The sequence below is a fragment of the Phascolarctos cinereus genome, unplaced genomic scaffold (genome assembly GCF_003287225.1).
Source record: "Phascolarctos cinereus isolate Bilbo 61053 unplaced genomic scaffold, phaCin_HiC Scaffold_1;HRSCAF=81, whole genome shotgun sequence".
Classification (NCBI taxonomy): Eukaryota; Metazoa; Chordata; class Mammalia; order Diprotodontia; family Phascolarctidae; genus Phascolarctos; species Phascolarctos cinereus.
Window position 1 is genome coordinate 23,086,077 of NW_027555514.1, and position 288,358 is coordinate 23,374,434.

Consider the following 288,358-nt stretch of genomic DNA (forward strand, 5'->3'; position numbering starts at 1 on the left):
GCCCAGTCTACCTTTGCAGTCTTTCTTACCCTTTACTCCCCAACACATACTCCTCAGTTCACTGATGCTGGCTTCCTGGCTGTCTCACAAGCAGTACCCTCCATCTCTCAGCTCCAGGCATCGTCTCATCTGTCCTCTGTGCCTACAACACTCTTCCCTTCTCCACTCCGACTGTGACTGCTGCCCTCCAACCAAAATCTCCCCTTCTACAGGAAGCCTTTCCCAGCCCTTCTTAATTCTAGTGCCTTCTCTTAATTATTTCCTGTTTATTCTGAATAGTTTCCTTCATATATATATGTATGTGTATGTATACACACATATATTAGTTTGCATGTTTGTAAGATTGTAAATCCCTTGAGGGCAGGGACTGTCTTTTGCTTCTTTTTGAATCCCCAGGGCTTATTTCTTGATTTATTTCAACATTCCTGATACCCCAGTCGGGGCTTTTTTCCCTGTTATAGAGAGTTTCTGAAAGTGTGACACATTCCTTGCATAGCCATGTACCCTCCCCGCTTGCTCATGCATAGACTTCCCTGAAAGGCATCTGTTTCATCAGAATCTTTTAGAAAGCGATTTTAAACAAAAACAAGATAATGAAAAGTATTTCTTGGCTCTTTCTCACCTTCCTGTGTCATCTGCATAGATGGGGATCTTTCCACAGAGAGGATTTTAAGCCTCTGATGCCTGATTCTGGGTCTGTTGGCCGATGATAGATAAACACTTGGGACTGTCAGCTTTCTGACCCCAGGCCCAACGCAGTTATTGTCTGCTTGCCTCATATGACTGAAAATTACATTTCTTCCTCCCTGCAGCTATATTACCCAGATAATCATCCCACCGCACTTTGCTATGGAGGGAATGCGGCTTTATGAAATCAAACTTGGAAGTTTGTGACAGTCAGGATTTACGGGAAGCATTTATTCATGGTAGAAATGGGATGTTTTCTTCTCGCAGTGAGATCAGCCTGGAAAGGCAGGCCATTGACTTGTCTTGGCTCCCAGCCATGGGCATCCTGGGATCTGGTCTTGCCACTTGCAGATATCTCCATGCCAGACCTGGTTCTGTGCCCCTTTCTGGCTGTAACTCCGAGAACGGTAATGAGGTCAACATTATAATTCCTAGAACAGTGCAGTCCGTCACTTGACTCCCCTTCTATCAGTAAGCTTGTGGAGGGCAGGGATTTTGTTTTAACTTTCTGCCCAGCGCCCAGAACGTAGAAAGTGTTTGATTCCTCCCAGGGGCGTGCATCTTGTCTCCCACATCTCCAGCATCTGATCTGTTCTTCACTTGTAGCCCTCCGGTGTTGGGGACCTCACCACTGCTAATAATAGCCAGCACTGATTTAGTGGTTCAAGGTATCATTTATGAAGCAGCTACATCCTCATACGAATCAGCCAATCAGCAAACCTTTAAAAAAGGCCTATGTGCCAGGACTGTTCTGGGCATGGGATATAACAAACATAAAAATGAAGTGGGTGGGACAGTGGGTAGAACACCAGCCCTGGAGTTAGGAAGACACGAGTTCTCATGTGGCCTCAGACACTAACTAGCTGTGTGACCCTGGTTGTGATTCAGTCATGTCCACCTCTCTGTGACCCCATTTGGAGTTTTCTTAGCAGAGATACTGGAGTGGTTTGCCATTTCCTTCTCAGGCTCATTTTACAGATGAGAAAACTGAGGCAAGCAGGGTGAAGTGACTTTCCCAGGGTCATGCAGCTAGCTAGTAAGTCTGTTCCTGGGCAAATCACTTAATCTCTGTTTGCCTCAGTTTATGTATGGGCCAACTAGGTGGTGCAGTGGATAGATAGAGTGCTGGGCCGAGAATCGGGAATGATCTTCCTGAGTTCAAATTTGGCCTGAGACACTTAGTAGCTGTGTGACCCTGGGAAAGTCACTTAACCCCATTTGCTTCAATTTCCTCATCTGTCATTTAAGGTGGAGAAGGAATGGCAAACCACTCCAGTATCTTTATCAGGAAAACCCCCAAAGGGGTCATGAGGAGTCGGACACAACTGAAATAATTAAACAAGAACAAAAAAAAATAATAGTAACACCTACCTCTCTCAGGGTTATTGTGAATGTAAAATGAGATAATATTTATAAAGTACTTTGCAAACCTTAAAGTGCTATATAAATGCTAGTTAATAATAATAATAAACAGTCCCTGCCCTCAAGGAGCTTACATTCCAATGGGGCAGGCAACATGTACATGTATATATACATCCATATAGATGAAAAATAAGTACAAAATCATTTGAGGATGAAAGCGGTAGTTTCTGGGGGGGTCAGGAAATGGTTCTTCTGAGCTTTGGAAGAAGCAGGAGATTCTAAGGTATGGAAGGGAGGAGAAGGTCATTCCAATCAAAGACTTTCCTTTATAATGTCCTTCACAGATGGTCTTGGGACCTGGAAGAAGATGGATCCCAGCACCTCCTGAGGCAGTCCTTTCTTCCTCTTGGGAAATATTTCTTGCAATCAAGCCTAGATTTACCAGTCTGCCATCCACTCATTGGTTCTGGTTCTGCCCTCTAGGACCAAGCAGAAAAAACCTAATTCCTCTGTCTCATGGTAGGCCTTCTGTCGCTTACAGACAACAACTGTCCTCCCTCACCCCCAGCTCCCTCAACCAAGGATTCCTTTGGAATACTTGAAGATGGCTCTCAGAATCTCCCCAAGTCTTCTTTCTTCTCCAGCCCAAACAGACCTACCTGCAGTTGATGCTTCTAGGGCCATGATCCCCAGGTCCACACTTCCCAGTGCCATGTGGCCCCCGTAGCCAAGCCTAGAGCTTGGGGCGTGTTCTGACACAGGCAGAGTGTGGCAGGACGTTCCCCTTAGTCCTGGACGGAATGCCCGCCCACTGCTTTCTCTCCTGTTGTGTGTTGGGGTTCAACTGTTGGAACCCTTAGAGATAGGTCCATGGCTCCCCAGGCACTGTTGGTACCTGGCTAGTGAGGGCGTGAGTGGAGTTTCACTGATCCGACTAATTTTGCCAGCATTTACATTTAGACGAGCTTTTAAGACCGGGTGAAAATGGGGCCATTTTCTTTTCTTTGGGATAAAAATCTAGAGTTGACTTAAAAATAAATCTTAGAAAGTAAAAGTTTCATTCTAATAAGATGCAAATGACTTCGTTTTGAGAGCTCCCCATGGTGTTCTTGCTTAAAAATTCTGTTCTCTCTTTGCTAGACTGGCGTGTTAAGGTTACCTATTTCATTCCAGCCTCGTGAGAAGCTGTCAGTGCTGATTTTCTGGTTTTTAAAGGAGATTGTTATTGGAGTCCAAGAGCCACGGTGTTGGGGCTGAGACCCAAACATTGCTAATTTGGAGAATAATTGTGAGGGTCAGAGCTGAAAGAGAGGCCATTTCATCCAGCTTCCTCCTTTTACAGATGAGGAAACCGAGGCCCAGGACATTAGGTAATTTGTCCAGGGTCACATGGGTAGGAAGCATCAGAGATGATGCTATCTACATACATGCATTGCACACCCACATAGATGGGTGCATATATTTATTGATCTTTATAGGCCTGTATAGATATGCACAAATGGATATAGATACAAGGACAATCTGGTTTCCACACCTTCCCCTAACACCCTGGCAAGTCATTGTGAACCTCTCTGTGCTCTCAGACAACTCTGTAAGCCTCTAAAGTGCAGATCTTCATTGGCAGAGGGGGTTTCCTCACTGGGTAGCTCCCTGGACTGACAGAAATCACAAGTCTGGACAGAGGGTTATCTATCTGGGCCTCCTCTCTCCGCATTCCCGCTCCAGCTTTTCAGCTGCCTTTTGTGTTCTCTTTTCCCATCAGAATGTAAACTCCTTGAGGGCAGGGCTTATAGTAAATCCTTAATGTTTTATTTAATCTGATCAGATTGATCTGCATGTAGATAGATACAGATCAAATCCATTTGACTGTAAGCTTCTTGAGGGCAGGGACTGTCTTTTGCCTCTTTTTCTATCCCTAGAGCTTAGCATAGTCCCTGGTACATAGTAGACATTTAATAAACAGATGTGTTCATAGCTTCATAAATGCACTGGCAGTTTCATTTGGATTAAAGGATTGTAGATGCAGGGCTGCAAAGAGCACAAAGGTCTTCTAGACTACCCCCACTTTTAACAGATGAAGAAAGTGAACAGCTCATTGAAATGAAGAGACTTGTTCACAGTCAGATTGGCAGGAAGCCACGGCATCAGGATTTGAACCCAACTCCACCCGTGTCAGTTTGTCCATCCTCCATGTAAGGGTGGAATGATTATGTTGGCCTTTTTTTTGGGGGGGGCTGAGTATCATTTCTTAATGCATTATAATGATTCCTTTGTCCTTAAGGTGAGGCAAAGGCAAGGATTATGTGGGTGGGCCTATGTGCCCGGACACCCTGGAAACCAAGGGGCCATTGGGGTAATCCTGTGGGTAGCTTTGTTCCCAATGCAGCTATACCAATTGGGCCTGGGCAGTTGAGGTACCATCTTGTTTGATGAGGCTCATACTCAAAGATGTACTTTGTGGTCCATTCATAGGATAGGGTTAGTTATGGTGCTTTTTTTTTTTATCATGTCTTACAGAATGCTGATTTTTTTTCCTGTCTGTAGTTTCCCTCCCTCCAAAAAAGAAAAGAAAAGAAAAGAAAAAGTCTTGGCAAAGTAGGTAAGAGCAGTGGACTTAGGGTCTGGAAGAGCTGAGTTCATATTCTGTCTCAGACACTTACTCAGACTCACCCTGCCTCAGTTTTCTCATTTGTAAACTGGGGCTAATGGTAGTGATAAGAATCCAATGAGCTGCCATATGGGGCCTTGCAAACCTGACAAGGCTACATAAATGCTAGCTATTGTTGTTATTATTTCTTTATGCCAAAGAAAGTGGTGTTTTGATTATTTTACGCAAACTCCACAAAATTCCTCTTCTCTCTGATGTGGGGGTGATCTTGCATCCTCCCGGGCTTCCTCCACAGCACCTTACTTTTGACAAGTCACAGATCATGGATTTAGCTATGAAGGGGCCTTAGAGGTCAACCTCGTGAGGAGGAGACGGTCCCCGAGTGGGTCAGCGAGTCACCCAACATCACATGGGTCCTGACTAGCAGACCTGTGCTTTGTCGGTCCCAGATAGGACCTTGAGGGGTCATGTGGCCTACCCTGTCCTTTTACAGCTAGGGAAACTGAGACCCAGAAGGTGAAGTCCCATTCCCAGCCTCACGTAGCTGGTCAGAGACAAAGGCAGGCTTCGAGCCGTCTCTTCTGACTCCAGAATCAGCAGTTCCTCCACCATTGCATTCCTGGCCTGCTTGCTTAATCCTAAATCCTCCCACCCCCAGTCCAGTGTTCTATACCGAAGCCAGTGGTGGGTGTCAGGTACGGCTGCTTTGGAGGATGATCCGTGTATCTCTTGAAGACAAGCTGGAAGTTGCTCAGTCACGAGGGGATGGGTGATGCCTGTTTAGCCACAGAAACTCTCAGACCATCTCCCGAGTCTCAGAGGGGTCTCAGTTTGTGTCTGCGGGAGGACCAGTGTGCCCAGACTGATGACTGCTTGGACCCTGGAAGTGTGGGTTTTGGATGCGTGAGCAAGGAATCCAGCAACACCCCCTCCCCCACACTGTTGTTCTATGACATAAACAATTAGGGCCACAGGAAGCGGGCCAGTGTCTTAGGGCTTCCAGTGGGGCTCTGGAGCCCCATGTACAGCATCTGAGACCTTCTGAAGGATTATGTGCTTTGCAGCAAATGGACAAATGGTGCCTTAGAGAGCGAAAGGTTCACCATGGGCTCATTCCACTTTGCGCCCTCTGCGCATTGGCTTTCCTGCTGCCAGGATGGTGAGAAGAAAAAGAAAAAAGGTGGGAGATGGAAGAGAAATGTAGAAGAGGATGTCCCTTCTTGGCCAGTAGGTGAAGAGGATGTGTGCTCAATACCAGTTTATAGAGACAGCGTATGCCCAATGCAAGTTCATAAAGAGGATGTATGCCCCATGCTAGTTGGTGGAAAGGACCTGTGCCTGATGCAAGTTTCTGTAGAGGATGTGTGCCCCACTATAGCTTTTGAAAAGGATGTGTCCCTTGTGCCAGTGGTTGATGAGAACAAGACCCTGATGCCAGCTGTTGACGAGGACAAGACTCCGATGCCAGCTGTTGACAAGGACAAAAGCCTGATAGCAGTTGTTGACAAGGACATGACCCCGAGGCCAGCTGTTGACAAGGGCAAGGCCCCGAGGCCAGCTGTTGACAAGGACAAGACCCCGAGGCCATCTATTGACAAGGACAAGAGCCTGATAGCAGTTGTTGACAAGGACAAGAGCCTGATAGTAGTTGTTGACAAGGACATGACCCCAAGGCCAGCTGTTGACAAGGGCAAGGCCCCGAGGCCAGCTGTTGACAAGGACAAGACCCCGAGGCCAGCTGTTGACAGGGACATGACCCCGAGGCCATCTGTTGACAAGGACAAGAGCCTGATAGCAGTTGTTGACAAGGACAAGACTCTAATGCCAGTTGTTGACAAGGACATGACCGCGAGGCCAGCTGTTGACAAGGGCAAGGCCCCGAGGCCAGCTGTTGACAGGGACATGACCCCGAGGCCATCTGTTGACAAGGACAAGAGCCTGATAGCAGTTGTTGACAAGGACAAGACTCTAATGCCAGTTGTTGACAAGGACATGACCCTGAGGCCAGCTGTTGACAAGGACAAGAACCCGAGGCCAGCTGTTGACAAGGGCAAGACCCCGAGGCCAGTTGCTGAGGAGAAGGTAATCTCATCCTTGGTAAGCCCCCTGTCTTACTCCTCACAAACAGGGCCAACGATCTCCTGGTCTGTCCTAATGCTTCTTCCTTCTCTGCCTTCTCCTGGCATTGCCTTGTCCTTCTCTTTGCTTTTAGCTGATGGTGGAACAACTTGTCCATCAATAAGCCCGATCGAGGGGAGAATCAGGGCGGCTGTCAAACTCACAAGGGGAGGAGGTTCTGACACTCACTGTCAGTCCACGGGCACCTCCCCCCCAAGGATGTTGCTTTCCTCATCTGTACAATGAGGTGGACAGATTGAGTGACCTCACCATTCCCCCAGCTTCTGATCTTGGATCTAAATAGCAAATTGTTGACAATTTTATATGAAGAATTCGAAGGGCCAAAAAAGAAAGGCAGTCTGTTCTATGACCCTATTGCCTCTTTTCATTGACTTAATGAATTGATGTGCATTTATTAATCACCTACTATCAGTCAGTCAGTAAACATTTATTAAGCACCTACTATGTGCTGTGACATAACTCTTAGATAATGATGTTTCCAGGTCAAGGTTTTCCCTTCTTCTCTTTGGGTCAAGGTCGGTGTGATGGAACAGAATTGGCTGCTAAATTATTAGAGTGATCTTTGAGTTTGCCCAGCATCGCTCCTTGCTATCCTCAGAGGTCTGAAGGCAGATAAAACGAGGTTACTTTTTAACCCAGGCCGTTTCTGCCTTGTTTAACCCTGAGAGAGACCATTCTGTTTACATTGCTATGATCCATCAGTCTTGGAGCTGGGAGGGCCTGAGAGAGGTGACTCTGGAAAAAGATGTGTGGGCCACCATCTTGGGAGAATTGCCTTGGAGTTCAGGCACTTCTTTGTGTTTAGGACAGAAGGCCATTTGTGATCTGATTCATTACAGTTCTCTTAGCCCAGGCTGATTACCGTTAGCATCTGTATCTGATTTCTCAATGGGGCAGTTGAGGAGGAGGGGAAGAGTAGGGCTGGATACCATCTGTCAGTTTGGAAAGCCCTGTCCATCCACATGGAATCTCATCTGGCCTTTGGTCGCATGAGACAGCCTCAAAGAACAAAAGTGAATTCCTGCCATTATCCTTTGAGACACAGGTTATTAGTCTGTGTTTGAGTAGGAGGACAGGGAAACCTTCTTGTGAGAACTTCCATTACGTTTGTCAGAGCAAATTGAACCATACAGCACAAATTCTGACCCACAGTGGTCCAGCTGCCATCCCCAGGAGTGGGCAATGGAAAGTCTGCTGGACCAGCTAGTGGGGTCTATTTATCCAGGGTCTTTTCTTTGGTAAGCATAGGCTTGGAGATATGGAACCAGTATAAAATGCAATCCCTGCCCTCAGGAAGGCTATGCTCTAAATGGGGAGACCAACTAGCACATTTGAAAGAAGAAATAATACAAGACAGCAGCCTTCTTTTCTTCTTTGCAGAAGCAAAGTACCCCACTGCCCAACCGTTTCAGCTTGGTTGACATATTGGTTGGTTAATTTTGTTGAATTCTTTTTTATTCTTTGGTGTAGGAGATGTGGGAGGGAACAGCTATTTGGGGAAATAAAGGTGCTGAAACGAGAAAAGATAATAATTTTTTTTTCTTTAAAGAAAGACATAACAGAAGAACAAATGCCATGGCCCACGCACTAGCCATTTTAAAAATTGAGATGGGAGAGTTAGAGCAGCCAGTGGAGAGACTTGGTTGGGCCTTGGAGGACCAGCAGGATTTAGTTAACAGCAGCTGATGTTTACATGGCACTCTCCAGTTTGCCAAGCCCTGGTCTTGTTTGAGTCTCACAACAGGTCTGTGAGGTTGGTACTGTTATTATCACCCCCATTTTGTAGATGAGGAAACCGATGCAGAGCTTAAATGACTTGTCTGGAATCCCACATGTGTGAGTGCCTCTTGTGGGATGTGAAACTGGGGGGTTCCTGACTCTGGGCCCTAGGGGACTTGGGGTACTCTTGGGGGAAAGGGGGATGTTTCACCAGGTAGTGTCAACTCAGTTCCCTTTCCCCATCTCAGAGCTGGAGACTGACAGCGTGCCACCAGGCTGTGGGGGCTTGTTCAGTCAGCTAGCATTTATTTTTTCTATTTTTAAATATAAATTTATTTATTTTTAGTTTTCAACATTGACTTCCACAAGTTTTTGAGTTCCAAATTTTCACCCCATCTCTCCCCGCCCCCCACCCCAAGATGTCATGCATTCTGAATATCCTTCCCTACTCTGTCCTCTCTTCTTCTCTCCCCCTTCTCTTATCCCCTTCCCCTTCTATTTTCCTGTAGGGCAGGATAGACTTCTGTACCCCATTTCCTATTTATTTCCCAGTAGCATGTGAAAACATTTTTTCAACATATGTTTTAAAAACTTTAGGTTTCAAATTTTCTCTTCCTCCCCCCCACCCACCCTCATTGAAAAGGCAAGCAACTCAATATAGTTGTACATGTGCAGTTATGCAAAACACGTCCATAGTAGACATGTTGTGAAAAACTAACTCTATTTCCCTTAATCCTATCCTGCCCTCCCATTTATTCTATTCTTTCTTTTGACCCTGTCCCTCCTCAGAAGTATTTACTTCTGATTACCCCTTTCCCAATCTGCCCTCCTCTCTATCATCCCCCTGCTCTCTTGTCCCCTTCTCCCCCTATTTTCCTGTAGGGTAAGACAGATTTCCATACCCAATTGAATGTGTATGTTATTCCCTCCTTAAGCCAAATCCTATGAGAATAAGATTCACTCATTCCCTCTCACCTTCCCCTGTTTCCCCTCCACTGTAAGAGACTTTTCTTTTCTTTTTTTTGTGAGATAATTTACCCCATTCTACCTCTCCCTTTCTTCTTCTCCGAATAATCCTCTCTCATCCCTTAATTTTATTCTCCAGATATGACCCCTTAATCTTCAACTCACCCTGTGCCCTCTATCTATCTATCTACATATACATACATATAATTTTTTTCCTCCAACTACCCTAATACTGACAAAGGTCTCATGAGTTATAAATATCATCTTTCCATGCAGGAATGTAAACAGTTCAATCTTAATAAGTCTCTTATGATTTCTCTTTCCTGTTTACCTCTTCATGTTCCACTTGAGTCCTGTATTTGAAAGTCAAATTTTCTATTCAGCTCTGGTCTTTTCATCAGAATGCTTGAAAGTCCTCTATTTCACTGAATGACCATTTTTTCCCCTGAAGGATTATACTCAGTTTTGCTGGGTAGGTGATTCTTGGTTGTAATCCTATCTCCTTTGCCCTCCGGAATATTATATTCCATGCCCTGCGGTCCTTTAATGTAGAAGCTGCTAAATCTTGTGTTATCCTGATTGTGTTTCCACAGTACTTGAACTGTTTCCTTCTGGCAGCTTGTAATATTTTCTCCTTGACCTGGGAACTCTGGAATTTGGCTATAATATTCCTAGGAGTTTTCCTTTGGGGATCTCTTTCAGGAGAGATCTGTGGATTCTTTCAATTTCTATTTTGCCCTCTGGTTCTACTATATCAGGGCAGTTTTCCTTGATAATTTCTTGAAAGATGATGTCTAGGCTCTTTTTTTGATCATGGCTTTCAGATAGTCCAATAATTTTTAAATTCTCTCTCCTGGATCTATTTTCCAGGTCAGTTGTTTTTCCAATGAGATATTTCACATTGTTTTCTAATTTTTCATTCTTTTGGATTTTTTTTACAGTGTCTTGATTTCTCATAAAGTCACTATCTTCCAATTGCTCTATTCTAATTTTTAAGGAAGTATTTTCTTCAGTAAGCTTTTGGACTTCCTTTTCCATTTGGCCAATTTTCTTTTTAGGGCATTTTTCTCCTCATTGGCTTTTTGGACCTCTTTTGCCATTTGGGTTAGGCTATTTTTTAAGGTGTTATTTTCTTCAGTATTTTTTTGGGTCTCCTTTAGCAGCTGTTGACTTGTTTTTTGATTTTCTTGCATCACTCTCAGTTTTTCCTCTACTTCCCTTACTTGCTTCTCAAAATCCCTTTTGAGGTCTTCCAAGGCCTGGGACTGATTCATATTTTTCTTGGAGGCTTTGGATGTAGGGCTTTGACTTTGTTGTCTTCTTCTGGTTGTATATTTTGATCTTCTTTCACCAAAGTAAGATAATATAGTCTGACTCTTTTTGCGCTGCTTGCTCATGATCCCAGCCAATTACTTGAGTTTTAAACTCTTTGTTAAGGTACGAATCTGCTTCCAATGTGGAGATGTACTGTCCCAAGCTTCTTTGTACAGCTGTTTTCAGAGATACTTGTAGGGACCTGTAAATTTTCAGTTCTTCCAAGGTGGTATGATAAGGGGAGGTGTTTACTCCTTTCCTGGCCTGTGACTACAAGTATTCCTTTCTGTCCTGTAACTGTGAGGCGGGGTTCCTCTCCACAGCCACTACAATTTCCACCAGGCCAGAGCTCCTCCTCACCCCAGCACCGCTGCCCAGACCTGTGACCCAGATCCAAACAGGGGCAAAGCAAGAGATTTCTGCCTCAGCATTGACAAAGAGATCCCTGCAATCCCTCTCTGATCAGCCACTGGATTCCCCCTCAGTCTGTGCTGGAAGCTCGGGAAGCAGCTGCCCCCCCAGGCCACGCTCTTGGGGAATGGAGCTGAACCCCGCCTTCCTTTCTCAGCACAGACAGAAACAGACTTTTCCCACTGACCTTCTAAGTTGTCTTTGGCATTGGTGGATTGAGGAGTCTGGAAACCTCCACAGCTGCCCAGGATTCAGTCCTCTGAGGCCTGCTCCAGGTTCGCTGTGGCCTGCGTGCCCACCCGCGCTGCGCTGCTCCCAGCCCGCGTGATACACCTTTCTGATCAATCATCCAGGTTGTCTTGGGCTGGAAATTTGTTTCACTCTGTCTTTTTGTGGGTTCTGCTGCTTCAGAATTTGTTTAGAGCCATTTTTTATGAGTATTTGGAGAGGTTTGGAGGAGAGCTCAAGCAAGTCACTGCTTTCACCCTGCCATCTTGGCTCCGCAGCTAGCATTTATTAAGGGAAAGGTCAGGAACGTCATCATAGGCTTGTAGATCTGTAACTGGAAAGGTTCGTAGAGGCCTGGCATTTTATTAGTGAGCCAGCTTGCCCAAGGACATACAGGGAAGACACACCAGAAGTGGAATTGGAAGCCAGGTCTGCTGACCTCAGTCCTTACCTGTGCTGTGCTACTGCTTCTCTCCTTCCTTCCTTCCCTCTCCACATTCTTTTCTGTCCCTTTTCTCTATCTTCCCTGCTTTGTTCTGGCTTTGCCATTATCTTTACCTACTAGGATCGTAGGGCAGCCATGTCCAAGATGCCCCTGAGTCCCTGGCTATTCTCCCCTTCCCGCCGTGCTAATTCCCAACGTCATTCGGTTCCACAAGCATATATTTAGTGCCAGTTATGTGCAAGGCCCTGTGATGCCCAAGTGTGGTCTCTGACCTCGGCCACTTCCAGGGTGGCCCATCGCCTTCCTTGATGAATGGCGCCCAGAGCCCAGGAGAGGACTTGCTGCTAAATGCCTTCTTGGCATGATGCTTTGCATTCGCTCTGACCTCATTTCTAGATTTTAGGGCTTTTAGCTTTTTTGGACCAGTAGACCTTTGTCTGATGAGTAGAAAAAGATCGGTTTGAGCCTGGGGCAACACTTCCTGAAGAACCAAGGGTTAGATGGGTGACTTAGGAGCTCTTTCAGTAGAAACTCAGAAGCTAGGGTCAAGGTCTTCAGATGGATTGGGCAGAAGTGGAGGAAGCATGAGGTCATGGAGAGAGGCTTAGCCTTGGACTCAGGAAGACCTGGGCTCTAGTCCCTTCTGACCATGTGACCCTGGGGCAAATCACTTCACCTCTCATTGTCCCCATGAAATTCTAAACGGAGTGCTAGTCTGATTGGCAGAGAGCTTCCACACCAGGAATTCCCCTAAAGAGATGAAATTACATAGATGTGAACCCCCCCCCAAAAAAAAAGCAAAGTCCAAAAATCCCTGATGTTGTACTTTTGAGGAGGATTAACAGTCGGTCATTCAACAGTCCATAAGAACTTATTAATCACTTACTGTTTGCAAAGCACAGAGGGGAAGAAAGAGATCTGCATTTGAGGCCCAGCTGGGAACTCGGATAGCCCAGTGAACTTTCTGAGACTCAGTTTTCTCATATGTATGATCACGATCATGTTATTGCTTAGGCTGCCAACTTCATAGGGTTGTGAGGGGGATGAGCGGTACCCCTTCCTCATGAGATGGGAGGCTGGAGGCCAGGGGAGGCCCTTGGAATCATTACGGTAGATGAGGTCGCGTAGGGCTGTAGGTCCAGAGGACGGTATTGGCCGTGGAGCCAATAGGAGGAGAAGGTCAGACACCCACAGGAGGGAGTGCCGGACCAGGCAGGGATGGCCTCCTGCCCAGCACTGCGCCCGCTGCGTGTTGTCTTTTTGACAAGATTGGGGAATGGTCCCTGCTTAATGGCCCTGGTTATGGTAGCCTTGGGTCATTTCAGGAACTGACAGCTGGCTAGCTTTCGTCACCTTATTTCTGGGGACCAAGACCATGGCCCAAAACTGCTGTAGCAGCAGGTTTTTATTAGTTATTTTGTTTATTTGTTAGAGAAGAGAGCTTGTTCTGCTTCTGACACCTTTTTCTTGCTTTGTTAATGAATGTCTGCAAAAATGCAGTGTAAAAAGACCTAATCTATTCCAAGTGGGAAGTGTTTGAGTAGTGGCGAGTGCAGAATTCTCTGAGATTCTGGAACTTTGTTCCATCTCGACACTTGACCTGGTTTTCTAGCGCTGTCTGCTTTGACTTTAGCTAAGTAGACATGGCAGCCAGTGCCATAGAAGCTCCTCACAGGCAGGGACTGTATCGTCTCTACCTTTATCCTTTCTCCCTTCCTTCCTCCCTCCTTCTTTCCTTCCCTCTCTCACTCTTCCCCTCCATTCCTTCCTCCCTTCCACATCCATCAATTAAGCACCTCCTGTATACTGGGCATTCTTCTAGGCGGTGCTGAGGAAGACACAAACTGTAGATAAGGCAGAGTGCCCACCTTCGTGGAGCTTACAGTCTCCCATTACAGAGTGCCAGGTGAGGCCCCACCCCACATCCCATCTCCATCGCCCATCTGTGTCTTAGCCTCCCTGTGGCTCTGCTGCGTCCTCCGCGTGCCCTTGTCTTCGTCCCCAGGATGAGCTGAACTCTTTTCTGCTGTGTAATGAGGCGAGCTTGTAAATGAGAACCCATTATGCAGCTGGAGATTGTTGCTCCTATGCCAATAGGCCATCATCTGTGTAATCTGTGTTAAGGGGATTACAGTAGGGTTAGAGGGATGGCCGAGACTCCCGGTGGCCCTGGATGGTGGATTGCTGTTGCTAGGAAATCACCCTCCGCTAGTCCTGGTCCTCAGGGTCTACGTTAGAGTCCCTGAGGGAGACTGCCCACAGATAGGCCAGACGACTTGTCCTGTGAAGAAATTCAATTTCTTTTCATCTTGTGCCTTTGCAAGTTTGGGTTTTTCCTCTCATGTATAAAACGTGAGGAACTTTTTTTCATGAGGAGGAAGTGGTTTTGCCCCCTCCCCTTTTAAAAATCCTGGATTCCTAAAGGAAAAAATATATTTTTTGCTAATACCACAGCCTTGGTAAGCAATGAAAAGTGGGGAAGGAACAGTCCATTTTTTTCCTGAGTAGTAGGACTCTCTGAAGATGAATCTGGCGGCATCTTAAAAACCCTAAATAAATTTAATTTAGTGCTTCATCATTTGGTTCTGTAGCCACTATTGATTTAATTCGGAATACCCCCTGGCTTTCTGTGTCTGTCTGTTGGAGGATTTACTGATTTCTGCCTTATGCCAGCTGATAGAATCCGTGGGAGTTTTTAAGAGTCTTTGAAATGGTTGGGAGCATAAAAGAAAGAGGGCGAAGTGGAAGTAGATGGTGTAGTAATATGGATTCTCAAGGTGAGGGGCTAGTCCCCTCCAGCCGTGGCTCAGACCTTGGAAGGGCTTCTTGACGTACCTGTCACCTGAGTAGAAGGGGAGCAGATAGTGGGAGACCACAGGCTGGCATTAGTGAGAAGTCCTAAAGAAACAGGGAATTACAGTAGTCATTTTTCAGTCATGTCTGACTTTTCATGACCCCATTTGGGGTTTTCTTGGCAGAGACACTGGAGTCATTTGCCATTTCCTTCTCCAGCTCATTTTACAGATGAGGAAACTGAGACAAACCTGGTTAAGTGATTTGTTTAGGGTCACACAGCTAGTAAGTATCTAAGGCTGGATTTGAACTCAGGTCTTCCTGACTCCAGGACTGGTGCTCTATTGACTATGCCACCTAGCTGCCCATAATAGTAGCACAGGGGACAGGAAAGTGGGCATAATGATACAGCAATTTCATGGTACCTCCTGGGAACCTCTAGGTCAGGTTGGGGCAGAAAGATCATTCACAGAACCACTTTTTACTGAGAGCCTATTATGTTCAAGTCACTCTGTAAGGTGCTGTGAGGGATGCAAAACAGTTGCTCCCTTCAAGCAGCTGTTAATGCTCTAGTGAGAGAGATAAAGGTGGATGTCAAGGCTTTTGGAAGACAGATTTCAGATGGCTCAGAAAAATGACAGGGAAGGTTCCATGCCCTGAGTCTTTAGAATGAAGTTCTGACAACATAATTTTACATTTTGCTCTTGGGGGTTAATAATGGGAGGCATCTACAAAAATCAGTGTGGCCATCTAGGGAGCTCTCCCGTGTGTGGGCTCGTGTTTTTAAAGGGCGTATTGAGGGGGTGAGCAAGAGCACGGAAGCTAGGGTGGTTCCGGAAGAGTGAAAGAGAACCGTAAAAATTGTGTTTCAAAGATGGATGTTCAGAATGAGCCAGAGTTGTAAAGGACACCAAACATATGTTTAAAGGTGTTTTCAGAACAAGGGAAGAATAAACCTGCTCCTTGGGGGAGGAGGGGTGCGTGGCTGTTACAAAGTTAACGTGTGATAAAAATAGTTTATTTCTATGTGAGACTCTTATGATTTAAAACACTCTTTGTGTTAAAAACCAAACCAGCTGGGTTAAGTCTAGGTGTTCTGACTCTGCCTGTTCTCATGGTACTGTACGGTTTCCTTAGGTTTCCTAGAGATAAGATCATCTATCCAATAAGTGCTTATTAAGTGGTCCTGCAGCGCCATACCGGCGGCATTTTGTTCTTGATGGGGTTGGCGTGGTGGCGGGTGCAGAGATGCTGTAGATGTGGCCTCTCTGGGCTGTGGCGAGGCATTTGATGACAGTTCACTCGGTGCACTCGGCACCTGGGAAGGGCTGCAGAGCAGGCTTCTGTCGCTGTGTTGTTGCGTGCGATCATTTATCGGGGTGGGGGGGAGGTTCCACGCCCTTGTTGGTCTGGGATTCAGTCTGTGTTGGGTTCCCTTATTGTTTCACTGGACTTTGTTTAATTGTTGTCTTGCGGTAATCATTTAAACGGATGACCATCCAGGGTTGTTAAGAGAGAGGGAAGAAAACCCAAACCACTTTGACCATTTGAAAGTTCCGTATGATTGGGTCATCATTAACAGTAATAATTTCTAGTCACATTTTTGTAGCACTTTGAGGGTTATCAAAGGCGTCCTCACATCAGCCCTTTGAGGTAGTTAGTCTGAATGTCATTTCCCCCGTTTTACAGCTGAGGACCCTGAGCCCCGGGGTGGTTAAGGGCTTTGCCCAGGGCTGCAGTCAGGATTCGATCTCTGCTTTCACCTGGCTTCATGTCTGCTAGAGCAGTCGCCTCTCACCATTGCCCCGAGCTTATTGGCTGAGTGAACGTACAGAGTCTGAGCACATCCTTCAGCGACTGCTCAAGTGCAGGCCCTCTGCCTCCCCGGCCTGGGCTGGCATCATCTTCCCTTATCTGGATGCTCCTCCTGCCCCGACGGTCCTCACTGCTGCCGTATGAATTGTCCAGAATAAACTTTGTTCGCATCCCTTCCTCCCGTGCTCCAAAACCTGCCTCTCTCTTGTTTTGAAGAGTAGGTCTGAAGTCACCCGGCTGCCGTCGGGACCTGACCTGCCGTGAGCTCATCTCGTCTGGCGGGCTCCCTCAGGAAGCCCGCTTTGGCCTCGGCCGACTGTCCTTGCCGCCCCTCCTCGGGCGTGCCCATTTCGTGGCCAAAGGGCTCCCTCTTCTGGCGCTCTCCTCCTCATGGCCCCATTTCTGAAGGCCCAGGCGGAGTCCCTCCTGCCCACCCGCCGTCTTTCCAGCCATTCCAGAGCATCCCTCCCTCCTCTGAAACCTTCCCCTCAGACTTCATGCCCGTGACCCGCTCACCCACGTGGCATTTTGAATCCTCAAGGTCAAAGCAGGGCGACCTTGGGTGTCCCCAGAGCTTTAAGGGTCATCACTTTAGGAGTGTAGAGGCCAGCTGGTCCAAACTCCTCTTTTTCAGATGGGGACACTGAGGTCCGGGGGAAAGTTTGCTTGCCTCAAGTTACACAGGTGCTAAATGTCAGAGGTGGGATTTGAACCCAGGTTCTCTTCACTCCGGCGCTCTCTCCTTACTCCATATTGTGTCCTTCCCTGGCTTAGTTGTTCAAGGACAAAATAGAGGAGCAAAATAATAATGATGATGATGATAATAATAATAATAATAGAAATTTTGAGGTTTGCAAAGCAAATATATACATAGAATGTAGTAATATGTCATAACCTGTTACACGCATAATGTACCACAGGACATATACATACGTGTATATGTGTACATTTAGATACACACACTTATGCGTGTTGAGGTATATCACCTGTATGCAATGTAACACATCTGAAGTACTGCGTACATATTGTATACATGAGACATACATGTGTTGTAGCACATGATACAATATATGCACATGTGTAGTGTGCATGTTTGTGTTATTATATATGGTATTATATGTACATGTATTCTGTGTGTGCGTATGTCAGGCTCCTCTGGCCCTCACATGAGCCCTGGAAGGTAGGTGCTGTTATTATCCCATTTCGTGGATGAAGATGAGAAGCAGTTGGTCCAAGGTGCCACTCGGGTCCTACGTACATTGTAGAGCTAGAATTTGAACCCAGGTCCTCTGACCCCCAATCTAGGCCTCCCTCCACGGTCCGGCCTTGCCTCCCAAGTATAGTTGAGATCCCCACCACACACGCACATGCGCGCGCACACACACACGAACACATGAACACACACACGCGCACGCACACACGTGCGCTCACACGCACACGTGCACGCACACGCGCGTGCACACACGCACGCACACTTGCTTTTTCTTTCCTATTTTTGTGATTTGTTTATTCTGTCACTGTTATATCACTGCTGTGACCCTGAGCAGAGTCCTTCACTTCTCAGCCTCTAGTCGCCTTGTCTGTATAATGGGGGGTTAGAAGTAGATGCTCCCTGAGGTCGCTTTGGAAGGTTGGGCCGCCAGCCCATCCTTCTCCAGTCAGAACACTTTGGGATAACCACCACGTTCCTCTGGAGTTAAAATTTTCTGTGAGCTTCATGCGTATTATTCCATTTGAGCTCTCGAGCATCCTGGGGATTGGGAGATGGGGGTGTCATTGCTATGAAGAAACGGAGGCTCAGAGACAAGTGAAATGACTTCACACAGGGTCATGCATTCAGTAAATGTGCGAGGCAGGATTCAAACCCAAGACTTCCTGCCATGATTTTTGAGCCTTCTTCCTCCCCACTTCCTCCTCCTTGTATTCAAGGTGTCAGCCAGTGAATGTGCCTGACAGGTGGGTAGACTGTGGCCGGACCTATGCCTGCATTGCTCTTTAAGGTCTGAGGAGTGGGAGTTAGCTGCCAGGACACCGGAAGGTCCCTGCAGTGAACAAGAGTGAGGTCCCACTCTGACCGTGGGGACGGAGAAGCTGCGTCCTCTCTGCATGAGTGGGTCTGAAGGCAGATGGGCTCAGGAACCTGTCAAAGTTAACAACAGTGTTACTGGATGGGGGAGGGGATGGAGGCAGGTGGGGGGAAAGGGGCTCACCACCTCTGTTCCACCCCGGCCAATATAGCAGGTGCTGCCTGGATTGGCCTACCAAGGTGACCATATTTATCTTGGGTAGTTATCAAGGAAGTGGGGATATCTATAAGATAAGATGGGTTACTCTGGCCTTGAGAGTTTCTAAAGAATGGTACCCATCCTATAAACCAAAAGCATTCTATTTAAACAAGACTATTCATTCCAAGCCTCAGTTTATAAACTTGTACCCAATCTGCATTTGGACCTGGCTGTCTGATGCCTGATCTTGGGAACTTAAGCTAACAGGAATATTAGAGAGAATTCACCCCAGTCCTCTTCTTTTGCAAATGAGAAAACTGAGGCCCAGAGAGATAAAATGACCTTTGGTTGGGTTTAAATGAATAATCTACCCCACCCCCATGCTTTGGTTCTCTTGGAGATCCTCCCCATAAGCAGCCTGGTCTAGAGCCTCCCAGGTGAGGCTGGGTATGTGAGAGGGGGATTCTTTTGTGGGTAGGGGCTGGACTAGAGCTTGTCTGAGGTCCCTCCTAAAAATCATGCGATTTTGTGATTCTCTGAGGAACTGTGGTTAAACTTCATTTTGTTATCAGCAGTGTGGTCTGACTGGATGAAACGTTAAACTATAACTCAGTCATCCTTCCACCTGTTTCTCCCATCTAGATAATTTCGTTTCATCAACTCACAGGAAGCCCGTGGTTGCTCCCTCAGTCTAAATCCATAATGTGTAACTGATCGGTGCTTGTTTTATGCCCTATTTCTCCAGGTTCTCAATAGGAGCATGCTCCAGTCCTCCAGACCGTCTCCCACCCAAAGTCCTGCTAGCTTCTCCCCGCGTCCACAGTGCGTGACTAAAGGATGTTAGTATGCAGTGCAAAGTCCCCACAGGCCCGGACTTGGCAGCCAGCCCTCTGTTCCCACTACAAATGGCACCTAGCAGTCGTGCTCAGCCTGACATGCCCATCCTCTCTTTGTCCCACTAGGTCAAAGGAGCAAGGGAAAGCTTATCCACACGCTCCCAGGCCTGGAGTGCGCATCAGTTTCCTCCTGAACTCACCTCGACTTCTCAGCACCAAGTTAGGCCATCTCCATCAGTGATCCAGCAAGAACCAAAAGTCGAGAGTTCCTTGGTAAGTGGATCAGGTTTGTTTGGGGACTTCTGGGTCGGTGGTGCCTTGCTTCCTCCTCTAGAATTTTGCTGCTGTGTTTTGTTTGCAAAGCTCTGCAGAGAGATTGCTAAGTTGGAGGCAGAACAGCTAGGTCAATAGGTCTGTGTGTGTGTGATTAGAGAGGCTTCAGCCCAGAACCCGTGGGACGTGTCCCAAGTGAAGGTGTCGCCCCATTGACCACCAATGGCAGTCTGTGATGGGTTGCTTTTAATTTAATAAAAGCTTACAAACTTATACGTTACCAGTCTTGTTGACCTCCTTCAGCTCAGTTTCATTCTGAGTTTAAATATTTAAAACCCCCCCAAAAAACCAGCATGGGGAAGGCATGGCTAGTTGATAGTTGAGGTGAAAATGATCTGCATGTCTTAGTGGACTTCCAGTTAGCTTGATATAATTCAACAGTACAGTGTGTTCCCTCAAAAGCTAATGCCACTGTGGGCTCCATTAAAAGGGGCATCACATCCAGAAAGTGGGAGATGCTTCATGGTGCCCTGCTGTAGTCAGATAAGAGCTGTATTTTGGGGTTCTGTTCTGGCCCCATATTCTAAGATGCATTTTGAAAATTAAAATGCCTTGAGGAGAACAGTCAGGATGGTAAAAGGTCTTGAGATCTTGCCAGCAGAGATTTGGTCAGAGCAACCTAGAGTAGAGATGATGAATGGATGGGTGTCATAGCTTCAGGCGCTTAAATGTGGAAGGTGGTGGGAATTGTTCTGCTTGGCCTCAGGGCAGAAGTTGGAGTGATAGGGAGTGGGTGGATGGGGGAGGCTGCAGAGAGGCAGGTTTCAGCTCTGCGGCAGGAGAAACTTCCTAGAAATTTGAGCTGTCCAAAGAGGCAGAGGCTGCCTTGGCTTGGTGGAAGGCTGCTTTTCATGAGAGGTCTTTGGGTGAAGGCTAGATGATGTCAGAAGATGTTTTGGGTAAGATTAAGGGCAGGAGGCATTAAGAGGTGGGAGGGACCTCGGGGGCTCATCTAGTCCAGCTGCTCCATTTCATGTTTGAGGAAATTGAGGCCCGCAGAGGTTAGGTTATAATGTTAAGGGCAAAGACTAAGTTGAAGCCCCTCACACAGTCATCGTTCTGGCCAGCCTTGGCCCCTGGGGAGAGATGCGGGAGTAACCTCCCTGTTTGGGGCAGAAAGGAGGGGGGGGTACCAGCCTGCCTGCACACCCAGTGCCTCATGCTCTCAGGCATAGTGCCGTCCCTCTGCTGCTTTTCTTCATTAGATGAGAGGGCTCATCTGGAGAGGAAAAGGGACAGGAAAGGAAGGGTATTTCCAGAAAGGATTGGGATTTTTAAAAACATGTATGAACATTTATTTTTTAAAAAGATGGGTTAGGGAGCAGCTGGGTGGTGCAGAGGATAGAGGACTGGCCCTGGATTCAGGAAGACCTGAGTTCAAATGTGGCCTCAGACACATAGCACTTACTAGCTGTGTGACCTTGGGCAAGTCACTTAACACCATTGCCTAGCCAAAAAAAAAAAGATGGGTTAAAGGAAATAATAAAAACTGGTAGAACAATTGAATTAAAAAACAGAATCACAAGCTGGTTTTGATAGAAACCAATAGATAGTGAGCAGATTAACAAAGTTATCAATAAAAAGGAGATCACAAGAAATGCAAAAGAAATTAAGAATAGCACCAGGGATCATTCCAAGCAGGTGTGTGCTAACAAAACAGAGAGCCTGAGCGAGATAGATAATTACCTACAAAAGTACAATGAGGAAGCAGTTATTTTAAATAGAATAATTTCAGAAGGCAAAAAAGTCAAGCTTCCAGTGAATACACACACACGTGCTTGTGTGCAAACACACATACACACACATTCATGCAGAGTCTCAGACTCTCACACACACATACACACACACACATACACATACACACATACACATACACACATATTCATGCACAGACTTTCAGACTCTCACACACATATACACATACACATACACACATACACATACACATACATACACATACACACATACACACAAACATACACACACATACACATACACACATAAACATACACACACATATTCATGCACAGACTCTCACACACACATACACACATACACATACACATACACACACATACAGATATACATACACATACACACACAAATGGCTCAGAGGGGCTTTCAGGTAAATTCTTTCAAACCTTTCAAAACCCATAATTGCTTTACTGCAGAGATTATGCATCAATATAGCGGAAGACAAAATGGTGCCCAGTACCTTTGGTGCAGCACATGTGGTATTGATTTTAAAAGCTGGCAAAGATAACATCAAATGGAAAATTCTAGTCCAGTTTTTCTCTCGAATATAAAGGCAGAAATACTGAATAAAATAGTAGCTGACACGAGCACACAGCGATGCATTAAACCTGATCGATGGTAGGCGAGCAGGATTTGTGTTGGAATGATCCGCCCAATGAACACTGTAAAGTAGGCTCACGTGGAGAGATGCAACAAGACCCTTTGATGAAATGCAACCTTCCTTTGTGATTTTAAAAAGCAGCACTAACAAGAATGGCAGTTGAGGGGTTCATCCTCGACAGAAAAACTCCCAGCCCTGAAGGAGGAGCCTCCGTAGCGTGCGATGGAGAAAGCTTCGAAGCAATTCCACCGAAAGCTGGCACCAAACAGCGGGGCTCCTTTGAATCACTGGCATTTGGTAGCATGTTGGAGGCAAGGCAAGGCCGCAAGCATTAATGAAGGGCTTACTCTGTGGCCGGCACTGTGCTGAAATTCTGGGGAGATAAATTCAAGCAAAAGGGACGATAATCCCTGCCCTTAAGGAGCTTACGTTCTAACGAGGGAAGACTGTATGCAGAAGGGAGCCTGAGGGGTTGAGGGTAGGGGCTGCGTCGTGGCAGCTGTGCAGGGGCACAGCCAAGAGGGGAATGAAGGCTGGCCAGCCTGGACCCCTCTTGAAAATGGAGGACTCGGGAGGGACTCACCAATGGGAGAAAGGATGTAGTGTTTGCAGCGTGGCACGAAGTAAGCATCAAAATGGAAGGTTTGTAGATTTTTTTTTACAGTAAATCTAGATGATCCAACTGCCTCAGCTGATAAATTGGTACGATAGAGGAGTTTGATGAAAATTGCAGGATATGAAGATGTACTTACAAAAATCATTTACAAAAAATATCAACAGAATATTTTTAAAAGCTCACTCGTAACCACAAGAGAATCTTTGGATATTTGGGGATGAAGGTACCTACGGGTACGTGAGACCACAATAAGTCTAAAATTCTGTTCCTGGTTATGTATGCACTATGTCGAGGGTGGTCACTTTCTTGAAGGCTTGGAGGTAGCTAGGTGGCCTAAAGTCAGGAAGAGACTCACCTTCCTGACTTCAGATCTGGCCTTAGCTGTGTGACCCTGGGCAAGTCACTTAAGCCTGTTTGCCTCAGTTCCTCATCTGTAAAATGAGCTGGAGAAGGAAATGGCAAACCGCTCCAGTGTCTCTGCCAAGAAGATCCCAAATGGGGTCGAGAAGAATCAGATACAGCTGAACAACAACTGAACAACAAGGTGCCACTTTGTGACTATGGGATTTTTCTGAAAATTTATTAGGGAGAGTTGACTGGTCTCTTCTACACGTGTAATTTCCCACCATTAAGCAGCAAATGCTCTTCTAAATGATGTTTTTGGGGCAAATGAACAGGAAATGGCCAACCGCTGCAGGATCTCTGCCAAGAAACCCCCACATGGGGTCACAGAGAGTCGGACACAGCTGAAATGTGTCGACAACGATGGTAAAGGCTGTTGAGTATACCCTCCTATTCTCCAGGTTATCAAAGAGAATGAAGTGTTCCCTGCAAATCAGAACAGAGAAATAGGATCTGAAGAGGCAGAGGGAATCTAGACCTGGGCTAGTCAGCTAGAAGGCAGGGAAAAGGAAGAAAGATTACTGAATCTTTGGATGTATCTAATAGAGATGAGGAACTTTTTGAGAAGTGGAATGCTGTGCCTTTGGAAAAGGAAGCAGAGGGTTCTGGTGATGGTGTGCATTAACAAGCTTAATCTCAGGTGAGGGGTAGAGAAGAAGAGGTGAGTGGTGCTGGGGAGGAGTTCTTGCTGAGGCTGCCCAAGCAGCTGGTCGTCCACCTGATAAGGACAGTAAGAGAGGTCAGCTGTGTCCCCCGCCCCCACCACCGAGATGTAACACAGAGCCTCCTGAGTCTGTCTGTCGTTTGTATCTACCTCTGGTGATTCACATAGCTGCAAATGAAAGCAACATAAAGATCCTAGAAAGCATTGCTGATGGGTGCAGGGTCTCAGGCAGGATGTTAAAGACCTTGGAGGCTTAGGTGTTCTCTTTATCACTGTGGACCAGTGGGGGCAAGACCTCAGAAGAGACCGCAGAGCTGAGAAGTGAACAGAGGCAGAACGAGGCGATGACTGAGATTTGAAATGTGAATTTCTGGACCGAGGCTTAAAATATAGGAAGGAAGCCCTTCTGGCCAGGAATGGGGCTTCCTTAACATGGGCCTTATATTTCCCTAGAGTCTTACAAATCTAGGCAGAGGAGTTTTCTGTGGGAAGCTGAATAAAAGTCAGGAGAAGGGGTGAAGAACTCATGTACCCAAGCCAGCCCATGTAGAGGCTCTTTAAGTGGCAGGAACAGGTGATAGAGACACCCAGAAAGTCACAGGATCCAAAAATCTAAACAGCAGAGATAGTAATAATGACTTGGGATGTCTGTACACACCACACACGCGCACACACACATGCACACACACGCTCACACACACAGACGCGCGCATGCGCACACACACGCTATGGGGAAACAAGATGAAACAGAGATCTTAGGGTTTTTTTGTTGTTTTCAATCCTGTCTGATTCTTCGTGAGCCCATTTGGGGTTTCCTTGGCAAAGATACCAAAGTGGTATGCCATTTCCTTCTCCAGCTCATTTGACAGATGTAGAAACTGAGGCAAGCAGGGATAAGTGACTTGCCCAGGTCACTGATTTGAAGATGAGTCTTCCAGACTCCCAAGTCCAGTGCTGTATGCACTGTGGTGGCACCTCACTGTCTGATGTGTCCAGTAATAGGGGGTGATAATCGCATCGCGCTGTGCTCTGGTCAGACCTCATGTGGCATATCATGTTCTGTTCTGAGCACCATGTTTCAGGAAGCGTGTATCCAGAGGAGGGCAGCCAGCCTTGTGAGAGGCTTCAAGGTTTTGTCACAGGAAGGGTAAGTGAAGGCACTAGGGATGGTTAGCCTGGAAAAGAGGGCCCTTGGAGGGACACAAAGGCCATCTTCGGATTTTGGAAGGTCTGTTCCAGGGAAGAGGAAGGATTGGATTTGTGCTTGTGCCTGGGAAACAGATAAACTGAGGCTTGCTGTAAGGAAAGGCTTCTGAAGACTTAGAACTGTCTGAAAGTGGGGGCAGTGGGTCTCTTGAGATCTTCAGGTAAAAGCCTGAGTGTGACTTATTTGTGTTACAGAGAAGACTTGTGTGTATAGATGCCATCCAGACTGGGTGGCCTATGGGGTCCCTTTAAATTCTGAGATTCTGCAGCGATGATGGAAACAAAGGAAGAGGTCTGTAATTGAAGGGTCATTCCGTGCTTATGGAAGGGTCAGACTGATACAACAAAAACACCACACTCCACCAATGAATTCACACATTTCGTGCAGTTCCAGGCAAATTAGTAAAAGGCTCATTCCCAAAATCACAAAATTCATGTGGAAAAATGAAGGGTAAGGATATCAATATCAAATCTGAAATAAAATAGTTACTGAGTATGTGCCCATGAGGGATGCAAAGGCACAGATGAGCCGTTCCTATCCTGGAGAACCTTACATTCTCTTGGGTGATGGTGGTAGCGTCACTCTCCTTGACTTTAAAACATTCTAAGGCAGTGCCCATAAAAAATTCTTCTACTGGGCAAAAAATATAAAAGCACACCAGTGGAAGAGAGTAGAGAGAGATCAGATTCCAAATACATAGGTACCAAAAAGGAGCATTTCATAGACCCCTTAAGATGGGGCAAGGCTTTATGATTGAGTAATCCTTAGTCAGTGTGGTATAATGCATAGAGCCAAAAAGACCTGGATTGAAGTCTTGCCTCAGACATATGTTGGCTTGTGACCTTAGGTAAGTCATTCAACCTCTGTGATCTAGGCAACATGCTTAGGTACACACTTGCATCGGTAGAGAGTTTTCCCACCTGGGAGTTCCTTATACCAATGACATCACCACTCCAGTTCCTATCCCCTGTCTTATTCCATTAATTTGGCAATATTGATTACCATGCTCATGACTGATAGATTTAGACCAATGTCTCATACCCCATGGAATAATGAATTCTGGTTATGTCAGGCAGCGTGGTGAAGTGGCTAGAGTCCCAGACTTGGGAGCAGGAAGATCTGGGTTCAAATTCTGCTTTAGACTCTTGAGAAGTCACTTAACTTTTCTAAGCCTCAGTTTCCCCATCTGCTAAAAAGGTAGGTGGGGTGCATTGGATTCAGTGACTGCTGCCTTTTCCAATTCAGAATCTATGATCCCATAATCCTTGATAACAGGCTGAAATATTTTAGTATTATGGGTGGAAATAAAATAATGTCTTTATCTCCACTGGGGAAGGGAGCTTTATCTACTAAACAAATTATTAGGAAGATATGTACTTGACTACATAAAGATTGAAAACGTTTGTAACAAACAATGTGTTAAAAAGCTAATGATAGATGGGGAAAATGTGTCAAATGAAGACAGATCAAAAGTTGACATCTAAAATAGATGGGTAATTGGGGAAAATAAAATTTTATTTAAAAAATAAAAAAGATAGATCTAGGTAATTGTTCAGGTGTTCAGAGGCAGCTCCAAATTTCTAATAAATAGTCAAGAAATGTGAGCAAACGGCTTACATAAGAAGAAACACAGATTCTTAATAATTGATTGAAAAAATGTTCAGCCTCACTAAACAATTTAATAAATGCAAACAAAATAACTTTGAGGTGCCTCTTCATAGCCACCGAAATTGGCAAAAATGACACAAAGCAATTAAATCCAGTGATGGTACTGCTTTGAGTTTGGGCTTGGGAGAATAATTGCAAAGTAGTAATATCTTTTTGCCAAGCACCCCTAAGAGATGCAACATAAGTCACAAAAATAATCATATCATTTAGCTCAATAATTCCATTTTGAAATATTTGCCCTGGAAATATAGTCTGACAGGAGAAAAAAAGATCTGTCTACTCAGAGTCTTTAGAGCAGCATTATTTGCAAATTATGGAAAACTGCAAATTGTGCAAAACTCTAAATGAAAAGCAATAGGAGAATGGCAAAATAAATTAGACAGCATTCATGTAACATATCATAATGCAATTAATGTCGATCCGAATGAGAAGCAAAAGAAACCTAGAAAGGACATCCTTATTCTGAAATAATGCAAAACAAAAAAAGGAACCGTGACTAAATAAAATAAAAAAGTGAACAGGGACAGGTGAACAGGGATGCTGGTGGGATTGACTGAGAAGTTGCAGTGTTTTTTCACATTAATTTGTTTAAATGCAGCTATTGAGCCAGCTTAATAGGGTTCTTTTGATGCTTGAAATAAAACATTTATAATTGACTAAAAATTATCCCAATTAGAATTTCCAGTATATCAATCTCTGTTTATCCAAATGGCTCCCATATAGACCTCATGTTCATTAACCCTGCTGTGTAATCTCACGATGTCAAACCCACGATCTGTTCCCTAATTGATTTGAGGACAGACCCTGGTTAGAGGAGGGGGACACTTGGGTGAACCCAGGATGGGCGTTTTCACAACTGAACTAATTCCATAATGAGACTACGAGCCGCAAAGCAGTCGATTCCACCTTCGTACGATGCCACTTTTCTCCAGCTCAGACCTCGTTCTGTACTTCCTCTCTGGTCTTTCAAAGTAGCAGCATCTCCTTGCTCCAAATAGGGCATCATCTGCCCGTGATGTATAGCCTCAGGCTGAATCCCAAGAAAGTTAAATTAATCCCAATACAAGTACGCGCACACACACACACACACACACTTACATGTACACAAACACACACACACTCACACATGTACACATACAAAAACACACAGTCACACTCTCACACTGACACTCACACATATATACATGTACACATACACAGACACACATACTCTCACATTGACACACATATATGCACACAGTCATACTCACACATATATATACATACACAAACACATACGTACACACACAAACACACCCACAGAAACGTTAGCTTCACGTTCACGTCCAGATGAACAGGTTCCCGTTCCCCACCTACCTAAGAAATGTTCCTTTTTTGTGCCATTTGCTTCATCCAGAGCTTATTAGGCACCTGCTAGATGCCAGGCACTGTGCTAAGTGCTGAGAGAACACAGACAAAAATCAGTTGTGGCATATGAGTGGAATGGATTGATGTAATGCGATTACAGTCGATACATATGAAAAAGAAAGAAAGTCTGAAAAGGGTTTTCTGAAATAATGTAAGTCAAATGACCACAAACCCTGCCCTTAAGGATCTTACATTCTAGGGGCGGGGAAATAGCTTGTAAACAGATAAACACAAAGTGCAGGCTAAGTAGGTAAAAGTAATTTGGGGAAGTAAAGGATGCGTGCGGATGGCCGGGCTGTCTGGAAAGACCTTGTGTGGCAGGTGACCTTTGAGCCCAGCCTTGCTGGGGGTTAGAGGCAGGGGTGAGGAAGCAGAGCAGTTCCCACTTGGGAGGGGCCAGCTTGTCTGGAAGGCTCCCCGAGGCTCCAGGGAGCGGCTGGTGCTTCCTTCTCCCTCGCCAGGCTTTGCATGCCAAGCTCGAGTCCCCTGATGCCCAGGCCAGGGGTCTTCCCAGGCTGATCCTCCCGTCCTGTTGGCCCTGACGCATGTCCGTCTTGTTTTGCCTGTGACTAGATCCTCTCTCCTCCTAGTCTTCTGCCTTGAGAATCTGCTTTTTTCCTGTTTAGAGCAATCAGCCGTTGAGTCCACAGGGGCTGGCGGGGTGCTCAGAAGCCAGCTACTCCAGCCCCCTCCTTCTCCAGGTGAGGAAACTGAGACCCCCTCAGATGAAGTGACTTGTTCCAGACCGCGGGTAGTGAGTCTGTTTCCTTTTCCTGGGGTCCTTAGGCCAGTCTTCTCTGGCTGGGAAATGACCCATCTGAACCAGCCACCCTCACTGCTTGGTCCCCTCCCCTTCCTATTGGCCTGAAGTCATCCCCATTCCTCTCCTCCCTCCCCCTCCAGGCATGGAAGAGTATTTGTGGTTATTAGTTTGCTGCTGTTCTACTCCCTCCTTTGAGGTCCAGCTCTCAGGTTTAAATGTAATCACTTGGTCCTATCCATCAAGAATCGCTCTTCCTAATGCAATGACCAATGGTCCTTTGGAAGCATTTTCTCTTCCCTTCACTGTGGGGTCAGCACTTCATGGCTGCAGGGGCCTTCTTACAAATTTAGGTAGCTAGGAGAATGATGGGTCAGAGCCCCGAGGGCTCTGCCAGTAAGTGTTCCTTCCCCCTAGGTCATGGAGGTTCAGGGGCTGAGCTCCCCATCCCAGGCATCCCAGGGTTGCTATAGAAACAACATAGCCTGCACTTAGACTTTGCCTCCAGCATCTCAAATGTCCTGCTGCTGGCTGCATCGTGTGATCAGGGAGGAAAGGTGGGTTCTGGGCATCTTGGCAATCGCAGCCATGCCTGGTATCAGAGGACCATAACTGATGGCCTCAGACTTCATTAATTTGTCCCAGTTGGTGGCGTGGACCAACAGACTGCTACAGAGGAGGTTTGTTTTTCGCGAGCGGTAAGTGAGCATCGAATGAGCTCAAGCGTTAGGCCATAGTTTGACTGCCTGTACTGGGCTGCCCCTGGCAAACCCCTCAGGGGTTCTGGATGAGTGGCCTCCCCCGAACCCTAGCTGTCTTACTGAGGGAGGTGTGGTTGGTCAAGCCAAACTGAGGAGGCTCTTGGGCCTGTACGAACCATCAGTCTGTAAGTTGTAAAAACAGAAGACGTTAATAACAATGAGATGAAAATTCAAAAACACAAATAGAAAAGAACCCTCCCAAAAAAGAGGAGAGGAAAAAAACTCCATAACAGAGCAGCCAGGATGACTTTTAACATTCGTCAGATTGGCTAGTGGCACTTTCTGCCTGCTTCTTGGATCAGAATAACACTTTGGTGGGGGGACGGGGTGTCCTTTGGATTGAGGCACTTTCTGATTATCTTCTCCAGGAGAACAGAGTCCCTGCTAGGCCCTGGCCATGTTTAGGACAGTCTTTTTCCCTAATTGGCCACCTCTATGACCTGCCTGCCGTTGGCCACTGTGGAAGTTGCCCCCATTGCAAAGGAAACCCTGGAAATCAGATTTGCTTTAATGGGTGGCTTGCAGAGGGGCTACTGCTCTGATAGTGGGAAGGAGCCTTGGCGTAGGAGGAAAGAGGAGAGAGCATCAGTGGCTTCTAAGTGGCTGATGCTTTCTTTCTCAGACTTGGTTCAGTTTTAGAGTAAACATCCCAGTGTGGGGTAACAAGGCTGTTGTACCTCCTGACATTTGAAGGCTTCTTGGACTCTCTAAGAAGCTTTGGGGGGTTTGTCCAGAGCATTCGGTGACATCAGGGAGATTCAAGACCTGGGGGAGCAGTTATTCTGTGCCTTGTCAGTAGAGCCAGAAACTGAGGTCCTTCAGAAGTGTTTGGCCGAGTGACTCGTTCTGCGAGTTGGATACCTGTCAAATTGATTTCCCTTACACCCGTGGCCCCCCCTGCCCCCATCGGGTCCAGGAGCGAAGATAAAATGCTGTTTTGGCTTCTGAAGTCCTGAATACCCTGGCCCCCTCCAGCCCTGCCACCCCACGGCTCTATGATCCGTCTATTCCAGCCTCTTCCTTTGCTGTTGCTCACACGAGACGCTGGGCATTTTCCCCTGGCTGTCCCCCGTGCCTCCTCTTCCTCCTCTCCACCTCTTCAGGTCTCCGCTGAAATCCCACCCTCTGAAAAGACGCCTTTTCCCAGTCTACTTAACGCTGGTGCCCCCCACCCCAACCCGACACTGACTCCAGTGAATCCTAATAGATCTTGTTTGTCGAGCTGTCTGCATGTTGTCTTCCCGGTCAGACTGCAGAAACATCCCATGGTTTTTTGTCTCCCCAGTGCTTAGCGCAGTGCCTGGAGCACACTAGGGACTCCATAAATGCTTGTTGGCCTACTGGATTGTCACAGCCAGCCAGGCATCAGTGTGCATGGATGGCTTGGTGACGCACACACTCTCTAACCAGGAGTCTCCATTGGTTTTTCTGCTCCTTTCTTTCGTTCTTCCTTTCTGTTTTCTTTGTTCCCTGAGCTCTTCCTTTCATGACAAATGGGCATCCTGCAGATTTAAGTGGAGTCCAAGGAGATCTGCACATGCAGGGAAAAGTATTGGCGTTGATTTTTCTTGGCAAAATGCTTCCCTCAGAAGCCATCCGTGGCATCCGGCTGTCCTTCTTCTTCGCTTTGGTCTTGGCTCATGATACATGCACGCCTTTCTTTTGCTGTCTGCCCTCTCCCCACCTCATGCCCCCCAATCACCTTGGATTTGCTTTGCACGTATTTTGGATCTGTTCATACGGGCTCTTGGTTTCTTTCCAGCAATAGAATGTAAGCTCCTTGAGGGCAGGGGCTGTTTTGGTTTTTTGCTTTGTATCCCCTGTAGTTAGCCTAGTGCCCACCACACAGTAGGGACTTAATAAATGCTTGTCAATTGATGGGTTTCTTTAGAAGTGATTTCTCTTATCTTTCAGGGTGTGTTTTCATTGAAAATTCACCTTTCTGCAGGTCGAAGCTTTTACTCAGGAAGATCCCCTGCCGTACAAGTCTACGAGAGCCAAGTGTGGGAAGTGTGTGTGTATGTGTGGGTAGAGCAAGAAGGCCAGCCCCGTTCCTGGCTGCCTGGAAAAGGAGGAGGATGACAGCCGAGATACACTGAGTGAGCACTTGCAAGATAGCGGCCAAGTCCATCCTTGCTCTGTGGATATGGAACTTGGACTTATCGAAGAGAGAGCTTGCAGCATTTCTGACAAGGCTTCTCTGCCACGGGGTCTGTGTCTGATATCCCGAGACGAGACAGAATCGCTGCACGTGGGGGGAGGCCCGACGCACTTGCTGCACCCGTCAGCCCTGACGCCGTCCTCGCTACAGCTCACTGTATTGGGTTGAATGCATGTTGGCCCATGAGCTGCTGCTGACCATCGAGGCAGAGCCGACTGAGCTGAAGAGCAGCTGGGAAGCCCAGCCATAGTGTCCGGCGCCATGACACGACTGTTAACTGTGAGGACACAGTGGTCAGAGATGGCTTGCCATGCCTTTGGCCATGCTGGAGCTGCCCTAGGAGAAATCGCCCGGTGGAAGAGAGCCCGAGGGCCTCAGAAATGGCCCCTTCAAATCAGATTCCAAAAAAGTGGCTGCCTCGTGTTCGTGTGGATATTTTAAAACTATCTAAATAATATAAGGGTTATGGGTTTGCTCTCTGGCCCTGGACTCCCTTCAGTGATCCTGTCTTACAGACTCGGGTGCAGGATCAGACTACCTCCTGTAAGCCTGCCAGGCTGTTTTGTGTAAACGCAGGACATCGGGCATGGCCAGTGCCATAGGATGCCAGAATAGGATTACTGTTAACATATACCATTAGCCTCCTACTCTGAAGATTCATTATTGAGAGTAGAATTCTGAAAAACAACATGTAAGAAACAAATGAAGAAAGTGGGGGGTGGTAATGACGAGGGAACCCTGTCATCTTCAGTGATTCAGAATACTTGATGGTACCATAGCACTTTATTATATAATCAAGTGTGTTCGGTAGATGTTTCCTCAGGCCAGAGGATCTCGTAGACCTGCTGATGACAGCTTTCTCTTGTATCATCCTTCAGGTTGCTTTACTTGCCTCATTTTATTTTTTCTTTGCACCCCTTAAAATATACTGCCTTCCACCTGCACCCCATCCCTTCTACTGCATTATTGTTTTTGGTTTGGATCTAAGGTTTCATGTGTGTAGAGAGCTCCCTGTGAGGAAACATCTTCTCCCAAGGCAGATGAGTAACTTATCCCTGCTTGGTTGGGTTGCCCTGACCTTGAGGCCGGCCCTTTGTCTGCAAGGCTGTTCTATGTCTCCTACTGCATACAGTCCACCTATCCACCACCCACCCGACCTTTTCCCAGTAAGTGTCTATTTATCTCTCTTGCTTTTCTCCTTTCCTCGTATCTGTCTTCTTTGGATATGGTCCCCCAGGAGTGAGCAGGGTGGGGTAAGATGACGATAACATCCCGAGTCTGGAACGCCCTGTGCAGCGGATCCGGATTTTGGACATCTTCGTGGCCCAACACCTTTTGACCCCAGAGGTTCCTGGAAGATAAGCTTTCTCTGCTTAGCTCCTCTTCCTTGGTCCAGAAAAAGGGTGGTTTGTTCTGGTGGCTGTGCAGACAGGACCGCAGAATCTGAGGGCTGAACAGGACTTCAAGGCCATCTAGCCTGGGCCATCAGTGAAAAATGACCTCCGTGGTATCTCCCTGCTCAGTGGTCACTCATGGCCTACTGCATGTGTTACTACTGGCTGTAGAACTGAGAAGGAGGAGGAGTCAAGGGGGCCGACGGTCTTGTTTTTTCCTCTCTGACCCTCCATCAGCCCGGTCCTGCCAGCTGGTAGCGTCTTCCTCACCTGCCAGCCTGCCTGTAATGGTTCTGACCAGGCCAGTCTGGCACTGCCACGTGTTACTCAGAGGCCCAGCCTTTGCCTAAATTCCAAATCTGGCCTTGGCCCTGGCAGATTTTCCCTAGGACATCGGGATGAGAGGGACGACTAGCCTCCTTTCATCACGTCACTCAGTACCTGTGTTCTTTTGCCAGACCCAGACCACCACCGCTCTAGGCAAAGCCACAGCTTGCCAGGGCAATACCCCGCTGTGGAAATGCTGGCCGCTGCCAGGAGAAAGCCCCCCGCGTGTGTTCTGTGGCTCTTCTGCCTAGGCTTGTGCTGGAGTCATGAGGGAGGACTTAGAGAGGTTCCTGTAACTTGGTCTAAAGAATGTTTTCATCATGGAGTGTCTGTGAAAGGACAGGTTGTAGACACTTTTGGAAGCCTGGGTAGCCACCCTGCCCCCACCTCCTCCAGTAGATTACGATTTGAGTTGCTCCAGAAAACTTCTCCCCACTTATTCCCACCCCTCAAATCCATCTGCCACCTTGTCTGAAATTTCACCTTTTGAAATCAATTCCTTTGGCTAGCTCCCCTTTTAAATTGAAGATGCTGCTGGGCTGAGTGGTGCATTAGGTGCTGAGCTTCTAACCCCACAGGGGCTCCTTCTTCTGTCGGGTTGTTCTCATCCCTGGTAGCTGGTGGAGAGCAGTGCATTCATCGCAGGAGAGGAAGTCTTGACCCAGTGGGAGGAAGGAGAGGTTGCTTTGGAGCACAGGGAGGGCAGGCGTGATGGGTTCCCCGGTGGGGTGGGACTTGTCCAGACAGCCAAGAGTGATGTGGAATACTGGAGTCCCGGGGGAGGGAAAGGTCTGAAGAGGAACTATTTCACAATCTTTTTCCAGACTTGAGTGTGACTGTAAAATGCACGTGTGCATCTTGAATAAGCGGAGTAGAATTGTTGCTTTGCCTGTAATTTTAAATACATATCAAAGAATTAATATAAACTTTCAGCCAGGAAAAAAGACAAAATGGAATTCCGGGAGAAAATGTTCTGGTTTCTCTAGACTTTGCAGAGAAAACTTTTGAATTTCCTGTAAACCTAATAAATGAAATGGGGGCGGCGAGGTGGCACAATGGATATAGAGTGGCAGGCCTGGAGTCAGGAAGACCTGAGTTCAAATCTAGCCTCGGACACTTACTAGCTGTATGACCCTGGGCAAGTCACTTAAGTCTGTTTGCCTCAGTTTCTTCATCTATAAAATGGGTTGGAGAAGGCAGACCACTCCAGGATCTTTGCGAAGTGGGATCATGAAAAGTTGGAGCCTACTGAAACAGCTAAACAACCACCTAATAAATAAGTCACGCTAATGTAACTTGAAAAGATTACAGCTCTGAATGTTAATATCTCTAATTGCCAGCCAGCAGAGTAAAGACAATATGGGGGCAACTAGGTGGCTCAGTGGATAGAGCTCTGGCCTTGGAGTCAGGAGGACCTGAATTCAAATCCGGCCTCAGACACTTGACACTTAACTAGCTGTGTGACCCTGGGCAAGTCACTTAACCCCATTGCCTAGCCCCCCCCCCCAAAAAAAAAAGACAATATGGTGCCCTGGGAAGTACATTAGGTTTGGAAGCAGAAGACCTGGATTCAGATCCACCTCTGAAGACACTTTTTGGCTATATGACCTGGATCAAGTAAGTCTCACCTCTCTGGGGCCTGAATTTTGTTTTCTCTGTGATAAGGAGGTTGGAGTAAGTGGCCCTTGGGGCCCCTTTTAGTAGAATTGTGGGGTGTAAGAACTGGGAAGGGTCTTCTCCCATCGCTTCATTTTGGATGAGGCGACTGAGACCCAGCCGGGTGGAGGGGCTTCCCTGCTGCTTCCCAGGCCCCCACCTTGAGGCTTTCCTGTCTCAGATTCCTAGGAGCATAGAACCGGAAGGGACCTCAGTGGCTGTCCAGTACGATCCATTCCTTTCCCAGATGAGCAACCTGGCCCATGAAAGTTAAATGACCTGCCCCAAAGTCACACAGGTAGAGAGAGTCAGAAGTGAGAGCTGAGCCTAGATCCTGGTGACCTTTCCAGCGGGGATGGGGTGGGGGGGGAGTGCATAACGATGCCTTTCCTGGCTTGTTATCAGCCTTTATCACAGCTGAGGCTGATGGGACAGGTAAGGGCACATATGCAGATGCCAAGTGATGTGCAAAGGAGGTCACACAAGTTTCTTGTGTATAGGTAGACTGTAGTAGTATCTTTACTGGCGTGAGGTATAGCCCTGACTCAGGTCATTAATACATTGTAGCCAAGACCCCGCTGTAATGTCATTCGTTCTTCAGCCATTTACTTGGGACACATTTTCCCCCTGTGGATTCTGCCCCCAGTAACGTTGTTTCATCTATTGCCATGCTTTTGCGGAAACAGTTTAATGCTAGGCTGGGTGTCCCTGTGTTTTAAAACTGAGGAAATCTCTTAATGAGAAGAAGTGTGAGGATATACCCAAGGTGACATACAGCTAGTGAGAAGCCTGGGGACAGAGTCCGTGGCACCCAAGCCCTCGTGGACCTTGCTTTATAGCTCTTCCCCACTGATCTTGTGGTCAGTACATGGGACGTTATTTTAAAGTCTTCCTGGACTTTTGAGTTTCGAGTTTAGTTTGTTTTAGGCTTTCTGTGTTTCAGAATGACTAAGGGCATTTTATTGCTTTTAATCATTCAAAACACAGAAACGCCACTAACTCCCCAGCCCATCTGCTGAATTGAGGTCGTCTTAAAATAGACAGCCTCGCAAACTGGCAGCCACATGTTTGGGAACTGGAGCCTCCTTCGTGAAGACTTTCTCACCCTACCCATCGTCTGATCTCTCTCTTCTTGGAAGTACTTTGTATCTACTTCCTATTTACTTATCTGGACATTTGTACCACCCCGCACTTCCCCCCCTTCATGTAGCTTCTTGAGGGCAGGGACGGTTCTGTTTTTATTTTTGTGCTTCAGCACCTTGTCAAGTTAAGTGAAGAATTTATGAATTACCTTCTGTATGCCTGGCACCATACTAAGCCGCAGATGCTGAGCACAGAACTTGGCACACAGGGACTTGATAAATACTTATTAAACAGAAATAAATTAACTTTCTGTCCTATGCTCCTGTTAAGGTTGCCACTACAATGACTGTAATGTTTTTCATGACCTTGGATCACTCTTCTCCAGGGGATAACGTGACTGGAAAGCTAAATGTCAGGAGTATTTCCTCATCTGTAATAATAATTATAGTTAACATTTACATAGCGCTTTAAAGTTTGCCAAACACCTCACATGTTATCTCATTTGATCCTCCTAGCAACCCTAAGAAGTAGGTACTATTATTATCCTCATCTTATAGTTGAGGAAGCTGAGGCAGGCAGAGGTTAAGTGACTTGCCCATGGTCACCACAGCTAGGTAAGTGTCAGAGGCAAGATTTGAACTTTGCTCTTCCTGACTCCAGGTCCAGCGCTCTGTTCACTGCAGCACTTCCTGTAAGATGGGGACATGATAGCCGCTCCCTCACAGGGCTGTGATGAGGATTAGAGGAGGTCATTTGGGTTTAAAGGAGAAAACAAACCAGTGGGAATAAGAAAAGGCCCACCACTATAATTCCTGCTTCCCCATTTTCTCAGGAGCAGGATGTCACTGGAATGGACGGAGGCCAGAGATGAAAGGGGACCCAAGTGGAGATGCACAGCTCTAGAAGGGGGGCTCCCTGCTAAGAGAGAATCAGCAGATGAGTCACTGTTAACGGAATGGCAGGGCCTTCCCCAAATTAACTTAGGAGCACAGAGTCAGAGCCAGAAAGAGACATCTTGTCCAGCCTGCTCATTTTACAGATGAGGACAGTGAGGCCTGGAGAGCTGAAGAGACTTGCCTAAGGTCACACAGGTAGGTAGCCAGTGGCAGAGGCAGGATTTGAACCCAGATCTTCTGATGCCAAATTCAGTGCTGCTTCCGTTGTTCCGTGCTGCCCAATTTTGTATATTTAGGGTATCCCCAAAATTCTTAGTGCAGTTATTCAAGCTACTCAGATTTCTAAGCACACTAAGGTGTGTGTCCCTTTTACTGATACTTTGCTGTGGACTGAACAGTCTTCCCACATCTGGAGAAGGGAGGAACCCTGTAGGGTTCTTCAAAACCATTAAGATGATACACCTTTATCTGAAACGAGCTTCCACAGCACTGCCCCAGAGGGAAGCAAGGGTGCCCTCCTCAGCCTACCTCAGACATGCAAGCCAAGGCTTCCAGGCCAGATGGTCTGTCTCATAAGCCCTCTCTTAATAGGTTTCAGTCTGCTGTAGAGGATGCTTATAAAGAAGGTAGCCCCTCTTCCTCCTCCCCTGCCCAGTCATGAATTGACTGGTAGGAAATTGCCTTGTAGATAAATCAGTCCATTAGCAAGCATTTAAGGAGGGCCTTACTTCCACATCGATACACTAGTACTTTTGAATGCTGAAGTTCTGTGATTTTGTCATCGTAGGGAGACTCCCCCCACCTATTTATGTGATGGCTTAGTGAAGTCCTAGCCCATTGCCTCAAGCATAGAGGGGTTGAGAGATTTAGCAGGGTCACTGTTAGTAAGCGGGAATGACTAAACCTAGAGCCAATGCTGCCTTTTTGAGTCTTTATGCATAAATACTGGGGTCTGGGTAGGGAATGTATACATGCTATATAGATAAGCCCCTTGAGGACAGGGAACAACTATTTTTTTTAATCTAGCATGGTTCCTTGCTCCTTAGGAACATGGAGGGGCAACATGGAGAGTGAAGTGGATTTTGGATCAGGTGAGCTTCAAGCTCCTTGTGTGATGATGGGCAGGCAGTTTTAACCCCTCTGACCCTCATTTTCCAAATCTGAAAAATCTGGATTAAAACCTGTTGTTTTTATCTTACAGGATTGCTGATTGTGTCAAATGAGAAAATGTATCTAGAGTGCTTTGCCAACCTCAAAAGCCCTAAATGCTGATTGTTATTATTTTTGTGAATCTTTATTGACTGAAGCTCAGATGGCATGTGTATCGGGTCTTTGGATGGCAAAAAGCTCGGAGGGAGGAATCACAAAGGTGCTGAATGATAGAGGCCTTATGCATCGCAGGTCACCACTTGGGCTAAATCTGATAAGACAAATTGTAATAACAGAAAGAAGCTGAGAAGTTAGGGCCCGAGACTATAATCAGCCTCTGTATACGTCCTGGTAAGGGAGAGGCAAACAGGAACCCAAAAGCCTTATGTTCTGAAAAGGTAAGAAGACCCTGAAGTTGTTTGTTGGAAGACTTATGACTGTTAAGGTCCCATGTTGGCGTATCCTTGAATTTATACGCTGTCTTGCTAACTTTGATTTTGATTCCTTGGGATAAACAGTCCTGATGGGTCCCATTTGCCATGCGGCTGTGAAGCCAAAAACAGCTCCCTAGAGGACTCTGGAGAATGTAGGACTGCCCCACGCCGCCTGATGGCCCAGGGTCACCGGACTGACCTGGAGCCCACTTTCTCTGTCGTGCATGGTTTGGTTTTATAGAACACCGTGTGCCTCTAATGAATGTGATTGTAATCCAAATGCAAAGTTCTTTTTGTTGTTGAAAACACTAGGGATGAACTTAAAGTCTGAATGTTTGGGTTCATAAATACTGACTTCACAGATCCAAGGTGGCAGTGGTTTGTCTAGAGAATCATTCACCATAGAGAGATCTGGGCCTTTCAGTGGACGGCACACTGAATACGAATCAGGGATGGCGTATGTCAGCCAAGAAGGCGGATGCAATGAAAGCCTTCGTTAAGAGAAGCGTGGCGTCCAGGGCTAAGGATCTGATGGCCCTGTTTTGGGACCTGGTCCAGAGTGTACCTGGAGTATTGTGGTTGGGTGCGGGGGGTGGGTGCCACGTTTTAGTGAGTCAGTCATCAAGCATTTATTAAGCACCTGCTGTGTGCCAGGAACTGCTAAGTAAGAAAGGCAAAAATAAAAGCGTGCCAGGCCTCAAGGGGTTTCCATTGTGACGGCCTAGGGGTCTGAGGACATTGGTGATCTGGAGAGCAGAAGAGAAGACGTGTTTGTGAGGACTGGGTTCAGGTGAGATGTGGCTGCCCTCGTTAAGGAGACTTCAAATAGAAGACAGATTCTGTTTGCTTAGTGTGGACCCAGAGGGCAGGACGGGGCACACCTGTTAAAAGTTTGGAGAGGGGCAAATTTAGGCTTGGCGGCAAAAAGCAAGCAACAAAACAACAGCTTCACTCTGAATGAGGGCTCTCCAAAAGCAATTGGGCTGTCTCGAGATGGGGGGTTCCCTCTTTGCTGGAGGTCTTCAAGCAGAGGCTGGGTGAGCACCCGTTGCTGGGACCAGTGTTGTTCCCTGAACAACACAAGCAAAGCAGTCAGCAGAGCTTTGGTCTCTCGAGGCCGTCGGAAAAACTGCTGGTTGAATTTTATTTTGGGGGATGGAGCTGAAAATAGGACACTTCTAAGGGACGGCCCCCCCAATGTTGGTGAAGATGGACTGATTTTGCCGCAGGGGATTTTCAGCTGCTTTCCTTCTCTGTTGGAGCCAGAATGTTGGGGAATAATTATGTGAACGTCTAAGCACATGGTGTTGATTCAAAGTGGGAAGAACTGGGAGGTCGGTATTAAAATTAATGTGTTTACTTGGCTGTTCTCTGGAAGGCTTCTCTCTTGATGGAATCGAAGACAAATTGTGTTTAGTTTTTGAATGAGTGAGACAGTAGGAGGCAGCAGGTTGCGTGTGGATTGTAAACACTGGTCATGCAGAGCTTATCAGAGAGAGGGGAAAGGAAGGTTCTCTCAGCCTGCTAGCTAATCGAGACCAATTAAAAGTGGACATCCTCAGGAAAAGGGCTATCAGAAAGCAATATTGTCTGGAAAACTCTGACGTCTTTGAGAAGGTTGGTTTTGTTTTCCTCTTCCGAGGTGGAAATGCTTTGTGCTTAAAATAAAGATGTGTGCTTAGAGAGCTCCAGTGGCCGCATCTTGGATGAAACCCAAATTCTCAGTTTGGCTTTGAAGGCCCTTCCCAAAGGGGCTTCGTCCTGCCTTTCCAGGCCTGCTTTTTTTTGTTCCTTCTTACCATGTGCCATTTTTCCATCTCTGTGTCTTTGCATAGTCTTTTCCTTCTATCTGAAATTTTTTCCCTCTTCCCTTTCATGCCTCAGAATCCCTCGCTCTTTTCAGGTTCTTTTCTGGTCCACCCTCCTATCCTAATGTCTTACTACCCCTCTGTAAAATGGAGATAATAGTAGCACCTACTTCATAATAATACCACCTGTGTGGCTGGCACATACTAGGTGTTTTATATAATAAATGCTTACTGAGTGGATGAATATTTTGGTCACTACTTCTGGGTTTGGGGAAATGCCTACCAATCTGCTAAGTCATTCTTCAAAGAACAGTAGTAGTAGTAGTAGTAGTAGTAGTGCCTATTTTTAAAAGCTTAATTGATATCTCTTCTTTTTACAACACGCTTTCCCCCCACCCCGGAAGCAGAGATAAGGAGCGATGCTCTCCCAGCTTAGAGGAGCGAGAGTAAAGGAAGTGGAGGTAGTGAATGTAGATGGCTTTTCTTCAGGCATTTGACTAGGAAAGGGAAGAGAGCAGTGGGGATGGTAGGGTGAAGGGAGGCTTCAGTTAGGACATATTTCCTTTGATACTTCTTGGTCTCAGTATCCCTAAGAAGGAAAACTGTAGACCCATAGGAAATGGGTATTAGTCTCTTCTTTCAAATGCTTCTGAAATTAGAAGAGCTGCTGGGAATAGAAAATGGGGTGGGAAGGGGCAAAAATAAATTGGGTTAGAGGATGGGGGGTGGGAGTAAGGATTTTTTTCAGTGTTTAGTGTAGAACTGTAACTTTAGCCATTCAATTCTGGAGTGCTTTCCGGCAAGACTGACATTGTGGTAGTGAAAACCAGTGTGATATCAGGGACCGCAGAGCTTCTCTAGAGACCGGACTGACTGGAGTCTCTCCCCACTCCTCTTCTTCTGTGAGCTCCCCAGTGTTAAATGTCAGCATTGTGCAAGGGTTCTATTTCCTTTCTCTAGTTTTTTGTGCACTGGGATTGGATAAGCATTGCTAGGTCACCGGAGTGTGGTGTGCTAGAAGAAAACTGGTTCTGGAGGCAGAAGATGGGACCGAATCTTGCTTTTGTTACTTATTATCCTTAGAATCTTGGACAGGTCATTTCACTTCTGTGGGACTCAGTTTCCTAATCTGTAAGATAAATGCTCTCCCCAGGGTCTCTCACAGCTTTTGTTCCTGTGATTCTGTGAACCTACTAAAGGGAGCTTCCCTCAGCTGTTTTCAGACAGAATCACCGGATCCGGAGCTGGAAGGGACCTCAGAGACTGCTCAGTCCCCACCTCCCTCATTTTACAGAGGAGGAGACTGAGGCCCGATGAAGTGAGGCCCCTTGCTCAGACACACAGGCCAAGCCCAGGTCCTTTCTCTCTGGTCAGATGATCTTTCTCCTTCCCGTGGGTCTGTACGGGACAGTCTGGGTGTGGGGGTCAGAGAGCTGGTCAGTCTTAGAGCCGGACCTTGCCGTGGGGGCCTAGTCCTAAAAGGGTCACCTTCTCCCACTTTTCTCTATCGCTTTATCCAAGCTCAGTGTGGCTGCCATCCCTCCCTATCCCCTTGTACCCTACTTAGCTGTGGTTTTGTTCCAGCTCCTTCTCACCCCGCTCCCAGGCCCCCTAGATTGTAAGCTCTCTCAGAGGTACAGTCTGCATGGTTCTCAGCTCTGTGTCTCTAGCCTCTAGCACCGAGCTGAGCATGTTGTAGAAGCATAATAAATCCTTGTTGAAGTCAATGGAAATACACGCATTAAGACAGATGGTCGCCTGTGTTCTGACCACTGTATAACCAAATTGCTTGTAAGTGATAGAAACATATTAAGCTTGGGGGTTTTGTATGGGGGAATGGAGCTTGATTTGGGGAAGGAAAAGATTACCTCCCTTCAGTTTCCAAAGACAGTGTTCGAGGTAAGGGAGGGGAGATAGCATTGTGTCAGGGCTTCTCTCTTCTCTGGAGTATAAGTATGGACAGCCACAGGTATCTTGCATGGTGTCAAAAGGAACTGTCTGCTGCTTGATGAAATGACTCCAATAAAATCTGATGTGTTGGCAGCCTGTGGTTGTCTGTAATTTATTTTGCACGTGTTTTTGCAGAACTGTAAAACTGTCTCTGCAGGAGCTCTGAACTCCGAGGGGGCATTCCATAGACGATGAGCTCGCACTTGGAGAAGGCTCCCTGCAGATCCCTCTGCCCTCAGGCTCCCCAGATCTCTTATGCCATGACTTATCTCTTGTCTTGACTTCTCTTTTACGCCTGGTGCATTCTCCCAGGATTTGTCCAAATCTAGCACATTCTAGATCGTATTAGAGTCATTTGTATTTATATCTTATGCTCCTACATCAGAGGTGTCAAACACTTGGTGTTGGGCTAACTACTTTGCATCCCCCCACCCCCAGTACTTTCGAGTTGGGCGGAACCAGATTAACATGTAGTTGGGAAATATTCAAGTACAAAATAAATAAAAATACAGTTTGTTGTTACTCATTCCTGTCTGACTCTTCATGACTCCATCTGGGGTTTTCTTGGCAGAGATACTGGAATGGTTTGGCATTTCCTTCTCCAGCTCATTTTATAGGTGAGGAAACTGAGGCAAAGAGGGTGAAGTGACCTGGCCAGGGTCATGCTAGTAAGTGTCCCAGGCCAGATTTGAACTCAGGTCTTCCTGACTCCAGGCCTAGCCTCTATCCACTGTACCACCTAGCTGTCCACCAAAATATAATAGAATGTAATGTTAACATGTGGTTTTTTAAGACAATATGAGGCCTGCAGGGATCCTTATGCATAGTTTAGTGGCCTTGTTTCTATTTGAGTTTCGCACCATGGTCCTACGTGACTGTAAGCTTTTGAGGGCAGGTACCGTGACATGTTTCACTTTGCATCCCAATTAGTATAGTGTATAGGTGATAGGTGATAAATATTTGTTGAGCTGACTGAAGAATCACCTCCTTGGACTGGTTGTAGATCATTGGAAATGATTAAAATTATTTCTTTGCTAAAATTATCTTGGGGCAGCTAATTGACCAGTGCACAGAGTGCTGAGTCTGAAGTCAGGAAGACCTGAGTTCAGATCTAGCTGCAGACACTTCCTAGCTGTGTGACCCTCGCCAAGTCACTTCACCCTGTTTGCCTCAGTTTCCTCATCTGTAAAATGAGCTGGAGAAGGAAATGGCAAACCACCTGAGTATTTCTGCCAAGAAAACCCCAAGTGGACCATGAAGAGTTGGACACAATCGAACAACAGCAAAAACACTTACTTTGCTAAGAGGCAGGAGCAGATCAATCAACACACATTTATGAAGCACCTACTGAGTGCCAGCCATTGTGTGAGAACACAAATAAAATGTGAAATGAACATTCGAGTGGGGGAGACAAGCACTTGTATGTATATATAATATGTATGTATGTGATGCACACACAGTTGATACCAGGCACATAGATTTGGAAGGGGCCGTGGAGTGCACAGATGCCAATCTCCCTTATTTTACCGATGAAGGAAACGGAGGCCTAGAAAGGGAAAGCTATTTGCCCAGGCTCACCCAGATAATAGGCAACACTGTCGGGATTTGAACCTGGGTCCTCTGACATGAAGTCCAGGGCTGTTTTCCACTGCTTGCAGTACCAGGGTCCATGCATGTGGGACATCTTGAGCTTCTGAGCCTGTAACACGGCACGGTGTTGTCCTGGCAGTAGGCCCGATTCCTGGTGGTCTTCAGCTAGAGACTTCCTTGTCATGGCATTCTCGGCTTCATGTTTGCTCTGTCTGTTGGTCTGCAAACTCAGTCTTCCCATCTTTTGAGCCAAGTCAATGGAGTGGGAGGCTTGCAACCCAGAGAGTCCGAGAAACCTGGGCTTGCTTGCTGGAATTCGCCCTGCCCTCCCTGAAACACTGGGGTATGATTGTTCTCCCCTCCAAAGTTGGAGCTCCTCCCTTAACCAAGAGAGCATCTCTGGGTTGATGAACTGTGAAGCAGGGAACTTTTCCCATCGCCGCCATGTTGCTGTAGGTGGGTGTGCCTGGAAACGCTCCAGTCATTGGGAGGTCTCTTTGCCCCAAAGTGAGGGGTTGTATCTGGTGCTAGGTAAGTGTCTGTTGCCCGTCCCGGGACATCCAGCTGTCCTCTATGAAGGCTTGGAAAGTAGCCCCTCATTCTAAAGGATCTTATCGCTCACAGGTGCTCTTTCTCTCAACGTTGCCCTGCTTCCAGGATGCCTGGTACTCGAGGTCACTTCCTTCCAGTGGCAGAGAATGAAACCCATTTAACCCATCCTGGGCAACTCGGGGTGTCCTCCAGTAAGATTGTCACGAGATGGTCCCCCATCATGTTGGGGGTGGGCTAAGAGTTGGACCTTGAGTGTTGAGTGAATACTCATTAACGCCTACTTCTTTTAGAATTTTAGGTCACATATATAAAAGAATGTTCAAGATCATGAAAACTGACCCTAAGTAGGTTTCTTTGTTTTATCTGAGGAATAGATGAGGTGTTGATGGAGACAACGAAGGGGAATTTAGACTGTTACGCTCTCGTTGTGGTTTTTTTTAATGTGACATATGCACATTAAAGGGCCTTTAGTGGCCTCCTGCTCCAACCCCTCCTTTTTACAGAAGAGGAAGTTGAGTCCCACAGAGGGGAGGTGGCATTCCAAGGCCACCACGGTGGCAAAGCTGGGCCCCTGATTCCTGTCATCTTTATGCTGAACTGTACTGACAGAAGAGCTTCATGCCCTGGGGGGACCCAGCTTTAGGCCCAGCCAGTGGGGAACGTAGTGTGCGTCCCCACGTGGAACACCCTGCCCTGCCACCCGCCATGTTGGTTCAGCCTTCTTGTCCTGGTGGTAGAATTTGTTGATGTTTCTGTTTCAGGGATCAACTTTGCAAGACGTTAGGATAAATGAGGAGGAAACTGATAACGAGGAGAATGGGGAGGATGTGCCAGGGCAGCCTGAGGACCCCCACAACGTTGTCGTTCACCTGATCTCACAGCTCCAATTTGGAATGGACCTCACCAAGGTATGTATGCCATCCCCAGTCTCCCGGCGCGCTTCCTTTCTCTGTTGGCCAGTCTGGGGGTGGAGGGCAGGCTTGGGGAGAGAGGCTGAAGAGGACGGGGGCTTCATCCCTCAAAGGCCGAGGCTCCAAACAGAGGAAGTGCTCAGTGGGATGCTCTGGCTCGGGAGGGCAGAGCGTTCACTTCCAGGTGTAACTTGTCAGTTGTGAGTTGGGAGGTGAGACTTGCCCATGCTCAGAAGCTCAGCCGAAGCATCGGGCAGATCATTTCCTCTCTTGGGGGTTCAGTTTTCTCATCAGTCCGATGGATGGGTTGAACAGGGGGATCGCTGCGGCCCCTCCTTGCTCTAAACCCGAGGGATTCATGGCAGCACGCTCTGACTCCTCCTGAATCCTGTCTTCCAGCCTGTCGGGTTACTAAGTCTCTGTGTCTTGGCTTGTGTTTGTCCTACGTGGAATGACTTTCCCTCTCTAGAGCACTCATCCTTCGAGTCCCGTCTCGTGCCTGAAGCCGGCCCTAGGGCATCCCCCCGAGCGCTGCTCCTCTCCTCCAGCCCTCTGTGGCTCAACCTCGCCCTCTCCTCCGTGTAGCGTTTAACCTGTGTTGCCTTGAACTGTTGATTGCTTTTATCATTTGTCTGCTTTCTCCTGACTAGATTGTAAGTGCCTTCAGGGCGGGCACCATCCACACCCTATGTGTCTTTGGTATCCCAGAGTGCAGCTCAGTGCCCTGTAATCATAAGTGTTCATGAGTCGACCTACAGCTCAAAGCTGTCCTGGGCTTCCTGAGACTTGGAAGAGAAAGGGGGATGACCAGGCTCCAGCAGTCTAGTGGTAGCACGGTGTGGTGGAGGGGGGAAGGGTAGGGGAAGGGAAGAAGTGCTGATAAAGTGCCTACTGTGTGCCGGGCACTGGGCTAAGTGCTTTTACAAATACTGGCCCCGTTCATCCTCACAACAGCCCTGCGAGGTGGGCGCTGCTATCATTCCCGTTTCACAGGTGAGGAAACTGAGGAAACACGCGGTGGTGATGGCTGACATTTATATAGCACCTACTATGTGCCGGGCACTGTGCTTACTTTGCGGTTATTATTTAATCCTCATAACAACCCTGCAAAGGTAGTGCTGTTATAATTTGTTTTACAGATGAGGAAACTGAGGACACCCATGATGATGATAGCTAACATTTATATAGCACCTACTGTGTGTCACCTGTGCCTGTCCAGGTCATCTGGGGCCTCACTGTCTTCGAGGGTGGTTGCCTCGGTCACCCATCATATCTAGGCTTGGGTTGTAACCACACTTCCCTTAACTACCTGGACTCCCCTTGCACAGGCTGCTGTGGTCCCCCTCCATGACAACTGTGACTCCATCCCGAGGGGGAGATCACAGCGTGGGAGGATGGTGGAAGGAGCTGGGAGTGGAGAGCCTGGAAAAGACTGGGGGAGGATGTGAAATCAGCCTGGAGCACTGGAAAGGCCTCCCCTCGGGGGAGGGGTTAGCCTTGTCCCAGAGGGCGAGGGGCAAGAGGATGGGAGGAGGGGGCAGAATGGCCCCTTAAAGCATATGGAAAGAGACTTACTGAGTTAGAGCCCCAGGAAAATGACCGGACCCCTTTGTTGGGGGGTGGTGGTCCCTCACCGGAGGCTTTGAGCAGGAGCTGGGGGAGCAGCTGCTCGGGCCACACAAGCTGGCCCCCAGGTGCTTGTGACTCTGCAACAGGAATCCCCCTCCCTTCAGTGCTATTCAGTAAACGTTTATTAAGCGCCTGCTGTATGCCAGGCATTGTGCCAAGCGCTGTGTTAATTGGGTAGGTTTGGATTTCCCAGACGGGTGGTCTGGAGACAGTTACGTGGTGTCCATTTGGTCCAGGGAGTGATGACATCTTGACATCTGGGCAGAGGAAGGATTTGTGGTATGGTGGCAGGGATGCTAGATTTGGAGTCAGACACTTACTAGTTGGGTGACTCTGGACAGGTCATTTACCTGTCCTCAGCTTCAGCGTCTTCATCTTTAAAACGATAGTAACAATAATAAACAATGACGATGGTCGCTAATGTTTATACAGCACCTACTGTGTGCCGGGCAGTCTGCTGAGCGCTTCACAAATAGTATTTCATTTGATCCTCACAACGACCTGGAGAAGTAGATGCTGCTATTATTCCCACTTTACAGCTGAGAAAACTGAGGCACATGGGTTAAGTGACTTGTCCAGGGTCACATAGAGCAGTATCTGAGGCCAGATTTGACTTCGAGTCTTCCAGACTCCGAGAGCAAAGCTCCATCCTCTAGCCACCTTCTTACATGTAGCATCATAGCGGAACCTGCCTCACAGGGCTGTAGAGATAGCACAGAAAAGTGTTTTACCAACCTCAGAGCATTGTTTTTAAAGCATTTATTAAGTACCTACTGTGTGCCAGGCGCTGTGCTAAGTCTTTACATATACGATCTGCCTCCGCGTTCTCCCCCACGCCCCGTAGCGACTCTGACCGGGCAGCCATCCCCTCGTGGCGCAGAGCCAGCTGGAGATGAGGGAGCCGCCGTCCTGTTGATTGACGGGACTTAGGGCTGGCTTCTGGCAAAGCTCCCTTTCGTTTCCTCTGGAAAGGTCGAGGTTGGTTCTGTTAATTATCTTAATGGAAGGAAAGGCCAGTGTTATTGATAGCCCAGTAAAACTGAGCTGGTGGTGTTGACCCATGCCGACGCCACCCATCTCAACAGCTGCCTTATCACTCGTGCGCCAGGTCTTGGGCAGGTGGTTTTATTGGTGCCTGGCCCTGGCGTTCCAGGCCCTCATGCCTGGGAAGCAGATGATGAAGTGATTTAATACTTACAAAGCACTGGTAAAAGGAGTAATAATAAAGCCCAAGAAAACCTCGGAAGGGACCAGGAAAAGCCATTTTACAAAAATGAAATGAAAGAAAGGAAGAAAGAAAAAGGAGGAAAGGAAGGAAGAAAGAAAAAAAGGAAAGGAAGGAGGAAAGAAAAAAGAGGAAAAAAGAAAGGAAGAAGAGGAGGGAGGAAGGAAGGAAGAAAAAGGAAGAACCAAGTTAGCTCTTCTTGACCTGAGATTTTTCTTCCCTGAGGGACTTGGAGGCAAACACCCAGGATGTCTCCTGGGATCTGAAGGGCAGTCGTGTGGAAGAAAGATGAGCCGTGTTCTGCCCAGGCTAAGACAGAGCTAGGAGAAACAGGAGGACGCCAATCTCAAGTAACTGATGCTAGCTAACGTTTCTAGTGGCTCTGAGAGTTGGGAAGCATCCATGCAAACAGTAACGCTCTACAGTAGGTGCCATAGTCATGATGCCATTTTACAGATGGAGGAGCTGAGTCTGAGAGGGGCTTAGGGTCATCCATGCCCAGGGTTACCCAGGTAAGAGGGGAGGGTGGGCTGCCATCCCACTCTCCTCCCCCAGATCCAGAGTTCGCTCTGTCACGCCCCATTTCCCCTCTGGCCTGGGATTTGGCCTTATTTCCATCTTTGCATGATTGTGGTATGTCTTCTAATTTTTTTTTTTGGCTAGGTAATGGGGTTAAATGACTTGCCCAGGGTCACACAGCTAGTAAGTGTCAAATGTCTGAGGCTGGATTTGAACTCGGTCCTCCTGACTCCAGAGCCGGTGGTCTATCCACTGCCCCACCTAGCTGCCTGTCTGTGTCTTCTAATTTTTAAAGAAAAACCTTTTTTGCCATTCCAAGATAGGACTCCAGCGAATACAACAACAATAATAATTAGCATTTATATAGTGCCTACTGTATGCCAAGCACTGTACTAAATGCTTTAAAAAACATTATCTCATTTTATTCTCACAACAACCCTGAGAGGTAGGGCTATGATTATCCCCCATTTTATAGTTAAGGAAACTGAGGCAAATAGAGAGTTAAGTGACTTTCCCAAGGGTCACTGTGACAGTAAGTATCTAAGTTAGTAAGTTACTAAGTGTCTGAGGCTGGATTTGAACTCAGATCTTTCTGTCTGCAGGCCCAGACTTCTCTCTACTGTGCATCCCAGCTGCCAATAATGGAATTTGGCCATGAATACTAAGAAACGTGATTTTTACTCATTTCACGTGCCCCTGCAGTCGCCATTAAGGGGGTAAATTAGTGCTGTTTTATTGGGGGCAGCTAGGGGGCACAGTGGAGAAAGTGCCTGGCCTGGAATCAGGAAGACCTGAGTTCAAATTTGACTTCAGACACTTCCTAGCTGTGTGACCCTGGGCAAATCACCTAACCCTGTCTGCCTCAGTTTCCTCATCTGGTAAAATGAGCTGGAGAAGGAAATGGCCAACCACTCCAGTGTCGTTGCCAAGACCCAGATGGGGTCACGAAGAGTCAGATACAACCGAACGACAAAGGGCTGTTTTGTGACGGGGATGTTTCTTAAAATTTGTTGGGGAGAGTCGACTGGTCTCTTCTACACATGTAGTTTCACACCATGAAGTAGCAAATGCTCTTCTAAATGATGTGTTTGTGGTGAATGAGCAGCTACCCTGGGAAAGAAAGGATGATCCATGCACCTTATTCATTCATTCAGGGGAGGGAGTCAGGGTTAAGTGACTTGCCCAGGGTCATACAGCTAGTAAGTGTCAAGTGTCTGAGGCTGGATTTGAACTCGGGTCCTCCTGACACCAGAGCCGGTGTGCCACTTAGCTGCCCCAAAATTTACTTATTTTAAAGAGGTGTGTTGATGGACCCCTTTTTTGTAGCTGGCTGAGGCCTTGGAAGGGCTAGAGGAAGAGGCGGCAGGATGCTGCCTGTGGTCAGGTCCAGGGCCCCTCAGGTTGGACCTTCCCTCCCAATGGGGCAGCTAGCTGCCTTCAGAGTCATGTCAGCTTGTGTGGGTCCTGCACCAGAAACGGCTTTCCAGGTTTCCCTTTTCTACAGGACAGAGCCCTTCTCTGCCCTGTGTTGGTGATGTTTCATTGTTTTTTTTTTTCATTTTTCAAGGTGGTTCTAGAGCGGTGATCGATGGGGAAACCAGGAGTTTGTTACCTGTTGCGTCCATCTGTGAGACCTGTGCTGTAGGATCTTTGAGCCTGTGTCTCCCAGCTTATTAATGACCTTGAGATGCAGCCCCCAGAAGCCGGTGCCATGTTCCAGATGTGGTCTGACCAGAGCCAAGACCACTGGCCCAGCGTCTCCTTAGTCCTGGCCATCATTCTCCCTTGAGTAGAGACAAAGCTTAGAGAAAATAGAAGGAAGGGGGGTTTGACCCTCCCCGCGGCTGGTCTCACAGATTCATTAGATCCAAGCTCACGGGCTGAGCTGGATCCTGTGGAACGTGAGTCTATACAGTGCTGAGTCCAGGGACTGCTTCCCCCACCCCCTCCTCCCCAGAGTAAGCCACAGCCCATTCGATGAGGGACCTCGAGACTCCAGAAATACAGCATTAGCACAAAAAGAGCAAAGATACCGCTGAGTCTGCTGATGGCCAGAATTTCTCCTTTAACTCTTGATGGTCCCGAGTCAGAGTCCAGACTCAGAAGAATGCCGGTATAGTGAAGTCAGGTCAGCGAGCATTTACTGAGTACTGACTGTGTGTCATACGCTGTGTTTAGTGATGGGGAGGATGGGGACGGGGAGAGAGAGAGTACAGTTAGTGCCTTATGGCATAAATGTCATTCCTCCCACTTCGGTGGATTGCCAGGAGCGTTGAGACGGATCAGCAGGCAGCTGCTGGGGGGATAGAAGCACCCTAAGATGGCAGAGAATTTTTTAAAACAAGGTTGGGCTTGCCTGAGCGTTGCGACTACAAAGGAACCTTAATGTCAGGAGAAGAGAGGCATCTGGTCCGTTAAGTGAGGAATCACAATCCTTGCCCTGAAACATTGTGATTTAAGGTCGTAGTGATTAAACAGAGTGTGACGACCCTGACAAGCTAGGATCAGTACCCGTTCATTCATACCTTGTTTTCATTCTTTGGGACCAGGTGGGTGGGGCGGGGCACGTGACATCATCTGACTGGATAAAGCAGATAAAATCTCAGCCCTGTTCCTTAATGCTTGAATGGGAACTTCCCAGGGGCAGGGACCTTACAGTTGATAGTCCTGGTGTTTAGCGCATCTGAATGGAATCGAGGGGCGTCCCTGCCCCCTGCACCACACTGCCGCTCCCGAAGCTCTCGCTTCGTTCTCTGAAGCCTCCTGGAGAAGATGAATGTTTCTGGTGTCGATGACACTTTGCCGATCCATCAGCTTGGAACTGATGTTAGGAAAGAGGTGACATCGTGCTTCCTGTTGCTGGTTTTTCTCCTGTCTTCACATCTATAAAGGCTCGGGGCGGGGAGGCAAGAGAAGCTTGTGTGTTCAGAGAAATGACATTTGGGGAGAGAGAGGATTGTCTTGACAGGGGAAGGAAAGGAATAGAGGGAGAGACCGTGTGGAGTTGTAGAAAAAGCCCGGGAACAGGTCAGAGGATATGGGTTCAAATTCTGCCTCTGACCGTGGACAAATAGCTTTCCTCTTCTGTAGGGTGAGGAGGTTGGGCTCACTGGGCTCTGAAGTTCCTTTTGGAGATGGGTCTATGATCTTGTGACTCGACAGGCCCTGAGTTCCCTTCCATTTCTCATTATAGAGTTCTGTGATCTGTCCAGTGTTGGGCAAGAGCTTGGAGCCTCAGTTTCCCCATCTGTAAAATGGGGAGGTTGGACTTTATTTGGGAGCCAGCACCTCTCTGCCTCAGTTTCCTCATCTATAAGATGAGGAGGTTGGACTTTCCTTGGGAGTCCCAGCACCCCTTTGCCTCAGTTTCCTCGTCTGTAAGATGGGGAGTCTGGACTCTCCTTGGGAGTCACAGCGCCTCTCTGCCTCAGTTTCCTTGTCTGCAGAGTGGGGATAACAGTAGGGGCAGTGCTGTCACTGAGTTGCTTCGAGGTCCAAGGGGGGCTCGTGTGTAGGCGTTTTGAGAAGCTGGTGAGGCTGCCGGTGCTAATTCCCTGTCTGCTTCCGACACAGGTCGCGCTCCCCACCTTCATCTTGGAGAAGAGGTCTCTCCTGGAGATGTTCGCCAACTTCATGGCCCACCCGGACATGCTGCTGTCCATCGGCTCTGGGGCCACCCCGGCCGAAAGAGCCATCTCCTTCGTGGAGTACTACCTGACGTCCTTCCGTGAGGGCCGCAAGGGCACGGTGGCCAAGAAGCCATACAACCCCATCCTCGGCGAGACGTTTCACTGCTCCTGGGACATCCCCAAGGACCGTGTCAAGCCTTTGCCGAGAAAGCGGAAGGCCAAGGCCCCGGTCACTGACGAGCCCCAGTCAGGACGGTACAAGCTGACCTTCGTGGCCGAGCAGGTGTCCCACCACCCGCCAGTGTCATGCTTCTACTGTGAGTGCAAGGAGAAGGGAATGTTTGTGAACACCTACGTGTGGACGAAGAGCAAATTCATGGGAATGTCCATAGGGGTGTCCTTGGTGGGGGAAGGTAAGAAATGGGGCTGGGAAGGGGCGCGTAGAACGTAAGCGGGAAGTGCATTTTACTCCTTTCCTTTCCTTTCCTTGCCTTTTTCAAAAAGGCTTTGTCTTTGAAATATGCCCTATTGTCGGGAGAATGCAGGGTCAAAGAAGAGTGTCAGACTCAGTGTCAGGAGCATCCCCAATTATCCGCACTTTCTGGGTGACGATGAGCAAGCCTCTAAGACCCCAGGATCGTTGTCAGTCTATGACTGAGGAAAAGGCAGCTGAGGAAACAAGCCCAGGGAGTTAAGGGCCTTACCCAGGGTCGTATGGAGAGTAAATGTGAGAGGAAGATTTGAAACAGGTTCATAAGTTGAAAGCGGGAAGGGGACCCTGGAGATCCTCTACTCTAACCCCCTCCATTTACACATGAGGAAACCGAGGCCCAAGGAGATTGTCCCTTGCCCCAGGTTACTTGGGTAGTCAGCAGCTGGAAAGCCCAGCGGGCTTCCCTCCATCCGCAGCCCTCGAGCCATTGGTAGGTTCTGGGGACTCCTGGTCCTGCTTCTTCTGAGCCGCCTCGGGGGGATCTTCAGCCTGACTGTAGGGCGCCAACCGGGCCCCTTTCTCTTCTTCTTCTCTCCCTGGACTCACTTATCTCTGTGCTGATGATTCTCAGATCGGTTTATCCAGCCTCAGCCTCTCTGCTGACCATCTCCACCTGCCTTTCAGAAATCTGAACTCATCCCCTTTCCCACCAAACCCTACTCCCTTCCCTGTGGCCGGAGAGGGCCCCCTCCTCCTCCCTGTCTCCCAGGCTTGCAGCCCTGGTGACTTCCTCAGCTCTTCCTTCTCATGCCCCAGGTATTGCCAGGGCTTGTTGATTTTTATCGGAGAGGTCAGGTAACTTCCCCAGGGTCACCTGGGTTGTGTTGGAGCTGGGATTTGAACCTGGGGCATTGGGCTCGAGCCTGGGCCGTCTTCCCGTGACGTGCTGCTCCCGTATACTAAGCATCAGCACCCTGGTTCTGTTCACCAGAGTTGGCTTTATGGGATGTAAGTAGAGACCAAATTCTCTCCAGCCAGTGTCCTCACACTCTTCCCATCATTGTCCTCTTTGTAGCTGAATGATGAGGACAGAACAGTCTGGTGTTCCCCGGGTCGAAAATGCGGCCCGTGAGCATTTGTCACTGCCTGCTGTGAGCCAGGCACAGTGCGAGGCACTGAGGATTCCCAGACAAAGGTGTAAAATGGCTTTCGTTCTAGTGGTAACAGATAAGTAAATGCAGGGCACGTACAGAACGTGGACACGGCAAATCAGCAAATGCCAAATCAGAGTCAGACTCTGTGGGTTTCCGTGTTTCGAGCATCGGGATCGCGTTTGCTCATCTCTGGTCCTGAGGCACGTCTCTTCTGTGACTCTGGAAGCAAGGATGTTTGTTATATGTGCCCCAATTCATTTCTGGAAAGAGCAGACATTCCCTGACAAGGTCAGAGAATAGAATAAGTTGGTTTTCATCCCTCTGATCCCCAAAGCCTTGTGCTCCCGAGGACGGTGTCCAGCTCATTCCACCCCCATCCTGGATCTCCACAGTAAAGCTGAACTGTTCCTCAGAGTTAGGCTTCTCCAAATGTGGATAGCAAAGGTGCCCAGCTCCCTCATGAGCATTCAAGGTAGCAATACAAAACACGTATAGGACAGCCTTTATGTCACCCCACAGATCCAGTCCTTGGTGGTCCAAGGTAGAGGTGTCCAATACGTGGCTGGTGGGCCACAGTGCAGCCTGCAGCACTTCTGAGTGCACCTAAACCAGATTAAAATATAATTGGGAAATAGTTAACGAAACAAAAATTCAGTAGAACACAGATAATATTAATATGTGGATTCCTAAGTCAGTATGAGGCCTGCGTAGATCCTCACGTACAGTTTAGTGGACCCCCTTTTCTAGCAGACCTTTGATCAGGGAAAGTTGGTCACTCCCAGGCCCTTACCTGCTGGGGCTTCCAGTCTCTTTGTGGAGAATCCTAGTGATCCCAGACATAGGTTTTATTTCAGGTATTCTGACGGTGGTGAGCATTTGCTAGCAGCATGATTTTCATCCTATTTTTTAAGCAGGTGCAAAAGGATTCACAAGAGGCCCCGAGCCATTACAAAAACCATGTAGAACAATAGTTGCACCGTTAACCCCGCAGACAGTCTCTAAGGGCTTGGACTCGTGGGGAACGAAGCCCACCTTTTGGAGGGGCTAAATGGTAACAATCCTTCCCATCAGACCTTCGTGGTTTGAATAACCAGTATGACAGTGGGGTGAGGATGGCTGGTCTGTATTGCTTGTCCACCATCCCTTTTTTCTCTCCAAGGTCAACAACAACAGCCACAATAATAATAATAATAATAATGATAATGATAATAATAATAATAATAATAATAATAATAACAATAATGATGATGATGATGATGATGATTATGATAATAATAATGGTGATAGTTGGTGTTTCTCTAGTTCTTGAAGGTTTCCAAGGCCCTTTACCGATATCACCTCATTTGTTCTTTGCAACAGCCCTGGCCGGGCGGCACTGTTGTTATCATCCCCATTTTACAGGTGGGTCAATGGAGCTGGTAAATCTTAAAGCCAAGATTTCAGCCCAAGGCTGCAGGCTCCAGGCTCCAGGTCCTGAACTCACACATTCTTTCGTACCACACTGAGCTCAAAATGCATTATTCACAAGTACAAGGAGATCTCCTGAGGTGCCCTGATGTTGAATTTTTTAACTCAGACCAGCAAATTCACCAGGTTTCACCTCTGTTCTTGGGTTCAGAGTAATCCTTGCTGATGGAGCCTGACTAGCGCGAGGGAGGCTCTTCTCCCCTTGGGTTGGTGATATCTTGGCTCTGGTCCAAGAGAGTCAGCAGATCCGGGCCTTTGCCTGTTCTGGGATGTGCTGGTGAGGCCCTGCTTCTCCATCCTAGGCTGAGGGAGGGAAGAGAATGAGCATTTATTAAGCACCTACTGTGTGCCAGGCACTGTGCTAAGCCGACGGCATCCCAAACTGTCCCTCCTGCTCCCCGTGTCCGGGGGATCTTTGGCCTGAAAGGCGGCCGAAGCGGGTTCCTCCTTGTCGAGGGGGTTCCACGTTCTCTTCGCTCCTGGTGACCTCGCGCACAGATGTTACTTCGTTGCCTCTCACGGGACTGGGCTGGGTAGGTGCGTCTCCACGATTTTCACACTGTATTTGATGACCTCATCCTTAGCCGGAGAAGACGGGGCAACGTATAAAATGGTCATTCTTCTCAGTTCTGGGCTATAAAAATACGTCGCTTCATGGAAGCGTGTGCAGTGGAAGGAGATGGCGATCCCTTCCCGGTGTTCCAGAGTCGTTTGTGTATCTGCCTGCGTGATCGAGGCTGCTGTGAGCAGACCCTGCTGTGTGATCCTCGAATCGACTAGACTGCTCCGGCCAGCCCTGGCTGGTCCCCCTTTCTGGGGTGTTGTCCCTCCCCGTCTCTGCCTTATCGGGTCCCGAGCTTCCTTCTGCTCATGCGCCGTTTTTGTCTCTGAATCCCCAGCGCGGCAGACGGTATTTGACACGTGGTGAACGCTTAACAGACGGGCTTTCATGCCGTCCTTCTCCTAGGAGCCGCCCTTCCAGATCTCCAAGCCAGTCATCCCATGATCATGCAGGGCTATGTGTTTGTTTGGTTGCCCCCCAGAGTGGAATGGAAGCTTGCTGAGGGCAGGGGCTGTTTTTCATTTTGTGTCTGTGTCTGTAGTGCTTTGGAAGCACTTAATAAATGCTTGTGGGGTTGGATTGGGCCAGGTAAAACAGAGCTACCAGGAGCCGCCCAGGATAGAATGCTCTCCCCAGTGACAGGCTGGACTCTCATAGAAGTCTCATGTTATTCACGACCAACTTCAAAGAAAAACCAGTTGTGACCACCCCTTCGAGGCCTTTTCTAAACAAATAGCATGTGTTCTGTATACAGATCAGGTAAGTTTTCAGGATTTGGATTCATGTAGTTTTAAAGGCTGTATAGGCTGCATTTCTGCTTTTAAAATGACTTTATGATCATGTTTTGAAGGTTCCCAAGTTGGTGGATTTGGCTTTTGGCACGTATGAATTTTCTGTTTCTGTTCAGTTCAAAAAATACTTACATACTGCTTACTGTGATGCTGAGCACGGGGGGAGATGTATATTTTATTTAGATCAGAAGTTCTCTGTTTTTGTGGCAGGCAGTCTGGTAAAGTCTGTAGGCCTTTTCTAAGAAGAAAGTTCTTAAATGCAGATTGATCACAAAGGAAGCCAATGTTAGTGAAGATAAAGGTGAATTTTTTTTTCTCCGTTCAAGGTCACAGTCTCCCGAAATCTGTCCACAGACTGCTGTGGGCAGTTGGACATGTCACTGGAGAGGTTTCTTGGACTTGTGCTGGGGACGCTGGGCTTGGAGTCAGTAAAAATGTGAGTTCAGTCCTGTGTGTATAACCACAGGCAAGTCATTTCATCTCTGTGCCTCAGTTTCCTTACCTGTAAGGATTCCATGATAGGATGCGTATGTACGTATATATATGAGTATATATAGTGCTTTAAAAATCTTTAAGTACTCCATATATTGTCAGCTGTCTCGAGTTCAAAAGGTCAGGAATGAAATAAAATGTGGGAATTAATTGCATGGAGGTCAAGCCTCTGAGGTAGGTAAGATTGCTAAGGGGAAGACTAGAGCCTAGCACATAGTAGGTGCTTAATAAGGGTCTATTGATTAATGTTGCATGAGTAAGTGATTAGCGAAAGGGTCCTGGAGGAGATGGAGAGGTAGTGGTCAGAGAGATTGGAGGGGAACTGGGCGAGTGTGGCCGTTCGTTCCTTTGAAGCCAAGGAAGGAGATTCTTCCGGCCTGGTGTCAGAGCCTCTTCAGATTATGTTGGCTGTTTGGGCTCTGTGTCCTGCGCTTCGGGCAGAAAGCCATCATCTTGTGGTAGGGAACCTTCTTGGTTTGGGCTGGATCCCTTCCACCTGCCCCAGCCTGGGGCCGGGTTGCGTGGTTCGGAGCGCAGCCTATGAAGTTATTGAAGGGCGGCTCGCCCTCTTCCACGTTCTGTGGTCCCATGCTGAGCTGTAGCCACCCGAGCACCCAAGTCTTTTTTCAGGGGAGGTATTGCACGGTCGGGTCTCCTCCATCCTAAAGTGCAATTGTTGTTTGAATCTGAACACGGTTCTTTACGTTGCTTCAGGATGTGCTAAGGGACTGGTGGTTTTTGTCTTTGCTGCCTGCAGTGGTAATGGTGTCCATCACCGTTCACGCACATCTTATCCTGTGGGATTCTCATCCGTAATTCACCCAAGAGTCTGGAGGCCTTCCCAGTGGAAGCGAGGAGGCACGGTGGGTAGGAGGTTGGGTCTGGAGTCACTTGGCTGTGTGACCCTGGACAAGTCCCTTAACCTCTGTTTGCCTCACTTTCTTCTTCTATAAAATGGGAAAAATAAAAGCACCTACCTCCTAGGGTTGTTGTGAGGGTAAAATAAGATATTTGTAAAGTGCTTTGTAAACCTTAAAGCACTGTATAAATGTTAGTATCGTTATTGATTATTTTTCTAGGACTTTCTGATTATTGTTGAATTGGGACCCTGAAGTGTTTGTGGGAATTTAGTGGCAAAGGCTCATGGTATGTGTTTGTAGCCCTCAATGGATGATAAAACTCAGTTCTTCAGCGTGTTCCGCTGGGCCAACGTCAGAGTCTGCTCTCATTGACGTAGTGGTGGCTAGCCCTTTGCCCCAGGGCAGGAAGACCTAGCGCTCAGGCAGCGTCCTTGTCCCACAATCTGGCCATTGCCACGCTGTTCTTCCATAATCTCTGGGAAAGGCCGAAAGAAGAGAGATCCAGAGTCCCCCACAGGCTTGCAGCTCATGCCCCGCCCTCTGCATCTCTCCAACCTGAATTCCCATCAGTGAGGGCTTGGTAAATGGCTCATCCTCCTAGCTGATCCTGTGTCTGGGAAACAGGAGAAATGGAGTAAACCCACGGAAGGGAAAGGCCCTTCAATATCACCATCCACTGGGCCATTCACCAGTCATTTACTAGGCATCTAATGTACGTCAGGTGCGGTGCTAGAAGAGGACGAAAAATCAAACAATTCCTGCTCTAAGGGAGCTTACGTTTTACGTACCCCGCTACGTGCATGTGTGTGCAAAAATGCACACACATACATACATGCGCGCGTGTGCACACACACACACACACACACACACACACACACACACACACACACGCATAAATGAAAAGCAATCTCAAGGGACAGAGCACTGACACCAGGAAAGGCCTAGAGTGGAATGAGTCTTTTGGCAGCGTAGATTTAGAGCCCACAAGGACCAGAGAGGGCATCTAGTCCAGCAGACGGGTGAATGGCTTGCCCAAGACAGCACAGCCAGGAAGTGGCAGACCGGGACTTGAACCCAGATTTCATAGCACCATGCCGCCCTCCAGGAAGAAAGCTGCTCTATCCGAGGGCTGAGCCGGAGGAGAGGATTAAACTCATTTTGTTTGGTCCCAGAGGTCTGCATAGGGAGCGAGGGGTTGCCAGTCTCAGAGAGGTGGAGTAGGGTTTGCCAGGGGGAGGCAGGAGGATCCACCTGGCACCGGCTGAAGAGCCACGGAGGCTGGCTGGCCCACCACAGGAGGGATTCTTGTTTGGGTGTGAGTTGGGTTAGGTGACCTCCGACGTACCGTCCGGCGCCGAGGTCTGGCGTCTAAATTCCCTGATCCAGAGCAGTTCTCCTTTAGGTCCTGTTTTAATTAAGGTTTTTGCTCACCACCACCTGATGAGGGAATGACTGGAGTCAGTATTTTCTCCGACTTAATGAGTTTGCATCTTTGAATGGCTGGCAATTTTGCTGACTGCTAAAGCGATTCATGGCATGCCAAGGGCAGGCTCCTGGACAATAGATGGGGATGATTGACTGATCGCTCTTCTTTCAGCTTGCTCAGAGTGGGTGCCAGTTAAGACAGAATGTTAATTTGCCGTTCTTTTGATGAATATAATTTGAAATACATTTTCTATGTTATGTTCCAGATGAGGACAGATTAAAAAAAACATAATGAAAAGGGGGTATGTAAGCACTAAGACTGTTGCTGGGTGACTTAATGGGCAAATTCCATTTGTAAAATCCTAGGGATTTTTTGTCCCTTTTAATTTCTAAGGGGCCCCAAAGGGATGCGTCCTTTTCTTAAGTCACGGTGACTCAGTGGGCAGGCCAAGTGCGGACATCCCAAAAGAAGCTCATTTCATAGCTGGAATGGAATTAAAAGGTCAAGAAGAGACTTTGACGAGTCCTGGACAGTTGGCCGCCCTGCTCTGTTTCTCCTTTGTTCACAGAAACACCAGAGTTTGGCAGGGACTACTTCTAAGTCATCTTAGGCAAAGAGGAGTTGATCCTGCTTTGGATATCTACAGACGAGGATGTATCCTACACCTTCCTTTATGGCTCAGCTGCCCAGTAAAAGCTTGCTTGCTTGATTAATTGATAGGTTCGTTGAACTCTTTTCAGTGTCCAAGTTTGACAGAACAGATCCTTTGATGAAGGGGATTTGTTCTGTGAAGTTTGGATTCAGTCAAAGGACCGCCCTTGAGGACCTAGAGGGCCCCATGTGGCCTCAAGGCCGCTGGTTCCACATCCCTGCTACTGCTGAGGAATTCCTGGTGTGTAGTCTGAAGGAGTAGGAAGAGTCTTCTACATGGCTGTCGTTCTGGTCTTTAAGTGGTAGTGTGTGAGATGATCCCTCCAGCTGCCAAATGCACCTAGCAAACAATGTTTTGGAAGAAGAAAGGGTAAGGAGAGAAAAATGCAAACAAAACAAAACAATAAAAGCAACAAAATCCCCAAATGCCCAAATCCTTGGCACCTATAAAAAGAAAATAAAAACATCATACTCTGCATCCCAGACAAATTGGGTTGCTAGGACTACTAGCTGTTCCCTAGTCCTGTCTTGCCTTCACTTGTCTCTGTGTATTAGCACAGGTTGCTTGGTTGCCAAGAATGAATGGATGGATGGATGGATGGAAAGGACATTTATTAATTGATATATTCCAGGCACCTTGCTTGGAATGTAAATATAATAAATAAACAGCCCCTGCCCTCAAAGAGCTTACATTTGAATAGGGAGTGGCGTTTTGTGTGATATACCCCTTCCAGAAAGGGTGGTAGAGTTGAAATGATTACCTTTCCAGAGTGAGAGGTGGCAAGATGGCCTGGGTGAAGGAGCCTGGTCTGGTCGCAGAGGTGGGGTTTGGTGGCTTGGCATGGTCTCTGAAGATCTGGTGCTGGGGCTGTCTTCCCTTCCCATCTCAGCCTTCCGGAATCCACCTCTTACTTCGTGTACCATCTTGGATACTTCAGCCTTCATAAAGTCTTTCTGGAATTCTGCCCGGCTAAAGCGTTTTCTCCCCTTTCATCACCTTCTGGCCCTGTCATGTTCTACGTATTGTTTTGTTGCCTACCTGTTTTCCCATCATTCTCTGTTCTCCTCTCACCTCCTTCCTCCCCAGCCTCCGGTAAGCACCCAGAGGGCAGGCTCTTCCTTCTTTCTGTCTTTGTATCTCTGGTGATAATTAGCACATGTATCTGATGGGTGCTTAAAGGTTTGTCTGACTCAGGGGTGGGGAACCTGGGGGCCTCGAGGTCATGGGCAGCCTCCTAGGTCCTTGGGTGCGGCCTTTTGACTGAGTCCCAGTTTTACAGAACAAATCCTTCTATTTATATATGTATTTATTTTTTTGGCTAGGCAATGGGGTTAAGTGACTTGCCCGGGTCACACAGCTAGTGTATGTTAAACAAATCCTTTTATTAAGGGGATTTGTTTTGTGAAGTTTGGATTCAGTCAGAGGGCCGCCCTTGAGGACCTAGAGCGGCCTTGAGGCTGCAGATTCCCTACCCTTGCTGCTTTCTCCGTGTGTTTTACTGTGACCACTCTGGGCCTCAGTTTCCTCATCTGTAAAATTACAAACTAACAGCTTGAACTAGGTGGTTTCTTCTAATTAAAGGCTATCTGGTGATGAATCACGTTGTTTAGCGAAAGCTGTTGGTGTTGGAGCTGTGGGTGGGACTGGTCCGACAGACTGAAGCCGGAGCAGCTGTTTGCTATGTGAAGTATGCAGGTTAGGATGACTCTTGCAGCCAGTCTTGACCTCTGCTGACGTCAGATGTTCTTTCTGTCTCCTTCCTTGGGGTATTTTTTTTTTGGCTTGGTGGAATCTGCTGGAGGTCTGCGGGCCTGGCTTTCAAAATCCCAGTGTCCTCCCTGTACCATGATAAGGCCTAAAGAGTTGATTGTAGTGGGCAGAAGGTCCAGTGATGGGCTTTCCAACCCGTCTTCTTAAAACAAGCCTAGCTGAGTTCTGAGGGGCTCAGCACCAAGCTGGTCACAGGGCGGGGCCCTTTTCAGACATAGCAACTCTGAAAGACCACTTAGTATTTTTTTATAGTTAGGTAGCATAATATGTGCAGTGTTAGACCCTGAGTTAGGAAGACCTGAGTTTGAATCTATCCTTAAACTGTTACTGGGTGACCCTGGGCAAGTCATTTAATCACTTTCAGCCTCAGTTTTCTCATCTGCAAAATGAGGGTAAAAAGAGCATCTGCTTCATAGGGTTGTTATGAGAAAATATAAAATGCTTTGCGAGCCTTAAAGCACTATGTAAGTGCTAGCTATCTATTATTGTTATTATTAACATTAGTGGTATTACTACTACTAAGTCATAAATGGGTTGCAATCTTCATGGATCAAGAGAATACGCACATGATGCAATTACAGCTCCCCAAGATACCAAAAGAGCATTTCCTTAGATTCTCCATCCTTGAATAGTTTTATTCTTTAGAGAGCACTGACCATCCATATGAACGGATGGGTCCTAACAGTTCTGGGTCTTTTGGGGAGGCCACATCTAACTCTTCTCAATGTTTTCACCCTTGAGGTGTTCTGCGGCTTTTGGACCATGGGGAAGACTACGTGTTCACGCTGCCTAGCGCTTATGCCCGCTCAATTCTGACCATCCCGTGGGTGGAGCTTGGCGGGAAAGTCACAATGGATTGCGCCAAGACTGGTTACACTGCGCTGGTCACCTTCCACACCAAGCCTTTCTATGGAGGCAAAATCCACAGGTAGGAGAACCAGAAGGGCCAGGCCTACCTTGGTGTTACCAGGCCGGGCTCTGGCTCATTTCCCCAAGGCCCAGACATTGTTTTATCTTGTGTCCCCCTCCCTCCCTGCCCATCTTCCTCACTCTCCTCCATTCAAGCTGGGATCCCAGTTGGCCTAGGAAAGAATTGCTTCTCATCTGTTTTCCAAATGCCGCTGAGTCCCTCAGAATGGAAATTGAGATCAGATTGCTTGCGGTAAATATTCTGATGCGTGACCTACTATTTAACTCAAGAAGACGAATCATCTTGTTAGCAGGGATTTCTGCCAGCCCCTTCATGAAAGGCCATCTTTTTTTTTTTCCACCTTTCTCATATCCCAGTCTCCTTAGTTAACTGTGAGTCTGTTGGGATACCCTTTTCACGTATTCATCCGCCGGCAAGAATTGAGGACGCTGGCATTGAAAGAGATGACCCCGTTCTGTGGATTGTGATGGAGGAGACTCCAGTCTTCGGAGGCAACTCCCTCATTAAAAGATGGGGAAATGGAGACCCAGCGCTCCTGAGGAATGCTAGGATCAGAGGCCAGACCTTAGTTTCCTCATTTGTAAAACAAAAGGGACCAAATAGGACTGTTCTGGGTGGTTGTTTTTTTCTCCTTCCAGTTTCTGCATTCTGTGACTCTCATGTATATTCTCTGTAGGATGTTACCTGGTTGTTAACTGCTTCCTGTCATAAATTTGGGCCTTTGGGTGAGGAGAACCCCTCTGCTCATGCAAATCAGCATCTTCTATGTCGTGCACAGTCTCAGAGAAGGGCCTGGAACACTGTCTGGGGTTACATAGCAATACGTCTCTTGGGGGAGGGGGCGGGACTCGAACCCAGGGCTTCCTGAGGCCAGTTTTCTAGTCCCTGTCCACACTGCCGCCAGTGCCTTTAGAGCCACTGTGGCCGGTCCGTCCCTGTGGGAGAATTCAATGTTTTCTTTCAAACTGGAAATCAAGTCAACTCTTTGGTTGTTTTTATGAGTCTGTTCTATGAATTACATGAAAGTAAAGTTGTGTGTGTTTTTTGTTTTTACTTTGTCCATAATTTGTCTTCTCTGAGACAATCCACCCAAGAAGTTAATTCTTTTGGATGAGAAAGCTTGGTGGTGATTGGTGGTGATTGGTGGTTACTCGTTTTGAAGCCAGGCCCTTGTTTCATTATGAGCAGTTCTCAGTTGATGGGGGCCACTAGGTGGCGCCATGGTGCCGAGAGTGCCAGGCCAGGTGTCAGAAAGACGCATCTTCAAGAGTTCAAATCCAGCCTCAGACTTTTACTGGCCATGTGACACCCTGGCTGTGTCACTTCACCCTGTTTGCCTCAGTTTCGTCTTCTGTAAAATGAGTCAGACAGCTCTTGATGGCATCTCGGGCAGCTGGTGGAAGGAGTCGACCTCACTCTTGCATGGGGCCACTTTGGAATGCCCTGGGTCCCCAGGGGATCCGAGTAGCATGAAAGGATCTTTGGGAATGGGTTTGTTTTAAATCTAGGGTTTCCTCCAGATGATGGGAGAGAGGCAGAAGAAATGAAGGGTCAGAGAGGTCCCTAAGAGTCTTTAAAGACAGGTTTCATATTCACATCCAGAGCTGCTGCTGAGATGGAAGAGGCCTTGATCTATGGCTGCGTGTTGAGGCCAAGGCGTGTGGACTGCATCTTTTGCCTCATTTTTAATATGATCTTGGTCAAGAGCATAGAATCATAACTCTAGGGCCGGAAGGGAGACCATCTGACACATCCCCCTTGTTTTACAGAGAGGGAAACGGGCCCAGAGAAGTCATAGGATCAGAGCCTTAGAACTGGCAGGGACCTTAGAGGCCATGTAAGCCAACCCACTCATTTTACTGAAAGGGAAACTGAGGCCCAAAGAGGTGATAAGAACAGAGCTAGAAGGAACCTTAGGCCAAGAGAGATGAAAGGATTTGCTCCAGGTCACACTATAAATAATCAGTAGAGCCCATGTTTGACCCAAACTGTGAATTGTTATTTTTTAATGAAGGGATCAGACTACTCATTCACCTTTTTTGTTATTAAAATATAGCAGATTCTTCATTTGGAAAATGACATCAGTTTTTCAGTAGATCTGGGTTCTCATCAAAGTAGGCAGTCCTTCCAGTGGTTCAGATTACAACCTCTCCATGTCTGCCCAGTGGGTCCTACTGTAAATCTTCATAGGTTATCTCCACCCAAGATGGCGGAGCCTTGCTCCAGATCTCCTGACGTTGCACAAATACTCGTGGGGCGATCCTTGGGATCACAGGAGCTGCACGGTGAAGGGGATGATAGGCAAGTGATAGAGTCTGGAAAGAAATCCACCATGATTAAGTCCTGTGGTCTTTCTTCCTCGTGCCCCTTCCCGTGGAGGGGGATGGAGGTGCATTGACTTTGGTGTCTGATTGAATTTAGAGTCACGGCAGAAGTGAAGCACAAACCCACCAACACCATCGTGTGCAAGGCCCAGGGCGAATGGAACGGCATCTTGGAGTTTACGTACAGCAGTGGAGAAACCAAACTGGTCAACACAGCCTCTTTGCCCGTCTACCCAAAGAAAGTCCGACCCATTGAGAAACAAGGATCCATGGAGTCCAGGTGGGTGAGATGAGCAGACGCGTGTGCGTGTGACACGTGACTGGGGGGACAGCTGGGGAGGCCTCTTCTGGGGTCCATAGGGCCCCAACCATTGAGGAGCCTGCAGAGGTAGAAGGCTGCATCATTCCCCTTGTGCTTCATTGTCCATTCTATAACAACAACAGTGATAATGATGATGATCAGTAATTAATAATTATGTAGGGGCAGCTAGGTGGTGCGGTGGATAGAGCATCAGCCCTGGGGTCAGGAGGGCCTGAGTTCAAATCTGGTCTTCTCAGACCAGACGCTTGACACTTACTGCCTGTGTGACCCTGGGCAAGTCACTTAACCCCCAATTGCCTCGCCAAAAAACAAACAAAAAAAATTAATAATTATGTATTTCTACAGCACGTGAACATCTGCAAAACATTTTACATTGATGAGTCCCTTTGATCCTTCATTAAGTTTTATTATTATTATCCCCATTTTAGAGAGGAGAACGCTGGGGCTCAAATGACCTGCCCCGGGGCAGGCACACGGCTAGAACATGTCAGAGGCTGGATTGGCACCCAGCTGTCCCTGGCCCTGCCCCTCAGTCTCATGCAGTCCTTCATCCAGGACGAGAAAGGACCTCAGAGGCCATTGGGTCTAAGCCCGCCCCCCTATTTACAGATGGGGTAACTGAGGCACAGGTAACAACAGTCAGTGCAGCATCGTGTGTGAGTGCTGGTCAGGAAGAGTGCAAATCCTGCCTCTGACCCCTACTGGTGGCGTGACCCTGGGCGAGTCACTGCAGTTTTCAGAGTCTTTGAAGCACAGAGAAGGTGGCAGGACGTTCTGTCCTCATCGCCTTCCCCGGTTAAAGTGGAGAGCATTTCTGTCAAACTTTACAGTTTGCATCATCTGATCCTCACCGTTGCTTGAAATGGGTGGAAGGTGCTGGCCTTATTCCCATTTTACAGATGGGCTGTCTGAGGCCCCTCCTCACTGGGTCACTGAGGATTTCAGGCAGGATGAGGCATCATTCACACACAAAGGGGCTTTGGGGATCATCTGGTCTGAGGCAGCTCGACTCATCCAGCAATAACTGGGCACCCGCCATGGGCTGGGCACCATCCGAGGTGCTGGGGGGCGTCTGAGGGGATGCCCAGGAGGCAGGTCTGCAGCTGGTCCTGGGCCTGCCGCGTGCCTGTGTCCACGTGGGTGCAGGGCTGGGTGGCAGCTGGGACCCGAGGAGGACGCCCTCCCGGGACCTCCGGGCCTCCTCGTGACCCTGGTCAAGAAGTCTTACGCCAGAGACGCACGGCCCCTGCCCTCTGGAGCGGTCGCTCTTGGGTGCGTGAGCAGAAATGAGATGTTGTTTGGGGTGGCGAGGGCGGAGGTTGGCGGGGGCTGGGCCGGGCCTGACCACCCCGTGTGCCTCCAGGAACCTGTGGCGCCAGGTGACCAACGCCATCAAGCTGGGCGACATGAGCTCAGCCACGGAGTTCAAGCAGCGCCTGGAGGAGAGGCAGCGCCTGGAGGAGCAGCAGCGGGCGGCTGTCAGCCGCGAGTGGCAGCCAAAGTATTTTATCAAGCAGGTGACGTGGGGGAGGGGACTCTGCCCATTTCACAGAGGGGGACACTGGGCTCCGCGGCCCGGCCACAGAAAGAGCGTGAGACCTGGAGGAGGGAGGGGGCGGGCAGGGGGCCTTAGGACCCTCGAATCAGACTCAGAGGGGATCACATCGAACCAGGAACAGAGGCCTTTGGAGGTGAGGGACGCGCCCAAGCTCCCTTAGCTAGGAAGTGGCCAGAGCCGGGATTTGAACCCAGGACCTCTGACTCCAAATCCTTTTCTCTGCCATAGCATGATGAATTGGGGGTGGGGGAGGGTGTATTCAGGTTTTTGGTAGGCCTGTCAAGGGGAAGAGGGATTTTAGGAGGGCTGCTTGGAAAGTGGCGGGGGGCGCGCCTCCTTATGGGAGGTCTTTAAGGCCAAGGCTGGGGTGAAGGGGCGTTTCTGGTTGGGTGTGGGGCCGAGGACATTCCATCCAGAGCTTGAAGGGCCCCCTGAGGCCATGTGGCCCAACCCCTCATTTTACAGGGGGGAATGAGCAGCCCAGCGGGCTGTGAGCGCCAGAGGCAGGACTGGAATCCACGTCCTTGGGCTTCAGAAGGTCTGTGGTGCCAGCCTGGGTCAGAGAGCAGCTGAGGCCCCGGGCCCGGTTTAGTGGCAGGGTCAGGATTCCAGTTGTCAGGACTTAGCCGGTCGAGGAGACGCTCTGAGCAGGGTCGTCCCTGGTGGGACCGAAGTAGGAAGGCAGCTTGACTTCGTGTCGGCACCACTGGATCTGTACACCCAAGACCTGGGTTCCAGTGCTGGCTCTGCTCCGCTTTCGAATGCTAGGTGGCCCTGCCTCTGGAGCTGTTGTGTAGAAAACCTCCAGGTGCCCTATCAAGTGAGACAGTGGTACGGGAAAGTCAGAGGCCCTGGGTTCAAATGCGACCTCTCACCTTTCCTGCCTTTGTGACCTTGGAGAAGTCCCTTCACCTGGGCCTCAGTTTCCTCGTTTGCCAAATGAGGGAGTTGGACCCTTCTGGGTCTATGGCTGTAGTGGTAAGATCTGGATCTAGCCACCCCCTGTGGAGCAGAATCTTAGCTGGGTCCCCAGGGTCCCAGGCAACAGGCAGGCGGCCCTTGTCCTACCACAGGGACACGGGGTCATCCACACCACCAGGAGGAGCATTCGGTGCCCTCGCCCCTCCTGCAAGAGAAGCGGCCCAGGGATCCAGCGCGTGAGTCTTGGGGTTTCCTCTTACACTCAGTCCATCGGTTAACAAGCATTTATTGAGCACCGGCTGTATGCCAGGCACTTGGGACTCGGTCCCGAAAAAAACGAAACCACCTTGTTATCAGTCGAGACAGTAGAGCAGGCTGCATTGCAGAGGAGTGAGTTCCCCATCCCTGGAAGTGTTCAAGCAGAGCCTTGTCAGGGACCTGACGGAAGGAGTCCTGTTCAGGTGTGGGTTGAACTGGATTCAGATTCTGCGACTCTCCGAAGGCAGCTGTGACGGGCTTCCCCGAAGTCTGGCATTCACGAGCAGCTTTGAGGGCTCACTGAGCATCTCGGGATGTCGGAGCACAGGGAGCTTGGAGGATATACTTTGGGCGTCACGGGGAGAAGCGCCTCCGGGGATCACAGGGTTCAGACCCACCTCCTGCAAGGGGGATGAGAGCCCGGGAGCTTGAAGGGAATTGCCCCCAAAGGCATGAGGCCATAAGGCCCCACCTGCCCCCTCTTCTCGTGCCACCGCCACGCCCCATAACCTGGCATTGGGCTGGTGTGTATTCTCTGTCTGCTCACAAAATGTAAGCTCCCTGAGGGCAGGGCTACTTCCTTTTCATCTCCGTCTCCTCAGGGCCTGGCACACAGTAGGCACTTAATAAATGCTTGTATACGGGTTGACAATCAGATATGGCAGGGTCAAGAGCAGAACTCGGAAACCTCCTGAAGACGCATCTGTAAAGCTTGGACAAAAACCAAAACAGTCCTTGCCTCATAGAGGCTTATACTCTGATGGAAGTGATTGAGTTTCTCTACCCAGTCCTCAAAATGACTGACAGACATTTTACTGAAAACCCTAGTAGTTGTTCACTTGTGCTGCTAACAGTAGTATTGTGGAAATAAAACTCTATTTGGAGTTTGGGGACCTGGGTTTGCATTCTAGCTCTGCAGCTTATTGCCTATGTGACCTTGGAAAAGTCAGTCCATTTCTTTGGGCCTCAGTTTCCTGATCTGTAAAATGGTTGTGGGGCTGGACTCGGTGTCTTCTGAGGTCCTCTGTCTGTGACAGAAGCTCCCTGACCACTCGTCCCAGGATGGCCTGGCCCCTGCGGTCCCTCCTCCCAGCTCTCCGTTCCTCCGGTTTTGATGCCGTGACATTAGTTCCTAGGTAGTCACTAGGATTGTTCTGTTTTCAATCGTTCCCTGCCTCTCCCTTGCCTCCGCTAAGTCCTTCTTCGGCAGCGTCTCTGTGTAACGTCTCGCTTGTTCTTTTCTAGGGTGAAGGTTGGATGTATGTGGAGCCTCTGTTGAACGTCCAGTGATGAGGATCAGATGCAGTGTTCTTCCAAAATAGGCATTAAAAGGTGCCAGATATGAGGTTCAGGCGGTATTGGCTAAGTTCTGTTGGGATATTCAAAGGGGCAAAGTGTTTCTTTTTTTGTTTTGTTTTGTTAGAATTTTTTTTTTTTAAGGAGAGACAAGTCATACACTGTAATGACCCTCCAGACTAACATGCAGTTGGATCCTCAGGGGCTGTTAGTGGGATATATGCATGTATATGTACCTGAGAGAGAAAGAGAGAGAGAGAGTGTGTGTGTGTGTGTGTGTGTGTGCGCGTGCACGCATGCACATATGTACGTAGGTGTGAGCTTTGTGTTCATGGCTTATACTCAAACACATATGTACCATATTCAGATGTAGACTGGGCATTATTATTACACATGCAAATGTGACGTGTATGTACCGCCAATCATTTGCTTGATAGGAGTACGTTTTTATGAATGAAGGTCAAAGTTTTCTATTTTACACTTTGCCTAAAACTTTTTTCACTTAAAATAGGAATTCCTTATTGGCAGTCAACTTCATGTCAAAATGGCAGTGAATTGACTCTATCTGACCATGTGGCATGCATTTGGTCCATAGAGCATGTCATCCTTTTGGGGGGGGGTGTTAGGGGTGGGGGTGGGAATTGGGGAGGCCATGGGCTCTGTGGTTTCTCCTGTGCGTCCTAATTGCTTACTTCCTGCCATGCCATGTTGAGTAAGCAGCTCCATCCCCTGACCCTTACACGTCTTGGTTATTGAGTTCCTGGGATGGCCATGTGGCATGGTCTGCTGTCAGCCCAGTGGATAGAAGGGCCCTTGAGTAGGAAAGCTCTGTTAATGGGGGGATGGGGGGAGGGAGGGATGTGCCTAGCCTTCCAGGCTGAGGGTCAGGTGGGGGTCTCCAGCCTGCTTGCTTTGCTGATGACTCACACTCTATACTGCTCATTTGAAGGTTGGTTTTCTGCCTGCCTCTGATTTTTTTTTTGCCATTTTTCTCGGGATAGAAACTGAGTTGAACCTTTCTTAAACGCTGCTGTTTTCACAGTGGAAACTCAATCATTTGGAAACAACTTATTTTTGTTTTTACAAAAGGGCTTCAGAAGACACACCCATCAGTGGCCATGGTTTTTTAAAGGATTTGGGGTTTTTTTTGGGGGGGGTAAGGGAGAAGGGTGAAAGAGGGGTCCTCCTGGGTGTTTTTTTTAATGCACATTTCTAATTTAAGCCGAACTCTGCAAGGAAACCACTGATTACAAATAAAGGCAACCTGGAAACACGTCAACATTATTCAGCTTTCATTGTATTTGAGTCCTTTTTTCCACAAGCCCGCTTTAAGTACAGAAAGACAGAAGTGTAAAGTAAATAAAAACAGGGAGTATAGAACCAGTTGCTGTTTGAGGCTTACTTTATTTTTTACTGGACTTCTCTGATATTTATGAGTCGTGTGAACACCTGCCGCCCCACAGGACTAACTTTGGGCCTTTACATTTGCTCCTCTAATGCCAATTTGTCCAAATTTATAGATATTGGAAAAATATATTTGGATTGAGACCTTTATGTATCCCTGTTTACATGTTTATTTTAGTTTTAGTACTTTGAACAAACCAGTGAAGTCACCTGGGCTCACACAGCCCTGTACTGAGGGATTCTGCTGGTCAGCCTTCATTGGTCACATCTTCAATGGGTAGTCCTCCCTTTCATGCCACCCACTCCTAGGCACCACATGGCACCAGGTCTGGGGTCAGGAAAATACAAATTCAAATTTTGCCTCGGATTTAGTAGCTGGGCAAGTCACTTACTGTCCGCCTGACTCAGTTTCCTCAGCTGTGAAACAGGGATCATGAAAGCACCTTCTTCCCAGGGTTGTGGGTTTCAAGTGAGATAGTAATTATAAAGCGTTTGGCATAGCGCCTGGTATATAGTAAGTGCTTAATAAATGCTGATTCTCTCCCTCCCTCTTTCCCTCTCCTTCCCTTGGTGCTTTTACGTAGGCAGTTTTGCCATGACGGTTCATTGGGTTGGCTGGGAAAACAAGATCCTTTTCCTTGCCCCTTGAAAACTGGTCATATTTACATCACTATAGGGTTTTCTTCCTAAAATGCTTAGTGGCACACCAGGCATCTGCAATCTCCTCATGAACAAAAACACGTGCTGACAACAATGTACTTTTGATTGATTTGTTCCGATAAATTAATAAGGCCAGGGTTGTGCGGAAGCCAGGTCCTACGGGTTCCCCAGAGCCGACTGTTAGATTTTCAGGGTGAGTATTTACACCCCAGGAATCTGGTGCATCTGTTAACACTTCAGTCTATTGTTTTGTCTGCTGTTTGGGCTTAAGAAAGTGGTAGAGAAAATGTTCATAATGCAGATTAAAACCAAAAAGCCCTGGACGTACTTTTCTTGGAGAGCTGGTTGTTAAACATTTACCAGCTCCCCCCGGCTGTAAGCCCTCTCCAAGTGGCGAGCTTGTCCCAGTTTGATGTGACATTCCTTGTTTACGCAGGTACCTGTAACGAGAGTCCCTGCCGTCGAGGACTTTACATTCATTATGCAGGGAGTTTGATTCCCAAGGTCTCTGTTGTGGACTCAGACCTCCTTCGGTGCCGATCTGTGCAGTATTCCCTCTTGCCGCCTGAAAAGCCGCATCTCCCCTCTCTGTGCCTGCAACGCTCTCCGTCTTCACCTGCTCCACTGAGATGGATGAACGTTTCTCTTGTCTGTGCGCTTTATTCACTTATCTGTATATCTGTCCTTGGTCCCGGAAGACTGTAGGATCTCTGAGGGCAAGGACCGTCTCATCTTTATTTTTATCTTCACTGTTAACAGTAGGTTGAGTGAGGGGGCGGCTAGGTGGCACAGTGGGTAGAGCTCTGGCCTTGGAGTCAGGAACACCCGAGTTCAAATCCAGCCTCAGACACTTGACACTTCCTAGCTGTGTGACCCTGAGTGAGTCACTGAACCCCAACTGCCTCACCAAAAAGAAAAAAAAGTATGCTGAGTGAATTGAATATTGTAATGAATAGAGGACTGGGCCTGGGTTCAAATCCTTCTTTGGGCTCTTACTGGCTAGGTGACCCTGCACCTCAGTTTCCTCATCTGTAAAATGGGACAATAATTCACCTCGCCCAGGCTTGTTTTGAAGCTCAGATGACAATGTAAGGTGATGTTTGATGCACTTTGTAAATGTGAGCTGTTGTGGTTATTTAATGGGGGGTCAGAGAGACCCTGGCCAGCTGGTCTTTCACTCCTAGGAGCAGTGGAAACACCGCCAAGCGGCCGGGAACTCGGACCTCGGACGTCTTCCTGGGCCCAGGCCCCGTTGGTCCCATGCTGTGGAGGGGCGGCACATCCTCCTTGCACATCTTCACCCACCGGCATGCCACTGGCCATGAGTATGCCTCCTTCAGGTAGGAGGGTGGGTGGCAGACAAGCTGACTTTGTAATACGCAGGAGGACCCGTTCCAAGTCTGGCCCAATTCTGTTTCCGGCCTCGAGGTGTTTCCATTCCTGTTGCTTTACTGGGAACATAGAGGCGGTCGAATGCAGACGACGCTTGGGCGGGAAGGGGGTTGGATGGAGTGACTCCCCAGGAACCCTCAGAAGCTGCACTTGTGAGGGGGCTGTGTGTCATCATCGTTCTCTTGCCTTTGGGCCCAAGTAGAAGAATTTCCAGGTTTGCTGTCTGCACTCAGGAATTAGCGGTTCCCAGGAGAGAGCACCGGAGACTCTTACAGGAGAAGCACCATGTTTGCTTCACCATCGGAGGGAGCCGAGAGTTGCTGACGTCAGTGGCCTCTGTCCCCAATTAGTTTTTGCTTCGTGTTTGGGGGAAGTAGAAGTGACACAGCACAATGGGGGACTCTGGCAATCACCAGAGCGTCTCCGCCCGGGCACGGAGTGTTAAGACTTCCTCCTGTGGAGTCGCACGCTGGCCCTTCACCATAGGGATGGATTCCGGCATCTGTCCTGGGCTCTTACGCTCCCCGAGGAAGACCGCTCTGCCCTTCTGAGACTCTGGGTCACATCACACCGTGACTGGCGCTCTGTGAAGGACACCCCAAGGTTCTGGACACCGTCCTTTCTTGGTCTCACGGGTGGCAGAATGACTTGAAGGGCTGGTTGGACGTGGGGTCTGACCTAGGCTGATGACTCTCCTCAGGTCCCAGGGAACCACACACCTGACAGCCGAGGCACTGTCGCCCTGATCGCTTCTGAAAACTTCCTAATTGGCATCCACTGATACTCTTTTTGGTGAGGCACTCAGGGTTAAGTGACTTGCCCAGGGTCACACAGCTAGTAAGCGTCGAGTGTCTGAGGTTGAATTTGAACTCGGGTCCTCCTGACTCCAAGGCTGGAGCTCTACCCGCTGCACCACCTAGCTGCCCCTCACTAATATTCGTAGAGCACACAACTGACCCCATCACTCGTCACTCCCCCCGCAATGAGGACTTCCACTGGCGCTCACCACTGGGGTGTGATACAGAAGTCTCTGGCAATCCAGACCTTCACATTCTGGTCCCAACCTGCCTCTCTGGCCTGCGAATACACGACTCTCCTTCACGCACTTGGAGCTGTCTTCACAAGCCAGTCTGGCTCTGTGGCCATGCCTCGGCCATCTGTCATTCTTGGAGTACGCTCCCTCCCCTCTGCCTTGTGGCGTCCTCATGTTCCTTCAAGGTTCTGCTAAGGCACCCCCTCCTGTAACACGGGAGGACTCACCCGTGCCTCCCCTCCACTGTTGCCCTGGGTTTATTTGATATAAATCCTATGTACACATTGGCGTGCTTGTCACCCCCCAGTATCACGTCAGCTCCGTGAGGGCGGGGGGAACCATTTCCCTTGTCTTTAGTACAGTGCCTGAACGCCAGCTGATTGTGTGGTTCACATAACTACGAAGCTAAGTTGTGTCTGTCTGCACAATGCCCTTTTCCTTTGATGAACACGGAAGCCTCTCCTTGTGTTGTGAAAGGACCTGTTATCATCTGCTTGGCATGAACAAGTTAGCATGCATTTCTCCTGAACCTAGGTGAAAGCGGTACTTACCAGTGGAGGACGGGGTGGGAGGGGTGTCTTGACTTAGTCACGACATGACAATGTGGAGATGAGGAGAAGGCCTAGGTTTTATCTGCTTAGGCTGGAACCTGATTAGGTGGGTCTCGGTCTTCTGGGATAAGGGCAGGTCCTGAACGACACTGGCTGGTGTTTTTCCCTGTCTTTCCCCTCATATCCACGTTTTTTGAAATAAGGGGCAAGCAAACATCCACACAAGTATCCTTGTACTTTGCACAATCAAATGAAGGGAATGTTCTTCTCTCTGGCCTCCTCATCCTTCCTCCATTGAATAAACGCTGCTCGACTACCAACCTTTTAACAGACTGTGATGGCGCAGACGTGCCGATTGTCTCTCGTAGAGTGGCCTATGCTTGGTCCTGGGAGAATTTTGGAACTGGCGTTGACTGAAATATGCATTGACAGAGATCAGAGTTGTCATTTCTACCTCTTCATCTCTTAACTGACGTTTCGGTTTCCCTCATTTCCTCTGGTCCTTAGTGGGAGAAGCCAGAAGCCTTGGGGCCATGGCTGAAGGAAGCATTTGACTCGACGTGGCTTCTCGCTCACATTTTCAGTTGAAGGAAGGCTCAGCACCACTCGCCCCAGACCAGCTTACGCCATTCTCTTCATCTGAGCTCATTACTGGCAGCAGCGTAGATAGGGTTCCCACTGCTGCACAAGGCAGCCCAAGACTTGAGATGTCGGACACACGACGATGGACCACGTGCCGCCCTTGCTTCTGGCCTGCTCAGCCTCAAGGCGGCCGTGTTTCCTCACCCCAAGAAGACACTCTGTGATTCCGACTGGGGAACCTGTCAGTTCAGCAGAATGCCGCGCCTTGGGTCACAGAGGCATTCCCATCTGTCTGCAACAAAGAGCTCCCATTTCTACTGGCACTGACAGCCAGAAGTGCTCATGAGAGCAACAGCTCATGAGCAGGACCTCACAACTCCTCCTCGGTACAGGGGGCACACACACCCTCGACCCAACAGAGTGACCTGAAGAAGTGATCCCAGGAAGACCCACTGAGGACCTTTGCAGGTAGCGATGGGATTAGCCACGGCCCATCTCTGAATGCAGAGTGAGAACCGTGACAGTTTGGGCCCTTCACGAACGCTTCTAAGTCAGTTTGGAACAACACTCGGCCCACACACACTAATGATAGGTGGTTACAGAGGCAGAGTCAGAAACACCTGGGTGCAAAGCCTGCCTTGGATCCATACTGGCTGGAGGGCTGTGGCCGAGTCAGTTAACCCCTGGTTGCCTCAGTTCACTCTCCACATCCCAGAGCTGAGAAGCAGTGGGTTGGCATTGGCAGAAGGAGCTTCCTACAAGCAACAAAGACATCCTGGGCCAGGACACAAGATCACAAAAACAGCATAGTGCCTGGAGGAGAATCGTGGTCACTGCCTGGGGAAGACCAGGGTTCAAGCCCCACCCTTACTAGCTGTGTGCCCACAGCCCAGGGAGGAGGGAGGTGGATGCCAACCTGAGACACCACACTGGGACTGAAGGACAGCAGGATGATTTCAGAGCTGGCAAGCTACAACAGTCCACTGAGCTTTACTTCCCCTTCCTCTCACAACGGAATTCTGAAAGCTACTTTAGTTCTTTTCAAGGTTAAATTAAAGGAGGTACAGAAGAACAGACACTTAACACAAAACTTGAATTAACTTTATTTCCCCTCTTCACAATGTGTCTGCATTAAACTTTGAAGTAACCAAGTAAAACCAAATCTCCAAAGGACAAAACAAGGTGTCAGAAATCCAGATCTATCTGTTTTTATTTTGTGAAAATGTTACAGCCATTTTTGTTGGTCTGTAAAAGAACCATCAGGGTCAAAAACGAGTTTTTATAAATCAAAAACAAAACCAAAAAAACCCCAAAAAACAAAACATTCTACACTTTAGGAAGGAAAATCAGCAGTAACATTCTCACAGAAGGCTGTAAATTACATTTTTCTTCATAAAAGGTACATACTATTCCTCATGTTCCACTAAAAGCAGTGGTGTAAGTTATAATTTTTTTAATATAGATATGTATAAAACCCCCCAATTGGGACAGCTTGTGGTAGGAAGCACTTTCCTACAAGGGCTGCAGAGAATTCCACAGCTTCCTCCTCAAGCTGCCAGGAGCAGGTAAGGGCATGTGTCCCATACCCACTCGGTGTGAGCATGTCATTGGACAGACCTGTCACAATTTTTCAAATGAAATAAGGAGCACCTCGCTAAAGTCAGAGTGTTTCATCAAATGTTGGAGCATCTGAGGGAGGGATGTTCACCCTGGGCCAGATGTGAGGTGGGAGTTGCACATACACAGGGGATGTATGTTCATCGGGCAATTTTTTGAATAGGCTGTTTCCCCTCCGTTTTCTTGTGTGAAGAGTTCAACAAAGTTCTTTTGCACAGCGTCCTCAGTGCAGTTTCTAGAACTGCCGAAGGATACCAACTTAGCCCTTGAGTGAACAGCGTGCACAGGAGCTGCCCTGTTGGGACCCCAAAGAAGGCGCCACCGCCACCAGCAGCAGCAGCTTCTTTGTGGACAGAGCAAACCCTCAGAGAAAAAGAAAAGTGTGCATTTGATGAAACATTCTTTACATCGAGAAACATGGACATAAATATTATTCAAGGAAGGGCATCCCAGTTTCTAATAGCTGTTTCCAGATCTATAACTCACGTCCTAATTGTGTAAAAAGCTCATCACAATTTACAATCTGCATTTTGACATATTGCTGTTTAGGTATATCTCAAAGGAAGTGCAGGTCTTGTAAAAGAATTAAAAAAGAAGAAAAACGGACAAATTTGCGTGTGCCAGGGACCAGATTCGAGGGTTCTTTGGTGCAGTTAAGTCCAAATTCTTGGCGTGGAAAGAGAATATGTACCAATAAAAATATCAAATCTGCTGCTAGACATTCACAGCAGTGCTCGGTCTTGCTTCACATTACAAATCTAAAACAGCTGTTCTCAATAAGCCAATAGTTTTAAATCAGACATTGCCTGAAAATTTTGTACATGAATCTGGACCAGTGATGGTTCTGTACCCTCATGTTGTTGTGAAACATGACTGGAGCTCAAGGCAAAGACTGGTTATCTCAAGGACAACTGCTTGCAATCAGCGCTCGGAACAGTCTCATCTCTTAAACAGTCTTCTTGTTGGGTCTCTTGCCTTTCTTTAAAAGTAGTTTATTTCTGATGTAGCCACGCTTCCTCTTGGTAGTCTGAAAAGCAACAACACGGGGAGTTAGCCTGGCTGGCTCATGCAGGAACGCGTACCTGTCACGATCCTTTGTTTAACCAAGCGGCCTCTTGGGACTAGAGTGGCCCCTGCATCCCCCCACTCGTGACGACACCTCTCCCTTTTCTGCTCCCAACCCTGACCTCAGGGGCTAGTCCGAGGCTGGCATCATGTGTGCCAGGCACTGCTGGGCTCTCCAGGAGATTAGATTCTATCGCCTTGGAATCCGATGATGCCTCAGCTCACCCTTTCCCTGCCATGTGAGTCTGAGTAAGTACAAATCATTTAGAGCTTTAGTTGTTCTTTCTCTAAATTGGGGGTACTCACAAAGCCAAATTAATTACTGAATAAATGTCCCAAGAAAAACGGCTTCACATACACCAAATGTGAAGGAGACTGTGGGATGGGGGCAGGGGGCTGGCTTGGCTTGAAGACCCCACCTCACTGGAGTTTCCAGCATAAAGGTTGTGCATGCTGCCCAGCCCTCCTCTGGGGGCCAGGAGGCAGACATGCACTGCCAGACACAAGGCTGTGTCCTGGACGACCAGGAGCACACGGGCAAGTCATTTCATAGGTCCCATAGCAGTGGCTGGTCTTTTACCAGTTACGCTAGTTACTCCAACGGACTTTATGGAATAAAGGGGCCATTTTGTTGGGAAGACTGTTCCTACTCTGTTCCCTTAACACTGGTAACAAACTATGGCTTAGGTGCTTGTGTAGATTTCAGGTATGATCTCAAAAGTCCCTCATCAGTGATGGGCTACCTGACCCTTGTCTTGAACACAGTGGGGTTGGGGGTAGGGTATCAAGCATGAGACGTTACCTCGGCCCCTTCAGTGGGAGGGTGGGGTGGGAGGTTGCCAGGGAAAAAGCTGGAAGGAAACCTTCCAAAAGCAAAACAAACACCTGGAAAGTCACCAGTTCAAAATGGCTCCCCACCCCCACCACCAGGAAGGGCCCTTTTGGATGTCAGCCTACCAGCAATGCCAAGCCCCACTTGGAGTCTCTTTCTGTTTTATGAGTAATTTCTTAGTAAAAGGGAACACACACACACACACACACACACAAAATTTTTAAATAGGCAGGGCTCTGGATTACTGACTTTTTTATTAAACAAAGATCATCTTTACGGATTCAGAATGGCACATCCACAGCCCTCCCTCCCCATCGCTCCACTCTTTTCCTAAAGGCAGGTGAATGAGCTCGAGGCTGGGCACTGCATCCAGACACATCCCCCCAGCCCCAAGAGAGAAGCCGTCAGCAGCTTTCCCCAACCCTCCTCTGTCACAGGCGCTCAAGGACTCCCAGAAAGCAGGGGTTTATGACGCTGGTGCTCACACCTGGAAGGTGCGTAGTGAATGCCTGCTGATGCCCAGGGAAGGGAAAGGGACTTTCCCCAAATCCTCTGGGCACCAGTTAGCACTAGGGACAGGTGTGGGTGCAAACCCAGGTGCCAGCACACTGACCCAACCACATCCTCTGACTCTGAACACATGGAAACTTTCAGGCCTGGAGTTACTAAGACCCAAGTTCCAATTCAGCCTGGGCAGGTCACTTCAGCCATTTGCCTCTGTTTCCTCAGCCCATAACGTCGAGATAGTAACAGCCCCTACCTCACAGGCTTGTTTGAGGATCAAATGAGATGGCATTTGTAAGGTGCTTACTATTAGCACAGTGCCTGGCACATAGCAGATACTTAAATATTCCCTATATTATTAATTATTATCCTAAGGATTTGAAAGACCAGAGAATTTCTGTGTCATCTCTCATAATGGCTAGTGCAAGTACCTGAAATCCAAGATTTTTGGAAAAACCCAACCCATGATTTTTTAAAAAATAAATAAGGCCCCAGAGGCCACTCATTAAGGAGTGTGGCAGATTTCCTTTCGATGGAAATTTCGATGAGAGCTCTCCTTAGAGGTGTGGGACCTGTATGCCATTTCTACTCCACCCCCAACATTTTACATGTAAGGAAGGCCAGGCTGAGGGAGGGTAGACATGTTCAGGGGCGGGTCCTGGGACTCTCAAGCCTGCGGCTTCTCAGCACGTTTGCCCACCACCCTTCCCTTCAGATGGGCCATGATCTCCCCAAAGGGGGATTATGATGATCTTACTTTGATAACCTAATTGTTCATATCCCCTCCCCATCATAATGAGGCTTTCAGTAATTATGATTCTAGAAAGAAGTCCAGCCTCATCTTCACGAGGGGCAAGAGAGGAAGCCCGTGCCAAACAGAATATGGACTGCGTCACAAGGAAGTGAAGATGAAAGTTTATTTCACGATGGAGGAAGCAGCCCAACACCAAAAGAATATTTGGGTTTAATTCACTCTTTCACACAAAATATGTCACTGTTTCAATGGTTTGGCATTTTAACTTTAAAACAGATTCTGCAAGAGAGATCCACAGGAAAACTACGGAGCAAACCAAAGTGCCTGACAGGAGGCTGCCCCGGGGAGCCTTCTGCTGGTGCCGACCGCCACGGCCCTCAGACAGGGTGGAGAACGTGAAGGTTACCAACAGGCAAGGCTGATATTAAACATGGACATTTGGCATGGAGAAATGAGCCATTTACCAGTGCCCAGACAAGCCGGACCCCCCCTTTTTAGGATAATTTCCCTGGGAACCCACCTTCTTTGACAAATACTTCTGTTTGGACAAAATGTTGGTTACTCTAGGCTTGTGGTCCAGGGTCTCCCGGTTCTGCAGCTGCTTCACCTTGTATATCCTAACAAGCCAGTGCTCGGACGTAAAGGCTTCTTCCAAATGTTTGAATTTAATGTCCTTATTGCCAATTTCGGCGTTACGTGTTCGGTCAAAACCTGGGGGTGTCCGAAAATCCAGCTGCAAAATAAAGCATTCGTATGAGTGACTGCAGTGGGAAATGTACTACTCTTGCCTCAATCAAATACAAATACGTGCTCACTAACTAAAGAAAACCAGAGGAAAAACCCCAAAGACTAAGCATGAAAAGTCCAACTGGTGGTTTCTGATACTGGTTCAAAGTCTTGCAAAGACTGATGATGCTTTGGGAAAAGCGGAAGCAATTCCAGAAACCTAAGAAGCCTTCCAGCCAGCTAAAAGCCCCCAACCCCACTCCAAGATGGTGCTACCCTCCTAGGGGCAGAGAAGCAATGACAGAACAAGATCCAGTCCAGGGGATTTTAGTCTTTTGGGATCAAAGACTCATTTGGCAGTCTGTGGAAAACAATCTTCTCCCCGTAGTAAATGCAAAGCTAAGAGATGGCTTTTTTTTTTTAAATACAGAAACTGATTTGGAGGAATTTAATAACAAATCTCCTAAAGATACTACCCCAAACCAAATGAATTCAAGTAGAATAAGAAGGCAGGTCTTCTGGCACAAGTCTGGGACAAGCCCGACTCAGTGACATGCCCAGATCAAGTGTCACATCATGGGCAGCCTGAGGCTGGCTCAGGAAATTCAGAAACTCAAAGATAAACTGATCAACATCTTTATCTAGTAACTTTATCAAGGAATATCTAAACACACCTGAAAAAGACTTTCAAAGTATGTAACCAAGTGACTATTTGGTTTCAACCAGATTTTCAAAGCCAAAAGAAACAAAATGGAAACACCTGAAGGCCCAGGTGCATTCTAACCTTATCCTAGTGACACCATTTTGAAAATGGATGAAATTGGGTTTCAAAGTAAATTAAGACATTCACTGTCAGACACAAGACTCCCAGGAAACTCCTCGGGGCGTTAGGTTACTCGAATGTACTGGAAAAGGCAGTAAATTAAGGTCTAATGTGTCAGTTGAGCACAACGCTTGATTAAAAGAACAAAAGCACCCCCTCAGTGGTGTGGATGGTTCTCCTGGTCTCATGAGGGATCTCTTTAGTGACTTCTCACCTTAGCTCAGTGAGACATGCACCTGGGGGGGGGGAACTTTGGGGGAGGAAGCCCCTGAGAAAGCATCTGCTCTCCCCCTCTCACCTGATGGCTGAAGTGACCAGCTGTGGGCCCCAGGCAGGGATTGTCCAGGGTCCCAAAGAGTCCTCCACAGAGGCAGGCCTCGAATCCAGGCCCCCCTCCCCAATTTGTCTCTGGCATAGCCATCTCCAGGAACATGCCAGCAAGGCTGACTTGGAGAATAGATCCTTTCCCAGGAAGGTCTGGCTTCTCTTCCCAGTTTCAAGCAAACAAACCCCAGTCCAGCCCATTCTGGATTGTCCAGGACCCCCACAGGGTCAGAGATCAGAAACACATCCAGGCCTGAGGTGACCTGAGCCCCACCCTGCTATGGCCTTCTTCCCTAGCATGCCCAGGATCACCAAGCTAACTCTTGAGTGCTGCGTCCTAGGTCTCCACTCCTTTCCGCTGTCCTCTAAAAGCCAACACTGACAGGAAGATAAAACAGGGAACTATCCCACCTTCTGGCAGCCGGCCTTCTCTGTTTCACTAAGATTGAGGGCTGTTCATATTTTAGAACTCAGCTGCAGACCCAGCATTCTGGCACTAATCTGGGGAGCGTCTGCAGCCTCATAAGAGAACAAAGTTCTCCAAAATAGGAGTCTTTGCCAGGACTCTACAGCAATAGGAAAAACACGGATTGATTTTTAGCAGCTGGATAGAGCTCATCTCACCAATGAGAAGCCTAACCAGGAACAGACTATTATACCAACATTCAGTTTTGAAAATGTCCTTCTCCACAACTGGAGATCATAATGGACAATCCCACTCACCTGCATTTCTCCAAATCTGTAATATGACATTTTATACATGAGGCAATTCAGTAAGGTCGGAGACCCTGCCTTGTCTACTCGAAACTCTCCCTGGGGGGTGAAGTAGTCACTTTCCTGTAAAGAAGAATATAGACATTTCTGTGTCAGCACAACTCAACTCTGAGAATCATCCATAACTCCCTTAAAAATAATCTCTCTTCAAATACTTGGTCTGATCCAACAAGATAACGTGTGCAAGACTGTGGGGGGATACAGCAGGTCACTATGCATACGTGTATTTACTTACACACACACACACACACACACACACACACACACACACCCCTCTCTTGGCAGCTTAGGAGGTGCAGGGACGCTGTATTCCTTGGTAAGCAAACATTTTTCCAAAGGGAAGAGACAGAGCACAAATCCAGTGAACAGCTGGTAGGATTATTTGTTAGGATGTAGAAGGTTTGAAGGACAGAGATGGGCTTGGTATCACAATTCAAAAATACGCATTTAAAATCTGATACGTAATAAAGTCATAATGGTAAAACACTGATCAAGGCAATCCACACATTACACCATCCCTCAAAGATGAGATGGTAGAAGAAGAATAAGATGGCCTCAAGCCCCGGTCTCCCTCCCGAGCTCCTCGAATTAACCTTTTTCTGTCACGGCAGCCACCCCCGCCCCACTTCGTTATTCCCTCACCACACTTCTCCACCCTATTTCCAAATCTTGTGGCTGCTTCCTTCACTCCATCTCCTCTTCCCTGAGTTATGGATCTCCCTCCCTCTAGTCTTGCCCCATTCTGGTCCTTGGCATGCCACGTCCTTTGCACTAGGCTGCAAGCTGCCTTTCCAGCCTTCCCTGTGATGTGGCCACCTTGGCATTCCCCACATCTCCGTCCTCCATACAAAACCTCACAGGCTTAAGCACCCCCTTCTAGCCGTGCTCGTTTTCTCCCCATCAAGACCTTCATGCATTTACTTTTAGGGTCAGTGAACTAGCCTTTATCAAGCACCTACTATGTGCCAGATCCTCTTCAGCTGCTTCTCTCTGTATGCAGACCACGAGTGTCACTGGGGCCTGCGGGCCAAATCCAGACCCTGCTGTTTATGTGCAGTAAGACCCACAAACTAAAGAGCTGATTTTTACATTTTTAAACACAATTACATGCTTGCAATGAAATAGCCGAGGCTGGAGGAGACAGATGCGAGAGACTATGAAAATAACACAGAACTCACAAACCACGTGCGTGTGCTTGGGGGGTGGGGGCCTGAGAGGACTGCGGTTTCCAAGCCCTCCCTCCCGGCCAGGCCTTGTAGCCACGCTGGGATGGCTCCTGCGCTGGCAGGGGTGGCTCCCTCGCTTTGTTGCTGTGGGCCACGGCAGGTGCTCCATAAACACTTGCTGACTCATTCACCAGTAATCCCTGCTGCCCTTTTCTCCGGGAGTAGCAGTCTCACACGTTTCTAATTGGCTTCTTACCCGAATGTCTTTCGGATGCTCCCCTTCAGCTATTCTGACCATCCAGAGAAATTTGTTGATATCATCACCAGAATAACCAATGACGCCTCCAAAAATAATCAGAACATAATCTACATCCAGGCTCCTCATGATTTTATAAGCAGCTGTTTCATTGGAAGACATGGCTTTCCCGACCTAGACCACATGTTTAAAAAAAGGAAAGGCATTTAGATCAGCTCCGGGGGCTCAACATAGTTTTCATTTTATTGTCCAAATCCTTCACATCTTAAGTCTTAAAAAGTCTGACAGAAACCGAGTTCTAGGCTGAGGAACAATTCACCAAGGTTAAGACTTTGGCTGTCATTTTAGGTGTCTTCATCTACTATAGATCTCCCCAAATCAGACATTTCTTGTTTGGTTTGATGATGTTAGGTGTTTATGCTATAAAAGTGTGTGTGTGGGCGCACGTGCGCTTGGGGAATGGCCTGGCCCCCCCTGCATGTCCTCCCCCTGCCCAGCCTGGGTGGACCCTGGGTTTGGGAGATGGGCTTATTCCTAAGGCCGCCACACTGGGCGCTTGTCCATTGCTTTGCAGCACGAGTGGAACGGCAAGTTTCTTTGCTACATTATATGGTCAGAACACAATTTCCAGACTCAGGATTTGTTAACATACAAATAATTTTCAAAGCTAATCACCCAAAGAAAGGAGCTATCAATGGCACTGGCCACATGCATGCTCTGCTTGCTCTTGCCCAGACAGGAAGTCAGGACAATGCCCAGCGCTCCCCTCCATGTAAATGGGCGGAAGCAGGGAAGCTCGGAGGCCTGTCTGTCACAGAAAACCCTTACCAGTGCAATGTGGCTGTTATTCCACGTGTTATTGTCGACCAGCGTCGTCCTGTTGGCCATGCCGGCGATCTGGTAGCCGTAATCCCACCAAGACATCACTCGAGCGTGTTCGTCGGTGTTCTGCCTCAGCCAATAATACGCTTCTCGGAAATCATCCAGTATGTTCCGGGTGCTGAAAGGAAACGGCCGCGTCCTTTCAGACAGAGTGACCAGAAGGGGACGAGCACAAAACTGCCCCGCCCGCCAGGGGCATGGGAGCTGAGGGGCTCGTCACAAGGCGCTCCCCAGGGAGGCTTCCCCCTGCCCCCCCGGAGCCTTACCCGTCATGGTTGTAAGAAGCCAGCACTATGCTGGGGCTGGAGTAAGCGTTACTCGTCACCCACGTACAATGAACGGCAAACATCATTAACAGCATCAGCATCAGCATGGTGACGATGCTTTTGATGTTGGGCCCCAAGCCTTCTTCAGTTTTTTCCTGCTCAGACACGTGTTTCCTCACTTTTCCTGCCTGAGGATACACAAAATTATTTCTGCAAACTTATTTTGCCTTCTCGGTTCATTAAGATGTCATCACCCTTATTTCTCTTTTTTCAGAAATTTATGTCCAAACAAGGCAGTGTGACCCCTCATTTCCCCTCAGATCTTTTACTCCCCCCATCACTTAGCAGAAGCTCTGAAGTAGCTTTAAGGCAAGAAGCCCTGTGCCCTTGCCCCATTCCACACCATCTCCACACCTACACGCAGGCACCTCACGGGGGACCTGTTTCAGTAACAGAAGCCTCAATGCCCCTTTACAACAGCGCGGCACACTTCATCCTCTTAAGGAAAGAGGCAGTTGTTCAGCACATAAACGAGCGCATCTCCATGCACTCTACGTCCCCCGCCTCTACACACCCCAACCAAACCAACATGTGGACTTGGCCTTTATTGGGGATCATGTGCCGAGGAAACGAGGAGCCTGGAGAAGCAGGCAATGCTTCTGTCCCACCCCTCCCACTTGATACTGTTGTTCTAGTGGGAGGGAAGACACTAACTTAGCAGCAGAAGGAAGTTCACCCACTCAACAGAAAGCTGTGCTCCACGCACACCACCCCCAGACAAGGTCCCATACATTAGGGGCTATTTTCCTTCCCTTTATAAAGATAAAACTGATCTGCCACCCAGGAGATGATGTGGGTTAGGGTTCAGTTACATTACAATTGACAGCTGTCTTGTTGATACATCAGACTGAAAGCAAATATCAACAATTTTTAATAAAACTTCACTCAAGACATTTTATCACCTATCAAACCTGAGTAAGATCTTTCAAGTATGATCTTAAAACAAACACCGACTATAACCCCTGGGAACCAGCACTTGGTCAAATGCCCTTAAAATAGTTCCCTGTGCCAATCTGAGTGAAAAGCCATCCCTGGTGTTATCTCCACTCCCTGGGCATGTCCATAAGAATCAGTTTCACTTGAGAGCTCCTACCTTGTCATATAAGTTCCCTGGGTTTCTTTTGTCGTCTTCATCGCTGCTGTCCTCCACAGGCGGGTTTTCCCTTTTCAGGTCATCCCCCAGATAGTGCTCAAAGACATTGGAGAAGGCAATCGCAGAGAGCATGCAGACCACCGGGGTCAAAGTCAACATCAGGCGCACCATCACCCCAGCAAAGTAGACAGCACTGATTGCATACAGAGCCACTGGGATGAGACAGGTTTATTTTTAATCATTAGAAAGTAGGAAACTCGGCTTTTAGACAGTAATCAAAAAAATAAAAAGTTCCTCCAAAGAATTATTTAATCACCAATACTGGCCAATAATGAACAGTCACTGCCATAAGTCATAACTTGTTAGGGACTTCAGTAATTAACAGGCCTATGCCAGGCATAGATTTCAGTGCTGTTACCTGGGAGATGGGGATCCTTTCATTCACATTTGTCAACAGCGATGGATTTTCTAAGACTGTTATGCTTTTACAGGAAAATGCACTTATGTAAGACAGCACAAGACCCAGTCAGTAAGTGCCCAATGCCCTACAAATCCTCCATGGAGTAAAGCTTATGCTAAGAGCAATAAACAAAGTAGAAATGATGCCATTTGTTAAGTGAAATCTGCAGTGCCTCCAAGGCACTAGTGAGAGGCCTAGAGGTTTTAAACACATTCTGGCAGGGCGCAAACACCTGGACACCACACGAAATCACAGAGAAGTGACTTTTATGGGCTAAGGCTGACATTCCAGGTCTGTGATACCATCTTCTCCAGAGCCATGAGTGGAACCCACTAGGGCACTTTCCATCCCTTGTTGTAGACTTGGGTAGGATCACAACTGGAGCTAGAAGAGCTCTGAGAAGCCACAGAAGTCCTAGCCCCACTCCCTCCACCAGTCCCCCTTAACTAAGGCTCAGATTATGAAAGGGGCTGACCTTGGGTTTTCCCATCACCTGTCCCCCCCACCTCCCCTCCTAGCCAAGGCCAGGCCCAGCGTCCTCTAGCTTGGCTGTTTCCATCAGATCTCCTCCAGTCTTGCTGCCTTTCAGGGGAAGCTCCATACGCCCTGACCAAAGACCTCAGGCAGGAGAAGGCCTTCCCAGGGTCCTCGGACGCCATGACAGGTGTGCTTCCCTTAGAAGGGGCTACCTGGACACCAACACCCGGACCGGGAGCGATGCTCAATGACCTGGTTTTCAATATTCCAGGTTGTAACTTGTGATTCTTTTGTTGGCTAAAAATGCCTACACTCTTGTTGCCCCATTCCATAATCCCATGCCCAAGAGAGTGCTCTGCTTAAATGCAGAACTCACACAGTTTGACACAAATATTTTCTCCAACAAGACATTCGAGGGATGTGCTATAGCCTTGTTTTACAAATTGCTGGGTAGCTGTCATAGCTCTTATTCAGGTGGGGATATTCCAAGCTGTAGACAAAAGTCTGGAAATTTAAGCCTAAACCTTACAATCTTAGACACAGACCACAGAGCAAATTGCTCAAATTTCTAACATTATTATGTAAATAAAATGAAAACGTTATGAGCCAAAAATGAAATAATGCAAAAAGCAGGGCAACTGAGATAATGCTAGAAAAACGGCTGATAAATATGTAAAGCATATGCTGGTAAACCACAGCCATTGTCAGTATTGAAGCCATCTTGGTCACAAAGCCGCAAAACGACTTTTAAATCATATTAAAATCATTCTCAACTTCAGATCATCTGAAATTGCCTTGATTTTTATTATTGAGATGGGAGCAACCTGGTCACATTATGCTTTTAGTACTCACAGATAGTAATAAATTATTAAGTGGGACCATTTGTTCAAATATTATAGAATTTACTTCCTGCTCTCAAGTAAGGGCTGAGCTATTATATACCAATTCTATATACCAATTCAGTGCTTAGCAATATAAACAGAATTATAAAAATACAACTCCTTTTAACACTGGATTTTTAATCTAAAATACCCCAAACATAACAAGGTAGAATTTTGCCTAACTGCAGAAGATTGGATTTACAAATATGAACTTCATCAAGGAAAAAAAAAACCCAGGCAATTATTTCAAATCAAAGTATTTCTAAACATTGCTCTTACCAAACACTCTTTCATCGTTGATATTTTTGATACAAAACCAAAGTCCTGCTGGGAAGGTGCACACGAGAATGTGGAGATCAAAGAAGAAGGATACCCATGTTGTAGGCTGGTGTTCAGATACTGAGGCAATGATTGGAATGTGTATTTTTGCATACCTAGTTAAAAAAAAAAAGCAGCATGATTTTGAAATGCCCCAAATGGCTTTCCTCCTAGATCAAAGCATTTCTTTTCCTGGTCTTGGCTTGCCGCTGAAGCAACGCTCACTACAGTGTAAAGAGCTGGCTTCTGAGCAAGGCCGGCTGCACCCAGCCCGGCTGGCCAAGGACCGACCCTCTCGGCGTCCCCAGAGACTCTACTACTTCATGTTGCTCAGTAGACGAGTCTGTTCCTCCACGGGAGCTTCTTCTATTCCTAACGTTACAGGTTCTCCTCCCATTACAGACTCGTCAGGGGCCTTGTCACACAGACGGCCCGGTGAGCTCAGTCCAAACTGAGGAAAATCCTGGAGTGCCGCTCAGGAGAACCCCCAAGGACCAGGCGGGCGGGGCTCTGATTTCCAATGAACTGGACAAATAAAATCTTGCCCAACCTCAAGCTCTGCACCTTATTAAGTGCCTTCCAATGGGCTTCAATGACCTTTCTGTACTTTTTACAAACAGATGTTAAAAGGGATGTTATACAGCCACGGAGTAAAAAAAGATTAAGTAAATTAGGACTGAAATTTACAGCACTACCCCAAAAAGAGCGCAACACGAACTGGCCATGAAATGAATTAGAATCATTTCTCTATAAAAGTACAAAACCATGACCTGGTATGTTGTGGGTCACTACACAAACATCAAGTCCACACAGTCTGGTGGAAGAGGTGCTGGATGCGGACTCTTAAGAACTGTGTTTCTTGTCTTCACTCCCAAGGTGTGTCCCCTGCCTCTGCGCCTCAGTTTCCTCATCTGTAGAATGAGGTTGATCCTAAGGTCCCCGCCACCAAGAGACCGTGTGGATCCCGGAAAGAGTCCTCCAACAGTCACTTGTCATCCGTCCATTTTCAAAGAGGACCAACGGCATCATGGGTAATATCCTGACTTGCTCATGAACTGGATTTTAAGTAAGGCAAGAGCTGCACAGTCATTGGCCTCACTCTCTCTCCCAGAGACATCAAAGTTCAGTGGCAAGGCAACAGTCAAAATGACTGACAATGGCCTAGGATGCAGTGGGTGACCAGCTCTCAGCGCTCAACAGTGCCTACTGCAGCCTCTTTCACACCACTGGAACAAACTGTTTTCACCTGCCCATTCCCCTGGGGGAAGTCTTCACTTGCTTAGGGTGGACAAGACCCTAGCTCACTGAAGGGTTTCAGGCCCATCGGTTACCCTCAATCTGCTTTAGTCCCCTTGCAGAGACGGTTTTACTGGGGTGTGACTGCTACGCATGCAACAGCTTCCTGGAGCCACGGGTGACAGCTGGATCAGTCAGGTAGAGAACAAAGGTGGATGAGCAGCCCTGAAGAGAACTCGGCAAGCCCTCACACCAGGGGTGCTACTCCTCTGTGTAACCCATACACAAGGGGTACTTAGGGACTCCAGGTACTGTCTGAACAGTATCAATAATCCATGTCTCCTACTTAATTTAAACCAGGTACTGTCCAGTAGCACTGCAGAGGTGAGCAGAAAAGGCTGGAGTTGTTACACAAGCTCTTTTGTTGAAATCAGTATTGTCTGGATCACAAGAGGTGAGGAAGTACTGGTCTACAAGGTCACCACCGTATCTGAACCTTGCAGTATGTGTGTACAGTTAATGGCACATGTTATCCACGCTGATGAATTAAGCCAAAAAAAGGTTTGCTCGACAAAATCAGTCACTGCAAAGCCCTGCTACTACTACTTACTGTTGTCTGATAGAATTTACCTTGTTTTACAATCCACTCAAAGAAAAATGGCAGAGATATGGTTTAAGAATTGAAAAAGGTCAAGGAATGACTAAGTTCACATGGAAAAGCAAAGAAACTCAAAGCAGGTGTCGTAAATGGAATGCTATTTATCCACAAAAGTTTTAACTAGGGTGGAATTTTTTTAAGAGTCCCAGGAACTGCACAGACATTGCCCAAGTTGGTTGGTCAGGAACACCACACATACTGGGTGCACATATCAGGGAGGCAGGCTGACAGCTCTTCAGAGCACAGCTGCTGCCTCACACACTCCCCCAATTACTCAAGGACAACACTCTATAGAAAAGCCAGCTGCTGATCTACCTGGAGGTGCTGAGTATAGTTAAGATACATTTGCAGTCTCTCCTTCTCTTGAGAGAGTAATAACCTTCTTATATTTCTTCATAAATTCAATACTTTAAGATAAATAACATGACATCATTTCCCCTCATCTTTACTTACCCAGTGTCCCACAGTGAATAAAATCTGCCACTCCATGGTGCAATATAACCTAGAAGAGTAAAAAAAAAAAATTGACTTAAAAACAAAAACATCAGTGGTTTTAAAAAGTTAATTATTAATAAAGTTACTTTACTTTATTTCTGGAGGGACAAACCTATGGTCCTAAGTTACATGGCCGGCACCAGAGCAAAATAAGATCCATGGCTAAGTGATACCATGTGTGGAAAAATGGAGAAATCAAGAAGCCCATGTCACAATGCTGGGCCTTCAGCGCAGTCAGTGCCTCCACTGCTGAAGACTGTGACTCTCTCACACTCATGCAGAATCTACGTTTACCCCCTGGTGGTGGGTCTCCTTTCTTGATGGGGGTCCAACAGAGGAGCGCTCAGATCAGTTACAGGAGAACCAGGAGAGAGAGGGAGGGAGGGAGGGAGGAGGAGAGGAGGAGAGGGAGGAGGAGGGAGGAGGGAGGGAGGAGGGAGGGAGAGAGAGAGAGAGAGAGAGAGAGAGAGAGAGAGAGAGAGAGAGAGAGAGAGAGAGAGAGAGAGAGGAGAGAGAGAGAGAGAAGACTTTAAAGGAGGAGGGGGGATCATCAGTGTTCATGGCTGCAGAGGTCAGGGAGGGGTATGGAGAAGAGGTCACTGGACTGGGCAGCTAAAAGTCATTCTGGTGCAATGGTAATGCTGAATGAAAGGGGCTAAGAAGAGAGGGAGAGGAGAAGGAAGGCATCTCTTGTGAGCAGAAGAGATATGGGACAATAGTTAACTGGGGAAGGAAAGGTGCAGTGAGGGGGTTTTCTGCATGGGGGAGACAATGAGCCAGTAAAGAGCGGAAGACTGAAGATAAGTGGGACAATGGGCAGGACAAGAGGTGGGGGATCATCTCTAGTCCTGCAAACCCTCTCCTAGTCTACACGATGTTTCAGAGGTGACTGAGAATCACTCAACAGTCATGCCTTCTTGTCCTTTCAAGGCCTTCACGACCCTGTCACCCCACTGAACTGTGCAGCCTTGGTTCCCATGTCTTTCTTTCCTGTTGTTCCTCTCCATTCTGCTTCATCTCCTGCCCCCTTTCCTTTGCACTAGTTGTGCCCCACACTTCGAATACTCTCCCTCCTCAACCTTATACACAAAGACGTTCCTGGTCTCCCTAGATATCTATACCCTCTTTCCAGGGGAAAAAAAACCCACCAACACTGAATCCACTGTGCACGTATTTTGTACATCCCCATTCTCTTCTTTAACAGGTGAGCTTCTTGAGGTTTTAGTGGCTGGCCAATGTAGTCGGCACTGCCTGACTCCAGGACCCTTTCCTGTTTCTCTTAAAGTTCAACTCCTGGAAGCCAGCTGTCGTCCTCTCTTCTCTCCTGACAGGGCACAAGATTCTGTTTTCTCCTCATGTCCTTCCATGTCCCGGAGAAGCCTCACCCCATCTGACACACCTCTTGGCCCCAGCTCTCTCAGCCCTAGCGCTGCCTTCCCTCGACCATGTCACACCTGGGCTCTCCCTCCCTCCACCACCTGCCCTTCCTCCTCTTCGGGCTCATGGCAACACCTACACGTGCAGCACTGTGGACAGCTCTCTTTACCTCTCCCTAGGAAATTTCATTCCTGAGGGGAGCTGACCCCCTCCCCCAGTCTCACGTCTCAGATTCTGCTCCTAACTTTTCTCTGCTTTCTGAAAATGTAGGGCCTATGTTAGACCTAACAGGCTTTCCACTCCTATCACCAATTCTCAAATGTATTCAGAATTTCCCTCCAACATTTCCATCCATCATTTCCACCCCACCAACCAGTTTATTCTTTATTGTAAGAATCAGATTCCAGAATAAGATGTCCCATTGTTAGCTTCTTTATCTTTAGAAAAAGGAAATGACTATGGCAAGTAAAGAAATCATAGCTAAATGCACTCATAAAAAGTAACAATGACGTTAGGAAAAGAAAGAAGCTCCTTTTGAATCAACTCTCTCGGATGACAGTCTGAATGGCAACATGGCAGTGGGCAGAGAACTTGGCCTTGGAGCCATGAGGCCCGGGCTGAAGGCCTGCCTCTGACCCGTCCATGCCAACAATCTTGCGACCAGAAGCTGAAGGGAAGGTGCCGCCCTGGACTGTTGAGGGTTTCTTCATTTGAGTGATCTGTTACCAGTGAAATGACAAGTCCAGGTCCCATCCCTGTCCTCAGCGTGATGATCAAAATGCACAAATAAGGAAGGCGAACACTTTAGGCCAAGAGCCATTCCCCAACAGATAACCAAATGGCCTAAAGCTCCCTCGTAATTGTAGCCTATTGACATTTAGATGGAAGATGATGCAAATCACAACATGGCAAACCCAAAGATAACATAAGATGGAAACAGTCATGTTGGCAGGCCCGTGGGAAACTAACACACTAGTTATGGAGCTGTGAACTGGCCCAACCATTCTGAAAAGCAATTGAGAATTACAGTGAGAAATCGACTGAAATGTCCACACCATGTAACCCAGTGACTTCATGGATAGTCACACATACCCTCAAAGAGATCAAAGGGCAAAAAACCGAAATATTAATTGTAGTACTTCTTCTGTGGTAGCAAAGAAATGAAAACAAAGCAGATGTTTATCAGCTGCAAATGGAAAAACAAATTGTGGTATAAGAATATAAGGGAATATCACAGCAGTACAGAAATGACAACTATGAGGAATTCAGAAGCAGGAGAAGAGACGGGTTTTTTTTCTAAAATAAGGGAAGGTTCATTGGGTGGAAGGGAAATATATTAGGAAATGAAGATGGGAAAACAGAAGGCAACAATTTTTAAGCAGCTTAGCTGATTTAGCAGATCAAATCCCCACTACTATGACTGGTCTGTGATGTGTTTTCTTTAAGTTTCCCTTTCTGTCTACATGGTCTGTTGAATACTCAATATTTCTGCTCCTGTCCACCATAGCTCCCCGATACAGCTGGAGTTAAACTGTGGAAGGCCAAGAATACCAGGCTCCAGTGTTCATACTTTAATTGGTAGGCAACAGCAAGGCACTTTTAGAAAAGAGATATAAGAAGGTCAGAGCTGCATTCTATGAAGATTACGATGCATGATAGTAAAGACTGAACTGGAAATGGGGGAGACCAAAGTCAAGACGTTATTATAATAGTTATACTGTCTAAGAAGTGCAGAAGGCTTTAACTAAGGTGGTTATAGTGACTGTGCAAAGAAGGGAAGAGATGTGAACTATTGTGGAAATGAAAAAGGCAGGACTTAGCAACCAGACTGGGGGTTGCAGGGGCTGGGGAAGAAGGGAGAGGGAAGTGTCAGGGTAATGCCAACATTATGAGCCTTGGGGGAAACAATTTCAACGCAGTGGTGGTGACAGAAACTAGGCTGTAGAGGGAGTGGGCAGCTGTACAAGTTCCTCTTTTGGGGACTGGGTAGTCAAGGGAGGGTTTCTTCTTACAGGCTAGGGAAGGCATGGGCACGTCTAGGTACACCAAGAAGTCAACACTGACAGAAAGGGAGCCGGTCTCGGAGACAACAGCGAAGGTCTGAGGTTGCTGAGGAGAGAACAGTGGATGGGATGTGACTGAGGACCACAACGGCTCAGGAAAAACAGATGATGCTTCCAGTACTTTAAGGTTTTCAAAGCACTTGGTACACACGTCATTTCATTTTGTTCTCCATTTTGTAACTCCATTTTGACTTCATCCACCATTCTGTGAAGCTAAGTTTCAGCTACTTGTGAGTCACCTGATTTTGGAGAAGTCACAAGATGACTCCCCCTCCCCAAGGTCACCCAACTTAAGGAATGTCACAAAACTACCCCTTTCTTCTCACCTCAGTGTTCCCCCATACCCTCAGTCCAATAATCCTATTTTTCACTCCCTCCAAACCATATATTGATTGTGTAGAAGCCAAGCTCTGGGGTCCCTGACTACCAAAAGCCTGCACTCAGACGCACTGCTAAATAAATTGTTTGTCTGGATGAAGCTCCGTTTCTTCCCCCTGCCCCAGCAACAATGCCATGAGTGCAGCTCTGCAGATATCATCTCTACCTTACAGATGAGGACCCAGAGACAGAGAGATTCAAAGACTGGTGCGCTGTCACCAGGTTCTCCCCCATCCAAACCTACTGTTCACCTGACTACTCCAAGAAGACTTCAACAAGTGCTGTGTTAACCTCAGCAAAGAAGAGGAAGGCGAGAGGATGGAGGATGACCGAGAGGTTCTGAACAGTCAAAGGAATTCATGTAAATCTTTTCAATGAATTAAGGATCAAAGTGACATGCTAAGAACCAAGTGAGAGCCTTGAAACCAGAAGTTCTGGATTACCAATCGTAGAAAATGAGATTAAGAGGTAAACTATGAGATTACTGCCACAGCAGTGAAGGAGGAGAAGGGGATGGGAGGAATGATTTAAGATTAATGGGGAAGAGCGGAGTCACGGTGCAGTCGTGGATGGAGAGGCGGCGGAACAAGGCGTGGCCATGAATGATGGGCTGGGCTAAAAGGCAGAAAACTGAGCAGCCTAAGAGAATGAGGAGGCAGAGTCCAGCCACAGATGGAATCCTGACTGATCAAAGTGAGGGACAAAAGATGGTGACCAAGAACCTCCGAATTGAGGGGACCAGAGAAAGAAAAAGCTCCCAAAGGACGTGCTTCCAGTGGAGAAGTCACGAAGTCACTAAAGAACGTAAGCGTCTGTGGGCAGGAGACCCAGCCAGTCTGGAAAAAGGTTATCGTCAGCCTGCCAGTGTCTGCTAAGAAGTGACTCACATTCAATGACACTTTGGATCTGACTCCAATCGGATCCTAGAGCTTTCTTCTCCCCTTTTATAGAGCTAACCTCTCATTGGTTAAAGAGGACCAGAGAAGCCACAGAGAAGTGCTCCTGGGCAAGAAAACCCAAAGAGGAGACAGACAGACACAGAAGCTCCGACTGGGAGAGGGGTTGCATTCCCAATGTGGCCTCTGCAGATGGCCAGCACCAAACACATATGTGAAGGGAGGGAGAGCCAGTCTGGGGGATCTGGACCCTTGACATGAGAAGGTAGAAGGGGATATACGACACCCCAACTTCTGCTGGATCTGCAGGGAGGCCTACAGATTAACCCTCTGCACAGCCTGAAAGGCGAAACTGGATGGGCATCCAAGAGGGCCAGGAGCCTAGCCGTGCTTCCCCTCACTCTCAGGGCCCTCCTCAACCTTTCCTTCTTTGCTGCCCCGCCCCCTCTTCCTCATCGGTGACTCCCTCCCTAGGACCACCATCTTAGGAAGCTTTGTGTCCCATTCTCTATAGATCCCCATGGGAAGTGCGGCCCAACACTGGGTGGGGGCAAGACCACTGGACACTCTCTGGAAAAGGAAGGACACTTCCCCAGAGTAGGAAAGGTCTCAGCCATGAGCAACACTTTTCTTGTGTTAAATAAAATCTTTTCTACTACCTCCCAGTCCCTCAAAACAACACGTTCTAGCAATACAGAGGGGCTAGTGTCCCTGAGAAGTGGCCTGCACAGACTACATCTGGCATGTTGTGTTTAGTTCTGGGAGCCACATTTTGGGAAGGCCACCAAGTGCTGAAGGCCTTCCAGTTTACAGCGTACAGGAGATCACTGGGGACGGGACACGACAGCTTCCTTCCAGTATCTGAAGGGACGGTCACCTGAAAGATGTATTAGAAGTGTTCTGTTCTAGGAATAATGAATGGGTGCAATTTCAAAGACTCCCAGTGACGTTTCGTGTCGGCTAAAACTTCTAGCACTCCTAGCTGTCCACAAGAGGACAGCAGTAGTCGAGCTGAGGCTGTGAGAGCTTCTATTGAGCGTGTCCTAGACGGGATTCTTTTCCAAGGAAAGGTATCACCATGCGGTCCATGAGATCACTTCCAGCACTGATGCCACTCACCGGTATAAGTCAAGTAGATCACACTCAGGAACACAGCTCCTGCAGCGAGGGACACTCCCAGGAAGAAAAGGGTCTGAAACTCCTGCTTTGTCAGTCTGTCTCTGAGATACTGGAGGAAGGCGTATGCCTGGATCAGTGCAAAGACACCTAAAGAAAAGGGAAAATACGTTTATGTGCTGGTACCACCCCAAAGATGAAGCAGTCAGTTTCCTAAAGTACTTTCTAGGAAACCCATCTGAAAACACCTTTTCACAGAGTCTATCTAGGGTTTTAAAAAAAATATATCAAACATTTATTTTGACCAAAATTAAGACTGCCTTTGGAATCTGTTAACAACTCCAGCTCTACCAGCTGAGAAAAGGAGAGCCTCATCTAACCACTCTGAATCAGTTCTCCAGAAAATCCTATAAGAGCCAGGCAGATTCCTTTTGCTCCTAAAATTAATCTCAAACTCCTCTGTGGATGTATATACGTTAGCATCAGTTGAAAACCAGGCAAGATAAATCAAGCTTTGAATGCAACAATCCCATTCCCCACATTAAATGCTTCCCTCCTCTACAACCTTCAGTGAGATGCTAGTTACAAAAAGTGTACATCAGAAAACAAAGCCCCTTAAGACTTGCTTTGTTTTAGTAGAAAATAAGATGGATCTTTGACAATCTGGAGAACCCTAAAGGACTGATAAATGGTTAACGTTTATAAAACAAGGGAATAGTATATTTGGATTAATTACCTTTTTTTTTTTTTTAAACTGGAAATACCTGCTCTGGAAGCTAAAGCAATAAACAAAGTTGACTAGAATGATTTAAAATAAAGGGGCAGGGCAATAAAAAAAGATATATAAATTCTTTTAAAGAATCGATACCTCAAATTGCATAAAACAAGAGCTAGAATTAAAGCATCTCACTGAATAAAAAATGAGTGTTATTCCCCTAATTATTTTGTGTATTTTGTAAAATCTAGGTTGTCAAAGATCTAGATAAAGGGAAAATTAGTACCAAAGTAAATGTAGCTATGATCACACACAAACAACGCTGGTCTTATTTGCAGTTCTGTTTGTAGATAAACAAAAACAATTTGTCACAAAATAACTATGTGGCCAATTGATTAGAAGTTATTCTTCCCACCAAGTTGGTAGTGACAGTCCAGTTGAATATTAGTAAATTATGGCTGAGGAGGGGTGGTACTCGACATATTGTTTACAAGATCACTTAATACTGATAGAATTCTTCTTTTAATGAGACCCACAAAATTTAAATTACAATTAAATGCTATAGCCAAACCCACCCAAAGTGGAAATGTTTATCGAACAATTAATAAACAGTACACTGTACCGAATGTGTTTGGGGCCACGAAGCCAATGCTGGGTGCGCGCTAGGCAAACATCGGGGGAAGCTTCTTCCCATGCTTTTTTTTTCTCTAAATTTTTTAAAGGTGGTATATTAATTATTGGTCAAGGGTCCAAAATGCAACTGGACTTAATGTACAAGAGAACATCAATAACGAAGGTGACTTCGCACGCGTTTTAAAAGAAACGGTAGCTCTATATGACAGACAGAATTCTTGTGTTTCAAAGTAATGTTTAAGAGAGGAGAAGTATTTTTTTTCATCCTTCTAGTGTTTTTGAAAACAGCACAAGAGCTCCTGACCACATGCGGGCATGTTTTAAAAATCTGCACAACAGTAAGGTTTAGAATTTTGTTAAGTGGGAAAGTGTGTTTGCTTAAGATGGTGGGAAAGATACAATAAGAAGGGGCTTCATTCTCCACCCTGGGTGAAGACAGACACTCCCTTGCTTTACGCCCAGGTAAGACCATTTACATGAGCTTATCACAGTGTTTCAGAGAGCAACCCTGGGGAGTGGGAAGAGCCCTAACTTTGAGAGTGGCCAGAAAATGCCTGATATTTTGACTCTTTCTTCTGACTCAAGGGTTGTCTTAGATTCAATAATTTTATAGTAGCAACCGACTTGAGCAACAACCAAAAATCAGATAGTCAAAACAAGCAAAAAGCAGATTATTAGAATCCCCAACTCCCAGTCAACAGTCTTGGGAAATATTTTTGTTAGTCATTATACACCAACAACTGCCTGAAAGAACTCTGTTTTCGTTAAACCAACAGGGATTTATTCCTGTTTGTTATACAGGATAGGCACACAATTTTACATGCGCGCACGCATACACACACGCACGCATACACACGCGTGCACACACACACACACACGTATGTGCCATGTCAAATTCAAGAAATAAGGGTTGGTCCATCTAGGTTGCTGGTGAAGACGTGCAAATTGTAGTTCACAAAGAGCTAAAGTTAAAAAGGTGCTTCGTATACAGGAGCCTACTTGTTGTAGAAGCTTTTCCTTTATAAATGAGCCACGATGATGAAAGGTGTCAGGTAATTTCCCCATTGACCAATTTTACCCCTCTTCCTCCCACCCCAATTAAGACGAAAAATGACCCTCCTGTGCATACCTGCGGCGGCCATGTGTTCACTTGTCCTGATTGGCTGGAATCCCACAAAGGGAATCTGCATGGACAGTATTAGACCCACAATGTAGAAAGTGCTATATGCTACAAAGACAAAATGGGAAGAAATTAAATTAGACCTGACGTGCACCACCAGACTTTGCGCAGACATATTTTTCTACTTTTGTCTTGAAATTCTGCACTGAGAGTTTAGTTTGTTCACAGGACTTTTTATGACACTATTTTACGTTGCTAAACGGTTATTAAAAGACACTGGCAGAGTTTCTTGGCCTGTACCAATGAAGTTACAGGTCTGGGAAGAAAAAAAAATTCTTGACCAATACTTTGCCTTCTTCCCAGCATGCTCCCTTAGGTCTGAATTCCTGGGGTACTGTTCGCTGTCCTGTGAGGCAGGAGGCCTGGGTTCCCTCTCTGCTGGGCTACTCAGTGATTACCTGACCTCTCTCTACCTCAACAGGCCAGAGCTCTCCCACAGGAAGAAACAGGCATACTTTCGCGTTACCAACATCTCAGATGCTGAGGGGTCCACAGCTGCAGAGCACTGTATCTCAGGGGGCACGCCCTGCTTGTCCTTCAGGAGCTTAAGGTTACAGCATTATCCATCTTAACCACGCATGTCTTACACCCACTTCTCACTGAGAGGAACATCCATATGAAGAGCTGCTCGCTTCCAAAACCTCAGAACACTCTCTATCACTTTAAACAGCCAGTCATCAGCACAGTATCATTTCTGAGGAGAGGAACGTCAACAAGGTGTTTAATATTTTTGAGACAAAAGTCACTGCAGGACACGGCCCAATGGCTAGACGGGCCAGCTCCAGTTAGCACCTTTATTTCTGCACTTTTAAAAACATCTAATGGGAGGCAGGGGAGAGGAAGGCGGGAAGGAAGGAAGAGAATTTGTATCTCAAAAAATTTTAAAAACAAATGTTAAAAATTGTGTTTGACAGGTAATTTGGGGGAAAGACAAAATATTAATTTTTTTAAAAAAATCCAACATGGCACTGAGTACATGTGTGTCCTATATTAATAAAAAGAAGAGCTTACAAAACAGTTACATCTGAGAAAATAATAAAGCGCTCTTGGCTTGACCCCAAGGTTACTAAGCGCTAGTTACTACAACAGTCAGGAGGTGCCACCAATTTCAGGTTCATCTGCAAGGAAGATGAAGCATCTCTCAAATTAAAATGCTTTAGAAGGAAAACAAGGGTTCAATTCCATTTTTACAGGTGCTTGGATTTTTATGCACACATCAGGCCAGGTATACCAGCACCATCAAGCACTTGGCAAATAAACTCATCTCCATATTTAAAATATGAAGGGAATTATCCTGAACAGCATCAGAAGCTACTAGACTAGAGTACCTGAATCCTCATTTTAGCCAAATTGCATAGCAAAGAATATGTTTCTTGGAGGGGAAAAAAAAAGAAAACCATTGGCAATGGTAGATACGGACTATGAGCCCATAAAGACTCCAATACTGAGGTTAAGAAATGACCAAAGCATTCACGTATCCTCTCGGTTCCTTAATTTTCCCATCCACAAAATGAGGGTTTAGACCTGACCATTTCTCACAGGACCAAATATATGGTCCTATGAGCCTAGAAAGATGGGCAGGAGTCGCCTAGGATTTAAATTCACAAAAATCCACAAACCACATAAGGGATTAGCTCTACACAGGCAGCCATTCCAGAAATGATACATTCTGCTTGTCTGAACATTTATTGAATGCCTCCCTCCAACACTAGAGCTGATGAACTGTGGGACATAAAGAAGAGGAACCCCAATCCCACCAATGCCACATCTCGGGAAGCTGATACTCCAGAAGGGAAAAAAGAGGCCATGTCCAACCACAAGCAACTGTGTACTACCAGGTGCAATAAGGAGAACAAAGAAAATAAAAGTCCATATTTGTCATCACCCCCTGAAGTTTACAAAGCATGTTCTTCAAAGCCCAGTGACAAAATGCAAAGATGATCGTCTTTTTACAACTGGGAAACTGAAGGCTAATTCAGAGAAGGGTGAGATTACTTTCAGCTGGATCAAGAAAGGCTCCATGTCATTGATAATCAGCCAGTATATCAAGTCCAATCGATTTGAAATAGTAACATGACAGCATACTGAAGTCAGAAAGGGCTTCCCAGTGACAATTTCAAACGGAAGGGTAGGGAAGGCGTCATGGTGGAGTCTAGAGACCAAGGCTGGAGCAAAGTCAGCCCCTGTCCCAGAAAGAAAGAGCTGCAGTCTTGGCCAACAGGGCCTCCGTGCAAATGGGGAAACTGGGCAAACACTACCACCCTTGATGCTCTGTGGGACATAAAGAAAAATCACGCAAAATCCCAACCCTCCAAGAGCTCAGAAGGCAGGAAAGAAGTTTCTGTGCCTCAATTGTAGCCACCAAGGAACCTTCTCAAGAATTAAGGAGGCTTCTTGGGCACCAACTTCCTAATGCCTGGAAGAGGTACCTGGATGGTTCCAAATGAAAAGCAGAAGATTCTCAACCATGCCAAGAAACGCACACTTGGCAGGCACCCTGTCTTCAGCAGACACTAAGCACGTCTGCTGAGCTGAACAAACTAGGGTGGTTTGTTGTCTACATGCCAGAAACAAGGTGACTTCTAGTATGAGTGTGGGACTGTGCAATCAGGAGGGGACACTGCCACTGTCTGCTGCTGGGGGCAGGGTGCAGTACTGACATGGTTACTCCCATCCCTTTTAGCTCTAAAATCCTCTGATTGTATAGACTTGTCTACACCTCTTGGATCTGCCAGACCCTGGTGGATCCAGATTTCTGAAAGAGACAGATCAAATCCGGAGGTGTCCTGCAGGATTCAGTCCTGGGGCCCTCTTCTCTCCTCCTTCTATACTACTTCACTTGGAAATCTCATTGGCTCCCATGGACTGAATTACCATCTCTGTGTAGATGGTTCTCAAGTCTACCTTTCCCACCCCAATTTCTCTGCGGACCTCTAATCTCATATTTCCAACTGCCTCTCAAACATCTTGTATTAGATGTCTAGGAGATCTTAAACTCATTATGTTCAAAACAAAATTCATTATCTTTCCCATCCTCCCAGTCCTTCAGGCTCTCAAACTAGGAGTCATTCTTGACACCTCACTTATCACCCCCCGGCCTACCCCATATTCAACATGTTGCCAAGACCTGCTGATGTCACCTTTGCAGTATCAACCTACTCACATCCTGTGACCTATTTCTCCACCCCACTTCAGCTACATATAGAGATGGTCATACCTTCCCTTCCACGTTAAAAAAAAAAAAACCACTCTGAAATCCCTCTTTCTGATTGTGATCTGTTGTCATTCCACATCTCTCTCTACCTTGTAGCCCCCCAAAGCCTGGCCTTCATCCTCACTGTGACCTCCAATTCCTCTATCACTTAGTGGTGTTCCCAGGACATCCCCTTGCACTGGTTATCCTCTCCTTCCTTCCTCATCTTGATCCTTTTTGTAATTCAACTAGAGTTGTGATCCTGCATCCCTCACCCTGCTTCCTAAAAATGCAAAACTGAACCCCCTTCCCCCATTCAATCAACTCCCCAAGCTCCCTACTGCCTCCAAGGTCAAACAGGAAATCCTCTGGGCTTTCAGAGCCTCCATAACCTAGCCCCTTCCCACCTTTCTCCATATTTTTATCATGGCATCTGCCATCTAAAAAGTATTAAATGTCCATTGTATTGAACCATTTCTTTAGGACCTCCCAGCTTTCCTAAGATCTGCATATCCCATTGAGTCAACCTATATATACTGAATGCCTAGTGTGTGGTAGGTAAAGTGAGGAATGCTGAGGTGCTAAACCAGCCCTAGGCCTGCCAAGGACAGAAGCCATGTGTATAAATGACCCCGATAGGCAGCATGTGCTAAGAGCCACAAGTGAGTAGAACAAACTGCTATAGGAGCTCCCAAGGACATATTACTTTCCCTTCTTCCCACATGCACCCAACAGGAAGTGAATACCACTACAGCTCTCTATCTTGTTGCAAAGGGCCGAACCCAACAGCAGTCCATCAACACTCCTTGGCCGGGCTCCTTTTCACTGAGCCTTTGGAGTCCCTGAGGAAGCTACTCATGACGCCGGGCTATCTCTTCTCATTATTCAAATCAAGGTAAAAGGGGCTTGCTACGAAAGTTGTGAACTTTAAGGAAATTCACTTTGACCTTGTTGTAAATCATTCATTATATCATGAAAATGTTACAACACTGCCATCCTGTGGAACTAGAGTAATCGGCATGCATCACTGCATTTTTATTTAGTATTTACTGAATGCATTCTACAGAAAACATCACAAAGGAGATGCCTGTGAGTCACATGCTAGGCTTAGGTTTTGTCTAATTCTTAAATACCATTTCTCCAACTGAGCACAACTCTATACGTGTCCGCTAGGAAATTACCCTGAATATTTGTGAACACAAATAATAATAACGATGATTAAAAATACACCCCCCAAATCCATTTATTCCTTATCAGGAGAATAAAGGAAGGGAAAGGGGGGAAAAGCCAGCTAGATAGGGCTATGGTGGAGCTACATATTTAGAGCTGTGAGGGAACTTAAAGGTCACCTACTCTGGGGAGGGAAGGAGGAGGGACAGAGGTAAACAAAAGGGAAAAGGGCACAGGGAAAAAATACAAAAGAAAGGGAGAGAGAGGGAAAGGAAGAGAGAAGGACAGAAAGTGTACAAAAGTAATACAATGGCCTCTTCATCAAAAAAGGAAAGGGTCTGGAAGAGCTCAGAAGAAGCAGCCAAACCAAGTCAAACTCTGTTCTCTCAGTAGCACAGAAAATAACAAGTCTGACACGAATTTGAAGCTCTTGGTTAAAAGTATTTTATGGGATAACATCTGGACTTCAATGGCATGTAGTCCATGAACATAGCTTATTAAGACCACCACACTGTGGAAGCCTGGTGCAGAGACCACCTTCCATCAAGCCCAAGAAGGCCCTCCTGGCCCTTTAGGTGCTGGCTCAGTCTCTCTAACAAGTTTCAAAATCACAGACAAATCAATTATTCAGTAAAATGAAGAGATTAACTTCAATAAAATAAACTGATTTAAGTAAAATAAATGGATTAAAAATATTGATCAAATGGCTTGCTACATGTGAGAGGACTGTACTATTGTGATGTATATAAAAATGTTAAGAGTTCACAGCGCCCCACGGGATGAGAAACTCAATATAAAGCAGTAAGAGTCAAATGAACGGTGCAAAAAATAAACCCTCTGGACACTCCAAGGAGACACAGGGGGTAGCACGGAGCTGGGTGGCAAGGGGAGGATTCTAACAGCCCAAAATCAACCCAAGGGGAGCCCCTTAGGGGAGCAACAGGGAAGCTGAAGCCACTGCAGAAAGGCTCAAATATCAGTCTAAAGAGCACGAATTTGAGCCTGGGAGCAAGAGGAAGACATGAGCTTTTAGAGCAGGAGGTAATGTGATCCAAGCAATGTTTTAGGCAGATTAATCTGCCAGTGGCATGCAGGCTTATCAGAGGCATGCGGTGGAGGGAGAGAGGAAAGGAAGAAGAGAGGGGGAGGAGGCGAAGGGGAAGAGAGAGAGACACACAGACCGCGAGAAAGGGCTAGAGAGCGAGAGACAGAGAGAGGGAGAGGGAGGGGACTTAACCAGCTATAGCAGCTCAAGGCTTGAGACAAATAAGACTTATCTACACAAAAGTCACACAGCTGCAGCCCAATTCTCTCATGCATCTTTTCTTCCCCAATGAGAGCATGAGCTTTCTGAGAGCAGGGGCAGCCTTCTTATTCTAGCTGCTATTATTATTTGTATCCTCAACACTGGGCAGAGTGTTTGGCATATAGAAAACACTGAATAAATGCTTTTTCATTCATTTATCATTAATAATGCATAGCACTACACATTATAGGAGGCAGGTAGGTGGCTCAGTGGACACAGCACTGGGCCTGGAGTCAGGAAGACCTGAGTTCAATTCCAGAGTCATATTCACTTACTAGTTGTGTGACCCTAAGCAAGCCACCTAACCTCTGTCTGGAGGAGGAAATGGCAAACCACTCCAGTATCTTTGCCAAGAAAACCCTATGGGTAGCACTGGCATGCTATGGTCCATGAGGTCACAAAGCGCTGGACACAACTGAATGCCTGAACAAGTGGTAGCAGAGAAATACATACGACTTCACCTCCAGATAAAACAAACAAAAATTTTACAAGATGAGCAAGTAAGACAAAAAGTCCCCAAAAAGATTCTGCTATGATGGAGTCATGTCATACTTAACAGCCAACAAGTTAGCTCCCAGACTGTCTTTCTACAGAAACCTCTCAAATTCAACCTTCCAATTCTTGTAAACACTTCAGTGTTTGTTTAAGCCCAACACTACTGAAGCCAGAGAATACTGATTTTTAAAAATTACCTTTAAGGAATCATTCTGAATGAAAACATTATGCATCTAAGGAAGGAGGGACAATTCAGATCTCTTAATCTCCATGAAAAAAAAAAGGCACATGATTTTATCTATTATACTTGTAGAACAACTAAGCACCCAGCTATGCTAGAACTAACAAAAACACCTGAGGCCCCTAATATGCATTTGGGGGCTTGCTGTGATGCTCTCACCAGAGGTGGAAGAAATTCCAAATGCAGCCCCTCTGCAAAGCATCATGATATAAAGAGAGGCTGCCCCTCCATGAAAACTCCTCACAGTCTGAAAAGAAAGGAGAGAGGTGTGGAATCCTACAATTTGTCTCGGTAAATGTCATTACAACAATAATATTGACATAATTAAAGACTGGACTGTTTCTTGGGGTTCTGACCTATATGAAAATGACCCAAGGTCTTCCATATTTTTTATTTCCTTAATTTTGCTATTGCATTCACTGCAGTTTGGCTCTGTGAATTTTTTCTCCCAATGCAAAAATTACTCATTTTGAAGTTCCTTAAGTACTTGAGGTCAGACTAAAGCCTCCTGGAAATTACTCCGGTTAAAAAAATCCCCTCCTTGCTGGGTAAGTACCCCTTTGCTTTAACTCCTAATATTTGCTTTAAGGTGAATGCTTTCCACGTGCACAGCACTCTACAATGAATTAACAGAGGGCTTTCTCCTCCACTGTTTCCTTTGATATGGCAACCCTGTGAGGAGGACAGGGGACACTCTCCAAGAATGAGGGGAGCCTGGTCCAGAGAGATGAAGGTATGAAGGAGATCGCCGGGAGAGCTGTCACCCCGGGAAGGATCCTGGACAGGAGAAGAGCAACATCTGGAGAAGCAAAGGAACAGGTAGAGCTGGACTGGGGCTGGAGACAGCAGGGAGAAAATGGAGGTGCTTGCTTTTAAGTTTTATGGACCCACAAAATACTTGCTGGACTTAAGGTCAACCTGCAAGATTCTCTCATTCAATTATTCCCACTAGACAAATGAGGAAACAAATTCAAAGGATTCTGTTATCTGCCAAGATCACACCGATGGCGAAGGGAGTATCAAACAGGTCTGACCAGGTTATGATCTCATTTTCAGAAAATTCAAAATTCTGAATATCCATTAAAACAATACTAAGAAAAAACACTGGGTCTGAATCTTATCATTGAATGTCTGAAATTTTCTATAAAATTCACCAAAATAACGACTGGTTTCAGTTTCCTCATCCGTAAAATGACAGCTATAATACTGGCTGGCATTAAGACCTGAGTTCAAATCTTGTCTCAGACACTTACTAGCTGGATCAAATGAGGTAACAACATGTGAAGCACTCTTCAAACCTGAAAGTGCTACATGACTGCCAGCTGTGATTCTCGCCTACAACAGAACTAGAGAGCAACAGGGATTTAAAGATTGTGTAGGAAAAGCACTTTGGAAATAAGGGCTATGCCAATTTCAGGTAAAGACCAAGCTTCTCTCTCACAAGATAAAAGGGGTGGGGCTACTGCTAATCCTAGACTTACCTCCGACCAAAGTGGAAAAAACCCATGGCAACTTGGAAATGACAGTTTGGAAGAAAATGACCATGTCCTATAAAAACAATATTGAAGAAAGGAAACACGAGGCATATCATAGCATGGCTACACCTTGAAAAGCTGATTTCAAAAAATGTAGAAAAGAGGTTATTATTGTAAGGCGAAAGATTCAAATGGAGTATGACTCACAGCCAATAATAGGAAAGTCTACAAAAGGAAGCTGCCACGGCCCTTTACTATCTGCCGGGCACCTGTAGAATACTGCTCAGCACAGCAAATAACACAGGGGCCAGAGCCTGTGCTGGGAATTTAGCTTTAATTGTGCATGCTCATCTCAATTTCTGCAGTAAGAATGGTGACATGTCCAGGAGGGGAAGTCTTCAGCTCTATAACGAGCCAACCAGTCAATAAAACTTATTAAGCCCTTGCTTAAGCCGAGACTGGAGGCAGCCACCTAGCAAAGCGCTGCAGGAGCAATCTGTGCAGTGGGTTACGAGCTCTGGCCAGCCTCCACATCATCCCATATGAAGGATGGGGAGGTCTCCATTCTTCATTTTAATTCTACAAAGACTGAAGTTTTAGGGGCAAGTCCCTCAGGTGTGTGGCTATTAAAAAAAAAAATTTAAATACTTAAAAACCCAGGGCCCAACACTTTCTGTCTATAAGAAGGAAACTCTATTTAGGAAGGATATTCTGTCAAGACCCTTTCAAACACTCTTCCAACCTAACTTCTACTCAGGTTGGGTGAGATGCTAAGGCTGTCTATGAAATAAGATTAATGTTACCCACAAAATAATAGTCAATTAACCAATTATCTATCTTACTAGATATTGAAGGACACTGAATCTCTACGCTAATAATGGCAAACAAAGGAGCTAAAAGAATTTCATCTTTACAATTTTAACTGCTGCAAAACACAAACTCTGCACTGAACTCCATCAAAACAGGGTTATGTTGGTGACATGTAAAAAATCTTGTTACCATGACGTTATCATCCCACAATAGAGAAGTGGGCCAAAGGATGTGAACAAGTTCTAAGCAAAATTGCAGGCTACAAACAACTTTGTGAAACAATGCTCCGAATAGATACGTGGAATGCACATCCAAATCCTCAAGTTTCACCTCACAGCCTGCAGCTACTTATCAAAAATAACAAAAGATGGGAATGGCCAGTGTTGGAGGGGTTGTGAGCAATGGGCACCCTGGGCAACGCTGATGGAGCTGTGAACTGGTACAACCATTTGGGAAGCGATCTGGAATTAGGCAAGTCAAGTGACTGAACCATCCTTCTCCTCTGAGCCAGAGATTCCATTACTGGGCTTATGCTCCACAGGGGCCGTTAATAAGAAAGACCTCACACACACCAAAATATTTATAGCTGCACTTTTTGGACAGCAAAGAATTAGCCCACCAAACGAGGAAATGGCTAAACACACTGTGGCTCATGAATGCTAGCAAAATATTCCTGTGCTGTGAGAAATGGTGAGCGGGACAAGTGCAGAGAAGCCTGGACAGAGACGTGAACTGACACAGTGACATACGGTGACGACCACCATGGACAGGCAGCTCACAGAATCATGAAGCATAAGCTAGGCTGGAAACAAGAGACTGGGAAAGACTCTTACCTACTCCCGGCACTGGTGGGCGGTCTGTTTCTATACACTGATCACTTAGGTGGATTTTTTTTCATCCTTTTGTCACATTTTGCTATGTGATGTATGGGAGGGGGAGGGATATTGGGGAAAATGATGGTGATATAAAAATAAAAGGTGATTTTTAAAAATAAAAACTTTTTCTGGGTGCGAGGGCAGAGGGCCTGGAATTTCCTAAAATCTTTTTTTTTTTTGGCTGAAATTTAGGACAATGGTTGCAGATAACGCAGAGTAATTTTCATAATACCTTTACAAACTTGGAATAGCTGGAAAGAGCACCTGACATGAAGTCAAAGAGACCTGGGTTCAAGTCAATATGATTCCTTGCAAAAAAGGACCATTCCACATAGATGACCCAGTGTGCCCAAAGACCACTACGAGGGGTCATCTGCCAAACCTCACAAGAGCTTCATTACACACACATTTTGTACTTGCTTTTCTCCCACAGAACAGTTTTCTTACAGTAATTACAAGTCAACATCACCTACAATCCTTAAACAACAAAAATATGTACTAGCTTATACTACTGGAACCCTACGTGGCTTCGTGGAGAGAATGCTCTTCGCAGGAGTCAGGAAGACCCAAGTTCAAATCCACCCTCAAAAACTTACTAGCTGTGTGACCTTGAGCGAGTCATTCTTAACTTCTGTTTGCCTTAATCCACCAGAGGAGGAAATGACAAATTACTCCAGTACCTCTGCCAAAAAAACACCCAAGGACATTATGGTCCACAGGGTCACAAAGAGTCTCACATAACCGAACAACAACAAAAACTGACCAGGTCTCCAACACCTAGCCTCAAGGCTTATACATAATAGGTACATAATGCTTATGGATTCCAAACTGGTAAACTCATCTCTGTTTTAACACGTGTGGAATCACGAATAAAGCCAGCATACTTGTGGAGGCTTCTAATGCAGGTTACCAGAGCAATCCTCCTAAAACATCACCACTGTTTTTCTTTTAACCAATAAAATTACATTTTCCCCAATTCTCGAAATGGGGACTGACAATGCAATGAAGAGCTCCTCAGGGCTTGGCTCTACTGCAACTTCCAGAAGCCCTCCCGTGGCGGCATGCACGGAGGCACACACGTCCTGGAGGGTGGGCCCCTCTGCTGGGCTCAGAGACGACAGAACCTCCACACTGTGGAAGAACTGATACACAAATGCAAGGTAAGTAAGGAGATGGCAAGAGAGCGCCTGCATCATCTGGTCCTGACGGTCACAAATGGGAAGCAAACAAGAGCACCAAGACAGCTGAGAGGTGGCTGCAGAACACACCAATGAGGAGGCGGCGCCTGCAAAGGCTGGGCGGGGGCGGCGGTAGAAGATGTGGTGAAAGCTTGTTCTCTCGGCCTCCAGCAACTGGGGTGCACTTTACTGCTCCCCAGCAATTCCTGAGCGAGACAGAGCCTACCCAGTCCGACACGCCGCTGTTTTTCCAGAGGAACACACGGTGCTCGGCACTCCTACGAGTCAGTGTGCAGAATGGTCAGAGATACACTTATTTTCCCTTTGTTGTTGCTTTAGACCAATGATTTTATTAAGCACAGGGAACGTGGGCAGAGGTCCCTTGCACTGATGAGCAAACCGTCTGTAATTTATAGCATTAAAAAAATCCCCAGAGGTACCAAGAAATCAAGAGCTCTGTTCATGGCTACAGGACTCACATCAGGTTTCTGATGCCGAGGTGGGCTGGCCCACTACCTACTGCACCACCTGACCCCTCTCATTAATTAGCATGAGCTCCCAGAGACCAGAAATGACATCGTGTACTCCTCTGTATCTTCCCCAAAGGGCCCAACATACTGACGTGTCCATAACGAATACCCAACAAACACTTGTTCAATATGTAAAAAAATCAAATAAGTAGTAAAACTGTGATTACGCCAGGAAAGTGAGGAGGAGGAGGACGCTGATCAAGGAAGAAAGAGCAGAAACAAATTGAATTTAGCACCTTGGATCCTTGCAATAATAAAACTTGACCAAAACCTAGTCTAGAAAAGTTACTAGAGCCTTAGGTCTTAGAAGGACCACAATCTAAAAATATCAACTCTCTCTAGAACCAAAGAATGTTAGGCTGAACGTTCAGCTTAGGTTATCTTGCTACATTTCTTCCTGTAAGTAAATTCTGACTTTACACAGATTCAAAACCTATGTGTGACTTTGTATTCCCTGATTTTCTGTCTTAGGCAAAACTGCTGTTCCATCTGTAATGTGTCAAATTCCCCTCTAGTCTCTTACAAGATGCTTTGCAGTTATCTTATTTCACGACCACTCGGCTTAGTAGAAACAAGAGACAATATGCTGGAAATTAAAATCCCCAAATATGAAGTCAGGGTTGGAATGGAAGGGTGGGAAAGGAAGGGGGAGAACCCCAGCCCTGGGTTCACATTCTACCTGACCCTGTGCAAGTCCCTTAACCTCCAGTCCAAGACCAGAAGAAGCAGGGTAGCTGTTAGCATCACATGCAAAAAGGCAAGCATGACCTCTGAATTACTGACTTGACTTTCCTATTCACTCACTAAGGGACTTTTTATATGCAGTCTATCCCAACAAGTGTAATCGTGAAGCATTACTACAGAGTAAAGGATTGCTATGCTCACTTTGTTCATTATAATGATGGGCCCCAATTAACAATGATGATGATAATACCTAACATTTATAAAGTGTTTATTGCTTGTAAAGCGCTAAGTACTTTACAAATATTACCTCATTTGAGCCTCACATCAACCCTAGGAAGTAAATGTTATTATTATCCTCACTTTACAGATGAGGAAACAGAGACAGAGCTTCAGTGATTTGCCCAGGGTCACACAGCTAGTGTTTGAGGCTGGATTTGAACACAGGTCCTCTTACTGACAGAGCCCACGGCTCTCCATCCACTGTGCCACCTAGCTGCCCCATTAGGAAGTGTCATCCTAGACAATAAATGCGATTTATACTGTGGGGATCTCACTATTAAAAAATTAGTTGTTCTTAGCCTATTTCTCAGGTACTTCAAGGTACTGGAGACAGATGAAATGAACCTCCCAGGTGGGGAGGAGGAGGAGCATCCCATACCTAGACTATGCACTGGGCTTGGCTCCTGGTACTCTGGCATTCCATGGGGACAGGATGGTAAAGGATTGTTATTTTATCCAGCAGCACAGGAGGTGGTGATCAAGAGGCCTCCAAGCAGGTCCTTGAGAGGGGACCCTTCCAGACTCAGGGATGTGTCTGAGGGAACTCGACGAGACAGTGCCCTTGGAGATAACAGACTCTGGGGCAGGTGCAGAGTGTAAACAAAGGCCCCCAATGGAACAAGCACAGACTCTGCAGACAGTGGATGCGGGTCCTCACTGCCGCTGAGGCTACTTGTACGGATGGCTGTGGGCATGCCACTTCATTTCCTCCCTGTGCTTCACTTTCCCTATCTGAAAAATGCCTTAGAGATCCCTTTCCAGCTCAATATCTACCTTCACCAGGATCCAGACAATGTGGGACAATGTGGAGCTAAGGCCCTGATGGATTCAGGGAGTGGTGCAAATATTCCTTCCACTGGAGGTAGCATGCTCCAGAGTAGGGATGACAGGAGGAATAGGTGGGATGATAGGAACTGTGGTGTTAGAGGACATCCCCAATTAGAGGGTTTGGGGCTGAACAAGTCTGGGGATCTTCTGCCTTCTCTGCAGTTAATGCTGTTCTTTTACAGATTTCCCACGTTGACAGCTTCTTTAAAGAAGCCAGGCCGGAGCTGTCCTGCTCTTCTCCAGGGGCGACGATTTTGGCCTCTGATGTGATGGCAAAAACAGGAGCTTGGGACACTTCCCATCAAGAGAGTGTATCTCACTTTCTTCTAGTTCATTCAGTGTTGGTCACATCCAGCACTTTTCAAGCTTCTTCAAGTGGCAAGCTTGTGGATCCTGGCCTGATCTCCCCTATATTGAGGCCTGATCTACACGGGCACTAAAGATAATGCAGAGCTAAGGAGCCCAGGAAATCCTACCACAGTCATCAGTGCATGTTGCCTTACTTTGGAGAACTTGATTGGTTTTGTCATGGGATTTTCTCTACTACATTTTCTTTTTCTTTTCTTTTTTTTTTTTTTAGTGAGGCAACTGGGGTTAAGTGACTTGCCAAGGGTCACACAGCTAGTATCAAGTGTCTGAAACCGGATCTGAACTCAGGTCCTCCTGACTCCAGGGCTGGTGCTCTATCCACTGCACCACCTAGCTGCCCCTCTTCACTACATTTCTGCCCCTGCCTTCATGGTGGTTATTTGATAAGGCACCTCAATACTACAAGCTGAGCTGACAAACTGACCCATGAAATTCTTTGTCGTTGTCACTGGTGCACAATAAAACCAACCCTCCTAACAGGGAGGAAAGAGAGCCTGGGAACTGTCTGTCCAGTTAACCACCATCTCTTTATAAGGAGAATGTCAATATGAAGGGGTTTTCATTTTTCCAGTAGTTTAGCAATTCACCAGAGAAAAATGGGATGTCAAACCTAGTAATAAGTAAATCAGTGTTCATAAACCATTTAAGAACTGCCAGAAAAGCATTTTTTAAAAAATTTAATTTAATTTTTAAAAAATTTCCCTGAAACACAATATCCAGACATATTCTGAGGATTGAGTTTCGTGGCTTGGCTGCGGGAAGTGGTAAAGAAGGCTTTGCTAACTAATTCTAAGCCAGATATTCCATTTGTTTAGGAAGCAGTGCTCTGAAGAGTAGGCCTGAATTCAAACAATGGAAAACTTGTATGAACAAATGCAGAATAAGATAAAACCAAAAAAACAATACAAAGAGCAATAATGATGTAAACTTAACAACTAAAATGAAGCCAAAGGCCAGGTCATTCTAAGCACCCATTTCAGTCCCAGAGATGAAGAGATGCCCTGTCCTGGAGCATCTGTGCTCATAGACTGACTGTTCCTGTCAAATATGGGCACTACATTGGGTTTGTTCTGCTCACCTGTAACAAAGAAGGCTTCTCTCAACCTCCGGCGCTGGGGGTGAGGAGTGGGAAAATCTAGAAATGACTGATCCAAATGAATACAAAAGTCAAAAACTAAAATGGAAAGAAAGACATAATGTTTTTCTGCCATGGGGTGACAAACTTCACAGCACCCCCCCCCCCAAAGGAAATAGAAAATATTTCTCAAAAGCTGAAGTTTTGCTTAGGCAGATGAGGGATGTTTGTGACACTGCTTCCAAAAATGATTAGAAACTCAACTGAAGTTCATAGTAAGACTGTGGATTTAGAGCGTGAGTTTTCTTTTATAGCTAAACTAGCCAAGGACCCATCTGTGTTGTAAAAGACAATCTCAAAGGGTGAATCAGCTCTCATTAATCATTCAGTTCAGTTACCACACTATGAAAACGATCTCTTGGAAAAAACTCTTCTTCACACTATACTATGGAAAGATTCATCAGCATGAGCCAAGGCTGAAGACATGTCACCAAAGCGGAGCTTTTCAAAGCCCCACAATCTCCTTCAGTTTTGAAAATCATCATTGTGTAAAACGAATCACCCCCACCCTGCAAGCTGCAGCCAAAATGAACAGAACATTTTTCAGGTTACAAAATGCTTTCTGTGAAGTAATACTATAGAGTTTCTCTATTTGACAGGTAAAGAAACTGAGGTTCTGAGAAAGTGCACGCCTTACCTATGGCTACATGGCGTGTGTGTGTGTGCGCGCGCGGGCGTGCGTGTGCTGGGGGGGGGTTTGCACCTGAACTAAGATTAACATATCATGCTACTTCACTTAAATAAGTAGAGGAAATATGCACAATTTGAAAGATCTTCATGATTTTTATACTACATATCCCTTTCAAGGAATAAGAGAAATTTAATAGGACAGACTTCAAAGCCCAACTCCTCTGAAAACAAAATTTAATAGTTTAAAAAAAAACACACCACCTACTAATTAAGGGGATTTCTATATGATTGCCTGGACTATTTCCTTAATTCAAGAGGTGTAACAAATCGTCTGTGAGAGGCTCACTTTAAAGGACCTCAGTAAAAAGCACACATGGATTAATCCTTAGCTGAAAAAGGCAGGTGGTCACTCACCTATGTAGACCCTCTTGCTGTATCTCTGCATCAGCAATAACACAAAGACGTGCAGTGGAATAAGGTTTATAATAAACACATAACCGCCCCATGCAGAGACCTGGGAGGAAAAACAGGTTAAAACGAGATGATTGCATAGTTGACTAAAACACTGGAAAACTCTTGGTTAACTCCCTGATGCTCTAACCAAGTGATAAACAGATTATTATGAAATACTTGAAATTTGAATATTCCACTGGGAAGAAGGTTAAGCAGCTTTTAATAAACTTTATATAGTCATCCAGTACACAAACCCCAAGGTATTTTTCTTTAGTCATTAGAGAACTCAGATTGTGATTCACAGGTAATTTGCTTACGGGTACATAACTTGAAGGGATAAAAAGAACTGGGAAACAAGAAAAAAGATGGCAATTATTTTCACTTAAGGTGAAAGCATATGTGAGCTGTTAAAAAAAAAACCCTTACAAAAAACTTGATTTGCTTTTCATTTCCTGGCATATTATTGCCAAGAACACAACAGTGTTTCAGAATGCTGCAATGTGTCAACCACTTGGTCAACAAGAGGACTGTGAGAGCTGCAAACTGGTCAAGACTAGCATAATCGACTGTTTACCTAGGAGAAGTTTCTCCACCGCCCAGAAAAACAACTGAAGGCAAAATTCTAGTTTGAGACTTGGTCTTCTGGACCATTTCCACTCTGACTGCTAGGGAGACAGACCAGTCTAAAGGAAGTCCACGTGCACTTTCAAATAAACAATTTTACTACATTCTTACTTGCGGCCAAGTAGAGGTCCATCCCTTTAATGGAGAGATAAGAATAACTTGTAACCATCTGAATGACAACCAAGTGGAATTATTTTAAGTAGGCCAAGCACTCCCCTCAAAATCTTAAATTCACAAATTATGTAGTTAACAAATTCTTTGTTCACAGATAGAATGGTCAACTTTACCTCAAGCTGTCATGCTCCCAACTCTAAATGTAGAGTTACAAGTTTAATACATGTACCACAGGATGTAAGCACCTCATTATTAGCAAACTGATAATGCATCAAACTTTTTAAAAGTCACAATTAAAATCCCTAAAAACACCAAGACAGGGCAGAACTATAGAAAACACAAGTCTGATTTGACCACTAGGAAAGCATCTTTGTGTCCCAGAAGCTTCTGGTCTTCAGAACCATCACCTTGATATCGGACTACCCATGAGGATTCATCCTTTCCTCCTCACTCAGCCACCACTAGAGTCTGAACCCTCCCTGACTCTGGCAGGGACGATTGTAATCGCTTCCTAACTTGGCTTCCCAGGCTGCCTGTCCCTCCCTCTCGAATCCATCCTCCACAGAGCTGCCCAGTAGAGATTCTGTCTAGGTCCCCTGCTCAAGAGGCTCTACTGGTCCTCCTTGCCTCTAGGACAAAATACAAAGGTCTCCTCCCTCTGTCTTTACAGCCCTTCATAACTGAGCTCTATCTCTCCAGGGTAAGCTCACAGTCTTCTCGTACTTCCGCATGCTCCAGCCAAACTGTCAAGGTGCTGGCCCCATGACTGGCCTGTGCACGAGGTAACATCTCCTCCTCCCCTCCCCCATGTCACATCAAAAGGGTCCTTAAAGACTTTAAAGTGCCACCAGCAATGTGGGACCTAGCCTACTGCTCCTGGTCACTACCGTCTTCTCCCCTTACTCTGTATGGACTTCAAATGGACTTTTTCTTGTATCCATAACGCACTCTCATGCTAGACATGAGCTACTGTCATTTCTGTCTAGTTGATAAATACTTCCTGATTTTGCTGGCATGCTATAAATGAATGAATCAATACATAGAAATAAATAAGGGAGTAAATGAATGAATGAATAAATAAATATTTGAACAGATAAATAAATGCTAGAATAGCACAGGGCCAAGAACAAACCTGAAAACAAACCTTGTAACTTCTCTTGGCCTCAGTTTTCTCTTCCGTAAAATAAGCAGGCTGGACCAGAAGCTCCCTAAAGTCCCCTCTCTGCTTCAGCAGTTCACTTTACTTGTTGCCCCTAATTTCTGCCCTTCTACATAGCTAGAGCGGTGGGTGTTTCTGGAATTTTTTCCATCCCCTTCCCCTTACATTTCAAAAGTCTTTTTTGGTCAAATTTTCAAGACTCCAGGTACGTATGATATAATGACAGAGTAAGAGCTTTACTAGCTCTAATTACATGAACTTCATTTCTGTTTTTCGTAAGTTATGGTTCAATAATCCAAATAAGACAAAAAGAAATCTTCTGAACACAAAATTCATTTCTCCAAACTGCCTTTGTCTTCTGAAATCCTTGTTTTTGGATGGCAGCTATGATTAAAAAACAAAACCAAAAAAAAAACCTGTCTCTGCTCCATCTTCTGTTTACTTTCTAAGACCTGATAACGCTTAGGAGAGCTGGCTCCATTTCTTCTGGAAGTATCACTTGCCAGGATGTTACAGACCCAAAGGGGAGCAGCACCTACTGGGTTGGACATGCCTTGAGAAGGCTTCCATCACTTCCAGTCTCGTGCTCCACCAGATCAAAGACACCCCTCTTTTCCATTTCCAGCTGACAGCCAGCTGGGTGCTGCCATGCACTGCACTCGTCTCCTTCCTCTGAGCGTAATGTACCTGAGAGCGCTGGGGGAGCTTCACTGATGAGTGCCCCAAGAACACAAGCAGCAGCGTTCTCCTCACAAGGACCCAGGGTCCCCTCTCATAGCTACCCTGTGCCCTAGTGTTCTGGAATCTTCCTGTCCTTTTCCACCTCTGCCACATTCTTAATCTCCTGCTGCAACTTAGAATTCCCTTAGTCCTCTTCAGACTCTTGGCACCCTAATTTAACCACTGAAAATAAGAAGGGACTCCCTATAACCTGAGGGGTGCTGGGACATGGACCTTTATCCCCTTTCACATCTCTTTTAGGAGGGAGACCAGTTTACATTTCTGCTGTTACGGTCAATTACCTGTTACTTTATATTCAAAAATTCCCCAATTCTTGTCATACTGGCTAGAAAGAGGGTTGCCTCAAGTATTCTTGCTGGAGGTCCTTGGGGCAAAGGTCCCACTTGTTCACCACCAACACTTGGTTTGGTATTTGCTTTCTTTATGTGTTTATGGATACATGGAAACCTTTCTTTCTTGATGCCCCTACGCTGAGCACAGCATTGCCCACAGGCCATAATCAATGCTCAATAACTGGTTGATTAAGGAACACCAAGTACTTAATGATATACCACAGTCGCCTAAATATGCTGAGAACAAAAACTTTCTCCTTACAGCCTATTTGGGAGAAAATTTCACGTGAATGAAAAGAACAGATCTAGGAATAAAAAAAAAATTCCCCCTTAATTCTTTCCAAAAAAAGTTCAAGTCACCAGCAAAATGTCACCAATTCCCCACTTAAGAAGAATATGCCTGTTTCATTTGCTAAAGAGATTAGACTCCATATTTAAATTCAAATGTCTTACCATATAGAAGTAGGATAAACAGCAGCATATTGTCCAAGAGACCGATCCGGTTTTTACAGATTTCACCTAAAACAAACAAATAACAAGTTAATTCAAACTAGAACACAAGGAGAGAGGAAGAAATCGATAAAATTTATGAAGGGCCTACTAAAATACAAGGCACTGAAAACAGAAATGCAGAAAATGAAACAATTTCTACATTCAAGCAAACCAGGGAGTAGAAAAAGTATAGCTGTAAAATGTCCCCATTCCCATGGGTGGGAAAAATTGCCAACCTTTCTCTATAAAAAAGACATGGGTTACCTAACACAGCAATGCCACTAATGCCCCATGAACACCACAGAGGTCACACACTGGAAGGTGTGGACTGATGCAGCAGGCTCATCCAATTTTCAAAAAACCACAGAGCAAAATTTTCTTCAAGACACTTTGACATATTGATTTTGATATTTCAAAAAAGCCTTTTTTTTCCCTTTTTGGATTTCATTTTAACAGTTACTGTGTTAAATCATTTTGAGAAGTACAGGGACACTTTATAAATGAATGTCAGATGAAGTACAAACCTGGAAAGTCAATGAAGAAACTTGATTTTCCTCTTTCCATCCCTCAAATACACCACACAGCACACCACACACCGTGCACATTAATAAATGTCTGTCCAATGAGTATCGAGCAACAAGCATTTACTACGTACCTACTAAGAACTAGGCAATGTGCTGGGATGAAGCAACCCCTACCTTCAGGGACCTTTTCTGTTGTCGCTGTTTGCTGTTGTTCAGTTGTTTGACTCTTGTGACCCCATTTGGGGTTTTCTTGGCAAAGATCTTGGAGTGGTTTGCCATTTCCTTCTCCAGATCATTTTACAGATGAGGAAACTAAGGCAAATAGGATGAAGTGACTTGCTCAGGGTCACATAGCTAGTAAGTGTCTGAGGCCATATTTGAATTCAGGTCCTCCTGACTCCAGGCCTCACATTCTATCCAAGTGGGCCACTCTGTTGCCTCTCAAGGATCGTACATTACAACATTTTACAGACACAGTCCGTAGTGCCAATGTCATTCTTCATTCACACACAAGATTATTTCCTATGTTTCAGGATGAAATCTGTTACAGAAGTGACTATACCACCAGAAAATGACGAACTTTTTTAGAGAAAGTAGAGCCTATGCCTATACAGTTGACAGTTCTGAGTGTTGTAATGCTTCTACATTAATGCCAGCTACAAGCAATAACAGTTTTTTCACACTGATGATGGAATTTCAGCTTAATTTTTTTTCTTACCACCCCCCCCATCCAAGTAATTACATCCAGAGAGAATGCTCACAGTTATCTGTAAAAGTCACATTGCAACACTTTCCAGGAAACAGATATGTGAAACCAGAGACTCTTGGTCACTATATAACATACATCTGTAAAGGTTTCCCATGAAAATGATCATAAAATAAGTTGCCATTTGGAAATGTGTACAGGTGAAATCCTGTTAAAATGAACTAAAAGATACTTCCACAGCAAATCCACAGCTAAAGAAACTGAGGAATCCTTCATTGACAACATCATTGCATCTTGCTCAGAGGACACATCAGTAAGTAGGAAGTAAGACTAAGGTGGCTTTCCTCAATGGAAGATATATACTCTGATTCTCCATGCACTGGAAGGGAGGAAGGAAGGGAGGAAGGAAGGGAGGAAGGAAGGGAGGAGGAAGGGAGGAGGAAGGAAGGAAGGAAGGAAGAAAGGAAGGAAGGAAGGAAGGAAGGAAGGAGGGAAGGAGGGAAGGAGGGAAGGAGGGAAGGAGGGAGGGAGGGAGGGAGGGAGGGAGGGAGGAAAGGAGGGAGGAAGAAGGAAGGAAGGGAATGAAAAGGGAAGTGAGGGAAAGGAGAAAGGAAGGAGTAAGCAAAGAACACTTATAACTAGGGGAGCAGTTCTCTTTCTGCCCTTCAGTCTGACCTCCTTGTTCATACCCTGATCCTCCCTGGGAGGTGGTGAATTGGGGGGATAGGGTAGGATGTGAATTAAGACAAACAAGTATAAAATGATTTCACTGATTTTGAACTTTAGGGGTTTCACCTGTTCCAGTTGGCAGCAGGGGGAAACAGAACTAAACATAATTTAGGTGTCTTCTGAAGATGTGAACATGCAATTCATCAGTGGTAAGTGCTGTCTAAAGGAAAGGAGAGAGGGGTGTCATCCATGAAGCTCCTTGGGGACAGGGACTGTTTTTACCTAGCACAGTGCCTGGTGTGTTGTTAATGGCAGCATCCTAAGAAGAACATTAAACTTGGAGCTCCAGTTCTGCTGCCTACTAGGCCCTGACTTCCTCCCTTGTCGACTAGATGCTTTTCCTTGGATGGCATTGTAGGAGCCCATGTGCTATCTTTTTTTCAGTCTGATGTCTATTTATTTATTTTTAGTTTTCAACATTCACTTCCCACAAGATTTTGAGGTCCAAATTTTCTCCCCATCTCGTCCCTCTCTCCACCCTAAGATGGCATGCATTCTGAATACCCTTTCCCCTAATCTGCCCTCCCTTCTATTTCTCCCCCCTTCTCTTATCCCCTCCCTCTTCAATTTTCCTGTAGGGCAGGACAGATTTCCATACCCTATTTCCTGTATACCTTACTTCCCAGTTGCATGAGGAAACATTTTTTTTCTTTTAACACTTGTTTTTAAAATTTTGGGCTCCAAATTTTCTCCCTTCCTCCCTCCCCACCCACCCTTATTGAGAGGGCAAGCAACGCAATACAGGTTATACATGGGTAGTCATGCAAAACACTTCCACAGTTGTCATGTTGTGAAAAACTAAGTATATTTCCCTTAATCCTATACCACCCCCCATTTATTCTATTCTCTCTTTTGACCCTGTCCCTCCTTAGAAGTGTTTTCTTCTGTTACCCCCTCCCCTCTAATCTGCCTTCTCCTCTATTATTCCCCTGCTTTCTTGTCCCCTTCCTCCACTATTCTCCTGTAGGGTAAGATAGATTTCCATACCCAATTGAGTGTGTATGTTATTCCATTCTTAAGCCAAATCTGATGAGAATACGATTCACTCATTCCCTCAAACCTTCCCCCGTTTCCCTTCTACTGTAAAAGCCTTTTCTTATCTGTTTTATGTGAGATAATTTACCCCATTCTACCTCTCCCTTTCTCCTCCCAGTATAATCCTCTCACCCCTTAATTTTACTCTCCATATATCAGCCCTTCATCTTCAATTCACCCTATGCCCCTCCCCCTCTACATACATATACTTTTTCCCCTCCAACTATTCTAATACTGACAAAGGTCTCATGAGTTATAAATATCATCTTTCCAGGCAGGAATGTAAACAGTTCAACCTTAATGAGTCTCTTATGATTTCTCTTTCCTGTTTACCTCTTCATGTTTCACTCGTATTTGAAAGTCAAATTTTCTATTCAGCTCTGGTCTTTTCATCAGGAATGCTTGAAAGGCCTGTTTCACCGAATGTCCATTTTCTCCCCTGAAGGATTATACTCAGTTTTGCTGAGCAGATGTTTCTTGGTTGTAATCTTATCTCCTTTGCCCTCTGGAATATTATATTCTTTTTTTTGTTTGTTTGGCATATTATATCCTAAGCCCTCTGGTTCCTTAAGGTAGAAGCTGCTAAATCTTGTGTTATTCCTGATTGTGTTTCCACAATACTTGAATTGTTTCTTTCTGGCTGCTTGCAATATTTTCTCCTTGACCTGGGAACTCTGGAATTTGGCTACAATATTCCTAGGAGTTTTCCTTTGGGGATCTCTTTCAGGAGATTGGTGGATTCTTTCAATTTCTATTTCACCCTCTGCTTCTAGAATATCAAGGCAGTTTTCCTTGATAATTTCTTGAAAGATGATGTCTAGGCTCTTTTTTTGATCATGGCTTTCAGAGAGTCCAATAATTTTTAAATTCTCTCTCCTGGATCTATTTTCCAGGTCAGTTGTTTTTCCAATGAGATATTTCAGATTCTCTTCTATTTTTTCATTCTTTTAGATTTGTTTTACAGCGCCTTGATTTCTCAGAAAGTCACTAGCTTCCAATTGCTCCACTCTAATTTTTAAGGAAGTATTTTCTTCAGCAAGCTTTTGGACTTCCTTTTCCATTTGGCCAATTTTGCTTTTTAGGGCATTCTTCTCCTCACTGGCTTTTGGGATCTCTTTTGCCATTTGGGTTAGGCTATTTTTTAAGGTGTTATTTTCTTCAGCATTTTTTTGGGTCTCCTTTACCGTGACTCCCAGTTTTTCCTCTATTTCTCTTACCTGCTTCTCAAAATTCTTTCTGAGCTCTTCCATGGCCTGAGACCAATTCATAATTTCTTGGAGGCTTTGGATGTAGGAGCTTTGGCTTTGTTGTCTTCTGGTTGTATGTTCTGATCCTCTTTGTCACCAAAGTAAGATAATATAGTCTGACTCTTTTTGCGCTGCTTGATCATGATCCCAGCCAATTACTTGAGTTATAAACTCTTTGTTAAGGTAGGGGTCTGTTTCCAGTGTGGAGAATGTACTGTCGCAAGCTTCAGAGGTTTTGTGCGGCTGTTTTCAGAAATATTTCTAGAGACCTGTAAATTTTCAGTTCTTCCATGGTGCTATGATCAAAGGTGAGGTATTTACTCCTTTCCTGGCCTGTGCTCTGGTCTATGAGTGACCACAAGCACTCTTTTCTATCTTGCAACTGTGAGGAGGATTTTCTCTGCACCACCACTACAAGCTCCACCATGCCAGCACTCCCCCTTGCCCCAGGACCGCCACCCAGAACCGTGACCCAGATCCAAGCACAAGCAAAGCAAGAGAATTCTGCACCAGCAGAGACATCCCTGCAATCCCCCTCTGATCAGCCACTCGATTCCCCCTCAGTCTGTGAGCTGGAAGCTCAGGGGGCAGCCGCTGCCCTGGGGCCAAGCCTGGAGACTGGAGCTGAGACCACCACGCCTGCCTCTCTCTCTCTCTCTCTCTCTCTCTCTCTCTCTCTCTCTCTCTCTCTCTCTCTCTCTCTCACTGCAGACACAGACTTTTCCCACTAACATTCGAAGTTGTCTTTGGCATTCGTGGGTTGAGAAGTCTGGAAACTGCCACAGCTGCCCGCAATTCAGTTCTCTGAGACCTGCTCCAGGTTTGCTGAGGCCTGCACACCCACACCAAACTGAATTCCTCTCCCAGCCCGGCACGCAATATACCTTTCTGATCAACTACCCAGGTTGTGTTGGGCTGGAACTTTGTTTCACTTTGCCTTTTTGTGGCTTCTGCTGTTTTAGAATTTTTATAGGTATTTGGAGGAGTTTGGGGGAGAGCTCAAGCAAGTCACTGCTTTTACTCTGCCATCTTGGCTCCGCACCCAACAAGTTTGTTAAAAAGAGAAAAAACAACCTTACTGCACAGCAGAACCCAAAGAGAGTGCAATGACTTACTGCCCCTTCAGCTGCTGCAATGGGACAAATGCCTTGCCCTCCACAACTGGCTGGACTCAGAGGATGCAGGCAAAGGGGGAACTCAAAAGGTTCTAAAGTTAAAGTGTCACTGAAGGATCTTACATGTTTTAAATGTTTTAAGGAAAAATGGGCAGAATGAGGATTGTTTTCACTATAAAATAATAAACCTATAGAGGAAGCTTTAAAATTTACAAAGCAATTCAGTATTTCCCCCATTTTATGAGGAGGAAATGGCCGTGTCTTCTAACTCAAAGATGAGGTTTTTTTTCTTTTTTCCCCCCTCGCTCCCCAAGACAGAGTGCATTCTGATATAGGCTCTACATATACATTTCTATTAAACATATTTTCACATTAGTGATGTTGTAAGAAGGAGTTAGAACCAACAGGATGAACCACAACAAAGAGGAAACAAAACTGAAGAAAAAAAGAGCAGATAGTATGCTTCAATCTGCATTCAAACTCCATAGTTCTTTCTCTAGACGTGGATAGCATTTTCCATCATGAGACTTTTGGAGATGTATTAGATAAGATGAGGGTTTTTTTCTAACGCATCAGGGCTGATCCTAATGATGAAGAGAAGTGGTCTCAGCTGGATGGGGAAGAATAAAAAACAAACAAAAACACCGGGGGATCTGATCTATCTATCTCTTCCTATGTGAGCCCAGTACCAGCATGGCCAGGTGGGGCAGGGTTTACCTGTAGCCCCTGCTTCTGGGCATGTTAAGGCTGCTGGGCGAGGCCTGAGCAGCAGAAAAGTGGCCACACTGAGAAAGTGAGCCCCAGTGGAGGGGAGGGCCCTGCCTCAAGGTGGACAAACCAGCCCAGGTTGGGAAAATGTGATCATCTGGCTAAAGCCTCTGTGCCAAGAATTTCTGGCACTGGACCCATGAGGGGCCCCGGAACTTTCAGGCAGCAACAGAGAGAAATGGAGGGGGAGAAGGGCAAGCAGCAGAAGGAAGTGCAGCAGCCACTGTGTGATGCGTGCAAACAAGGGCTAGCCTTAGTCCTCTGATCCTGCTGTAAGTAGCAATATATTTCAACTACTCTCATTCCTTTCTACTTCAAAGGCGAATGGATAACACCTGTCTTGAAGATGTGGGCTCAAATACCGCCTCTAACATTTACTAGACTGTGACTATGGTCTACTGGGGGCATCAGAGTGTCTAGAGTCCAGAAAACCTGTGTGCAAATCCAGCCTCAGACGCTCACTAACTGTGTAACCCTGGACAAGTTACTCAACCTCTGTCTGCCTCCATTTCCTCATCTGTAAAATGGAGATAATAACAGCACTTAGCACAAGGCCTGGCACGTAGTAGGTGCTATATAAATGCTTATTCCCTCCTCTCCCATAGGTCCACTCACTCAGCTTCTCAGATTGTTTCCTCTTCTATAAAACGAGGGCTTGGACCAGGCAGCCCCCAGTGTCCCTCCCAGCTCATCATCTACAATCCTCTATCCTCCTTTTTCTCCTTACTGTATACGAAGAACTTCTTTTTATGTGGATTGGAGCCACCAAGCATCCCTTGGTTTGCACCGAAGACCCCAGCTCCTCAAGCTCTGCAACGGTCACTGACGATAAAAGCTGCAAGTGATTTTTCAGGCTGGTACTTGTGCAAACACATGAGAGAATGCTTCTGAGACGACCAGCCACCCCTCACAGCTCTCTCCCAAGCGGGAGCAGCCAGGCTGCACTTGGTGCAGTCACAGCTTTGGAAAAATTCTACTTGAAATACTGTCCTGACTGTGCTCACTTTACTCTCACCATCAAACCACGTGAGTTTTTCCTCATGTTCATAATTTATTATGACACAATATCACAGAATTCAATTTCTAGGAATGGGCTCACTATAACAGCATTTTACATCAATCTAACTTAGAGGATTTTACCTGTATGGAATCTATAAATAAAATTTCAACAAATAGGAAACTATAATGAATAATTACTTTAATAAAACTGTTTAAAGTAAAACTTAAATGATGAGAAGCAGAATGAAAAATCTTGCTCTAATATGTGACAAAGACCATTATGACTAGGCACTGAAATGCCACTGACAAATAGTATAACTCTACAGAATTTTGGGGACTGACCCACTGAAATTCAAACCAGAAAGAAAAAGCCAAAAGCTCTTGGGAAGTCTAAGAACAAGGAGGGCTGTCATGCATAGCATTACCATTAATCAAACAGAAGAGCTGGTCAAGACGGTTGCTGTGGCTCTAAAGTGAGCTGTGAAAGAGAACCCAGGGAGCAGTGATGAAGAGGAAACACTTTGAGATGAAACGCCAGAAGAAGCGACTAGGACCAGGACGCACTGAAGGAGAAGAAAGGGCTGCCTAAGCTGCCATCGCCTCTTCCTGCCTGCCCATGAGGCCTTCTCCAGCCGTCCCCACTCTTCTCCTAATCTAGTGCTAATTTCCATTTTCAAGTTTCACACGGTTGGTTTTGGGGGAAGGGAGGTTTGGAGGGAGGCTTCACCTTTTCACCTGGGCTTAGTTTTGGGGGACACTAGGGACCCCAGAACAACAGGATTTTATTACATATGAGATTTGGGTGCAATTAAGGTTAAAAGTGGCTCCTTTAGCAAAGTTCTGGTAAAGGTAAAATACACAAAATGCTACAAATCAAGAACATTATAAAATAAAATAGACCACAAGCTTGTCAAGTATTCACTATATCCAATCCCGCCTCATGAATACAACAAATATTTTGTGTAACTGGTTATCATTCCAAGAAATATACAATAATGTAGCTTTAGCCATATTTTGTAGTCTAGGAAAAATATATCTAAGACAGTAAATATTTTTATTAATTCTTTGAAATCCAGTCTAAATTCATATTTTTAGTCAGAACTGAGAGGAATTAATGGAAAGTAATGGAAAACTTCTGGGTAATGAACATTGATACAGTAAAGAGGAGAAGCTAGAGCAATGAATCTGAAAAATGAAGCAATCTTCATGCCCTGTATTTTGAAGTTAAAAATTACTGAATTAAAAAGGGTTAGAAAAATGACATGTTAAGAAGTGTTCCTCTGAGTTTAAAATATAACATTATTACTGAGAGTTTAGTGCCCATGAATTTTCTCAGGAAGCTTCAATTCAAATTTAATTGGAGTTTTGAGAAAAGAGTGATACAATTTTCTAATTTCTAACAGACACATGAAGCACTAAAATGAAAGTTGGAATTACAGGCAGTTATATCACTTTAAACTCATTTTATTCCTTTTACATTCATCATCCATTCTGACTTAGTGATCCTTTACTACTACATGTTAAATACTTAAATTGCTAGACTTTGTCAATTAATGGAGTTGCAAAAATTCCACTTGGTTTCATGTGTCTGGAGTACTACAATTTGGAGAAAGGTAAACTAATAAGGAAAGACCCAGCTACCTTCGAGTAGGCCATTTCAAGCCAACTAGAACATGCCCTGTGCCATTATATCCTACACCTTCTAGTCCATTTGGAAAAGTCTTATCTAACAGCATTTCAAAGACATGTTTTCATCAGAAAAACTCATCTTAATACCCTGTCATTAATATTTGAAGAACAGAAATATCTTAAATCCTTACTCCTAAAAAAAGTTCATCTTCACTAGAAATCTAAAGAACCTAACATTTGCATAGTGGGCTGTATGTAAATGCTAACAGCCGTATAAATAACAAAAACAGAAAAGGATGAAGGAGGAATTTAGTTTATTTTTATCTATTCCAGTTTAAATATAAACTATATTTATTCATGCATGCTGCCCTTCCTTTCCCCTCCCCTGCACACACAAGCTTTATTTGGGGCACTCTCCTGCCAGAAGTGATTGCTCTAAGTAGAATATAATTTGTCCTTGCAAAGCAGACAAGGCATTTACATGATAAAAATATTATTAGATGCCATTCAGAAATGTGAAAAATAAGATAAGAATAATAATAAGAAAAAATACTGGAAATATAAACATTGGCAAAGAGACAAAATGATGTTTACTTGAAGATAACATGATAGCATGCTTAGAAAACCCCAGCAAATCAGCAAAGAAACTGCATAAAATGATCAATAATAAAATAACCTTATGCGCAATAAATATGAAGAATTACTATCATGTATATACAATACTAGCAAAAACTACCGTTCATTGAAAGGAAAGAATTACGTGGGTGTTAACCTACCATGAATGAATGCATTATTTATATGAATGCATTCTATAGAAAAATAAAGCAAGAATTAGCCACTATTTGTGACTGGGCCATGCCAACATAAAAAGTAATAACTAAATTTTCAAATCTACTGTTTTGCCAATGAGATTATCAAAAGCATATCTCATTAAATTATATTTTGAAAGAATAAAAGGTCTATGGTCTCAAGGGAAGTGATGAGAAAAACACTAAATACAGTTCCCTTCATGACAGTCATGTCAGGCCTGGCCCCTGCCTTCAGTTGGTTTCCCCACCATTAATGCAGGATACTGTGCCACCTGCATCTGTTCCAATGCTCTCTTGTTGTGTTTTCAATTCTGTGGTTTTGAAGAATGGATATTACTCCTAGGAAACATGCAGAAGTTACCACTCTTAAAAAGTGTGATTTAGTGACTATGAAAGACTGCAGTGGCTGTTAGCATGGGGCAGTCAAGTGTTTATGGGATCATTCAAAAGTCCACGATGAAAGAGGCTCAACCACATCAAAGTTTGGGGTTAAACAGGATGGAAAACAGTGAACAAGAACAAGGACAAACTCCTTCAGTAAAGCTGTATCATGAGGTACTTAGAAGACGAGAAGAATAAGGTAGCTGGGTGGTGCAGCAGATACAGCACCCGCCCTGGAGTCAGGAGGACCTGAGTTCAAATCCGGCCTCAGACACTTGACACTTACTAGGTGTGTCACCCTGGGCAAATCATTTAATGCCACAAGGAGGGAAAAAAGGGAGGAAGACAGAAAAAGAGAAGAAGCCTTCAGAGGGATCCTGAACCTGGAGGGGTTGTTACTGAATCTTCTAGTGTGTGTCTGAAGGAAAATGGTTAAGACCAGTTTAAAAAAAAAAAGCTGTTAACAGTTCCTATGAAGAAAAAATTTTTATTATGGGCAAGACAATACAAAGCCTTAAGAACTGAAGGTTGGAAAAAGGTTAATTTTTAATGATGAAATTCATGTTTTTCATTTAAGACGATACTAAAACCACAAGACTATAGCCATCTCCAAAAGGTAAAGCATCCCTTTCCCCAAAAAATGTTTTAGGGATCTTTCACTTCCAGTGAGCCAGAAATCTCACTCCCAATGACAAACTGTGAAAAATGCATTAATACTGATATAGTGAGAAGCGCAATTGTCTAGAATTAGAAGCAAAGGGAATAAGCATTTATATATAACCTACTATATGCCAGGCACTGTTCTAAAAACTTTCAAATATTATTTCATTTGAACCTCACAATAACCCTGAGAGGTAGGCACTGTTATTATTCTCAGTTTACAGTCAAGGAAATTGAGGCAGACAGCAGTTAAATGACTTGCCCAGGGTCACACAGGTGTAAATGTCCAAGGCTAGATTTAAACTCGGGTCTTCCTGACTCGAGGCCCAGTGCTGGATCTACTGCACCATGGCTTCTAGCAGAATTACAGAAATTCCCAAACTGAGATGCAATACTGCAACAATCTCACATTATTCCACAGATTAGAAAAGGCTCAGAAATGTATCCAAAAGATTAATGACGCTTTGACGGCCCGGGAATTCACTTAATTTGAAGCCTATGGAAAACTTATGGCCCAAATCAAGGAAAATCTTGGGAAAATGGACTCTTTGGCACAAATGTGATACAAGTCTAATTTCATGATGCCAAATTAAGAAACGTGTCAAAATCTCATGAACTGACTGCTAAATCATGAAAAATGATTATAGCAAAAGTAGTAAATGTTGCAAATTAAAAGACGTTAAAGATGTAAAAAGCTATAAAGTTTATTAAGTCAATAAATTTAACCATTTGCTTTACCTCAAGTAATATGCGAAAACACTGTAGAGAAGCAAGAAATGAGAGCAAGTAAAAACTGGTAGTCCAGTGTTTGATGACCCAAATCACTAATTACCAGCAGTGGGACTTCTTTTTCCTGTTTTTCACAAGAACTGGTAGGAAAATGGGAAAGCAGTTTGGCACAATTAAGGTTTAAACCAGCGCCTTCTACCGCTCACTCACTCCCTCCCTCCCAGTAAACCCAAACGGATGAGTGATCAAAAATCAGAGTTCACACAGAAAAGCGACTACGATGAGGAGATCCCAAAGGGACGCTGTTCACAGCTACCACTGGGCAGAAGGCTTTGGCTGAGTCCAATCCAAGAATAAAGTTGGAAAGCTTCCAAGAAAGACTTACGGTGGGTCTGGATGGGGGGCAAGATGTGATGAGGCCACAAGAAGATTATGGACAAAAGCGTGAGGAAATGGAAGACTGTCTATACTGGGCAACAGTGGTTCAATCCACCTGATACAAATGGAGAGCTCACAGAAGGCAACAGCAAAAGACACGGCTACAAAGTTGGGTCATCAAGCATCCTGAATGCCAAGTCAAGGAGCTTCAACTCCTGGGAAGGGGCAGTGGAGGATTTCTGGGCTGGGAAGTAATGTGACCAAAGTGATCTTTTACCAAGATTAAAACTCAGTACTGTGCTTGATGGAATGGATTAGAGGCTACCTGGAAAAGGAAACCAGGTAGGATACTCTCACAATCAGATGTGACACAAGGGTTGGAATTAGCTTGGGCGGTAAGGCTAATAGAAAAAAAAAAGTCAATATACGTGACACTGCAAAAAGGAAAGTGACAGTAAAATGACTAAATGTGAATAGTAACAGAGGCATTAGTCAAGGATGATTCGTGAGTGGGGATACTATAAAGAGAGGGAAAATCAGGAGTAGCTACTGGCTCTGGCTCTGAAGATAAATTAGGATTTGATTTGTTAAGTTTCAAGGAGGAAATAGCCAATGAGATGTGCAAAACTGGCACTTGGGAGAAAGATCAAAGCTACAGATTCAGATCTGATACATCCAGAGAAGAGACAGCAGAAGCCATTGAAAGCAGATAGTAACATAGGAAGGGAAAAGGAACATGAGACAACTCTAGACTCAAAAATGTCCAAATACATCGTTCTGGAGGAGTTAAGAGTAAACAGATCCAGCACCAACAGAAATGTGAATTTCCGGAAGGGGATGGTATAAGCAGTGGTTCTCAAACTTTCTGGTCTAAAGACAATCTTTTACCCTCTTCAAAAATCAAGAATCCCAAAGAGCTTTTGTTTATGTGAGTTATGTCACTGATATTTACCATATTAGAAATTAAACCATCTCAGTAATACTGTACAAATAGTTTTGACCCACAGATCTCCTTAAAGGAATCTCAAGGATTTACAGGGATCCTTGGACTACACTTGAGAACATTAATCTACAGAATCAAAACTGGAAAAGAAGTCAAGGAGGATGAGGATCAAGTCTTTGGCCATTATGGGTCTACTGGTCTACTTGGAGAATAAGTACAATTTGAAATACCAGTTAGAAGTGGTGAAGAAATAGAGAAAGACAATCTGCAGAAAAAAAATGTAACAGAGAACAGTAGGACAATCTACAGATTCTATTCAATATATCTGTGCACGTTTATAGGCAGAAGAGCAAGAGCCGACAGATACAAAGACCACAGAGGTACTTGGAGAATTGAGATTGAGAAGGAAAGAGAAAACCGAGGTGATAAGAGTGCTAAGAGATGAAAACGGTGATTAAGGGCCCAACTAGAATAGTCAACCTCTAATAAACACAGCTCTTAACTAAATAAAAGAAAGTACATGCAAGTAGAATCTATCTCCTTGGCTATAAGATAACAAAGTACAATAGAACAAAGTCACATGTGACTTTGTGTTTATTTTAATTTCTTTCCTCCTCATTGAACAGACACGGTATAACACCATCACAGAGACTGCTGCAAAGACAAGCTGTATAGTCAGTTTAAATTATTTGGTCAGTACTGTTGCCACCATAATTGAATACTGAAATTATATACACATTTAAGAGAACCCAAAGAACTTTTACACACAACAAAGGAGGTGGTGATCAGACACTGAAACACCATTCAGAATCTGAAATAATTTCCCTGTGTCACTCCAGCTAAACACAAAGCCTTAAACTTTGCATGCAAATTTGTTACTTGCGTTAACTGGTTAGTACTTTTCTTTAGAAAAGAAAGGACACGACAGTGGAAGAACCTACACCACAAACAAACATCGATGGCTGTAGGTCTGTCCTTCTGATCATACATTTTAAAAATAAAAACCAAGTAGTACCTAAAAATATCCAAGTAAAAACCTGATTTTTGTGATTTGAACATTTAAGCTATCACCATTTGACTACAAAATTTCTAGCAGTGTGCTCAGTTCTTTTTTTTTTCCCATGAGGCAATTGGGGTTATGTGACTTGCCAAGAGTCACACAGCAAGTGAGGGTTATGTGTCTGAGTCTGGATTTGAACTCAGGTCCTCCTGGCTCCAGGGCCAGTGCTCTATTTACTGTACCACCTAGCGGTCTCCAATGTGCTCAGTTCTTATTCAAACACATGTACTACTTTTTCTTCAAGAAGCCAGTTTTCCCCAATTTTTTCCCACTGTCCGAAGCAGTAGCTAAAGGCTGTCTGCCAGAATAGGAAGAGCAGGCCCGAGGGCTGGGTCTGCCACCAGCCGGCTGCCTCAATGAACTCACCTTCTGATCGCCAGTTTCTGGGAAGGCTGAGGCAGGGATCATTTGAGCTCAGGACTTCTGAGCTCCCCTGAGGCTAAAGTCAATCAGGCCATTAGGTGGCCCAAAAGGCCAATGGCCCAGGTGGGAAAAAATGGAGTAGCCAGTGCACTTCCAGAATGGGCTGGGTAAGGAGACACAATCTCAATTAATGAATTAATCCAGGCCCTTTTTTTTCCTTTTAATTTCAAAAATATTTTTAGTTGTTCCCTATTTGCTCCACCTAGAACGTACCTTCTGATACACACACCAACTAGTGTTTCAAGTGTTCAGCCACAAGGACGAGGGTGCCAAATGGCCACTGGTGGGATTTGTCAGGAATGCATGGACTAGTAGATATGGAAAAACTTCCTAAAATGGAACCCTCAAAGGGGGGTCAGAACTCCTAAATTTTACCACGTCCAGTTTGAAAGAAGAACAAGTTGTATCACTCTAGAGAAGTGGGGGGAGAATGACACCTGACTATCTGAAGCTGACTCTTAGGAGTAACTAAGTGTGAGCGAATGTAGTGCTCGCACTCATATCATACATACCAAAACAGTGCAACTACATGTGAAGCCCTAGGTCTAAAATCTGAAGCCAAGCTCAAGTTCTGAGGGGAAGTATCCAGCTTCGGAAGATCCCCTCCCATAGAGGATGTCCTGCCCTTCAGCCTTGGTGTGGCTGGGGCCATTTTTCCCTAGCAGTGACCGAGGAACAGAAGGATTCATTGTCCCTTACAGCCCCCTAACAGACAAGTTTCCCAAACAAACTCCCAAGCTCTGTGAGTATTCAGCACATCACTTCTGAATACCATAACCAATACCTCTTGCAATTACTTCAGAACTGACTAAAAAAACACCCAGAATCACCTAGGCATGGATAAAGACTCCATCGAATGACCTAGTCAGCAGTCTATATTGCTGTGAAATGTGTGACAACACAGGTGTTGCTACCCAGAAGAACTACCAGGTTTTCCTTAAAGACAAGCACTTTTAACCACCAAATCACTCTCACCAGAAAAGCGCTGCTCTGAAACACCTATTAAGAAAAATTTAATTCAAATTTCAATACCGCTATGCCAGGGGTGGGGAACCTGCAGCCTCAAGACCACATGTGGCCCTCCAGGTCCTCACTGTCGACCCTTCGACTCAATCCAAACTTCACAGAATAAATGGATTAATAAATTTGTTCTATAAACTTGGAGTCAGTTAAAAGGCCGCATCCACGGACCTAGAAGGCCACATGTGGCCTCAAGGCTGCAGGTTCCCTAACCCTGGATGACAGCATGAGCTGGCAACAGCAAAACCAGCATTTCTAGGTCGAAAGAGAGGGGAATATTAACTCTATGTCTACCCAACTGGTGTAAAATGTAAGAAGCCAACAATGTGGATACAACTCTGAAAAACATTTTCCGTGATACCCTTGAACAGTATTCCTCTTCCACATCTAGATTCAGAAAGTGTTCTACTATCACCACCATGTTCTCTCTAGTGCTAACTGTGGAACCTTCAAAGACTTAATGAAAATAGCCAGAACATAACATTCTAAACTCAAAATTACTGTGTGTGTGTGGGGGAGAGGTGCCTATTCATTTAACACCTAAAAGTTTTGTTTTACTCTCACAAAATTTGTTAAAAAGTGTTGAACAGTAATTACAGAGCTCTGTGATAACTCCAGACTTCTGATGCATTATCGCCAAGTTTCTATTCATACCTATGTGAGAGATACTGAGCTGGCTACTGTGTCAACACAAAAGCCAAACCTTGCCTGCCCTCAAGGAGCTCACATGGAAAGCACCATGTCTACATGGTAAGCATAGGGGGTAAGGAAAGGCTTCCCAGATGAAGGCAGCCCTTGAGCCGAGCCCTGAAGACTCAGGTGAGAAGAGGGAATACTCCTAGTGTGGAGAATAGCCAGTGCCAAGGCACACGGGCGACCAGGAGACTGGCAAATATTTTAGTGCACGTATACAAGTGTTATTTTACGGAGATTTCTATTTCTGAAAAGCCATTTTATGCAGATCATTCTATGTAAAGAATCTATAGAGAAAAGTTAAGTAAATGCCATGGAGAGCAACTACTAAATAACCCTGACAAGCAGCATGACTAAACCTAGGAGATCACCTTCACTTCAACAACAGGTTGAGGCTAAAAGCAAAACCAGGAGTGCTGGTTTCAAGAAGACGATTTGGACTTTGTATCCCGAGTGTTAGGCTCACAGCAGCATCCACAGGATTCCCGACACTTCTTCGTGGACTTTTACCAGCTAAGACAACGATGCAGGTGGAACCCAGTGGCAGCAACACTGCCACTTCTCCCCCGGGCATTCGTCAATAACCAGGCTTGGGGGCAAACACAAAGCACCAGCCACTACTTACCCATAAGTAGTATGTGAACTGCAGGGCGAAAATGGCTATGCCTTCATTATCAAAGGATCCGGCTACCGAACGAGAGATGTAGCCTGGCACGATGGCAATGAAGCAGGCCGCTAAAAGCCCTGCTCCTTGGTTCCACAGTTCTCTGGTGAGCAGGAAAGTAGAGATAGATGTAAGGCCGCTAAAAACGGGTGCTAGGAACACACACACATCTCTTATGTGAACAGTTATATTCAGCATGTTTAAAATCCAATGTATGAGGCCAGCTGTTACCATCAACCCTGGGTAGACCTAGGAAGGAAAAAAAGTCCAATTAAGTCAATATTTAAGTAGCAAAAGCGCTAAAAAAAAAGCTAATAGTAAAAAACAAAAACACAAAACTACATACAAATGTATTCCTTTCCTATTGTATTCTTATTTTATTGTTTTGAACTTAAAAAAAGTATTTTCATACACACAGCAAAACACAAAGAGGGCTGTGTATGAAGCATGAACCTCCATTTTATACAAGTTGGTTTTTAAAATTAATAATAGTTAACATTTCTAGAATGCTTTAAGGTTTATGAAATACTTTACAATTATTATCTCATTTTATCTTCACAAAAACTCAGGGAAATAGTACTATTATTATCCCAATTTTACAGCTAAGGAAACTAAGGCCAACAGAAATTAAGTGAATTTGCCCAGGATCATACAGCTAGAAAGTGCATGAGGCTGGATTTGAACTCAGGTCTTCCTGACTCCAGGTCCAGCTTGTGTAGTTACCTCAGGGTTTTTTGGTTTTGTTTTTAATTTTTAAAAATATGTCAAATTACACAAATTCTTTTTCAAAGTTGTCATGCTCATCAATGCTTCCTTCTGACCTCTCCTGTTAATTCTAGGGAGACACGCTTACTGGTAACCCTCCCATTTCTATCCCAAACAAAAACACCCTAATAACAATGAAGTAAAGTCAAGCAAAATGATTTTACACAGGGGCTACTAAGCCCAAAAGTCTGTGCCCCTCTGTCAGGGGGAAGGTGGCTCGCTCCACCAGATGTGCTCTGGAGACATGACTGGCCTAGTCGTTTATCTTTCACACTGTGGTTGTCCTGGCATAAATACTCCCCAGGGTTCTCTGAACTTGGCTTTGGTCACTGCTAATGGTATAAGACTCTCTAAGACGCTCACAGACCACAGTCTGTTCGGCTGTTCCCCAGGCGACAACTTAAGGCAGCCCTTCAATAATAATTCTTTGCTTCTCTACTCCCCACCGCTCTCTTCATGTTCCCTTCATGACCAGGAAGGGGTTTTATTTTGCTCTTTCTCCATTATTGTCCACTCTGGCCTTGCTTACTTACTTATTGAGTTCCATGTATTCTACACCCCAACTGGTTATGGGGTTCACCCTCCTCCAACCATTTAGAATCAGATCCACTCTCTCTACCCAACTGTTTCTTCATGTGTGTACACACTTTACTTGAACCTCAGTAATAATGAGACATAGTAACGTCCACTCCCTTCTTCCTTTCTACATTAGTGTATTCCTTTTACCTTCACTTCTCTTTCTGTTCTTTGAAACTCTCCCAACAGAACCAGGCCAGAACCAGCCCACCTCCTGGGAGTTCTATTTTTCCTCATTAACCTCCCCATTACCCTTTGGAGACACAAAAGATCTGAAGAGATGTCTGTTTCTTTCCACCCTATTAAAATGTTAATAAGTACCACTACATAATCACACATCTCTTTCCAAATCTACTCTTCTAGGTTTTTTCAACTTCAGTGTTCTTATTTCAAAGTTCCTATCCATCTCTGGTCCTTTCATTAAAAAAGGCTTGAAAGCCCCAGGTCTTCTGACACCACTGGCATGGCTTCCCTCCTCCCAACCTCAACTAATTAGCATCACACTGAACTACCCCAAACTCTGCCCAGCCATCTTCCCAATGGGTAGAACTGGACTTCCTAGAACCCTTCCATTTCTTTTTGAACTCACTCCTACCTGTCAGTTCTTCTCTTTCCCTAGCAGCGAATGCTGAACCAGGCCAGCCCACTGGACAAGGGCTCATTCTAGTCCTCTTAGGCACCACCCTCAGACGGCTGGTGGTGCACTTGCAGCCCACCACCCTCTTCAGACTATTGCTGCAGGGCCACATGTTAGCATATCTCTCCAGCTCTTCCCCAAGAAGAACATAAAACGCTTGACTCTTTGCTAAAAGATCAGCTAAAATCTAGGTAAGCTAGAGCTACAGCATTTCCCTCATTCCTCTTAACACACCAACTCTGAATAACAGACAGCTGATCTTGAGTGGCCCATTCTCAATTATAGCAATAAAGAACAAAAACTTAAAAATGTCACATCTGCTTCCTTCCAGTCAGTTTTTCAGGAAAGCTGCTATCCAATAAGACATAGACATACACCAATTCCCACTATATGTATTTTCCTCAACTACATACCAGAAATACTAGGAAGTAATACAAAAGCCCAAAAGAAGGCAAGAGAAGCAAATTAAAACACAGGAATATAAGGTTAATACAAACTATATCATTTAAAAAAAATCAATATTTATGATGCAAACAACCTGCAAGTATCCATACTCTCCCAAAACAGATTTAATAAAATAATTACTAATTTATAAAATTAACAAAAATTTGCCTTATATACTTACAGTCCCACCTACTATTCTTCCTAGTGGATACCATGCTCTTTCATCAAACCAATTTAAAAATTCATAGAATCCATGGGATGCAAGATGATGTGTTGATCTATAGTTGAACCTAGAGAAAGAAGGGGAAAAGGCACATTATTTTCTTTTCATCAAAGTATCAAATAGCTGAACACAAAAGCACCAATCTTTCTGCTCACTGAAGGTAGAAAATGTATCTATCTAATCAGGAGTTCTTAATCTGGGGTCCATGAACTTGGGTTGTTTTTAAAAAAAATTTAACTATTTCATTATAATTGGTTTCCTTTGTAATCCTGTTTTATTTTATGCATTTAAAAACCACGTTCTCAGAAGGGGTCCATACATAGCCTTTATCAGACTGCACTAAAGGGGTCCAGGACATAAAAAGGGTCAAGAACCCCTCTTAGTCTCAAGCGCTTTGGGGGGGGAAGGGGAAGGGATAGCAAATCTATTCATTTATTTTGGTTTATTAACAGGGAAATTCCATGAGAACCAGCTAATGATATTTTTCATTTCACAAGACTACAATAAATTTTGCACTTTAAGACAGATCTGCAAAGAAGTTTGCAGCCAATACACATAATTTTATAAAATTCTTCCAGTGAGTATTTTCCTTTCAAAAGGTTTGTGTAGTGTCTTAAAAATGCAAAATCTTTAGACTTATTTACCAACACCTTGTTAAGAAAGACTAGCACTTATTTTGCCCTATCCTATAATTGTAAAGTAGATAACAGAGATAGAAGCAAACCTCTTTGGCAAGTTATAGATGGCTGAGAAAGTTACCTGGCTGATATGCCAGATAAAAATCAAAGAATTTCAGAGCTAAAAAGGATTGTAGATCACTTAGTACTCCCACTCCATCATTTTACAGATAAAGAAACTGAAGCAAAGAGGAAAAAAGTAAGCTCTCTCCTTTTTAAGGTGATTTTCTTCATCTATAATGAGCTCCATTCATTCAACAAAAAATACCAGATAGTTTTGTTCTGAATGGGTCTGGGCATGGGGCTGAGACCAGACAGTGAGACAAATACTAGTATACTCAAGGAGTTAACAATCTAAGACATTTATTTACTAAAGCAAAACAAGAGTAAATAATCAAATCCTCATACTCTATATATCACCAAAAAAATCCACACTGACTAGCAATTTAGATCTTGAAAAAAAGCATCTGATCATAGCTCCTTGTCCTTCATAAAGAGGAAGAAAAATGTAGCCTGGGAGAGATGCAGAGAATTTCAGAGTTGAGGGTCCTGTTCAGGATCTGGTCTTGTTCAGACAGCTCCCCACTTCCTACCTGGCTGACTCCTCCACTATCCTCCTACCTGCCTCCTTTCAGCTTCCTTTTTGGTGTTCTCTTCCCTCATTAGATTGTAAGCTCCTTGAAGGCCAGGGAATGTGTTTCTTTTTCATATTTTTAGCCTTAGCCTTAGCATGGTGCTTGGAACACAGTAGGCTCTTAACAAATGCTGATTGACTGCTGCTGGGATACTAAAACTTAGCAAGCAATCTCAGCTTCTCTAGACTTATCTTCTGATTAATCAGTTCACCGATGTTTAAGAAAAATCTATGTTCCAGGATCAAGAGAATCTACAGCTAGATACACAGACCTACGAGTTATCTGCATAGATACTTCAATCCATGGGATTTGCTGAGGTTCCCATGTGGGAGAGGCGCCAAGCGAAAAGGGCAATGGACAAAGCCTTAGTAAAAGAATGGAGAGAGATGATACCTCAGCAAAGCTGCCTCATGTAAAATACCTGTAGAAAATCACCTAAGTTACCGAGGCAATAGCAGAGCTGAGGATTCTCCTCCTAATGCTAGAGTTTCACCAAAGCCAAGGAAGGAAAGTTTCAAGTGAGCTGTTCAACTAGGACGACAGCTTTTAGGTCACAGATTTGAACACTAGGAAATTCTCAGCTGCCCTCAGAGGGCAGTGTCAGCAGTGACAGTGATGGCACTAATGAGTTACAGGATAAGGAAGAAATGCAGAGACATGGATAGCCTGAACTCACTCAGTCCAAACTTGACTTCTAACCCTAACAGACCCCCAAGCCCTTCCCCTATTCCTGCAGGGAGCACCACCAACCTAGGGCTCATCCTGGACTCCTCCCTCTCTCTAGGCTGTTGCCTCTGCAGCATCTCTGGCAGCTTGTGCCTCTGTAACATTGTCTCCAATCGGCCTTCTTCTCTCCCCTGACACTGTCCCGCCCTGGTCTAGGCCCTCATCACCTCATCTGGGGAAGAAGGTGGGGGCAGGTGGAGTCTGCTTGCCCCAAGTCTTTCCCCATTTCAGTCTCCTCCATTCGGTCACTAAAGTGATATTCCTAAAGCGCAGTCTGGTCACGTCACACCTCCCCCTCCCCGAACTCCAGAAAATGCTCTGGCATTCAAAGCCCTTCATAGCCTTGTGTCAGTCCCCGTCCTCACCTAGACCTGACATACTCTCTTCAATCAAGTGACACTAACTTCCCACAAGATATTCCATCTTCTGACTGCAGGCATTTTTCCTGGCTTTCTCATCTCCACTCCCTGGCTTCCCTGGACTTCCAGCTAAAACCTCATCTTCTACAAGCAGCTTTTCCTGATCCTCTTTAATGGGACAGTATCTTCCCTGTATTGATTAGCTCCAGTTTATCATTTGTACCAAGTTGTTTTCAAGGTGTCTCTGTAATTAGACTGGGAACTCCCTGAGCTCAGGGACCCTCTTGGTGGATGGGGGGCTTTCTTTGTATCTCCAGCACTTAGCACAGAGCCTGGCACGTGGCAGGCACTTAATAAATGTTTATTGACTGACTACATTCAGATGTTAAATGGTAAAGGGGAGGTGAGAAACAAAATAATAATTCAACGAGATAAGCAGAATCTAAGGAAGGTGTTTTAGGAACAAGAAGCCCCAGCCTGTCAGTTTAGCCAAGAAGCCAGGAAAGATTTAAAAGGCCTCTTAGAAAGAAAAGTATGGGCAGAATATGCTCCTCAAGCAGGCCAAGTGAGATTAGCCTGGGAAAGGACACAGGACACTTCTCTCTAAACTCTGGGTAGTGAGTGCTTGGGGCCTAGCCAAGTGATCTGTGCACAGAAGACAAGAGTGGTGAAGATGAAGTAACACTGGGATAAAAAGAGATTGTGACATGGGAAGATGGTCCTGTGGGGGGAGGCTCGAGGAAAACAGTACCCAAGGAAAGGGCAAGGTATTTTACAATGACCAGAGGAGGCTGGGAACCAGGTTGGGAGCTGGGAAGTAATTAGAGACAACCATCATGGAAAGAAAATGGAATGCTAATTACAACTTCCTGAGAAGCTATCAATGTGCCATGGGAAAGGCAGGCCAATCCATACCCACACAGTACAGTGACGAGCTAAACCATAAACCTCTCCAGTAACGAAGACTTTACAATTGCACAGACACAAGAAGCAAAACAGAGTGCACTGATTTCATAGCAGAAACACCTACGAAAGATTCTGTCAGCAAGACTGCAAACCTTACAAGGAAAACACAGCACGTGCAGAAAACTGAAAACAACGATGAGGAGGACAATCCTGGGTTACTGATCCAGAAAGTCCTTACCTAAATTAAACCAAGACCATTCTCTGTGTTACGAAGCTTTCATTCAAATGATATCCGTGCCCCATCTCTAACTCAATACATTCTACTGCAGCAATGGAGATTTTGACAAATAATGCATTTGTCAGGGTTGGCTGTAAATGGGAGGTGGTGTGATGGAGTGGGCAGAGGGCTGGGGCTTCATGTCAGAGGACTTGGCCTCAATCCTATACTCTAGTCCCTACCCAGACTATTAAAAAAATATCATCCCCAAAATTCAGTTTCTCAATGGGGATAATATTATTCACCACACAAGGTTGTAAGCAAAGCACTTTTGCAAACCTCAAATGGTTAAAGAAATTCCAGTTATCTACCTCCCATGGGCTTGAGTAGAATGAGACTTAGTTGGCTTCCCGAATATTACAAATGGATTTTTATACATACACACATACCCCCACACACACCCCCTACACTCCTTCGGCAATTGGAAAATATTCTCAAATTTTCAAAAGTATCACACATTTACATGTTGTTTATGAAGCACAAGCTAATACAAGGACAAAGAAATGTTGTCTAACTGGTTCTATCACTTCAATGAAAGATCTTTTCCAGAACTATGCTTTTTTCCTAACCTAACCAGCTGGAAAGCAGTAAAAAACTCTTCTACTGGTGGACACTTACAGAACTCATCTGGCAACCACCTCCCCAAGGAGCTACTGCCCAGAATATGAAATGGTATTAGAAAAGATACATTTAATAACTTTTTGTTGAATGAAGTGCCAAATACATATAACACATCACGTTCAGTGTTTGGGGAAGTACTGACATAACCATAGCATGATCCTAGCTCTTAAAGACTTTAAGGCCTGACATGAGCAATTTCCAATTTCTAGATATCCAAGGTCTAGTTTTTAAGTGTTGCCTGCATCTAGAATTATGTTCAAAGTAAACATTAAGGGAGAAGTAATTGCACCCCAGCCCTCTTTTCTTCTCCCTCCCCCCAGGGGAACAGGGTCCTTATATCACAGTAAAAACATTATCTTCTCTTGATAAAGAACTTGATTGGCTTTGGATTAAATATCCCCCTTTCAATGTTCCCCCAAACACGCTGTTACAGGTTCTATTAGACTAGGGGAACTGGCTAGGGGAAGCTCCTTCATACTCCATGAACAAAGAGTACAAGTGGGCTAGAAGGATGGATTTAACCTTACAAGAAAATATTGTGGTCCACTGTGAAATTATAAAGAAAAATTAGAGTTTTAACAGACAGAGTAGTTTGACAGTGTTTTACAAATCACAGCACAGCAACAGTGAAAATTATTTCCCTGAAGCCCAGAATACCACTGAAAATAGGCTACAGAATTTTCTAATGAATATTTTTGGAGAAAACGATCCTGCCCTGATAATGTTTCATTCTCCCTTTCTACGAAAGAGCAACAAAAGACAAAAAAGCACCCTCTCACCCTATTTTCACTCAAGACAGCAAGTGCTGGGCTTCAGGATCAGGAAGCCACATCAGCGCCCGAAAGGCTCTTAGAGACCATGGAGTCTAACGCCTCAGTTCACAAAGGAACGAGCTGAGGCCCAAGGAGGTACAATGATGCCAGAAAGTTGCGCAGGTGCTCAACAGCACATGAGGAATTCAGCTATACCATTCCTAACTGAAATTACAGTCACTTCAACACAAGTCTAATTCCCCAAGATTAGGTATTACTGTATGTACCTTTCAAGAACATATGGAAAGATTTTCTTTTAAAAAGTTACATTAAAAGGCTTTTTGCCAATTAAAGTGTTAATCTTCAACAAGCTGCAAAGTTAGCTCTCCAGAACGATTTATTCCCCAAAGCTTTTAAATAGCTAACATTTTAATGTATCATACGCCTGCAATAATTCAGTTTATTTAAGAGACCCCAAAATGAAAACGGCCATAGGAAGCTTAGTAAAAAGTTCACAGAATCTCAAATGAAGAAAGAACTGTACGCCATGTCAGCCCACCCCCTCGGTTTAAGGACGAAGCCAAGCACTATCCACTGAACTGCCAGCCACCTCTAATCAGAAAACAGATTCGGGTTAGTTCTCTCTTGGCTTACCACTGCTCCCATTTCAGCACCATTTCTGAAGGCACAGCACCTGAGGGCCTCCGAGTATTCTCTCTTCTCTTTTCCTCTGCCCCTGAACTTCTGATCTAGGTCAGTCCAGTCTATTAAATACTGATGACTAGTCTGCTTCTCTGGTAGGGTCCAAAAGGGGCTTCCAAGTGGAATTAAAACAAAACAAAAACAACAGATTTCCTAAAAAATCCCAGCTGGCACATTCAAAACAAATGTTCTCCTGCTTTGACGAACCGTGCTACTGATCCATATATTCTTACCTAGAAAATCTCTACACTCAAGCAAATGAATTTGAATCTGAACCCCAAATCCTCGGAAATAGTTCCTATTTTCTAAAAGAGCAAAGTTTCAAACAAAGCAGATTTACAAAAAAGACACAGAGACTGGTTCTTTACAAAATGAAACATCTCAGGAATCTTCTATATGGAAAGTTCCCATTGTGCACTTAAAATGAGATTCCATTTACATACACCTTTTAAAGACGACAACTGAGTAAAGAACGACCAGTAAACCTACAGAATGAGATTATGTTTTAGTTCTTATTAACAATGTCATTCACTACCATTCAGCCTCCTCTCCTCTGGTTTCATTAATCCTTATTTGCACCCATCAGAAACATTGAGCATAACAAGCAACCAGTAAGTATTTATAAAGCAACAACTACATGCCGGGCGCTGTGTGCTAAGCACTGGGAATACAAATGCAATGAAAAAACCCCTCCCAGCTTACATTGTAACGAAGAAGACAAGAGATGTTACACAGACGGTAGCTCTCTAGACAGATGAGCACATACAGACATCCTGTATCCACAGACGAAGGTGATCCAGCTTGGCTGCATCTCAAAAGCCAGACTGCAGCGTTTAGCTGAGGAGCTGGGGCACAGGAAGAACGATAGCGAGCAGGAATGGAACAGTCAGGTGAAGGTCTCTCAAAGAGAGACAAGACATGAGCATATCTGTAGGCAGCAGGGAATGAGCCAGTTAATGATGAAAGATGTAAGAGTCAAGAATGGGGATGACAGTGCAGGCACTCTGCTGGAGAACACAGAAGGTGACAGGATCGAGGATGCACAAGTGAGGTTTGTTTAGCAAGGAGAAGGGCCACCTCTTCACAGACAGGAGTGAAGTACAGAGTGATAAAAGATGTCTAAGTGAGGCAAGATGAAGAGTGGAGAAGAGGGAGCTCCAAGTAAACAAGCTCAACTTTTGGTGAATTATGAGCTGTAGCTCTCAGCTGAGAGGATGGGGGAAAGAGGTCCAATGGGAGACTGAAGAAGGGATGGTGGGAAGGTTTAGAAGAAATATCAAAATGAATTGATTAGGTGGGAGCATAAGGACTTCCTTGGGCACTGAGGGCTCATTTGAATTTATATAACAAATTTGTAGTGGAAATCTTCAAAAAAGTTCGGTGATTTTCTCCAGCTCTGTTCTCATTAAGCTTTCTATAGATTTGCTCTTCCTTACATGTGTCTAGCTCTTTGATGAGGTAATAATGCTGACAACAATCTTCCATACTCTTCTGCACAAGCCTTTAAAAAGAGTGAGTCTTCTGGCCTCCTCATTATTGCAAATGATTCCTATCAGTTAAATTTCTGTTTGAGATTGTTACAATTGGCATTAGCATCTTTTATCCATTCCCTATTTTTCAGCATCAATCACTTATTTTTGGTAGGTCATGACAAAGGTGTTTAAAATGCACACCTTTTTTTTTTGGTCTTTGCTTCTTCTAGAAGCTTTGTATCAATTCTGATCTTTATTCTAGCAAGGTGGTGATATGCCTGAAGAAAGATGGATGGTTCAAGAAATGAGTCCCAGGGGCAGCTAGGTGGCACTGTGGATAGAACACCAGCCCTGAAGTCAGGAGGACCTGAGTTCAAATCTGGCCTCACACCAAACACTTGACACTTACTGGCTGTGTGACCCTGGGCAAGTCACTTAACCCCAACTGCCTTAAACAAACAAACAAAAAAACAAAAACAAAAAATGAGTTCCACAATCAAGCCTAAGTCCTTCGAAATGTTATCAATTTCATTTTCTGGAATGTTACTGGGCACTCACCATGTCCACAACCTTCTGCTTCTTTTCCTGAAGAAGGGATTTATGAGGCATAGGAGCAGAGTAGTAGGAAGGTCCCTGGGTAGTGTGTTCGAGCCACTGCTCTCTCCTCCTGAACCATCTTTACCAACACATTTTTGGCTATCCTCAGCTATTCCCACATTTGCATTTAAGTCACTAAGTATCAAAGTATATGTTAATTTAATCTGATAGGTCTTTGAGCTGAAGGAATTTTTCTACTTCATCATCTTCTTAAACACATGTTGGCACAGAAAACACAATTACTGTCATAGTGGACTTAAAACCCCAACAACTTATCCAGAGTACTGCAGTGTGAGGTGAGCAACTGTCCAAGAAATGTATGTTGCTTGTTGCCTTTGTGTGTGCAATTACAAATGTCGACTCCTCTATTTACTTGTCCAGGAAGAAGCCATAAGCCATCCTTCCACTTAGCTGCAACAAGAATATCAAGATTGACACAGCTCAGTTCTTCAAACAGTATAGCCATTAACCAGTCAGTGGACAGAGATCTCACCCAGAAGAGTATTAACAATTAAGAACGTTTATAAACTATGCAAAACTGTGTCTCAGGACTCAACTTCCTTTCCCACAACTTGGTCACCACGCACTGCAGAAGAAAGATATCAAGGAAGACTAGGGACCAGTTTTTACTTTTCTGTTTCCTGGGATGGTATGACCAAAGAATTCATCACAACTAGGTATGAGAGTAAGGCTTTATTAAAAGTATTTGTCTTAAGGTATTTAACTACATAAGATATTTGACATTCCCCTAAACAAGATACCTTTATTCTGATTTGTTCTTAAATCTTTAAAACCTCCTCAATTTTAAAATGGTAACTGTGCCAAAACAAAAAACAAAACAAAATCCCAAGAACCATAGACTATGAAAGTAATGAGGCTGAGGTGCCTTTTTAAAAATGTTATCTCTAACATGCGTAAGCTTAAATGTCAGAAAACCAAAAGTTTAGGAGTCTAAGAGCCAATTAGAGTGATTCATTACCCAAAGATCAGGCTATATGTCCTATTTTTAGCCAACAACTCACCATAATAAGGATGAAAAGAGAACACTGTATACAGTAACAGCAATACTGTTTTTAAGAACAACTTTGAGCAAGTAAGTCATTTTGCCTATTATAAATACCCAAATTAACTACAAAGGACATATAAAGGAAGATGTTCTCTGCATCCAGAGAAAAAACTCATAAACATTAGTATGTGTAGAATGATTTTATATATATATACATATCTGCGTCTAATGGCAGCCATCTATGGGGGTGAAGGGAAAGAAAATAAAATAAATTATATAATAATTTTATTATATATCTAAATGCAATAGCAAGTTATACATGATAGATTTGCAGTTTCATATGCAATCATCTTTTTTTAATTATACTACATTATAGAAATGCTTGTTTCATTCCATTTTTTAAAAAAAGGATAAGACAAATTGAAACTGGAAAAAAAAAGGCTGAATTGTTCTCAAACTTGGACAATGTCATTAAAAAAATGGATTGTAAAAAACATGGCAGGGTAACAATTTCATTTTCTCTTTAAATCTTTCTACTTCCTGCCTTTCCTGGTATTTCCCAATGTGCTCAGTTCTCTCTCACCTTTAAAAAAGCTTCACTTAGCCTATCATTCACTTAACACCATCATCTCCTCCCCTTTCTTTCATAGCCAATCTCTTAGAAAAGGATCTGTCCATTATTGCCTCACTTCTTCACATCTCACTCCTCAACTCCTCCCAATCTGATTTTGGAACCCACTCCCCTCCACTGAAACGGCCTTCAAGAAAACCAGTGTCTCTTTATCACTAACCCTTTCTGTTTTCCAACTTCTATTCTTATCTAGTCAGCAAGCATTTATTAAGCACTTACTACATGTCAGGCGCTGCTCTACGATTTAGGAAACACAGCACAGGCAAAGCTAGTTCTTGTCTTCGAGGACACTCCAATAGAGGAATACATAGAAGGAAGCAGAAAAGTATGGGGGGGGGGGTCACAAAGGAGAGAGTGTAGGAAGAAAAGGGATGGAGGGTCAGGAATGAAAAGGTTGCACTGGGCACTTTTCTTAAAATGATGGTTCTGAGAGGAACTGACCAATCAGAGGAAAAGGGATGAATAATCTTTTAGGGTGGGTGAAAAGGCTGCTGGTTTTTTGTTGAAGAAATAAATCTAGAGAGGCAAGAACAGAGCCCAGAGGAAAATAAAAGGAGAGGGGTAGAATGATGAGCATACAAATTGACTGGGCCCAGATTTCTTCTCCATCGTGAACTCCAGGAGGAACTGGTTACTTCACTTCAGAGAGTTCATAGAATTTTGACCCCAATCACCAATTCCTCCCTGTTTATGAGATCAGATCAGATTTGTTGTAAGTAACAACATTGGTAGAAATGCTTTAAATTAAAATACTCTAAATAAAAGTATATCTGGTATCAAGGGTGGCTTTTTAATAGGGAGGGGAGATGGACATAACTATACGCAAAACAATGTATTTGGGAAGTGTATTTCCATATGACTTTATTTGGGGCAAAAAGTTCCCTCAAAGATACCCATCAAAATATACCCAAAGAATCCCTTACGAATTTCACAACTCTGACGGGGCTCTTTCACTTTCTGATTTAAGATCTAAGAGATGGAGGATTCATGCAGTATAGTCTAGTACAGTACAACATCTGATAGCAAACTGACTGGTTACCGTACTGCCCACCCTACTTAATGGATTGAGACATACATTTGAAAACTTCCTACTATACAGTCGCAAGCAAAGTAATTTATCGTTGAACAAGTCTAGGGTTTGTGATTTCTGTTACAATCGTGGAACTAGGCCCTTGATTGGGCACACAAACCTATGACACGTTACTTCTGTGGGAAAATGAAGTTTTCACCTCAGATTTCTGCTTTGTACTTCACTGTGTGTGACAGCCCCTCAGGTCACTTTCCCTTTCAGCTTCAGTCTCCTCATCTGTAAATGAGGACATTGACTGGCTAGTTCAGTGTTGTTATGAAGCTCAAATGAGGTCATCTCTCCATAGCACTTCGCAGACCTTACAAAAGCTCTTTATTGGTTAAAAGTATTATTAAAAGCAATAAAAGAATGGCAGAATAACCTAATTTTTAAAATGTAAGATAAAAAAATCAGTTTAAAAAAGGTTCCAAGATAAAATGATTATAGCTATTCCTAAAGACTATTTTGATGACAATCGCACAGGAAGATAAATAACCATCTGAAAAAACAGACTACATTAAATGGGTGCTACGAAACAAGGACTTTATTTTAAAAATCCACAACAGGTACACATTCACTGCTCATAGCAACAATACACTGTAAGTTATTCTGGACAAAATACAATTAGTTGAAAATGCAAAAACCTAACATGGAATCAGAATAAAATGTCTCTCAAACACAGGTAACAGTTGAATGTGAACTGTGTTTCTGTTTAAGCGTTTTCTCCTAAAACCAAAAGCTTCTAAGAACTGATTATAACATTGTTAAGGACTACTGAAGCAGGGGAATGGAGCCACCTGTGAGAATTCCTTTATAAAAGCAAAACTGGATTTCTAACTTGGGGATTTCTTAAGTTTTCTTAAAGCCAGAAACATTTTCATTAACTTGGAAACAAACTGACAAGACTAATCAACAGTATTGTTTTATATTTTAAACTAGCAGCACCAAACTCCAAGAGACGGAGGCCACCAAGCAGTACATAAAGATCCCCAAGGGGCTCACACTGACTTAGAAAACCCTTTATTACCATTACCTCTGGTTTGCCAATCACATTCTGATCCAGTTTGGGCCTACTTCAGAGTACTGTAAGCTGTGTGTCTGACACTGCTGCTTTCGACTATTCCTTTTCATTTACCAATTAAGAAAATGCAAGATTTTTTTTTAAAAGGGTCTGAGTGCCTATTCCACGCAAGGCAAGGTTAACTATGAGGCTGAGTAAGCAATGTATAAAATGATGCCTGTAAACAATACAGAAACAATGGCAAGAAAAGAACAAGACAGATCAGGTAAAGAAAGACAAGTGGAAAACTCCCCAGCAAGTACGCAGCAGAAATTGCTAACCCTGGTGCCGCAGGCTGTTGTCCCCTCCCTTTGCTTTCTTTATCTGTCTCCAGGGGATTGGGGGACCACTGACAGAAGGACTAATCACAACTGTGGCAGAAGCTCTCAAAGCCATCTTGCACTTGCAGCCATGGTTGAAATGGTACGACTGAGAGAAACACAATTGACACTGGCTAAATTACTGATAACTGAAGTCTGGGAGACAACTGCGTTCACTTAAACAGGCACACTTACAAGGTTTTCAGCAGTGGACAGAGCAGAGAAAGTATTCCGGAAAGGGTGGGCTGCAGGGAAAGGGTGAGGCCAAGGAGGAAGGAGGCAAGTTGTGGAAGGTCATTGGACTGGGTGATTGGGAAATTGCAGGTGACTCTGAAGAGGGAGGTTTCAGTGAGAACTTGAGAGCCTGGAAGATAATGACGCCCTTGGCAGAAAAGGACAAGTCTGGAGGAAGAAAACGGAATATGCCCAACGGAAAGAGAGCTGAATTAAAAACCCGAGGCCCTGTGTTCCAAGTCCATCTCTGCAGCTGGTCCCCTCCTGACTGAATTCTGCGCTCCTGTGAGGTCTGGCCCAGAATACAGCCCATCCAAGCCTTCTTACTCTTACCCCAATCCCCCAGTGTTCTGAGCCTAGCCCTGGGGCACCTGCCACACAGCATGGGTGAAATGGGAAGGACAAGAAAGGTTTAGGCTGGGGGCAGAGACTCTTTGCCTGGGCTGCCAGAAGGGGAACTTTGTACCGGTGTCAAATACTGACACTGGGCACAGAAGTTGGGAGCTTGCACAGACACAAAAAGCCAACTATGGGAGGGGGCAGAGGCTATGTGCACCTACAGGAGTGCCATAAGTCACTCCAGAAGCACTGCTTATTAATGAGGTAAGGGGATGGTGTGGATGAACAGGAATTAAGCCCCACACCTGGCTATCCAGAGAGCGATGGCTGCCCTTCTTGCCCGCAGACTGGTTAGTTATCCCCACCCACTGGAGGGCCAAGACCCTACTCTAGAGGTCACTGCTATAAATGTTTTTCTTTTTCTCTATTAGAATGTTTAATTTTTTTAAAAAAACATCTTTTCAGTTCCAAATTCCCCCTCCCCCACTCACTGAGAAAGAAAAACAAAGCCAATACAAATATTGTAGTGAGGCAAGACAAATGACCACATTTAGTGACGTTCCTCTCCAGAAAGTGTCACCCTGCCCTCGGAGCCCCTCACTCCTCTAGCTGGAGGCGGGCAGAATGCTTCCCTGAGTCTTCTGGAGCTGTGCTTGCTTCCACTGAATTGGTCAGTGTTCCTACTTTATAATACTGTTTTAACTGTAAAAACTGTTTACCTAACTCTGCTCACTTCATAGAAGTCTCCTCAGGTTCTTTTGAAACCATTCCCCCTTCATCATTTCTTACAGTATGACAGTTTTCCATCACATACATATGTCCTGACTTGTTTAACCATACTCCAATTGATGGGCATCACTCAGTTTCCAATTTTTTTGCCACCAGAAAAAGAACTGTTTTAAATATTTTTGTATTTTACTGGTAATATGAGTCCTTTTCCTTTGATCTCCTTGGGGTTTAGACCTAGTATTCCTATCACTAGGTCTGCACAGTTTAATAACTGTGGGTCCAGTTCCACATTGTTTTTCAGAATAGCTGGACCAATTTTCTCACAGTCCTTCTGGCATGTATCATTTTCCTTTTTTTGTCAACAGTAACAATCTAATGGTTGTAAAGGAATGTTGTTTTAATTTGTATTTATTAATGATTTAGAACAATTTTTCATATAGCTGTTGATCTCTTGGATTTCTTCCTCTGAAAATTCTATTCATATCCTTTGACCATTTATCAATTGGGAAACTGAATTAGTTTCCTACATATTTTAAAAATGAGACATCTGTCGAAGAAACTTCTTACTAAGACCCCTCCCCCATTCTCTCCTCTTCTAGTTTTACCTGCATTGGTTTTGTTTGTGCAAAACCTTTTTAATTTTATGTAACCAAAATTAACCATTTTACCTCCTCAGAACACTTTGCTTTCTTGTTTGGCCAAGAACTCTTTCCCTATCTGATCTGAAAGATCATTTCTTCCTGGCTCCTCTGATTTGCTTACGTCCTGAGCCCTGGGCTGGGGCTGCACTAATGGCACGGGAGCAAAGCGGTCAACGCCCAAAGGCACACGCTCGTCACTATGCCTCTCAGATGTAGCCTTAGTTTCCTTTAACTTTTAAAAATCTTTGTTTACTTCTGTGTAAAACAGAAATAAGCTGTATGGGGCTCACAGTTAATGAGCAGGCACTCTGGGAACCCCACCCCCAGCCCCTCAGGGAAATCCAAGCATCAGATTTTAACCCCTAACTCTTAATCTGTAAGTATCAGTAAGCCTTAACTTAAAAAAAACTTCTAACCAGTGTCTGTAACACCAATCATGCCCCATTCTTGTCACAGCCTGTCAATCAGCAGCACCTGACTTACTGTAAAGAAATTCTGGGGGCTAAGGCACAAGGATTCTCCTGTTGGCAGACGAGAAGCACAAGGTATGTGGGACAGCATCCCATCTGCTCTAAGAATTCAGGCTATTACAATTCTCGGCTAGAAAGGAGTAGATGGAATGAGCACCTTAATTCATTTCAACTGCTGTCTGAAAGAGAGAGGCAGGTAGATACCGCCAGGCCCAGTATCCCCGCCCCTTCCCACTACTACCTCAGTGCTCCCCCTTCCTGTCCAGTCACTCTGCAAGCTTTTGTGGGTTATCTGTCAACTGTCCAAATTCCAAACTTTTCTTCAGTCACAGCTTTGAAGGATCATTTTTCACTTGGTCCACACGATCCTGTCTTTCTTGGATTTGGGTTCCTCAGATATCTGAGCTGTGCGTCTTATCTTTCTCTTTTATAGAAGCATCTAAATTTAGAAGCAGATCTAATTCTTTATCCATATGGTCCGCAGCTAACTGCAATGGGAAGGCAATGTTCTGGGCCTAAGAATGGGACCTAAGCCCCTCTCTACCTACAGGCATGAGATTAAAAATGATCCATAAGGTACGATCCATCATATAAATATGTGCAGAGAAAAGCGGCTATTGGGCAAATCACACAAAATTGTCAGTCACTGACTCACCCCACACAGGTGAGTGTTATTTTACAGGCCCAAATCTCAATGACGTTACCAAGGACAAAGTGAATACCTCTGGACCTTTAGCCCCTCTACCCCGAATGCCATTTCTGATTACATATATTCCATATAACTGACTGAACAGAAATCGTGATTAACAACTCTACATCCTTCAGAAACTTTATTAAGTCAATACATCACCTGTGGCTGGGCAATGATCCAGACACAACCCCCTGTCCTCTTGAGTGTACAATATGGGTGAGGAATACATGTTTGGGTATGTACTGTAATAACACACATATATGTATAGCACAGAATCCTAAAAGTAGAAGACAAAAATTAGAAAGGTTGGAGAAGGAAAGATCATTTTTAAAGGGGGTTAATCAGGGAACACATCATGGAAGGGGTGGCACCTGAGCTCAGACTTGAAGGACCCACCTGCAGGGTGAGCTGAGAGAAGTTTGCAGTTAGAGCAAGAGTAACTGAGGCACCAAGACTACACAAGAACGTGAGGGCAAGGTCCTTTCCCCGAGATGCGCCACGAAGTCTAGCAGCACAGGATGGGCCACCCTGACTGCTGACAGGTGTGTAAGAGATATAATCAGCAAAGACCTCTAGAGGGAAAGCAGTATTTCTGGAGTGCTTTGTTACGGCAATGAAGGTAAGAAGGACTAGAATTTAAAAGACCTCAAAGGACCAAGCTTCATCTACTGACACAGGGTAGCTTTTTTTTTATCCATAAAGAAAACGAACATTTTTATTTCAAAGTAAAAATTACGGTGTCAATTAATGTACTTGGCCTTTCTGGTATCTAATTGGAGAAATGACTGACAAGATAATTAGAACTCTATATTTCTACCATTACATATCTAGTGCTCATGTTTATGTAAATCCTTCACTTATGTAAATCCATTCATTTACAAGAACTATTTTGAAGTTCTAACTATAGGGGTGACCTCGTGATAACGCCATTTTCAGTCTCCACTTAAATCAGAAGCTGTCCCTATAGATCAGACACCCTTATGACTTCCTGTAACTGGTGCTCTCTTGGACAAGGCTTTGTTCACTATATAGCGAGATCATCACTGTAAGGCTAACGTACCATAATACTTGTTAAACGGGGGGGGGGGGGGGAGGAAGAAGAGGCCAATAAATTTCATTGCTGTAAACTGGTGCGATGTGCTAAGCTGGTTTGAAAAAAACAAAAAACAAAAGGGGAATTAAAACAGGAAATCACAGGAGCAGAGATTAAAGCTGGCAGGACTTGGAGGCCTTCCCCAGCCCATGCCAGAAATGGCAAGCACCCCACACCTATTCACTCACTGAGGTGGGACTTAAACTGGGTGATTCCTTTATCCACTGGCCCACCCGCCCTGCCTTCTATTCCCACTCCACTGCCCCTCCTCTCATCCCTTGTCACAAATCAAAAGCCAAAAGACAGTGACCCTCAAGAGCAGTCTCTGCAACCACAACTAAGCTGTTGCATTTTTTTCTTCCCAATCCCCATCTACCAACTCTAATATTCCCTAGGAGTAGTACAGATTAAGACGTATATAGATGCTATTATAGATTTATATACAATTACATACAACTAAAAACACACTCTCAGTAACTCTTCCTTTCCATTAATATTGAATTGGTGACAAAAACAAAATCCATTATATTAATGATTAACATCTTTAAATACTCTTAACCTGGCTCACATTTACAAGATTTATCTCTAAATAACTACACTATCCTCATTGCTTTAACAATTCAGTAAGTGAAGGTTGAAAAGTTTGAAGGCAAAAACCTGCATTCTACCTCCAGAGATAAAAATGATACAAGATTCTGAATTTAAAAAAAAAATCTTTAGCTTCCTAACAGATACTGCTCTAAGTGAAGCTAACATGGAATTATTCTAGAGACAGAAAAATCCAGAGTAAATACAATCAACTTGACTGTCCCTAATATAGTCTGCCAGGGCTGGGGAACCTGCAACCTCAAGACCACATATGGCCTTCTAGGTCCTTGAGTGCAGCTTTTTGATTGAGTCCAAGTTTTACAGAACAAATCCTTTTATTAAGGGGATTTGTTCTGTGAATTTTGGATTCAGTCATAGGGTGGCACTTGAGGACCTAGAGGGCCACGTGTGGCCTTGAGGACACAGGTACCCCACTCCCGGATACTGCTTCATTAAGTTTAAAGGTTTAATGACATGATCTCTGTCAAGTCTTCAGTTTTTACAAAATGACAAAGGTTAAGAATGACTAGAAAGCAAAATGACTCATGAAACACTGTCATTATTCCCAGTATTACCCCAAATGTAATGGAAACTAAAGTGAATGCATAGACCACTTGAATTTTTACTTTTCCAGAGTGATGAATGAATGGCAAACCTATCTGGAAGGTTCAGAGCTAAGCCATACTTAAGTCTTCTTCAAGTGCCAGGCCTCAGGCTAGCTGTGATTCCATGAGAACCTTACTTAATCTGCGCCTGCCTTCATTTCCTCAACTATCAAATGGGGATAATCACAGCACCTACTCCCAGGTTGTGGTGAGGACCCAAGGAGATCACCTTTGTAAAGCACTCAGCTTACTACTGCCTGACACCCAGTAAGGACTACAATATAGATGTTAGTTATCATCATTGTTAGTTCTACTCCTTTCATTTTACAGATGAGAAAACTGGAGTCCAGACTCATCATGAGGTGACTTGTCCAAGGTCCCACAGGGAGTGCCAGAAGTGGGCGATGAACCCAGGTTCTGGGTTTCCTGGACAAGCAAGGACTGAATTCTGGGCACTGGTGCATATCTTGGGCTTTAAGAGAACCGTTTTCAAAGAGTTCAGAAAAAGGACCATCAGGATCCCACAACTGGAGTAAGTTAATACTAGTAGGAAGCCCTAAAGAAATAAATACTACTAAGGTAGCTAGGTGGCACAGTGGATAGAGTTCCAGCCTTGGAGTTAGGAAGACCTGAGTTCAAATCCAGCCTCAGACACTTAACACTTACTAGCTGTGTGACCCTGGGCAAGTCACTTAACCCTGAGTGCCTCACCCAAAATAAATAAACAAACACATAAATAAATAAATAAAAGAAATAAGAATACTACTGAAACAAATTAGTCTACTAAGGAAGAAAGGATGTTGTCTAAAGACACCAATGTATAGATGACTCATTGACAAATTCAGTTTACAAAGATATGGAGCAGACAGAAGCAAAAATGGGCAAGTAACAGAGAACAAAGGCTTTCTAAACACTGATCCAGACTGGCTGAGGCCAGAATGCACCCCAAACGTTATCATGATGAACACTGACAGGACGAGGAGGTCAATCAGGAGAATGCCAGACATCCCGTATGCTTAGATTACAGCAAAAACATGTTAAGAGTTTCTGGTCCTTGCCTTGTGTAAAATACTGAGAGCAATGGGCTAGACATGGAACTGACTGAATGAATCCCAAGAGTAGTTGATGCTGAGCAATACAAACTTGGTTTCTCTGAGGGAGCCCTCTGCCCCATTCTATTCAACCTTAGGTAGAGGCAGGGGTAGTCTACTTGGCAACTTGGTACATGACACACAACTGGGAAAGAGAGCTTTACACCAGAAAATAACCAGAATCCAAAAGCGCAAACACAATGGAAAAACCACCTAACTCCATTTAAGACTTCAATCTACTCCCTAGAATCTCAAGGCCGATTTCGGTGTTCCAAAAAAAATCAACTCCATAAATTCACATGGAGAAAGTATGGCTAGACAATAGTTTCATACGAAACATGTCAAGTGACAAGTTTAAAAAAAAAATCTCGCCCAATCTTAGGTTGCATGAAGAGATATGGTATCCAGAACAAGGTGGTGAGACTCGACCACGTACCCCGTCTGAAGGACACCAGCAAGCTTGAGAGGGAGGGATCCAGAAGGGCAGCCAGTCACCAAAACACTGGAGGCGACAAAGACCTTATTGAGATCGGTGTATGGAAGTGAGGGCTTCTTGCCTGATCAAGAGAAGGCCATGGCTGGCACAAGGGGAAAGGTGGCTTCCTGTGTTCTACTCTGATCCCCAGGGAGCGGAATTAGGAACAAAATCACCAAACAGCACATTTAAAATTGTTTTAAGGAAGAATGCCTTGACCACGAAGGCCATCTCACAGTGGGGGCAGACTCTTGTGCGCAGGCAGGGCCAATGGGCTTCTGAGGTCCCTCCTAACTCTAGATTAAAATGGCTTTGGGTTAGAGACAAGAGACAGGGGAACAAAACGAATGGACGCAAATTGAAATAAAAAATAGCACCAAGGCAATACTGGGCTGGAAGGCAAGCAGGCCTGGTTCACACTGTGACTCTACTAGTTAACACGTCACCTTTCTTCTCCTCAGTTTCCTCATCTACAAAATGAAGGGAATGGTCACGATGGTCTCTAAGGTTCCTCTCAGCTCTAAGCCGATGATCCCATGAGAACACCTGCAGGTGCTCACAGCACTCAAGGGGCAGAAATTTCAGAGGAATCAAAGGGCTTGGAGAGTGCTAACAGCCTAAAAAACTATACACTGGAGAGACAGGCATGGATTCCTGGTAAGATCCTGAAAGAGAATTGGTGAGCACTCGGAGAGGGCACTGGCCCCAACAGCCTCACTTCCTTCTCTGCGTGGTAAATCTGGAAACCGCTGCCGACGAAGTCCGTGGGAATTCCAACGAGATCCAAGACCGGGTCTTCTCCTGACACCCTTATGGATGGCCAACGCTGCACAAAAGGCACACGCAGGCAGGGTTAGCTAATAGCTGGAGGCAGGTCAACGCTCCCGGGAGGGCAGGTCTGTGGGGAAGTAGCACAAAGCTCTGTCCTCCGCCACTGAGTTCCAAGTGTTTATCAAATCCTTAGAGATGACAGTCTCACCAAGTTTGCACATGACAAGATTAAAGACGACATCTAAGATACCAATGACAGGACTAGGATCTAAGAACCTCTTGACAAACTAGAGTAACACACCAAATCCAGTAAGATATTTGCCTCTGTTCTGACTAGCTGGTATGAAACAGAAGAGCCCTGACCCTGGAGCCAGGAAGTTCTGAGTTCAAATTCAGCCCCAGATACTTACAAGCTGTTAGTATTAGCTCACTTACTCTGTTTGCCTCAGTTTCCTCAACTGCAAAATAGGGATAACAACAGCACCTATCTCCCAGACTTGATGTGAGGATTAAATGAGAGATAACATTTGTTTACACACACACAAAAAGTGCTAAGTACAGGGCTTGGCACATAATAAGGGCTTCTCCTCCTCCCTATTATATCATATAATTCCTTCCCCTTCCCAAAAATCAACTGCAAATCTAGGACAAAGAATATACAGCAAGTAACTATTTCATTTCAAGTCAACATGCATTTGTGAAGTGCCTACTATGTGCTCAGCAGTGGGAAATACAAAAAAAGGGAAAAAAACCCAGTTCCTGATCTCTAGGTGCTCTGACTTAGACCAACTGGGCAGCCAAAGCCTACCTGGAGTTCTTCCCAGATTCCAAAAGCACCAAACAGCCTGGTCTTTGGGCACAACACAGCTGTCCTGAATGAAAGAGGTCCCACTGCCATGCTAGGTCCTGCTTGGGGCCCATCTGAAGCATTGTGAGAAATCCATGGTGTCACATTTTGAGGAAGTCTAGCAAACAAGCCATATTTGTCAAGAATGTACTGAGAAAGGATGCTTTAAAGGGACTGACTGAACAAACTTGCAATTTTTAGCCTGGAAGGACGGATGAGTTGGGGAGAGAAAAAGTAGGAAACACAATTGTCAAGTACCGCATCTGTCTGTCTGTCAGTCGGTCGCTGGTTCAGGAAGAAACATTCAACTTCTTGCTTGGCCCTAGAGAAAAGTGACAGAACTACCTATCGCCTAATTTCAGACAGGCTTAATGAGAAGTTATTTTTTTAATGGAAAGTTTTCCATGGGCAAAACATCTCTTTTAGCCAAGGCATTCCCCCACCAGAGCACCTCCCTGGATGCATATTCTAATAAAATCTTTTCACTGCTCCCTTGCTCCCCAACTTTGTTTCTTCCCCCAAACCAACCCTCATGGACAGAGTTTAGTATCTGCTGAGCAGTAAGGAAGAAGGCCCATGTCAGCCTTTATAAATCTTCCCGCATCATACCATGTTTACTTTTGGATAATTCTTTGTAGGGGACCAATACGGGCACAGGCAGGTCTCAAGGATTATTCTTCTTCTTTCACCCAATCACCAAACAACCACTATCATTTCTCAAGGTTGTCTGAGAAGTCAATGGCTCCTCTAAGGAAATGTGGTTTGGGACCGCATCAGCTTATTTCACTTTTTGGCCTAGTTAACGGACAGAATGAGGATCAACAGAAAGAGGCTACAAAAAAAAGATTTCAGCTCAATATAAAAAATTCTCATCAATTAGAGCTATTTAAAAGCAAAGGAACTGGCTGCCTTGGGAAGCCAAGATAACTGTGTGTTGGGATTCTACTAATGAGGGGTTCTTGATTCAAGTGCAATATCCCAGCAGACCACTGACATCTCTCCTCACTTTAAGATTCTATGAAATTATGACTGCCTCGTCTCAGTATTTCTCAGTCTGGTTCACCTAAAATCGCCAACTCCAGGGCCTGTATAAGGAGGAGGAAAGCCATCTTCCTTCTACAGTCAACAAGCTTAATATGACTTTCCTGTGCTACTTTGGCAGCTAGCCTCCACAAACACATCTGTATAAATGGGTACAGCCCTCTGGATAAAGCTATCCTCTACCCCCTAAGGCCCTTCCAGAGGTGATATTTGCAGCTGGGCTTTAACCATTACAGTGGGCAGAGGGAGAGGAAGGCAGAGAATGCAGTGGGTTGCAACTGAGGAAGGGCTGGAGGCAGAGCTAGAGCACCAACGGGGGAAAAGATCTGCATTTCAGGGAAAGGCTTCCGAACGTCTGTTTCAGTGAGGAACAGGTAGCAGGCCAGCAACATAACCACATCTATGAATAAGAATGACTGCTCTGGCAGCGACATTAAAAATGGAAGCTGTGTTAGGAGGCTACTAGAATTACTTCTGGGTTATATAACCAACAAGACAGAGGAGGAGACATTTTCTTTGGCCTCCATGAACTCAAAACACGCCCCCCCCCAAAAACCAAAACCCAAGGGTAAACACGCACCAGAGGTAGTGCAACTACAATTGTTTCCACAAGACAAGAAATCAAGAAGCTCAATGAATTAAGAGCGGAGAAAGCTCATCTCCTAAGCTTTCTCAGGATCCCTCCCTGTCCACCAGTCTGCATGCTTTGGATACACAAACCAACCCCTAGACTTGTGCTTTGAGACCCACTCAGGGATTTCCTTCCTGTTGAAGAGACTCTCCTGGGGCACCCCACCCTCGCCCTTTCCCTATCATCCTGTTTCAACAAGCAGCTGATAGACTCTGTCAAGCCAGAAAAGTGGATGACCAGGAGGAGAAATGGAGCTCCCTTCCGCCTGATTAGGGAACCCCCAAGGCTTTCGAGGCTCCTCCTGAACCATCCATCCTTCATTCCTCCAACCTTACAAAAACAGAAGTCAATGCAGCCCAGACAGGAAACCAAAATAGAGGGAGACCAGAGACAGCATGCAAGACCAAGACTGGCCTGAAAGAGAGGGGACTAGAATCCAGCTGGGGCCAGTCCTGTGCCACAAAAAGCTGCTTGGGACAGAACAGAAAGTGAGCAACAGGAAAATATAAGGCAAAAAAAAAGTGAAATGCAACAAACATTTCCATAAGAAAAAAAATTCAATTAAAGCTAAAGCATAACCAGATAAATCAACAGATGATACTAAAATGTGAAGCCAAAGTGAAGAACAAATCATACAAGAGATTAAAAACCAAAAACCTTTCTAAATAAATACGAAAGAGCAAAGAGATGCCCGATGCAGCACAGAACATTGCGAACTCCCAAGAGAACACGGAACCCTCCTTTTAGGATGATCCTGAATGGATCACGAGAGAAATCAGAATCTTGAGAGAAATTTAAAGGGAACAAATGGCAGGATTCGTGGCCTGCACCGCAGAAATAATGAGCACAACAGAAAAAACTTGACTCCACCATGATAAGCATCTCCAAAAAAGTGGAAGAAAGAACAACAGACTGGGAATACAAACAGACTGAAGGGAAGGCCAATCTGGAAAAGAAGCAAAAAGAAACACTGTTAAAACAGATGGATGATCTCCAGAGGAGGAAAAGCCACCGATAAGAGGCATGCCAGCATTCCCAGAAACATAGGGCAAGTTAAAAAAAAAATACGATTCAAGAAATTTAAAAAAAAATTGACCAGAATTTCTTAAGACAGAAGACAAAGCACAAACTTTAAAACCCACAGAATATTGACACAAAATTACACTATGCTTCAACTCCAAGATACAGCAGTGGGATTAAATAATTCCAATGACAAATAACAAATTCTACAAGGACCAGGAGAAAAATCTTCAAATATAAAGGATAGGAATCCGGAGTAACACAAAACTATCTCCTACCCCACTAGAAACCACAAAAAAGAGTGGAGTATTACAAAAAGCAAAGGACCTCAAGATGTAATTCAAGATGACACATCCTGCTAACAAGCCTAATCACCCAAAAAAAAGGTGGACTGAGACCTATTTTTGGATATGATCAATGCCTAGATTAAGGCAGCTAGGTTGCACAGTGGATAGTACAACTTTAGGTTTGGAATCAGGAAGACTCAAATCTTCAAATCCAGCCTCAGACTTGTACTAGCTGTGTGACCACTGGCACACTCCATTTGTCTCAGTTTCCTCATCTGTAAAAATGAGCTGGAGAAGGAAACAGCAAATCATCCCTGTATCCTTGCCAAAAAAACTGCAAATGGACGTTATGAAGAGTCGGACAAGACTAAATCGACTGAACAATAATGTCTACATTTGACTCTGCATATGTTAACAAGTATTTTGGGTTTTTTAACTCTAATGGGAAAGGAAGAGGGAAGGTAGGAAAAAGAAAATAAATGCTTGCTAATTAAAACAAAAACAAAAACAAAAAAAGGCATTTAAAGCAATCCTGTGTAAAGAAGGAAAAATAGGAACAAATTATTTACCTTACAAATACTCCCAAACAATAAAAGCACAAGAAAGGTAATGAAGTTATCCTATCTTCTAGATACCATTTTTTAAGAAGGGGGAGGGGAACCCAGGAAGACACCTATTCACTTCAAACTCACCACATGAGAGAGATTATTAAGAGGTTTCTTTTTGAAGGTTCACAATGAGGGAAAGAGGAAATCAGAATTTAAAGAAATAGGAGAAGTAATGTTGAAGGAGCAGGCCTGAAACACCACAGATTAAAGGTGACAATCACTCCTACAAATATATCAATGTATTATTGTGGAATAAAACTGAATAGAAGAGGAGAAAGAGGGAAGGTGGGGAAGAGGGGAATATTGAATGTATCTTAATGAAGTCCACAGGTAAACAATGAAGGAAAAATAACTTACATAGTCTCTCAGAAAAAAAGGGGGGCCATAGGAGAACGGAAGAGGTGGCAAAGGGAGGGAAGCAAACAAGTAAAAAGTGGGATGTCTTTAACCAAAGGGAGACAGGATGCATCCCCACAGGAGAAGATGTGACGCCTCTTAAATGAGAGATGAAGACCTTATAAATGGGCCTAATGTACCAAGAAGTGGTGCTGAGGGAGTCCATTTCCTCTGAGAGTTGTCTCTGTGGCCAACATCCTGCCTCAGATGGGAGAAGGGAAATCTGAGCTCCTGGGTACAACCTCCACCCAGCTGAGAAGGAGCCTGACTGCCTGGCAAATGGAAAAGCAATCCTGGGGAGGGAGGATGGTACAATGGGACCCCACAAAATTGACATGAGGGCCAATGCTTCTTTCCTCATTATTTCCCGGATGAATTATTTCCCAGTGTGAAGAAGAACAGAAAAAAAGCATTGAGGGGGCAAGATCTACAAGGAAATAACAAAACTGACTCAACAGGGAATTCAAACTTGGAACTCTAGAACCTTTAATTCAATAAGAAACAAAAAAATGGCTCACAATAAATCATACAGACCACAAATCAAAGAATATAAGGTCAGAACGGGGAGAGAATAAAAAGTTGGAGGGGAGGAGTGATTTTTTTTAATCAATCATTTACCTGAGAGGATGGGGAAAAAAGAGAAAGATTAGATAACTAAGTGAAAGAAAGAAAAACTTCAAAGCTAGGAGAGAAGGAGTTAGATTAAGCAAAACTAATCATTATAGGGACAAAGTACTGACTTAAATGAGGATGGGAAACAAAAAAAATTAATTCAGAAAAAAATACTAAAGACACAAATGGAAGAACACAAATTCTCGTAAGTCTGACTAGGAATTGATTAAACAACCCAATAAAAGAAAGTGACAGATTTAATAAGAAAGCAAAACTCTATAATCTGTTGCTTACAAGAAACACTGCTAAAAAGCAAAGATTAAAAATGAGAGGTTGCAACAAAATCTAATATGCATCAGGTGAATCCAGAAAAGCAGGATTTATAATTGTGCTCTCAAAGAAAAAATAAGAATTGACAATATCAACAGAAATAAAGAAATGACATTAAGTTCTAAGGAAATGGAGATAAACCAATGTTGATTTAAAAACCTAATATGCTCCAAACGCCATAACATCTAAGTACCGAAAGCAAAAAATTAATGAACTGCCAAAAAAATACTGATTATAATGCAACAGGAGACTTTAACTGCATTTCTCAGAATTGGACAAATTAAACAAAGATAAAAACAAAACAAAAATACAGAATCGAACAAATTGCTGGAGTAAACAGAGCTAAAAGATCTATGGCATCGTCTGATGGGAACCACCAAAGAATAAGCATATTTCTCAGCACCACATGAATAAAGCAACCTCATACTAGGACAAAGATGATTGGCTTATCGTCCATAATCTTCATCCTCAAATCCTCTATTCTTCTTACCCCACATATCCAAACATATGCCAAGTCCTGCAATTTTTCCTTCTATAACATCTCGCCCATCCACTTCCCTTCTCACTACTGATACAGCCTCTGCTGCTTCCACACTCTACTCATCCTCAGCTGCAAAAGTGACTTTCCTTAAGCACAGTAATTCCCCTACTCAACCATTTCCAATTGGTTTTCTACATTTCTTTACTTCTTTTACTACATTCAATAAAAGGCCTTTGAAGAAAGGATTATATATTAATTGGAGGTCTTCTGGCCAAGACAGAGGTGCCTGAACAAGAGACAGACCATCTCGCTCCCTTATACCTACTACACCAAAATCCTGAACTTCACACAAGATCAAGACACCCCCTGAGAATCTACAGCACTGACCTCATCCAAACCAAAACTAAAGAGCTCAGAGAAAAGCTCAAAGTCAATCAACAGGCAAGAGGGCTCTGCCAGCACAGAGCATCCTCCCGACACGACCTAGTAATGCCAGGGACACAGGAGCAGAGGGCTCCTGGAGAAGGCCCCATGGGGTCCGAATGTCCAGGGAGTGGCAGTGGGCTGGCCCAGGGGTGGCAGGGACTTCCAGGGCCCCAGGGGCCTTGTCTTGAGACACTAGAAGAAGCCTGGTCCTGGTGCACAGTCCCAAACCAAGAACTGGAGAGATGAGCGAGTATAAAAAAAAATACTGCAAACCCAAGGAAACAAAACAAAACAAAACCACACAGTGCGTAACAAAAGATGTTCCAGCAAAGACTATATGAAGTCCTAAAAGAAATGAAGCAAGAGAGAAAAAATGAAATAAAAACTCTGGAGGGAAGAACTGAGAGGAAAGTGGTAAACCTTACCAAGGAATGGAACCTCTGATAACAAGAATAAGTCAAATAAAAATAAATGACTTCATGAGCACAAAATCAAAATACTGGAAAGAGAAAGAACGAAACGGAAGCTATCTGTGATCAAAAACCAATGAACTGGAAAACAGATCAAAGAAATCTCAGTCAAAACTCAATGGACTTCCAATCCAGCCTCAGACCAAACACTTGACACTTACTAGCTGTGTGACCCTGGGCAAGTCACTTAACCCCAATTGCCGAAACAAAACAAAACAAAAGTCAATGGACTTCCTGAAAACCATGATTTCGAAAAAGCCTAAATGAAAACCACCCTGATCAAGTGGAAACAGGGCAAAATTGGCCACTACACATTTATTGAGGGCCTGGCACTGGGCTACACACTGTGGAGGCAAACAAGGGCAGAAGGCACTAGTATCCTGGAGAAACTTCCAGTCCAATGGGGGAGATGAGGTACAAACAAGCTCCTAGACAGGCAAACCGGGAATTAATCAGCAGAGACAAGGCACTCAAGGGGACCGGGAAGTCTTACTATGGAAGGGAGGATTTTAACTAGGGCTTGAGGGAAGCCAGGAAAGCTAGGAGAAGATGAGGAGGAAGAGCATCCCAGGAGCAAAGGACAGCCAGGGAAACTGCCAGGAGGTAGGAGACAGAATGCCTGTGTCAGGTACAGCAAGGTCACCAAGTATGGGGGTGAGGTGCTAATAAGATGTGGCAGCATAGGTGGGCCTTGAACACCAAAGAGCGGATTTTATATTTGATCCTAAGGATGATAGGGTGCCCTAGTTTATTGGGGGAAAAGAGGGGAAGCATGTACATGGTTGGAACTGTGCTTTAGGAAAATCACTTAGATAGCCAAGTGGTGAGAGCAGTGTGCCAGGCTGACCAACCAGGAGTTTACTGCCAATAGTCCATGAGCGAGATGATAAGGGCCTGAAGCAGGCTGGGAGCAGTATCGGAGAAGACGGGGGCATACGTTACGAAGGCAAAATCAACATGCCTTGGTAACAAATTGGATATGGAGGGAAAGGGGGAGAGTGAGGAATTAAGGATTTCATCTAGGTTTCAAGGCTGAGGGGGATGGTGGTACTCTCAACAGAAATACAAAAGTGTGGAAGGGAAATATAATTAGCTTTGGACATGCTGAGTGTCAAGACTGGGGTGGGTGGGGAACCTGAAGCCTCCAGGCTACATTTGGCCCTCAAGGTCCTCAAGTGCAGCCTCTTGACTGAATCCAAACTTCACAGAACAAATCCTCTTAATAAAAGGATCTGTTCTGTAAAACTACTGGGACTCAGTCAAAAGACTGAACCCAAGGACCTAGAAGGCCACATGTGGCCTCGAGGCTGTAGGTTCCCCAGCCCTGATTGATCTATGGGAGAGGCAGCTAGGTGGAACAGCGCATATAGCACTGGCCCTGGAGTCAGGAGGATCTATGTTTAAAGCCAGCCTCAGACACTCAACACTTCCTAGCTGTGTGACCCTGGGAAAGTCACTTAACCCTGATTCAAGATGTCCAATCAGTTGGAGATGCCAGATTGGAGGTCAGTAGGGAGGTTAGGGCCAGATAAGAAGACGTGAGAACCACCCACACAGAGACGATAAATGAAGCCACAGGAGCCAACGAAGATCGAAGACCGCCAAGCGAAATATTAAAGAGGGAGAAGAGGAGAGGGCCCAGGATAGAGGCCTTTGGGACACTCATGGAGGAGTGGTCAGCCAGGTAGGAGAACCAAGAGGGAACAATCATGAACCTGAAAAGAGGAGGATCAAGGAGAAGACAGTGTGCCAAAGGATTGAGAATAGATGGGACAACTAAAGAATCATTGAGGGGCAGCAAGGTGGTGCAGTGGGTAGAGCTCTGGCCTTGGAGTCTGGAGGATCCAAGTTCAAATCTAGCCTCAGACACTTGACACTTACTAGCTGTGTGACCCTGAGCAAGTCACTTAACCTCACTGCCTAGCCAAAAACAAACAAACAAAAAGGATCATTAGTAACTTTAGAGAGAACATTTCCATTGAACAATGAGGTCAGAAACAAAACTGTGTGAGTTAAGAAGAAAGAGATAGAAAGAATCCTCCAAATATCTTCTGAAAGAAAGTTTTCTAAAGAGAAAACTCCCAGAAATGTCACAGCCAAAACCCAGAGTTCCTAAGTCAAAGAAAAACTACTTCTGAATGAAGCAGTTCAAGGATGACAAAACTAGTCAGGGCTACCCAAGACGAGGCCACTCCTACTATCAATGAAAGATCTTGGAATACACTGTTCCAAAAGGCTCAAATTCAAGAGCAACACCTCGCAAAGCTGGGGGGGGAGGGAAATGAATCTTTAATGTAGAGAACTTTCAAGCATTTCTGGATAAAAAGAACAGAGGTGACTAGGAACTTTGAAATGTGAACACAAAAGTAGAGAGAAATCAAGAAAGGAAGATTTAGTTGGTCAACTGGACAAAGATGGAGGATGAGGTTATACAATAAGTAGTGGTAGTAACATTCTAATGGGGCAAAAAGAACAAAAGTCTTCTTAAGGATCTTAATGACTTTAAAGGTCCTTGTGGGAGTTCAATAAGAAACAGAGGTCAAGGAGAAGACCAACTGGTTCTGTTCTAGTATACGAGATGGGGCAAGACAAGGGGCTGGGAGAAAAGCATATACTAGCACAGAAAGGAGGAAGAAGGGGGCAGGACTTGCTACTTCTCATATCTGGGGTGAGAAGAACAGCAAACATACATGAAGGGCTGGGGAAGCCAGCATCAGAAGACTCACTTCTATTTGAAACAAACTAGGATGGGGCTAAGTGGGAGAGCAAGGAGGATAATACTGGGATGGGAATAAAAACAAACTTTCTGGTCCTGAAGAAGGCATTGAAAGGTAAAAAAATTTAAAGCAAAGAATTAGCATCTAAGGTTCCCTCTTAGACAACTGTGAAATAGTTGCACAAACTGTAGTGTTGTGACAGTAATGGATTAGAATTGCACCATAAGAAATTTTATCATTTCTGAAAATCCTGGTTAGCATGAACTAAGGCAGAGTGAAGTAAGCGGAGCCAGGAGAACAATTTATAAAAGAACAACAACAAACCCAACTTTGAAAGACTGAAGAAGTCTGAACAAGGCAAATATCAAACTATGTCTCCAGAGACAGAAAGAGATAACATGCATTTTTGGACAGGACCACTATATGCATTTGTTTTTGCTCAATTAGGCTTACAAGGATTTCCCCCCCTTCCTTTCTCTCAGTTAACTGCGGTGAGGGAGTGAAGGGTAATGAAGAAAAAAGGGCCACTGAAACTTTTCAAAAAACATACAGAATTTCGAAAGCACTAAGCAGCAGGATTAACCAAGGAGCATAAAATGAAAATTTGTGGTTTCACAGAGAATACTCTTTTTGTGTTCTACTATGTATATGGAAATATTGTTTTCTAAGTGTTAAAGTTCAGAATTTTTAAAATTTTTTTCAATTAAAAACTATGATTTAATTACAAAGAGTCTGTGAGTCAAAGAACAAATTATAGAAACAGAAACTCTCATCACCCATCATCAACACCCATTCCTATTAAAAACACTAGAGAGCACGGGAATAAATGCAGTCTTCCTTAAAACAATAAATAGCATCTACCTAAAACTTTCAGCAAGCATCATATGTAATGGGGACACACTAGAAGCATTTCCAATAAGATTACGGGTGAAACAAGGATGTATGTCCATTGTCACCACTGAGTGGGACTGAGACCACTTATCCAAACAAAAACTCAGAGGTTTCTCCAGGTAGAAAACAGAAGGTTTTATTTTAGCAAGTCTCCATCGAGAGTTGGGCGTCTCCTACCCAGGGCGGACTGGAGTAGTGAGGCAAGATACAATAGCAAGCCACTAGTTATATACCCTTAGACAAACCACTTCAGGAAATCCGCCTCCCCACTTGTTTACCTCAATCTCTTTATCCTCATTGGTTGAGGCAAGAGACCTTACAATCTATATTTAGAACCCAAGAGGTACATTTTACCCAAACCAAGCTTGGAAGCTATCAGACTGCCTTATTTGGTAAGGATAAGGCTGGGGTGATGGTTACAAAACAAGGGAGGGGGTGGGCAGCTGGTGTATGACCCTATCATATGATTTACAGGAAAATGAAACTTAGGCCCAGCTAATGCTAAAGCCTTAAATACATTTTTGGGGCATAGCTTCCATTTCATATGAGAAACCTTCACTAGTCCCATATACCACTATTGTTCAAAATCATACTGGAAACGTTAGCTTCAGCAACAAGAAAAGAAAAAGAAATTGAAGGTATTATTAGAATAGGCAAAGAAGAAACAAAGCTATCACTCTTTGCAGATGATACAAAGATATACTTAGAGAATCCTAAAGAATCAAGTAAAAAACTACTTGAAATAAACAACTTTAGCAAAGTTGCAGGCTATAAAATAAACCCACATAAATCATCAGCATTTCTATATATTACCAACAAAGCCCAACAGCAAGAGATAGAAAGAGAAATCCCATTTAAACTTACTGTAGACATAAATATTTAGGAGTCTACCTCCCGAAACAAACCCAGGAACTCTATGAACACAATTACAAAACACTTTTCACACAAATAAAGTCAGATTTAAATAACTGGAAAAACATCAGTTGCTCATGGGTAGGCCGAGCTAATGCAATAAAAATGGCAATTCTACCTAAGCCAATTAACTTATTCAGTGCCATACCAATCAAACTATCACAAAACTATTTTACAGAATTAGAAAAAATAATAAGATTCATTTGGAATAACAAAAGGTCCAGAATATCAAGGAAACTAATGAAAAGAAATGCAAGAGAAGGTGACCTAGCAATTCCTAAGCTTAAATTGTATTATAAAGCAGCAATCATCAAAACTGCTTGGTACTGGCTAAGAAAAAGAGTGATGGATCAATGGAATAGGTTAAGTATGCAAAACACAGTAGTCAATGACTATAGTAATCTATTATTTGATAAACCCAAAGATCCCAGCTTCGGATAAGAACCACTCTTTGAAAAACTGCTGGGAAAACTGGAAAAGATAGCAGAAACTAGGCATAGATCAAATCTCACACCATATACCAAAATAAAGTCAAAATGGGTTCAGATTTAGATATAAAGGCTGATACATAAGCAAACTGGGAGAACAAGGAATAGTTTACTTAGCAGATTTATGGAGAACAGAAGAATTCATGACCAAACAGGAGATAGAGAACATTACGAAAAGCAAAATGGATAACTTCGATTACATTAAATTGAAAAGTTTTTACACAAACAAAGCCAATGTAACCAAGATTATAAAGTAGAAAATTGGGAAAAAATTTTTACAACCAGTCTCTGATAAGGGCCTCATTTCTAAAATATATAGAGAATGAAGTCAAATTTATAAAAATACAAGTCAATCCCTAATTGATAAATGGTCAAAGGATATGAACAGGCAATTCTCAGATGAAGAAAATAAAGCCATCTATAGTCATATGAAAAAATGCTCTAAATCACCATTGATTAGAGAAATACAAATCAAAGCATCTCTGAGGTATCACATCACAGCTATCAGATAGGCCAACATGACAAAACGGGAAAATGATAAATGCTGGAGAAGATGTGGGAAAACTGGAACACTAATGCATTGTAGGTGGAGTTGTGAAATGAGCCAACCATTTTGGAGAACAATTTGGAACTATGCCCAAAGGGCTACAAAAATGTGCATACCCTTTGATCCAGCAATACCACTTCTAGGGCTATATCCCAGAGAGATCCTACAAATGGGAAAAGGACCCACATGCACAAAAATATTGATAGCAGCTCTTTTTGTGGTGGCAAAGAATTGGAAATTGAGGCGATGCCCATCAATTGGGGAATGGCTGAGCAAGTTGTGGTATATGAATGTAATGGAATACTACTGTGCTATAAGAAATGATGAACAGGCTGACTTCAGAAAAACCTGGAAAGACTTGTATGGTCTGATGCTGAGTGAAGTGAGCAGAACCAGGAGAACATTGTACATAGTAACTGCCACTTGGATCTAAGACATCTCCAAAAGCCTCATGATGCAAAATGCTATCCACAAAGAAGAAAGAACTAAGGAGTCTGAATGCAGATTGAAGCATACTATTTGCTATTTTTTTTCTTCTATTGTGTTTTGTTTCCTCTTTCTGGTGGTTTTTCCTATTGGTTCTAATTCTTCCTTACAACATCACTAATGTGAAAATATGTTTAATAGGAAGGTATATGTATAGCATTGTGTGGGAAGGGAGGGGGATAAAAATTTAAAACTCAAAAGCTTATGGAAGTGGTTGTTGATAATTCAAAATAAATTAATTTTAAAAAAATAACAATGAAACAACATTGCAAAACTCATGGAAAAATTATTTCTGAATCCTTATCAATAGAAAAAAAAATTCAATAAATTTTCCATGTAATTTAAAAAACTTGGAAAGCTACAAATAAAAATAGGGAAAAATAAATAGCAAGATAGAAATTCTGAAGAGATAAACAAAATTGAAAACAAAAAATTAAATAAGCTAAGAGTTTATTTTTTAAAAAGTCAAGAAGTCTGATTAAAAGGAAAACCAAATTGATTCTATCAAAAATGAACTAAGGAGAATTCACAACTGGAAATAAAATAAAGGAAACAATCACAAACTAATTTCGTCAATTATATTCCAACAGAACTAACTTAGATTAAATAGATTAAAATTCCCCACCCCTCTCCCAAAACATCAACAAAAGAATTAAAATATTTAAGTAACCCAATGTCAGAAAAAGAAATTGAACAGGGCAAACTCTCCTCCAAAAGCCAGGTACATTTGTAAGTAGATTATATTCAACATTCAAAACAAGAAAAAAATTCAGAAATGAAGGGCAACTTCCAAACTCTTTCAATGATACAAATATTGTATTGAAACTTTCACTCGGGAGAAACAAATTTATAGGCCAAATACCCCTAATGAATATAAACAAGAGGTTAACAAAAAGGCTACATCAACATATTAAAATCATAAGCTATGCCTGGGTTGGATTTACACCAGTAATGCAGGGTTGGATCACTAAGAAAAGCACGGTGTTAAGAATATATATTTTAATGGAAAACAGAATGGCACAAACTAGGCATAAACCAACATTTTACACCGCTTACCAAGATAAGGTCAAAATGGGTACGTGACTTAGACGTAAAGGGTGAAAGCATAAGCAAATCCAAGGAGCATGGAACAGATTACTGGTCAGCTTTATGGAGAAGGGAAGAATTCAGGACCAAACAAGAGACAGAGACCACTATGAAATGTAAGACGGATAATTTTGATTACATTACATTTTAAAATTTTTACACAAACAAAACCAATGCAGAAAACTGTGGAAAACTTTTTTTTTACCAGCATCTCTGATAAAGGCCTCATTTCTCAAATACATAGAGAACTGAGCCAAATTTATAAGAATACAGTCATTCCCCAAATGATAAATGGTCAGAGGACATGGACAGGCAGTTTTCAGATGAAAAAAAAATCAAAGCTACTAGTCACATGAAAAAATGCTCTAAATCACTACTGATTAGAGAAATGCAAATCAAAACAACTCTGAGGTACCACCTCACACCTGCCAGATTGGCTAACACGACAGAAAAGGAAAGTGATAAATGTTGAAGACGGGGAAATTGGAACACTAATGCATTGTTGGTGGAGTTGTGAACTGAGCCAATCATTCTGGAGAGCAATTTGGAACTATACCCAAAGAGCTATAAAACTGTGTGTACCCTTTGACTCAGCAGTACCACATCTATGTCTGTATCCCAAAGAGATTTTAAAAAAGGAGGGGAAAGGACCTATTTGTACAAGGGTATTATAGCAGTTCTTTTTGTGGTGGCAAAGAATTGGAAACTGAAGGAATGCCCATTGCTTGGGGAATGGCTGAACAAGTTGTGGTACATGAATGTAATGGAACACTACTGTGCTATAAGAAACGATAATCGGGATGATTTTGGAAAGACTTATGTGAACTAACACAGAGTGAGGTGAGCAGAACCAGGAGAACATGGTACACAGTCACAGCAACATTGCGTGGTGACCAACTGAGTGACTTAGCTCTTCTCAGCAATGCAATGATCCAAAACAATCTCAAAGGACTCATGACGAAAAGTGCTATCCACCTTCAGAGAAAGAGCTGATGGAGTCTGAATGAACACCCAAGAATACTATTTTTCATTTCTGTTTTTTTTTGGTTTGATTTTTCTTTCACAAAACGACTATTACAGAAATATGTTTTACTACACGTATACTGCACATGTATAACCTATACCAAATTATACACTCTCAGGGAGGGTGAGAGAAGGAGGGAAAGAAATTGGAACTCAAAATTAAAAAAAAAACAACCAAATGCTAAAAATGGTTTTTACAAGCAATTGGGGAAAAATATTATTAACAAAAATAAAACCTACAAAGGTGAGGGAAAAAAATAAATACATGTTTTACTACCTCCAATGGAAGTAATAGGTGTCTGTCATTTGTGAAATTTTCTATCACCTGGCCCCTTCCTGCCTTCCCAGACATCCCATTCCTACCATCCAGCTCCCCTGGCCCAGTTGCTGTTCGTCCAACACAACACTCCCTCCCATGTCCCAGCCTTTGCATTCCTTTGCTGGCTCTCATTCCTGAAAGGTATTACTGGTCTTCCCTCCTCCCTCTCACCTTTCAGACTCCCTGGCTTTCTTCAAAACTCAGCTCCAATGCCATCCTCTGTTGGAGGACTCTCCTAGGCCTTCCCAACAGCTGAGGCTTTTCCCTCAAAGATCACTGAACTGCTCTGCATACATCCTGTACATACCCCGGTTATGTACATGTTTGTCTCTCTTCCCCAGCCCCCCCCACCCCCGGAACATCTTGAGGGCAGGAGTGTTTCTGCTCTTGTAAAATAACTTCTTGCTGACTGTCCCAAACCCAATTCTGCTCTCCTACAAACAGCAAACACTACAAAGTCCTGAGTGCAATGGCCTGAAAGCCAGGAAGCCCAAGGTCTAGTCCCAGGTCAGTCTGCCATCAAGTCAATCAGGCCCCACTGAGGCTCAATGGACCTTAGTTTCTGCATCTGTAAAAGGAAGTGGTTTGTCTGAGGTCTTTAAGATCCCTTCTAAAAGAAAAATGTGAGCTAATTAAGAAAATAACAATATTTTGTGGAAGGGGAGGGGGATATAGTCTAATCAACAGGCTTTTAATACAATCCAATGCTTCAGACTATTTCCAGTTTTATAACTCATAATTATAAATTCATGGGTAGTTACAGAATCATAATCTGATTTTCTTTATTTTAAAAAAATCTGAGTTTTGTCTTTTAAATTACAAACTAAACTGCTCTAATTCTTTTTTTGGTAACTGGCTCAATGTAACACAGTAAACAGCAGGTCACACTAACTTCAAGAGAAAGCTTAAGCTCTTTGGGGAAACTAGATTCCTAAGTCGCCCAATTGAAGTGGCAGTAAAATCTCAGTTTGGTACAGCAAGGTGCTTCATAACTGAAGCTGTTGCTTTCTTAACCCAAACCCCTACGTTGTTAAACAAACCATGTGAAGGGACTTCACCGAGGCAAAAATAAAACTCCTCTGGATTCTTAAGCTTCCTCCCAGGATCAGCTCAGGCTGCCACCGCCTCCTCCTGAAGGGAGCCCTGCCTCAGGCCAGCGTGGCTAACGCTCTGCAATGCTCTCTGTATCTCCCAGCAGAACAGAGATTGTTTTCCAGTTTCTTTTTGTGTCATCAGAACCAAGAGTCTTGCACACAGTAGGCACTTAATGCTTATTAAGAATATTGGGAAAGAACCATAAAGGAGTATAATTTATCCAATTAGTTAACATCATCTCAATATTCAGCTATTTCTACTCGCTACGACCATGAAGGAGATTTTAACACACGCTCAAATTCCAGGAGGCTGACAACACATTGACAAGGTCTCTTCTCTATGACAGGGGAGTTCAGATAACTGCACCACTCCATCAAAGCACCTGGATAAAGAAAGAAGCAGAGACTATCTTTATCTTCCCCATAGAGGAGTGCCAGGACCATCTAAAGCAGGGGATCTTTACCTCTGGGGTGTCTCTGGTGGTCTTGGTGAAGCCAGAATACTATTCTTAAACGCAAAATATATGCAGGATTACAACGGAAACCAGTACTGAGCTATCGATATGTAAAAAATAAAACAGCCCAGTTCCTGGACCCCGATTCTAGAACCTCACTGAGGCTGTTTTAGGACCAACAGGAAACATACTCCCAACACCCACATCCACCTCTATGTTCCCAGCCCATGCTAACTCTGGAAATCTGACGCTTTCCCAGGATGCCCTGGGAGCTCCTTGGTATTCTGGTAGTAGACAAGTAACAGTAGTGAACTGGGCCTCCTGACACCATCCCCCCCCCCCACTGAGGAGCTCTCTAGCTAAAACGAGCTGGGTATAATCCCAGGCCCCTTCGGTTTTAGTGCTTCCCGCTGGAAAATCTGTTCCAGCAGTGTTTTCAGGGTCAGTGACCTCAATCCCCAATTCCTCATGCAGCTGTTGATAGAAAAATCTATAAACTCCAAGCGACTCGAGTTCCAATTCTTGTTCTGACTCAGCTCAGGGTGCCCAGAAGCCCACCAGTGGCATCAGGGGCTTCATCTATAAGAAGCAGCTCCCAATGGGTTTCAAAATTTTCCTTCTTGTGTCAACAAATCAGATTTCATGTTCCCACAGAAACAAACGTTATACATAGTGATCGGGCTGCCGGGACATCTACAAAAAGCCTGCTAAACCCTCAGGAAACATGGAGCATGGCCCCCAAACAGCTGAGGGATCTCAGGAAGAATTCTACTCCCTCTGTAACCTACAGGATGTTGAGCGTCAATAACTCAGAGGAAAATCATTCACTACTACCAACTTCAAGAGAAGTTACGAAAGGTGATAATGGGGTGTAGCGTGTCATGGCCTTCACAGAGTTGGACTCGGAATAAGGAAGGCTTGGGTTCAAATCCTGCCTCAAACACTAGCTGTGTGGCCCTAGGCAAATACCTAAAATTCCCTCAACTTGCAAAGTGGAGACGGCTAATAATAGCAAATACTTGAGAGTCAGAGTGAGGCTTTAATGAAATAAGCATATGTAAAGTCCTACACAAAAATTAAATTGCTGTGTAAACCCAAGTGAATTTTTATCGACAATCATCTCAAAATAAGTAAAAAGAATTTCCCCAGAAAAAAAAATCAACGTAAAGGAGTGCTGCTAAACTGGTTGGGCGACGAAATGCAAACGTTTAGCAAGTACTGAGAGTATTTTCTCCACAACCTACTTCTCTGTCACTATCAATAATTGAAAACCACAACTCTAAGTCACAGAAAGGAACGGAAAAACAATATTGCACGCTGCATTTACAATCTATAGACACACGCACTCAACATCAAATGCACTAGACGTAACCCTTGTCTGCGCTGGCAAGAAAGCAACGTACAAAATGAGCATTTTGACATACTAAAAAAACCACCAGAAAATTACAGCAATGAATGTCTGTTCATTTAATTCTTCCAAAACTTAAGACCTGCATCTTTGTCTAAAATCTAAGGAAAAACGTAAAAACACATGAGGACAAAGGAGATAAATCAACTCCAAAAACACTCCCAATGGTAAACTTATTCTAGCGAGGGCGAGAGCGGGCAAGGAGGGAGAAGCCCGGCAGCTCGGCGCGGTGCGCCGACAGCCGAGCCCGAAGCCGCGGAATCTCCGAGTGTTTGGAGGTCCCCGCTGGGGGCCGGGGAGAGGCGCACGAGGGTCGCTGGGAACGCAGCCCACTCCCAAAAGTCGAGGATCGTCGGCCCCGAAGGGTGCTGGCCGGGGGCGGGCAGAAAGGCTCCCACCTCCCCCGGAGCCCACTCCCCAACACTCTCTACGTCCCTCACCTTCTGAACGCTGAGTGGGGGGGGGCAACAGGTGCGCCCCCCGCCCGGAGCCCCCACGCTCGGGCCACAGCGGCTGGACAGCCCGGCTGCGGGGGGGGGGGCCGTCCGAGCCGGTCCGGGCCCCCCGACTTCGGGAAGCGCCGGGGCGGGGGGGCGCACCGCTTCTCGGCCCGATGGGCACCGGGCCCAGAGCCGCCCCTCGCCCCGGGTCCGAGCCGCAGCCTCGGGGGCAGAGCAGGTGCGGACCGGCTCTAGGGAAGGGTCCCTGCCCGGCAGTGTCCGCGGGGCGTCCCGCTGCCCGTCCGCCCCCCACAACGCCGCTCTGGCTTCTGGGGGGGGACAGCTCGGCCCGTGCCCCCCCCCAGCGCTCCGCACCCCTCCGAGCCGGGGGGAGGAGGCTGGTTACTTTCAGGGTCGTCACTTTCCCCCTCCTCCCCTGCCAACAGAGGTCCCGGGCCAAGTGGGGACAGCACAGCCAGAGGCCCCCCTCGAGCTGCCACAGAAAGGGGCCAGCCCCCCGCCCCTGGACCCCCCGCCGCCGCCCCCGCGGGGGGGGACAAGCAAAGTTGGCGGCGGGGGAGGGGCGGGGGGCCGGGGCTCGCGGGGACTTCTCGGAGCCTCGGGGTCGTCCTCCTCTGCGGCAGGCCCGGGGGGGGTGGCGGCCGCCCCACGCGCGCCCTCGCCCCCGCCCCACGCGCGGCCGCCCGCTCACCAGGGGTCGAACTCGTGGATGATGCTCTCGAAGCGGATCACGGCGAAGAGGCGCGAGCTAAAGCCGGCCAGCCAGGCCAGGAAGAGGATGGTGAAGGAGAGCAGCGACTGCCAGCCGGCCGGCTGCGACAGCCCGCCCGCCAGCGGCGCGGGGCCCGGCCCCGGCCCGCCCGCCTTGGAGCCGGCCCGCCCGCCGCCGCCGCCGCCGCCCGCCGCCGCCTTGGGCTTGCTCTCCAGCGCCGAGGGCTCCGCCATGTTGTCGCCCGGCGGCGGGTCTCGCTCGCAGCCGCCGCCGCCGCCGGAGCCGCCGCCGCCTGATGTGTGGGGCGCTCGCTGGGCGGGGCCGCCCGGGAGGAAGGGGAAGGCCGGCAGCGAGGCCGAGGGGGCGGAGCTCCGGCGCGGGGGCGCGCGCGCGCGGCCCCGGGAGGCTCCGGGCTGCCGAGCCGGGCAGTGCTGGAGCCGGAGCGGGAGCGAGCACGGCCGCGCCGCCAGGGCCCGGACGAGGAAGTGGAGGCGCGCTCGGGCTGCAAGGACCACCCCCTCTCCCTTCACACGCACGCGCCAACCCCCTCCCGCCAGGGTGGGGGCGGAGCGCAGGCAGCCCAAGCCCCGCCCCACGTCGCGACAGGAACTCGCCCCTCGACCTGTTAGAGAGCGACAGGTCCGTCACGGGGCGGGCACTAGCCCGCCGCCGTAGCCAATGGGGAATGGGATCCCGCCAAGGAGGCGGGGGGCGGGGCTGCAGGTCGCTCCCGCCGCCTCAGTCGTCCTGGACTGCGCGGCTACACTCTCATTGTCACCGAAAAGACGCAGCTTCGCACGTGGGTCTGCCTGGGAAAGCGGAAGCGCTTTCGGCCACCGCTCTGTCTCTGCCCGAACCGGGAGCGAATGCTGGGGGACGCGGGGGCGCGGGAGCGCGGAGCCTCCGCAGTAGGAAGGCACGGGGGAAGGGCCCAACGCGCAAGGCGGCGTGACATTTAACCCACTTCGTGCAGCCCGCCTTCAGCACCACGCGATGGAGAGGGGAAGGGGAGCAAGGGGAAGGTGCGCAGGCGCGGAGCGCTCGCCGGTAGGGAGCGCGTGGGTCCTACTAACGGCAGGTTTTACTGCCCACGTGCCGAGGGGGCGGGGCGGCTCTCGGCGGCGCGCGCAGCCTGCCCTTTCCCCGTCCGCGAGCGCGCGTTGCTCCGGACGGTTGCCGAGCTCGGAGCAGCATCGTGGCCCCGGCACCCTTGCTCACCGCAGGATAGCGGAGGGGATTTACCCCCCCCTCCCCGGGGAGCCCAGGCCGTCTGTGACCCTGCACTGAACACTTCGCCCCTCCCAAAATCCTTAGGGCTCTGTTTTCCTTGTCTGTGAAAAGAATCAAAGGTCGCCCGTGGGCGCCCCGCTCATGCTAGCCATGGTCAGAGCCTCAGGAAGGCCCCTCCCAGCCGGCATTTATGTGGCTCTTAAGGTCTGCAGACGTGGGGTGCACGTTATTCATCCAGCGCACCCCTACCCATTTTACGGAGGGGAGAAACTGAGGCCCGGAGAGGGCAGTGACCCACCCAAGGTCATGTCTTTATAATCCCATCGAACACCGAGGGCAGGCTGACTTGTTGGAGCTTAATAATTGAATTGAGCCTCGGTGAGCCCTTCACACTGTGAGCTGTTGGCTGGCTTGGGGGACAAGGTTTTGGCTTTAAACCCCGACGGAGGCCCTTCAATTCGGTTTAGAGTTTAAGGGGCCTCGAAGATTTTCAGGTCTACCCCATTGGCCCAGAAGAGCAAAATCTGGTTTTCTTTCTTTAAATTAGCTGGGATTTTAAAATTGATTTTTCTCTTTGCTATTTTTTGTCTGCATCTTCTTAAAATGCATATCTATTTTTGCAACCTTTTGGGTGCCTGTTCTTCCTAGGCCTGTTTGCATGTTCTATACATCAGTGAGAATAGGCTCTGAAACACCCTGCTCCCGTGTGCTGGTACCGGGGAGAAGCAGAGGAAGGAAGCGAGAGAGGACCCCACTCCCTCCTTCCAGGCGTGGCTTACGTTTGTGCTCTCTGGTTTGAGTGTGGGACTAGGTGGTCACTTAGCTGTGAGCCGCAGTTTGTGCATCTGCAAAAAGATGGTGATAATTCCGGTACTACCTTCCACCCAAGACGGTGAGAAAGAAAGCTCTTCACAAATGTCAAGAACTACAGTATATAAATGTGAATTGTTACTGCTTTCTTTATACCTAAACTCAAATTAGGTCGTTAATGGTTTATATTGTGTTCTTATTATTCATGCCTGATAATAAACGTAGACCTTGCCAGCAAATTGCAAGGCCAAGGAACCTGAGATCTCTTCTGTAAGTTCTTCCACTATCTCTCCATAGTTTCTGGAATGCTATGTTCTCCTGGTCCTATGACTGCTGGCCTCTTTGCCCCACCCTCACCTCTATTGCAGGTTATTCCTAAGAATTGATCTTGGACCCTCTTATCTCATTCACTCCGCCCCCCCCCAACTATCGACACCTTGGGGGTGTTTCCCAAATCAATTTCTCCAGCCCTAACTCTTTGAAAGTTCCTTTCCACATTTCCAGCCATTGAATTCTGTCCCTCTGTCCCTGGTCGTCCCACAAGCACCTCTGTGTCAGTATGTCCAAAAAACGAACTTAACGTCTCCCACCAAACCTGCTCCTCTGTCTAATGTTTAAAAAATTTGTCAGTGCCACGGTCATGCTCCAGAACCAGGCCTCATCTTTAACTTTTTCCTCATCCTCACCCCTCAAAGACAATGGCCGATTCCTGCCCGTTCTCCCTTTTCTTATCCATCCGTCTGTCTATGAGTCTGTCCTTCCCTTCCACCCTTCCACTGCCCTAGCCCCAATCCAAAGCTTCATTACCACTTCAGGCAGGTGCCTCCCCTCCTAAAGAGCTCTTTCTCTACTCTCTGCCCTCCAATTCATGCTTCACACTGCTGCCAGACTGATCTTTGTAATAGGGCTGATCATATTACTCTCAGCTCAGAACCAGTGAGTCACTATTACCTATTAACTCAAGTTCACACTTATTAGCCAACTAGGTGAGAGCCTTCTTTACTTTTCTAGCCTTAAGCCTCCTCCATACTCTTTCCCACCTCCATGCTGTTTTGTGCATTATTCCCAAATCCTAGAATGCCTTTCTCTGTAACCTAACCTCCCCCCCCCAATGAAACCTATGCATCCTCTAAAACTTAATTGCGTAGATGAACCTCTGGGAAGCCTTATGGATTGCCCAGCCAGTAATGGTCTCCTCTCAGGCCTCCCATAGAGCTCTGCTTGTACCAGGTGTTGTTTCATTTGGTGGTTTTATGTGCATATGTCTGAGCCCTCATTAAACTAAACTCTGTGAAGGCAGGAATTATTTCTTATCTAAATTTTGTATTTCCCCCACCCCTGCTTAGCACCATTAGGTGCTGTAAACAGTAGGGGCTTAGTGAATGTTTGTTCAATTGACTGTCTTCTCTTCTGCTCAAACTTTTCTGCCATAAGCTTCCCAGGATTCAGTTATTTCCAAGAATAGTAGGTTATAATGGGCCACTTTCTGTACCTTGAGTACAGTACAAGCATTACCTCTCCCTTTTCCCAATGTTCTTAATTATTTCTGTGAAAATATGAAGTCAGTGAAACAGTGTTATAAATGATCTCTTCCTGAGCAGACAGAATTCAGTCTAGAAACCTTTAAATTTGGTGTTGACATCCATAATTACATCATTATTATTGTGATGCTTATGTTTCTCACTTGACAGTTGGAGCAAGGGGAGGTGGGGAGAGGGCTTGGTCTATGTATGGTCTTTCCATAATTTCTTACCTTGTCTCTGACTGGCTCCCCCACCTATGTTGCCCATAGATGTCCCTCGGTGCTATGTTCTGGGCCATCTTGTCCCTATATTTCCTTTTGATCAGTTTCTATGAGTTGTCACCTCCATACTACAACTCCCAAATCTCTTATCTTCCGCCCTAATTTCTTTCCTCAGTTCCAGTCCCACTTTGCAGTTGCCAGCTGCTTGGCATCTCTATCAGGTTATCTCCCCATCAACGCTTAACATATCCTAATAGAACTTTTCCCTCATCCCCCATATCTCTTCTATACTTTGATGTTTCTTTTGAGGGCACCACTATCCAGTCACCCAGGTTTGCAACCTCAAAGTCACCCTTCACTCCTTCCTTTCCTTTGTCCCCCAAATCCAATAATTTGCCAAATCTTGTCAATTTAACCACATCCATCCTCTCCCTAGTTCAGGCCCTCATCACCTCTCACTTGCAAAAACCTCACTAGTATCCCTTCATCTTGTTTCTTCCCTTTCCCAGCTGTCTTCCTCCACAGAGCTGCCAAATTAATATTCCTGAGACAGGTTTCACCATGTCACTTCGCCTATCAAAATGTTCAAGGGTTCTCCATTATTGTTGAGCTGTTTCAATCGTGTCCAACTCTGTGATCTCATTTGGGGTTTTCTTGGCAGAGATACTGGGTGGTTTGCCATTTCCTTCTCCAGCTCATTTTACAGATGTGGAACTGAGGCAAACAGGGTTAAATGATTTGCCCAGCGTCGCAGCTAGTAAGTGTCTCTAGGATAAATATCTCCCCTGGCATTTAAAACCCATAAATATCAGCTTGGCATTTAAAGCCTTCACAGCTTGACTCCCACTAACCTATCGAGATATTTTAGAATGTTTGCCATCAGCCAACCTTATTCCAACTTACCTGGCGTGGTAGCTCTTTCTCAGACTCATCATTCCATTCCTGTTCCCATACCTTTGCTTGGCCATCTTCCCCTTCTACAATGCATTGTTGCCATGCTTTTGTCTCTTTGAGTCCCTCACTTCCCAGCTCAGGTACCGTGTCCAAAGTAAAGTCCTTCCTCATTCCCCCTCCTTGCTCCCCAGTAATTGGTTTAGATTACCTAGTTGTCTGCATGTTGTATCTCGCAGTAGAATGCCAACTTCTTGAGTACAGAAACTGATTTTGCATCCCCAGTGCCTCTCACAATGCCTAGGAGTAGGTACTGAATGACTTTTCATTGAGGTGAATCCTGAGTTGGAGCTGCCCCTCTTTTCACACCCTCCACTGACTGTTCAGTCAGAAACCCACAGCAGCAGCAGCATATCTGACATTTGCATGACATTGTGGTATCATGGAAATATTCGGATTTGGAGTTAGGAAACCTGTATATGAATTATGACTTGTCCTTGTTGCCTCTAACTCCTGAGTAAGTCAATAAGCTTTCAGCCTCAGTTTGCTCATTTATAAAATAGAAGTAACAACATCTGCACTATTTACTTGACAGGTCAATTGTGAAGAAAGCATTTTTAAAACCTTGAAATACTATATTGTATGTTATTATCATCATTATAACACTTTAAGGTTACAAGGTAATTTGCATACATTATCACATTTGATCATGGTATCTCAAAGCTGTAAGGGGTCTCTGGAGATCTTCTTTCCAACCCTCTCATTTTTCAGAGGCAGAGGTCAGGGCCAGAGAGATCAAGTGGATTATTGCTCAAGTTGTTAGACTGTTGGGAATGTATTGGGAATAAAAGTACATTTCCTTTGAAAGTTAAAAAATAACCTGTAATTTACAGTATGAAATCAGGACATTAATTCTCAAGATATGTAATTCTGTTATTCTACATTATTTTAAGATAATTATTCTATATTGAAATTGTAGAAACTAACATGCCACAAACATCTAATATTTGTTTCTTTAACACATAATATTTTCCCATGATCCTATCTACGACAAACACATTTTTGGGGATACAAGGATATGTTCTGTATGCAAGCATCTTAGAATGAGAGCTTCTTTTCAAGGAATTTAAAACACCTCACTGTGGGTGGGTTTTTAGAGATGTGGGGAGGAAGTTTAAAGCTTTTGAGTAAAGGTTTGAGGCTTAATATACATGCAGGTATTTCTATTTATTTGGAATAAGTATTATTTCTGTATGCTATTTTATAAAATGAATTTCTGTATGATGAATCTTCTTTTCACCATTGATATTAAATCAGACATTTATTCCCTTAACAAAAATACCCTCACTAAGTTGAATTGAAAGCTCTTGGAGAAGGAGGTCTTATCTGTTGTTGTTTTTTCCCCTTACTCTGGGATCCGATCTCAATTTGGCCATCCCAAGACACACACTGCCTCCCCCAAACCGTCTCATGTCTTGAGGTTGTTGAGTTCTACCTCATAAGTGTCGAGACATTAGGAGATACCCTATTTTCCAGCACTAAGGCCCAGAAGGCAAGCTGTGCCTTGTGCTGGACATAACAAGCCTTTGTACTCACCCTCTGGCAAAATCACCTAATTATTGTACTGCTTTGACTGGAACCAGGTTGTCTCTGAGCTCAGACAAGTTCTGGTCATGAAGCCCTGCTTTGAATCAAACTTGTCACATTATTGCTGTTACCCCTTACTGTCAGGGCTACAGCTCGCTTCTCAACCATTGGTATAAGTGTTGGGATCTCCCCACACTGCCTCAGGTGCCCCCCATTAGGGGTAGTACATGTATCCTGGCTTGTGAGCTGTTTCACTCACTTTGAAATTAAACTTCTATTTAATTCCTGACTCTCTTGTTTCTAGCCTGCTCTGTAATGAGCCAGCCATCCACAAGTTAGAGGCCAGTTCTACACAGCTGACATTAATTGGTGTTAGAAGTGGGATTGGATATGGAACTGGGCCATTGGACTCTGGTAGCAGTGGAAACAGAGATGTATTTTTCCAGAGTCTCTGGAGATCCCAATCGTCTGGGGTCTCTCTGGTAACGATATCTTTTCTGCGCACTCTGTTTCCCTAACCAGATGTTCCTGCCTGCTCTGTTTGGCTCTATCCTCTACAGGTCAGAAGGCACTTACCTGCTCTGTTCAGGCTTCTTACCACCCATTTGCACGCTAAAAGTTTTGTTAGCTCTGTGCCTCTGTTAAACCAATAGACACATACCCACCTATAGACTGTAACTGCATGCTTTATTCTGTTTATATCTGTCTTGTTGTTTTGTCTGTAGATTCTTTTACCTTGAAAGATTTAAAGTACAGACAGCCAGAAAAACTTCTAAGGGCTGAAGCCAGAGAGTTTAGAACACTGGGAAAGGTTAATGAATTTTCATACTTTTAAAAAAATTAATTTATTTTGATTCAGCAACAATCACTTCCATAAGCTTTTGAGTTTTAAATTCTTCTCCACCTCCCTCTCCAAGATAGTACGCAATCTGATATAGGTTATACATATACATTCCTATTAAACGTATTTTCATATTAGTTATGTTGTAAGGAAGAATTAGAACCAATAGAAGGAACCACAAAAAAGAGGAAACAAAACAAAACAGAAGAAACAAAAAGCAAATAGTATGCTTCAATCTGCATTCAAACTACATAGTTCTTTCTTTGCATGTGGATAGCATTTTCCTTCATGAGACTTTTGGAGATGTCTTAGATCCTTGCATTTCTGAGAAGGGCTAAGTCTATCAAAGTTCGTCATTGCACAACGTAGCTGTTACTATGTACAACTTTTTCCTGGTTCTGCTCAGCATCAGACCATACAAGTCTTTCCAGGTTTTTCTGAAGTCAGCCTGTTCATCATTTCTTATAGCACAGTAGTATTCCATTACATTCATATACCACAACTTGCTCAGCCATTCCCCAATTGATGGGCATCCTCTCAATTTCCAATTCTTTGCCACCACAAAAAGAGCTGCTATAAGTCTTTTTGCACATGTGGGTTCTTTTCCCATTTGTAGGATCTCTTTAGGATACAGCCCTAGAAGTGCTATTGCTGGGTCAAAGGGTATGCACATTTTTATAGCCCTTTGGGCATAGTTCCCAATTGCTCTCCAGAATGGTTGGATCTGTGCACAACTCCACCAACAATGCATTAGGGTTCCAATTTTCCCACATCTTCTCCAGCATTTATCATTTTCCTGTTTTGTCATGTTGGCCAGTCTGATAGGTGTGATGTGGTACCTCAGAGTCGTTTTGATTTGCATTTCTCTAATCAATAATGATTTAGAGCATTTTTTCATAAGACTATAGATGGCTTTAATTTCTTCATCTGAGAACTGCATTGAACTTTCATACTTGAAGCAGTTGTCTCAGTAAACAGGACTAATTCTCACTTTAGGCTTTTTGCAGGAGATTGGATTATAAGAGAAACAAGCCTGCAAGACGTCTTTTTTTTTTTCTGCTTTGGATGTGTTGGAATTACAGAAATAAAATCAGATAATCAAAGTTTATAGAACTGATAAAAACATGGGAACATCTAGGTGGTACAGTAGATTGAGCACCGGCCCTGGATTCAGGAGGACCTGAGTTCAAATCTGGCCTCAGAAACATAACACTCGCTAGCTGTGTGACCTTGGGTAAGTCATTTAATCCCATTGCCTAGCCCCCTCACCCCAAAAAAAAACCCCAACAGATTTTGGAGGTTTGAAGATTAATCATTTTAAGATTGTAGGGAAGAACTCCTGGGATTTGGGATAATTCCAGGAAGTCCCTTCTGAAATGTCAAGTTTTGGGGGTACCACTCTGTATAAGTGTTTTAAGGAAAAATAACAATTAAATCATAAAAGTTTTAAAAGTAAATGGCAAAATTAATAGCTTCATTGCTCTATGGCGGTGAAGAAAGGCAGCTAGTTGGGAAGTAATCCCAGAGTGAAGAAAGAAAAAAAAATAGGTAAAGGGTTTGCACATTATAGCAATCTCTTGTTAACCCTTCCTTGAATGATTGTTTAAGCCAGAGCTCCCCTGTGACTCCCCCAGTTCAGAGACTCTCTCCCTCTCCCTGTTAAGCCCTCTCATCTCAGATCAGATTCCCAAATACAGGTATTAAAAAAAAAATGCTGGCCACTGGCCACACATCCCTACTCCTGGGGAGGCTGAGTCTGATGGACTTCTGTAATTTGGGAGTCCTGAACTGCATTGGGCTAACCCACTCTGGTATCCCCATTGTCCCCACTGACCAACACCAACATGGTAAGCCTCCTGGAGGGGAAGGAAGCATTGATTAACCTAACTGGGGAGAACCTGGCCCAGGTTGAAAATAAAATTGGTCAAAGCTCCTATGTAGATCAGAATGGGAGTTGGCATCTGTAGTCTGCTCTTTCAGCTTGGGTGAATTGGGAAAGCTGGGAAAAGAAAGGAGAGAAGAGAAAGAGGGGAAGGGAAAGGAAGGAAAAGAAAGAAAAGGAAAAGGAGAAAAGAAGAGATAAGGAAGGAAGGGAGAAGGGAAAGAAGGAGAGAGAAGGGAAAGTAGAAGGGAAGGGAAGGAAAGGGAAAGGGGAAGGGAAAAAAAGGAACAGAAGACGAGAAGGGGAAAAGAAACAGGAAAATAACGCACATGCTAAGTAACTTTTTTTTTTTTACAAATAATGTAAAATTCCATAGTAGAGACAAGGTTAAAAAGGAATATTAACTTCCAAGCATAAATTAACTATCCTGATCACTACTTAATTTACAATCCATAAATTTAGTTATATAAGCATTTATTTTCCTTTATGTCTGAAATACAAGTTCTTAACCTTTTTTGGTGTCATGAATACCTGCAACCAATTAATAAAATCAATGAACATATTAAACACACAAAAAAAATTAAAAAAATAAATAAATTTTTAAATGCTGGAAAAATGCAGAGAAACTTGAATTGCGTTCCAGTAGCTGAAAACTGTATAATCTTAGGCAAATTATCTTATCTCTGTTTGCCCCAGTTTCCTAATCTGTGTAAAGAGAAAAATAATAATGGTACCCACCTCCCCTGGGGCTGTTGTGAGATCAAAATGACATAATGATTGTAAAGTGCTTAACACACTGACTGTCATATGCTAAGAACTACATTATTATTATTCTTTAATTGAATAAAATTATTCCATACCTGATAACTCTAAAGTGTTTTTAAAATGCCAAGGGTAATAAGATCAATGATTTTTATATGTGATAATTTTAAAATGCAATTGATGTCATCCGAAGTTCTGTTTCGTGTTTTAAATACATTGTTTTTTGTGTTATTATTTTATTTTTAAATTCTCATGTATTGTGAAATTTGAGAGATCATTGTAACAGAAATGCTGTCAGACAAAACTTTTTAATCTGGTTGTTGTTACACATGAATTGGCTTTTAAAAGGATATGATAAAATTAGATATTTGAAAATTGTGAAATACTTAATGAAGTATGAAACAGATGATGATAATAAGTTTACTATAATAGCAAATTTTCATTTGAAAATTATTGACTACTATGTGGTTTAAAGATGTAGCTTCAACATATTAATGATGAGTCAGTGATCAGGTATTTGTTGTGTGTCTGAAGCCCCAGAATATGAGTAGTTTTAATTTATAAGTAAAGGATAAATGAAATGTTAACTGTTAGGGAAACATCAGGAAAGCTATTCAAGCCCTAAGTTGTGGTTAGTGAAATTTCGTTATTTAAGGTAAAAAAAATTCCTGGGACTGTAATTTACTATTGTTTTGAGCTTTGATTACAAAGATAGTTGTTTGAATTGTCATGAATCCAGTAGTTGAAAATGGCATGTACTGCAGTCTGGGAACTGCTAAAGGTGGATGTCTGTGCCTAAGAAAAGTTTTGGGGAGACTGGGGCATGGCCTAGGTAGGATCCTCCTGACTCTATTTCCCCATTGTGCTGTTTCCTTTCTGAAAAGGAAAATTCCCAACTAGTTAATCCTTAGCCTTGCTTTTGATACTCTGTGACTTTGTGATTGGCTGTCTGATATGAATCATGCCTGGAATCAAACAGAGATAAAGGAGTTTTTCCTCCTGTTATGATATATGACATTGTCATAACTATGTCCCTCTTTTTCCTTTTATAGCAAATTTCTATAATCAAGAAGTTTTATAAGTACTATACTAAATCTATGAAATGATAGATTGATAGTAGAACATCTCTGAGTTACTATAATAGGATGCAAGTATGAACATCTTACAATTTTAACCTATATTTGTGGTTAAACTATAATATAGGGATGCTGTCCTCCTAAGAGGAAAATGATTAGACAAAGTAATAAGATAAAGATGCAATATAAAAAGTTTTCTAAATAAATGTAGTAGTAAATTTTGAAAAAGCAACAGGATTAGACTGTTTTCTCTAAGCTATATACATATGCATATGATTGGCTTACAAATTTATCATGGAAATTTGAGCTTTGAGTATGTTTTAGTAATAAGTTCTCAAAATTGGATTAAGGATTTAGTAATTAAAGCTTAAGGAGTTACACATACATTGTATTGATAATGGTAAAGTGAAATTATTTTTCCATTTTAAAAGTATCTGTCTGATAATCTTAAAGGGCAGAAGAGTTCATTTTGCTGTTGGACCCTCACAAATTTTTAAAAGATTCTTATATCAGGTACAGGATTTAGGTAAGGATAGAAACAACAAATGGTATTGAAATTCTCTGAAGTTTCAAAATTGGAGAACCAAATTTAAATGATATTACTAGAAAAATTATCTAGGAACCTCTAGATTTGGAGCCAGAGGAGCAGAGCCCCTTTTAGAACTGTCCTGAGTATTAGTATATTGTCCAAGAAAAGATATCTAGGGACAAGATAACTGTGTGAGACATCTGGGACTCAAAATATGCTGATTAGGTGGATATTGAGAATGGCTTGCTAGATACAAGGAGACTTGATGTTAATTAACATTGGTGATGACTGTTGTATTGCTTTGGTCTTTTGTTTTAAGATGTTTTTTATGTTTAAGATTTCTTGGATACCTTGATGACATGTAAATTTCCCTTCTCAGAACTCGTCCATCGTGAGACATTTAAGTAGTTTGATCTGTACCTGACTTAACCTAATTACACAATTATGGGAATTGTGAGAAAAACTTAATTTCATTGTTTGAACCTAGCCCGGTGTGGCTGGGAAACTAGATCATCTCTATGTGTTTAGAGACTCTTAACTAAGGACCTGTTTTGCTGATCAGAAACTCAGATTCAAAGATTGATGCAAGGAGTTTTTCCCAAGGGCCCCTACCAGGTCCTTCTGACCACACCCACAGCTGCCAAACTTGTGAGTGTGGACTCCTGGATCATCTGAAGAAAGTCCCTGTTCTTGAGTGAATGGCAGAACCCTCTGGGGACCTCAAGGACCCAGAAGCAGCCAACATCCAGATGAGACAGCTGTTCCAAGATTCCAGATGAGGGTTGAATATACTGTCCTAGGTTTTTTTTTTCCTCTTCCCTTTTGTTATGTGTGTCCACCTACTAATGCCCTGATTCAAGTATATGTTGGCATTTTCTCCTCCTATATCCTTGCCACCCTCCCACCCCGCCTTTTCTACTTGCAAGCAAACAATGATACGTGGGACACATTTCCTCAATAGGTCCCATCAAGGAACTGACCTCCTGGGATAAAAATGCTCATCCTGGCCCAGTTGGCCCCTCGCAGCGTCTTGCCTCTGCTTTATTGGCCAGAAGGGTAGGGGTTCTTTCAGACCCCCTCCCTTTGGCCAAAAGGGGGAAATGTTAAGATATTAGGAGACACCCTGTTTTCCAGAAATTAGGCCCAGCAGGCAAGCTGTGCCCTGAGCTTGGCATAACAACAATCCTCTGTACTTGCCCTCTGGCAAAATCATTGTTTTTACCAGCATCAGGTGTTCTCTGAGCTCAGAACTCGGATCATGAAGCCCTGCTATGAATCAGACCTGTCTCACTGTTGCTGTTGCCCCCCATTGTCAGGGCTACAGCTCACTGCACAACCATTGGTGTAAGTACTGAGCTCTCCCCACACTGCCTTGGGTCCCCCCACTAGAGGTGGGGCTCTGGCACATGTGTCCTTGCTTGTGAGCTGTTTCCCTCACTTTGAAATTAAATTTCTGTTTGATTCCTGACTCTCCTGTCTCTGGCTTGCTGTTCGGCTCCAGCCACCCACAGCTTAGAGGCTGGGCTGGTTCCATCTGGTTGACATAGGATTCTAGGACTTTGTTCCTCCCCATGATAGAGCTGGAATCAGCATGAATATATGCTTGTTCACTCTTTTAATTGAGTCCACAGGCCCCTCTTTTAAAACTTCATTTATGTGATCCTTTATTCCTGAAAAGATCTACCAAATAAAATACTTCAAGGGATACTTGTGTGCTTTCACTTTCTAACCACATTAGCAGACCGTTGACTCATCCCATCTGTCTGAAGATCTGATTGTTATTTGTTTTCTTTACTTCACAAAATTCAAGCATTATTGGCACTTTTGAGGGTGGAACTTGTAAACATAAATGGTGGAATAAGGACCGGACATGTAGATTTCATTGTAAGGCACTCCCAAGTGAGGGAACTCGGAGGGGTTAATACCAACACCTTCCTTCCGTGGTAATCTCCAGTCTATCTCGTGTTTATACATAGTTATATGTATATGTCTAAATATGTATAGCATATTATCTCCCCCATTAGACTGTGAGCTTCTTGAAAGTGGAACTGTCTTTTGCCTTTCTTTTTATCGCAAGCACTTAGCATGGTGTCTGGCACACAGTCAGTGCTTAATAAATGTTTATTGACTTGATGGATATGACTTGCCAGGGTCAAAAGACCAGTGTGCATCAGAGGCAGAATCGTGGTTCTGCTGGTTTAAGGCCAGCTCTTTAGCCACTATGCCAAGCTGTCTCTCTCTCTCTTTTTTTAAATTAAATTAAATTTAATTTAATTAAAAAAATTTTTTTTCCATATGCTTTTGAGTTGAAAATTTTTTCTCCCTTTTTCTCCCCCCCCTCCCCAAGACGGCGCATAATCTGACATAGGCTTTACATTTACATACCCATTAAACATATTTTCACATTAGTGAAGTTGTAAGTAAAAATTAAAACCAATAGGAGGAACCATCAGAAAGATGAAACAAAATTCAACTTAAGGTAAAATTAAGTGAGAGCGATTCGACTTCCAAAGTTCTTTCTTTGGATGTGGACAGCATTTTTCCATCCCGAGGCCTCTGGAGATGTCTTAGATCCTTGTAATGCTGAGAAGGGTTCAGTTTAACATTCTTAGTCATTGCATAATGTGGCTGCTATTGTATACAAAGTCCTCTGGGTTCTGCTCACTTCACTCAGCATCAGACCATATAAGTCTTCCCAAGTTTTTCTGAAGTCAGCCTGTTCATCATTTCTTATAGAAAAATAGTATTCTATTACATTCATATACCACAACTTGCTCAGCCATTCCCCAATTGATGGGCATCCTCTCAATTTCCAATTCTTTGCCACCACAAAAAGAGCTGCTATGAATATTTTTGTACATGTGGGTCCTTTTCCCATTTGTTTGATCTCTTTGGGATATAGCCCTAGAAGTGGTATTGCTGGATCAAAGGCTATGCACATTTTTGTAGCCCTTTGGGCATAGTTCCAAATTGTTCTCCAAAATGGTTGGATCATTTCACAACTCCACCAACAATGTATTAGCGTTCCAATTTTCCCACATCCTCTCCAACATTTATCGTTTTCCTGTTTTGTCATGTTGGCCAATCTGATAGGTGTGATGTGGTACCTCAGAGTTGTTTTGATTTGCATTTCTCTAATCAATAATGATTTAGAGCATTTTTTCATATGACTATAGATGGCTTTAATTTCTTCATCTGAGAACTTCCTGTTCATATCCTTTGACCATTTATCAATTGGGGAATGGCTTGTGTTCTTATAAATTTGTCTTAATTCTCTATATATTTTAGAAATGAGGCCTTTAGCAGAAAGACTGGTTGTAAAAATTCTTTCCCAATTTTCTACCTTCCTTCTAATCTTAGTTGCATTGGCTTTGTTTGTGCAAAAACTTTTCAATTTAATGTAATCAAAATTATCCATTTTGCTTTTCATAATGTTCTCTATCTCCTGTTTGGTCATGAATTCTTCTGTTCTCCATAGATCTGATAGGTAAACTATTCTTTGTTCTCCCAGTTTACTTATGGTATCAGCCTTTATATCTAAGTCGTGAACCCCTTTTGACTTTATTTTGGTATGTGGTGTGAGATTTGGGTGTATGCCTAGTTTCTGCCATACTCTTTTCCAGTTTTCCCAGCAGTTTTTTTCAAAGAGTGGGTTCTTATCCCAGAAGCTGAGGTCTTTGGGTTTATCAAATAATAGATTACTATAGTCATTGACTACTGTGTCTTGCATATTTAACCTATTCCACTGATCCACCTCCCTATTTCTTAGCCAGTACCAAGCAGTTTTGATGATTGCTGCTTTATAATACAATTTAAGATCTGGAATTGCTAGGCCACCTTCCCCTGCATTTCTTTTCATTAGTTCCTTTGATATTCTGGACTTTTAGTTTTTCCAAATGAATCTTATTATTTTTTCTAATTCTAAACAATATTTTGTTGGTAGTTTGATTGGTATGGCACTGAATAAGTAAATTAGCTTAGGTCGAATTCTAATTTTTATTATATTAGCTCGGCCTACCCATGAGCAACTGATGTTTTTCCAGTTATTTAGATCTGATTTTATTTGTGTGAAAAGTGTTTTGTAATTGTGTTCATAGAGTTCCTGGGTTTGTTTCGGGAGGTAGACTCCTAAATATTTTATAATGTCTACAGTAAGTTTAAATGGGATTTCTCTTTCTATCTCTTGCTGTTGGGCTTTGTTGGTAATATATAGAAATGCTGATGATTTATGTGGGTTTATTTAATAGCCTCAAGCTGTCTCTTTTGGAATGTGACAAAGAAGTATTGTTGAGTGAGTGGGACTTCCCTACCCTTCGCTGTTCATGTTCAGGCCTGATTATTCTTGCTCCTTTCCAGCCCATGGCCTGGAGCAAAAACAAACTCTCCTACCATGCCATAGTTCTGATGTGTCTGTTTTGGGGGAGATGTTTTCCCTCCCATCCCTCTGAAATGTCTCCTCTTGTGGAGAAGTGATTTCTCCACCGATGTGGATGTACATTTTATATCCCTCTGAGCTCTGAAAACCAGCCTGTCCCAGCCCACAATAGAATTGAGCCCCACGCCCCCATACTGTTAGGCCTGGTTTAACTTAGAGTATTTGAATGAATAGAATTTATGTTTTGATTTGCTAGTTGTCTTTAAATTAAGCCACATTTATTGAAGTGAAGGAGAATAACTCAGGTGTGTTGTTTGTTTGTTTTTTTCCAATCTTTTGTTGTTAAATGTGACATATTGTCTATAGCCCATTCAAGATCAGGTTGTTGGAAAATGCCGTGAGAATGAATGAACTGGCATTAGGTTGGGTTCTTTCTTTTTGTTCAGATGCATTAACTAAAGTAGGTAGAAAAAAAAATTAAAGGTAAAATGGACTTGTTCGAAAAGAATTCCCACTATTTAGACTTTTAAAAAAAATTTCCAGTGCTCCTATAGTGTTGTGTATTTGTAGTCTAAATGTCTGTCTCTTGTTGGAAGCCTTGAAGGAAGAGACATAGAAATCAGCTTCTTCACCAGATTCAATAATATGAAGATTCAGGGACTGTTAATACTGTTTCAAGCCATCATTGTATCATATCCATAAGAGAATTCCTTAGATTATTTTATTACATGAATTATGTGAATGATGCAGTGAAGACCAGAGCAGAAGTTTTGAAAAGTGGTGTGATTTTGGACATCAGGAAACATGGAAGCGTTTAAAATGGAAACTTTTTTTTAATGTCTCTTGTTTGCAAAGAAAATGGATTGAGATTCATAGTTGGAGCTTTTATTTTTTGGTGAATATAATGTTTTATTATCTGCAGTTGTTGGCACCTGAAATGCCTAACTTTAAAATTGGAGAGATGAATCCCATTTAATAACTGTCCAGAACAAACTCATTGTCACAGGAATTAGAAAGTGATTTTGTTTATTAAACTAGTCACAGTACGAAGAATGGAGAACCCATTAGCTGTCTATGAAATACAAAACCACACTAAATACTACACAGCCAATCAATGCAAAACATAAAGTTGAGATGGGGGGTATCTTGCTTTGCCACCAACATTAATTGGTATGTTCAGACCCCCTGCATACATGCTTAAGTTTTGACCATTTAATTACATTGTCATAATTATCTTTTGTATTAGTATATAATAACTTTATTATAATCATTTTTTTTAAAAATCAAGAACGTTGTTAAGAGTAGCTTTTATTCTGTGGCCTCAGCTTAGAGAGGAAAAGAAGGTAAATGCTGGGTAATGAATGTTACTGAAAAGCAGTTCAGATTTGGGGGCTCCAGTTAGGTATCACAAGATGTCACCTCATCATCTCATTGGGCTTCTTTAAAAATGAAGGATGGAGGGCAGCTAGGTGGCACAGTAGATAAAGCACTGGCCCTGAAGTCAGCCTCGAGGACCTGAGTTCAAATCTGACCTCAGACCAAACAATTGACACTTACTAGCTGTGTGACCCTGGGCAAGTCACTTAACCCCAATTGCTGGGGGGGGGGGCGGAGAGGAGAAAATGAAGGATGAACAGCAGCAACTTTGGGGTAGGAACTAGACTTAGAATTTCATTGGTAGAAAACGCTTCCAGGTAAGGAAACTCCCTCTACTTAGGCCATCCTTTCTATAGTGGGATGGTTTTAGAGTGTCCTAGAACACTGAGAGACTGAGACTTGCCTGGTGTCCAGAGGCAGGGCCTTCCTGGCCCCTAGGCTAGCTGTCTTGATCTCCCACGCAGGCTCTTGGGTTTCACTTAATATCATGCAAATCTGCTTGTGAACTTGATTCTCAAAGGAACAAATGTACCAAGAAAGATTAACCTCCCCTCCATTAATGTTGTTTATTTTCAGAAATAAAGTTTCCTTTATTGTACAAATGAAAATGTGATTTACTGATAACCTTCCTAAAATGTCAAATTATAGTATGTGAATGAAATCGACTATTAGCATAAGAAATGACAAATATGAAGAATTCATAGAAACGTAGGAAGACTTATGTGAACTGATGCAGAGTGAAATAAGGAGGTTCAGGAAAAATATACACACAATGACTATAGTGATGTAAATGAAAGGAGAAATAAATTGAAGCCAAACATTGTGTAATTATAATAATTGTTGGCTCCAGAAAAGAGGTAAGAAAATATCCAACCCTACTGTCACTGGAGATGGCTATTACAAGGTAGGACTGGAGGGAGGAAGTCAATCTGGAAATAACTGCAATGTCAAAAATATCCAACAAATTTTTTAAAAAAGAAAGGCTGTAGAGTCATCTTCTCACACAATGCAAATCTACATGTAAAATTTATCCAGTATCCGAAGGAGTGAAGGAAAATCATTTTACTGGTGTTGAATCTTTCACATCAATTCTTTCAATTTGCCTTTCAGAGCAAAGTTCTTGATACCTCTCATTAACTCAGAACAATTTAAACGTACCGGGACTTAAGGATCAACCAATTTAGACCATTTGTTCCCATATGTACTTTTTAACTATAGGCAGTGTTCCATTTGGGTAACATAAAAACAATACCTGAATTTATATGCAGTGGAAACAATTTGAAATGAATATGGGATAATGTAATCACATCCCCAGGAATATGCCATGCAAAGAGCCAACATGAATGTAAGTACAAGGTGTGATTTTTGAAAGTAACACAATTTACTCCACCAGTCACATGAGAAAATCAGCTTCACAATCTCACCTTATATATCATGTATACAACTGGCTACATTTGATGTGTTCATGAATTATTAAATTTAAACCATAGTACAAATCTTTTCACTTAATCCTATATTCATTGCAGAAGAAAGAAGGATTTCTCTATCCATGATTATCTAGGTCGCCATTATGGTATTCCAAAGGAGCCTCTGCCTCCTCCTCTTTATTCTCTCCTAGACAAAATCTTTAGGGGACACCATTTTTCCGTGGTCCCTCACAGGACTGATGAATAGTGTTAGCCATAGCTGTCCACCTCTAGGAACCCAAGGTTGAAAATAAGGGAGTCCAGCATTCCACCCCATGGTGGAATTCTCCTGAGACCTGTTGAACTGCATCGTGGGCCATCTCCAGTTGTCCTGATCCATATCTGGCAGCTGGAACCAGATGGTTCCAGAGGAGAAAGCAAGGCTGGTGACTTTGCACAGCCCTCCCTCACTTAAATCCAATTCATTTGCATGTCATGGCATCACCTCCCTGATGTGATGGTCCTCTTCTACAACAAAGGACAAACAGCATGGCATTCTCCTACCTTTCAGCTCCTACCAAATGCACATAGACCTCTTGTGAATTCAGATAGTTACTGCTACTACCTGGTACATCTGAGATCCAACCAAAATGATAGGATTTTAATCCTAATGGTTGATTTTGTCAACCTTATCACTTTTCTTTAAATTCAGTTTGAGATTTTTGTGTTAGATAAAAGTCAAGTGACCAAGAGGACATGCCTTAGACCTTACAGTGTGTCTTATCCCAAAACTGCTCTTAGCTGACCTTGTCCTAAAATCATAACAACATAGAAGAGCTCAAAAGGGACAAAAGATATCCCACAATGCCCTCTAGCATATATAAAACCTTTCCTTTACTGCGCACCACAACTTGGATAATAGTCTTTGGTTAGAAAAGTAACACTGGAGGTGAAGGATGATACCATCATCCTTTTACTTGTGGGATGCACAGATCTGCCTGTAGGTCTTTTCTTGATCTTCGTCTTTCTTGACACTATTGACCACCCTCTCTTCTGAGATACCTTGTGGGCTACTCTGAACTCTCCTACTTGTCGGACCCCTCCTCAGGCACCTTTGCTAGGTTGTCATCCACATATAATCTCTCCCCTCCCTGCAAACATACCTCTGTTCTGAGTCTTCTTTCTTTGCATACTCTCTCTTGGTGACCTTCTTAGCTCCCATGAGTCCCATTATCTCTATGTAGATGATTCCCAAACTTACATATTCAGTCCTAGTCTTCCTGAGTCCCACATCACCAACTACCTATTGGACATTTTAAACTTAGATTTCTGGTAGGCATGGAAACATAACTTTTTTTTTTGCCCCAATCCCATCCTTTTCCTTCCCTGTTTCTGTTGAGGTTACCACTGGTCCTAGTTATACAGGTTCAAAACTTCAGAGGCATCTTTGATTTTTCACTACATGTCCAATCTGTTGGCAATCATGTCCTTTTTATCTCTTCCAAGTCTGTCACATCCATCTCCTTCTCTCCACTCACATGGCCACCGCTCCCATTCAGGCCCTCATGCCCTTTTGCCTAGATGACCACAGCAGGTTCCTAATTAATCTCCTTGCGTCAAGTCTCTGCCCTTTCCGATCCATCCTTTGCAGAGTTAGCTGCCAAAGTGATTTCCCTAAAGTGCAAATCTGACCCTGGCACTTCATTGCTTAATCAATTCCAATGGCTCTCAATTACCTCTAGGTTCCAACCACAGACACCTCTTTTGGGCATTTAGAGCCTTTCACAACCTGGCTCCAACCTCCTTTTCTAGTCTTATTATACATTACTCTCCTTCATGCTCTTTATGACCCAGGCAAATGGACCTTCTTACTGTTCTTCAGACACAGCCCTCCATCTTTGCCTCTGTGCATATGTACAAGTGTCCTCCCTAGCCGCAATGTGTACCCTGCTAACCTTTGCCTTAGAATCCCAGGTTTTCTTCAAAGCACCATCTGAGTCACCTTTGTGAAACTTCTCCTGTTCCCTTAGCTGCTAGTGCTTTCTTCCCTAAAATTACCTTTTCCAAAATGTATATTTATTTATATTTCTATATGTTGCCTTCCCTGATATGTGAGCTTCTTGATATCAGGGGTTACTTTATTTTTGTCTCTGTATTTCCGGTGCCTGGTATAGTACCTGGTCCATAATAGGTAATTAATAAATGCATGTTGACTAATTGATTGGTATGTCAGGTAAATTATTGCTTCTGTCACCTTGTGGCTTGGTGAGCCCTTCAGAAGTAGGACTGAAAATCAAAACCAGGGAGTTTTAGCACTCATGGGTCTGCCGGAGGCAGGGATGCCTTCACAAGTAATCAACATAACGACTCTCCACCTTTCCAAGAGCATCCAGAACTTTACACAACACAGGCTGCCCTGTCTGGGAACGAAACCATATGCCAGTACCATAGTTTCTACCACAGATTAACTCTTTTAAAAAAAGACACGATCCAAGAAAACAGGAAGTAGAAAGAACATTGGACTGGGAGTCGAGACCCAGATTCTAACCTTGTTGATGTAGCTTCGAAACCTACATGTGAACCTTTCCAAGGTGTAGTTTCTTCTGTAACTATACCATGTCACTAGTAATTCAGTAGGACCAAATCCTGTTGAATAAGGAGGAAGCTGGCAAGGTTTGCTGGCCAGGCTCCTCCAACAACTGCTTCAGAGCATACTCTACCATCTTTTCCAGCCAGACCATTTACTTGAATGTAGAAAGGTAAAATGAAGACGGCTTGGATGAGGTTCTCTTCCGTATATAAACTCCCTAAACTTAACTGAGCTAAAAGCAGATACGTAATTAGAAATGGCCAGCCGTCCAGTGACATGTTAATGTGGATTATTTTTGTTACTGACAGCAACAATAGTGAGAAGTGGTGACGCTGAGCTGTGATTATTGCAGCAGAGGTTAAGGGAGGGGAGGAGAAAGTAGCTGCGGCTGTTTTGAGAAGTCAGCCGTATCAGCTCTTTGGGTTGGACTTGCATAATCAACGCAGAACCATGACCTTCGGGGGATATTCCCCCTAGGAAAACCGACGCCTTTGCTGGGGTATGGTGAGTCACGCGGCAGGTGCTTGTGACTTCTGAAGGGTTTTCAACGTTGAAATAAATTTTGGAGCACAAGACAGAGCTTCTAACTATGCTTTCTGGGAGAGGATTCCTGCACGTAATGCATGTTGTATGATTAAGATAATGAAGTAACCGCCTCTTGGAGTAATTTCTTAATTTCCCAGGACAGATGAGATGCAAAGAAGAAGTAAAGACAGGAGTCAAAGGTAGTCTTCAGGTTTTAATCCTGAGTTACTAGGAAAATGATAGCACCATTGATGGGGAATATGATTTCACTAGTACAGGGAACTCCGCGAGGAGCAAACTACCTCTACTGATGCAGATCACTACCTGCTTTCCAATTTTCTTTATAGTCTGAGAGAGTGGCTTAGAGCACTGAAAGGTTAAGTGACTTATCCAAGGTCACACAACTTGCATATTCCAGAGATCTCCAACTGAGGTCTCCCTGACTGTGAGGCAGTGTATTGATAGAAATCTGAAAATTCAGGAAGGGAAAGGCAGTGGGTTGTCTTTAGAAGGAAAATTTTTTTTCTTAGCCAGAAACTAATTAGAGAGAATACTGCCCTGTTTCTTCAAGCTCCCTCTCACCCCCAGACTTGAAAGATGATCAGCATGTCTTTTTCTCAGTACATTCTACACTAAGCTATGTCTTTAAAAAATCTATTTCCTTCTAAGCCAAGAATGTGGAATTTACTCAGGTCATTTAGAGCCTCCCTTCTTGAATTTCATGGCAATTAAGGGGCTTGTCAGTTTTTTGTTCTCTGCTAAAAATCCACATGCTAGATTTCTCAGATCTTCTTGGTCAGAGGCTATGATTTCATGTTGAGCAACTATCTTTTGATATTCTCTTGCTATTCCACAAAAAATTTTTAATGTTAAAATAGTTGAAATATGCACACAATCCCTTCTTCTTCAGTTATGTCTTTTATAAACATTGAAAGCATGTTTAGGAATTGGCAGCTTAATGGATTGTTTTCCTGTGACCTGAGAATCCTGCAATAATAACCTCAATTTAAAAGGTTCCAAACAATTGGTCAGCAGTACTGCTTTTTTAAAAAGCAAATTTGCTAATAGTCTCAATTTACTTATTAACCTATTTCCTTGGCGTTTTTCTTTTTTCTATATCTTTCCTTCTAAGTAGAGGGTGCAAATTGAAAAGCTGGATGGATGCTGTTTTCTTTGGTTTTGCTTTCCCTGTTACAAATTGAAGATGTGATTTTCATCTGAACTCCTCCTCCTCCTCTTCTTCTTTTTTTCTTTCTCTCCCTCTTCCCCTCCTTTCCTCCTCCTTTTTCTTCTTCACCTCCTCCTCCTCCTCCTTATTCTTCTCATCACATATTTAAGGTGGTGTCAAGTCTAGTAGGGACCCTTCCAGATTTTTTTTTTTTTGGCAGTTGGGGTTAAGTGACTTGCCCAGAGTCACACAGCTAATGAGTGTTATGTGTCCGAGGCCAGATTTAAACTCAGGTCCTCCTGACTTCAGGGCTGGTGCTCTATCCACTGTGCCACCTAGCTGCCCCTCACCCTTCCAGATTTTCAAGAGAGAATAATGGGACTTCCAGAAACCATAGACTGGAGAGTTTAACACTGATCCCTGACAAAATTCCAGAATAAGTTATTAAGTTATTTGTGAGCACTCAGAAAGGGACAGGATGATTGCTAGAGGCCATCATGGACTCATTGAGAATGGTGCCAGATTAACCTCATTTCCTTTTTAACAGGTTCATTAAATCAGCAGAATGCTAGACACAGTATATCTGGATTTCAGCAAGACGCTTGATAACATCTCCAACAAATCACTGTGGGCAAGATGGAGGGATATGAGCTGTGTGATGGAGCAATGAACTGAACCCCCACAGCCCAAGTGTGATGAGGAAACCCTTAGGAAAGTCTCTCAGGTTGTTCTAAGGGGCTCTGACCTTTGTCTTCTTGGCAGAATAGGGAAAACCCAATCACTTTATGTATCGACACGCATTCATTAAGCCGGGTACTAAGCTAAAAACTGAGGCTACAACGATAAAAATGAAGCATTCTCTTCCTCACAAAGACAGGAAGAAGCAGGATAATTATACAAGACAGTAGCTGTGGGCTTCAGCTTTTGTGACAGTTGCAATAAACAATATTTAAGCGGCATTGGAGCAACTCATGTAGCTGATTATGAGCCTTTGCTCTTAAAACTAGCCCTTGTGTTACACACACACACACACACACACACACACACACACACACATATATGTATATACACATATGTAGATAGATATGGATGTGTATATATATAAATGATATATACAGACATATACACAAATATACATGTTTATGCATACCTAAGTATACATATATCAATTGTGTATATATACACATATGTATGTATCTATATATCATTAGTGTCCTATCATCATCATCATCACTGTCACTTTTGCAAATAGAGTAGTTTCTTAAGAGTGAGACAAAGACTTGAGTAGGACTTTGATGCAACAAAGTTGATTCAGGTGCCAGCTTGCCTGAACTCAACCATCTTACTCTTCTCTTTCCCCCCTGGCATTTCTTTAGGAAGGAACTGGAAGCAGCCTCAGCAGATATGACTAAAATAAACAAATTGAGACCATATTTAATCGCATACAGTAATTGCTTGCTACCATGCTGGTACAGACGAAGCAGAGATGCCAGAGCACTCAAGCTATGAGCCTCAACAATGAAATGCCTGTACCCTACAGACATCAGGGTGGTGATACAAGAAGAAACAGATGGCAAGCATCCTGTTGTCCAGCATCTCTGCCTTCTTCCCTTGATCTTCTCTGGTGGTCACTGTATAGCTTCCCCTTCTTACTCTGATCCTGCCAACTGTCTATCTATCAATCATTGCAAACACATCTACCATATGCCTTGGTACAGTTGAATGGGCACTGGGATGTTTAGCCTGGAAAAGAAAAGATGAGAGGAGGGGGAGGACATGATAGCTATTTTCAAGTATTTGAGAAACTGTCCTTTGGAAGAGAATTAGACATGTTCTGTTTGGTTCCAAAGGGCAGAAGCAGGAGGAAGGGTGAAAACTGCAAAGAAGTAGATTTATGCTTGGGGTTGGGAAACATTTCCTACTTTTCCTACCTTCCTACCTTTCAGTTGTCCCAAAGTTCTCCCTGAAGGGCTTCCAGCAAAAGCTGAATGACCCCTTGCTGCATAAGTTACTATAGGGCTTGAGTGGCACTAGATGGTCACTGAGGCCCCTTTCAGCTCTTATGTTCTAGGATAATCTAAAGTCCTTTCCCATTCGTTAATCCCATTAGTCTATCATAATGTGGAATTGGGGCTTTTGAACTTAGACGTGCACTGGGTCATAATGTGGTGGGAGAGGAAGGAGGGTCTGTTTCACTTCGGTTAGAGACTTTGTCTCAAGCAAGGAGGATTGTTCTAATCCAGGTTTCTCCCTCCTTCTAAAACTCAGAGCTAAATGCCACCTCCCCAAACTCAGATATTCAGGATTTCCTTAAGCTACAACAAAAAAAAGTTGCAACCAACAATGACAGATGAGAATAGGTCCCAGGTATTCCCTGCCATATAACCAGCTACCATGATAGCCATGAATACCTGGTACTGAGGATAAGAGAAGCATGAAAACCTTTAACTTTTATTACTACTACTACTGTTTATTTGTTTTTTTCCATTCTTTTTTTAAATTTTGTTTTGTTCTAATTTTTATATTTTTAACATGTGTTTTTAAAACTTTGGGTTACAAATTTTCTCCCTTCCTCCCTCCCCACCCACCCTCATTGAAAAGGCAAGCATCTGGATACAGGTTATAGATGTGTAGTTATGCAAAACACTTCCATAGTAATCGTGTTGTGAAAAACTAAGTATATTTCCCTTCATCCTATCCTACCCCCCATTTATTCTATTCTTTCTTTTGACCTTGTCCCTCCTCAGAAGGGTTTGCTTCTGATTATCCCCTCCCCCAGTCTGCCCTCCCTCTATCAACCCCCAGCTCTCTTGTCCCCTTCCCCCTTATTTTCCTGTAGGGTAAGACAGATTTCTATACCCCATTGTGCATGTTATTCCCTCCTTAAGCTGGGGTTAAGTGACTTGGCCAGGGTCACACAGCTAGTAAGTGAACTACTACTACTGTTGCTGCTACTGCTGCTGCTATTACCACTGCTACTACTACCGCTATTACTATTATTACTATTTAAGTTGAGACAGAGCTATGATACACAAGTCTAGCCAGCCTCTCCAGAGTATTATAAGTGCTTGCTGTCAGCATCATACAATTATATTCTGGGGGTACCACTGAGACTCCTAAAACTCCTGACATCCAAGGTCAATTCTTAGAAGTGTCCAGGCATCCGGGGCAAGAGGATGATTATGATTATGTAATTATATATGATTATATGATTATGGGGACTCTTCTATATTTCTCTCTGTCACAAATTAAAGGAATTCAGGGGCCCACAGATCCTCTTTAGGATTATAAATGGATTCTTGATGTTTTAGTTCCTTTGCTACCATACCATACCAGTGCCTAATTACCCTCTCACTGTTGAAACCGACATTATGTGCCTGACACCTTGTCTCTTGTTAAAGCAGGCTTCTACTTGACCAGCCTGAAGTAGGTGCCAGGCCTGCTCTGAAAGAGTGTGCATAGGAAGTGAGTATGTGTGTGTGTGCGTGTGGTGGGGGAGAGGGAGTCAGTCTTTCCGATTCCTTTCATGAATCAGATCTTTCTCTTGAGGGTCATCTATTATCACCGTCACTTTTGGGCTTGTCCCCTCTCTATTCTCCAGCATTCTTAGTGGCAGAGAGCATCTGAGCATATGAAAGGGAACCTAGGTTGTTCCAGACCCAATGTCAATCTGCCATACCCCATCCAGTGTTTCAAGGTTTCAGTCCAGCCCTGTCTGCAACGCACCAAAACGACCTGTTACCAAGTTTGAAAAAACTAGACTAGATAATTGGAAGCGCAAAGATACAGTAAGAGTGATTATTATTTTGTTTATTAACTTCAACCTTTGAGGGAATAAAAAGGAAAAATAGTAGTGAAAAGAGGTTTGGATTTAGAGATCAGAGACATCATTTTAACTACTTGCTTAATGAGGGGTTCCTCATTAGCTGTGTGGCTGTAGGTGATTTCCTGAACCTCTCAGAGCCTCCATTTCCTCATCTGATATAAGGACAAGAACTTGAAGTTTGGAGTCAAAGGACCTGAGTCCAATCTTGACCCTCTGGCTTGCTTCCTGTGTGGCCTGGGACAGTCATTTTACATCTGTAGGCTCTACCTTCCTCATCTGCAAAATGGGTGAGATGAACTCTAAGGTTTATCCCAGTAAAGTGGGGATAATGGTATAGGCGTACCCTGAATCACAGGGAGATTAAAGGAGTGAATGGATTGAGAGCACTTTATAAGTATAAAGAGATACATTCATTTGAAGTATTTAATTAATATGAGGGGACTGGGCCTGTGATTTCATTGATGTGGACAATTTCTAGTGAGGATACTCCTTCTACCAGTACAGATAGGCACCTTTCAGAGGTCAATTGACTTGTCCAGGGCATCTCAGAGGCCATAATTGTACCTAGATCACGCTGAATTAGCTGCCTCTCATTTAGAAAAATACTTAAAATTAATTTAATAGCTATTAATAAAAATAATGGTGAAATAGATAAATAAATGACTTTTCATTGCCTGTGCTGTTATCTGTCTGCCTGTGTATCTCCAATCTAGCCTACAGGGCCCACATCAAATGCCACCTCCTCCTCGAAGCCTTTCCTACCTACCTCCCCCAGCTGGAAGTGATGCCTCCCACATCTAGTCTCATAGAACTCTGTTCTCCTCTTCTACATACACCATATTTTAATTTATATGCTCTTTTTCTCTAACATCCTAAAGCTCTGTGGTCATGGGCCAATCATTACCTCTCCGTGCCTAGACAACTCTCTAAAAGTGTAGGTCTGTTATGGTGAAGAGAGCATTGGATTCTGCAATCAGAGAATCTGGGTTCAAATCTCACTCAGGAGAAGCAAGGGTAGTGTAGGCTATCCTTCAGAGCACTAAGATAATACAAATACTGTCTTTCTGGTATGTTCAAATTTCCCCTTTTTCCTATAGTCCCTTAAGTATTTGAGGCTGAGCAACCTGTCTAGTTCACATTTATTATAGAATGTGAAGATTATAGAATCTTCACAGTGCTGAATCAGGTATCAGGCAGGTAATGAGGATTCAACACAAATTTTTAATAATAATTATAAAAGGATGCTCTTTGTTGCTGCCATTAAGACAAAACCAAATGTTGAAGGCATTTTAAAACTCCCCCAAAGGTGACATTAGATTTTATCCCCCACGGTAAGCGCAGACAATTTAACTTAGTCATCCTTGCATATTTAAAAAATGGAATGCCATATTCAGATGAGCACTGTGATAAGTTCGTACAGCCTTGTTCAGTGCAGACTGAATTTCTTCAGGAGTATCTTAACTATTTTTCAAATTTATCTCTTGACGTAAAGAACCTAGATGGAAATGACAGCAATGATTGAGTGTCGCTCTGTTAGACAACACCCTGAGCTTACCAAAGATCCATCATACCCTGTGTGTTTGCATGTACATTTCAGCGTTGTTTTCTGGAGCTACTGGATGCTGAGAACTTTAGAGACCCTTTTGGACACAGACCGAAACCAAATGTAACTGTCATATTGTTCGATGGTTAAGAAGTAGATTGAAATGGAGATTCTGTGCTTTGCTTCAGTCTGGCATTGATTTTAAAATACAGAACAAAAAAACCTTTAAGGCCTGATTCTGGTGATTAAAATTTATATTTGGTGTTTATATATTTATTATATTTATATATTATATATCATATTATATATAATATATTAGATATTATATAATATCTAATATATTATATAATATATTTTATTATATATTTATATATTTACTATATTTGGTATTTGTGTGTGTGTGTGTGTGTGTGTGTGTGTGTGTGTGTGAGTGTGTGTGGGCTTAATGGATCGAATGCTAGGCCTAGAAATGGGGAGGCAGGTTCACATCTTACCTCTGACACTCACTAGCCAGGTAACACTGTCACTTATCCTCTCTCTAGGATTTATCTGCTCTATCATGGAAGGATTGATATCCATATGGATGGAGAGAGTTCCCACTCATATAGGACAATATATCTATATCAGATTAAAAATAACAGGTTCCTCTCATATATCTGTGTTGGTATGTCTGAGAGTATTGAGGATTCTCATAGGTCTTGGGGACTCATCCGCGGCCTTCAGCTTTAGTTTTCTCTTTTTAAATCAGTATTGCGAACTGCATGCTTACAGGTGGACATTAAGCAGCAGGACTTGAATCCCACCTCTGCCTCTTCCTGGCAGTGCAGCCTTGGGCAAGTTACTTCCTCTCGGGGGCCTCAGTTTCCTTCTCTGTAAATGAAGGTGCTGGACAAAATGACCTGTCGGGCCCCGTGGGCTCTGATCATCTCCAATCCTCTAACATGCTTCTTAGAACCTGAGGTCATTGCCCTTTTAGGTACCACTTCCCATCAGACCTGGAGACCTTTCCACCTTCCTCTTGGATCGTGGTGGAAGACCTCCAGACTCCACGTGCCCCAAAAGTGACGTTCCAGAAGCCACAAGCAATCATGGGTTTTAACAGATGTGTTATCAACTTTTAAAGTATGACTTACCTCCAGCATGGGCCCTCTGGGTCTCTTTAACTATTGTTTTGATTTTCTGTGTCTGACAACTGCCACTCAGGAAGCATTTCACTATAATATGCCAGCCGGAGAACAAATGTCTTTCTGTCCTTCCGGGGCAGAAGTGTTTCTGCTTTGTGTAGGCTGGGGTTCTGAACTGACTTTGGCCCTCTGGTGAAGCCTAGGGACCCGGTCTGTCTCAGAATGTCAGAATAATGCTTTTTAAATGCATAAAATGCATAGGACTGCAAACAATTATTTTGAAATGTAGCTATCCAAAGATGTGTGTTTGTTAAACATTCATGGAGTCCAGGTTGACGACCTCTGCATTAGGGGATCCATTCCAAGGGCAGCTGAAGACTTTGTTCCAGAGCTTATCTAAGGGCTTGGACCCAGGTCTCTGGTAATACGTTCACATTGGCTCTGTAGAGACTCTCACTCTAATAATTCTACTGCGTTGTGGTGCATTGGAAGGAGAGATAGATTTGGAGTCAAATGACTTAGGTTTGACTCAAGCCTTCCAGGCTCCCTGGGTGACTTTGGGCCTGATCGCTCTCACTTTTCTCTTCTTAGCATAGGGGATGGAGCAGATGGCCTCTGAGATCCCTTCCAGTTCGAAATCTCTGTCTCTATGACCTCATGGTCCCCTTTTCCCTAGGAAGGTCAGTGCAATGAAGAGGAGAGAGTTTAATGATCTTTTGCCATTTGCTTCTGTTCATGAGTATCTCTCTAGGAAATCGTGAAGGCCGCAGAGCCTTGGAAAGGAGCCCAGGGCAACGCTGAGTGTCACAGTGGGTAGAGTGCCAGGCATGGAATCGGGAAGACCCAAGGTTAAATCCTGCCTCAGACACTTACTAACTAGCCATATGACCTGAGCAAGCCACTTAACTTCTCTATGGCCTCAGTTTCCTCTTGTGTAACATAGAGATAATAATATTACCTACCTCACAAGGTTAGTATAAGGACCAAATGAGTTAACACATGCAAAGCATTTTGCAAGAGTTTATGGGCTCTGTAAGTGCTGGCTATCATTATTACTATCATTATTATGATCATTTCTGCGCATTTTCTCCCATGTTTTGCACTGTCTTCAATTCATTTCAACAGGCATTATGTAGTGCCTGCTCTTTTCCCAGCACCATGCTAGGAGCTGTCAATACAAAGGAATAAATGGGCTTACATTCTGCTGGGGGAGATATACCATTTATACAGAACAGCAAATACAAGAGATAGAAAATAAATTAAAAGCAGTTTTCCAGGAGAGAACACTAACAGCTCAGGGAATCAGGAACAGCCCTTGGCTGGCAGTAGCACTGGAGTCAACTTTTGGAGAAAACTAGGGTTTCTCCGTGGGAGAGGGCATGCTGGCCATGGCAGACAGCCTAGACAAAGGCCTGGAGGCTGGAGATGGGAACAGCAAGTAAGCTAGTTTGTTTGGAACGCAGAGTAAGTGAGAGGCAGGAATAATGCATAATCAGCCCGGACAACTAGGCCGAGCCAGACTGTGAAGGATTTTAAGTGCCGAACTGAGCTCTTGTTTTATTTAAAATAATCTGCAGTGTCTTTTCAGCCTTGCCTTCATTATCACAGGTCAGTGCTATCCCCTGAACTAATAGCATTTTGTGTTGGCTTGCATTCATGCACTGGTCCTCCGACGAGAAAGAAAGAAGCCACGCATGTAGCCCACACTCGTGAGGCCACGGACATTAGGAGCATGTCTGCCCTTGTGCTTGCGAGGGATGCCGTCCAACAACCCCTTTGCTGATGGTCCCAGACAAGCCACCAAAATGTCACCCTTGTGTCGGAGACTGATGGTGTAAAGGTCCTGTGTTAACTTTGCTCTTTTGTCCTCATTTCTCTGGGACATTCCACCGCAGACGTTCTGCAGAGTTGACGTTAAACCAGTAATGAAACTCTTCGGGTAGAGCCATTCAGGCAGCTCTGGATCTAATCATGTTGTTGTTTAACATACATCTCTCCCGGTTTTTTTCTGGGGAGATCTTCTCGGTATCCCCAAGCACAGTAAGGCCAGCACCCCACTTCTGCAAGTATTCAGTTCATATTTGTTTTAGAAGAGTATTAAAATATTATGCCCAAAGAGTCATTAAACTTCCTATACCCTTTGACCCAGCAATGCCACTACTAGGTTCATTTCCAAAGAAGGTTAGGGAAAAAGGAAAGGAATTTATATGTTCTAAAACATTTATAACATCTCTCTTTGTGGTGGCAAAAAACTAGAAATTGCAGGGGTGCCCATCAATTGGGGAATGGATGAACAAGTTGTAGTGTGTGATTGTGATGGAATACTACTGTGCAAATGGTGAGCTCGATGGTCTTACAAAAACACGGAAAGACTTGCAAGAAATAGTGAAGAGTGAAATGAGCAGAACCAAGAGAATATTGTATACAGTAACAGCAATATTGCTTTAAGAACAACTGGGAACGTGTAACTTTGACTGTTATGAATATCGAAATTAACTATAAAGGACGCATGAAGAAAGACGCTATCTGCATCCAGAGAAAGAAGAGATAAATAGGAGTATATATAGAATGATTTTACATATATACATATTTGTGTCTAACGGTAGCCATATCTTCTGGGGGTGGGAGGTGGAAGAAAAAAAAGAAATTTACATGATAACTTTATTACATATTTAAAAGGAATAGCAAGTTGTACATAATAGATTTGCAGTTTCATATGCAATCATCTTTTTAAAAATTATACCATATTATGGAAATGCTTATTTTATTCCATAAATTAAAATTTTAAAAAGAAAAAGAAAAAATAGAGGGGGAAAAGTGAAACCCGTGAATGAGGAACAGTTTGACCGACGGATTCATGTTCCGTAGTGTTATTCATAGATCTAATAAGGGTCCCTTTTCTACTGTAGTTCCCAGAAAATGGCTTCAAGAGTCACTCATAGATCGTTTCTGCTTCTTACTCCCACCCCGACTACTTCCTCTCTCACTAGATGCGGTTTCATCACTAAGGAAATAAAACCTCAAGACCTGTCTTCTAACAGGAAATGCATGGCATTTCCTCTATTACTATTACTAGTACTGCTATTCAGCCCACACCTCTCCAAATTCTTCTGCAAGAATAACACGAGAGACTTTAAAAAACCTTTCTCTAAGGTCTGAGTAAACCGCGTCATCAGCATTGCCCTGGTCTATTGGTTTAGCGACTTTGCCACAAAAGGACACCGAGCTGGTTTGGTATGACTTGTTCTTAAGGAAGATCGCTGCCTCACAAAGGAGTGAGCTGTTTGCTTGCCACCTCTTCAGGAACACATTCTGTGCTGCTCACTTCAGCAAAATCTGTGCCGGAAGTAGGACAATGCAGAGAAGATTCACATGGCCCCAGCCAAGGATGATGTGCAAATTCACAAGACTTGCCAGATTTTAACATTGCGGTCTGAGAATGCGATGCAATATCATTGCCCCAAGATGAAATGATGAAAAGGATAAATTCAGAGAAACCTGGGAAGACTTATAAGAACTAAATGTGTCCAATGACTGTAGTTTTACGAAGAAAAAAACTGTGAAAGCTGAAGAGCCAGGATCAATGAGCATCGTGACCAGTGAGCACCCCAAGTCTCCAGCACTGACATGGCACACTACGGGGTGGCGAAGGCAGATGCGACCGATGTGGTTTCATGTAACTATACTTATTTGTTACGAGGGAGGGCTTTTATTTTTCTTCTGGCGGGAAGAAGAGTGGGACATAGTGACGGTGATACTAAAATAAAAAAAGGAAGAAAAGATCATCAGTCAATCATAACAAAAACAAACAGGAGAGAAGAAGGAAGCTCTGAAGGCATCATGGACAAGTAGGGGCAGTGTCGTAGCTATGACGTCAGCTAGGTAGCTCAGTGGATAGAGTGCTGAACCTAGAGTCAAGAAGACCTGAGTTCAAATCTGGCCTCAGACAGATAGCTGTGTGACCCTGGGCAAGTCACTTAAGTTGTTAAGTTTCCTGATCTATAAAATGGGGATAATAATAACACCCACCTCACAGGGGTGTTGGAAGGATCAAATGAAAAAATAATTGTAAAGCACTTAGCACAGTGGGGTCTGTTATCTTAGGAGTTCTCAAACAACACACCCCCAGGGAGAAACCGTTTATTCTCACAAGCTGTTCACTGGGAAAGGAGAAAGAAGGAATGACCTGGGCACCCATGACATTATAAACCACAGCCGCTGCTTCTTACTCCACTCGGTGCTGTCGGTATATGCTTAGCCAGTTGTGAAGAACCAATTTCTCACTAAAATGAACCAAAATAATTTACAGTCTAGAACTCAACACAAAAGACCAGAAATGGGTCCTTGCTGTTATTGTAGCAGTATAGAAATCCCACAACTGCTTTTATAGCTATGCCTTTGAAAAGGACATGGAATTATTTGGAAATAACTATATTTCCTATAATGTTGTGAGTCAAAGGCTTGAGGCAAGGAAATAAAAGCACCATGAGGAAAGAGGGATAAAAGGCTTTTTTCTCCCCTGGAGAATGATGGACATGGGCATTTTCTGTCTTTGAGGAATCTGCAGAAGTGCCTAAACTTGGCCTAGGTAGGAATATGAGTTGGCAGCAGTGAGGGAATTTCTGTGCCATGACGAGCTCTTGGACCCAGCAGAGTGAGCAGGGCAAGATTCCAAGGGCAGCCAGTGGCAGGAGGATTGGGGCAGAGAGAGGATGCCAACGTGTCTTTACTGAAGAGTTCTACCTTGTTATCAGGCCTGCTGTACCCCAAATCTGATGGGAGCCAGTCTTCTTGGAATCTTCTAGGCACTGGCTGCTAGAGCACCTAGAAGTGGAACTCCACAAAATAAAGACAGCACGTCATGATCAAGAAAGAGAAATAGAGAGACAGAGACCATGCCTCAGACACAGACAGAGATAGAAATACACTGCGAGATTTATCAGGAGCTATCAGGTATATGGATTATCAAGGATAATGAAACTTAGCTCATAGACGACCATATAAACTCAGTAAGCATAATTTGAATCACGTGGAAGACCAGGGAAAATTCCAAGCTTAGTGGAAGTAAATTAAAAAATAATTCCCATATAATAAAAATAGAATTCCTAGCAATTATTTTAAAATACAAGAAAAAAAGAATAGCAATTGATAAATAATCAATACAGTCTTAGATCCAGCAAGACTTACCATGTACATATCTGAGAAGATTGTAAGTGTTGAGGCACCTTTTCAGCTCTTCAACCCATCATAGACAGCTAGGCGGCACAGTGCATAGACCGCTTGTCCTAAAATCTGGAAGATCTGAGTTCAAATCTGACCTCAGACACTTACTAGCTGTGTGACTCTGGGCAAGTCACTTAACTGCTGACTGCTTCAGATTCTTCAACTGTCAAATGGGGACAATAATGGGTTATTATCATGGGATTGTTGTGAGGATCAAGTAAGATGTTTGTAAAGTGCTTGGCATATAGTAGCTGATTAATAAATGCTTATTTCCTTGCTCCCTTCCTTTCAATCAAGAAGGAGAAAAAGCAGGATAGAGAGAACTCTGCTCCGCTGGTCTGCTAAAAAAGATAAGAGCCCCCAAACTTTGAAAGGTTTGGCCACCAGGAAGAAGAGGGGGTGGGAAAGGAAGGAGCAGAGCCAAGAGGCTACTGTTTTCGTGGTAATCCATGAATAGGAGAGATCGATGGAGAGAGAACATGAGAATAATCCAACCTCTGCTCTTCAGTTCAACTTTAGGGAGAAGAGAATGAGGTTAAAAGAAAGACCCCCAGAAAACCTACACCTTATTCCTCCCTCCAGATCAGATTATCTGCTCCCAGTCCTGCTGTCCTGCTCATCAGCTTGTCTTCCAAAGGTGAGGCACTTTATCTTTTCCATACGATGCTCTACCAACTCTGAAGGTCAGTGGAAGTAGTGTGTGTTTTCCAAAGAAGCATTTGGTTTGGAATCAGTGGGGTCTTGCCCCAGTGATAAATAGAAAGCCTTTTCCATCCAGTCCACATGACTTATTAGGGATTACGGTTTTGATTCAAGGCAGTACTGCTGAGTTCATGACAGAAGGTAACCCCCTCAATACATACTCTATTCTGAGACCTACTCTACTGTCTGGAGCCAAATAAGAGAGGGATGTGTTATTGTATACATCCGCTTCAGCCCAGTTCCACCTAGCTAGGAAGTAACTTGTTATGAGTTACTAACTGCAATAAGGGATGGCTGATCAGACAGATTCATAACAGTTCCCCCCTTTGTGTATCAGTGATCCCTATCAACATGTCTACCATATTGTGAATAAGCAGGCAGGTAGGGCCTGACCAGTAGAGTTGAGTTCACAGGGCCTTGTAATACAAAGGCACATTGGAGGCAACTAAGCGATTCCGTGAATAGAATGGTACTATTGGAATTGTCCCCACCTGAGTTTGAATCCTGTCTCAAACACAGAAGTAGTCCTAGCTAGGTCAAGTAGCCTGTCTCCAAATCATTTTTCTTTTTTCTTTTTGCTAGGTAATGGGGTTAAGTGACTTGCCCAGGGTCACATGGCTAGTAAGTGTTGTGTGTCTGAGGCCAGATTTGAACTCAGGTCCTCCTGAATCCAGGGCCGGTGCTCTATCCACTGCACCACCTAGCTGCCCTCAAATCATTTTTCTCAACTATAAAATGGGGATAATAATAACATCTACCAAATGAGGTTGTTGTGAGAATCAAATGAGAGGACATATGTATTTTGAAAACCTGGGAGCTGATATAAATGCAACCTGTTATTATTACGGCATTGTCACGCTAAGGACCTCCTCCTTGGGGGACTTCAGAGTAACTGGGCCACCCGAAGTCTCTCCACTAGAATCATCGAGTGTTGGTTTGGTGGGAGGTGGGGGTGGGGTGGGGACACCTCCTGAGGACTCCACAGGAGCCCAGAGTTACAGTGATTCTTCTCTGACCACCTAAGTTTTAATGTGGAGCCACTTGACATTTTTGTGACTACCAGCATAAGACAGATGCAGCATTTCAAAAAATGTTTAAAAAACGCTATAAGCACTCGCCTGGACGATCTGGATGACAGCCCATTTACCCTAAAGGTCAGTTCTCCCTAACACTAAGGGAAATGGAAAATCCTCTTGACATGGGACAAGGAATTTCCACTAGCAGAGTCACGACTGTGCATGGGTCAATTTATTGATTAAGTGGCCTGGGGATTTGGAAGGGCAGCCAGGAGCCATTACAATCCTGCAGTGACAGTCCAGCCATGGTTAGGGAGACAACTGGGAGTTCCCCTCCTCCTTGAACCTTCTACTAGATTTCTTTTTTCCTGGGTGGAGGGAGAGTCTCCTTGACCTAGAAGTTGGGGGGATTCTTATGGGGTCTCCTGGGTGAGTTGTGTTAGATTGAACTCCAGGAGGCTCCCCGCTCCTCAGGAATGGGGAAGGGGAGGACAGAGTTGGCATCTTACCTGTGGTTACCTGTGCTTCCTCAGTTCCTTAGTCTTCTAGCTATGCAGGGCAGTTTGTGTGTTTCTGATTTATCTATTGCTTTGTCTTTGTTGTGGTCTATGGAGCTGAAGTGACTTCCTAGGGTGGCTGGGCCTGCTTCTATGCTAGGATCAGAAGGCCTGGCTCTGTCGTGTTCTACTGGCGTGACTTTGGCCAACACGTAACCACTCGAGGCATGTTTCCTCATCTATGAAGTGAAGAAAGGAAGTGGTGGATGCAAGATGCAGAATAAAGCCCACATTTTCAGACACAAGCCAATGCGGGAATTTGTTTTGCTAGACTATGTATTATTTCTTACAAGGGTGTTTTTTTTCTTTTCTAATTTCCCTTGGTGGGGGAGGACAAAGGGCATAGCAATGGAGTAGAGAAAGAAGAAAATGAAATGAAAGAAAGGGGAGGGCGTCATTGAGACTTTTTTTTTTTTAGTGGAGAGAAAAGGACAGAAGGAAGACCAGGCAAGTAGGACAGCTTTGAAAGCTACAGGTCTATCTTATTATAATCTTATAAAGAAAAGCAGCAGAGTAGGCCCTGTAATTTCATGCACAATCTTCTTTTTCTGTTCTATTCTGTAATTGCAAATGTGAATGCAAATGCCCATTCTATTTGGTATTTGATAGCTTCAGAGTAAGAATAAAAATTAATTTAAAATAAAATAAGGAGGTTGAAGTAGATTCCCTCTTAGGTCCCTTCCAGCTCTGAATCTATAAGCTGTGACCCTCGACTTCTGCCCTTGAATATAGAGCCTTGTCTTGGGTTGCCCTTGCTCTGAGCCTGGGGAAGTTGACGACCATGGGATAGATCTTTTTCTCAGTTTCTTTTTGTGTCCCATGCTATCTTTATTTCCCTTATGATTACCTTAGCTGAGGAAAGAGCAGGGCTTCACCTTGCTGCTAAAAAGTACCAAGGATTTTATTCCCCTTCTAGCACCTCATTATTTTACACCTTTGACTTCCTATAATGATCTGCTAAGGAGATTTCTAGAGGGACGTTTGCAGCAAGGAAGCTCAGGTCTATTGAAGGCCAAGCTCATCACCTGCCTCTGTACCTGTATTTGCTATCGTTGCCTTTAGCAGAATGTCAACAGGATAGTCAGGGATGGAGAACTTTTCCATAAATAACTCAGGAGTCTTTCCTACAGCCAAACAGTCAAATCTAAGATGATGCTGAAGCCTCTCTCAGTCGATGGGACGTTTACGGACCTAATGAAATTGTATAGGTTTGCTCCAACCAATATCAGAAGTCATTATTCACTGTCCTAGACCATACTGCATTGCATTCAATTACCCCCCCCCCATTTGTTATGTATTTCTCCAGGAGCAAAGTTATGGAATAAAAAATTTTGTATCTCCTAGGATGTGCCCAGCTGAACAAAATCTATCATTGCCAGTGACTGAAGGAAGAGGAAATCAGATTTGTTAAATATGAGGAAATAGAACTTTTTAAAGCCATAAATGAGGTAGAGTGACATTTCAAATTATAGCAAATTTCATTATTTTAATATCTGTTCTCTATTAATTTAAAAAATTAAGTGCATTTTGGCAAAACTGAAAAATAAGCTAATAGTGGAGAGGTGAAAATTCTTGAGACAACTACAATTATCTCTTAATTACACACAGCAGTCTTCAAATATATGTCCCCTCTTAGGAAGAGACTTAACGAGAAACAAGAAGTCTCAAAGAAGCTAATTATGAGGCCCAGGCAGGTTTCTTGATGAAAATTTAACTTTTGAAATGATATAGGAGTGAAATTCAATAAAGCCTCTTTACGAGGCCCGAGTAGAGGCCTTGACCAGACCAAGAGAGCATTTATCACTAACTATGGCTTTTTCAGTCCTTTGAACGTATTGGCTCAGAGTTTCAGAGCTGGCAGTTCCTTTGAGCTCACCAAGTCCAATCCTCTCGAGTTTCAAAGGGGGAAACTGAAGCCAAAAAGAAAAAAAAAATGAAAATAAGGTCACCTCGGTCCCAACTAGCAGATCCAGCACCTAGAGGAGCTGAGGGCTCAGGTGTTTGAACGCGAAGTACTTTGCTCTTTCTGCAATACCACGGGCTAATTATGAAACAAAGCCATTGAGATGAGTCCTTTTACAATTGTACATTAGAAAGTAAAGACATTTCAGGGGTGTGTGTCACCTCCTGTTCTGTGAAATGAAGGGGTTGGGCTACATGCCCTCTAGAGTTCCTTCCAACTTTCAACCTATAATCCTATCATCCTGTGAACTAAGGGTCGTTTCTTCTTCCTTTAAGAAAGAATCAACAGCAAGCTAAGCTGCGACAGGATCCCATTGTTAGTTGAGGAAATGTTTTAATACTGGGACCTAATTCACAGGGCCAAAAATCTAAAACTGTATGGGACCTCAGGGTCTATCCAGGCCAATACCCCTATTTTACAGATGAGGAAACTGAGGCCCAAAGAAGTTAAGTTACTTGACCAAATTCACACAGGTAACAAGGTGAGATTTGAACCCATATCCTTTGACTCCAGAATGAGTGCTTTGTTCAATGCACAGTACAGGAAATATGTCAAAAGACTCAATTTTCTTCTCAGCTAAGTTCAATAGAATTGAAAAATCTCATCAGCAAATTAACCAAATATGCAATAAGTGCCTATTGTGAATCTATCACTTTGCTAAGTACTAACAATAATACCTTGAACTGGTATGAATTCTGTACTCTAAAGCATATTCAATGAGTTTGTAAGGTGAGCTACCATTGTCAACAGGAAGATGTGAGTGAGAGGCTGAAGAAGAGTGCCATGTTTTCATGTCTAGTTTCCCCTGACAAATTGCCATGGCAACTCAAGTTAGGTCCTTAAAGTACATCAGGTCTAAGGCAGAAGTGGGGGGGGGGGAGAGCTGTGAATGGATCTGGAGTTGTGTTTTCTCATTAGGACTTTGAAATATCATTTAGTTGAAGTTTTCAGCACATCCTCAACCCAGATGTACTTAATTGACTTCTATGTGCTCAAAACTGTGCTGTGGGCAGGGGATGAACCTAATTTGATTTACTTTCTAGCCTTTTAAGCACAAGAGTCAGAAGCAAACAGTATTTAACACAAGGTCCAGTTTTATCTGGAAAGATCTTGCAGCCATCTTTATCTTGTGGCCATCTTTTCATGTTACAGAGAAGACTGTTACCTTCTCGGATCTTGAAAACTCATTCTTTTTGACAATGAGTATCCCATTCTAGAATTCCCAGTAAGGAGAAACAACCTGTTTTGGTTCTTTTTGCCTAATCTAGTACCTTCTTAATTGTCTCAGATCAAGGATGGGAAGCTGTAATGTAGGTGATCTAACATGGTAGCTACCCCATAAGCATTCACATTGAACTTTGAAATCTCTGTGTAACAACATTTGATTATGTCTGGTGTTAACAAAAACTTTGAAATATAAAGGAGCCATGTGAAGATCTGAGCCAGGGAGAAGCAGAAACCTGCCCCAACTTCCCCATTCTGTCCTAGGTGGAATGACATGCTGGAAATGCTTAACATTGTTGAGGAGGTAGACAGTGAGTTTTAGGAAAGATCTTCTCCCCAGAAAAAATAACCTTAGAAAATAAAGAAAAAGAACTACAGGGTTGTATAAATACCCTAAGGCTGGCAAGGGCAGGATGAGGTTTACTGATTTCAATCAAGGAAGGCTCCACTAGGATATTCTGATAAGACCAACCTTAGAGAAGGGCATTATCCCATTGAAACAAACCTGATTCTTTGGTAAATCCAGAGACTCCAAGGATTATCATGTTCTAACACCAAGGTTAACATGTTCTGACATCAAGGTTAACACATTCTAATACCAAGGTTAACGTATTCCAACAACAAGGTTAACATATTCACTCTAAATCACCTGACATTCCATCCTTGCCTTATTACTCATTCTCCCAAACAAGGAATGTTGCTGAGAAGCCTCACTTGCTAGCTTCTTTTGCGGCTAGTAATGTCACCCTAAGGCTATGTAAGAACCCTACATATGTGTGTATCTATATTTTTTTGTTGTACATTGCTGTCCGTCTGTCAATTGCCCATCAGCTGATGCTAATTACACTTTTTCTTTCCTACTTTTGCCTCCTGATTTATTGACCTCCAGTCAAACAAACCAAGGTGGGAAGGATTATTCTCCAGGAGGATCTTAGGACTTCTGGCTTGAGGAATTCTCTAAACATCACCTCTTAGACTGACAGAAAGCACATGGCTGAAGTAGACTTTCAGGGCATATGGGTATTCAAGGAAGACTAGCATGTCTGGTGTGAGGGCTTGCCAAACCCTTTTCAGGGCTCCTCATCTACCTTTGGTGTCCACCTACCACTGACCTATGACTTCAAGAAGCTGTAGCTTGAGTAGTGGCCGCACCCTGGTAAACCATCTCAGCAGAAAGGGTTGGCCAGTTTGAGGGTAACTGATGGGCCACAAACCCTGTTGGTGAGTTAGGACAAGTATCTACCCCAAGCACACGAAGACTTTCCCCGGTGGAATGAGTAGATGAGAATGAGTTATTCCAATGGCCATGAAGGTGGCTGAAGCAGGTGCTGTGGCACACTAAGAGCTTGGTCAGACTTTGAAGATGCCAAGGTCATCCACTGCATCCCAGGCCATAGCCAGTCACCCTGACTATTGTCCCGCCACTGGACTTCAATGACTCTGAAAGAGAGAGTGAAGCCGACCATTTTGTGCAAACCAACATAAATCCAATTCATGCTGAAGTCAAGATATCACCCTGTGATGTCATTGGTCCCCTCTGAAAATGAAGGACAAACAACATTTGCTGATTTAGACCTTCTGTGATATAGGAAGATAATTATGCATTTTGATATAAAAATCTTTGTTGCTTATTGGGCTCATAAAACTAAAATACTTCTTAAGTCATTTTATTTCAAGGATATGTATGGTTATGGTATAGGTACCTTCTCTACCAATGCATATGCCAGCTGTTTCCCCTCAGCAGACAGTCTTTGGGAGTTGCTATGAATGAAGAAAAAAAATGCTATGTAGAAAAAAAAGTCACCTTGGGTACAACCAATTAGGATGAGCTTCTCCAAGGTTAGCTTAGCTGATCCTCACACACCAGTCCACTCCTGAACTCATACTCGCTATCATTGCATCTGGGGAAGACCAACCAGAACACATACATGTTCCATTAGGTTGACCTTCAAGAAGCAGGGGTCATCTCCACACCAAGTAAGACACTGAAGTATGTACCCTTTATGTCAACAAATTATTTAATTGAGCTGAGTGGCTGCCATCAACAATAGCTTGGATAATCATTACTTGACTGCAGCTAATTACTTTAAATATAACCTCAATCTATAATCTGTACACATCAAAACACCAGTGCAAAGTACAAGTTGTTTCTATGAGACCAGAATGAGAAACAGTTATGCTCCCCCCAGGTAATTAGCAGCAAGAACAAATAGCATACTTCTCCTGGAGCTTATATTGAGTAGCTTTGAGTTCAAGGGTGGCAAAGGGGAAGGATAAAACACTTTGAGTTTCAAACATGGGAAGTTATTACAGTATTGATTATTTTCAAGCTGCTGAACTGCTTACTGTTATTCATGGCTATCTTGTCTTCTTTTTCTTTTCTTTTAAAGAAGTGTTATCACACGTCTGTAACCATCTGTTCTGGCAACTAAGCATCAACTTAGGGTGTAGAATGACGAGAGAGGATGAACAATGCATCTTACGATCTCAAGAAAACATTTTAAAAGCACAGATTCAACAACAAATATTTATTCAGCACCTGGTAGATGTCAGGCACTGTCCTAGGCAATGGTGAATCAGAGAGAAAAAACAAACAGGAAATCCTTGTTGTCAAGGACCTTACATTCTATCGGGAAGGAATGGGGAAAGGGAGGAGGATATAGAACGTGAACGTAGACAGTAAGTATAACACAGGGTTATTTGAGGAGTTATTAATAGGGTTCACAGAGGAGGTATTCCCTGCACTGAACTTTGAAGGATAGTAAGAATCCCCAAAGGCAGAGATCAGAAGGAGTACATTTCTGTATATCTAGAAGACCAGTAATGTGAATGACGGCAATAAAGAGAAGCTGGGGTCATGTCACAGAGAGCCTTGAATGTATTTTATGTTGAAGGCAGTAGGGAACCATCAAAGGATTTTGAGCAGAAGAGTGGCGTGATCCTGACTATGCCTTAGGAAAGATATTTTGACGGCTATGTGGGTGATGGATTGGAGAGGACAGATTAGAAGAAAGAGGACTCACTGGAAAGCTATTTCAATGGTCCAAATGAAAGGGGACCAGGCCCTGAATTAGAGTGATGGCCATGTGAATGGAATACTTGTTGAACTGAATCTTCTATTCCATGAGATGTTATCTGATTTATACTTTGTTAAGTACTTCATTAGGAAGTAAGTTATTTGTATATTGACTGCTGGGTGATACAGTGGTTAGTGTTGGACTTGGAGTCAGGAAGATCTGAGTTTGAATCCTGCCTCAGACATTTAAGTCATTCAACCTCTCTGTGCCTCAGTTTCCTCATCTGTCAAATGGAAATAATAATAATATAGCACCTACCTGCTAGGGTTATTGGGAGGACTGAAGACAATATGAGCACATATATAGTAAGTACAATGCAAATTGATTTGCAATTGCAAACGTTAAAGCTATATCAATACTTACTATAACAATAATAATAATTATTATTACCTGAGTCAAGGGTTGAAAGTCCACTTGTGTGAGACACAATATGATGGTTTAGTGAGTAGAATTGAACTGGTGAGAAGAAAAATTCTTTTTCCTTTTCTTCCTTCCTTCCTTTCTTTCTTTCTTTCTTTCTTTCTTTCTTTCTTTCTTTCTTTCTTTCTTTCTTTTTTTCTTTCTTTCTTTCTTTTGGCTAGGCAATGGGGTTAAGTGACTTGCCCAGGGTCACACAGCTAGTAAGTGTTATGTGTCTGAGGTTGGATTTGAACTCAGGTCCTACTGAATCCAGGATTGGTGCTCTATCCACTGTACCATCTAGCTGCCCCAGTGAGAAAAAAAAATCACCGAAAATAGTGATTACAGTTTATATTGAAGTTCACAAGTAGCATGCTGGGTAATTCACTTGGTATGTGGCTTGTAGACTACTTCTCTTGGTCTTATTTTGGGCTGTGGGCATCAGTGGAGCTGACTTTCCTCATGCTACATTTTAGAGTCTAGACCCATTTTTTACTTGATTTCAGGATTACTTTTCTCCGTAAAACACAAAGTCTGCTGGCTGCCCAGTAGCTCCTGAGACTAGTACAGTAAGTGATGTGGGTTCAGCCAGCTCCAGATGGAATTGTGAAGCAGACAAAATATGTCTGGCTCCCTTCCATCTCAACATCTGATTCTGCCTTCATTGCTTCCCTTCCCAAACTGCTCGATCCTTGGATGTTCAGTGCATCCATTTTATAGGGGTACCGTAATCAGACTGGCCTCCCTCAGGCTATGCTCTCAAATCTAGCTCTTTCTTCCTGCCATCAGCTGACCATGAGCTAGACAAATGAAAAGCTGATAAATGAAACCTCCTGTATGGTTAGTGGCTGATAATGGCTTCATGTATCGTCCATTAACATCAGGCAATGTTTCAGCCCAAAGGGATGTCTCTTGGATGATAAATTTTCATTCAGTAGCACCAAGTTGTGGATATCTTTTTAGGCAGGGAGGCCTGCCCTTTTCAGATTTGGATGCATCTGCATATAAGAGGCCAGGCATATGGTTGGGCTGTGTCAAGATATTTGGATATACCCTGTTTCCCACAGCTAAGGCCCAGGAAGCAAGCTATGCCCTGAGCTTGGCATGACAATAATCCTTTGTATCCAGATGATCTCATCCTCTGGCAAAGTGTATTGCCTCAACCAGTACCAGGTGTTCACTGAGGGATTTATGATTTTCATATTAATTAATAACTGTTTAGATTTGCTAGAGCTCGCCCTATTTCCCAAGGACCTGAGAGTTAGAAGCAGGTGACACACTGCAGCCTAAAGGCACTCCCACATCTCTTGACATGCTCATGATCCCTGTTTCTTGTAACTGCCAAGTGAACCAAGCCAGGTACTGCACTCTTGTTCCTGCCATGCTAACTTATTCTGTTCCCTGCTGAATGATCACAAGGCTCAACAGCTTAAGACTTGAGATAATCAGCCTGGAGATTGTTCCCACAGGACCGAGGAATGCCTGCACTGTCCATGCATAAGCCTCCCGTGGGAACTGCTACTCAAGACCTAAGAAAGGTTGTGGTCCAGCCCCCCTTGTGGTTTTTATGCATATAAGCCCTTCCTTTGCCCCAGCATGGAAAGCCTCCTTCTCAGGAGTAGGGGGAAGGGGGCTTCGGCTTGCAAGCATTTTCTTCACTCTGAAATAAATTAAAGTTCTGTTTGATTCCTGATTCCCCTGTCTCTTGCCTGCTCTGTTCGGCTCTGCTCACCCCAGGTTAGAGGCCGGTTCAGGTTCAGGTCAGGTTGACTGCTGTTAGCAATGACAAAGACTTTGCCCTCTGGGCTTAACTGGTCTTTACACCTACTTTTTGACATCAGTTCAGGGTTTGACTGTTAAACCAGATAGTTACTAAGAAAATAATCATTACTTGGTTTATAGCCTGACCTTCAGTGATTGGAAATAGGGAAATATATAGAATAATTGTCATAAATTATCACATAGTCTCCCACTGAGGAATCTGAATCCCCCACCAGGAAGAGCAATCCAAAGAAAAGACTAATGAGATTAGTTATCTGGATGGGCCCTGTTCTTTTTTCTTTTCTAAAGGTCTTGGCCTCTGGACCTGAGTCCCTTGACCAGGAGAAGAGGAGCTAGTGCAGTGAAGACTTGAGGGGACAAAACTTGGAAGACTTTTGGCTGATTCTCAGGCAAGGATCTGTTCAGTTTTGAATGTAGGCCTCCTGGGAGGACCCTGAAAGGGTCATAGAGATTTGGTTAGCTGGAATGTGTGTGGGCCATACATTTCTCAGATTCATCGACTTTCCAAGTCCTTTGGCCTTGAAGGAACTTCCATACTGCACTTGGTGCCTGTGGTGAAGGAGACTGAGAAGGAGGAGGAAGGTATAATCAAAGATTTCAGCTAAACTATGAGCTGGTCTCAGCGGAGCGAAGCATTCAGTGGACATCAGTGAGCAGTGTTGAACAGAGATCGTTGTCTAGGTATCAGCATTCTGGAGGATCTGTTTGACAGCATGTAGTGGAGACTGTAAAATGAGAAGGAGCAGGCCCAAACAGGGGACACCAGAAGACTGGTGGGTCCTGGCAAGGTCAGTATCACTAGCAGCCTTGCGGCTTCTGAGGTGTGAGTTACCCCTCTAGCTATGTGCCCAGGCCACCTAAAGTGTGCTCCTTACGTGTCTCCAGTCTTCCTGCTGATGCTGTGTGTGTATCTGAGAGAAAGTGTGTCCCCATCTTAGGGGGAAATGTTTTGTTGTACTTTTTTGCATAATTGTGCCATTTCATTAAAGACCTTTGCTTTGAATTAATTGTGTCTTTGTAACCTGGTCCCATCCCTGCCTTCCAATCTTCTTACACTCTACTCCTCTCCAAGTGCTTTGCGATCCAGTGACCCCATGACATCACACTCCGTCTCCCTGCCCTGCATTTTCACTGGCTGTCCCTAATGACTAGAATTCTCTCCTCCCCCTCCTCTCCTTCCTACCTTCCCTGACTGCTTCAAGTCTCAGCTCAAATCCGTCTTCCACAAGAAAGCTTTCTTGGGTCCCCTTTACTACTGGTGCCTTCCCTCTGTTGATTATCTCATTTATTTTGCATATATCTTGTTAGTATGTAGTTGTTTGCATTCTGTTTCCACCATTAGATGGTAAGCTCCTTGAGGGCAGGGACTATTTTTGGCACTCTTTGCATCCTCAGAGCTTTCTGGCACAGCGTTCGGTACTTAGTTGTTCTGTCACTTAATGAATGCTTGTTGACTGGACTTTTATTTACTGCCCATCTCACAGGACATGGTGACCCTCTGGGACATGATTCTATATGGATTTATGCATGTGTTATAGTTCTCCTGAGCAGACTCTAAGCTCTCTAAGGACTGGGAATTTTTTTTTTTTGGTTTGTTTTTGTTTCCTCAGTGCCTAGTAAGGTGTCTGTTATAGAACTGGTGCTTCGTGTATGCTCATTGAATTAAATAAAATACTGTAAAAATGTAAATTATTTCTATTTGCAAAACATTAACCTACAGTAAGGCAGACCACTTTTAGACCAAAGTCAGAAGAAATAGAATTCTGGGTAATCCTTTTTGTTTTATTCATTGATCTTTGGTTTAACCATTCATCTTTTCCAATATTGGTTTAGGTAAAGAAGCACAGCTCTAAGGTAATTTCTATCAAGAAGCTCATTCGAAACATAGAAAGTTAATGACAGCTTCCTCCTAGGCCGATGGAACATAGTCCAACCACGTCTGCTCAGGAATTCCACTACTCATTTGTTATAGAACTCGATTGGTCTAATTATTACAAAAACATCTCAAGGAGGCTTTAAAGGATCAAGCTCAGACAATTTTCTTTTCCATCTACATGCAAAGAGATTACCAGAACAGACGCAGTGGCATCCAGCTAGAGATTGGCTTCTCCAAAATTTCATTGCCTGAGTTCCTTGGGTCTGGGTATCCACCATGCTATCTTGAATGGAAGCGCATCTGATTGGAGGGTCACATCAAAAGCTTAGCAACCAATGAGTAGGCAAGTTTGGAGGTGGCAGGGGACATAACCCAACCCAACAGACACTTAATAAATATCTGCTCTATGCCAGGCACAGTGCTATGGGCTGAGGATATGAGTCAGAAGAAATGGAATTGTAGATAAAGAAAAAAAAGAAAAAAAAAACCGCTTCCCGCCCTCAGCAAGTTTACATTCTCTGGAAGAGGTGGGTGATATGTACATATACTAACCAGTGCAAAGTAATTTCAGGAGAATCAAATACTAACAACCAGAGGAATGAGGAAAGGCCTTTTGTAATATCGCAGATGAGCAGTGGAAGAAGCTAGAAATTCTAAGAGGTGGAGGTAAGGTGAGAGAGCATTCCAGGACAGAGGCACCGTGAATGAAGATGGGAGCAAGGTGCTTCTGTTCATACGCCATATTGATTGTAAAGGGCTAGAAGAAAGAGTAGGCAGCTTTCTAGTTGTACCAGCTTCCCATCAGTATCCCTCTCAAAAGATAAGAGGTAGTAGTTGAAGGAGAGTCACTGGAAAAGTAAGGAGAGGAATGTCAGGGGTTAAGCCAGAGGCTGGCATGCATGATTTGGATGACAGGTAGACCTGTTGTCTAAATCAGTTTAATGTTTTTCTTTTTTAAATATTAATTTTTTAATTTTTTTTCCTGTTTTAACAAATGAAAATAACATTTGGGACAGGATTAAAAAGCCTTGCTGAAGTTCAAATGAATTGCATCGATTCCCTCACCCTTTCGATGTAGTCCAAATTCTGCCTATCCTTTTTTTAAAATTTAATTTTATTTATTTTAGGGACAAGACTGTGGTACTATGTTCTTCATGTGTGGGTGAAGAAGTGCCTCGGCTGAGAAAATGCTAAGCCATAACACTGAATACCTGCCCAAATGAAGAAGGGATTCTTCAGATGGTTCAAGGACTTCAGGAGAGGAAGTTGTCATAGAGAAAAATGTGGACTTTTGAAGTGGTAATAGGAATCAGCATAGCCACAGACACGTGAGGAGCCAGGCACCAATATGTCTCTTCACTTCTAGTGCTTGCAACCTTAGAGACTGCTAAGAACCAGCTTTCCCTAGATGAGATCATTCTTTCTCCTGGTTTGAGCTGAGATGTTATCTTGTTTCCAGCTGCAAAGCCCATTTACTCTTGTGTGTTCTTTGGTTCATTCTAACCTGTGTAATATCTCTGAGTTCTGTTTACTGCTTATGTTGAAAAAGAAATGTTCTAGCTCTATTCACAAGGGTCTTTTGTGTAATTATCATTGGGTGGGAAGGAACTAAATTGACAATATCAAGCTACCTTCCCCTTGAGAGTGACCAGGACAAATGGCCCTGGTCTTGAAGCCTTAAAATACTGTACCTCCGGACAAGCAATATTTGAGATGTAGCGGATGCCTCTCTTGGACAGAGGAGAGAGAAAGAGCAGGTGCATAGCCACTGTCCCCATCCTCCCCCCCCCAGCTCTCATAAAGGCAGAAATTACAGTCTCCCTGGAAGGAGGGCAGGGGCAGATCTCAGATTAGATAGCTATCCCTCCCACAAGTAAGCCAAACTGTGCTTATTTTTTGACAGCTACTAACCACACACAACACGTTAAAACAACATACATATAGCTGTATAGCTACAAATATAGACATATGCTGCTATATATCTTTATATATAACTCTATGGCCAAATGTTTATATCTATATCTTTCATTTACATTACCTATTTAAAATTCCATCTCTGGTCCACCCCTACTCCCATTCCTAACCACCAGCATAACTTTGGGCAAGTCACTTGACCACTCTGGGTGGGCTTCCGTTTCCTTATTGGTAAAATTTGGATAATAATAGCATCTGCCTCCCAGGGTGAGGCAGATCATGAGATCGTACACATAGAAGACTTTGCACATTGTAAAGTGATATAAGGATATGAATTATTATTTGGCCTCGTTTCGAAGGCTAGAATTGTCCATTCTAGCTCTAAAATCCTGTGCCTCTATGACATCTATCTTCTTTAATGCTTTTGAAAAGGAATATGATTCTATTATCTAATTATCTAAATTGTTTTATCTAAAATAGTTCCAAAATGGATTATCTAAAAAATTGTTGTTTTTGTTATTGTTCAGTCATTTTTCATTCGTGTCTGACTCTTTTGATCCCATTTGGGGTTTTCTTGGCAAAGATACTAGAGTAGTTTGCCATTTCCTTCTGCAGCTCATTTTACAGATGAGGAAACTGAGGCAAACAGAGTTAAGTGACTTGCTCAGGGTCATGTTGCTAGTAAGTATCTGATCCAAAAGATTAGATAGTATCAAAAAAATTATTCACATTTGGAAAACTCTATCTTTGAGCATAGATAAGTCTACTATTCTGGGAGTTCATAGTGCTTTAATCAAAAAGTAAAGTTTCACTGGGAAAAAAACTAATTGAAAGGGGATCAGGAAAGTGGTATAATTCTGCAGGGTTGCTATCTAGCTTAGCTCTTCCATATTCTTCCTTCTATACCAGGAATGGACACCATCACCTCTCAGATGAATGGATCACAACCATAACAGAAATAGCTCTCCATTTCTCTAAGGCAGAGGGACCCCACAGTTAGGGAATGTACAGCAATGGAAGCGTGAAATGGAAGGAGTGTGGACAAGGAAGTCCTGCCAACAAGGCTCAGAGCAGGGCCCAGGTCAGGGGAATAGCCCAGATTCAATTCAATCAACAGACGTTTATCATGTGCAGGGAGCTGGTGAGGCAGTTTTGAAAAATGAAGTTCCTACCCTCCAGCAGCTCTCATTCTAACTGGCTGCATGCATTTATTCAAAGCTGGGTAATTATCAACCTTGAATAATATAACAGTAAAAGTCCCCATTTCCAGTTTGCCGATAGGATATTGAATTTTTCTGATATCTCCATCCCTCCCCCTCTGACACAAACCTTCAATCTGCTCATTGGTGATAGCGTTAAAGTGGAGTGGACTTGACTGGTTGTTCAACAGTAAGACCCTCCATGTCTTGGCCCCTGACCTCTCTGACTGTCCCCCATGTCTGCAACGCTCTCTCTGTCTTTGACTCTGGCTACTCACCTGCCTGGCTTTTTCTAAATCCCAACTAAAATCTGGCCTCAGACATTTACTAGCTGTGTGACCTTGGACAAGTCACTTAATCCTGTCTGCCTCAGTTTCCTCGTCTGTAAAATGAGCTGCAGAAGGAAATGGCAAATTACTCCAGTATCTTTGCCAAGAAAAGCCCCAAAAAAGTCATAAAGAGTCAGACACAACTGAAAAATGACTCAACAACAAAATCCCTTCTTCTGAAGGAAGCCTTCCCTAACCCCTCTTCATTTCAGTGCCTTTCCTCTGTTTATTATATAGCTTGCTCCGTAGACATTTGTTGGCTCCACCATTGGAGTGTAATCTGCTTGTATGTAGGGACTGTCTTTTGCCTCTTTTTTGTTATTCCCCAGTGCTTACCACAGTGCCTAGCACATAGTAGGTGCTTAATAAATATTTGATTGACATTAAAGCTGCCCAACACCCAGCACACAGTTTCTGGAAGGGCTATTCTGGTCACATTTGAATATGCAATCAACATCCTTGCCATGCTTTTCTAACCCCAAGAACCCTGTTTGGCTGGGACTATGGGGGCTGGACTCATTTTCCACATCCTGTTCTGTACCCAGGAATGATGGGAGTGAATTCAGTCCAGGCTAGCCATCCTACTGGGAAGCTAATATTTAAATCTCAGAACAAAAAGTAGATTCTCAAGACTGCTAATTTACCATCTTATACTTTACCTTTGCCTGGCATTATCCTTACAACTCCATCTGTAAGACAGCTAGGCTCAGGCCAGTCCTTTTGTTGATGGACACCCTCTATAACACAGAAACTTCCTCCCACCTCAACCAGCTCCAAGTTGACAGGGCTCAGTTTCCGGACCTCTACAATTCACAAGATGGCTTCCAATCCTGGACATGTCTACCATGGGATACTTGTTGGCCTAAGATCAGGAAAGAGCAAACACACAAGAGCAAGCCAGGAACTGAAGTGAAAGCTTGCCTAATTGTGATACGTCCTCACTGCAGCATGGCGGCCAGGTGGGAGATTGGGGCAATAGTTCTGTTTCTCCCACTTGACTCTCAGGACAAGACTCAAAAGCACCCAAGTGATTTGTAGCCGGAAAGGAAGAGAGGGTGCAGAGAGGTGGCGACCCATTTTCTTTGACCTTCTACTTCTCTGGCTCAACAACCGATTAGGAGATATCGTTATTTCAGAGCAAGCCCCTCAATGATGAGTTATATATGGCAAAAGCTTCCCTCTTCCCTCCTGGTTTCTATGTGGTTATCAGGAATGATGATTGAGCATGTTCTGTGAACGGGGAAGGGCCCCAGTTATACTTTGATAATAAAAGTCTATAAAAGCATTGCAATAGTTCAGTTCTTTATCTGAAAAATAATGAGGAAGTAATTTGACACTAGCATCTTTGGTACAAAGGACAACTCTTTTCCAGAATTCAAAGCTTAGTTTAAAATTTTTCTTTTCCTTCTGTTCTGCCTTTGTGTGTGTGAAAATGTGTTCAGGTTTTAGAAGTTCATATCCAAACAAGGAGTGGTCCTTTGTTGTTTCTTCTGGTGGTCTTGTGCTTTCTCGTCTTTCTCATAATCTTCATGACCAAATTCTCTTACATATTGCTCTGTTCCAGTAGAAAGCATGGTGGACTTGAGTGTTTTTGCACTATTCATTTATTCATTCATCCTGTCCTGGCTCTGTTCATTACTACCTGTGTGACCTTGGCCTCATTGTCCTCATCTGTAAAAAGAGGGTGTTTGACTACATGGTTGCTAAGATCTCTTCCACATCTAAAACTATGATCTTGTCACCACTTCTGGGTGGACAGAGCACTAAGCGTAGGGTCAGAAAGACCTGATTTCAAATCTGACCTCAGATACTTATGAGTTGTGTGACCCTGGGCAAGTCACTTAACTTCGTTTCCTCATCTGTAAGAGCTGCTGCAGAAGGAAATGGCTAACCACTCCAAGTATCTTTGCCAAGAAAACCCCAAGTAGGGTCATGAGACATTTCTCATGACTGAACAACAACAATGTAGACATCATTCAGGAGATATTTGCAACTTTTAACTTCAGCTGGCAGTCTGGAAGTGACTGGATCTGGGGGTGGGGTGGGGCAGAACAAAAAGAAGCCGCCTGGGGCACCATGACTGCAGTCCTCCTGGCCATTACATGGCCTGCTTGGCCACCAAGCCGCCAGCATTCTGGAGAGCAAAACTTTACCATCATATGGCTGCTTCCCCATTATGTCTTTTCTATTAAAAAAAATAAGGGTAATTTCCTCCCAAGAACAAACTAACTGCTGTAGACAATGAAAAAGGACAGCACCTCACTACGCTGGCTCCCGGCTGCCGTTCATTCCTGGTGAGGAGGCACAAGTGAGAATTTCCATGACTCATCATTTGACAGGACTTTAAAACGGAAAAGTGATTTTCATTTCCCTTGGAAACTAAAGAAGAGAAAACCGGGGCTGGGGGTGGGGGTGGGGGCACAAAAACCATGTTCAAGTGTTTGAAGGAAGGATTGGACTTGATCCATTTGGCCCCAAAGGGCAAAACTAGAAGAAAGAATCAGTGGAAGTTTGTAGACAAACAGGTTTAGGGCTGATGTAAAGGAAAATGTCTCGGTTATTAGAGCCATCCCAAAAGAGAGAAGGAGAGCGTTCAGAGAAGGAGAGCATTCCTCTCCCTAAAAGTCACTGGGGGAACGTGGGATAGGGAGGATGTCATAGCAAGATCCTAGAATCATCCAGCTCACAGTCTGTAGAGCAGATCTGGAGCAGTAAGAGACCTTAGAAGTCTTCAAGTCTAACCCCTTCATTTTACAGATAAGGAAACTGAGTCCCAAGGAAGGGATTCTCTATCAGATATAGGATAAACCATAATTCGGAAGTCCCTGCCAGATGTAACAAATACTGCCGGTTTTTTATTTTTTTAAAGTACACTGTAACTAGACTAGAATAGGGAAGGGAAACCATCACCCTACAGGCATGCTCTGGTTGAATATAAATGGAAAAACAAAAAAAGCATTTAGTAAGCACTTACTATGTGCTAGCCTGGCGGTACAAAGCTAGGTCATCCTTACACTCCAGGAGCTCATACTCTAAATAGGGGAGATGACACGTATGAGAAAATGCAGCTTCGGCGAGGTTGGCAAGACGCGGGAGCTCTTAGGTTACCTTGTAACAGGTCCCCCCCCATCCCCTCATCAGAGATATTCTTTCTGCCCCGAAGAATTGAGTAGAAAGTTAAGCATGTGCAGAAGTTGCCTGCCTGTTTCTGGCTGCAAATATATTTGCTGGGTGGAGTCCTCTTGACTGCTGGTGGATGGAGCCAGACTTGGATGGCAGAAGAGTGAGTTGGCTTTCAGCAGGTGGCTGTTTTGGCTTCCATACTTCAGGCAGCAAAATGTGCTTTCAACCAAGGGTGGAGAGGGACTGCCCTTCTCTATCCCAGTGTAATGGCATCAGGGACTATTGCTTTTGAAGTGGAATATGCAATCAGCTAGCTGGAGCCTTTGCCCCTCTTGGGTTTTTTCTTTGCTTTAGCATCAACTTTATGAGCATCGAAGATCCTGGAAGCCCCAGGAGATCTGGGGAGAAGCAATAGCAGCTCTCAGAGTGGTTGCAGGTACAGTAGCCATATGAGCACCCTGGGAGCCAGGAAAGAGTCATCAGGAGAGAGAAACTGAGAGCTCCTGGAAAGAAAATCCTCTTAGGGTTTGATTGGATTGTGCTCAGTGGAAGTGCATGTAACGTGGCTAACATTCTTGCAACCAGAGGCTCATATATTAACTTCCTAGCTGATTGATTGCCCTGATTGATTATTACTATAAGCTACTAGAGTCTGCTCTAACCCATCTGTGGTTCTTTATTGCTCAACATTCCCTTTTCTGTGTGGGAACAAACTGCCTATTCCATTTCTGACTCCTATTAGTACATTGGGAACCTGTTTGCTTTCCTTTCCTTCTTGCTGGGGAAATCCCCACATTTTGAGCCATAATCACACCCATGATTAGCAACTTTTCTTTGGAATCTGAGATGGAGAGGAGTTGTGCCTACTTAACCGTTGTATTAGACACTGATCGTATGAACATTTTCTTTTTACTAATGAGATGAAATAAAAAACCTTTTCACTGTGAACAGTTTTCTAGCCTTGTTATCAGGTGGGCATCTGAGGAAGAGTATACATTATGCACAGGAATGAATATGATCCATTGTAGAAGGAGATAAAAAACAAAGGACAGAGCTAGACAAAAAGCTAAAAGAGCTATAGGAGGGTGAAGGTGCTCAGTGGAAAGATCAGGAGCAGCTCTGGGGTGGGGATGGGGGTGTGTGTGCAAAAATCTCTGGGTTGCTGCAATGCGAATAGACAGCTGTGTGGGGGTGGGTGACAGCTTCTCCATGGGTTAACACACTGGGTACAGAAAGTCTTCCAGAAAGACCTAGATCCTTTTTTCTCCCATGGGAGTTTGAGAAGGTGGCTCCTGGACAGGGGTATTATGAGAGTATCAACTTGGGTGTGGTTTCCCATTCAGGAGAATTGATTAAAGTGAGGAACAGGGCAGGGAAGAAATGCCCTACAAAGTCAACAACTGGAGAACAGAGCCCCATTCATTCTGGGCTAGTTATAGGTCTCTTAGGTGTGGCAAATGATGATTTTCCCAACCAGGTCCATCAATGCCCTACTGGGGTGGGGGAGGAAATTAACCAGTTATCATAAGGGAATAAAAACTAACCTAATTGAGTTCCTTCCTTTAAAAAACAAAACAACAACAACAACAACAACAACAAAAAATAATTAAATTGTTACATGTTTTTAAACTTCATTTTAAAACTAAGAACAAGGAACATAAAACTTTATTGGATAAATACAAAAGGTACTTAAAATACATTTTAGTTTGATATGATGGTAAGTTTGATAGAGGGGAAGGATGAAAGATGAAAAAAAGAGAAAGATGGGGATTCAGGGGCAGGGAAAAGGGGTTGGATGGCCAGAAGATGAAGGGGAAAGCCAGAGGTAGGCCAACACAAAACCACAGACAGGGAAGACGGAGAAGAAAGACTCTGGGGAGATTGGGTCAGTAGATTCTGAAGCATTAACCAAATACCTCTTTTTGTTTCTTACGGTTCACCTAGGCTGTAGGCTTCAGAGTGTTAGCACCTCTTCTTAGTGTCCTTTGAAATGCATATTAGCTGATTAGTTAATGCTCACAGTCATTCAACACTCTTTCTTCTTAAAGCCCTAGAGGCTGGTAGTATCCACAACTCTTGGGTTGTTAGTAGGAGAGAGAGACAGAGAGAGAGAGAGAGAGAGACAGAGAGAGAGAGAGAGAGACAGAGAGACAGAGAGACAGAGAGAGACGGAGAGAGATAAAGAGAGAGAGATCGTGTGTGCATGTGTGTACGCACGTGCGTGCTGCCGCAGAATTCTGTGGATTCCAGTCACGTTACCTGTGGGTAATGGAATTAAGTTGAGGGTCAGCTCTGGGCTGGGGGCTGCTTCTCAGGCCTGCCCTAGGAAAGCTGGGAAAGGAAGACAACCCACAATAAAGCTTATAATCAAGGTATCCAACTTGATCAGATGGCAGGGGGATTATTGGTGATGGAATGTGGCCAGAGGATTATTTTTACCTGTTGAAAAGAGACTTTTTTTCCAGACTTTTTTCAGGTTTCTTAATCTGATTCTAGGGGCCTTGTGAACTTGCAAGGGGGAAAAAATCGCACTTTTTTCAATATAATTGGTTTCCTTTGTAATCTTATATATTTTATTTAATGCTTTTAAGGAGAGTCCACAGGTTTGCCAGCCTGGCATAGCAGTACATAACACAAAACATTAAGAACTCCTGTGCTAGAGGCTATTTTTTCTTACTTACCAAGAGGATTGTTCCCTCAGAAAATTAATGCTTTCCTTTATACACACACTCCAGACTTTTTTGGGAGAAAAAATGTGATTGGCCAGACAGTTAACTAGAAAGAGAGATACCTTTCAACATCTCAGCAATAGTAAGAGGGCACTCTTAGAAGAAAAGGTATTAATAGTTAACCAGTCTTTCCTTATGAAAAGCTGTCTTACATTTCCTTCATTATATAACATCTGAGAAAGCAGTAACTTTTTAAAAAGTCCTTTGTTTTTGTGGAAAATAGAAGCCTTTATTTTAATAGGGCAGTCCTGCTATCCCTTCTTTCCTTTCTTAAACCTGTCCCCCTCCCCCATCCTTCTACCTAGATCAGAAATTTTTTAACCTGGCCTGGGAATTTAAAAAAATGGATAACTGTATTTCAATAAAATTGATTTCCTTTGTCATCCTATGTATTTATGCATTAAATATTTTAAATTATATAAATAAACAAAATATGTAAAATATTATTCTCAGAAGCGGTCCTGCTAAAGGGGTCCATGACACAAAAAAAGGTTAAGAGCTCTTGCACCAGGTGGATTAGCTGAGGTGGAAGGAGGGGTGTACAAACCACCTGGCCAGTTCAATTCAATAAACATTCATTTCCAAAATAATTGTTATTGATTCATAGCTCTACCGATAAGACACTGGTGCGCCTCCAACATTAACTATTCCCACATTTTGTCATCTTTGTCAATTTTCTGGGTTGTGAGGTAAAATCTCGAAGTTGTTTTGATCTGTGTTTTTCTTATTATCAGTGATTTGGTGCATTCTTTCATGCAGCTATTAATAGTTTGTGATTTTCCTTTTGAGAATTGTTTGTTCGTGTTCTTTGTTCACTTCTCCATCAATATTTACTAAATGTCTATGAGGTGCCAGTTCCGACTGGCAGGGGTTCTTAACCTTCCTCCAGGGGCTCATGTGGGGTAGAGGACGAGTAACTAGGGGACGAGGCATGGCTTCTACAAGGTAGCCTGGAAGCTGAGGCCTGAAGGAAGCAAAGGATTCTGTGGAGGGGACATGGGGAAGGGTGCATTTCAGGCAGCAGCTTCTTTCATTTCAGTCACCCAGGTTCACAGCCTCTGAGATGCCCTCATCTTCCACTCTTTATTCTCCCTCATTGTCCTTATCCAAACAGTTGCCAAGTCTTGCTGATTGTTACTCCACAGCATCTCTTGTATCACTGCCCTTTTCTCTACTCACACGGCTACAGCCCTAGTTTAAGCATCCATCACCTCTTGCCCATATGATGGCCACAGGTTCCTAATCATTTCCTCTGCTTCCTTTTTCTCCCTTTTCCATTCCATTGTGATCCCCCTCAGCTGCTAAACTGACACATTCCAGGCCACTCTCCGGCTCAGAAGGTTTCAGTGGTTCCCTATTTATGCTTTTAGGATAAAATACAACTTTGCCGCTTAAAGTCCTTCCCAATTGGTCCAAGTCTATTTTTCCAGTTATTTATTATTATTCCCCTTTACACATGCTACCTGGATACTCCAAGGATTGGGGACAGATAGGGAAGAAAGATAACAAGGTGGGAGGTGGAATTATGTGTACAGGGAAAAACAAGGACGTGGCAAACCCCTCCTCCAGTCTCCTTGCCAAGAAAATCCCCAGTCAGGTCACAAAGAGTCAGACACGACTCAGTAACAACAGTAGCGGTCTTTAAGTCTCAAAGCCTTATTTTTTAAAAAACTACGATTGACCGGAGCCCCTCTCTTCTTTTTACTCCTCTGCCGCCTTAACATGCTTTGTGGGGGGCCTTGCTGCCTGGAAGAATGAAGTATAGGCACGAATTAGTCTGAAGTAGGAGACCAATTAAGTTAAAGCTGTTGAAAAGACCCAGTGGGTGTTTGGATTATCTGTATCAGTCATTTGCTTTGGGGTTTGTCTGTTTTTGTCACTTGCACCCTTGGAAACCTCAAAAAACCCAAGCGACATGCTTACTTCCTCTGTCTCCCCTGCAACAAGCCCTACTTTCCATTAGTCACTGGGCTTCCTCCTCACCCCACCTGTTTCCTGCCCCCTGAAGCCGATCAGCTGTCAAAACATGTCAATTCTATATCCTCAACATCTCTCCCATCTGTCCCCATCAACTCAATTCAATTCAACAAATATTTATTAAGCTCACTTATGTGCTAAGCCATCTGAAAGGCGTGGAGGTTACAAAGACTAACAGAAATCAGTCCCTGCGCTTAAAGAACTTACATTCCAATGGGAGGGATGAGGTGTTCAATACGTACCTAGAAAAGTACATACGAAGCAATTTGTGGGGAGGGAGGAAACATTAGTAATGCTGGGGTGGGGGAATTAGGAAAGGTCTTACCTAAGAGCTTGCACCTGACCTGAATCTTGAAGGAAAATAAGGATTCCCAGAGGCTGAGGGGGTTCTTTAGGAGGGAGAGCTGCATAATGAAAAAAACTGGGAGTCAAAGAATCTAGGTTCAAATTCTGACTTTGCCACTTATCACCTATGTGACTTTGGTCAAATCAGTTTCTGGGCCCTGGCTTCCTCTATTATAAAACAAAAGAAATAGGGCTAAAGTCTCTAAGGTCTCTCCCAGCTCTAAGTCTTTGTTGCTCTGGTCCCCAAAGCCCTTCTAAATGTGAAAGCAAGCAAGATGATTGTTAGATAAATATTTAATTAAAGTTTATTACAACTAGGCTTATATGGTACATTGGGGCTTCTTGTATAATCTGTATGTATGATGCCTTTGTGTTTATTTTATGGGACTTTCTTTTACACGGGAGCAAGTGTGGCGTGCTTTGGGTTGGGCTAGTGGAAATTAGACTCAGTCATCTCTAAAGGCCTTTCTAGTTCTAAAATTCTTGGAGCATAATTTTACTATTGTAAACAATTCCAGAGGTCTATAGGAGTATTTTTGCTTTTATAACACAATACAAATAAAACAAAGTACAGGTACCATAATATAATAATATATTGTTAAATTGGGGATCATAACTGTTATTCTAGCTCGGACCCAGGATGTGTTCTTGGTCAAGGGCTTGACATCAGATAAATTTTTGATATCCCCAATAACATCTGTGATTCATTTGTGTGAAGCCTTTGGTCAGGAATGAAACCCCTATTTTTAACATTGTTCCTATGAGAAAATGCAAACCACTTAACTATGTATTTCATAATATCATTTACAGGAATCATTGCTGCATTAAGTGGAGGCCACCTGTGTAATATGTTTACAACAAAACAATGAATAAAAAAAAAGGATTTTGCTATAAGTTCTAAATAAAGCCCTTTAACTAACAGCTGGAGTTTGAGGTAGCCAACAGGGCAGTAAAACCCACTCTGAGTCCTCCTTCCTGCTGAGTCTCTTGGTGAGAGTAACTATCTCTGTAGCCGCTCACAGGCTGTTGTAACTTGTAGGCAAATGATTCTGCATTTCTGTGATTGGATCATAGAATTTAGGGATAATCAATCAAGCATTTATTGGGCATCTACTACAAACCAGGTCCTACTGGAGGTGTTGGGGATGCCCTCAAGAAACTTAGATTCTATTTATTTATTTTTTAATTTTTTTCTCAACATTCACTTCCACAAGATTTTGAGTTCCAAATTTTCTCCCCATCTCATCCCTCTCCCACCCCAAGATGGTATGCATTCTGTATACCCCTTCCCCTAATCTGGCCTCCTTTCTGTCTCATCCCTCCTTCTCTTATCCCCTTCCCCTTCTATTTTCCTGTAGGGCAGGATAGATAAGAAACTTAGATTCTAACAGAGTAGAGCATGCATGTACATACATAGTTACATACAAAGCCTGATACAAACTATTGGTTATCAATATTTTGTATCACTATTTTATCAATACAAAGTACCTTGTAGGAGAGAAAGCCACTATTGGCTGGAGGGAATCAGGAAAAGCTTCATGAAGAAGATCATATCTGAAGACAAAGGGGAGAAAGGAGTATATTCCAGACATGGGGTGGGGGAAAGAGGATGTTGGGGTAAGGGTGGGAGTGGGACAGCCAATGCAAAGGTAAGAATACTGGAGCTGGAATGTATTTGTTAGGACATACAAGTGGGCCAGTGTGGCTGAACCAGAGAATATGTAGAGGAAAGAAAAGCATAAGAGGACTGGAAAGATAGAGAGAGACCAGGTTTCTGTTAGTTTGATCCTAAGGGTAATATTTTAAGTTGAATATTCTGACTTGTACTTTAGGTAGGTGTAGGGAGGGTGAGTTGAAGCAGGGGAAAGGCTAAAAGCAGCAAGATAGTTAGAGGGTGATAGTGATAGTTAAGGTGATGAGAACCTAAAGTAAGGTAGTGGCTGTGTGAGTAGAAAGAAGGAGTCAGATGGGTGAGGGAGGTGGTGGAGATGTGGTGATTGACTGGACCTGTCAGATGAGGGAGGATGAGGCATCAAGAATGATCTCCAGGCAGTGAGCCTGTGTGAATGGGACAGTGGTGCCCTTGACAGTGATAGGAAAGTTCAGAAGAGGGGTAGGGTTAGGGAGAAAGATGAATTTGACTTTGAGATGCATATGAGAAACATCCAATTTGAGAAGTCCACTAGGAAGCTAGTGATGTGAGAAGGAAAGTAAATCTGGGCATATGGATCTGAGAATCATCAGCACGTAGACCATTGAGCTCATGGAAGGTGATGGGGTTACCAAGAAAGATATAGACAGAGAAGAGGGCCCAGAACAGAGGCATGGAGGATACCCCTATTTAGGGGCATGACAGGATGAAGATCCAACAAAGGACCCTAAGAAGGAATGGTCAGACAGGTAGGAGGAGAACCAAGAGAAAGCAGGGTCACAAAAACCCCAGAGAAGAGAGAGTACGCAGGAGAAGAGGGTCTTCATAGAAAAACGGCCATTAGATTTGATGTTAATGAATCGATCCAGTCCTCCTTCTTTGTTATGACAGACGAGGTAACAGAGGCTCGCAGAGGTACCTCTCTTGCTGCTGGTGAGTCATTTCTAGACCTCAAGAATTTCCATTCTGACAAAGTCTCATGAAGCGTCCAAACTGATAGGAAACGAATTTTGAATACTGGCTCTATTTTAGTGACTTCAAAGTAATTGAGGTCAAGTGATGGAAAGAGGACTTGATCTTTTAATGACTTTGGTTATCCTGCTTTAGTTCCTCAATTGATACTTTCCTGGTATGTGCAAATGTAGAGGGAGTGTCTTCTTCGGTCCCTTTAATTAAGTCTTTAAAAAAGGTTTTTATCGATTTTAAAAATATTATCACAATTTCCCCCAATATTGCTTCCTCTCACCCTCCCAGGAACCTATCTCAAATAACAAATAACATCTTTAAAGCAAAAAAAAAAAAAAGAGGAAGAAGAAAACCTGGCATAACTGATCAATACATTGAAAAAATCTGAAAACATGTACAAGGTGTCACACTTATGAACCTCCCATCTCTGCAGAAGAGTGGGAGTATAATAATGATAATAAAAATCATTTATATGGTGCTTTAAGGTTTGTAAAGCTCTTTACAAATATTTTATTCTGACAACAGGCTTGTGAAGGAGGTGCTATTATTATCTCATTTTTATAAATCAGGAAACTGGGGCAATCAGAGGTTAAGTACTAATTTTGTTGCTGTTTAGTCCCTTTTAGTTATATCTCTTTGTGACCCGTTTTGAGATTTTCTTGGCAAAGATACTCTTGTGGTTTGCCATTTCCTTTTGCAGCTCATTTTACAGATGAGGAAATTGAGGCAAACGGGGTTAAGTGACTTGCGTAGGGTCATACAGCTAATAAGTATCTGAGGGTGGATTGGAACTCAGGTTTTCCTGACTCTAGGCCTAGTGCTTTATCTACTGAGCCACCTAGCTGCTGCTGCTAATAATAATGATGATAATAATAACAATAATAACAATAGCTAGCATTTATATTGTGCCTATTTTGTTGGAGGCCCCACTTTAAAAATGTTATCTCATTTGATCCTCTCATCAACGCTGAGAGGTATGTGCTGTTACTATCCCCATTTTACAGTTGAGGAAACTGAAGTAAACAGGGTTAAGTGACTTGCTTAGGGTCACACAGCTAGTAAGTGTCTGAGGCTGGATTTGAACTGAGGTCTTCCCAACTCCAGGTCCAGTGTTCTATCCATCGTGCCAGCTACCTGCCTATATATGCTTGTTCTCGATGCATTTTAATATTTACTTTTTGGATGTTTTCATTGTGGTTGTTATTTGCACTTCCACTGTTGCAGTTATTGTTTATATTTTTTTCTGAACAGCTTACTTCACTCTATTATTTCATATAGATCCTTCGCTGCTTTTCAGTATTCATCACATTCATCATTTCCTACTGCACAATATTACATTATATTCCTGTACCACAATTTGTTTAGCTCTTCGCCAATTAATGGATGTCGACTTTGTTTCCAATTCTTTGCTATCACAAAAAGAGCAACTAAAAAATATATCAGTGTATTCAAGGATTTTCTTCTTATCAATGGCTTTCTTGGGGCACCAGCCTAAAAACAGAATCTCTGGTTCAAAGGATAATGACATTTCAATAGTCAATGACAATATTGGTGAAACAACATGCCAAACAGCATACCAGCCAAAGCATTCCTCAGGTAGAAATGGTGACTATGAACACATGTTAATAAAATAGAGAAAGAGAAGATTAATTAGCTGAACATGCATTTTTAAAATCAGAAAGCCAACAAATAGGAAACTTAAAATAAATACAATAAAAATATAAGAGAATAAACTAAAAACTTAAAAAACCCGTGGAAATGATAAATAAAACTAAAAACTGATTCTTTGAGAAGTGATGGTATCTGAATATAGACAGAAGCACACCATTTTCCTTTCTTCCTTCTTTCCTTCCTTCTTTCCTTCCTTCCTTCCTTCCTTCCTTCCTTCCTTCCTTCCTTCCTTCCTTCCTTCCTTCCTTCCTTCCTTCCTTCCTTCCTTCCTTCCCTCCCTCCCAGTCTCCTTAATGAAGTCTTAAATATTGACAAAGTTAACTTCTGCCTAAAAAGGTCAATGGAATAAGTTATTGTATAGCATTCATATAGCATGGAAGACTTCTATTCAGGGAGCCATGTGTATCAGGGAACCATGTAACTATAAGAGAAGAGGGAACTCCTGTGGTCCTAAAGATGGCAGTCAATGAAGGCAATGGTGGAACACCAGTGACTTCCTGGACCAACCCAGGAGCTGCAAGCATGGGAACTGGCAGTGCTCGAATCATGGGCTAAGTGATAGTCACGGTTGAGCAGTAGCCAAGGGCAGAGTCATCACATGGATGAGCCCTTTCCTGGTACTTTGAGGTATGCGGACTGTGCAAGTCTAGAGGAAGACGTTAAACTTTCTAGCAACTTCAAGGTCTTTTCTCTATAAGGCAGTAGGGTTCAACCCTAGGGCAATACTTTTGGTACAAAGTACTGAATTGATTTCTGGAGGAGGTGAGGCTCATCGTAGGGTAGGTGGCTTGACTCTACAACAACCCTAAGCTCTTTTGCTTGTGAGAGTGATAACACAGAATAGTATTATAAGTCAGGATTACTATCTGAGTACCTAAGGGAAATGTATGTTTCCAGATAAATGAGTTTGACTTTCTGGTGACTCTATGTACTTCTGTGATATACTTAACCCCATAATAGTGCTGTAAGTCTGGAGGACTACATCACTTCTTGGTGGAGGTAGACACCTATCAAAGAGTGAAGAACTATTCATGGGGTCAGGTGCAAGTCTCTTGTACTCTTTTAAAAACTGGATTAAATAAAACGTTTCCTATATTTGATGATTTGTTAGCCTGAGTGCTTACATGGGATCTGAGTGCCTTTTGTCTTTTCTTCAGGGACCTAGAATTCTAATGCTCCTAGGTTAAAGCCTAGGTCAAGGAGTGGGTACAAACCACAGAGAGGCACCCCTAAGATTGAATCTAGTTTGCATAAACCTCAGGATTTGGATCACATATACCCATATCTGTCATGGTTTCAGTTCTGAGTCATAGGCTATACAATACAACCTCCCCCAGTTCCTAGAAAGATGTAAAAGAATAATTTTGTACACAGCTTTTATTTTCAGGCAATTTACTATATGTTATCAGGCTGGACACCTTGCATTCCTCTCCTTGGAGGAATAGTATAATATAATGCGGGAAATACGATTCAAAATGTGATGAGTGCGCTAGTCTCTCCTAGAGAGAGAAGGAGGGCTAGGTCTGAAGTGTCCTAAAACAACAAAGTGATCTTTTAAGAAGAGCAATTTCTTCATGAAGTAAATTGCCTAAGAGACCAAAAGAAAACAAAATATTCAACCCAATAGCAAAAATCCTCCTTTCATTTTGGTCTTTCTGAATTGAGGGCTGATTCGCATTGCTTGATGTACAGGATCTGTTTCAACTATTTGGTGACTTAAAAGAGGCTCTCAAAGTAGTCATTCCATACGTAGAGTAACAGGTCTTTATTATTGGTGTATTACTTGTTATTGGTTGGGGTGGGGTCAGTTTGTTAACTCACATAAAAGAAGAGTTAAGGGAAGGATTCAACCAAGCTAGTTCCCTGACTCTTCCACATAAGGTCCAGGTAAGGGATATAGCAGGGAGCCTCCGTGATGTGGGTGAAGGTCATGGGTCCTGTGGAGAACAGGAAGGGAAATTAGTAATCAGGCCAGTCACTGATATCGTATTGAGGATTGACCTATAAGCCTCTGACCTATGAGAGTAGGGAGCAGTTTTTCAAGCGCTTATTAAATTTGCGTTTTCTTTCTTTCCTTTGACTAATTGTAGATTCAGAGTTACCACGAGTTCTTCATGGTTTCCTTGAAATTTCAGTATTTAAAAATGGAAAACAGGCTGATTGTTCCTTTATCACCATAAGGAGGTCAAAAGAGCCCAGAAATTGTCTCACCCTATGAACACTCGACCTTCCCAAGCAGAGAGAAGTGGCAACCATGGCAAACTTATTTATCAGCTTATTTACAAACTTATTTATAAAACATTTTAGGCAGAAGAATAAGATCCATGAACCTTTTAAAGCAAAGAAAAGGAAGGGGAGCAAAACCCAGGCTATGAGTGAGCCCCAAATGAGTCCCATCGTCCTGTCATCATAGCCATAATATGAGATAGAAGTTATATAGCACTTTAAATCATTCCGTTAATGCTTGCCGGGATTCTTTTTGCTCAATGTTCATTTTTTTTTTTGGTATGTGTGTAGGAATCAATTACTTGTTCCATAACCAATTTATATTGCATATTAAGTACCTCATTTTAAGACATTAAACATTTCTACAAGTGTGTCATAAGGGTCAATAAAATGGAACAATCCTTTCTGCATTTCTCTGCCTTAGTCTTGACCCTTATGAGAACTGTGGAAACTTCTCTTGTTTAACCCCACTCAAAGGATCCATAGAATCCAGTGGTGTCCTCTTTAGGGAGTAGGTTCAGGTTCTGGGTTTGAGTGGGTGGGGAAGTATGACCTGGCACTTTGGCTCCCATGCTCTTTACACTAGGAGAATTCTCTAGAGAAGGAAGGGAATCATGCTAATCCCTTTGGACCCACTAACACCAGGGACTTCAGGTCATGTGGGTCCACTGGATGAGTGTGTTGAATGACTATTGGTTCATCCAATCAAGAAGTAATTTGTTCTAGGGTTCAAAATTTTTTTTTAGAATGCTACCATGTATAATCCATGTAATTTAGACCAAATCCCATTTTCTTTCAGATAACTTACTATAACTATTCTGGTACCTCACAGTGTCAAGGAGCTGACCATGGGTTCCTTCAAGGCTTTACTAGTGGAATGAAAGCTCTGGAGGTCCTACAAAGGCAAAAAGGTCTTCAAATGCAGGCCAGGGCACAGGTTGTGTGTCTACTGCCCAAAGACCAACTTTGTTAAATTCAGAGAAGCTCGTTTTTAGTTTAATTACACATGACAATTTCTTTCTAGGCATAGAAATTATTGAATAATAATAGTAACAATAATTATAACAACAACAACAATAGTTGTTATCTAGCATTCATAAAGTGCTTTAAGGTTTGCAAAGCATTTTGCATATGTTATCTTATTGATCCTGCTGGTGATGTAGAGGAAATTGAAGCAGACAGAGTTTAAGTGACTTGTGCAGGGTCACACAACTAGTAAATGTCTGAGAGAGGATTTGAACGTGGATCTTCTGCTTCCAAATCCATACACAGAGGGATTTTTGTTTTGTCTTAGTAGAGGAAGTCCCCAAAGGACAAAATCACAGATACTTAAAGTATTGCAGTAATCGTAATAAAGCATTCATCCATCCAACCACCAAGTATTAGGCATCAGTTATGTGTTTCATGCCATGCTTGGTACTGGGGACTCCAGGACAAAAATGGAATGGTGTCCTCCTCCCAGGAGCTTACACAGATAAGGAAATACATGACAGACACTAAGTACTTGGGAAGGGAGGAAGGGTATGAGCAGATGGGGCCATCAGGTCTCGTGTAGGAGATGGCTCTGAGGAATTGACCACTGAGGACAATTGGGAAGTTCTAAGAGCTGGAGGTGAGGTCAGAATGCAATCCACAGAAGAACAGTGCATGGAAAGGTGTGGAAGCTGGAGAAGGAGTACCGTCCAAGGGAAACTGCAAATGGGCCATTTTGTCCAGAATGTAGACTGTGTGGTGGGAAGTAATGGGGGGAAAAAAGCCTGGAAAGGTAGGGGGGGTGGGAGAGCTTGAAGGGGTTTTGAAACTGAGACAGAGGATCAGTCACCACTGGCTAATTGAATGTCAGCAATTACAGAATATCTTAGACTGCGAAAACTTTTGGAATCACAGTCAATTGTTAACTGAGTCATTGACATTAAATTATTGTCATGGGTCATACAAACCATGATATGTACTCATGTTGGCCATACTTGTAGGAGGTGCAAAGACTTAACCGATGGATATTATTTAAAACAATATTTCATTTTCAATAAAAGAAATGTTTATTTTCTCTTCATTTAACCTTCCCTCCCTTAAAAAAGAAAAGTAAAACCTATATAACAAATTCTGAATATTATTTAAAAACAACAACTCTCCCAAGTCAAAAAGGGGAGGGATTGTTCTCATTTTTCCTGTAGGTTTGGGGACGAGGAAGACCTAATACAGCATCATTGCATGCAGAGATAAGCCCACCCTGTCTGGACACTTCCCATCCTTGCTCTCTTCACTTCTTCTTGACTTTCTCCTCCTTCTCCTCTTCCTCCTCCTCCTTCTCTGTCTTCCCTTCTTTCTCCTCCCCTTTTCTCCTCTCCTCCCCCCTTCCCCTCCTCCTCCTCCCCCTCTTTCTCTTCCCCTTTTCTCCTTCTCCTTTTCCTCCTCCTCCTCCTCCTCCTCCTCCTCTTCCTCTCCTTCGAGATCTCTCTTTCGTGGCAGTTGAGCAGCTGGCTGTTTGGGTGCTGTTCTGTGTTTAGCCAGTTATGAGCCTCTGGTTGTCACTCAAAGTGGATCTTTTTGTTTATCCCTTGCATGATGTGCATATTGTATGAGACAGAATGCTGGTTGGGGCCAGAACGGAGCCTCAATGTGAGACACCACAAGGCCATTTCCATATCCCATCAGGTGGCCCTTGGTAGCAATGTGTTGCAGCTTTGGTTATGGTAAGTGCTATTCAATCTCATGGAACAGCTGCCTTTGGCCCCTTTCCCTGCAGGAGGCAGTTTCTGCGCCAGACATTGTTGTTTGGGGTTTTGACCACTCCTGGCATAATCCAGTGTAGGTGCAGAAGTCAGTAGGAGAGGGTGATTTACATTTTTTACAGACATGTGTACCCATTATGTTCCCCTCACTACTTACCTTCATTGCTGTGTGTCTGATTGTGTACTACTCCTGACTGCCATATGAAGCTGGCAGTGATGTCACTGCAGAATTTCAGAGGAATTTGTCTCATGTCATCTTCTTTCCATCCACTATGTGAAGAAATGCTCCCAGGCCCTGGCCTCTTTCCTCTCCTTTCCTTCCTCTACTTTCCCTGCTCTCTTCTCTTTCCTCTTTCTCTCTCTCTTCTCCTTCTTACCTCCTCCTTCTCCCTGTCTTCTCTTCCCCAGTTTCCTCTCCTCCTTTCTCTCTTTTTCTCTTCTTTCCCTTCTCCTCCTCCCCTCCTTTCTTTTCCTTTTTCCTTCTTCCCTATCTCTTTCTCTCTTTCTTCCTCTCTTTTCTCTTGTCTTTGTCTCTTTCCATTTCTCCCTCCCTTCTTCTCTTCCTTCTCTCTTCTTCCCTCAACTCTCTCCTCCCTCTGTCCTTTCTCCCTTGCTCTTTCTTCCTCCTTTTCTCCTCTCTTTCTCTTCTCTCTTCCTCTCTCCCTCTCTCCTCCTCCCTCCTTGTCTCCTTCCCTCTCCTTTTGTCCTCTCCCTCCTTATTATTCCTCCCCTATTGCCTCTCCCTCTGCTCTTCCCTCTTTCTCTCCTCTCTCTCCCTCTCTCCCTCCTCCCTCTCTCTTTCCCTTCTTTCCTTCTTCTCCTTCCTCTTCCTCCCTTCCTCCCTCTCTCCTCCTCATTCACGTTCACAGCTTCAGCTCTCTACTTCTTTGTAAAATTCACAAAATAATTCATATTTCTAGCCCTAATCCAACTCTCGGGCTCCAGTTTTTAAATCCCCAACTGTTTGCTAGACATTTCTACTTGAATGAATCTTCAGCACCCCAAGCTTCATGTGGGATTTGGAATCAGAGGAAATCCTTGCTCTGCTATTAAATACCTGTCTGACCTCAGGCGAGGCATTTTCTCCCTCTCTGGGCCTCAGTGTCCTTGATAGTAAAATGAAGTTATTGGACAAGATGTCACTAAGATCCACTCCAGCTAGAAATCTTTTAATATACCGTGTTGAAAGTGTTCTTCTACCTCACAAATTTTCTTCCCCTGTTGGGGTGAGGGCCAAATGAGTGCAATGAGTAAAGTGGTTGGCAAACTTTACAGCTTAAATTGATGTTAGCTATTACTATTGTGGTGGTTGTCCTTTCTGCTTGGGTGCCATTACTCTCTCTCTCTCCTTATTTTTCTCCGTTTCTGTCACATCCCTCATTTCCCCCAGTAAAGTACACTCTTTAAAAGCAGAGACTATGTTATTATTTAAAAAAATCTTTTTATCCTTAGCACCCATCACTGGATGTTGCAAGTAGCAGTCATTTAACAAATAAAGATTTATTGAATTGAGTTGAGCTGTGTGCCCCAAACCCAAGTCAGCTTTCTCTCCATGACCACCCCCCTCTGGACCTCCCTATTTCTCTTAATGATGCTACTCTCCTCCCAGTCAGCCAGCCACAAGTCTGAGTCACCCTTAGATTCTTTTCCGTCTCTCAACCCTCAAAATCTGCTTCCACATCTGTCAAATCTGCCTCCCTAATATTTCTCACATTTGTCTTTTCTGTTTCATTCCCTACTGTTGCCAACCCAGTTTAGGGCAATCATTATGAATGTTTAGCATAGCCTGTTGTAATAACCTGGCCTCCCTGCTTCTAGTCTTTCCCATTCCAGTCTCCTATTTGTCATCACCAGAAGAATCTTCTCAATTCACAGCTCTGATGCTGTTATTTCCTACTCAGACACCCTTTAGAAGCTGCCTGTTGCTTCAAGGCCCTCCACAATCTGGCTCCACCCTACCCCTGCCTTAGCACTTGTGACTTTTTCATGTAATCTACAAGCCTGCTAAACTGGACTACCCACTTTCTATGGAGTTCTCCAGCCTTTTCCATTTAAGCTTCCTGGAATTTCCTTATGCCTCCCTCTGTGCATGGAATGCTGTTGAAATCCAATCTGTTCTGCAAGACCCAGTTTGTTCCAATACTACCTCCTCTATTAAACACTCCTTGTCCCTCTCACTGCAGAATCAAAAACCCTGAACACTTAACAGTAATCTTTCTCTCCCTTCAGATTTAAATGTCTAATATGTGTTCATCATAGTCTATTTTATGTTATAGTATAGTGCCCCCTCTCCATCTTATGCCAGTCCCCACATTGGCCATTAATAGTCGCAGTTTGGAGTACCTGGGGGTGAGTGACCGCTTTTATTCTCAGGGCTGTAGTGAGAGGTAACTCTGAAGTGCTGGGGCTTTAGACTTTTGCTCTTGAGCCTCCACTGTTGTGATCCCTGTCAATAGTTAGCCAGTTGACTCTTAGTTGTTTAGAAAAAGGATTTACGAGAGTCATAGCAAAAACAGTTGAAACAAAGCATTGACTCCTGACCCTTAACTGGGAACACATTCTCTTCTTATAATCACAGATCCCTGGAGAAAGTAGGCTCAGAGTTAAAGTGCAAAGACAGTAAGGTGCAATATAGAGAACATTTGGAGTAAAGGGCGACCTTATAACTCTTGAAGATTCCTTTTCTCCCTTTGGGGAGTCCTGACCAAATTCCCCTTAGTTGTCTCTCTCTGCTGGATGGGCAGCCAGCTGGCCTCTGAGGGGCCACTCCTCTGTGCATTCCAATAGCTTGCACTCCTCAAGAGGTTCTGCTCTCTGAAGGTGTGTTCTCTCTGACTAGCTCTTCTCTCCCACTGCAGCTGCTTCCACTCTCTTCAGCCTCTACTGCTACTGGTGGCCACTGCTGCCTTTACAATTCAGCTCTGATGGGACCTTCAGTAGGACCTTCAGATCTCCCAAACTCACAAGGTCTCCCGGGCACTTCCATCTTAGACATTCATTCACCTAAGATCAAGAAAGAATAAACACAAAGACATGTGTTTATAGCAACCATGGTCAGATAAGGAGGAGACAAGGCTGCTGCCCTTCCCCTACCAGATTTTCAGGGTGAGCTCAGGGTAAACCTGTCTCACTGGAAGCCACAAAGGAAAAATAACAATGAAGGGGTGGATTTCTTTTTTGATGTGCCCATTGAGTTCTGTCGTAGCAGCCCTTGAACCAGCAGTTCATCTAGCTTTGTGTCATTGCACAGTAGAGACAAACATGGCTAGAAACCAGCTCCCCAAAGTTCCACATGACAGACTGAAACCAATCAGGGAATATTTATACATGCTATAAGGACTACACCCTATGGCCACCCCCTTATAATAGTGATAATTATAATAGTATGTATCTTTTCCAGAGTCATAACTACATTAGCTATAGATATAGTTATAGATAATTAGAACAGAGCACCTGAGGATTTGATCTTTCACTTCCCAATTTTCATATTTCAGCTACTAAAAATGGATCATTTGGATATGGGCTACCAAAAACTTTCTCTTTCATCAAGTTTTTCTTTTTAAAGTCCTAGCAACAACAGAACTCCATTGCTAAACTCAATGCATCAGGAAAGAAGGGAATTATATTGAAAAAATAGTTTTTGTGCATTTTTCTGGAATGAGCTATCTTGAGGTTATGCTAATGTGGAGGACAAGTACAGATAGGATGGCAAGTTCTCTACGAAAGGACTCACTTCTCAGAAGGCGTTACCAGGAAACCCCAGGCAGGCTTATTGAGATGAAGAAGGGAGGTTAGGTGCAGAGAACTCAGAAGCTTTCTGGGAGTCATGGTGCCTACAGAGACCTGTGGGCACTGAGCCAAGCCAAGAACTCATGAAAGCTGCAAGAAGAGGCAGTGCCAAGCAGGGCACAGGGTTTTGGGAGACAAGGATCTGGGATGAGTACAGCCTGGTTACATGGATGACCAGGAAAGAGAGTGATCTAGATTCCCTGGGAGAGGAAGCAGAAGGCAGATATAGATGGTGCCTTCACCTGAACTCTATTCCCGCTACTAGCATTTCCTCTATCAATGTTGTGAGTTTGCTTATGCAAGAATATGGACTGGACCACTCTTGCAAACTGAGGCTGGAACATGAGCCCCATTAATGTTTTTTATAAGTGTGTGTGTGTGTGTGTGTGTGTGTGTGTGTGTGTGTATGAGTGTGTGAACACAAATACGTGTACAGCTAGTGGGGGAGTTTGTTTCCTTGATTACATATGTTTGTTACGAGAAATTTATTTTCCTTTTTTCCCCCCAGTGGAATGGTGGGGTAAGTGGGATATAAAATATAATTCTGTTAATTGAAAAAAAAATAGAGCTATATAAGGAGGATATTATACATGGGAAATGCTGCTTAGTTTCAGATGAGGTTGTTGCTTAATTTTATTGTGACCTTGGGCAAATCATTTCACATTTCTGGGCCTCCATTTCCTCATCTGTAAAATGAGAGATTGACTAGATGGTCCTGGAAGTCCCTTATAAGTCTAGATCTTTGATGAAAATTGATCCACAAACATCTATTAAGCACCTACTATGGGCCAGGTACTATCCTAGGAGCATGAGGGTATACATACAATAAATGAAACAATCCCTATTTTCAAGGAACTTCTAATGGAGAATAATGAGTACATACAGAAATTTGTGAAGAATATATATAAAGAGAATAAATATACATGTATATGCATACACACATATATGTATATATGTGTATGTATGTGTGTGTGTATGTATATGTATATATATGAATATATGTATATACACACAATGTAGTTCAATACTAGGTAGTTTGGGAGGGAGGGCAGTACTAGTTGGTGGACCAGGAAAGGCTTCATTCAGAAGGTGGTGTCTGAGCTGTATCTTGAGGGATGCTCCTTCGGTGACTGATGGTTTTAGTGTAGAATTGGATGATCAGTAAAATGAAGGTAGGAGGCAGAAGTAGAGGTAGGGGGAGGGGGTCTTGCTGGTCCCATGATAAGCTCCACCGGTGTTGGAGCAACAAAAATGGAAGTAACTGAACTAGGAAATAATTGCTCCCACTCCTCCAACCCTCATTCTCCCACCCATAGCAATGGGTCTCTATTTTAATGAGATTCTAATAAAACCAGCAGCTTAGTAATCCTGCCAAGTTAGGTGAAATGGGATTGTGCCTGGTTAAAATGGGATTCAACTCTTTGAGGCCTTTGGAGAAGTGACTGCAAAGCAAATATCCTGTTAGTACTGAGTGTAATCTCTAGCTTGGATACCCTGATGAATATGGAATAGAAGCCAACAAAAAAGCAGCCCAAAGAGAACCTGACATGGGGTTGAAAGCAATGTTAATGCTTATGAATGAGGCTTTTTAGGCCATGCTAAAAAAAAAGTTTTTCTCCCTCCCTCCATGTGTAGGCTTAACCAGACTTGTGCACGTGCCATCAGTGTGTGCTCCACACGCAGAGTACAGAGGCCCTTCACTACATGGAATGGTTTTCTGGTCCTAATTCCTGTCTGTCTGAATCATCCTGGGCCCTTTTCTTGCAACACTCACTGCCTGTGTTGTTCCTTGGAGGAGGAGGAAAAAAATCTTTGCCTGTAGCACTCCCAAAGGGCATACTAGAGTGAAATTTCATGGCTAGCAGAACACAGAGAGTAACCTGCTTTTAAATCAGATAACCCCATTAGGAGAAAGGTGGGAGAATAAGGCACTAGCTAGCACAGAGCTATTAAAGCAGGAAGAATGCAGTTTGTTTGAAATAAGCAGCCTTGTGTCTCTATTCTGTGTAGTTCTTAATGGGCTGAGCCTGGGAGGCATATACAGCAACTGTGTATGAATGCGTTTCTGGAAGTAATCATGGGGTGAAGAAGGCAGAATTCGATGGAGGAGGGAGGAGACCACAGGCTCAATTAATTGACAAACATTTATTGAGGATTTTTCACATCCCAGGCAATCTGAGAAGTGCTAGGGATGCAAAGAAAGGCCAAAATGTTCCATGCCCTTATGTAGCTTACATATGAAGGGTGGGTGGGGTGGGGGAAATAGCATGTAAATAAAGAAATCTACTCAGAAATACAGAGAGTAGAAGAAAAGTAACTGGAGAAGAGAAGTATCGAATGGCCTGGTGATGGGCCTCCAACAGAAGACAGCTCTGTGTGGACTAAGGTGGAGGTAAGGAATGAGGACAGGCACAGGGCTAGTTGTGCAAAGGTATGGCAGTGAGGGTGAAGCGGTCTGTGGGAGGGATGATAAGAAGGCCTTGGTGACTGGACCATAGACTACAGGGGTGGGAATTAAGTGTAAGAAGAGAAAAAGGTAGGAAGGGACTAGGTTGTGAAAAGCCTTCAATGATAACTAGAGGAGTTTAGATTTCATCTCGGAGGTAATAGGGGAAGTTTATTGACTAGGGGGAGTGACATGTACAAAAACCTACATTTTAGCAAAATCCCTTTGGTAGCAGTGTGGAGCATGGAGCAGAGTGGGCAGAGAGTTGAGGTCACATGGTCAAGGAGAAGGCTATACAGTGGTCCAGGCCAGAGCTAGGATTGTGGCTGTGTGAGGGAAGAGAAGGAGATGGGGAAAATGAAGATGCTCTGAAGGGGAGAAATGACCAGATTTGGTGATCAGTGATGTCTCTATTCCATCTGATGTCAATGGCTCTGGCTGAACCGTCGAGCAGCCTTGGCTATTAGTGATGGTTTTAATTAGCTGCTGACTAGCCTGATGCTTACTGACAGTTTAGCCACCCTCTTCCTCTTTGGCTCTTGATGTGATCAGGTCACCAAGTCCAAAGGAACTATAACCTTGAGTCCCAAAAGGTCTCCACCGAAACTGTTCTCTCTAAAATTACCAATGCTCTCATAATCCCCAAATCTTTTTTATTTTTATCTTTAAATTTTTTCCAGATATATGTAAAAAGAATTCAAAAAATTTATTGTTAAAAATTGAGTTCCAAATTCTCTCTCTCTCTTCTTCCCTTTCCCCTTTCTTGAGAAGGCAAGCAATTTAATATCGATCTCACATGTGCAGTCAAGGAAAACATATTTCTATATTAGCCATGTCGTAAAAGAAAACACAGATTGCACCCCCTGCACTCCCTCTCCCCGCCCCAAAGCTCCAAGAAAAATGAAGTAAAAAAATTCACTGTTTCAAACTGCATTCAGACTCCATCACTCTTTCTCTGGAGATGGATAGCATTTTTCATCTCAAGTCCTTTGGAATTGTTCTGTAATCCCCAAATCTAATGGCCTTTTCTTGAGCCTCATCCTTCTTGACCTTTGTGTAGCCTTTGATTTTCTTGATTACACTTTCTCCTTAATATTCTCTTCTCTATAGGTTTTTATGACACAACTTTTTCTTGATCCTTCTCATACCTGTCTGACTCACTCCTTCTCCATCAAAATTCTATCCTAAGGTTTCTTCTCTTTTCCTCTCTCTATATTTCCCTTGGTGATCTCATCAGTTTCCATGGATCCAATCATCATCTCTATGCTGATGATTGGGTAGCTAGGAGACACAATAGAACACCAGGCATGGGGTCAGGAAGACCTGAGTTCAAATCATCAGACACTTACTAGTTGTGTGACCCTGGCTAAGTTACTCAATCCTGTTTGCCTCAGTTTCTTCACCTGTGAAATGAGCTGTAGAAGGAAATGGCAAACCACTCCAGTATCTCTGCCAAGAAAACCTCAAATGAGGTCATGAAAAGTCAGACACAGCTGAAAAACGACTGAACAAAAAATGCTGATGATTCCCACATCCCATTTATCCAGCCCTAACCTCTTTCCTAATCTCCCATCTGGGGACTCAGATTGTCAAATGAAGCAAGCCCTGGAGGGGGTGCTCTGTCTGATTATAAAGGATAGTCAGTAGACTTCTAGAAAAGGCGCAGTCATTCCAAGGAGCTTCAAAGACAACTTATGTCAGATTAATGTCATTTTCTTATAGGATTACTAGGCTGAATAATGGATTACTTGTCAGAAATGTTTCTTATCTAGTTATAGGTTGTGCTGGAGAGCTTCTGGGCCCCTTTCCAACTCCGTGATAGTAAAAATCCCAAAAGTCGTGCCCTAAATTACCTCGAGCTTACTTATCTGGATATCCTTGTGTCTCTCCCATTAGGGAACGTCTTGAAACTTGCCTTCCAGGGAGTAGGATCTTATTAAATGTTTGTCATTGAATTGAATTACGATTAACTAGGTCAGACGCCACATTCTCATATGTGGATGTCTGCTGTCTGACAAACTTGAAACACCAGTCTTTATTAATGGTGTTGTTCCAATGAGCAGAGATGAACCAAAGGTTCCAAAAAGGAAGTGAAAACATGTTTGCATCTGGCAGGGGAAAAGATAAATCACAAGATGTTGGAAGGGCGTAAAAGTAAAATGAGTTATCACACTAGCGCAGAGGGTAGTTCTTCATACTCTGAGCACCTCCAAGAATAGGTGGATTCCCAGCTTCACATCAATTCAGGAGGCACTTTGGGAAATGTGTGACATAACAGAGAGATTTTTATCTCTACGATAGAAGATTGCAATATGGCGGTCTGGTGCTCGTATTCTTCAATTTTACTGAGCCAAAGGAACACAGAATCAGGAGACGGAGGAAACCTCGGAGACCATTTAGCGCAAGTCTCCTCAACTGCCCCTCCCACTGTCCTGGTGGGTTTTTTTTCCTGATAGAGAAATTGAGGCCCAGAAAGAGTGCTGTGATTTTTCTCAATCCCCCTCAGATATTGCATGGCAAAGTCTTTGCTGGATGATTTTGCTTCCCATACTGTCCCAATTTCACCATGTGGAGATCAGGTTAAGTGAAAACGCTAATAACAGCTAGCGTTCACATAGAGCATTAAAATTGAGAAAGCACTTTAAGCATGTTTACTTTGTTTGATCCTCATAACAGCTCTGTGAGGTAGGTGCTATTTTTGAATTGCCTCCATTTTGCAGATGAGGAAACTGAGGCTGATAGAGGTGAAGTGACTTGCCCAGGGTGACACAGCTAAGGAGGTATCTGAGGCAGGATTCCAACTCAGGAATTTCTGACTTCAAGTCAAGTGCTTTATCCACTGTACCACCTAGCTACTGACTGTCAGAGATGCCAGTGACACGAGGCACTTGAGGTATTTTTTGAGGGGAAGTATCCTTACCTCATGTCCCTTCCCATACCAGTGGGGAAATCTTTCCGTGGGATAGTCTCATAGGCAATCACCAGCTTCCACCTGAGCATATTCTGTTTATGTCAAAACCAAGTTTCACTTAAAGAAAAGGATAATAACTGACATTTACATAAAGTTTGAGTTCTGCAGAGTGATTTACATATACCATCTCGTCTGATCGTCATAACCTTGTGAAGTGAAACTATTATTACTCTCATTTTATAAATAAGTAAACTGAGGCTGACAGATAAGTGACTTTTCTGGGGTCACACTCCTTATAAGTGTCTGAGGTGGGATTTGAACTCATTTCTTCTTGATTCTAGGTCCAGCACTCTAGCCACTACCTAACCTAGTGCTTTAAGTGACTCAAGAGTCTATTGGCATTGTGTAATAGGGAACGGAGATGACCAGTAACTTGAATGGATGCTTCCAGAGCATCTGTGGTTTGCTCATAGCCCAGCTCCTCATTGGACAGTGCTCCTTGGTCCAGTGGTCCCAGCAGTTTAGCTGCTGGGCATGGTGATTTAGTCCTTGGACACTCTTGGGAGAACAGAGGCAAGGCACCCATGGATGGAACAGACCCAACCAGAAAAGAAGCAGACAGGAGCAGCATGACCAGAAGTGGGAGAAGAGCCACCTATCCTGAGGCCAGAAAGAAGATGATGGAGAAAAGTGCAGCCATGACTTGCGTGCATTGAAGCCGTGGCAGCCAGTGCCCCCTTCCCAAAGCAGGCTGAGAGGGAAGGGAGCTGCCTGGACAACACAGCTCAGACCGACTCTCACCTGGCAGCAGCTATGGCAATGGGCAGACAAGCTTGAGCTGCTCATCAATCTCTTCTGCTGTGTTGAGAACACAGGAGCAGTGAATGGGAGGGTGGTCTCGCAGCCTCTTGTCTGAGTGGGAGGTGGCAGTTTGGGGGGAGTGGGTAGTGAGGATGCTAACCACCAGATTCAAGTCTGTTACTACTTTGCAATTATGTTTCATTAAATACTTTCTGTTTTGAAATGACATATCTCTTGGCAAAGCCTGGGAGATTTGTGGAATGGAGGCTCAGGCACAGTGAGTTTTAATGGATAAAAGACTCCAACAGAGCTTTGGGATTGGCTGTAGTTTTTAGGAGGCCTCCAGGTGCTCTGATCGTGTGTTCTGTAACTCTAAATGTCCCGCTTCCCATGGAAGAGAAAGGTATGTCAGTTCCCAGGGCAAATACAGGTGAGGAAAGAGAGGCAGAGCCTGAAACAGGATTCTAGTAAGCATAAACCTTGGGAACCTCAGCTACCTTGGAGCTCTGAAATCCTGGGGAGAGAGGTAGACCAGGGAGCTGGTAAAAGAGAGTTTCAGCTAGGGAAGTAGGTATGAGATCCGGAGTTGTTAAAGAAGAGTGTTGGTTTGATTCAATCTATCTCTCCAAAGGGTTGAACTTTTAGGGCAGCTAGTTGCGTCCATTCTCCACCCTTTGCTGATTTCCTGAGGCTCAGATGTGCCATAATATCTCCTGATTTCTCTACAACTCTCATTGGATTCATTGGCCTTACTGTACCCCATTGGACCACAGGCTTGGAATCAAATGGATTATAGAACTGGGAAGTAGAGTTTTATGCAGTGGTTACATTCTAAGGTCAGTATGTAAAACAAAAACCTCCAGGGTAAAAATTTACCCCTGAAAATCCCTTACATACTAATCAAGTAGGATATCTTTAAACAGAGCTGAAGTGGTGGTGGTGATGATGAAGTGGGGTGGATCTTCGAACAAGGCAGTCTATATCAGCAGAAGCATCTGAGACGGTTGCTATGGAAATATTTGAATGTAAATTTTATTTTTAATTACATCCAGCTAAACTATTGATCAGGATGTGAGAAGGAACCGAGACTTCTTTTTTAAAACCATGTTTTAATTTTTATCTTTTGTTTTTGTATTGTCTCGATTTCTCTGTGTGTTCCTTTCCCCTCCCACGTAGTCACACCTTGGGACATTTTAAAAGAAAACAGAAAGAGGGAGAAGAGAAAATACTCACCATTTTAAAAAACAATTTCAGCAAAAAAAGTTCAGTTACTTTTTATAACACAGCAAGATTCTAATACAGGAATGTACCCCAATTTGTTTAGTCATTCCACAGTCTGTAGGCATATCATCTGCTTTGTTTGTGGTAGTTCTTTGTTGCCACAAAAAGTGTTGCTATAAACGTTTTGGTGTATATAGAGTCTTGTGGTGTGCACCTAACAGTGGAATCTCTGAGTCAAAGAATATAGATATTTTAGACACTTTGTTGGCCTTCCAAATTGTTGCACTAATTCAGAGCTCCACCAACAATGCATCATTGTGCCTTTCTTTCCACAGTCCCTCCAACATTGACTCTTCCTATCTCTTGTCACCTTTGCCAACTTGCTAGGCATGAGATGAGATCTCAGGGTCATCTTGATTTTAATTTCCTTGCTATTCGTGTTTGGAACATTCTTTCATATAAGAACCAAGACTTCTTAAAAACTTTTATTAAAGAAATATTTATTAATACCTTTTGTCTTTACATCACTTGCATTTCCAAATATATCCCTCCCTCTTCTTCCTACCCTTGTAACAAAGCATAAAAAAGAAAGAGAAGAAAAAGCAGTCCAACAACACTAAGCAAAACATCGCTGGAGTCTGAGAGTTGGGATGTAATGGAACCAGGAGTTCTATTCGAATGGAAGAAGAATAAAATAGCTCAACATTTAGCTGGCAGGAAAAATATTCATTCAATAATCTTCACACCTGAGTACAATTATAGTAGAGAAGGTTCACTGAGAGCGATTATCCTAGGGAGTGTTCACACTATCCCAGAGCAATTTCTTCCTGTTTTATCATGAGACAAGAGAAGACCCAAAGGGAACACAACAGGGACCTTTTAGTGGGCCAGGAATGTAAGAAAGGGCAAATAAGGGAGCCTTTCTCATTAAATCTACCAACCTATGAAGATGGGATTCTACAATCACCTTCATCATGGAGAGTCGAGGGGCATAGGGAAACAGATTATGGATGAGTGAATGGGCTAGGTGGAGCCTTCACTCACCAATCTTTAATAATGGTAGCTCAGCCCCAGGGTGAATTTTCAAGTTGAATCAGTCAGTCCCCCAAGGAAGATGGGGATGTGGACTTTGGATGTTCAGTGAAGACTGGGCAATTCCAGATGGGGAGAAAGGTGAGTGTGGAAGGGCCAAAGGCAAGGCACCTTGCCTGGGATGTTAAGTATGAGTTGATGCTGCTTAGATATAATGGGGGTGGGGGTGGTGGATGGCAGATATGATTGCCCCCTGGTGGGTCCTCTGAATTTTCAGCAGTTCCTGGCTGACTTCTGACAGCAAGTACATTGCTCATCTTACTAGGCCATTAAAAGGAACCCAACTGTTCTCTTTGGGTCTTCTTCTAAAGAGCCCAGAGGCATGGTAGATGGCAAAGAACCCAAGAGTTCTTCTGGTCTCATTGGGAATTGCAAGTGCCAACTTAGCCATACTAATGTCCAGGGACCCTTCCCAAACCTTAGCAGGAAGTATTTGGGTTTCTTTGGGGAGCCTCTCCACTTTGGACAATCTTGGGGATAATTGGGTTAGGGATTGGAAAGCTGAGCCACCAAAGTACCATTTTGGTTCACTTCCTCTCTTTCCACCTGATGGCCTTATTTCTATGTGCCATCAATCCGTAGGTATTTATTAAATAACTGCTTTTGCCAGGTACTGTGCTAAGAAAATGGTCCCTGCTATTAAGGAGCTTATATTCTGGGGGTGGAGCAATTATTAATCTCATTTATGCTTAGCTAGCCTTTCTTGATGAGTAGCTTAGCATAGGTGCCTGTCTTGCTAACCACAGCTGAATTTTAAAAATTCTAAGCTTGGAAAATCGGTATACTTTTAGGAAACCTGTCTAACTATGGCTGATTGTGCATTCTGAGCTTAGATTCCTGAATAGGGTTTATTGGGAGTCCTTCATGGGGTTAACTATCTGTTTATTTTCACTGTATGTCAGCATGGCTTGACCGTTTCATGGATGAATGAAAAAGGCCTGGAAATGAAGACTCCTTTTTGTAAGATAAAAGTCAATGGAAAAAAAAAAAACAAGCTGGTGATGGGGTTGGATGACACTAATTACAGTAGAGAAGGGATAACCGATTGGATACAGCATGGTATAGTGGGGAAAGTGATGGAGCTGGAATCTGAGGACCTGGGTTTAAATCCTACTTCAGATATTTATCACTGGGGTGACCATGTCAAGTCAACTCCCCTTTCTGGATCCCAATTTCCTCTTCCATAAAATGAGAGGATTGGACCAGATGACTTTGAAGGGCTTTCCCAGCTCTTTAATGTATGATCGCATGATCAAATCTAGAAAGAAACCAAGTACCACTCCATGACTTTGGCCTTCCACCTTAGGATGACATTTGTATTTCATTCTTTCTCCAAGGGGAATCCAAATAGCTTTAATAAGCCTTTTGCAACATCCTGAAAATGTACCCTTTGGGGACCAGAACAATATAGAATAGCATGTTCTGAGCTCCATTTTCTGCCATTGTCAGATCTAAGCCTTTTTTGATCCCTGATCTGGGGCTGTCAATCCCCAAAATGTTCTCTCTTCCTTGTTCCTGGGAAATGGTTGAGATTACCCCTATATTTATGCTAGACTGTTTAATCCAGAAATTACTCTTCTTGTCTTTTCAGACACGCAGCAGATCAGAGCCATTCTGCATAGTTTGATGTTTCTGTTGCTCTAGATTAATTTTTCAGATGAAGTTATTTATTTTTGCATTGACCTTTTTATTTTTTAAAATAGTATTTTATTTTTGCCCAATTACATGTCAAGACAATTTTTACCATTCATTTTTATAAGATTTTGAGTTCCAGATTTCTCTCCTTCCCCCCCTTCCTAAAATGGTAGGCAATTTGATATAGGTTATACATGTGCTATCGTGTAAACCATATTTCTCTATTAGTCACAGTTGTGAAAGAGGAAACAGATCAAAGGGAAAAAAATGAAAAAGAATAAAGTCAGGGAAGAAAGTATGCTTCTTTCTGCATTCAGAGTCCATCAGTTCTCTATCTGGATGTGGATAGCATTTTCCTTCATGTGTCCTTTATACCTGTCTTGGCTCTTGCACTGCTGAGAAGAGCTGAGTCATTCATTGTTGATCGTCACACAATGTTGCTGATACCATGGACAGTGTTTTCCTGGTTCCGTTCATTTCACTTTGCATCAGTTTGTATAAGTCTTTATAGGATTTTATGAAATCTGTCTGTTCATTTTTTAAAATTTCACAATAGAGTTCCATTGCATTCATATACCACAGCTTGTTCAGCCATTCCCCAACTGATGGGCATCTCCTCAATTTCTAATATCTTGCCACCATTAAAATATTTTCGTATGTTAGGTTCTTTTCCCTTTTTCATGATTGCTTTGGGATACAGACCTTGCAGTGGCACTGCAGGATCAAAGAGTATGCACAGTTTTATAGCTCCTTGGGCATAGTTCCATTTCTCTCCAAAATGGTTGGATCAGTTCACAACTCCACCAACAATGCATTAGTGTCCCAATTTTCCCACATCCTCTTCAATATTTCTCATTTTCCTTTTTCTGTCATATTAGCCAATCTGATAGGTGTGAGGTGGCACCTCAGAGGTGTTTTAATTTGTATTTCTGTAATCAAAAGAGCACTTCTTCATAAGTCTACAGATAGCTTTGATTTCTTTGTCTAAGAACTGCTCATATCCTTTGACCATCTATCTACTGGGGAATGGCTTGTATTCTCATAAATTTGGCTCAGTTCTCTATGTACTTGAGAAATGAGGAGGATTCTCATTTTAGTCCACTCTGCTACCCACTTCTGTTTTATGGGAGAGCACATTCCATTCACATTCACAGTTACGATTGCTAAATGTGTATTTCCATCCATCCTATTTTTCCTGCTGTTTGTCCTCTCTCTCCTTTCACCCTTTCCTCCCTCACCAGTGTTTTGCTTCTGACTACCACCTCCCCTGGGCTGCCCTCTCTTCTGTCAGCTCCTAACCCCAACTTTACTTAATTTTATCCCCTCCTACTTCTCTCTAGGGTAAGATAGTTTTCTATACTCAACTGTGTAAATTATTCTCTCTTTGATCTACTACTGATGAGAGTAAGGTTCAAGCGATGCCCGTTGCCCACTTTCCCATCTTTCCCTCCACTGTAATAGGTTTTTTGTGACTCTTCATGTGAAATAATTTACCCCATTCTACCCCTCCTTTCTTTCTGCACCCAGTATACTATTCTCTGTCATCTTTTATGTCATCCCCTCAAATTCATCTTATACTGTACCCTCTGTCTACAATTTTTAAGAATTACAAGTTTCATCTTCCCATGTAGGGATGTAAACAGTTCAGCTCCATTGAATCCATTATATTTCCTTTTTCCTTTTTCCCTTTTTAGGCTTCTCTTAAGTCTTGATATTGGAAATCAATTTTTTTTTTTTGGTTCAATGCTGGTCTTCTCCTCATGAAAACTTGAAATCCTTCTATTTCATTGAATGACCATTTTCCCTTGAAGTATCATGTTTATTTTGACCAGGTAGGTGATTCTTCATTGTAGTCCTACCTCCTTTGCCTTTCAGAATATCATGTTCCAAGACCTCCAATCCTTTGATTTTGCAGCTGCTAAGTCCTGTGTAATCCTGATTATGGCTCCCTGATATTTGAATTGTTTTTGCTTTTTTCTGGCCATTTGCAGTATTTTTCCTTGACCTGATAGTTCTGAAATTTGGCTATTATGTTCCTTGGATTTTTTATTTTGGGATCTCTTTCCTGAGATGATCAGTGGATTCTTTCAGTGCCTATTTTGTCCTCTGGTTGCAGGACATCAGGGTAACTTTCCTTGATAATTTCTTGAAAGATGCTGTCCAGGTCCTCTTTTTGATTATGGCTTTTAGGTAATCCAATGATTTAGACATTCTCTCTCCTGGATCTATTTTCCAGGTCAGTTGTTTTTCCAATGAGGTATTTTACATTTTCTTCTATTTTTTCATTCTTTTGAATTTTTTTGATTGATTCTTGATGTGTCATAGAATCATTAGCTTCTACTTGACCAATTCTAACTTTTAAAGAGTTGTTTTCCTCAGTTAGCTTTTGTATCTCCTTTTCCATTTGGCCAAGTCTACTTCCAAGCAGTTGTTTTCTTTTTCCAATCTGTTGACTTTTTTTTTTCACAATTCTCTTGTATCACTCTTATTTCTTTTCCCAATTTTTCTTCTACCTTTCTTATATGATTTTTAAGCTCCCTTTTGAACTCTTCCATAAATTCTTTCTGGACTTGAGACCACTTTCTGATTTCTTGGGGCTTTGCCTATACGTGTTTTGATGTTGTTGTCCTCTTCTTTTTTTCTTTATTTTTTTTTGGGGGGCTAGGCAATGGGGTTAAATGACTTGCCCAGGGTCACACAGCTAGTAAGTGTTATGTGTCTGAGGCTGGATTTGAACTCAGGTCCTCCTGAATCTAGGGCCAGTGCTCTATCTACTGCGCCACCTAGCTGCCCCTTGTTGTCCTCTTCTGAGTTTGTGTCTTGATCTTCTTTGTCACTATAATAACTTTCAATTTTCAGATTTTTTTTTCTTTTTTGGCCTTTTTCCTTTCTTTTAATTTTTAAAAAAAATTTAAAATTTAATTTAAAATTTTTTTTTTCTTGTAAAAGGGATGATGGGAAGCGCTGAATCCACTTGAAGAATTCTCCCATCAATCTTATGAGAGTACAGGGTGGGAACCTTGGTTAGGAGGTATCTGAGGGGAACACATCCTCATGGAGCGGGGGAAGGACAACTGCTGGTGCCTTGCCGATGAGACACTGGGAATTCAAGATGGTGGGCTTACAGTTCAGTTGTTGAATCCACCTCCTTCATTTTACGGATGAAGAAACTGAGCTCCGAAAGGGTTCCCAAGGACTTACCAAGGTCACAAGATTGGTGTTTAAATGTAGCTGACCCTTTCCCCTGGACTGGGTTGCCTTTCCGCCTCTCTTTTCTGGCTAGAAGGCTAGTTTCCGGGCTCACGCTGCCCTTGGAATCAGCTCCTTTCCATCAACTTTGTTCCTGTATTTCACAGCACGGCAGCCAGCTCAGTGGGATGGGAAGATCACTTCGTGGAGGCCGAGAACGGCAGAAAGAGGCCTGGATTTAGAGAGGGAGGACCTGGGTTGGAATCCAGGCTCTGCCACTTACTGCCTATGTAACCTTGGAGAAATCACTTCTGTGGACCCATTTTCCTCCTCTCAAAGATGAGAGGTTGGACTGGGGGGCTTCTGAAGCCCCTTCTAGCTCTGCTTCTAGGATCCTGACTAGATGTGTGACCTTAAGCAGAACAAAGAGGAAGCCTGATAATTCCTCGGGTCAGATCAGAGTTCTTTAAACAAATGAACTGAATGGCTATTTGTGAACAATGTTGTGTCACTATGACTAAAGGTAGATCCCATGCCTAAGACCCCAAAATGGGGAACTACAAGAGGAGCTGAGTTTTGGATTGCAAAAAGTGGGTCAACTCGCAGGCTGGGTCTTTAAGCCTAGCACCTCACTTACAAAGCAATATGGGAAAATCTCTTTTGTTTGTGTAAAAAAAAATATTGTTTGTACCCATTTATTTTCCATTGGATGCATCTTAGGGACTTACTCCTGTGTTTCCTAAGTGCCCTGCGGGATCTAGCTGCAAGACTCCAATTAAGTTCCATGGAAGCACTCCACTAGACATATAGAAGAGTGCTTTGAAGCCCTCACCTCCAGTGCACGATCTTCCCCTTCTCCTGCAAAGAATCCAAATGAGCAAAAAAGTTTTGAATGCCCATTTGACAACCTTCACTCTGGAAAAATAAATTACAAGGCAAATGGTGGTGCTCCAATGTCCTTTTCCCAAATGGACACCCCCAATTGTCAGTGTGCCATCTTAAAAATGTCCTCCCCCCCAAACCAACTCAAACTCTAAGATATTCAAATCACTGAACCAGTAGTATCATGGGAGACCATTATAAAACCTTCTCCAAGTCAAATCTGCATGCCTCAAAGAGCAAAAAAATTAATATACTGTCGTTATACAGTTGAGAGGGAAAATTAATTTATATGGAAGCTTTTTCTAAGGCATGTTCAGTCTGCCTGGCTCTGGCTCCTAATGGGAGCTGTAGCTACCTTTCCAAAATAATACACCATATGCCCTAATCTGGCAGACACAGAAATAATTACGTGACTCTGACTGCGCCAACATGATCATTAATGAATAGAAGTATGAGGACCCTGCATACTATTGGGTCCTAGAATCATAGATCTAGAACACTCATGTCTCCAGTGCTTGGCTTGGAGGTACTTAGAAATGCCTGTTGATAAATGACTTTAGAGAGAGTGTAGTCTGCCTCCTCATTTAGCTGATGAAGAAAGAGGTGTGACCGTTGACCCAGAGCTGCTAAGTGAACTCTGAGTCTGCGGTGGGAGCTTATAGCTTCTGTGCTAATCTGGCCCTTGGTGAGCAGCAGAGACATGGTGTCATGTAGGACTTCATGGGATTGTGGATTTCAAGATGGAAAGCGTCCTGTAGGACATTGGGTCACCTATGTAGGGTCCTCAACTCCAGCCTTCACCTATTATGGATGAGGATACTGAGGCTCTGAAAAGGTAGAGTCCTTGCCTAGATTCACACAGGCTGTGAGCATCAGATTTGGACCCCATCACTCCATCCTCCCCCCTCATATCACAAGGAGAAATAATAAGCCAATTGACTGACAAAGCATTTGGAGAATTCACTAATTTGGAATCGCCCATCATGAAACCTGCCCAACCTGCCCCATTATGCCATAGATGGTCAAGCAAAGCCCTGGCTCTCTGCCAGGGAAGCAGTACAGGTCACTCAAAGCGTCCTGTGAGGAAACTGGACTCCAAAGCTCCTCCCATCCACCGCAGAGAGAAATCTGATGCCAGGGGCACAGATCCTGGCAAGGTGGTAGCTTCTTGAATGTGAGCAAATGTAGCCCGACATGCCCCTTTCTTTCCAATTAAGTTCCAGAAGAGGCAGGGACAGATGTTGGGGGCACCTGTGGATGAGATATTTACCCATTAAAAGCCTTCCATGAGAGACTTCCCTACGGAGGAAAGAAAGTGGTGCTGATTAACCACTTAAATATTCATAAGTATTTACAGATGAACCAGTCCAACCCTATGGCATGCTCCCAAGCTCTTGGAGAAGACATTTGCTTGGCTGGCCTTTCATTACTGTCCAAGGGCATCCTGGTGCCTGAGATCAGGCAGGTGTCTGATGAGTTCCAGCTCAGCATTTAGTGTGGGTAGGTATTTGTTTTTGCTTTAAGCTTAAACATTGACTCATGAGACACTTTATGACAGTGACTGAAACTGGGCTGTACATAAAGCACAGTGGGGGAAGGGAGACGAGGAAATAACTTGCTTTTACCTTTTTCTTCTTCCAGAGATTTTTAGTCGTGAATGCAAAAAGTGCTGTATCTCTTCTCGCGCCCGTGTACCATGAGGCCAAAGCCCTCTCCATCTAACAAGAAAATGTGCCGGGTAGTAGATCTTTCGAGATTCTGTTTGATTTAAGTCTTGTTCGTATTTATTTTGGTTGTAACTGGAGGCCAAGGTAAGACTGGCCTGCACATAAAAGACAGACATAAAATGCTACAATGGTTTGGGTTCATACTGAGCGATGTGAAGAGTGGGTATTTTTTTTTTGAGGGACATTCTTAGAGGAGTAGCTATCGTGCATGATGGATTCCTGGTTCAGCTTGTGTTGTGTTTACGGTTTGGGGCAAGTCATTTACCTCTCCTACCAATCAATTAAATGGAAATGCTGAACTTGGAGTCATGAGGTTCATTTCCATTAAAAACAAATATTTACCAAATACGTAATGGCTGTGATCACATGTCCAACGTGCACAGTAGGACCCTTAGATAAGATACCCCCAATTCAATGTACTCTGTAAGTCTGTAGCCACTTAAAACTATAGCTCAAGAGCCCCCGCCAATGTGTTTAGCTTGATTATTCAGCCAGGGGACACAGTTGATTAGAATAAAAGGCATTTAATGAAATAATATACTAAGAAAAGGAGATGCAATAGTCACCCCTTAAACCTGGAGCACACTTTCCCAAATCTACAAACCATCAGTGGGAAAGTATACACATAATTAATACAAGTGGAGGGGCAACCATGTAGGAAATGCATGTAGCCAATACATACATAGAAAGTGACAACTTAAGGGCAGCTAGGTAGTGTAGTGGATAAAGTACTGGTCCTGGACTCAGGAAGACCTGAGTTCAAATCCTGCCTCAGACACATAACACTTACTAGCTGTATGACCCTGGGCAAGTCACTTAGCCCCATTGCCTAGCCAAAAAAAAAAAAAAAAGAAGAAGGAAAGAAAGAAAGAAAGTGACAACTTATACCTCTGACACAACATAGCCACTGATGTCTAATAAAGTTTTTGCTAGATGTATAGTCTTTGCCAGGAAGTATTCCCTGCTGGTCTCATTTAGCTATTGAGATATACTTAGAAAGAAGGTGATTTAAAAACAAAAGATAATACAAACTAAAAAAAGAAAATTACATAAAATCAAATTATTTAGTTCAATCGTCTCCAAAGTCCTAGAGCGGTCAACCAATCAGAAGGTCAGATAAAGGGCTATATCGCATTGTTCTTTCTTTAGCCAATCTTGGGACTTTTCTCTAATGTAACCACACTTACCCTTCATGCATTGTCATCCAAAATTCTCTACTTTGCCCCTTCCAGCTGTAATGCAAGCCCCTAAACTCTCCCCCCCCCACCTCAATGCACCAAATGTGTATTGGGTTATAACATATGTATTTGTGACTGAGGCAATTGTAGCAGTAGCTCCAAGTGCTGCTGGAAAAGTTCTCTCTCCTCCAAATGTACCCAGATCACTTTGTGGGTATAGCATGCTGCACAGCTCAGAAGGCAGGGTCTGGTGTATTGACCAGTGCATAAGAGTCCCACCCTATTTGTGGAGGACCTTAAGTCCCATAGAATAAGTTGGCCTGGATGGTTGTAATCTGAATCAGAGACCTCATTACATTATCTTTCCCCCTCAAATCCACCTCACTTCTGAACTTATCTATTTCTATCAAAGGCACCACTATCCTCCCAGTCACATAGATTCACAAACCTCCATCTATGAAGTTATACTTTTAACTTTTGGGGTGTATGGGCATTTTGGAAGGAATAGAACCTCTGATGTGAGGGCTTGCTGAGCCATTTTCAGGACTGCTCATCCACCTGGCACTCAATTCTCACCTGTGGCTCCAAGAAACTGTAGTATGCACAGTGGCCACACCCCAGTAAAACCATCTGATCAGAGAGGCTAGACCAGGTTGAGGGTAACAGGTCTCAAATCTGTCAGTGGGTTAGGGAGATGTCTACCCCAAGAATGTGAAGGCTCCCTCCGCGCCCCCCCCCCTTGAATGAGTAGATGAGAATAATTTGTTCTGGGGCCATGCAGGCAGCTAAAGCAAGTGCCATGGAGAGCTTAGAGCTTGGTCAGACACCAGAGGCGCCAAGGTCATCTACTGCATCCCGGGCCATCACTGGTCATCCTGATTTTGGTCTTGTCACTGGACTTCGATGACTGTGGATGAGAGGGCAAGGCTGACAACTTGGCGCAGCTCTGCCTCACTTAAATCCAATTCACACGCAAGTCAAGATGTCACCCCATCACCGGTCCTCTTCTAAAGTGAAGGATGAACAGCAGCAGCTTCTACACTGTAGAAGAATGAATGGATTCTGCCATTAACCTTTCAATGTAAAGTCCAGCAACCTTCTTTTACAGCTCTCATAAAGAATCAAAGTCCTCACATATGCAGTTACTAGATTAGGGAGAAAAAAATCCTCAATGGCAATTATTTTCCCCACGTAAGGAGGGGAAGGGTAGCCTATTTTTCAGAATCTTGGTTAGAATGGAAGGACCTTCTTCTTGGTTCTAGGTACCAAGATCTCTGGAGCACAGTCAGAGCCTCTCAAGATGGCTACTACCCTCAGTCTTAAACCTTTATTTCCTAGCCACCAAGGACAGAGTCTCTCTCTGGAGTCAGAGAGCTCATGGGATGCCCTGCCTAATTTCTGAGGGTCAGTTTATATCTAGTCAGCATCTGTTGCCTGGATGCTATTCTTCCAGGTATAGATTGGACTAGATGGCTTTCGGGGTCCCTTCCATCTCTGATATCTATACTCAAGACAGTAGAACACATACAAACATGCAAATTTTAGGCCACAGATCTTATGATAGCATAATATACATGTTTATATGTATTATGGACCACATAGAAACTGAAAAAAAAATAAAGATTTAAAAATCATTTGGCATTTAATGACATTTAGTGTAATGCTGCTTAATAGAAGATAGTATGTCATATGACCTGAAAGTTTGAAAAACATTTTATATACAATATCTTATTTACACCTTAGCAACCTCAGACATAATCGTTCCCACTTTGTAGATAAGGAAATTGCGGCTTCGTGACTTTTTCGTGGTCACACAATCCCTAAATAGTGGAAGCAGAATTTGAGCAGAGGTCTTTCTTCCTCCGAGTCTTGTAGTCAGTCCACTGCCCAGCACACTCTAGAATTAGAGAAACAGTTACTAACCTTTTTTTTAAGGACAAACAGTAACCACAAGAAGGATACATGATAATAGGAGATAACGTTTTGCTACGAGATTCCATCACTAGAGCACTCATAGGAGAATCAGAATTTAAAGCTTTACGTCATCAGCAAAAATTCCTCCTGGTGAGTAAATAGGACAATTTTATTGACAGGTTTTAACATCTGTGGCTTTCCAGAAGTTTATTTTCAAGTATCACAAGAACTATGAGCTTCACTTCCATTTATGGGGGAGTAGGAGGAAGGGGAAAGAACAGAAAATCTCAGAGACACGTGCAGACACAGACACATTATCCCATTATTCCTTTATGCTGACTCCAGAGTGCAGAGACATTCAGAAGGGGAATTCAATGAGGAAATGCTAACTGGGCTCCCACAGTTTATCACTTGTGCCATTCGGGACAAGTGCATTATACCCCGAAGGAAGAAAGTGCATCTCTGCTGTATAATGATACATTTGCTGTCTTTGGCAAGCAAGATAAAGATATCTTTACTACATCATAACAGAACTACCCACTTTAAGTATTCTTTAAACAAACCTTCCAACAGAGAGGCCCCAAAACCAGTGACTCAAAACCCACCAGTGGAGCATGAAACCATAAACCCTTAGGATTGGGAGAGACCTTAGAGATCATCTGGTCCAATCCTCTGCCCAAGTACAGAGTTCCTCTTTACAGTCTCCCTGATAGATGGTTATCCAGCTTCCACTGTACTCTCCCAGTGGTAGGGAACTCATCAGGGAGGGAAGTAATCCGTTCTGTTTCTAGAGAGCACTAATGGTTAAAAAGCTCTTTGTTTTATTGAATCACTATCTGCCTCCTTATAATCTGCATCTATTAGTTCTGTTTAATCTTCTGCAGCTAGATAGAATAAATTGAAATTTTTTTCCACTAGACAGTTCTTCAGATAGTTCAGTAAAGGTATCATGTCTTCTCCTTCCCTTCCCTCCTCTCACTATCCCCAAGCATTCTTCAGATTAAACAGTAGCATTTCTTTTACCCATTTCTCTTTTTTACGTAGTGTTGATGATTTTTGACCTCCCAAGTTGTTCTTCTCTGCATGTATCCTACCTGTCCCTCTGAAAACATGGCACCCTAAACTGAACACAATGTCTAGATGTTAGTTGGCAAATTTGGAAGACAGTGTAACAGTTCTTTCTCTTCAGGATTTGAACCCAGGTCTTCATGATTCCAACTCTAGAACTCTCCCATCCCACACTGGATATACAATTATATAAGTAACTATTGACTTTTTTAGATTATATGATAATAAAAAAGGGAAAGCTCATGTTTTCCCACCAAATTCTACCCTCAACAGTTTTTTTAAAAGTTTTTTTTTAAAGTAAACTTTTAAAGTAAAGAAAATAATTTTAGACTTTATTTTAAGGAAAAGAAGCATAGAGAAGTACAGGCTGAGCTTTTTAACTTTTTAAGTAAAACAGCTCTTTAAAGTAAAACATAAAGTTTTACTTTATTCCCCAAACTAGAACACTTCTCATGCATCTTAAGATTGCGTTAGCCTTTGGGGCAGTCATTTTACCATGTTGATTTATATTGAGACTTCCGTGTCCTGAACCCTCAGAGTTTTCTGTATGAACGGCTGCTTACTCATATTTCCCCCATCTTCTACTTGCACGATGGATTTTTTAAAAAATCCAAGTGCAGGGAAGACATTAATCTCTCTATAATTTAACCTTATTAGGTGTGCTTCATTGTTCTAGACTGTTGAGATCTTTTGGGTTTCTGATTTTGTCAGCTGATTTAATGGCTATCCTCTTGGTCTCCCCTTAATTGTATCATCCACATTCTTTTTCCCAGCCACTCATGAACATATTTAACAGGATAAGGGCTCTGGAGTGTGTGTGTGTGTGTGTGTGTGTGTGTGTGTGTACCATACCAGGCTCCCTTTATAGATGTTGCTCAATACTCTTTGGTTATATTCTTAGCCTTGAAAAATTCACCCAGTGGTTCCCTGGGGGAGACTGAATTCAAACTAAAAGCAGTTTGTACAAAGTAATCTTTCCCACTGAGTTCACTTACAAATGCTGGTTAGCCATTGGAAGAAGTTCTGGAAAAACGTCACTACTGATGGTCAAGTTCACTGCTGGCCTGGGACCTGAAGGCCACTCCTTGGGGTACTGCTGGCTGCAGATTCCATCCTTGATTGTGGCGCCTGACCGTTCAACCTCTCAAAGATCTCCCAACCTTTTGAAGCCCATGAGGTTGCATCCAACTCCATTCCATCTCCAATCCTTCTTTACCTCGGTCAGGAAAGGACAGATATCAAAGGGGTAGAAGAGTCACTGCATGAGTGAGGGCCCCTCAGAAGTCCTCGGTAGCTCATTTTCCTCATTTGATATCAAGGAAGGAAAAAAAAGTCCAGCCTATACTTCTCTGTGCTTCCTTTCCTTAAAGCCTAAAGTTATTTTCTTTTATAAAGGATTTTATTGATATCTTTTGTTTCCACATCACCTAGATTTTCCTCTGTATCTCTTCCCCTTCACTTACCCCTCCATGGAACCATCCCTTAAAACAAAGTATTTTTTCCCCAAAATAAAAAAAAATTCCAATTACATGTAAAAATAATTTCTAACATTTGTTTTAAAAATTTTGAGTTCCAAGTTTTCTTCTGCCTTCCTTCTCCTCCCACCTCCTTGAGAAGATAAGCAATTTGATAAACGTATAACAAAACTAAAAAAAAAAGAAAAAAAATTCAGCACAACTGATCTGACACTAAATGCAACGTTCCCCACCCAAGGGCCCCTGACCTCTGCAAAGGAGTGGGGTGGGATTTCTTCTCATATCTTTTCTTTGGGGCTGAGCTTGCCCTGTGAAATGTTCACACTGTAGCCTTTGGGTCTGTTGTTTTCCTGATTCTATATACTTCACTCTGCGTCAGTTTATGTAAGACTTCTCATGCTTCTTGGTATTATTAATTATATTCCTTGTTTCTTAAAGCACAGTGATATTCCATTATACTCATGTACTACTGCTTGGTTATTCGTTTCTCAAATAATGGGCATCTGTTTCCAGCTCTTTGCTACCACAAAGAATGTTGCCATAAATATTTTGGTATATATGGAGCCTTTCTTGTTATCTATGACCGCCTTGAGGTCTGCATCTAGCAGTGGAATTTCTAGGTCAAAGGGCATAGAAATGGTAGTCACTTCTAAAGTTATTTTCAGTGAATTCCTATGTACCCTTGCCACTATAATGATAGCCAAAGTCAACAGGTGTCCAAGATTTCAGGGTTCCCAGAGGCCAAGATAAAAACATAGCTCCATTGTACTTCTGCTAGATGTCTGACTGTAGGCTAATTGCTTAAGTTTCTGAAATCTCAGTTTTCTTATCTGTAGAATGGGGACAATAATAAGTATCGTCCTTGCTCACAGGCTTGTCATGAAGATTAAATGAGATAATGGATTTAAATGTACTTTGAGAATCTTAAAAATAAATGTACATATTAGTTATTGCTATGGTTATTATTTCATTCTCGTCTTTATATTTAATGGAACTCAGATTGAAATGGTTCTGAGACAAGTATTTATCCCGCTATTATTTTTATGTTTATTGTTCAATGGGCTATTTATTGAGTAGGGTGATAAAATGATTGATTTATATAATTGTATGAAAGTAGGGTGCAAGCTTATCTTGGATAGACTTACTGAAAACATCCCGGAGATTTTCCAATAGCAGACAGGATGATGGAGATGAAACAGCCTTCTTTCTGTTCCATGATTTTTACTTCTTCCTCTGTTTCTCTGTTTTAAGAGCTGTTCATTCCATGGGGTTTAGAGGCTATGAGAGTTCAATGGGACAGATCTATTAAAAACATTGTTCTTAGATTTTTCTGGGTCAGTGTGAGATCTGGGTGATTATGGGCAGTAGTTTTATCGGTGACAGTTTTTTGAATTGTGAAGGATATTTTGAGGTTTTTATTTGTTGCATTAAGACTTGTCTGTTTATGAAGCATAGCAAATTTCTGGTGTATGATCTAGGTTACTTGGCCATGCCTCTTCAGGGCTTCGTTGGGTGTTGTATTTTTTGCAGCAGCATCGTGACATCATAAGTTAGGGCTCAAAGGGATCTTAGAGGTCAACTATTCCACCTTTCATTTTGCAGATGAAGATAATGGGAGGTTTGCCCAAGGTCAGACAGGTAGGAAGTGGCAGAAATGGGATATGGACCCAAGACTTCAGTCTCCAAAATCCATTGTTATCTCCACGATACCGAATTAGCCATATTATTATCCTCAAAGCCACATTTCTTTGAAACAAATTGTTACCTTTGAAAATAAGAGGAGAAATCTGCAAAGGAGGGAAAGGAAAAAAGCTTGTGAGTTTTACAGGAGCCCAGCACCGGCCTCTTATTCTTGTTTCTCACTCTAATAACCATGGCTACATATGCTTACCTCACAAAGCAGATGGAGATACACACTCTTCACAGCAGCCCACATTTCAAGGTGAAGTTTCTGCTGCCCGTTTATCACAGCGTAATTCACTCTAACTGAAGCAGGAGGCCAGGAAAATAATTTTTTGGGGCATTAAGTAATCTCCTGACTTAATTGATTGATGAATAATAACTTCCTAAAATAGACCAGCTCTCACTGCATGGATGCTGACATGAAATCTACTCAGGGAATGTGTCAATGTAGTCTGGGTTGTCTGGGGGCTGCTAACCTCCTGCCTCCCCAAATGGCTTTATAAACTGTGTTCCTCTGGATCTATGCATAGGGTTACACATTCCCTGGGGTCTAGCCATTTTCCCATTAAGGAGCAAACCTACAGTTACAAATTAAAATTATTTAAAAGGCATTAATCTCCCTTTCACCCATTTTGACATGGGCAAAGATGATGAATTGAAAGCTATTAATTCAGTCCTGTCCATTCCCCATCCAATGCAAAAGGAAGTTAAAAAAAAACCATGATAGTACCAGTAAAGGGCAGCTAGGTGGTGCAGTGGATACAGTGTTGCGCCTGGGGTCAGGAAGACCTGAGTTCAAATCTACCCTTAGATATGTACTATCTATGTGACCCTGAGCAAGTCACTTAACTGTTTGCCTCAGTTTCCTCATCTGTAAAATGAGCTAGAGAAGGAAATGGCAAACCTCTTCAGTATCTTTACCAAGAAAACCTCAAAATGAGGTCACTAAATGTTGAACACGACTGAACGACAGCAATTTCACCAGTAGAAATTAGAAAGAAGACTAACACTGACGTAGGTACAGACTTCATGATACATCAAGAAATGGATCCGGAACCAAAATTCCAGAATTTACAGGTTCAAATTCATACCCTTGAGGCACCAGGGATACTATAGGACCCGAGGAGTCAAGAAGGAAGGAGAAAAAGAAATCTTAAAGCTTTTAAATCAATCCTGCTGAACAAATGCTTCATCTAGGGCCATTGATCTATAAATGGAAAGGAAATCATTGAGTCATTTTACAGATGAAGAAACTAAGTCCCAGCAAGATTAAAGTGACTAGCCCAACATCACCCAAGAAGAAGTATTTGAACTCAGGCCAGTGCTCTTTCCACTGTACCAATACGGCAGACACCAGAGAGGCTCGATATTTCCATGAATTTGCTTTCCTCTCACTTTCCCAGACCACTTGAGATCTCTTTTTTGTCCCCAACACACCACCTATTTGTATTTTGCTGACCTATGTTCATGCTCTTCCTTCCTTCACCTTTTCCGGTAGAATGTAAACTCCATAAAGGCAGAGATTGTATAATTTTCAGTATTTCTGTCCTCAGTGATGACCATAGTATTTTGTATAAAGTCAGCCTCTAAAAACGTTTGTTGAGCAGAATTGAATTTGGCCTCAAAGTGCCCTAAATTGGAACTTGAGAAAATGGACTGTTCCAGATTATCTTTTTGCTATAAGTACAAGTAAAAATGGATGCCCCATCCTGTGTCATTCTTTTTTGGGAGATGGGCAGGGGAGTTGGCTTGTAGAATGAATCCACGTACATTTTCATTTGTAGTACAGCTGCTTCCAATTCTGAATCACATGATAGTGTTTATCCTTGAATGTTTCCAAGCCATACTGCCTACGCTCTCACCATCCTCCTCATGGCCCTCCCACCACACCCTTGGACTCTGCTGCAGGTACTCCAGCCTTTGCTAGGTGAGCTTTCTACCATCTCTTGACCAGTACCAAGCCTACGTGTTACTTCTGGCCATTGACAAGCCATGTCATTCTATGGGTGCCCTACCTCTCCTTCTCCCCAGTAGCTCTGCCTCATGTGGTCCTCAATTAACTCTTTGAGGAAAGCAGTGCTCGTTCTTGAATGTATCTGTATCCTCAATGCTTAGAGCAGTACCTGGAACATAGTAAGTAATTAATAAATGCTATATTATTCATTCATTCCTTCAAAATAATTATTCCTTACATTTGTGTCCAAGTTTCTTGAGCCTTATTCTGATGCTTTATTGTGTAATGAAAGGGACCCTAGGTTCTCCAATGCTCTGCCAAAAGAGCTTAAGCTCTGGGAGACTCTACCAAACTGGAAAGCCTGTGAGTCCAGTCTATTGAACAGTAGCTAGGTGGAGCAGTGGTTAGAGTACTGGAGCTAGAGTCAGGAAGACCTGAGTTCAAATCTAGCTTCAGACACTTAGTGGCTATGTGACCCTGGGCAAGTAACCTCTCTCTGTCTCAATTTCCTCATCTGTAAAAGGGGTATAATAATACCATCAACCTCTCAGAGTTGTTGTGAAAATCAAATGAGATATTTGTAAAGTGCTATATAAATACTAGCTATCATTTATATTACAATCCAGGTAACATGCTGAGTCTGTCTTCCCAGCTCCAGATTGGCAAAGGATGGAGAGGCCCATTGCCAGTAAGGTGGTCACCTGATGACGACCTCGCATTTATTTTGTATATATCTTGCATGGGTTTATATGCATCCATGCTGTCTCTTTGGATGGACTGTGAGTTTCTTGAAGACAGGGGCTGCTCGGTGCCTGATAAAGACTCGGTGCTTAATAAATGCTTATTGGTTGATTGATGGGTTGAAGTCTGATCTCCTGCTTTGGCAATAGCTCAGGTGAGACAGAAGGCATTAAGACATGCAAAGTTTTTAGACTGTCTGGAACATTTAATTGAGCTCTTGCTACTCTACATATGAGATCCTTGTCCAATGACTCACAAATCTACCTACTGCTATAGGAAATGAACAAATCACTATTGATCACTATTGCCAGTCTTCCTAAAAATGAATCCAGGAGGTACATGGAAGCTTGCTGATAAATGGAAGGATGGATCACGGGCTATCTTCCGAGAAGCAAATGTAGGAGTTTATCAAATCATAGATTTAGAAATGGAAGGGACTTGAGAGGCATCTTGTTCAACCCTCTCATTTTACAGACGAAGAAACTGAGTCAGAGACAGTAACCTCTCTGTGACTTATCCAATCACTCAAGTAGTAAAGGCAGAGCAGGGATATTGAGCCAGATCTCCCAATCCTAAATCCGACCCTCCTTTCATTCTACCATGTTAAACCCCAGTCCTCTGACTCCAAATCCAGCACCCTTTCTGTTTCCTCTTAGATTGTGGGGTTGGTTTAGTTGTGCTTCCAGAGGTAACAAGAAATATCATGTTATGGGGCATTTGGTAGTCTTGCCAAATGGCCATCATGATGATTATTACAGCTTAGATGCCAACATCTGTTGCAGAGGGTGAAAAAGGACAGAGAAATTCTATGAAAAATTTGATCAGACCCTCCAAACTAAACAAACAATTGCTCTTCAATGACACGCCAACCATACTCTACCACTCACTCCCATGCCAGGACTGTCCTCCCTCTTCTCTTCTGACTTCTGGCTTCGTTCAAGGCTCAGTCAGCTTAAGGTCTTTCGTGTGCCCCCTGTTCCCCAGGACTTGTGCTATCCCTCTGAAATGACTGTACTTACTCAGTAGATAGCTGGTACAAACATGTTTATTTATTTATCTCTCTCCCATCAGAATGTAAGTTCCCTGAGGGCAAGAATTGTTTTTGCCTTTTCTTCCTATCCCCAGGGCTTAGTAAGGTGCTTGGTGCATGCTAAGCGCTTTGTAAATACTTGCTGATTGACTGCTTGTTGACAGTGCAAAGGTGGAAATACGGCACAAGAGAGAGAAAGATATATGGGGAAACGTGGCTAAGAACGATTGAACAGGCCACAGACTCATCGGCTGCACGGACAACTCATGCTTCTTCATGAAAATGAGTCAGGAGATACCAGACACGGTGAATGCCAAACAATACCACCCAAAACAAAGGGGCTCTCTCTCTTCATAGACAAGAGGTAACATAGGTTGGTGGGTGCTGGGCAGGTCTTGCAGTCAGGAGGTACCGCCTCTACTAGATGTCAGTCGGGTTATCATGGACGAATTTCTTAACCTTTTGGTGTTTCAGGCCACCCTCTAAGGTTATATGTTACATAGGAATTCTCAATCTAAGCTGGTGCTGGGAGTCTCTATACTGGATGTTACCACACTGATGAAATCATAAGTTCTATCTACCTCTTTACCCTACTCCCCTCCACCCCCACCCCCCAGTCCCAACCCCAAACAAACAAACAGCTTAAAAAGATTGGGAAGTGACTGTCATCAATGTAAGATTCATTTTGGAAACAGATCTCAGTGTGTAGGCAGACTTTTTAGAACAGAGGTCAAAATGAATGCAAATTAGAACAAAGAACAATAAGGAGTAATGGTATGTGGGCCCTCTGATCCTAGCACTCTGAGAACTCAAGTTCTATTTTGGGTCGAAATGAGGAGGTTTAATTAGCCCTCATCTAGCAAAGATACGCAACAAAGATTCAGCAGCATTTCTTTAGATGGGAGCTCCTTTTGTCTCCATTTGGAAAGTCTGGTCAAGAGGGCAAGCTATGGTGACTTGGGTGGTCTTCAAACATCCACCAAGTTGAAGGAATCCTCACTCCGCTGCAACTTTTCATGCCTTTTGGTGACCGGAAAGCTGTGTCAAGAGAGGCAGGAGTTCATCATATCCCAGGGTCAACTGTGTCACTTTTTAGGGAATCCTTGACTTCTGCCCTGCCATTGGACTTCAATGATTCTGGAAGAGAGAGTGAGGTTGATGACTTCATGCAACTCTGCCTCCCTTAAATCCAGTTCAGTGCAAGTCAGGACGTTGCTTTGTGACCCTGTTGGTCTTCTTCAAAAATGAAGCATGAACAGTAACAATTCAGGGCAGAGAAGGGAGGGAAGGACCCTGGCAGATCTTGGTTCTATCACTGAAGGTAATAAAAAATTCTAACTCAGCCTATTTCACAAATTACTAATGTTTAAAAGGTTGGAGAAATAGCTAAAGGAACAGATATTGACAGGGATAGGAACTAGACCTAGGATGTCATTAGAATAAGGAACTCTTGAATGAGGAAACTCCCTCTACCACTGCATAGTATTATAGTCCAATGTATAGTACCACTCCATAGTACCATTCCAATGTATAGTCTTAGACAGTTGTTGAGGTCAGTGAGAAATTAAGCGACTTGTCTAAGGTTACACAGACAATATGTGCCAGAGGCTGTACTTAAATCTCGGGTTTCCTGCCTCCAAGGCTAGCTCTCTGTACCATGCTACCTCTCCACTGACATATGGATAATCACCTTTTCCTTCATAGGTTCAACTGATGGAAAACCACAAGAAGGCAAAAGGCCAAAAAAGTCTAGAAACTGCCTCATCAACAAAGTCTTGATCTTGCCAAGGAGAAAAATATGGCAGCCAAGGGTAATGTGGATCAGACTGCACACTCATTTGTATCATTTTACAGGGCAGGATGGCAGAAGCTTATGAGTCTGATTACCTCAAAAAACAGTAAGAAGCAATAGAAGGAAAAACAGGTTTACAGAGAGCTTCTTGTGAGACCCAATTAAGCCATATCCTGCTGAGAGCATTTAGAGATGGAACAACAAACAGGTGAAAATTAGAAAAGGTCTGACAAGATTTCCATCACAATGCTCTTTCTCCCATCAAGGACAGTTCACCACATTTGAATCGAACATCACAGCCTCTTATCTATGAGGAAATAGAAACTTCATTAAAAGAATCAGTTGGATTAGGCCAAACACATACAGAAGTCTGAGCTGGAGGTGATGCAGTTTTGATCAGTTCTTAAGAAAAATAATTAAAGATTTCTAGATAGAGAATGGGCTGCTTTGGGAGATAGTGGGAGACTCCTTTTCACTTGAGATCTACAAGCACAAAGGCTGGATGATTAGATGTTGGGAATGTTGGGCAAGGGATTATTTTTACTTTTTAAAAGATAAATTTTTATTGCTATCTTTTTCTTTCATATCATCTAAATTTCCTCTTGTTTTCCTCTCCCATCCTCCCATCCTCCTCCAAGAGAGTCATCCACAGAGGAAGAATATCTTTTAAAAGAAAAAGGAAGAAGAGGAAAAACAATCAATACATTAAAAAAATCTGAAAATATACTTGATGTTACCCACCTATGAACTCTCCACCCCCACACCTCTCACACCTCTGCAAAGGAGTGGAAGAAGGTAACTTTTCCTATCTCTTCTTTTGGGGCTATGCTTGTTCCTTGTAATTCTGCAACATTCACTTTCAATTATTTTATGGCTGTTCTTTCCGCCTACATTGTCATAGTCATTATGCATATTGTTTTCTTGTCTCTGCTCATTTACTCTGCATCAATTCATATAATCTTTCTGTGATTCTTGGTGATCATTACATTGATCATTCCTTAGAGCACAGCAAATAAGGTTTGCTTTATTTGTATTCATGCCCCGTTTGTTTAACCATTCCACAGTCACTGGATATCAACTTTATTTCTAATTTTTTGCTACCACAGAAAGTGCTGCCCACAAATATTTCAGTGTATATGGAGCTTTTATTTTTCTTAATGCCCTCCTTAGAGCATATGCCCAACAGTGGAATCTCTGGGTCAAAGAGCAGAGGAGATTCTTTCAGCTAGGCTGACAGTTGTACTTGATAGCTTTTGACGTGTCCATTTCAGTTCTGAGATTTGGTCATTCAGTCACATTTGAAGCATGGGAAGTTACTGAGTAAGTGGGAAAAAACTAAAAATGTTATAACTACTCCCAAAAGGTGATCAAAAAGATATTAATAACTGCTCATTCATATGTCTATTTTCTAATTTCTATAATTTTTTTTTAACAAGGGTAAAATATCTGTATCTTAAAGACATCCTTGGTGAATAGATGGGAAGGGAACAGGGAGGCTTTTGCAACATACTTTACAGCAGATCACATATTGACAGACACACCAATGTCTTGAAAGGTGAAGAGCACAAGCCCCACTATGATTACCATTTATTGATTATAAGAAAGAATTTGATTTGGTAGCATAAGAGAGGGTTTTAAAGGTTGCCTCCAGTAAATTGTCTCCCGTGGATATGTTACAGCAGAAATAATTTTATTTAATGATGTTCTGATTAATAATGTCCAAAGAGGTATAAAATTGGGAGAAATTTACTCGCTAAAGATGATGGCCACCATCATGGAGGATAATCCATATGGAGTTCAAATGGAAGAAAAATCCTCTATTTTATGGGAGATCCTCTAGATGTTGCTGTTTGTGGATTGTATGCTCATTTCACCAAGCCCCCAGAACATTGAAGAACTTCTAAATGAGACCCATAATCATTCAAAAGAGTCTGGCCTAACTATCACATGGGAAAAGCAAGGAGATGAAGAATGCCTGTATATAGAAAAAGGGGGCCACTACATAGTACATAAGGATCCCTGTGGGTCCATATTGACTTTGAATACCACGTATTACCATTATATTTTATTGCATTTAAAAATATTTCCTAATTACATTTTAATCTGGCTTAAGCTATACTTGGGAGATTTGTGGGTCACATATGGTCCAAGAATGTGTGTTTGACACTTTTGATATATAGATTATAATACACAGGTGGAGGGACATTGTACAGAAAAGGTATTTTTAACCTGGGGTCCACGGGTTTCTTTCCAAAAATTTTTGATAACTCTATTTCAAGATAATTTATTTCTTTTATAACTCTATATATTTCTTTTTATTCATTTAAAACATTATTCTGATGATGGATCCATAGGTTACACCAGGCTGACAAAAGGGTCCGTGATGCAAAAAAAAGGTTAAGAACTTCTGCTCCAGGGCTTGTCCATCAGTATGGAGGTCTTGGACAGATCTGATAAATGGACACTGAACTTTGCTTACAACTGGATAGGAGGAAAAGACCAATTTAAATGGCATTTGGGGAATTATGCCATGCTGTCAATTATCTCAGCCTTCTCCCTGAAACAAAGGCATCTTTTTGTAACATCACTATCCTTTACAAGAAGATGCCTTCTTTGACTTTTTGTGTCATCTTCTGACTTGGTCTCTTCTGTATTTTTTCCCCCTGATTTCTGCTATTATTATTTATATAGTTAGGGTGAGTGTGTCTACTTTTTTGGTACCACTTTCCTCACATTGCATCACTTCACAAAAAACTTCCCATATGCCTTTGCAATGGGATTCTTTTATGTACATATACCACAATTACTTAGCCATCACCCTATCATTGACTATGTGGTTTGTTTCAGAACAGGCATTCTCATTCCCATTTTACAGATAAGAAAACTGAGGTTCGGAAAGGCCAAGTGACTTGTGTCAAAGCCAGGATAATCAAGTATCTACTGAGTGCCTGATGATAGTACCCAGCGCTTTATTTTTTTCCTTGCTTCGTGATGAAATAGCATTTGCATCCACTTCTGGGAGACGTATATTCAAAGTCATAAAAGACCCCTGTACTTGGTCAGGTTGATCAAATGAACAATTTCTCTTCCAATCTTAGAGAATTCCTTCCCTTAAAACTTTAAGCTCTAAAGTGCCATCATGCCAAGAACTTCCTATATGGATGCTAATGAGGAAGGCTAGATAGCCTTGCCAAATAGGTCTAGGAAAAGGAGCCCCATTTTCTCTCCGTCAGACTATCAGAGGATGCCCTTCATGATCCAAAATGGAATTTCATTCAAGTAAGCAAGCATTTATTATGCACCTATGATGTGCAAGGCACTGTGCATGGAGCTGGAGGTACTAATATACTCCAAGAGGTCTTGGATCTCATTGACTTGAAAGTTCTTCATGGCCCATCCACGCTTTCTCATTCTGGGAGGCTCTTGTTCAAATTCTCCCATAAATTTGCCACGCGGGGCCACCCAGTATGCTGCACGCCTTCTTTGCTTTCAACATTTTGACGACAAAATTAGAGTACGTGGACTGCCCAGTGGTGTTTCCTCTTCTATATTCTCTACCTCATCTTTTTCACTCACATTTCTTCCATGACTACAATTCTTCCCGGTTCTTTGTTTCTAAGGTGTTGCAGCCTAGTGTTTCTCCATTTCCCTCTGGGTAAGACACATCCTCTTTTGGTCCAGACCTGTTTCATTGGTGTAGGGAACTCTGGATGCAGAAACTTCCTTTGTCAGTACAGAGAGGCAACTGCTCTGAAATTCGGAGAATTGTCAGGGAAACTGAGAGGTGAAGCGATTTTCTGGGAGTGGGAGGGAAGGCATGGAAATTTCTCAAGTCACCAAACATTTATTAAATGACTTTTATGTGCTAGACACTGTACTAAGGACAGTGGATATAAAGAAAGGCGAAACCAAAAACCAAAGAAACAAATGAAAACCAAAGCCACAACTTACCCTCAGGTAGCTCACAATCTAACCTAAAGGTTTCTCCGGATTCCAGCGGCCGGCCTGTTTCCCCTTTCTGTTTGTCAGCCCAACCTTGACAAAGAGGAAGAGGAGATTATACAGGAGACGTCTCTGTCACAGAAGCCCTGCAGCAGACTGCCCTATTTATTCCATCAAGCAGAGGGTGAGCAAAGGAGATGGGTTCAGAAATAAGCCTAGAAAACCAAATGAGGAGTTACTTCGGTGGGTCATCTTTGGAGTGAGTGCATTTGGATTCCAAGTAGGGAGCTACAAACACCTATAGTAATTAGAGCCTAGCCTTTGGGTATGGCCTGAAACAGCACCCAGCTAGCTCTCTTGCAGGCTCTTAAGAAAAGAAAAAAAATCACAAAGATAACAAGTTAGGAAACCAATCCTATAAATAGAATGAGGGGCCAACCTACTCTAATCTTGATACATAACTTTTCTTTGAATACATTCTCCCAAAATAATACAAAGAAGAAAATCATAGGAAGTATTTTCATCAGTAGCACTCCCATCTTAGATTTAAAGGTAAAACACTGGGTGTTTTCTCTAAAATGTTTCATTTCATGGGAACTGGAGAATGAGTTCCAACAATTCCTCACACAAGCCTCTGGCCTTCTCAGGACTGTTACAGTGGGGCTGGTGGTTGAACTGGTTTGACAAGCCTGGAAATGCAAAGTTCTTTCTGAGTAGATTACATTTAGGATTAATCACTCACCTCTAAATGGATCTGTGATCCTAGTACGTGAAATGCGTGGCAACGTTATTTCACTCAGTAGGATGCCAACTTTTTCTGGTCCTCTTCACACGTACACCTATGATAGAGTGGCCAGGCTCTCTCTCCAGTGGGGGTTGCCTCCTAGGAAGATGGTGATGGGCACAGGGCACCCATTGTTCCCAAAGCTCTGGGGTTCAGAGTGCTAGACAGAGTGCACATACACATGACAGGAAACTCAATATACTCCTAAGAACTTGCTAAAGTAAAATCAACAAAAACCTCCGACTGGAAATTAAGTATTTGCAGTTGGATTATTGATCTCTCACTTGCCAAGGGGAAAGATAAATAGCCAAAGGCTGGTCTCTGCTGTCATTGGCGGTTGGACAGGGCTGTGGAGAAGGGTCACATCTGTCTATGTTTTGCCCGTGTTATTCACCCTAGACTGGGTTTAATCTCAATGATTCCAGGGTACTGTCCATACAGCTTTGAGAATTCCTTTTCCTGAGCTGCCTTAAATAGACCATTGCTTTCTTTCATTCTGCCTCTCTTTCTTCTCCTCTCTATTCAATTGTGTTTTTTAAGCTTCATTATTTAATTAAACAAATATTTATTAAGCACCTACAGCATTCAAGGCCCTGAGATAGAAAAGTCAGAACAAAATAGTCACTGTCCTTAAGGTCCTTAAATTCAACATGTAATGTAGGTCTGGCGCATGCAGAGATCCTATCACCTTGCTTGGCTGATGCAACTTTCCCCATGGAGAGATGGGAAGGCAGCTTCTGGGAGAATTGCAGTGAGGTGCGAGGAAAATACATTGGAGAGGCTGTGGAGCATGTATAGATCATTGGGAGCTGGTTTTGGTTGGCTAACCACAAGAGAACAGGAGTCTTAACTGCCACCATCTCACTCTGGCCTCCGTCTCTTTGGTTGGGAATATGACTTTTCACCAATGGCGTCTGGTGAGAGATGATGCTGAAAGAAGGACCATCTGGCCGGTGAGATACAAGCCTTAGTCCCAGGCCACTGTGCTTGTACTCCTCCTCCAGGGTGAAGGGAATGGAGCCTCCATGACCTTATGAGCTTCAAAAGATCTGGAGGGAGTCTCAGCATCCCAGGCTTCCAGATCCAGTGTAACATTGATGTCTCAACAAGCAAGGAATGACCTTTAGGATCCCAGCCCAGTACTAGTTGAGACAAAGAACCGTGAGGTAGAAATGCTGCCTTTGTATGTGATCTTGGGGGGACCAATGCTATGAAGATACTGAGCTAAGTTTTGAGTCTACTCCAGAGACTGAGGTGGTCTAGAGGACAGCGGGTTCCCTCGGGTGATAAGGGAAAATGCTCTTGCTATATCTGTTTGGGAGAAATCCATTTGCCAAAACTAATGGATGTTAAGTGGTTAAATTGATCTTGGGTGCTAGTGGCTAGATCCAAAAAATGGAGAGAATATAGCTGGTGGGGACTCACTAAGATGGCCCCAACCCCTCAGGGTTACCCCTTGGAAGCCTGAAGGAAAGATGATGTTGCCTGACTCTGGGAGGGAAAGTCAGAATACCCTTGCTATAAATAAGTAAATTAACATGTAAATATGTATTTGCATATATAAATATATTATGAAATATATAACAGAATATATTATAATACATGATACATTATATAACAGTATGCATCATAATTACAGTATACAATACATCTATTATATATGTTATATACAGTTAATATGAAACATATATGAAGTAATATAAAGCAATTTTAAGAGTTAAAATGTACACAGCAATAATTGGGGGTCAGGAAAGTCTCATGCAGGAGGCTGTATCTGGACTGGACTTTGAAATGTAGCACCAGCCAAGCTACCCTGGGTTCTGTGGGTCCATATCCACTCAAAATAATTGGTCATAGGCCCCCACCAAGATGTTTGTTTTTAATAAACATCCAGAGGCACAACTAATTCAAAGCAAAAGGTATTTAACAAAATAGCATGGTAACAAAAGTAGCACTAAAATATTTCACTTATAAGTCCCACAAAGAATCACATTCCCAGTGGGAACAGCAGACACAGGTAGGGGACATGCTTAGAGAGGCCCACACGTAGAGAAGACATGTGACCAGGCACACACGTGGAGGAGTAACTCGGTTCCCATGAGACGTGACAGCTAGTGTCTTTTAGGGATTCTGTCATGCTGTTTTGACTGGGACGTCTCCCTGCTGGTTTGCATGGCATAAAGTCCTTGCCCGTCTGATAGTTCTTGCCAGGTATCTGGGAGTGGTGTTTAGTCTCTGCTGACAATTCTCCCTGCTTGACAACACTCTGTAGGTCTCATGATCAACGCTTGTCACTGCCAGGTGTGACTCCCCTATGTGACTGCCCTGAGTACAGAGTTGTGGAGCTCCTCCCTTCTTCTGGTTTTAGCCTTACTCCCCAGCTGGGGCCTATTTATTCCCTCTGGGGAAAAGAGAGGGCTCTGTTATTCTTATTTTAATTTAAAGCCCAAAGGTGTAAGGTAAGTTCTTTTAGAAAGACAGAGACCTCCTCACATACCCAGCTAGTAGAGGAGGGAAGCCCTTAGCACTAGCCACCCTTAGTAGCCTAGCTTTTTCTCCTTCATAAGGAAACCTTTTCTGTTTTCAGAAACTTTTCCTTTCCAAAAAGAGGACCCATAGGTTGTATGTTGGTTTTAAAAATTCTACTTCTTGGGGCAGCTAGGTGGTACAATGGATAAAGCGCTGGCCCTGGAGTCAGGAGGACCCAAGTTCATAACACTCACTAGCTGTGTAATTCTGGGCAAGTCACTTAACCCCAATTACCTCACCAAAAACAAACAAACAAACAAACAAAAAAACCCAAGTTGGGGAAAACCCACTCTATTTCTTGTTCACCACTAAAGGGCGAGTCTTTGTTTCTAGCCGCTAGTTAACTTAGGGTTAGAAATTCTTTGTTCTTCCTACTTCTATCTGTTTGCTACTCTGCCCCAATTCATGATTCCCATGCGACATGACAGCTAGTGTCTTCTAGGGGTGCCGTCATGCTGTTTTGACTGGGACGTCTCCCTGCTGGTTTGCGTGGCATAAAGTCCTTGCCAGTCGGGTAGCCTTAGAGGCTGCTCTTCCAATAACCTACAAAGAGATCTCTGGGTTGGAGAGCCTTCCCCCACCCCAATCCCAATTTTTCTTAATCTCAAGATTGTCTTGAATCTTCCCTGCAAAGGAATGGGAGAGGGAAAGGTGAAGAACACCAGGGTAGCTTGTCAGGTGCTCCTTAGCTGGAGCTGCCCAGGCACCCCATAGCCATAGTCACCTTTGTTTTAAATTTCTGCCTTGATCACGTGTATGTGGCTGGCCTGAAACCTTTCTGGTCCTACCCTACAGAAGGCAGCTGTGGATTCTCAAATTTCATAAGAAAACTGGAGGATTAAAAAAATTCCCACCTATGCAGCTTGTCTTCATGACACATTTGAATGTCTACATCCACCATTTGTCAGTTATTTTCTCTATCTGTCCTAGGCAGTTTTTTCTAACATATTAATATTTGGCCTTAATATGTCTTAATTTTAATATATTTCTAATATATTAATACTGGGCCTTACTCATTTTAATATTTTTTTTAGTCTTTCAAGTTCACATAGGCAGTGCTGTGCTTGACAAACAATATAGAAGTCGTTTTCTAGAGGCAAATTTTAAGGCAGTGCTGTTGTCTTTTTTAGAAGGAGAGCAAATATTTACACACAACAAGGATGTTTAAAATGCTGGAATACAGAAGGCTTCCTTGCCCTCTCCTTCCTGGTCTTCCCTTCAAAGATTTAGAGGATTAGTTTCAAAAGTTTTCAGAAGTACCGAAAGATATTGCTATACATAAAGGACTGGCTAGACAAGTTCTTTATATTTACATGGTCATATATCTCATATTTAAGAAAAGAGTAAACAAAGATGTCTTTTATAAATAAATTCCAACCAAAGAGCAGAGTTAATAAAAAACATTCTTAGGAAAAACACCCTGGTCCTTGGTTGGTGATTGGTCAGGGCCACAGGTGTTAAGTAGGTCAAACATACAAGTTGAATCCCCATGTTTATTCAATCTCCATATAAAACACATAGGAAGTAATACACAACAATGTTAAGAGTGAAAGCATGGGTGCTAATAATTGGGGATCAGGAAAGGTCTATGATGGTGTAGAAGGATCAATGAAGATGAGCAGCACAACCAGAAAAACCAGTCTCCCTCTCCTGTTCTGGTGCCAGCTCCTCCATGAAGCTCTCTGCCCAACTAAAAGGGCACTCTCTTTCTTCAAATTTGTCCTTGAATTTTATCTAAATTTCTCCTTTGCCTCGATTACATTTTACCTTATAGATACTTGTGGGCATGTCTCTTCTTCCTTACCCACAGCCTCTATCAGTCAATCAATGAGCATTTATTAAATACCTACTATGTGTCAGGCATCAGGCTAAGTGATCTGGATATAAAAACAAAAATTAAAGTCCCTACCTCAAAGAGCTTACAATCAATTGGCTTATTAAACACCTGTAGGTGCCAGGCCCTGTGGGAGGCAGTGGAGACACAAAGAGAAGAATGAAATAGCCCCTGCCCTCAAGGAATGTACATCCTATTTTGGTAGAGGATATACCCATATAATTATAGAATGTGTGTGTGTGTGTGTGTGTAGTAGTAGTAGTAGTAGTAGTAGTAGTAGTAGTAGTAGTAGTAGTAGTAGTAGTTTAGGGAGGGAAAGAACTGCCAGATAAAGAGATCAACAAATTAATCAATCAATCAACAAATATTTATTAAATACCTACTATGTGCCAGGCATTGTGCCAATTGATGGGAGTAAAGAATCAAAGCAAAAATAGCTACTGCCCTCAGTAAAAGCTGATTGTACCCTTGAGGGTAGGGATTGAATTATTTTGGTTTCCCCAGTGCATAGTACTGAGACTAACAGGTGCCTAGTATACAGTGGGTGCTTAATAAATGCTTGTTGACTGACAATTTAGACTGAATAGTATAGTGGAAAGAATCTTAGACTTCCAGTTGGAAACCCGGCTTAAATCCCACCCTCTGCAAGAGGCCTTTCTGACACCTTCCCCAACCTTCCTGCCCCCTCCCCCAAGCGCCTTCTCTGAGATTATCTTCAATTTGCTCTGTGTAATTTCAATTCCTTTGCCCCTCCCCTTTTGTGCCTAACCACCCCTCCCCCCACCATACCTACTACATTGCCCTTTCCTAGCAGGGTTCTCCAGCACCCTGAAGGGGTTGGGGAGTCTCTTTTCTGCTGTTACTGACTCGAGTCCCCCCTGATTTGTAGAGGCCATTCACTAGCTCCCCAGTTCCATTTAACCACTTAACATCAACTTTTACAAAAGAATATTTACTCCAAAGGACAAATGTACATTTTTTCCCAGTCTACCTTTTACCACCTCAGTCTTTAAGGAAGGTAGAGGGGTAAGGCTCACAGCTTAACTTAGTTCCTACTGAACATTACTTCCACCAAGTTCACGTCCAAAGGTCCCCAAGGCTAGCACTCCAGACTCTCAATTCTCAGGGCTTCGCTTCTGAGTTGGCTGCATCACTGGGTCTGGGGTTCTGGACTCTTGTGTCTTTAGCTCCTAGTTTGGAGGGATGGGCAAGGAGGCAGCCTTCAGGCCTTCTTCCCTTACACATGGTGTCAGATTTTGGGAATGAATGAGTCCATCCTTAGAAGCAAATGCCAGAAAGAGAGCAATTGTGCTTCATCAGATTTAAAGAGGGAGATAATTCCAGCTATGCAGTTTAAAAAACATTGCTCCCAACCACAAGGTAGGCCAACTGCTGAGTGTCCACACACATGGACCAGTTCTCCTGTCTCCCACTAAACAGCTCCTGAAGTCTTCCATGTGGGTGCCTCTATCTTAAGTGATCTAGGCATTTGCCAAACCTTCTTACATCTGAGTATGTTTTGCATTTACACAAGTGTAAAGACAAAGTGACTTGCCCAAGGTCATATAGCTGGCAAGTGTCTGAGGTTGGATTTGAACTCTGCACCCTGAACTCTCTCTACTGTGTTACCTAGCTCTGTGGTGCAAGGCAAGCCATTTATGAAGCAGCTAGAAGGTACAGTGGATAGAGCTCTTGACCTGGAGGCAGAGAGACCTGAGTT

The 288,358-nt window shown here is 43.8% G+C and overlaps 2 protein-coding genes and 1 long non-coding RNA gene across 5 annotated transcripts; 2 read left to right on the forward strand and 1 right to left on the reverse strand.

Moving 5' to 3' along the window:
- The first annotated feature begins 5,634 nt into the window (after positions 1-5,634).
- LOC110213054 (oxysterol-binding protein-related protein 10) lies at positions 5,635-70,444 on the forward strand. Of its 3 annotated transcripts, none has more exons than XM_020993279.2 (8): positions 5,635-6,754; positions 19,675-19,821; positions 45,484-45,630; positions 52,580-53,048; positions 62,984-63,170; positions 65,595-65,777; positions 67,183-67,336; positions 69,802-70,444. In XM_020993279.2, the coding sequence occupies exons 1-8, from the start codon at positions 5,762-5,764 to the stop codon at positions 69,844-69,846; spliced, it is 2,325 nt and encodes a 774-aa protein (XP_020848938.1). In that variant the 5' UTR covers positions 5,635-5,761; the 3' UTR covers positions 69,847-70,444. The 3 variants fall into 3 exon arrangements, with proteins under 3 accessions (XP_020848938.1, XP_078007378.1, XP_078007382.1); XM_078151252.1 differs by having other exon boundaries at positions 5,635-6,739; XM_078151256.1 differs by lacking the exons at positions 65,595-65,777; positions 67,183-67,336; positions 69,802-70,444 and adding an exon at positions 65,364-65,577.
- A 6,109-nt stretch (positions 70,445-76,553) lies between these two features.
- STT3B (STT3 oligosaccharyltransferase complex catalytic subunit B) lies at positions 76,554-177,372 on the reverse strand. Its single transcript, XM_020993270.2, has 16 exons — positions 177,034-177,372; positions 137,728-137,836; positions 135,086-135,373; positions 118,574-118,639; positions 115,112-115,211; positions 99,449-99,547; positions 96,975-97,121; positions 91,100-91,148; positions 88,714-88,868; positions 86,617-86,828; positions 85,464-85,651; positions 85,144-85,315; positions 84,316-84,489; positions 82,843-82,956; positions 80,767-80,979; positions 76,554-78,118 (listed from the first exon to the last, which is right to left on the reverse strand). The coding sequence occupies exons 1-16, from the start codon at positions 177,285-177,287 to the stop codon at positions 78,038-78,040; spliced, it is 2,421 nt and encodes an 806-aa protein (XP_020848929.1). The 5' UTR covers positions 177,288-177,372; the 3' UTR covers positions 76,554-78,037.
- Positions 177,373-198,546: 21,174 nt separating this feature from the next.
- LOC110213154 (uncharacterized) lies at positions 198,547-201,278 on the forward strand. Its single transcript, XR_002325910.2, has 3 exons — positions 198,547-198,879; positions 200,395-200,571; positions 201,224-201,278. It is a non-coding gene; the product is annotated as an uncharacterized LOC110213154 (long non-coding RNA).
- The last annotated feature ends 87,080 nt before the right edge of the window (positions 201,279-288,358 follow it).

Bases quoted from the DNA above. Each gene is read 5' to 3' on its own strand.
- LOC110213054 (XM_020993279.2), top strand. From the start codon at position 5,762: ATGGGCTCATTCCACTTTGCGCCCTCTGCGCATTGGCTTTCCTGCTGC. The intron at 6,755-19,674 runs GTAAGCCCCCTG...TTGTCCCACTAG, and splicing joins AGAAGGTAATCTCATCCTTG to GTCAAAGGAGCAAGGGAAAG. The intron at 67,337-69,801 runs GTGACGTGGGGG...GTTCTTTTCTAG, and splicing joins CAAAGTATTTTATCAAGCAG to GGTGAAGGTTGGATGTATGT.
- STT3B (XM_020993270.2), bottom strand. From the start codon at position 177,287: ATGGCGGAGCCCTCGGCGCTGGAGAGCAAGCCCAAGGCGGCGGCGGGC. The intron at 137,837-177,033 runs GTGAGCGGGCGG...TTCTTTCTCTAG, and splicing joins ATCCACGAGTTCGACCCCTG to GTTCAACTATAGATCAACAC. The intron at 99,548-115,111 runs GTGAGTGACCAC...TTGTCTTTGTAG, and splicing joins CAGCAAGAGGGTCTACATAG to CATATAGCACTTTCTACATT.